Source organism: Podarcis raffonei, chromosome 6 (genome assembly GCF_027172205.1).
Source record: "Podarcis raffonei isolate rPodRaf1 chromosome 6, rPodRaf1.pri, whole genome shotgun sequence".
Lineage (NCBI taxonomy): Eukaryota > Metazoa > Chordata > Lepidosauria > Squamata > Lacertidae > Podarcis > Podarcis raffonei.
This window is the reverse complement of record NC_070607.1, coordinates 18,926,865-19,199,085: the sequence shown is the minus strand read 5'-3', so window position 1 is coordinate 19,199,085 and position 272,221 is coordinate 18,926,865. Positions and strand designations below refer to the sequence as shown.

The following is a 272,221-nucleotide window of genomic DNA, read 5'->3' as shown; positions in this document are numbered from 1 at the left end:
ATCCATTGAATTGTGAGTGCAACACCAGCACACAGAGGGATGGCCATCACAGTGTACTTCCTCCACCATGGTGCTTATGCACACACCCATGCAAAGTACTGGCCACTATGGGGATGGGAAGGTCCATGTGTATCTGCCATATCATGATACAACCTTCCCTCTGCCTAGGTACAAGTGTCTTATAGTGCAATCTTATATATGCATTTTGGCTGGTAGGCATGGAACTGTAGCCTTAAGCTTGGAACATGTGTACCCAGCCTGAATGGGGAAGGCTGAATGGGGGTACAGAGAAGGCAACTATAGACCTCTCATCACCATAATGACCCATTGACCCAGCCTGCATGTAACACTAAGCCAAACTATGGCTCAAGGTAAAAAGGTAAAGGACCGCTGGACAGTTACGTCCAGTCAAAGGTGACTATGGCGTTACGGCGCTCACCTCGCTTTCAGGATGAGGGAGCTGGTGTTTGTCCTCAGGCAGTTTTCCGGGTCATCTGGCCAGCATGACTAAACTGCTTCTGGCGCAACGGAACACCGTGATGGAAATCAGAGCACATGGAAACGCCTTTACCTTCCCGCTGCAGTGGTACCTATTTATCTACTTGCACTGGTGTGCTTTTGAACTGCTAGCTTGGCAGGAGCTGAGACAGAGCAACAGGAGCTCGTGCTGTCACAGGGATTCAAACAGCCAACCTTCCGATTGGCAAGCCCAAGACGCTCAGTGGTTTAGACCATAGCGCCACCCACGTCTAAACATGAATGAGCAAGTGTAACCAGAACTACCCAGAGGGAAACCAGCCCCAACCCTAAGAAAAAAATATTGACTAGTTTCTGGTTTTTTTGGAGTGAGACAAACAGTGAGTCTGGGTGCATGTATGTAATGCTAACCCAAAATGTAGCTGAGCTCTGAGAAGTTTGGCAGCAACAGATTGGTGAGGAATGAAGCAACTGATTTTCACACCTGCTTGCCCACACCCTTGCTCATCCATGCTTAGCCACAGTTTGGTTTATTGTTGTGAGCAAACCTAGCCGCTAGGCCATCGAAATGTGGTGAAGGAATTTGAGGTTTATTGCTTGTAAGCCACCTTGGGATTCATTTGAATGGAAAGCATTAAACCAATCAAGTGTTTTTCCAAGAAGAAAATGCAGACATATGGTACTGTAAGTGAGGTATAATCCAAACAGGAGGGTTTTTTGTGTATGAAGCATCCTCGGAACATATGTAAATAAATTGATAGATTTCTGTCAGACAGACAAAGGAAGGTGCCATTTGATACAGAAAATTCTATAGAATCAGAACTTCAGTGGTGGTACCCTCTGTGGTAAAGGTAAAGGGACCCCTGACCATTAGGTCCAGTCGTGGCCGACTCTGGGGTTGCAGTGCTCATCTCACTTTACTGGCCGAGGGAGCTGGTGTACAGCTTCCGGGTCATGTGGCTAGCATGACTAAGCCACTGCTGGTGAACCAGAGCAGCGCACGGAAACGCCGTTTACCTTCCCGCTGGAGTGGTACCTATTTAACTACTTGCACTTTGATGTGCTTTTGAACTGCTAGGTTGGCAGGAGCTGGAACCGAGCAATGGGAGCTCACCCCGTTGTGTGGATTCGAACCGCCGACCTTCTGATCAGCAAGTCCTAGGCTCTGTGGTTTAATACACAGCGCCACCCGCGTCCCTTACCCTCTGTGGTAAAGGTAAAGGTAAAGGTACCCCTGCCCGTTAGGGCCAGTCGTGTCCTACTCTAGGGTTGTGCGCCCATCTCACTTAAGAGGCTGGGGGACAGCGCTGTCCGGAGACAGTTCCGGGTCACGTGGCCTGCGTGACGAAGCTGCTCTGGCGAGCCAGCACCAGCACAGCACACGGAAACGCCGTTTACCTTCCCGCTATAAAGGGGTACCTATTTAACTACTTGCACTTTGATGTGCTTTTGAACTGCTAGGTGGGCAGGAGCTGGGACCGAACGACGGGAGCTCACCCCGCTGCGGGGATTCGAACCGCCGACCATGCGATCGGCAAGTCCTAGGCGCTGAGGTTTTACCCACAGCGCCACCCGCGTCCCACCCTCTGTGGTAGATGTCACCAAATCAAACGGCACTTTTCTCGCCTTTCTTCCAGACACCTCCCCGCATCATGAGATTCTTACAGTGTTTAGCACACCCACAGCATTGAGTTGAGTCACAACCAGGGTTGCAAATCCAGGACAGTAAATGCTTTGCAATCCTCATTTGGACAGCAAGTGCTAACTGTAGTTGGCAGGTTCAGAAGCAATTGCAAACTGTGGTTTATGGATGGGATCCAATTAAGTTGTTGTTTGCATGACACAAGGTTCACTTCCACCATAGGACTTCCCTTTCCCCTTCCCCTGTCCCCCATCCCCTAAATTTCATTCCCAGTGCACATAGCCCACTTGGAGCTACACTGAATTCCACCCCATGGTTTGGGCCTTTGAAGCAATCCTTAACACCCACTTGGGGGTTGTGGGACCTGTAGAGGGAGTGGAACATTTCCCTGCTGACTTGAAATGGTGGCGCTTAGCTAGGGAAGAGCTACAGTGGTACCTCAGGTTACATACGCTTCAGGTTACAGACTCCGCTAACCCAGAAATAGTGCTTCAGGTTAAGAACTTTGCTTCAGGATGAGAACAGAAATCGTGCTACGGTGGCGCAGCAGCAGCAGGAGGCCCCATTAGCTAAAGTGGTGCTTCAGGTTAAGAACAGTTTCAGGTAAAGTCCAGACCTCTGGAACGAATTAAATACTTAACCCAAGGTACCACTGTATATGAAAAGTTATCCCTCACACTTGACAGAGTTGGCTCACCCACAGTTAGTTATGCATCCCTCACCCATGTTCCCTACTGAGGGTCTGTTGTGTTAAATTAAAGATGGCCCAGTTCATCCAGCCTTGTGTCTTGCTTTCGCATTTCCCTGTGTGGTTGCGACAGACACTTCCAGACTCCGCTTTTTGTTTGCTTTTCAACAATTCCTATGAATTTTTACGAGTTTATTCAGCCAACAAATTGTCCACACTGGCATGTTATTGTGTACGCATAGCAGCTTTATGAGTTTAGAGCATGTTGTTGATTTTCTAATCTGAAATTTTCCTTTCCCTTTTTTTGCACTCAAAGCATCTTCTTGTAAAAGTCACAGAAAGTAACTCAGGAAGGATGGAAACGAAACTTCAAACTCTCTGGAGTTCATCCTAAACCGATCACATTCTCCTGAACAAACCCTGAAGTTCTGTAAACCAAATTTATGGAAGTACCTTCCAAGCATCATTCGAGAGGGCAAGGCTGAATTTCTATCCACACTTACTGGGCAGTAAATCCCAATGAACTGTATTCGTCAGTAGCCATGTATAGGATCACACAATTAAATTATGGAATAGTGGAAAACTTCCCTCCCTCCCTCCTTCCTCGCTTCCAGTTATCAGGTGCCTCAGGAAAAGGTAGATTGCTCCTTGATGCTGTCAACTATTCTGTTATTGACATATCTCCTGCATTTCTTCAGTGGATGTGTGTGAACAAGCTCACTACAAAAGATTACAGGCTTCCACATGCACACATTTCTTCAGCCAGCAAGTGAAACTTGAAGAACAGTATATGTCTATGCTGATTTGTTCCACCCAGAATGCTCTTTGTGGCTGCCGGAAAAGAAACTATACATATATTTATATTTATATTTATATTTATATTTATATTTATATTTATATTTATATTTATATTTATATTTTAAATTTATTTATTTGGTTTTTCAGATTAAAAATTTACAGTCACATATCCAACATACAACATAAAAACAAGATTCCAATGAATCTCTTGGACTTCCCTCCTCCCCTTTGTGGGTCCTATTGATAATCATTTCCTCCTGCATCTTCTATGATCATCCAAATCTTTTACCTCTCCATTGTGTCCAAAATTCATCCTTTAAACTACAAGTGATATTCCAATCCTACTAACATTTTTAACTGTTTACAATGGTCTTTAAGATAAGTTATAAATTTTCCCCATTCCTTATTAAAATTTTGGTCTTCCTGATTTCTGATTCTTCCAGTCATTTTAGCCATTTTGGCATAATTCAGGCATAGGCAAACTCAGCCCTCCAGATGTTTTGGGACTACAACTCCCATCATCCCTAGCTAATAGGACCAGTGGTCAGGGATGGTGGGAGTTGTAGTCCCAAAACATCTGGAGGGCTGAGTTTGGCATAATCCATCAACTTGATCTGCCATTCTTCTCTGGTAGGGACTTTTCCTTCTTTCCATCTCTGGGCCAATAACATCCACGCAGCCGTGGTCACATACATAAATAGTCTTTTCTGCTCCCTTGGGATGTTGACACCTGGAATTCCTTAAAGGAAGGCTTCGGTTTTTTAAAGAAAGGTTCTTCAACACATTATATATCATTTCCCAAAATTCTTTTACTACCTTACATTTCCAAAACATATGATAAAAGGTGTCTTCTTTTTCCTTACATTTCCAGCACATTTATTTATATTTAGCTCTGAGCAATGATTCATCCCAAACCCGGTGATCATTGGCTCCTACCAGATCAGTTTAAAAGCTGCTCTACTGCCACCTTTCAACCACCAGTCTGCTTCCATGTTGGCTCAAATAATCCATCAAATGTAAGTCAGGTTGCTATCATTCCAAAGGGAGAAGGGGCATAGCTCAGCAGTAACGCACCTGCATTGGGTTCAGTCCCATGTCTCTCCAGCTAGGCTAGGAATGCCAGTCAATGTGGAAAATACTGAACTAGGTGTACCAATGGTCTGACCTGGGGCTAATCTACACTGGTTAGTTACCGTATTTTTCCGTGTATAAGACGAGCTTTTTTGACCCAAAAATGAGCTTCAAAATTTAGGCTCCTTTTATACACGGGTAGTGCTGAGGGTTTTATACACAGGTAGTGCCTGAGTGCTCACTGGAAGGACAGATCGTGAAGCTGAGGCTCCAATACTTTGGCCACCTCATGAGAAGAGAAGACTCCCTGGAAAAGACTCTGATGCTGGGAAAGATGGAGGGCACAAGGAGGAGGGGACGACAGAGGACGAGATGGTTGGACAGTGTTCTCGAAGCTACAAACATGTGACACCAGAGGCCGCTGTAGAGCAGTGATCCACCATCAATGGGAAATTACATTGAGAGCTATATTACGTTTGGGGTTTTCTTAAAGCATTTTTTTTTTCACTTCAGTGTAGATCCAGCCTTCATGTGATGCAGATTCCTATGTTCCACCCTGAATCCTCTTTCTAAGACACACCGAGAGAAGACAGCTGCAGATTTAAGGAAGATGGGGAGATATCTTAGAAGAGAAGGCAAGGAGAGGAGATGGGCAGGCCAATAAGGGTCTGGAAACCAAGCCTTACGAGGAATGGTTGAAGGAGCTGGGTATGTTGAGCATGAGAAAGAGGAGACTGAGAAGAGGTATGATAGCCATCTTCAAACATCTCGAGGGCTGTCACATGGAAGATGGAGCAAGCTTGTTTTCTCCTGCTCCAGAGGTTAGGATTCAAAACAATGGTTTCAGTTTCCAAGAAATGAGATTCTGACTAAACATCAGGGAAAAACTTTCTGACAATAAGAGCTGTTTGACAGTGGAGTGGACTCCCTCAGGGGGTTGTGGACTCTCCTTCCTTGGAGGTTTTTAAGTAGAGGTTAGATGGCCATGGGACTCTTGAGAGTCCCATGGACTGCAAGAAGATCAAACCTATCCATTCTTAAGGAAATCAGCCCTGAGCGCTCACTGGAAGGACAGATCCTGAAGCTGAGGTTCCAATACTTTGGCCACCTCATGAGAAGAGAAGACTCCCTGGAAAAGACCCTGATGTTGGGAAGGATGGAGGGCACAAGGAGAAGGGGACGACAGAGGACGAGATGGTTGGACAGGGTCCTTGAAGCTACCAGCATGAGTCTGACCAAACTGCGGGAGACAGTGGAAGACAGAAGTGCCTGGCGTGCTCTGGTCCATGGGGTCACGAAGAGTCAGACACGACTAAATGACTAAACAACAACAACAACAACAAACAGATGGCCATCTGTCAGGGATGCTTTAGCTGAGATTCCTGCATTGGAGTGGACTAGATGGCCCTTGTGGTCCCTTCCAACGATTCTGTAAGGAACTCTTGCCTGGAAAGATATTCTTTGACACGCAGTGCTCATGCCTCCTTGTCAACAACCCTCAAAGATTCTTTCTTTCCTTACTGCCTACACTTGTTCAAGGGCATAGCTGACAAGCAAGGGTAGGAAGGATATGCCGTGCCCCAGATGCCATTTCCTTTCTGCAGAAATCCTTCCCGTAATAAAATTACAGCCACCGAGGTTGCATTTCCCTTTGAATTTCACTTAGGGGGAAGGAACAGATCTCTGATGCGTTCGGCAAAAGGAACGGCTGCCTTGAACAGTGAGGAAGCGGAAGATGCCAAGTTCGTGCACTCTTTGCTGTCAAGTTAGATAGATTTTGGCTCCTAATGGTTGCCAAGGGAACCCTTTTATACATATGAAAATGCACTGGAAATTTGTGTGTCGCCTCGCTAATAATGCCTCCCACACAAAACTCAAGAGGGCTAAGACAACAGAGGTCATCGCAGGTGAGATTTTAAGAGACAAAGAAATTCTACGCTCCGAAGGAGTGGGATGAGATAAGGCTTTCGACTGATTAAATCCATCCTAAAGAAAGAGGCATGAGTGCAATGGAAAGTAAACATCAAAAACAGAGGGGGGGGGAGACACACAGAAATGAGAAACAATTCAAGGAACTAATGAGAGGGGAGCTGAAAAGAAGTGGTATCGCACACCAGTTCCAGATTTTGGGGGTCTCCGAGCAAGATGCCCTTAGCGAGCTTCCTCCCTCTCCAAGGCACTGCTGTCTACTTCCCTGTGCTCCCACTCTGCGCAAGGGATGGCAGAGAAATTCAGTTCAGTTTGCACTTAAAGGCAAACCTGCCTTCTATGCACTTTTCAAAACAGTACACAAATTTGCAACCAAGTATGTGCGGGTGGCGCTGTGGGTTAAACCACAGAGCCTAGGGCTTGCTGATCAAAAGGTCGGTGGTTCGAATCCCCACGATGGGGTGAACTCCCGTTGCTCAGTCCCAGCTCCTGCCCACCTAGCAGTTCGAAAGCATGTCAAAGTGCAAGTAGATAAATAGGTACCGCTCTGGCGGGAAGGTAAATGGCGTTTCCGTGTGCTGCTCTGGTTTGCCAGAAGCAGCTTAGTCATGCTGGCCACATGACTCGGAAGCTGCACGCTGGCTTCCTCAGCCAATAAAGCGAGATGAGCGCCGCAACCCCAGAGTCGGTCACGACTGGACCTAATAGTCAGGGGTCCCTTTACCTTTATGTGTACCAAAAATGCATGTATTAGGGAAAGGTGTACACAAAAACATACATTAGTGAAAAAAATATTTAAAAATGCATATTAGAGAAAGCTGCTTTGGAAAAACATATATATTAGGCCAAAGTGCACAAAAACAATGTGTGTATTGGAATAAATTTGCACTATGACGGAGATAAAGAGTGTGGCGGTGGGCCCTCTGTAGGAGTGTGGGGCTCAGCAGATGCCTTAAAGTGCTTGCTTCTTTCTTTTTTCCGTTTTATATGCTTTATTGAAATTAAAGAAAAGTATGATGCGGGTGGCACTGTGGTCTAAACCACAGAACCTAGAGCTTGTTGATCAGAAGGTCGGTGGTTTGAATCCCTGCAACGGGGTGAGCTCTTGTTGCTCACTCCCTGCTCCTGCCAACCTAGCAGTTCGAAAGCACATCAAAGTGCAAGGAGATAAATAGGTATGGCTCCAACGGGAAGGTAAACGGCGTTTCTGTGCGCTGCTCTGGTTCGCCAGAAGAGGCTTAGTCATGCTGGCCACATGACCCGGAAGCTGTACGCCAGCTCCCTCAGCCAATAAAGCGAGATGAGCACCGCAACCCCAGAGTCGGTCACAACTGGACCTAATGGTCAGGGGTCTCTTTACCTTTTTATAACAAAACAAATGTATGAAAAATCGAAGTGAAAATACAAAAGAATTTTGATATTTGCTCATTCATATCACCATACATTCTTGTTTAAATTCCTATGACTTCCCGCCACCCCACCATGTATTTACCATTTTACTTATGTGATATACTATTAATCTCTATCTCTTTTTATTAATATTCGTCACTGTTATATTCTCTTATTTTTGTTCATTGTAACACAGAAGTCATTCAAATGCTGCCACTGACGTCACATTATTGCAATAGGTATTTTCTGTACATGTCCCATTTTCGAATAAAGGTCTGCTCAATATTATCTCTCAGCTTTTCTGTCATTTTTGCCATTTCGGCATACTCTAGCAGCTTACTTTGCCACTCCAGCTTTGTTGGGATTTTCTCTCCCTTCCAATTCATTGCAATCAATATTCTTGCTGCTACTGTCACATACAAGAATATTTCTTTTTAAACATAATTTTTTTATTAACAGGCCAATCATATCACATTATTTCAATTCACATTAGTTCCAAATTATACAGCCAAATTTTTCAATTTTGTTGGGGGTACCCATACATCAAGCTCCGAACGAGGATCCAAACATCACTTCTATTACTGCTTTAATTAAACAGTTCTATCCAGTTCTATCCAGATAGTCTCTTTATTACTTTCTTCATCTTCTTGTTGTTGTCATATATTCCTTTCTTTGCGATCTCTGATAATCTTCACAAGCAGGTTGGAGCAAACATCGTCTGTGTGGGTTTTACACACTCCACAAGTCATATCTCATAGGGACAGCCGCCATTCCCCTCCTCCTTCAAAGATTTATCTTCGGTCTGCCCTTTAGTTTTCCCAGGCTTGTAAAATATCTCATAGAGGGCTCTGCCAGGTTAAAATCAAATTCCAATCATCATTCACATTCCAATAGTCCTGGTTCTCCTCCCCCCGTCTTTCTTAAACAAGCCTGTCTTGCGAGACGCCATTTTAAACTGCGTCATAGAATTTTCCATTCTCCGATATTTACCAATCCTCTCTTCATTCATCATTAATTCATCCCACACAGTTTTTAAATTCCTGCTTATGATTAATAAAATACGGCGATTCTTCTTTCTTTGGGGTGGAGGATTATTAATACTCACATAGGGCAAAGAAAAGAAAAGTTTTTTCCTCCACCCCCCTTCTTCTTCTCTCCAGACATACCAGTCTCTTAATGGCGCTTCATCGCTTGATTTATTTGTCCTCTCCCGCCGCTCTGATCCCAGAGATCCATTAATCAGCAGTCTTATCTCTCGAACTTTGCTTGATGTATGTGCTTCAGCTCCTTTCCAATTATATATTTCCAATTATATTTCCGAGCTAAAGCGAACCAGCACGCGCAGATTGGAGACAGCGTCCGGGAAGAGCCAACTTCACCGAGGGCTGTGCCAAGTGACCCATACAAGAATATTTCTTTTGCATTTTTTTGGTATGTCTGGGCCGAGAATCCCAAGGAGGAAAGCCTCCGTTTTTTTTAGAAATGATACTTTGGTCGTTTTTTAAAGTTCATCATAAATAACATTCCAGAATTCCTTGATTTTCTTGCAGTTCCACCACATGTGTAGCATGAAACCTTCCACTTCCCCACACCTCCAAAATTTACTTGAGACATTTTTGTACATTTTAGATAATTTTAGTGGTATCAGGTACCATAGAAATTGCATCTTCACAAAGTTTTCTTTTAGGGTATAACATGCAGTAAATTTCATATGAAATGAAATGAAAAATACAGCGCTTACTTCTGACACTGGCTCTGTTTGTATCCTTGGGCAAAGATTGGGAGGGATGCTCTAAAGGGTACAGACAGAAAACAGGATACGTACAAAGAAAAATAACCCCCAACCCGCAAAAAATTCTCATTCAGAACAAAGCTTCTGTACATGGACCTGGTGCGTATCCTCATGCTAAATGTCATAACCATCAATATATTTTGTTATAAAAGTGTTTGTAGCACTTTGGCAAGGTCTTAGACAGACAGACAGATCTCCCTGCCCACCAAGGGGATAACAATTTCAACATCAGGTGTTATGTACTGAGTTGAATAGGATCCAAACTGCAGCAGTCTGATTGGTCCTAGAACAATAGGATTCAGAATGCAGCAGTCTGATTGGTCCTAGAACAATGCAGCAGTATGATTGGTTGGCAGGAACCACCCAATCATGCTCCAGATAGAAGTGAATCCACAACCTGATTGGCTTACAGTAGAATTCCGGAATTAGCCAATCATGTGCAGCCCATTGTGTAAATAATGTATATAAAGCAGATACTTTGAGGGGACTTTCATTCATTCCTCCTCACCACTATGAGCTGAATAAAGAGCATGAAATCACTTTGCGACTCTGAGTATATTTCATCAGGGATAACAAGAGACATTGGGAATGAAAGGAAGAGGGAAGAGTAACAAATGGAGAGGTGAAGGGGGCAAGGGAGCCAAGGGGATAGAATAACAGAAGCATAGAAGGGATCACAGTGGTCTTCTGATCCGACCTTCTGCAACGTAGGTATCTTTTGCCCAACGTGGGGCTCAAATGCCTGACTCTCAAATTAAGTCTCACACAGAGTTACAGAAGCAGGGTTTGTTAGAGGTGGGAATGTACAGGGGGACGGTATTTCCTGTGATAGCAAAGTTTACAAGGTTCTGTAACAGGAATCTGAGGCGTGAAGCCAATGAACTTTACACGTCTCTTTGCTACTGTTTCTACAACTGATCTCAAAACGGTTTGCAACCGACATTAAAGCATCCAGTAAAACAATCCAGAATAAATCATTACTCAAAAGTAAAGCAAGCGTTCAAAGCAACATAATCGAAATTAAACACTGCAAAATTGGTCAATGACGGAATGCACATTTACAAACCCTCCAACGTTCCACAGAAGAAAAATGAGAATAATAATGGCTAAAATGCCATTCCAAACAACAACATTTACCATTTAAAAAACAACAACGTTGCACACATGTGAAAGAGGTGATGAAAAGTATCAACAATTTGTATAATATTAAAGCTGTGCTGTAGTACATTATATGGGGGGGGTGTTAACATAAAAATGGCAGCAGATTTTGAAACCGACTATTGCTCTTCAACTCCAGCTTGCATCCTCAAGTGGTTTATCTCTTTGTGCAACTCCAATATGTCCTCATGCAAAGAATGATAGACTTGTAGAGTTGTAAGGGATCCCGAGGGTCATCTAGTCCAACCCCCTGCAACACATGAAAAAACTCGGTAACATTGGTAACCTTCATCACTGCTGTACAATTAAAGGTGGTTATTTATTTATTTTAATGGTAAGGGTACATCTGTGGTCATTTCTCACTTACACGTTTAATTCATTTTCCTCTCTATGCTCAATACTCTTGTCTGGACTTCTTATTGATGTGCACATCTGGCTTCCTGTTAGAGGTTCTGTCTGCTCAGCCACATTCATTGTCATGTTCTGTGGCCCATAGTTTTCATAATCTAGAAATAAGTCAAAATACTTAGCATGGAGCAGTCTTATTTATTTATTTTTATTTCATAAAATTTATATGCCGCTTGGTTGTAAAAATAAAAAATAAATTCTCAAAGCAGTTTCCAAAAAGAATAAAAGAAATTAAACACAAAGAATTAAAACATTCAAAAGATAATTAAAATCAATGATAAACTAAAGACAGATTAAAGCACTCTGCAAATGTGGCTAGGCTTGTCTAAAGAAAAATGTTTTCAGCAGGCACTAAAGAGTCCAGTGAAGGCGCCAGCTAATGTCAGTAGGCAGGGTTTGAAAAATCAATTTCATACAAATACATAACAAGTATTAAATGGCATCTGTAACAATGGATGGACCTACACTCGTTGTTTATAACGTTAAAGAGGCGTTATTAAAATGTGACACAAGGGGGTGCTGCAGAGCAGTGAGCCATCGGCAATGGGAAACAGCAGTGAGCTTTATATAACGTTATATTTAATAACGTTTTACAGGTCAATGTGAAACGCTGACAAAGAAGTCCATGAAAGAGCATACCGCCCAATCAAAATCTTTCAAATTACATTCAAACAATTCAAATTACTAAAATCAATACCACAATAAAAGTGATCAAACATAAAATCAGGAAGACAGAACCTTAAGTTGCACTAAAAGAGGGGGGAGTTTCAGCAGCTCTTCCTGAAGCTTAGGAGTGAAGTCAGTGGCATATTAGCCACTTGGCAGCACAGAAGTAGCTATGGGAGGTTCATCAGGCCTGATTCTGCAATGCCTGCATGGGTCTATGAGGAAAGTTTCTACCTTACGACTCCAAGAAGCATGCTTCAGGGTTCGGTACTGCTACCAAGGCATTGTCATGAGCTAGGCAGAAACATCAATTAAATACTTGCCCTTGCCAGAAGTAGGAGAATACCAACCTCTGTTAAGAGGCTGCATAGGTACATCTTGATCCCTGTAAGAAACATAAACAGTTGTGAAGGATGAGAGCAATGCTCCATGCTGGCCCCATGACCCGGAAGCTGTACGCCGGCTCCCTCGGCCAGTAAAGCGAGATGAGTGCCGCAACCCCAGAGTCGGCCACGACTGGACCTAATGGTCAGGGGTCCCTTTACCTTTTAAGGAAAAAAAAATGTTGCAGTCTTCTCATCTAATTGTATATACTTAAGAGACGAAAGGAAGGGAAATAACCTAACCTTGAATTTTTTATGATAAGGATGTGGATTTTATGCAGAAGAAGGAGCAAAACCAAGCACTTTCCAGTAATGAGGAATGCCAAACACGTCACTAGGTTTTCATAATTATTTACAACATCTAAAAAGAAGAGAGGGAGAGACACGCTATGTTGAAAAGATTTTAGAAAATGTTAGCAGAAGTTAGTTCTGGCACATCTCTTCAATTTGCTTTCTACATGTCATGTCATTTCTTACTCTGTGTTTTAACGTGTAAATTAGGTTAATCAGCAAATTAAAAGAAGCAGTTGAAACTTTAGCTTACGTCCTCTTCTTACTGGGTCAGAGATCACAGGGTCTGAGGAATATTTCCCATTGTAGAAAATAACCTGATAAACAGAAAGAACAGGGAATGCTGTTATTTTATTTAGTCCAAAATGTATCACCACAAACAATGTTGCAGACCTTCCAAACAGTTTTCCACCTAAACCAAAGAAGTGATATCATAAAGAGAGTTACAGTGGTACCTTGGGTTACGAACTTAATTCGTCCCGGAGGTCCGTTCTTAACCCAAAACCGTTCTTAACCTGAGGCGCGCTTTCGCTAATGGGGCCTCCCACTGCTGCCGCGCCACCGGCACGCAATTTCCATTCTCATCCTGGGGCAAAGTTCTCAACTCAAGGTACTACTTCCAGGTTAGTGGAGTTTGTAACCTGAAGTGTTTGTAACCCGAAGCGTTTGTAACCTGAGGTACCACTGTAAGGTAAAGGTAAACGGACCCCTGACCATTAGGTCCAGTTGTGACCGACTCTGGGGTTGCGGCACTCATCTCGCTTTATTGACCGAGGGAGCCGGCGTACAGCTTCCGGGTCATGTGGCCAGCTTGACTAAGCCGCTTCTGGCGAACCAGAGCAGCACACGGAAATGCCGTTTACCTTCCCGCTGGAGCGGTACCTATTTATCTACTTGCACTTTGACGTGCTTTCAAACTGCTAGGTGGGCAGGAGCAGGGACCGAGCAATGGGAGCTCACCGCGTCGCAGGGATTCAAAGCGCTGACCTTCTGATCGGCAAGTCCTAGGCTCTGTGGTTTAACCCACAGCGCCACCCGCATCCCTGAGGTACCACTGTACTTTTACACAAATGTAGGATGGTAAGGAGGTCCAACAGTAGGTGGAGCCACTTTGAATGGCAGGCAGAGCAAACTAATTCTCGTTTTGTCTCCATGTTCATTTCTGCTGAGTTCTACAAGAGACAAAACTGAGACTCAAGAGCTGACTGGGGGCAGACTGAGGTTGATGGGGCAGTGCTCCACTTGTGCTCATAGACCAGCCTCTACTGCTTCTACTTGTGGGTTGGGTAATAATGGAAAATGTTGAAGGGGAAATAAAGTCATTTTGTTTAGTTGTTTATTTCTTGCAACGGGATGTGTAGTTGGAGAAGGCTAAGGGATCTAAGAAAACAGGCATTCAGGTGGGTGAGTTTGGTGAAACTAGGGCCACCCTAATGCATAGCTGTCAACGTTTTCCTTTTTTTAAGGGAAATTCTCTTATTCCAAATAGGATTCCTCACAAGAAAAGGGAAAAGTTGACAGCTATGCCCTAATGGGTTCTACTGAAGTACCATGTCCTTTTGTAAGGCCAGGAAGAATATGGCAGCTCCAGAACAACTGATACGCATTGTGCCTCAAATTTTTGCCCCATTGCCTTTAGAGGCAAAGGAGGTAATCTCAAGGAGATGCAATTGGCCATTCAGTAAATCCCTAGATCAATCTTATTCCCTACGATTCATCCCGCAGGGGACATCAGAAAGAAGATGGAAATCTGTGTTCATTCAGCCAATCTCTTTATGAGAGGCTGCTCTAGAGAAAAATTGCCCAAAAAAGAAAAAGAAGAGCACATCATTCTGTTTAAGAAATACTCATTCAGATACAGCTAATGGTCCAGGGGTGGACCAGAACAAAGCCTGCTCCACTCCAATCCACTCTCTGACTTCTTCCAGGTCCAAAAGGACCTGCATATCGGCGATCACACATCACTTGGACACACCTAAAATGGCCGTTGCCTGTAAGGTAAAGGTAAAGGGACCCCTGACCATTAGGTCCAGTTGTGACCGACTCTGGGGTTGCGGCGCTCATCTCACTTTATTGACCGAGGGAGCCGGCGTACAGCTTCCGGGTCATGTGGCCAGCATGAGTAAGCCGCTTCTGGCGAACCAGAGCAGCGCACGGAAACACCGTTTACCTTCCCACCGGAGCGGTACCTATTTATCAACTTGCACTTTGACGTGCTTTTGAACTGCTAGGTTGGCAGGAGCAAGGACCAAGCAATGGGAGCTCACCCCGTTGCGTGGATTCGAACCTCCGACCTTCCGATTGGGAAGTCCTAGGCTCTGTGGTTTAACCCACAGTGCCACCCACGTCCCAGGTCGTTGCCTGTAGCTGACCGTAAAAGTTAGAATTAAGCAATTTACCTTAAACTGGTATGTTGTCGAATGACAGAGGTTTATAACTTCAAAGTAACAGCTTTCGTTAGCTTTAATCATGGTCTCCGCGCCTAAGAAGTACAAATGATATTCTTCTTGAGGACCATTTATTTGTTCTGGCTCCCTGCACTTGATCTTAACAGCACTGATTTCTTGGTTTAACGGGTCGACTTGCAGTTCTCTCACTGGTGTTGGCTCTGTTTAAAAGAGAAACGGTTGATATTCATAGTCTGCACGCTAAAGCTTTTAGATCTCATGAATAGATTAATAAAAAAATCAGTGTGGGCTCTGAAACACTAGGTTTTTAGTTTTATTTTCTTCTGAAAAAGATTGCTTTGCAGAATCTTTCATCCCTGTTTGCTGTCTTATAGGTTTGAGAGGGTGGGTAACCCTCCTTTGAAATCTCAGGACCCAGACCTCTTAGACTTGGAGGGATATGATAATCGACGGGGATAGCACACGTACTTAGCCTATGGGAAAGCAAAAGTTCACAGGAACTTTTCAAACCATATTATTAGGAAATCCCTAATGACGGTTTGGGAGAAGTATAAAAACCTGCTCAAACCCAAGGTTCCCTGGTGGATCTTGTCAATAGAGGCGAAGGCGGTTAAGAGAAAAAATACCCAGGGACCGTGGCCAACGTCTAAAGGAGGAGAATAACCAATTGAAATGAAAAAGCTTTGGGAAAATAAGAGAGTGCATTGTTGATTGGTTTCAATATCACCAATTATTTGAGACATTCAAAATTGATAGACAAAAGGGTTTCTCCACTGAGACTTCCAGATTTGAATCGGATTTGGTGAACTCCAGAATTAAAACACTTTCTAAAGTATACCGACTCGTCCTTGACTGGGAAGTCAAGGAGGAGGAGGTGACAGCAGCTATGATTAAGTGGTCACAAGATTTTGGGCACTCAATAACAATGAAGCAGTGGGAAAACCTGTGGAAAAATAAATTGGAATTTTACAGCCTGTTACTCTCTGAGAGAATTTTCTTAAAATGCAGCATCGGTGGTATTTAACACCCTGGAAATAGTCCAAGATGTTCAAAAATGTCCCCAATAATTGCTGGAGGTGTAAATAAAATCCAGGTACTTTATTCCATATGTGGTGGCAGTGTAAAGAAATCAAGGTGTTTTGGGAGGATGTCCACATAGAACTGGAAAAAAATGTTAAAAATATATTTTAATAGGAAACCAGAAGCTTTCCTTTTGGGAACCACAGACTTGGATATTCCTAAAAAGGCTAAAGAGATCTTCTTCTATGCTACGGTCGCAGCAAGAGTTCTCATTGCGGCAAATTGGGAAAGTGATAAAGTCCCATCAAGATTAGAATGGATTAAAAAAACAAGTGAATATGCGGAATTAGATAGCATGTCAGAAAAGATGAAAAATAAACCAAAACAGGTATTTCTCTCAAAATGGAAAGTTTTTAAAATATACTTGAAAAATAATAGTGGTAGTTTAAGGTCATACGCAGCGTTCAAATAATTTCAGTAGCAGTGTTAAAAATGTGGTAAAACAAATGAATGGATTAAGGGATATTGAAATTGAACAAAACTCGTTATGCAGTGGCAGTGAACAATTAATACAGATTCTGTAATAAGGAATAGACGGGAAAACTGGCACATACATATTTTATGTATTTAATGTTTTGAAGGTTATTAGTTGATGTATTAATTCTCTTTTTTTCTTTGGTGGTTATGGAATTTATTTTCTTTTTCTGTATGGTGTGTTAATGTGAACGGTAACAATAATTTTTAGAAATAAAAATAAAAAGAAAAGAAAAGAAATCTCTGCAATCAGTAAAGGATTAGGGTTTAACAGTGGCGGACCAAAGTTGTTGAGCTTTTCTTAGGGGAGCCCACAGCACCTAAGATACCCAGCAACCGCCATGCCACCCTCCAGCTCCTCTGCCACTCAGAATCCCACCCCGATGCCTAGCAGTGATCGTGCCACCCTATAAACCCCTTTGCTGCCCTACAGGACACACACATAGCCCGCCCATGCCTAGCTACGCTATTGGGATTTAAGAAAACCTCTCTTTTTCCCAGGTGCAGCAAGGGATGAAAATAACACAGCCCAGCTTCTCCAAGAGATCGCTCAAAATATAAGCCATCCAGGGAACAGAAGGGCAGGGAGATAAGTGATTAAAGAAACAAAAGACTATGCCAAGCAGCAGAGGGCCAAAGCCTCTCCCCGGGCCCTGGTCTTCGTTAGTAACAGGCCTACAGTTTACCTGAAGAGGGTGAGAGAAAAATCTTTGGAGTCTAGGAGTGGCAAGATGGAGGAAGCAGAGTCAGAGACTATCTGAGTTTGACTCCAACATGGCAGCTATGGCAGAGACAGGACCCTCTTGGGAGCTGCATGCTCTGAACTCCACTCTGTCTAGGTTCTATTTCTAGAACAATATTAGCTTCATATGTTTTGATTCATGAGCCTGTTACATCCTGTATTCACATCAAGCCACAATTCTTTTTTAAAGCACAATAATTTTCTTAGGAATAAAAATGAAATAAGGAGTCATTCTGCTTGCTTCCCCAAATAATATCCAGTGCCATCAGGGTCAGCTTCAAGGATCACTATCACTGGGTACCTACAGAGGCCCATGCTTCAGCAGAGCAATAACTACCAGCTTCCTCAGTCCTGTATACCTCAAGGAAATGGTCTCGGTCCTGTATATCTGAAGGAGCATCTCCACACCCATCGTTCAGCCCAGACACTGAGATCCAGCACCAAGGGCCTTCTGGCGGCTCCCTCACTGCGAGAAGCCAAGTTACAGGGAACCAGGCAGAGGGCCTTCTCGGTAGTGGTCCCACCCTGTGGAACACCCTCCCTTCAAATGTGAAGGAAATAAGCAGCTATCCTATCTTTAAAAGACATCTGAAGGCAGCCCTGTTTAGGGAAGTTTTTAATATTTAATGCTGTACTGTTTTAACACTTGATTGGGAGCAGCCCAGAGTGGCTGGGGAAACTCAGCCAGATGGGCGGGGTATAAATAATAAATTATTATTATTATATATTCCAGAAGTCTGGGATTTGCTACTCCTCTTTCTTGTTGTATCTGCCTGCTAGGGATAGAGGGGGAATTGGTTCCGCGTGCTCTTTGCTGCTGTGTGACCCAATTCAATGGTCCCAATCTTGCTTTTGGATCAGAATGTAACTTCCAATCTGACAGTGCGCATCATCCAATTTTGCAATGCACTCCCAGAGTGCAAGAAGGGCACATGAAATGAAGTATTGTTGTGGTTAGGTATAAAAGACATGCTTCTTGGGAAACCATGTTGTAAAGCCTTGAAAAAATATGCACTCTGGGGAAATATGTGCCATAATGTAGATTATTTAAATGGTAACCTTTTAGGCATTCTTTCAAAAAAAATTTCACGCAAAATGGGTGGGATGGACTTATGATCGAGTGCCAGTGAAAATGTCCTCTGAGTGAATGTGTAGTGATAGGAGTAAGGAGAAAGAGGAGGAGACTCTGCTTGTATTGTCTCAAATCAGAAAGGCCATAAAATAAACAGTGGGGAGAAGAAGGTGGACCCAGCTGGAGAAGGGGCCCACAATGGACATCTTACCCAAGGGCCTCCAAACTTGGATCAGGCACTCTTTCCCAGATTATAATCTGTCACAGTAATACATTAAATCCTATTTGTATGCTTTTATTTATATGTGCACAAAGATACCCTTCTTCGTTGTAAAAGTTTAGTTTCTGGGATGAAGGCATCATGTTGTCATACTCACTTCCATAATCTGTTGTTAGCTGTTTGTTGCCAGTTTTCACATTTTTGCCATTAAACGATATTTCTGATTTACAACTGTAGTTCTTGTTGGGTGATAAACCTGTCACTATACAACCATTCTGCTCTTCAGTGGTCCGAAAATTCTTACCTATAAGAAATTGCAAAACATCATTGCTCCGTACTTCAGGCATCTAGAAGCATCTATGCCATGGGTGGGGAATTTGTGGCCCTCAAGATTCCCAACATCCCTTACCATTGGCTATGCTGTTGAGGCTGTTGGGAGATGAGTCCAAGAAGATATGACTCCCAACATCTCTTACCATTTGCTGTGGTGTTGAGGCTGTTGAGAGATGAGTCCAAGAAGATATGGAGGGTTGTGTAGGTTAGCTCTGGTTGACAAAAAATCAAGAACATGCTACCCACTTTCTTGCTTCTTTCCCCTGACCTCACCTCCACTTGAGCTGTTTTTGACTGTAGCTATGTGTTTTAGGTCCACCCTAGCCAGCAGTTCTTTGGCACCATCCATATCTAATTCTTCACACAAAATATTGCACCCTTGTTATCTACAGTAATCAAACCTGGAGTAGTTATCAACAACTTGTGGTTTTTTTAGGGACTTACAGCCACTCGTGTAGAGTAAGATCCTTCTGGATTTCATATTACCTATTGCAGGAGGTATTTCTTCTTGCTATTTCATTAAGGAGAGAGAGAGAGAGATAGAGAGAGAGAGAGAGAGAGAGAGAGAGAGAGAGAGAGAGAGAGACTCATGCCTTTACCAGACTTGCTTGCCTTTCCACCTCTCTACACTTATTTCTAAATACATAGGACATACATAGGACACAAAAACAAAGGTCCCCAATAAAGTGCATTTAATTCTCCAGCCAATAAAGACAGAAATGCAAAAAACTTCCAAAATCTCCTACCATGAGGAAGACAGCGACAGTAATATCTTAAATGGCAACGATGCTTATCATATTCACGATTGTTCCAAGATAAAGTCACACTGGTGTTACTTTTTTTGGGTTCTTCCAGTTTCCACTTATCGGTTTCTTCCAAATAAAGAAAAAGGAGAAAAATATCACAATGACATTCTGTTCAGTATTTCTTTTTCAGTTTTAAAAGCATGCTGGATAATATATTGCTTAATGGGTTGCATCATTTTACCCCCAAATGAGTATCTAACTCAGTTTTCAGTGTTCATCTATTCATTTTGAATTAGCGTACTTTTATGTGTTACATGACTATGAGATACGATGGAAGGAGAAATAAAAACATTGCTCAGCTTTAGTCTGTTATTGTGAGAAATCTAGTGAATTATCAATCATCTAGACTTGAACCAAGAGCACTGGGCACAACTCAGCCACAGTTGAGCATTTTAAAATCCCAATGCATTTCAAAGGTTTAAAATTTCCCTCTTTGATATATGGGATTTAGTGGTGCTTATGGATTATGTCCAGCACTTAATTCTAATCATTACAGAATCATTCGAGAATCACCACAGTCCTTCACATCTTGCCAGCTTCATGCATTCACTTCGTTGGCATTGCTCATGACTCAAGGGGCACAACTGCTTGCTGTTTTCAATATAAAACCAATACAAATCTGAACACAATAATTTGAAAGAAAATCTCCTCGATTTTGGTGGAGCATGACAACGGCACTTCCGATTATTAGTTGCACATTCTTTTATTCTAAATAACATAGAGAAGCCATCAGAGTTACTATGCGATTAACAGTGGTTGGAAACCATCAAAAACTGAAAACCAGTATATTAGTTGACACCAAAAAAATTAAAACTGACTTCACGCACCCTCTCTAGTCCCTGACATACCCCCAGGTTACGTTCTCCCAATAGCTTAGCACTGGGGGGAGGACAGCTCATCCGAGTGACTGAAAAACAATAAGGCAGATTTTGCTTAAATAAATGAGAAGTATCTGATCTTACCAGGGGGGACATGAACTGATAATGTGAAATCATCACATCCATTAAAAGATGCTACTATCTTGTATTCGTCACATTCTTGAAGTCCAGCAAGTGTGCTTTGGTCCTTGTCCCAAGTACAGTGGGCATTTTCACAGCTAACATTTTGCAGCTCTGCCCTTTTCATAACTGCAAGTTCTGCAGTGACGCCTTCTGAATTGTATTTATAACGAGCCACTGAAATGGTTCTACGATCTAAGAGAACAAATCAATGTTAAAACGTTTCTTGCACTGGAACATTTTAAAAACAAGCAAACCACAAACAATGTTTAATGTGCATTAACAGTTTAAAGAGAGGCACAGTATGTGCACTACAGGTGAGACAAACTGTTCTTCTGCTGATCACTTAGATCTGCAGCTGCCTGTTTTCCTTCAGTTCATACTGGTAATATTTCAGTTCATTAACCAGATCTGTCCAACCTGTGTGACTCACCAAGCCAAGCGCAGCTCATCAGCAATATATATAGTGGCCTATCAGAACACCTTGGCATCAGGCTGGGGTGGTGGTGGAATGTGATTGGGCAGAGCTTACAGTGGAGGCTCAGGTTGCGAATGTGATCCATGTGGGAAGCACGTTTGCAACCCGCAGCGTTCACAACCCACAGCGCTACGTGTGTGCACACGCGGGTTGCAATCCGGCACTTCTGCACGTGATTTAGCGCTTCTGCTGTTGTTTATTGCCTTGACATCTGCTGGAAGGGCGTTCCACAGGGCAGGCGCCACTACCGAGAAGGCCCTCTCAGCCAGGGAACCGCCAGAAGGCCCTCGGTGCTGGACCTCAGTGTCCGGGCTGGATGATGGGCATGGAGACGCTCCTTCAGGTATACAGGACTGAGGCTGTTTAGGGCTTTAAAGGCCAGCACCAACACTTTGAATTGTGCTCGGAAATGTACTGGGAACCAATGAAGATCTTTCAGGACCGGTGTTATATGGTCTCGGTGGCCACTCCCAGTCACCAGTCTAGCTGCCGCATTCTGGATTAATTGCAGTTTCCGAGTCACCTTCAAAGGTAGCCCCACATAGAGTGCATTGCAGTAGTCCAAGCAGGACAAGGTTGGTTTGCATTTCTAATCAGAAGCCAAAAGCTGCATTTCAGCTGGATGAAGATCTTGTTAAAGTTCATTGTATTTCACAAGTTGGATGTATTCTATTAATAGCAGACCCATTGAAATGAATAGATATGAGTAACAGTGCAATCCTAACATAGCTGTCAACTTTTCCCTTTTCTTGCGAGGAATCCTATTCAGAATAAGGGAAATTCCCTTTAAAAAAGGGAAAATTTGACAGCTAGGTATCCTAACTGTGTCTATTGAGACACAAGTACTACTGAATTCAATGGCACATACTCCCAGGTAAGTGAGGTGAGAATTGCAGCCCGCTATTGTTTTTGTTTGTTACTATGGGATGTATTTTTGTGTTTATATATTGTAAGCTGCCCTGTAATTAAGGGCAGTATGAACTTTAATAACAAATAAAAACAAATAATGCTAGGTTTGTTCATTTCAGTGGGTATACTTCTGAGTATGACTTAGTTGAATACAACTCCTATGCTATCGCTGTCAGCTGCTCCTAAAATATTTATTATTATTATTATAGTAAAAGCTATGGTTTTCCCAGTAGTGATGTATGGAAGTGAGAGCTGGACCATCAAGAAGGCTGATCGTCGAAGAATTGATGCTTTTGAATTATGGTGCTGGAGGAGACTCTTGAGAGTCCCATGGACTGCAAGAAGATCAAACCTATCCATTCTTAAGGAAATCAGCCCTGAGTGCTCACTGGAAGGACAGATCATGAAGCTGAGGCTCCAATACTTTGGCCACCTCATGAGAAGAGAAGACTCCCTGGAAAAGACCCTGATGTTGGGAAAGATAGAGGGCACAAGGAGAAGGGGACGACAGAGGACGAGATGGTTGGATAGTGTCTTTGAAGCTACAAACATGAGTCTGACCAAACTGCGGGAGGCAGTGGAAGACAGAAATGCCTGGCGTGCTCTGGTCCATGGGGTCACGAAGAGTCGGACACGACTAAACGACTAAACAACAACAACATCTGGCTGGGTTTCCCCAGCCGCTCTGGGCAGCTTCCAGCAGAATATTAAAATACAATGATTCTTCAAATAGTAAAAGCTTCCCTAAACAGGGCTGCCTTCAGATGTCTTCTAAAAGTCCGATAGTTGTTTATGTCCTTGACATCTGATGGGAGGGTGTTCCTCAGGGTGGGCGTCACTACTGAGAAGACCCTCTGTCTAGTTCCCTGTAACTTTGCTTCTTACAATGAGGGAACCACCAGAAGGCCCTCGGCATATTGATTATGTCATGTTCCACTGCTTTTGGGGTGATATATGTAAATATGTGGATATGTGGATCAACACAGCTCCTGAGTAACCGGGGGAGAAACTTAATAAAATTAATAAAATTAGAGTCACATTCCATCTTCAAGGAAATGATAAACTTACTGCAGTCCATGGGAAGATCGAAGCCCCCACCTTTTGTCCAAGAAGAACCCCAAAAAACCTCAGACATCGAAGGGAAAGATCGCCCTGAAATTACATCCGCAACATCCTTTAGTGCCCTTGAATGCAGCCATGAAGATTTGAATTCATTTAAAGTAGCTAGCAGCTGAGGGGTCCAGAGGAGCTGGTGTACCTTGCCTGACCACCAGAAGAATGGTCTATGGAGCTCACACAATTTTTGCACCCCCCTGGGCCAACCTGACCAATTGCTAAGTCAACCCCTGGTTATCAGCATCATGCCCTAACCAACTGAGCTATACAGAGGTTTTCAAACATCCAATTCCCAATAAACTCTTTCCACATGTAAGTATTTGTTCGGGAAGGCAGAGAATTCTGTGGTCCCATCTATCGGTGCTCTCAATTTAAAAGAGTGCTGGCCAGACCTGAAGGCCTTATATCAATTATTCCACCCCAGCTGAATATGGTCCAGAAATTGTTTCCCACCCACTGGTAACGATGAATATTTTACCCTTAAAAAAATTACTGGTGCTCTTCTTTTCAGAAAAACCCTCACTAAGATTTTGACACACCTCAGACCTAAGATTTCAGACCGAACCCTTAGATCTTTTTAAAGTGATTTGGGCCCTTTAAGAAAAAGGACACCGTTTTATAAGCTGATTTGTTATAAAAGTATTGAAGAGAAAATTATCATACAATGTTACACGCAATTTATATACTGCTTAATGCCAATATAGGCTGCAAAGTGTTTTACAAAATATAAAAACCAATCAGAAACTCATAAAGATATAAACATCCATAATTAAATACACATTACAGCAATCTCATTAATGTATTAAAACCTAGTTAAAATTCCCTATGGTGCCTATAGAAATTCATTTTGTTAGCTTGTGCCCAATTCCCTAGTCATTTTGAATTTTGATTCTGCCTTATGTTGTATTCGTTACCCCTCCTAGTTTTGTTTCAACTACAAATTTCATGACCATTCCCTCAATTCCTTCAACCAAGTCATTTATAAAGACGTTGAACAACAACGGGCCCGAGTCAGAACCCTGTGGCACCCCACATCACTTTTTTCCAGGATGAAAAAGGAACCATTAATGAGTACTCTTTGGGTTCAGTCAGTCAACCAGCTACAAATCCATCTAACCGTTACCTCGTTCAACCCACACTTTACCAGCTTCCTTGAGATAATATAAAGGGGGACTTTGTCAAAAGCCTTACAGAAATCAGCATTTCTCTGATGCAGCAAGTTTGTAATTCCATCAAAAAAAGAAATCAGATTGGTCTGGCATGACTTATTTTTGAGAAACCCATGCTGGATCTTAGTAATCACAGCATCCTTTTCTAAATGCTCACAGACTGATGTTGAATTATCTGTTCTAGGACCTTCCCTGGTATTGACGCCAAGGTCACTGGCTGGTACTTACTGGCTGGGTATTCCAAGTCACTTGTCTGGACCATGTCTGTAGGGAATTACAGTACAGCAAGACAACAATCTCATTAAAATATAACCATCCATAATTAAAATACATATGTAACATCAGACCTTTTGTTCTATGGTTGATTGATTCCTTTTCATGGTATTTGAACATAAATACAGATTACTATACATTACACTGAATACTGTTGACTCAGAACTTGTTGTGTTTGGGGGGGTCAGGTTCAGAGATTGTGCATAAAGCTGAAATCATGTATATCTGGAAGAATCCTTGAAACATTTGCACCCAGCACAACCGTCTGTATCCTTCTGGAGACGGCGTGCTGCGTGGTGCCCTACCCTCACCAAGCATGGCAGAAAGCCTTAAAGCTGCTGACATTTTTCAAAGGCTACTACCATCATGGGCAGTCCTGTTCTGGTTTTTCCAGAGTGTGTGTTCACCAGATAAAAATCCCTGAAATCAGTGTTCCAAGCTTCACCTGGCAGAGGTAAAAGGCCACACTACTAGTTAACTCGTGGCAGCATTGGGTCTCCAAAGGATCTCCAATTCCAGTGGGATTGCTGGAAGTGAAGGATGGTTTGGGTGTTCCTGGACTTATTTTTGAGAAACCCATGCTGGGTCTTCATAATCACAGCATCCTTTTCTAAATGCTCATGATTGACTGTTGAATTATCTGTTCTAGGTATTGATGTCAAGGTCACTGGCTGGTACTTACCTAGGTCTTCGAAGTCGGGGTCAAGAGGTGTCTGGACCCAGTCTGTAGGGAATTGCAGTACAGCAATACAACAATCTCATTAAAATATAACCATCCATAATTAAAATACATATATAACATCAGACCTTTTGTTCTATGGTTGATTGATTCTTTTTCATGGTATTTGAACATTAACACAGCTTACTATACATTGCATTGAATACTGTTGACTCATAACTTGGGGGGGGGTCAGGTTCAGAGATTGTGTATAAAGCTAAAATTGTGTATAGCTGGAACCCCCCCCCCCAACCTGGCACAACCATCCGTCTCCTTCTGGAGATGGCACACTGAATGGTGCCCTACCCTTACCAAGCCTGACAGAAAGCCTTAAAGGTCACTGGCTGGTACTTACCTGGGTCTTCAAAGTTGGGGTCAACATTTGTCTGGTTCCAGTCTATGGGAGCCCCACCTTTTCTTGAAGAATTGCCAAAGATAATTAAAGAAGGATCTGAAATTACATCCACAAGATCCTTTAGTACCCTTGGATGCAGCTTATCATGCCATGAAGATTTGATTTCATTTAAAGTAATGTAGGTAGCAGCTGCATTCCTCTGCTGAGAAGTCCAAAGGAGCTAGCATGCCTTGCCTGACCACCCAGAGCAGTCTAGGGAACACTCACAATTTTTGCACCCCCCTGGGCCAACCTGACCAATTGCTAAGTCAACCCCTGGTTATCAACATCATGCTCTAACCAACTGAGCTATACAGAGATTTTCAAACATCCAATTCCCAATAAACTCTTTCCACATCTAAGTATTTGTTTGGGAATGTGGAGGATTCTGTGGTCCCGTCTATTGGTGCTCTCAATCTAAAAGAGTGCTGGCCAGACCTGAAGGCCTTATCACAATTATTCCACCCCAACTGAATGTGGTCCAGGAATTGTTTCCAAGCTGCTGGTAATTATGAATATGTCATCCTTTAAAGAATTACTAGTGCTCTTCTTTTCATGAAACCTAAGATTTTGACACACCTCAGACCTAAGATTTCAGACCCAACCCTTAGATCGTTTCAAAATGAGTTTGGATAGTTCTTTTAAAGAAGATTCCAAGATATGCAAATTGAACAAATAAATAGTTGCCACCCACCTGTGTTTTGTGCATCCACAATAAGGGCGAAGCCAAACACCAAGAGTTCAATCCACAAAAACATGGTTACATCCAGGTCTCATGTGTATCCTCACAAAACAGCATGTGTGTGTCAGTCTCTGGAAAGCAAAATAATGGTTATTGCCCTGTGCAAATGCCTCACCAAGGTCCAAATCAAATGTAGAATAGGCTGTGCACATATATAATGCAATGTGTCCTTATCATTCAGGAATCAGCTTTCTCTGATACCCAGAAACTAACCACACAGATACACTACACAGCTAAGGGCTGTCACGCATAATTTTTACCAACTTCTCTAAAGGCACTCTCTCTCTCTCTCTTCTATCTTTAGTTTCCATAAATCCACAAAAAGTTGTTTTGTTTTTTGCAATTCTTGTGACTTTCTAGTAGAAAAGTCTGGGAACTAGGAACTGTGAAGGGTTTCTCTTTCCATAGCTGAAATAGTTGAAGCGCTCATGGCTGTGGAGGAAACCACACTTCAACAATAAAGCAGGATAATGTTCAGAAAATGTTATAGGATGCACGTACAAACAGCTTTTCATGGGCTCTCCCTCCGAATGGCTCTAGAATGTGTGTTTTGCCCTGGGGCATCCTGGGTTCTCTACCATCTGGATAATCATTAATATGTTCATCCTCATTCCTGAGTGATGATTTATCCCAAACCTGACATTCCTCAACAACTGTTGAATTTCCCCCCTTGATCAGTTTTTCAGCTGCTCCGCTATCACCTTGCAGCCACCAGTCTGGTTCCATTTTGGTTCAAGCGATCCATCAGTTCTTAGATGTAAAGCAGCTTTCTGTCCTTCCAGTGGAAGAAGATCATAGCTAAGGGGTAGAACACTTGCATCTTCTAGTAGGGCTAGGAATATCCTTTCTCCCAAAACTTGGAAATCCACTGCCAGGTAGTGTAAAGAAAACTGACCTGGATGGATCAATGTCTGGCAGATCCCTATGTTCCATCATGAATCCTCTATCTAAGACAGAGCGAAAAGGCACCTGTTGAAGTTTTTATGGACGATGGGGAAATATGTTGAAAAAGAAGAGAACACAAGGAGAGGAGATGGATGGGTGAAGAAAGAAACATCATCTGCAGAAACATTCCTTGACATACAGTGCTCACGCCCTCAAAGAGTCTTTTTTTCTTTACCTAGAACTAGTTGTCCCAGCACTTGTTCAAGTGCATATTTAGGCAGTATTCAAACAGTGCTACACGTGCCATATCCTTTCTGCAGTAATCTTTTCTGTAATAAAATTTCAGCCATTTCCCTTTGGATTTCAATTGGGGGAAGGAATATATCTCTGGTGCATTTTGCAAAAGGAGTTGAACAATGCTTTGAACAGTGGGGAAACGGAAAATGCCAAGTTCATGCACTCTCTGCTGTCACGTTAGACAGATTTTGGCTCCCAGTTGTTGCCAAAGGAACACTTTATACAAATGAAAATGCATTACAACTTGTATATTGCCTCCCTAATAATGCCCCCCACAAAACTTAAGAGGACTAAGAGAACAAAGATCATTGCAGGTGATATTTTAAGGGACAAAGAAACTCTGTGTCCTAAAAGAGTGGGGAAAGAAAGATTTCACTTGACAAAATCTGTCTTTATGAAATAGGCAGGAATACAACTGAAGCTAAAGACTAAAGATCAAAAACCGAGGGAAAAGGAGGCACAGAGAGATGAGAAACCTGCCCTACCACTCTAGGCAACTCACCTACTATGCACTTCCCAAAACCTAAACACAATACGCAAACCAGAACACAAAGTTGCACTTCTCTGAATTTTGCAACCAAGAAATGTTTACAAAAAATTCATCTACTAGGGTAAAGTCTGCTTGAAAATGCATATATAACTGCAAATAATATACAAAAATGCATTGTGATAGATTAAATTGCTTTAGAAAATGTGCATATTAGGCAAAATCACATGCAAAATTGTGTATATTGGGAGAAATTTGCATTGGCTGGAGAGCTGCATTGCAAAAATCAGAGAAGTGCAAATTTCAAAAGATGTCTGTTTCAGTTCGCTTATTGTTGTGCCGCATGAACTGAATCAAACTTCTTCCTCTCCCTCTCTCTACCCAAGTTTGCAATGTTTCCAATGCTGGATTTACTGTCAGATAGCATTTATTTTCGCCCTAGTTTTCCAGATAGTTTCTAATCTGCCATATGACTGATCTCACTATATCTGAAAACTATCCCCCCACCCCCGCCGGAGCATGATTTCATTTGGGTTTATGGAAACTCCTTATTCATATGGACTGTAACCTGTGGATAGGAATGTGTTCCCCATGGCAGTTTCCAGCCATTACAGAATGGAGGCAGAAAATGCCTTTTAGCAACTGTACTCGTAAACATAAATCCCAGCATTTACATGGACGATCAGCTTGCAGTGATACTTCCTAGCTGGCATGTGAGATCCCTTCTTCTGTTGACATGATCATTCTCTCTGGGGATATCCATTTGAGTTAGACAGATGTCAGTGAAGATGGGCATGGGGGAGGCATTGCTTCTTGCTCAGTGCTTTGTCAAAGATGTATCATTAGTTAAGGGATGACAACGCAGAGGTTGCCCAGGAGCTTGTCCGGATCTGAATCCAGGAAAACTGAAATTATAAAGCTGCAGTGCTTTCGTAAGAAAAGCATTCTAATGGCTAGTTCAGAAACTCACATTTGTTACTAAAAACATACTGTATCAGGTGAAAACCTGCACATGTGAACACCACACATTCAATGCCATATAACTGCAAATATGTTGTTTTTAAATGGATTCAGCTGCCAGTTATGAAGTGTAGAACAAGCAATTAATGCATGGATCAGCTAAGAAACTGCATTGTTTCTTTCACTGCGGTCATCCCATCATTTAATTCAAGGCTCCTGAAGGTTATATTCCTTGGCTGAAAAGACTCCTAAATGCATAAGTTATTTAACCTTATGTGCTGAAACCGGCCAACAGCTGATAGAAACCAAAGCATGGCTCTCTACAATCAAGGCCTGGCTGAAAGTCCACTTTAGAACAACATCTAACTCCTTTTTAACCTCTATGTTTGAAGACCACATCTCATCCAAATGGTATAGAGCAATTCAAGACAAAATCCATAGTTTGGGCATTTTTCTTGAGAGTCTTGAAGAATGTGATGAAAATCACATACAATGGTACCTCGGGTTACAGACACTTCAGGTTACAGATGCTTCAGGTTACAGACTCCACTAACTCAGAAATAGTACCTTGGGTTAAGAACTTTGCTTCAGGATGAGAACAGAAATTGCGCAGCGGCTGTGAGGTAGCAGCTGGAGGCCCCATTAGCTAAAGTGGTACCTCAGGTTAAGAACAGTTTCAGGTTAAGAATGGACCTGCAAAACAAATTAAGTTCTTAACCCGAGGTACCACTGTATTCCAATTAATCAAGCACCGGCTCTACGACCACAAAAGACAGTGCTTGTTACCTCACACTCCGAGATCTTGTTCTCCAGAGGCCTTAGGTATCACAACACTCTACAGAACTTGTGCCAAATACCTAAAGGATATGCTCACGAGATTAAATGCTTTCCCTTCTGCAGTGACTAAAGGCAGATTCTCACATACTCCATATCAAGTCCGTTTGTATGCCTTCAGCCAAGAAGTACCAGATTCAATGGACCACATTCTCCTAGATTGCCTTTTACATAGCAGACCTCGGCAACTAATGCTGAGCAAAATGTTGGATCTCTGGCCCACAACTCTGAGAAGAAATCAAATGAGGTTTCTCCTGGCAGATCGGGACAAAGATACCACTGCTCTAGTGGTTCCCTTTTTAGCCAAAATTTTACCTGAAAGGGCTCCCAATGAACCATCACTTTGGGAAATAGACTGGGCGTAGCAGAACATCTAAGTGCACACAACCACAGTGTGACCCTATAGCCTTTGGCAGCTTCACCCTTGTCCTTTTAATTATCCCAGTGATTTGAAACGTATTATCTTGTGATGCCAATAAATCTATTTGACTTGACTTGACTTGACTCCTAAATAATTTGATAGAACACTAATCATCTTGGATGCCTTCCTGCAGATAAGATCTTCCAGATTTCTGTCTGGTTTGCAATGTGTCATGGTTTCACAGTCATGCTCTTGGGCAATAGCTGATACCAACAACCTACTAAAACAAGGATGTGTTTGGCTTTGTGCCTTAGGATCTCCATCTGACAATACTGGCAAGCAGTCTGAGGTTTAATCAGGATTGGGGAACCTTTTGCCTTCCCTACCACAGTCAATCTTCCGAGAACCACATGCCAGTGGAGGGTGGGTCAGAGGTCAAAATGGTTTGAGAACAGTGGCAAAAGTGGGTGGAGCAACTGATGTGGTCTTTTCTTTGGACAGTAGGGTGTGTTCCAGCCATACACAAAAGCCAGGAGCATTATTCAAGACACAGGCCAGCTGGGCAGAAGCACCCAAGGGGGCAATAAATCAGGGTGGATAAGTGTGGTGGTCTGGGGAGAGAGGTTGTGGCCTAGAGACCGTCCTGAGGGTCGGAGAGGTCCAGAAAACCACATTTAGGCCTGAGGCTCCCACCCTTCAGTTAATGTTTCCACTGTATGTTGCCATCTTTTCATGGCAGGCCATACCTTTTCTAAATCCCTGCTCTTCCTTAAGGCATTCTGCTGGTGCGGTCTCTATAGCTTGACTTATTTTTAGATCAAATAAGTGAAGATTACTGCCATTACTGATACCAAGTAAGCGGCAAGCACTCCTCACCCTTTGAACCACCTCACCATTACCTTGAGTTCTACCATCTGTTAAAGGTACGTGGAAAAATAATCATCTGCAGTTGGCTTAGGCCAGGCATACGCAAACTCCGCCCTCCTGATGTTTTGGGACTACAGTTCCCATAATCCCTAACCACTGGTCCTGTTAGCTAGGGATCATGGGAGTTGTAGTCCCAAAATATCTGGAGGGCTGAGTTTGCCTATGCCTGGCTTAGGCTTTGAACCTTAGGGGAGCATGGCATTGTCTGGAGGGCAAGTATTGTAATAAAGGGTTAACCCTTAATGCAAGGTTACAGAATGAGGGCATTTCATTTTGCATAAAAGCAGGGAATGAAAAAGGTACAATTTAAGAATAAAGCCACAACATAGAAAAGTGAAAAATCCTCTTTAACATCTGCCTTAAGAATCTGGTAGACAGGTCTTACTAGCCAAGATTTCTGAGTATAACATCATATTGTATAAAGCTCCACTTAAGCAATAGGGCTTTAACTACGAACATGTAAACCGTATATTGTGCAATCGTGACTTCATTATTTATCTGTTGGTGGTTTCTGATCATATGCTGATTGCCTAAACACTGGGGGGAAACAATCTTTTTAAAAAAGATAATAGAATGGATAAGAAAGCTCTCGCATACGACAATCTTTCAAAACAAGGAAGAGTCAAATTAGCAATTGAAGGAAAATTAGTGGCCCACTAATAAGAAACTTGGATAGGATGCACTCTTGCTATTCAACCAGATGTTTACAACTATATTTATTATGCTGATGGATAACTTGTCATTTGTTTGTTTATTTATTTGTTAGCTGCATTTTTCTAGCTGTCCCATAAAGCAAAAAAACCCCAAACAACATGAAAATACAGCATAGAAGAATAAAAATTATAACAAATGATTTTTCCCTTTGGGTGTGAATCTGTGGTGGTTTCTTTTTTCTTTTGCACAATGAGATGAGCTCCCGTTGCTCTGTCCCAGCTTCTGCCAACCTAGCAGTTCAAAAGCATACCAGTGCAAGTAGATAAATAGGTACCACTGCGGCGGGAAAGTAAACAGCATTTCCATGCGCTCTGACTTCTGTCACAGTGTTCAGTTGTGCCAGAAGCGGTTTAGTCATGCTGGCCACATGACCCGGAAAGCTGTCTGTGGACAAACGCCAGTTCCCTCGGCCTAAAGTGAGATGAGCACCGCAACCCCATGGTCGCCTTTGACTGGACTTAACCGTCCAAGGGACCTTTACCTTTTACCTTTTTGATTTTGACTGTGCTAGAAAGGTATTCACCTGGAACCAGAAAGGTCACGGAAATGGCACCAGGTGAATCTCTCTGGGAAGCCTATTCCATAACTAGGATCCCACTTCTGAAAGTGCCCCAATCCTGGTGATCACTGCCATGCATCATTTGCCAAAGGAATGATGAAAAGATGTAAATCTGGGTGTCTACTGCATTTTGATAGCACCTGTGACCAAATCTCTGGATAACCTTTTACCACTGATAGATGCGAAAAAGTATGAGGAAAAGAATGGAACACCACAGAACTCCAAAGCATGACTGCCAAGGGGTCAAACAATATCCCACTTCAGTGCTATGTGGTGGAATTGGCCATCCAAACAAGAGGGAACCATGACCAAATTGTGCCTCCCACAACCAACCCGATAAGCCGATCTGGAAGGATACCATAGTTGATTATACTGAAAGCTGCCAAGAGAATCAACAACTCAAACACCCCCTGTCTTTCTCCCAGCAAAGGTCATCCCACAGGACAATCAAGGCAGTTTCTGTTCCAAACTAGGTCTGCAAACCAACTGAAATGGATCTAGATTATCTGTTTCATCCGAGAGTGACAGGAAATGGCTGATCACCACTTTCTCAATCACTTTGGCCAGGAAGGGAATGTGAGCCACTGACCTCTGCTTGTTGATATCTTCTGGGTCCATGCTACTTATGTTTCTGCAGAAGTGGTTGAATTCACATCCCTCAACCTAGTGCCCCCACTATATCTTTTTGGGCTCCATCTCCCATCAGTCCCAGCTATCCTGGCCAATAGTCAGGGGTGATGGGAGTTGTAGTCCTTTTTCTGGTTAGCAAGAAGTTGGCAAAGGCTGGTCAGGTTATGACTTATTTCCACCTTTCTCAGCAAAGCATTTACAACCTCCTGATTGATATGTGGGAAGGGATGATATTCTTGTTTTGCCATTTGAAATTTGCACACAAAAATGACAAAACTGTTCTTTTTTTCAAAAGTGTGCTTAGAAATATAAGAAAAAATGTCTATTTAAAAGTTTCCTCAAATGGCAGAACCCTCACAGCATTGCTCTGGAGTATCGAAGTCTGATTTATCTAGTGTTCCACATGCAGGCTGATATGTGTGTTGTGCCCCTGTTTCCTTCCTCTCTTTCAGCAATCAGAGCTTTGCACGAAGTTCCCCTGCTTCGTAGTGCAGGCCATTTCAAATAAGCTTGGTTTGATTGCATGCATGAGTCTCAGAACACAGAGCAGAAATGGGAGGAAAAATACCCACTTGATGACGTACAAGGCCCCGGTACATCAGCAGCTTATTTCCTCTTCACTTAAGATGTGGCTCTTCAGTCAAACTCTTTGCTGAAGCTAAGAGTCAATATAGCCAACCAGCTGTAAACTTGTGAAATGAAAGCCACAGGGTTTCGGTTTAGCCTCAGTTGGGACTCCTGTGGGCCAATTCAGAAGGGGACGGGGGCAGCGGACTCAACATGCTTCTGCCTTTGCATCAATCCCCTTATAGCTGGGATGGAGAATCTGTGGCCCTCCAGAAGATGGTGGACTGCAGCTTCCATCTTCCCTGACCATTGATTCCCTGACCATAAATAGAACCTGAGTCTGCTTGTGGATTGGCTCACAGCACCAGAACCCCAGAACACACCAGCTTAATCAACAGTAGTAGCATCAGCATCCTTTCTCTGCAGTTTCTCCTGTTTTGCAGGGCAAATCCTAGCTTAACTGTTCCCAGATGCATAGTGCTGGGGTGCCATCGACCTGGGTGTAGTTTTCTTGGGTGGTGTAGGGCGTCTTGGGTCACTGCATCCTTCTCGGCTGAGGGGGACACGGCAGGCCAGGCACCCTGTGAGCCCCACACCGCTCGCAGTGTGGGGCTGGGCTTTCAGCGCACCTGAGCCAATGTGTCCCTCCAGGGGGACCGGGAGGGAAGCGGTGGCTTGGCACTGCCCCTGTGCTTCTTTTGCATAAAATGCAAAATTAATGCAAAATTAATTAAATGCAAAATTAAATGCAAAATTCAGTGTAGGGCTCCACAAATATTAACAGATATTGAATTAAAGGTAGGGTTTCACAAATATTAACAGATATTGAATTAAATGCAGGGTTTCACAAATATTACTCTAGAGTAGTACCCTATGGGCTGTGATTCTGAATTCTTTACTGCTGGTGAAACCAGTGTTGAGAAACACTGTCCCTGCTGAAATACAAGTCAACTCATCAACATTGTAATTATTCCAGCTCCTGAAAACACACCTGTTTGAGGAAGTGTTTTCCTGAACTGAACATGTGATTCCATTGTTATAACCGTTTTAAGCTTTTTTAAAATTGTTATGCTTTTCAATTGATTCTTTTATTGTTCATTTTAATTAAGGATGTTTTAAAGTCCCAGTGGATCTGTTATTGTGTATTGATTTGATAGTTGTTGTGCATGTATTGATTTTGCAGTTGTAAACCACTTGGAGGCCATTTCTGCATATACAGTTGTACCTCGGTTTCCGAACTGCTTAGTTCTCAAACGTTTTGGCTCCTGGACACTGCAGACCCGGAAGTGACTGTTCCAGTTTGCAAACTATTTTTGGAAGCCGAACATCCAACAGGGCTTCCGCAGCTTCCTGCAGCCAATCAGAAGCCATACTTTGGTTTCCTAACATTTTGGAAGTCGAACGGACTTCTGGAATGGATTCCGTTTGACTTCCAAACTACGACTGTAAGTAGTATATTAATTAATTAATATCTGTGGTTATTAATCTGTCATGGCTCAAGCACACATACAAGGCAACAGCTGATGCCATCATCGAGAAATAATGAAGGCACACATAAGCACATCTTTCTTTTTTGTCTGTTGGGCTGAATGTAGATTGAATATGATAGGCAGGAACATAGCTACTAATGTGTAGGTTGTTGTGTTTTTTTTTACAAAGTGGTGGCAGAGAGCCAGGATAGTAAAAGGCTATTTAAAATGATGTGTAGCGGGGAAAGGCAAACCAGAAACTGGGAAATGAAACACTTGGAAACTGCAGGCTGTGCTTCTTGAATGCTGTGATTTTATGCGCTCCTATCATTTCATTTCATTTTATTTTTTGCAATAAATTCTCAAAGAGCTCTGGCACAAAGCAGTCCATTTCTTTGCAGCTGAGAGAGATGCATTTAGAGATCCGTAACAGTGGAATCCTGTATAATTGCAAGAGAGAGTTTGGGTGGATCACAATTAAACGGGCGAAAAGGAACACAATTAAGCATGTTTTTAAAAAGGGTTGCGTTTTTAATTTTTTTTACTAAATGCAAAATTATGAAGATGGTCAGAATATTATTGTGATTTGCATGCAGATTAAATCATCAGTATCTTCAGGCAGGGCTGGGAAAGACTTTCATCTGAAATCCTGGAGAACTGTGGTCAGTCTGTTTAGACATCGCTTAGCTAAGAACATAAGAACTCTTTCCATCCCAGGTGGTTGTTTTAAGAACTGCAACTAATGCTTGAGCTGTTTTTCCCCAACCACCTCCTTCTTCTCCTCCTCCTCCTTCACCATCCCTTTTTCCTTGTGTGTCATGACATTCAGATTGAATCATAGAATCATAGAGTTGGAAGAGACCACAAGGGCCATCGAGTCCAACCCCCTGCCAAGCAGGAAACACCATCAGAGCACTCCTGACATATGGTTGTCAAGCCTCTGCTTAAAGACCTCCAAAGAAGGAGACTCCACCACACTCCTTGGCAGCAAATTCCACTGTCAAACAGCTCTTACTGTCAGGAAGTTCTTCCTAATGTTTAGGTGGAATCTTCTTTCTTGTAGTTTGGAACCATTGCTCTGTGTCCGCTTCTCTGGAGCAGCAGAAAACCTTTCTCCCTCCTCTATGTGACATCCTTTTATATATTTGAACATGGCTATCATATCACCCCTTAGCCTCCTCTTCTCCAGGCTAAACATGCCCAGCTCCCTTAGCCGTTCCTCATAAGGCATCGTTTCCAGGCCTTTGACCATTTTGGTTGCCCTCCTCTGGACACGTTCCAGTTTGTCAGTGTCCTTCTTGAACTGTGGTGCCCAGAACTGGACACAGTACTCCAGGTGAGGTCTGACCAGAGCAGAATACAGTGGCACTATTACTTCCCTTGATCTAGATACTATACTCCTATTGATGCAGCCCAGAATTGCATTGGCTTTTTTAGCTGCCACGTCACACTGTTGGCCCATGTCAAGTTTGTGGTCAACCAAGACTTCTAGATCCTTTTCACATGTAGTGCTCTCAAGCCAATCACCTGAAGAACAGGGGCTGTCATATTACTGAACCTAATAAGCCCCTGGGAGCTCTTTTCGGCTAGAGCAAGGTAAAAAGACTGATGCTAATGTAGGAACTGGGGGCTATGTGTAGTATAGAAACCATGTTTGAGAGAGGTGGCTTAAACAGTTTCCCCCTGAAACTGTTCCCAGGGTCAATTGAAAGCAGGTGTGGGGAAACTTTTGCCCTCCAAATGTTACTGAACTTCCATCATCCCTAGTCAGTGGCCATACTTGTGGGGCTGCTGTGGGGGGGATAGCTTTGGGGATACATTTTCAGGGAGGGTTGTTTGACCCAAAGAATCATAGAACTGTAGAGTTGGAAGGGACCCTGAGGGCCATTTAGTTCAAACTCCTGCAATAAGGAGTTAATCATCCCAGCCACCAACCAACACACACATCCCCTGTTAGTTTTGTTGATGTGGACTGGAACTGAACAATGCTTATTTTGGAGTTGGCTGCACTGGGAGCATTTAGTTTGGTCTATACACTTAGACACTTAGAGCGCTGCTTTTTTCTTTTCTTTTCTTGGTAAAAAAATGAGGTGCCAGCACTTGTATATCGGCACAAAATGGCTGCCATGGGCAGCAAAAGATAAATAAATAAGTGCCAGTACTTTATACTGGTGAGCAGGGCTGGCCCACCCATGAGGAAATTGAGGCAACTGCCTCAGGCAGCAAGATCCTCAGGGGCAGCAGATTCTGATGTAGATCTTTTTCTCCCATTGTTCCTGGTGTAGGTCTTCACTCACCCTTCTTCGCTGGTGGGGAGTGGGGCACCATTCTGTGGTTTGCCTCAAGTGTCAAATTATCCTGGTCTGACCCTGCTGGTGAGTATTATTACAAAAAAAACCCCACAAACCCCTTCCTGCTTATGAGTAAGCTAAGGGATGACTGCTTAAGTCTGAGATGCATCATCATTCCCATTGGTTCCTACCCACAAGCATCAGGAAGCACTATTTGCATATCTCACTATGTTTCCTGTTTCTACTAGTCTAGCGGTGCTATACTTCAAAAGATGTACAGCATCAATTTTCTGTCTCTGTTACTTGGGGTACGAATACTGGTTCTTCAGCCGGGAGAAAATATTTACTGGCAGTGGCAAACACTTGTAAGAGGGTGAGAAAAGCAGGGTGAGGCGAACGTCCCCTTTAACCTTTGCAGCAGCAAAATTGTTATCAAAGTCACTTAAATCACACAAATGGAGTCCACAGAAAAAAGAAACTTATAATATTTCGCTGGGTGAACTGAACAAAAGCAGTACACAATATAATAAGCAGGGAGGTGTTGTCTTAGTAGTTCAGGCCTTGTTCATAACAGAAAGATATCCGGCATCAAATACAGAGGGGAAATTCCCTCAGAACTAGCAACCAATCAGAACTCGAGTCAAGGATTATACAATTCTGGCTGGTTGCTTGGCAACACCTACACCTACCTACCTACGTATCTAACCACACCTCTCTCTTGGTTGGTTGGCCAACTGTAAACAGAATTAGCCCTTGGGTTACTATAGGAAAGATCCCTGTTGTTGTACTTCCAACAAAAATGGCTTTACTTTGATATTGATATTGATATTCATAGGATATTGCTTTTTGAAAAACAGTTTGCTTAAGAAACTTGTCAGTGCAAAACCTCAAGCAGCTTAGACCAGGGGTGGGGAAACAGTTTCAGCTCAAGCACTGCATTTCCTTCAAGGAACCTTTTGGAGTTGATGGTGTACGGAGTCACAATGCAAGAAGCATGGTTAGAGTTCACATTCCAGCCAGGCAAGGACAGGGCAAAGCTGGGTTGGTGATGGGTTTGACAGGGAGGGATGTGTGTCCTGCAGACAGTTCCAAGGGCCATATAGACAGCTCTGGGGGCAGTGGCAGACACTGAGCTCTCAAATTTCAGCAGCACCTTGTGAGACATTAAATTATAGTGCCCACACCTCTCACAGCATTGTTCTATAGCATTGTTATGGTGCCCCCTGCAGCGCGGCCAAACCAATTGTGCTACCGTAAAACCGCCTCTGCTGTAGGGTTTCCTCTCCCTGTTTTAGACCAATGAACCGTCCAACAACAAAATAATTGCACGTTTGCTTGTTACCGAGACAATGGGAAAACACCTTTTCCAGTCCATCACCAGCTCTAATGCTAATGCTGATCTTACAAGCATCCCCCTTCATGTCGACCCAAACCCTATGGCCCTGTCCCCAGTTAATCCTTCCAAACTGGAGCATAATTCCGTTTGTGGCATTAGAAATAAAGTCATCCCAGAAGGCAACATACAATTTTGCTTATCCTTTGACCACATGGATCTCATAGGTAAGCTTCTATAGCTACTGCTGCCTTCCAAACCTTTTTGGACCAACAGCCTATGGGCAGCTCAACAGAACTTTCCCAGTGCCTAGCAGCATTCAAGGGAAATCATACAAACAGAATTACCAAGTTTGTCTTTTGTTTACAATTGTCTTTCTTGCTCCTGGGGCCAAGGCATGAGAAGAGGGCCTGCATCTCTTGCCGGTGTGTTTTCTGGTTTTCTTTAAAGAGCCACGAGGTACTGATATTGATACTTCCGTTACAGCTTTTGGCTGAGGCAAATGAAACCTGACTTGTGTGGTAGTAGCTCAGACAAGGAAAGTCAGTGCCTCTTTGATAACTGGAGGTTCAGCATTATTATAGTCTGTGGAAACTGGGTTCAATCACAAGCAAGCCGTTAAACAGTGGCTTGAACAAATATATGAATAAACAACTGTTGGCAGAGCCTTACCAGTGCCTGGGACCAGAGCTGCATCTTAACTGATTTACGATAAAATCAGGTCTGTGAATTACCCATTCTTAAATTGTTTCTCTCCCGCTCTGTTGGGAAAACAAAAGATACATTGAAGTGCTCCTGCTACCAACACCTTCATTTAAAATTGTCAGACATCATGGAGCCAAATTTGCACTTTTGTTAAAGAAACACCCTTCCTGTCAGAGCAACTGCCCTGTGGCTCCTCAAGGTGTGACAAGGAGAATTGTCCTCCTGTATATTGTTTTAAAGAAGAATAAGTTATTGATGGTGGTGTATGTAAGTCTGGCTCCAAAACTCATAAACACCTCATGAGAATCTTGAGAATCCTGCCAGGTGCTGAAACAGTTCCTTATTTATTTAATTATTATATTATATTATATTCCTTATTATATTTAATTATTATATTATTTATTTAATTATTATATTTGTTAACCACCCTATAACATGGTTTTGGGGGCACTGTTCAATAAAATTTTAAAAAGAATTTTAAAAAGGCAAGAATACATCTAAATACCACAATAAACAGCACAACCAAGTGAGTTCTAGTCAGAGTAGGCCCACTGAAATGAATGGACCTAAGATAGTTATGTCCATTAATATCAACAGGTCTACTCTGACCAATTGGATACAATTTAACTTAGAAGCAGCAGCGGAATTTATATAGCATATGTCAGACTTTCAAAGTGCATCACATATGAAGTATTACAGCTGCGTGCCATCTCCATCCTGAAGTCCCCTCACTCCGTATCCATGGATGACATCCCCCAACACCTTCGAATACATAAGGGATGGGGTACTTCAGGTCCAGGGGCCAAGTAAGACTCTCCAGGCCTCTCTTGGAACTTCTCTGGGCCACACAACCTCACCAGCCCCACTTTGCTCCCTCCTTGAATGTTGTGATAGGAATTTTGAGGTCTTAGATATATGGTAATGTTCATAAGTGTACCAGCCAAGCATGTACATAGATCAGCACAGGAAGACCAACCTGGAAACATTTTGATTCCTTAACTGAGCACATGTTTTCTCTGCAAGGTCAAAGTGGGAAACCTCCCCATTGTCTCTTTCCTCACAAATCCTGTCTTAAGGGCACATTTAAGATATGAATAGGGTGTGAGCCTGTGACCTGGCCCAGGAACTAAGTATTTATCATTACAAAAGACTGGCCAGGCTTCCCAGGCAATCCAATCAAGCAACCTGTCAGACAGGAGATAAACAATGACAGGAGAAAAACAACATTCACATTTCTGTTGTAGACCATCTTTTCTGTGATGTAGGTGTGATGTTTGTGGGGGTGGTGGTCTTGGGTTACACCCCTTCTGTGATGCATGTATGATGTATGGAGGGGTGATCTTGAGCTCCAGGGCAGGGAATTTAAAATGTCTATATAGGAGCAGGCACACCTTGGTTCTGGGTTCCTCCTCCTTTCCTGCGGGTAAGGGGAGCACCTTGTTGCAACAGATCAATAAAGATCAAGCTTACTAGCTGCTTTGCTTCTCAATATTCTCTGGTTGGCCTCTGTTATTTTCTCCTACCAATAGGGAACCTACATAAGGACTCTATATGGGCTCTTGGATACCCCATAAGGGAAAGGGGCAGTTTTTGTTTACAACAGTGTTTTTGCTTCAACTGGCTGGATGAAGAAGAGTGGTGGGAACTTGCCCTCCCATGGAGGGCTCAGAAGATGACGTCTGGAGCCTGGTGGTGGGACAGTGAGGAGCAGTCAGCAGAAAGGATGAGATGGGAGCTGATAGAAGCAGGAGACTTCAGCAATGAAGGAGGGCCTTCTGGGACAGGATTAGAAGCTGAGAGTTGCAGCGTGTGTGCAAGCAAGCCAAAGAATGGCCTACAGGTCCATGATGCAGTTCCACTGCTGAAACTAAGCAGGTTGGGTCCTGTAATCTCTCTGAAAGGAATTGAACCTGAGATACATATATAAGGCACCCTGAACACTGACTTTCCCCAACCTGTTGCCTTCCAGGTGCTGTTGAACTATGACTCCCATCATGTCTTGCACTGGCTGGCTGGAACTGATGGAAGTTGGGATCCAAAACATCTAGAGGACACCAGGTTGAAGAAGCCTGGTGGAATCAAATCAGTGACAGACCAGCCACTCTCATATCTGCGTCAGAGACAAAGGAGCATGAATGATGTGCACCTCTGCTGATTCAAGCAGCCGTGAGTAGCCATAAATTTCTTTTTCCCCGATTATAAAAGAAAGGAGAGGAAAGAGAAAGGGGACATTTCAAGCATGCCGATTCAAACAAATAACAAAGATTAGCTCTTTTGATTTCAATCGTAGTAGTGACAAACTATCTTTTGGCACAATCACGAGGCGTTAGCTCTTTGTGGCTTCTGCCCATGGTGTGTTTTGTTATCTGCTTTTTGAGCACATTTAAAATAGTATCTCCAGGAGGAGTGGGGTGGTGGTGGGGAAGAGATAAAAGAAGCGGATGAACAGGTAGCTCCGTTTAAGCAGTTCACAAAGATGATCGCTGCACAGACAAAATTCTGTTCCTGTTGAAATCAATGGGAGCTTGGCTCCTGACTTCAAAAGATGCACAATTTTGCTCGGATTCTTTTTTGTGTGTGTGTGCTTTTTTTGTTTTGTTTTAAAGCAACCAAATCTTTATTTATCCCACAATACTTGTGGACGACGGCGCTGTTCGCTATTTTTATGTTTCTCATTTTATGTGGGAACGGCCTGAGGATGTTTTAGAAAGGGAACAGGGGAGAGGTGGAAGAGAGGCTTTGAAGTCATTGTTCCAGGACTCAGCAGGGAGCTCAGAATACTATCAGCAACCCCAACCGCCAGCAACACGCGCTCACAAACTGACGGTATAACGGACAAATCTGGGGTCTCTTCCCTGATGTGAAACTGCCTCTAAGGAGTGAATAAAGAACATTTCACTGGGGCGGGGAGGGGGGACAAGTCAGAACAAATGCCTCCAAAGTTTTATATTAAAGCCACAGCTTTAAATTTTGTTTGGTGGTGATGACGGATGTCTTCCAGTGTCTTCCAGTTTGCAGTGTCATGCATACAATCAAGTCTATACTCAACTTGAAATAATTTAACAAGAATTTTAGACTGGTGGGGGGAGCAAAATGCCACGTTTATTGAATTCAGCTCCGAGGGGCAGGTGAAGGGCAGGGCCGCCCTGGGTGGGGAAAAAGGGGGAGCGGAACACAACACAAGGAGTCTTGATTAAAAAATAAAGATGCTTTGTGCATCCATGTCTAATCTTGCCCCTTTCTAACATTTATTTATTGGGGTGTTTTTATTTTTGTAAATCTACCAATGAATAAAATAAAATCAGGATTAAGGGGTTTTCTGAAGAAGAAGAAGAAGAAGAGGAGGAGGAGGAGGAGTTTGGATTTGATATCCTGCTTTATCACTACCCGAAGGAGTCTCAAAGCAGCTAACATTCTCCCTTTCCCTTCCTCCCCCACAACAAACACTCTGTGAGGTGAGTTGGGCTGAGAGACTTCAGAGAAGTCTGACTAGCCCAAGGTCACCCAGCAGCTGAATGTGGAGGAGCGGGGAAGCGAACCCGGTTCACCAGATTACGAGTCTACCGCTCTTAACCACCACACCACACGGTGAAGGGCATGTGTGCTGTGTCCCATTGGTGTGGCTGTGGCGCCACTCACCTTTCTTCTGCTCTATGGTGGGGATGACAAAAAATGGAAAGGTCAGGGAGGGCGAGTTGGGGGGAGTGAGAAATGTCCCTATTTTCATCTGAAGAATGTTGGAGGGGGTGCTGGCTCCATGGCACATTCTCACACTTTTGCCCAAAAAGTTTGGCCAGCTCTGCCATACAGCAATTCTATAATGCAGTCAATTTTACCCCTCAGATTACAGCTGAGTGTCAAGGACTGAGACTGAAAGTTGTTTGCCTAAGGCCCCCTTGTGTGTCCACAACGAAGGTGAAATCTGAACCTGTGACTTCCCAATTCATTATTCAGCGGACCGCATTATACCACTTCCCATGAATGCGCTATGAAGGTCACATCTGGACCCCGGTTTTTTAGAAGTGGCATTTACAAATTGATTCACAGATGCTTTTAACTTGGTTATCACATTGCTTGAGTGCCTAACAGCACTTGACTGCTCACAGTTGAATGTGTGGGATTACTCCATTGAAAAGCATTGTGACAGGGAGGATGTGAAGCGTCAGACCCTTCTCATGGTGCTTGACCTGCAACAGCTTGTTTACATGTGCAAAGTTGCCATTGGAACCTGCAGTCAAGTGGTGAACCAGTCCTCAGGCATGGTAGCTGCATTTAGACATATGTGGTTACATTGTGGTTACATTGAGGATCCAAAATGGCTGCCGAATGCTTGAAGCAGGGTTTTGAGCTCTAAGGCCCACTCTAAGGCAAGTTTCTGCTCTATAACCAACCCTTAGCATTTGTTTTTATCCTCTCTCCCAATTTATTTCTTAACTCCTTTTAGTGCTTCACTTTGTTGTTTTAATTTATTGTTTCATCTCATTGTTTTGTTGTTCTAACTCCCCTAAACTGTGAGGCTGTATGAAGCTGGGCTGGGCTAGGCTGAGCACTTTGCTAGGCAGTGCCAAATGCAAGGTCGAGCCAAAGTTTACAAGATACTAGTTATAAATTTCAAGGGACGCGGGTGGCGCTGTAGGTTAAACCACAGAGCCTAGGGCTTGCCGATCAGAAGGTCGGCGGTTTGAATCCCTGCGACGGGGTGAGCTCCCGTTGCTTGGTCCCTGCTCCTGCCAACCTAGCAGTTCGAAAGCACGTCAAAGTGCAAGTAGATAAATAGGTACCGCTCCAGCGGGAAGGTAAACACCGTTTCCATGCGCTGCTCTGGTTTGCCAGAAGCGGCTTAGTCATGCTGGCCACATGGTCCGGAAGCTGTCTGCGGACAAACGCCGGATCCCTCAGCCTATAGAGCGAGATGAGCATGCAACCCCAGAGTCAGTCACGACTGGACCTAATGGTCAGGAGTCCCTTTACCTTTAGTTATAAATTTAGACATATGCTGTCCTTCAGTCCTTCTACGACTATGTACAGGCCCGTCCCTGTCATTAGGCAGAATCAGGCACCCATTTCAAGCAGCAGATGTTGGGGAATATTGGGAAGCAATCGTAGACATTCCTCTTCAAGCCCAAAGGCATTTCCCAAGTTGTATATGCCACATGGCAGGCCCTACTCTCACTAAGGTAGTCTTTGCTATCACATATGGTGGAGGATGCTGTCCCATCAGCAGTGCTGAAGTCAGATTCAATAGCTGCTCCAGTTGACAGCTATTGCAGCTATCCGTACCAGGGTTGGCTCAAGACATTTTGCTGCCTGAGGCAAAGGATGAGATGGTACCCTCCCCCCAGGCACACAGAGAAGCCAAGTGGATTGCCAGTTGAATATTACTCTGAGAATGGTGAAAGGAAAGTGTCTCGCACTGCTAGCCTACTAGCATAGGGGTTACAGGGCAGGCCACGTGGCACTCACAGCTCTGTCCTCTCCCTGTCCCTCAGCACCTGCCACCTGAGGCAGCTGCCTTACTCTGCCTCATTGTAGGGCCGGCCCTGTTCTGTACATTGAATCCTGTCATTTACCTCGGGGGGAAAAAATGTCTTGGGCTGGTCCTGAAAGAAAATGATTCTAGGCTGCAGGATTCTCCCGGTTAATTCCAAGAGCTGGAGTCCGTAGCTTCAAGCAATTGTTAAAAGGAGTTTAGCATTACATTTGTAAAAGAGAGTCTTTCTTGAATAGGGAAAAACATAGAGAACACAAGCAAAAATTACACTTCTGAAAAGCGGGACTGTTTGGCAGTTGCGTGTCGAGGTCCCCAGGGCCACCCCAATAACTCACACATCACGCAGAATTTTTTGTTTAAGGTTTTTGGCATAATTTTGGCCACAACTTTATTAAAATACAAAAATGTGAGTGGTTGCTTAGGCATTGGTTGTGACTATCTGCCCCCACCATGGGGGACAGACTGACATTCCGCACAATGCGAAAGTCAGAAAAGGGGAATACGCTTGGGGGTAGCGACGGAGCAGGGAACCTGCCCTCAGCCCTCCCCAAATGCAACCAGGAGCTCATTGCTATAGCCCGAGCCCCCTTGACAGAGTGGACAAGCAATAGTTAGCCCCCGATTCCTTTAACGGAATCCCTTGCAGCAGCAGCGTTAGAGGGGCAGGCACAGCCAATCCATGCCCCTCAACCAACCAAACCATAAACCAATGCCTAACCGCAACCTTACAAGTTGTGACGATTTGCTACGCAGTAGGCAAAAACCAAATGGCCCCAGCCAATCAGCCAGGTGGACAAAATTCCTACCGGGCCCCTGCCCCAAGAGCAGACAACCCCATGACAGGCACAGCAAGGTCAAAGCGAACAACCCTAATTCTAGGGAGGGGGGGATGGGCAATCCGATGCACGGGCGAAAAGAGGAAGCCCTAGCCTCGTGCAAGGAGTTTTAGCATTTCTGGCTGTCAATCAACAAATGGCAACATCAACTTCTTCCCAACAACAAGGGAAGCCCCAATCGCATCAGTGGCCAATGATCAATTAGCCCGCCCCCAACTTTGGAGTGTCCTGGCAGCCCCCACCGCAACATGTGCTCTCCATGAAGGAGAACACGCTATACATCGCCTCTTGGGATAGAATAGGGCACCAGTTTCCTCCACACCCTGTGATAATCCCAATCAGCGTTGTTTCCGTTCTGCTGCAGTTTGTCTTCTACCAAACACTATGCTATTCGTCTTGCTGTTGACTGTGGCAGCACTACAGAGTTTACATAATTACAATGCCACTGTGTTATTCCACTCCATTTATTTCAATGCAAGGGAGATGCAGTGCAAACAGGGGGAAAATTCAATCAAGGAAGTATCATTTGCAGACTGAAAGCAACAACAACAGTGAATACCACTTATATTTGCTGGATTGACTTCTCTTCTGGACGTGGGGTGAATAGGCTAACATTGGCAGTTTCTGCTTCCATTTCTGTTTTTATTGGAATTCTCCAACAACCCTAATTACTTCAGAAAACCTGAGATTGGCGAGTTATCCTGTTAGCTCATTCTAAAATATTATTTAAGGCAGATTTACAACCACCTGCATTAGGAGCAGAGACTTGGAAGAGGGAAGAATATCATCATCAAAGTTAAAGAGTAAGGTTCCCTTCAGGGCAAATGCATGTAATTGAAAGATCTTCCATTTGAAGACTTGCCATGGAGAAGAGTCAATGGGGTTTCGTTTAATTTTGCAGAAATTTCAAGTGCTACCATTGTGCAGTCTTTTTTTATGAGGAATTACTTTGTCATAGGCACAAAGCTTCCTTTAAATATAGATGTAATCTTTTGAGCTTTTGAGCTTTCCCTTTGTGAGACTTCCATTATCACCTGTCATGCCCTGTATGAGAAAAGATTTAATATCCATGATTGCTGCTACCTTTGACTGCTAAGGCAGAGCAATGCAAATACTAATGATGTTCCAAAATGGTTATGCAGTACAGACAAAAGATTCATGGGTGACACATATGTGGATAGCGTCATTACGCCAGTTAGTCACTAGGTGGCACTGGACTCAGAGGAGTGGGTGGACTCTGGGTAGAATCGGGATGTTCCTGCTACAGTTCTCTTCTTGTCAGATTTTCCTATCAGATTGCAGCATTATTATCATTATTATTATTTTGAAAGGATGTACAAAAGGGTCATATACACAGTTCTCCTAAGATATGAGTACCAGCTGCAGTTTCTGAACCATCTTCAAAGGCAGTCCCATATATGAGGAATTGCAGTAATTACTGAGCACCATGAAACGGAACCCCCCCCCCATTTCACCACCTGTGAATTTTGGGTGCAACTGCAGATCCAGTTTTAATATTCCTTAAAATTATTTTAATAAGAAAGCAATGCAATTGATCGTTACTCCTTTCAGTTCTCCTTTCCTTAGCCCAATGTTTCCTTCATCTGCTAATAAGAACTAAAAAAAAAAATTAGTTTCATCCAGTATGAAAGCAAGCAAAAATAGTTTCCTAACCAATGTTCAAAAATTCTCTTTTCTGAGCTCCTCCTTAACTGTTAGAAAATGTCGATCCTCTCCCTGGAGAATATTTGGCAAATTTCATCACCCACAAATGATGCATTCTGAGAAATAATTTTAATTAGCCCTTTAGTGGGGCTAAATTGGAAGCCGAGCAATCCAAACTCCCTTTGTGCCAGGCTGGGTGGGTGTCTGTCTGCCCAGCCCTGCCAACCTCCCACTGGCTTCTGCCCACAGAGTGATGCCAGCGTTACTCTGCTGGTGAGGAGGTTCCCCTTCTGCCCGCACCTGAGGCATTTTTGTTAGGGATTGTAGGGAAAGACCTGCCAAAAAAGTTGAAAAACATCTTCATGTATGCGACAATGGCCGCGAGAGTTCTGCTAGCACCAGCATGGAAGACTGAAGAAACCCCAACTAAAGAATCATGGCAAGAAAAATTGATGGACTATGCGGAACTGGCAAAACTGACATATATGCTACGGGACAAGGATAACTGTGACTTTCAGGATGAATGGGAACCCTTTACAAAGTATCTGAAGACGCAACAAAGCAAACTGTGTGGGTTTTGTGTGGGAGGGGAGAGGGAGGAAAAATGGGGGGGAACAAGGATGGTATGTTTTTGGATAATATGTCTTGTTATAATTTTGAATTTAAAAAAATTAAAAGAAAAAAGAAAAAAACATAAATAGGTACCGCTGCAGCAGGAAGGTAAACAGCATTTCCGTGTGCTGCTCTGGTTCTCCAGAAGCAGCTTAGTCATGCTGGCCACATGACCCGGAAGCTGTATGCCGGCTCCCTCAGCCAATAAAGCGAGATGAGCGCCGCAACCCCAGAGTCATCCGCGACTAGACGTAATGGTCAGGGGTCCCTTTACCCTTTACCTCTGCCCACAGGGAAATGATATTTATTTCCCTTTCCTCCTCCTGTGCTGTCCCCCCCCCTTGAGAAATCCTTCCTCACAGCTTCAGTACCTTCAACCTCCCATCCGCACTCCCCAAGCTTATGATGTCCTGGAGTCTGCCCTCAATGTTCAGCTGTTTGTTTGGTTTCTCTTTTTGCCATACTTATTACAGGTCATTTTGCAATAACATCTACACACAGAGAGACAAACAAACACACACACACACACTTTCTTGGGAACTCTGCAGTTTTTGCCAAGCACAGCTTTTCTGTCTATTGAAACTTTTTTTATTATTATACTGTAACTATCAACTTTTATATTAAATGGCAGTAAGGTCCCACAAGGCCAATGATATGCTGGTTGTTTGTTAAAGTCACCATCTGGTGGGCGAACCCTGCTGCAAGTGAATTTCATTTAGTAAGAATAAAAAGGCAGCGCTGAAATTTCAATTTCGTTGCACAAACTGCTGTTCTCCCTATGCTGGGAGCTGCAAAATCAGATCCAGCCTTATCGTGTCTCTCACATTTGGGATACTGTCGGTCCCACCTCAACAATCTTACAACTATTGTATGCCCCTCACAGATCTAGAGTCTACCCAAAAGAGCAGAGCAATTTTAACCCCTGATTTCAGCATATCAAGCTATGGAAGTACCTTAACTAGGCTGATATCACTGTGACGCAGATACAGAGAGAGAGAGATGTAGTTATATCTGCTTTGTGTGTACATAAAGCACTGTAAGGCAGAGACACAAACGGCAAGGTCAGCCAATCCAGTGCCCTTCAGATATTGTTAGACTCCACTTCCCATCAGCTTGCATGGCCTACGACCAAGGATGAGGGGCGCTGTAGTCCCACAAAATCTGGAGGGCATCATGTCTCTTAGCTATGCACCGAACTGTTATTGTGCTTGTGTGGAAGAAGAAGAGGAGGAGGAGTTTGGATTTGATATCCTGCCTTTCACTCCCTTTAAGGAGTCCCAAAGTGGCTAACCATCTCCTTTCCCTTCCTCCTCCACAACAAACACTCTGTGAGGTGAGTGAGGCTGAGAGACTTCAGAGAAGTGTGACTAGTCCAGGGTCACCCAGCAGCTGCATGTGGAGGAGCAGGGAAGTGAACCCGGTTCACCAGATTACAACTGGACCTTCCTGAGAGTTTCAGCTTTCCTTATACAGTGGACGCTCGGGTTGCGAACATTATCCGTGCGGGATGCACGTTCGCAACCCGCAGTGTTCACAACCCGCAGCAGCGCATCTGCACATGCACGGGTTGCGATTTGGCGCTTCTGTGTATGCGCAAAGCGTGATTTAGTGCTTCTGCGCATGCACGACCGCCAAAACCCAGAAGTAACCCATTCCAGTACTTCTGCGTTTCGGCGGTCCGTAACCCCAAAAAAACGCAACCTGAAGCGTCTGTAACCCGAGGTATGACTGTACTGGTTTTGTCAAGGAAAGCACGGCAATGTAAAATATACCCATATCTCTGCTACCAACTAGGGACAACTGTCCATGCTTGTAGATTTAGGATGGTAACGGGGGAAGCACTTGCGGTCTAATTAGGTTAGATATGGCCCTTCTGCAAATGACCCCAGAAATCCTCAAAGGTATCATACTCAAATGGAAATTCAAAATGAACGCAACAACCCCGTATAGCTCATGTAAAAGAGGGAAATAGGGAGACTCCTACAATGACAAAGCTAACACTTCATCTCCAGCTCTGATCGAATCCAGAGCTAGAGGCAAATGCAAGGCTTTCTAAGGGTACCGTTTCCTAGGAGGTGGGCTTTCATCCACCGACGTTCTTTGCCAAGCATCCAAGAAAGTGATCTCGTCGCACCACTGTAAGGGTAAGGATGATAAGGAAATGTCTTGCACATTCTCGAGAAGGAAGTCTGGAAACCTGAAACCCTGTTTTGCAACAACAAACCAGTGCAACTGTGTTCAGATCTGCAAGTGCATTCATATTTGAAACACACAGGGACTGGGGCATTTTTCATGGCATGCTATCAAATCCCAAGCCTTGCACCTCCTGGCAACGTCTTTTTGATAGCCAATCCTGCTCTTCAGTTCGTTGCCCTAAGTCTTCCAGGCCTCTTGCCATGGTGGTGGCATCCACAGCTCACAGGGACTCCAAAGTCAAGTTCCTATCAACAGTGATGTTCCCACTGTTGTGGGAATGGCAAGGAATGCAGGCCTCCCCTCTGCAACCTTCCTGCGACCGTGGCGGCATTGTAGGACACTGTTGTACTGCCAGGCTTCCTTAGGACTGACCTGAAGGGGAGAGGGTGGAGTAGCGTGTTGCTCCCTTGTGGTCGCCGCAATCTACAGCCTCTATGTTTCCCTTCCACCACCCAGATGCTGAGAGAACAGACTATAAAGGCCTCAGAGGCGCCCGGCCCCATGCTAAGAAACACAAAAGAATTTTTGTTCCAAGAATCAAACAGGATGTGGTTAGAAGTTAAAGTGAGAAAAAGCCTCTGCGAATAGGAGGAGAAACAGGACACAGTAGGAGTCCGGTGTTGCAGAAAAGCAGCCTTAGTCAATGTGAAACTTCGAGACTTTTGCATTTCTGAGGTTCATACCTTTATCTGTTTGAAGAAGTTCTCTTGGTTAAAACAATAGCGATGGTTGGCCTCGTTTTGATAGCATTAAACACACACAAACACACACATGCAGGTGTTTGCACAACCTTTTTCCTTTGGCTTTGATAACTTGCACTGAAAACAAAAAGAAAGCACATACAAACACCCCCCCCTCAGCTGGCATCCTGCTGTTTTGACCCTTTCATCATTGTATGAAGTCTGAAGTGTTGCATCTGTATTTGGAACAAAGGCTGCCTCTACTAACGACTGCCAATTTATGAACTTGCTAATGCAGCACACCTGCAAATTACTCAAGACCCAATAAGGCTGTGGTGGTTTCAGAGTGGAAGGCTCACTCCCATTTGCCTGCCTGTCCCTGGACTTGACATCTGAGGTGCATAAGCCCTGGTAAAGTATCTGCCACTTTTCAGACATGCTGGATGGGAATTAAAGAGCTGTTGGTGCTTCACTTGTGTGTGGTCAGGAAATGGCTGTGGTGCATAATAAGAGGAACCTGCCCTTGTGATCTGGAGTTCTGGTTACATGGGAATTCCTTGAGGGGGTCAGGCTGAACCCCTGGGCGGTACTGGTCAGCAATTGACTGGGAAAATATGCAAAGTGGCTATTCTCCCGTTTTAGGCTTTCATTTTCTCTTTTACATTTTTATCCCCAAGGGAGGTAACTGGGAGGGCCGCATTCTGCTGTATAAACCATTTTCTCCAGCTGGCCTGCACTTCCCCTTTTTCTATCATAAAATGCAGTCATTTTTTTATTTCTTAAAAAAGAAATGTGACAGTAACTCCTCCAAAAATAGAGGCTGCTGTGGGCTCTCTCACGTCTGTGAGAGTCGCAGGATCCAGACCACTGAGGGAGGCCCTGGCCTTGCTTGACAGCTTTGCAGTGGTGTTCTTGGTCTCTTGGCAAAAGGTCTCGCTGCTGAGGTGCATGTGTCATAGCTGTCAACCGTCCTTTTTTGGAGGGAAACTCCCTTATCCCAGCGCCGTGTCCCGCTGCTGTCCCTTATTGATGATGTCCCTTAAATTTCCCGGGTTTCATGCTCACCCGGCTCGGGAGGGAAGCAGTGGCTCGGGGTCCTCTGCCGCAAGAGAGAGAGCGCGCACGAGCTGCCACGTCTCCATCTCTCCCTTTTCCCCTCAGGGGCGCATAGTGAGGAGACGGGCGGCAGGGAGTGGGCAGGCAGCCCCTCTCTTGCAAGACTTCCGCCGTGCTGCCAGGGGAAGCTGGAGGCAGCAGCGGTAGCAGCGGCTGAGGAGGCGGCCTGAGGGAGGAGGAAGAGGAGGGGATGGGGAGGGACGCAGAAGGGCGGCGCTTCAGCAGCCGCGGCAGCGCCGCAACCGCCTCATACCAGGCTTGCGGGCGGCGTGGGCAAGAGTCTCTCTCCCTCCCTCCCTCTCTCTTGGGCGGGGAAGGGCCGATGGAACTCCTCGCGCCAGGACGATGGCGTGCCAACTCCAACGTGCTGCTTTGCATACCCTCCAACCAGTGCAGCATCTTAATGTAGTGATTTCCCCCTCTGCATCCCTTTCATAACTCTATTTTTATAAATCATTGTCCATCCATAGTTCAAATTTTTACTACAAATTTTCTGTCAATCCTACCAATGTATGTAACTCTTTACAATAGCTTTTCAACTAAATTATAAACTTTCCCCATTCTTTATTAAAGAGGTCCTCTTCCTGGTTTCTAATTCTGCCTGTAAGCTTTGCCATCTCGACATCATTCATCAGTTTTGTCTGCCACTCTTATTTGGTCGGGGTTGTAGAGCCGTAGGATCATCTAGTCCAACCCCCTGCAAAACACAGTCAGTGGCAGCAAAAGCAGCATTGCTCCATCAGTGCCAGATTTCTGTATAAAGGTAAAGGTAAAGGGACCCCTGACCATTAGGTCCAGTCGTGACCGACTCTGGGGTTGCGGCGCTCATCTCGCTCTATGGGCCGAGGGAGCCGGCGTTTGTCCGCAGACAGCTTCCAGGTCATGCGGCCAGCATGACTAAGCCGCTTCTGGAGAACCAGTGCAGCACACGGAAACGCCGTTTACCTTCCTGCCGGAGCGGTACCTATTTATCTACTTGCACTTTGGTGTGCTTTCAAACTGCTAGGTTGGCAGGAGCTGGGACCGAGCAACGGGAGCTCACCCCGTCACAGGGATTCGAACCGCCGACCTTCTGATCGGCAAGTCCTAGGCTCTGTGGTTTAACCCACAGCGCCACCTCCATCAGTGCCAGATTTCTGTATAAGCTAAGCCAAAATCCCTTATTTTGGCTGCTGATCCTTTATTTTCAAGGCTGCTGGTCCCTTATTTTCAAATCTGTAAGTTGACAGCTATGGCATGTGTTCTCACTTAGCATGGAAGAACGAAGGCCTCTAAGAAGAGACACCACATGCATGGCTCACCCATGAGGTGATGTTAAGTGTCCGGCTTGTCCTTCTTTTACAGTGTTTTATAATGATGTAATTCATGCATTGCACGCATTGAAAAACCTCAGGCATTGAGTCCAGGCCTTGCTCTCTGGTCCCCCCCCCCAACGCTCCCCAAGCCATGCTTCCGCCTCAGCCACAATGCTCTTTCACAGACCATGTTTCACACCCTTTTCCTGTGGTTTGGCCTGGCAGGAGAGGGTCAATTCATACCCCCTTGTCCCTAGTATATATATTTTTATTTATTTGTTGTCTCTGAACCTCGGGGGGGGGGGAATGTGACTGTGGGGATAGTCTGAAATATGTGACAGGCAATTATGCCACCACAGGGCACATTTTGTAACCCCCACATCCCAGGAATCACTTTATAGGTGTTGGCATTTCACATCTTTCACATAAATTCTACTTTAGGCAGGGTTTTGGTCAGCCTTCCTCAGTGCGGTGCTCTTCAGATGTTTTGCGCTATAAGTCCCATCATCTGACCCTGCCAGCACAACATCTGGATGGCACGAAGTCTAGATAGTAGCAGTGATTGGCATGTTGCTACTGGTTCTGGCACAGAAAGGTAGATTTGACACATGCGGCAAATACAGGGTAACGCTGATGGGCGTTGAATTTGTTTAAAATCTAAGGGTGCTTCTAGACAATCAGTGTTTCCTGAGCATTCATCCTGATACGTTTGTGCAGAGCTTATGTGATATTGTGTCATGTTAATGTCATCCTGTGCTTTCCAGTGGTTTCACCTTATTGCAAAAAAAAAAAAAAAGTCTGATCTCTTGGGGAAGCAGGTTCATTGCACAATCAAGGAACCGGCTGTAATTGTATTACCAGAATTTGCTGGTGTGTTAATTTCCCACTCGAAAATAGCAATGGTCTGAAAGTGTCCTGGGATCTGCTGGTACTCTAATTACTTTTGCTCTTAAAAAAAAAAAGGTCCACAAATATTATGGACAAACACAGGCACCAGATTTTCAAAACATTTCAGTGATCCTGTATAAACCAGAGGAAAAGAGAACTGGTCTGTGTGCCTCCCTTACAGCCACCTCCCAGAGCATGAATCTCGCTTCAGCAGGCTTGGGCAGGGCAAAGTGAATCCTCTTAATGTTGACACAACAAGACACAGCACAATAAAGTCCTCTTCCTCTTTCACAGTCACCACACAGCATCTCTGAAATCAAGGAGTCAGAATGACGAGCCAGTCTCAGGGAATCCAACAGCTTTTGCAGGCTGAAAAACGTGCCAAGGACAAGCTTGAGGAAGCCAAAAAAAGTAAGTTGTGCAGCCCCTTGGCTGACTGCATTTCTTTGATGAATGTCAATGGAAAAAGCACAGGGATTTTTATTTAATGTATTTTTTTTTAGCTTTAAATAAGTCATTTACACACAAAGAGGCATAGACAGAAAGGCATAACAAATCTATCTGTTTAACATAAATTATACCAAGTGAGTAACTAAATTTGTAGTATTGTTATAAGTAAAGTTATTTCCTCGTCATATTATTCCTGTAGATTACTTCCAACACATATTTTATATCATTCTGATCATTTCTTTTCTCATTCCAGTAGCAAATAAACTTATACCGACAATCCACAGATTTTTATTTTTGCTCACATATTCTTCCTGTCATTTCTTATAATAGTTTGTCGTATGTATATTAGTCCAATATATATACACACACACACACACACGTATATATACATATATACTCGTGTGTGTGTGTGTGTGTGTGTGTGTGTGTGTGTTTGTGTGTGTATGTGTGTATATATATTATATATATATATATATATATATATATATATATATATATATATATATTCTAGTCCTCAAATGATTTATTTTTGTTCCCACTAATGGCCACTAATATTTGCACTGTAACTAACATATTTCCCATGTTTATTTTTATATTGGATCAATATTAACCCAAAATTAACCCATATTGTGTTTTAATTTGTTGGAAGCCGCCCAGAGTAACTGGGGTAACCCAGTTACATGGGTGGCATATAAATGTTGTTGTTGTTGTTGTTCCAATCCACCCAAGAACAAAACTGTGGGCTTTTCCAATTGCCCTCAGTTGCACTGCTCACATTAATTCAAAATTGCTTTGATACTTTACATTCCCACCCAAATGTGGTTAAAATCTTGACATCTTGCTTCTTTCTCCAGATTGCCTGTATTACAGTAGCTAGTACATTTTGCTTCACTTATACAGAGTATGAAGTCATAAATATAAAATCATATGGCTTTTTGTTTTGCAGCAACATCTGTAGAATAAGCATAGGAATTCTGGCGCTAATTCATCTTTACTCAACATTTTAACTTCTGCTTCCATTTCTCTCTTAAACTCTTTCTCCTTACTGTCTTGGGACATACTGTATCTGAGGCTGGGCCTTCAACCAATGAAATTGGCTTCAAGTCCATGAAATGAGAGTTTTGCTTGCAGTGTTTTTTGTGTGTGGTGTGGCTTTTTTAACCCATTCAGAGCTATGCTCCTTCTCCCTTCATTCACTTCCATTAAGTACTGCTGTAGTTGACTGTAACCCACTTGCGGCCTTCAAGAGGTGGTTGGACTCTCAAGTCCCATCTTCCTCAACCAGCATGGTCAGCGATGATGGGAGCTGTAGTCCAACAACACAGGGCTGGGTGTCTGCATTGATCCAAAGGCAAACTCTTCTGGAAGCACTGCGGACGCCATCTTGGTAGTCAAAACCCCTCCACAATTAATTGGTAGCTTTATAGCAACAGCTCATGTATATTTATATTCATTTGCTTTGATAATTGGCTTGCTTTGATACTATCCTTATATGGGGGCTTGGGGTGCTGAGCTCTGAGTCCAGAAAGGGGAACTATCTGTAAGATCTGGGTATTTGCCACCTGTGCCCTCACCTGGTCAGGCGGAGAGATGGGAAATCCAGGCCCAAGTGGCGTATGCTGCTTTGTGTATAAAGAATGCATGAATGTTTGCTTGGGTGCAGATAAGCCATCTTCTTGCTGCTGCACCATCCTACGTCAGTAAACCCTGGGAGACCTGGCAGGCTGATTTGCTGTAAGTCTACACCTTTCCTTCATAAGGCACTAGAACTGATCACTCTGGTGTTTTGGACCTCCTTCTTTGGTATCCCTGCACCCAACCACTCCCACAAAACCTCCTTTGGACCTGCACTTCAGAACAGCGTTGCACGGGTTTTGCCATCTCCACTGCAGTTGGTACGGTTGACTCAGTTGGATTAACCAGATTAGCTGCAGACCAGTCACCCAAATGGGCGAGATGGTTTGCGAACTGCTTATACAGCCCCAAAGGTTTTATGTTGCATTGTGGCCTGCGGAGTGTGTGCAATCCAGAACTGCTTACTCTTTGCGTGCTGAGCTTTTAATTAGTAACCTGCACACCGGTGACACCCACCTCCATAAGCCCTTCCTTCAGAAAGCACCAGTTGCGAGGCAATCTGTTCCAGCCAGTTGCAGTCCGCCCTTGTCTGTGCTGGATTCAGTTGTCAAGCAAAATATTGAGCTTGCCCTTTCTGAACAGAGAAGGGCCTGACATGTTAAACTGGAAAACATGACCTTTGTTTTCTTGCAAAGAGATTGTTGTGTGTTGAGTTTTTACATGCTTCACCGATTGCTGCTTTTCTGTTCTGTGGAAGGAGGCAAGAAAAGGTATTTCTGAAGCCTCTTTTAAAAGCTTATGGTCTTGCTGTTCAGCTAAGCGCTAGTAGATTGGAGGAAAGTTGGGATATGAACACCATGCTAAACATGTAATACTAACAGGCCAGGGTGGCCAGGTCATAGTAATAATAACAACTTATTATTTGTACCCTGCCCATCTGACTGGGTTGCCCCAGCCACTCTGCACAGCTTCCAAGATATATAAAAACATAATAAAGCATTAAACCTTAAGAAGCTCCCCCATACAGGGCTGCCGTCAGATGCCCTCTCAAGGTTATGTAGTTACTCATCTCCTTGACATCCTTCCCTTATCTAATTTGTGTTGCACTGTGAGTAAGCCATGAGACCTTGTGGGACATCCCTGCTGGCCTGTCATTGTGTAGTCAGCTCCCAGATGGCTCATACCTTCCATCAAACCAAAGCACTAGGATATTCCAGTGAACTGAACAGGCCGAACCATTCCCCACTGGTTCTGTTGTTCACTAGCACCGCCTCCTCCCTACCCACTAGTGCTGTTATCTTCTCTAACTGGGTCAATCCTCAGGCACCTAGTGGTGTGTGCTTCTGCCACATGGAGGATGAAAAGGAGGAGGCAATAGCAATCAACGTGTGGATGCAGAGGTACTTGGTGATCATTGGGGCCAGCAGGAAGGAGAAAGGCTTTAGAGGCTTCAGCCAGCATCGATGTTGCTAGCATAGCTATCAATGCAAGCTTGAAGGTCAGTTTAGATCACATCTGGAGAACACACGCGGAGATATATTTTGATTTTATTTCCACAGACCCGAAGAAGGGATTTGTTGAGCTAAATGCAGCTTTCCCCTCAAATTTTATGCCCAAACTGACAACACTGCAGGCCCCAGATTGCATCCACATTAGATATATGTAAAGAAACCCTCTTATGCTTGTGGGTCGAGAGCCAGTGTGGTATAGTGGTTAAGAGCGATAAACTCGTAATCTGGTGAACCGGGTTCGTGTCTCTGCTCCTCCACATGCGGCTGCTGGGTGACCTTGGGCTAGTCACACTTCTCTGAAGTCTCTCAGCCCCACTCACCTCACAAAGTGTTTGTTGTGGGGGAGGAAGGGAAAGGAGAATGTTAGCTGCTTTGAGACTCCTTTGGGTAGTGATAAAGCTCCAAACTCTTCTTCTTCTTCTTCCTTCCTAGATTGAGATCCTGCTGTTACATTTCTTCTCCATCTTTCCCAGAGCTTTCTCCTAGTAATGCGGTAAAGCAATACATTGTGATCTGCGCTCCCAGAGAATGCGTGCAAACGCAGTGTATACATGAAGCTTCCATGCTTCCGCATTGCTTTGTCCCACACTTTTGCAGTAATATTCAGAAACCTCCACCATAGTGACAGGACTGGTCATATAGGCCCTTCCCAGCCAATCAGTGCCTAGCAGGAAGAGAGGACAAGATCAGCCCAAAGGAAGCCACCCTATTGCCAGCAGCGTAGGATTAAGTGAGGCAACTCCTGTGCAACGTTATTAAGGGATTTTTCTCACCCATTCAACACGTTAGCAGAAACTATGATTGGCTGGGAAAGGCAAGCTTGAATTGTTCCACATACACGGGTGCTTAATTGACACACATACTCCCAACTAATGGGGTAGCAGTCCCTTCCCTTTATGTGATGGGGGACTGCTATACCTCATTATTGGGTTTCTACCCTGACACTAGGGGATGCAGGTGGCGCTGTGGGTTAAACCACAGAGCCTAGGGCTTGCTGATCAGAAGGTCAGCGGTTTGAATCCCCACGATGGGGTGAGGTCCCGTTGTTTGGTCCCTGCTCCTGCCAACCTAGCAGTTCGAAAGCACAAAGTGCAAGTAGATAAATAGGTACCGCTCCAGCGGGAAGGTAAACGGCGTTTCCGTGCGCTGCTCTGGTTCACCAGAAGCAGCTTAGGCATGCTGGCCATATGACCCGGGAGCTGTACGCTGGCTCCCTTGGCCAGTAAAGCAAGATGAGCGCCACAACCCCAGATTCGTCCACGACTGGACCTAACGGTCAGGGGTCCCTTTACCTTTACCTTTTACCCTGACACTAGTGATGGGAATACGTGTGTGAACTTATTCCTGTGGGGCAAAATATTCTACCCTCTGTGTGTACCTAGATAAGGAAAAGGGGGGAGGAACCCTGGAAGAAAACTATTCTGTTGTTAGAAATGTATTGATTACATGATTATTATTTTTTGCATGATTGTAATATATAGAGCAATCGTCATCCGGCATTCAGCCTACTCACTTTCACCTACTGCCATATTAAAGCTCAGAAGGCACTGAACCTAAATTCATATCTCTGCCACCACCTCTTGTGTGATGAGATCTACACATCTGGTATGAATCAAACGTCTGCTATATCCCGACCCTTGATGTCAGCTGTGTCCTTGAGTGACCAAACAACAGGCTTTTGTTTGTGCCGCTTAGTGCGTAAAAGAAAAGGTTAATGTGATCCAAACCTTTCATTAATTTTCGCTTTGCCTTGTGTAAAACAGCAGGTTTAGATCTAGGTCCTGTCATGAGACGCAATCAGGTGTAACACAGCCCAAGCCAGAGAGAGACAGTGGTTGAATCCATCCACAGCGCTGCAGTGCCGCTGCCAATTTACTCACAGTGTCCAAATTCAGTGAAATAAGAAACAGCAGGTCGCTGGTGTGACTGGACCAATGGCCGTGTGGGAAACCTTAGAGGCTGCCATGCTAGCATGACATCCAGAACTTCATAATATACACACCGTGCATCAAGCACACCTTTTTTTATTTTGCAGGGTTAAAAACGGAAGCAATGTCATGAGACCACAGCTGCTTCAGTAGTTTATTAGACAATGTCGAAATGACTTATTTCTCTTAATATTTTTGAGGTGTTTTAAGAGGTCACATACTGAGGCCCCATCGAAATGGTCAAAGACTTAAGGCCTAGATTAGATGTGATGTTACAGCACATAAAGCACTTGTCTCTTTCGGCAAACCATGAATCTTTGCATCATGTGCAAAAGGCATTTCCCATAATCAGTGGTGTAGCGTGGGGGAAGGGGTGCCGTGGCCCCGGGGCAGAATGCTGAGGGGGTGCAACCCAGTGCCCCCATGATGGATTCCTTCACCGAGGCCACGTGACGGCCGCCTTCCAAAGATGTGAGTTGCTCCTGGGCCAGGCCTTTGGGGCTGTGGCAGCGCCTTCTTCTCCTCACAGAGAAACGATGCCCACCAAGCAGAGCCAGAGCTCATCCTAGGCCTGCTGTGGCTCCGGCACTGCTGGGATGCCACAGGCCAGCTAAGGAGTGCCAGCTGCTGCTCTCACTAGGAGCTCACTGAGCTGAGTGGGCAAATGCAGTGACCAGCAGGTGACCTCCGTGAGGAGCAACCACCACAGGGGCACAGCGAATGCCCACAAGGAGGTTAGGGGATGCAATCCTTGCCTTGCCCCGGGGCTGCCAACATATGCTATGCCACTGCCCATAATAGTGCCTCTTCTATTGAAATGCACTCTGAAAATTTGTCTCCTATATTAAGTCTGAGGAGTGTTTCCACTGATTGTATGAATGATGAATAGCTTTATGTCATGATAATGTTCACATCCACCACCTTCTGTTCCCATTCTTTGGTGTGACTCTGGTTATCTTACTTCCTTCTCTGAAACCATAAGCTTTTAAATCTCAAGGGAAAGGATAACATATTCTCTCCAGTTCTACAGCTTGCCATGGCCCCACAGCAGCCAGTTTGTGTTATGCCGCATTACCACGTAGCAAAACGTCTATGTCCAATAAGAACTCACCGCCCTCATATTGAGCTTTGATAGATAGCATGAGCCTGAATCAAAATATTTGATTTCAGGCATCATGAAGCATTTGCAGTGAGTCAGCCCAACTTCCAGGCCAGCGGCTGCTGGAGGCTTCGGCACAGTTGCTGAGCACATAGAAGCTCAGTCATATTCAATGAATGTTAACCCTGGGAAAACATGCACTTCAGGCTCTTTGCAGAGAGGGGGAGGGCGGAATAACTCTTTAAAATAGTTTGTGCCCATCTGTACATAATGCGAGAGATCACCCTAACATATAGAGTCTGGCAACTGCAATTAAATAACATGGGGTAGGCAGAAGAATGGGCATCCCAGAAGTTGTAACGATATTCAATAAATCCACATGGTTCCTTGCCAGATTGTTTCTGCACTGGCGAGGCTTTGTATAATCACACTTGATCTCTCTTTGAATCCTGCAATAAGCAGAGTCAGCAAGACAAATGCCCGTAAATCGACTCAAGGCCTCCAAAGATTTTCCTTTCGTTTGGTGTTCCCCGCAGCTTAAATCTACTCACAGAGAGGCAGGTACTGACATGCGACTGCGCTGCCCACTGAGTGGATAATTTACCGCTGGATCAGTCAGTTCCATCCAGAGTTGTCTCAAGTCACAGAACCACGGAGAAGACTAGCTTTTCCAAGCGTCATCTTCATTGTTGTGCCCAGAGGAGTTACATTGCTACGTGTCACTTCCGATACAGCTTCACATGTGCGCTGCAACCTCATGCGATCCAATGTGGCGTGGCAAGCCAGAGAAAAACAGGGTGGAGGGGTGAGCAATTGCCTCGAGTCTAAAAACTAAGCATTCATCAAATGTGGCTTTGTTAGGGTCTGAGTCTGATCCTTCTTACAGTGCTTCCACCCTCCTGATATTCGCCAAGAAACCCTGAGAGTTACACCAGTGGAACAGATACAGAAATGAAAGCCCGCCATTTCTCATAAGATGCTTGTAGACAAGAAACAGCATTGTGTGTGAGGTGAGCTGGGCTCAGATAACAGAATGGCTTTCCTCTGGATAGAGGGGAGAATTCCGATATCAGAGGGAGGATGACTGAGTGCGGCTGGAAGGAGGAGAAGCTGTACTCCAGCTCTAACATATTTCAGACCCTCCAAGTGTCCCTGTTTTCCAGGGACAGTCCCAGATTTAACAGAAGCCATCTCGGTTTCTGGTTTGATCCCGGAATGCCCTGCTTTTCCTTAGGATGTCCCTGTTTTCATTGGAGTAATGTTGGAGGGTATGGAGATATGCGACTCCCGAGCCAAGGAGGTAAGTAACTAACTATACAACCTTTAGAAGACATCTGAAGGCAACCCTGTATAGGGAAGTTTTATAATGTTTAATGTTTGATTATTATTTTTATTTTGGAAGCCGCCCAGAGTGGCTGGGGCTTACCCCAGATGGGCGGGGTATACATTTTTGTTGTTGTTTAGTCGTTTAGTCGTGTCCGACTCTTCGTGACCCCATGGACCAGAGCACGCCAGGCACCTCTGTCCTCCACTACCTCCCGCAGTTTGATCAAACTCATGCTGGTAACCTCGAAAACACTATCCAACCATCTTGTCCTCTGTCGCCCCCTTCTCCTTGTGCCCTCCATCTTTCCCAGCATCAGTGTCTTCTCCAGGGAGTCTTCTCTTCTCATGAGGTGGCCAAAGTACTGGAGCCTCAGCTTCACGATCTGTCCTTCCAGTGAGCACTCAGGGCTGATTTCCTTAAGAATGGATGCGTTTGATCTTCTTGCAGTCCATGGGACTCTCAAGAGTCTCCTCCAGCACCAAAATTCAAAAGCATCAATTCTTCAGCGATCAGCCTTCTTTATGGTCCAGTATAGTATAGTAATAACAATAACAATAACAATAACAATAACAATAACAATAACAATAACAATAACAATAACAATAACAATAATAAATTAAATAGAATAGGATGTCACTATTTTCATCAGCTAAATGTTAAAGGGTATGCATATTTTCATCATTGGAAGGCTAAGAGCATGGGTAGGCAAACTGAGGCCCAGGGGCCGGATCCAGCCCAATAGCCTTCTAAATCCGGCCCACAGACAGTCATTATCAGGATTATCAGTGTGTTTTTACATGAGTAGAATGTGTCCTTTTATTTAAAATGCATCTCTGGATTATTTGTGGGGCATAGGAATTCGTTCATTCCCCCCCCCCAAATATAGTCCGGCCCCCCCACAAGGTCTGAGGGACAGTGGACCGGCCCCCTGCTGAAAAAGTTTGCTGACCCCTGGCTAAGAGGATGAAGTTTTTTAAATAGATAAAAAATTGGGCTTTGCAAGTCAAACCTCCCAATTAGAGAGAAACCTGATAGAAGGCAATGTTAATGTGTTGTCGAAAATATATAAGATGCTATTAGAATGGGAAACAAAAAATGAACAAGTGAAATCTTCAATGATACATTGGGCAACTGGTCTTGGTAATAATATTGAGATAGGTGCATAGGAGCAATTGTGGAATAATGATACAAAATAACTTTTTAATGATACAAAATAACTTTTTAATAACTATCCACATGCATACATGCACACATAAAAAGGAAGGTGATCCGTTTTGGCAGATGGGGCAGTATCCTGCTAACTTCAGCCTCAACTCAGCCAGCACCACCTGCCTCTCTTTTTATTTACATCCGGTCCAGAGAAATGGCCCTGGCTGTCAGCTCCCTCCTCCTTAGTGTGTGTTGCCTTTGTAGAACTCAACCGAAAGTACCATATTTTTTGCTCTATAAGACTTACTTTTTCCCTCCTAAAAAGTAAGGGGAAATTTGTGTGCGTCTTATGGAGCAAATGCAGGCTGCCCTGCAAAGGCTTCGCGGGGCTATCCCTGGCTTTTGCAGGAGGTGCACAGCTCTGTCCCTTCCCCCACGTCCCAGAAAGGCCCCCAAGAGCCGCACTCCCTTTAAAGAGCTGCGCGGAGTGTGTGTGTGGCTCTTGGGGGCTTTTCCCTGAGGAGGGAGAAGGGCATCCCAGGCTCTGCTCAGCACTCCCTTTAAATAATTTTTTTTTCTTGCATTGCCCCTCTAAAAACTAGGTGCGACTTATGGTCAGGTGCGTCTTATGGGGCGAAAAATACGGTAATATGAGGATAAAACCAGAATTAGCTGGCTCTGCTTGTCATTGGCTCTGCCTACTGTTGGGCTGCAAACACATTTACAGCATATTCAAAGCACATCCTTCCTTCCAAAAATTCTGGGCACCGTGAAGATTCCTTTGTCAAGCCCCAAACACTGGTCATGTATTACCTTGAAACTGCAGCGGCCACAGTTTCACCCCCAGTAATCTGGTAGCAATCCCGTGGCAATATTTATGTTCTGTTTCATCAATTGCAGGACTATACTAGTAGGATTCACTTTGTACCCTCTAAGTATTTGAAGCAGCCAAGAAGGCTGCAGAGAATCAAAGGCTGTCTTGTAATCAATATATGCTGCCGAGAGATTGTGCTTTCCCATTTACGAGTTCACCAAGATCACAGCATCCACAGCGAGCGGATCGGCGAACCAAAACACATAAGAGTGTGCTCTCATTAGGGGATTTGGGTCTTTGCTGCTCTTCTTGCACCTCCTTTGTGCTCCCATGTCATATTAGATGGTTTTTAAACATCAGTTGTACATAGAGTTGACGTGGGCGGGAGGCAATTGTGCCAGCCTCCAAGCATCGATCCTAAATCTGCTGTTTATATAAACTGTATGCGCGTATACTTTCTCCATTTGATCAGGAACTGATCTCTGCTGAAACAGCTTGGGATCGGGATATCTTAAGGAGCACTTGAGCCAAGTCCAGATTATCAGTGGTGCACCTGGAGCAGGTACACCAGTGCCCTGCCTCCAAAGCGGGCAAGACTCTGAGCTTTCCTTTAAAAAACAACAACCATAAGTTTAGGAGTCTCCTATTAAGAAAGTTAGGAAGCAAAATGTGCAGATAGATGAGCTAGCCTGGTTTCTTCCCCTTTCAGTGTTTTAAATCATAGTATCATAGAACTGTAGAGTGAATTGAATCCCTTTGTCCTAAAGAGCAGCTCTTTTCTCCCTTCCTTTTAGTATAATTTCTTATTTCCCGGTCCATGGAATCTCTGCAGTTTGCCCAGGCCCAGTGACAGTGGTCAGTCAGGTCAGAGGAAACGATGTTCATTTGTAATTACTATAGTATAGCCTTGTTTATCTGAGGTATCTCTCCCCACCTGCTACCCCGCCCCACAAACAACGTAATTAATACATGGGGAGAGAGTTTGGAGGTTTGGGAGCAGGAAGTGATTTGCAGTGTTCTGTGTGAATGAAGTACAGTGGTACCTCGGGTTACATATGCTTCAGGTTACATACGCTTCAGGTTACAGACTCCAGAAATATTACCTCAGGTTAAGAACTTTGCTTCAGGATGAGAACAGAAATTGCGCAGCGGCCGCGGAAGGCCCCATTAGCCAAAGTGGTGCTTCAGGTTAAGAACAGTTTCAGGTTAAGAACAGACCCCCAGAACAAATTAAGTTCTTAACCCAAGGTACCACTGTAGAGTCTTTGATGAAGTATAATGTGAACAGGCGTTGCATGTTAAGGTTTGTGCTGGACTTCTGTGCAAAGCAACAATGGTGACATGGATAAGGAAAATAGATGGGTGATTTTAAAACTCTGAGGTTTTATTATTAGTTACTGATCTTTGTAAACCCATAGTATTCCTTGTAGTCTGCAAAGTACCATTATTATTATTTAGTCTTTAAGATACCACAAGGCTTAATCTGGCCTTGCCCAAGCAAGCCTTTATATCCAAGCCTGATCACTGATATTGTCCGGAGCAGTGCAGACAGTTGTCCCCTGTATTAAAAGCCTAGCTAGCCTCAATCACTTTCAGGCATCTCTTGATGACATTTTTATGCCCACAGGTCTATGTCACTGTTTAAAATCTTCATGAGTAGCCAGTCATTTTGATGGTTATTTGTTCTATTTTTAATGGTTTACTTTTCATGTTTTATTGTTGTATGCTGCCCTGGTATTTTATGAGACGGTGGAATAGGAATTCTTTTATAATTAGCTGTTTGCAGTGTTCCCAAGAGCATATATAGAGCTTATGGGCAGCACAAGGGGAGACAGGAAGCAAGGTCCACATGGCTGACTCCTCTGTGAGAGGCCAGTTCCATTGGTCTTTCCATCCAAGCTTGTACTTAAAGGAGCTTTGTGATTTTAAGAATAGGTGCCTTGAGTTTGATTCTTTTCCTCATGCTCTCCTCATCCTCCTTTTGTGTGAGAGAGACTTTTTGATAGCTGTACCGACTTCTGTTATCTCTTCGGTTTCCATAACATGGAAAATTTTACTTCTAGTGGGGTGATAAAAAGTCACATAGCACTTTCAGGATGAGTCAGTACTGTAGACCCGATCTCCCCACCCCCACCCCAGTAAGTTTTACTTTCTATTTCTTCTTTTTGCTCTTTCTGTGGTGCTATTGTTGTTTCTTCCTTTGCATTTGACGGGCATTTTGTTGTTGTTGCAGTTCTGCATGTGTACATGTGTACATATACAATGTACATGTGTACATGTGTACATTGACTGCACAACTGCAACAACAACAAAATGCCCATCAAATGCAAAGGAAGAAACAAAAATAGCGCCAAGTAAATGAAGGCCCTCCTTCCCCCTGACAGGATAGCCACGTCTCCTACTTTCCAGAGGAATGAAATGCAATATGCAAGTCATAGGAGCCAACTCCTAGGAGCCAAGGTCCCTTTGCCCACCCACCCCCTAAAATATTTGAGGGGACCATCCCTTCTAAGTTGATGGGCATTGCCATTCAAATGGTGCATGTGCATCGCATCATGTGATCATTAGGGATGGGGCTTACCTGCCCCCCCCCATATTTTATTTAAGTTAGCACCCCTGTTGCAAGTGATATGCAACTGGCCACCCTAAACCCTAGGGAGCTTACAGCCTAAATTCTGACAGCAGGAGGCAAATAAAAGTTGCAAGAAACAGGGGGTGAATGTGAGTGGGGGCACATGGGCTTCATTTTAATTATACACTACTTAATTCATGTCGTCAGTTTGCATTTCTTAGTGCAGAAAGTATTGGTCTGATATGTAGAGATCTTTCCTGTTCTAATTAATTCAAGAGAGTTCTGGAAGCTTCTCTGTGTGAAGGAAACAAGCAGAAGGTTTGTGGTGTTTGGGTTATTCCTTCAGAGAAGCTGAGTACAGCTGCTTTAAACTGGTTCTGTTATCTCTTTCCATCAAGATCATGCTTACTATAAAAATAAGGCCAGAAGGAGCCTGGGTTTCACTTTCTCTTCCTATCTCTTTTCTTCTGGTGTGGCGTTCTGTATATAGTGTTAAGTTTCATTTCATTTCATTTTTTATTTGTATGCCGCCTTTCCACAGTTAAAAACAATGGACAAGGCAGCTTACAGCATGACAAGATTTACATGTTGCAAGTCTAAAATAAGTTTTAGACTTATTAGAAGTTATTGTAAGTTTAAGTTAAGTCAGCTTTAAACTGGATTTCTTGTGGACAGTGCCAATCCTGAATGTATCGGATTTGTGACCATTATGCTCATTTGCCTTCAGCAGCACTAGAGCTCTGCTGGAAGAAATATTAATTGCCTCTGGTCTATTTTGAGGGGAATCCTGCAACATGTTTAAGTTTTTATTCTGTTAACTATACGTTTGAGTTCTACTCTGGATCAATATTGAGTAGACTTTCAATGACACATGTCACATTTTCAATGAAAAGATACACTATCTGAGGAGTTCCTTAGAGTAGCCCTGCGAGCTATGACTGAGAAAATAGTGGCTTTCTTTACATCCTTTGGGCTGAGGTGAGATTCAAACTAGTGACTTCATAGCTCACAGTCTTCAGCCACAACAGCTCTCAACATCCACCTGCGACTTGCTCCTCTAAGCTGATACATTACAAGGATATGTGTGCAGCACTGCACCTTAACATCACATCCTGTGTGAAGCGAGCTGTGCGGTTTGAACTTGCTTGCTTGCCTCTCCACGCAAGTGGGAACCACCTTGCTACAGCTCTTAGCTGCTGTCATGTTGCACCCCTTTTATGAACTGCAGGACTGTGCCATGAGTGGACTGACTTATGGGATCAACTTTGTGTTTTTGCTTAAACTCCAAGATCCACCAACGAGGTACAAAATGGTGGCTGTGAGGGTGGAACCAATCATCTACTGCATCCTATAAGCCAGGAATAGCCAATGTGGTGCCTTCTAGTTGTTGTTGTTGGACTACAGTTATCGTCACTGACTATTGGCTGTGTTGGCTGATGGGCATTGGAGTCCAACAACCCTGAAAGATCAGCCCATTGTCTATTTGTGCCATAAGCCATACACTGGAGGAGCCTGCATGCATGTGTACAATTCTGCAAGGGTTTTGAATTCTAAAAACTGAAGGAAAAAAACCAATCCACAAAAACCAAGCAATATTACTTCATATTACTAAATTATTAGGAGTCATAAACTCAGCAAGTCACCGAAAGGCTGATTTGTAGAACATGTTCTGTCTCTTGCCATCCCCAATCTGTGCTACTCTTAATGTTAAGAGGAATGCAAGAGGCTGCCATGAATTGTCAATCACTTTTAGCCCACAGAAGCAAACTTCATATTAGTAAACAATCCAGTTTTCCCTCCTGGCTATTATGTCCTGTCCTGGGCATGTCTCTGCCTTTTGCAAATGGATGGGTTCTCCCCTCCCTGCTTTCAGTATATAGCTTTTATTAAAGGGATCTTACCCAGTAAGATGGAGCACCCAACTCTCCACTAGGGATGGGGGAAGAAATTCGATTTAGTCCTCATTCGAAGGTGAACAGATTTGCAGTATCAGAAATAATATGCAAACCGAAACACAGCTATCCTTTGAAATTCACACTTCTCTGAAGTTTGCCGTGCAGGTCTCCAGTCAAGTGATGTGTACAAAATTGCATATACTGGGGTAAAATGTACATATAATTGTGTGTATTAGCAAAGAGTAGCATATATCAACACATTATACTGGTGAAAATCACTTTACACAAAAATAAATAAATCGTGGAGACTTTTTTAAAAAATCGCAACTGATGTAGAAATGTGGAGAACTGAATTTCAGATTGAAAAAATGAGAAACTGAAATGGACATATTTTTCCATAACACAGATTTCCCTCCTTTGCTGAAGAGGCCATGGAAATGGTTAACTCTCACCAGGGAGCCAGAGGTCCATTTACTAGATGATAGATTGATAGACAGATATAGATAGATAGATAGATGATAGATAGATAGATAGATAGATAGATAGATAGATAGATAGATGATAGATATAGATAATAGATACAGACAGATAGCCACGCATCTGACTGGGTTAGCCCAGCTATTCTGGGTGGCTTCCAACAAATTATAAAATCCCAGTAAAATATGAAAGGAATCCCTGAGCGCTATGCTCTCAGATTCCAAAAAAGTCATAGGATTTATTTTTAAGATTTCAACCTACAGATCCAAGTAAACAAATAAATGCAATTCACTCAGGAATGTGGGCACTTACCTGAGGCTGACCCATGATAGTTTGCTGCCTCAGATAAAGGACACGATGGTCTCCCCCACCCCAGTTCGGCACACAGAACCAGTTGAACCTTACATCGACACCAGTGGAGGAATAGCATCTTCCACTACACCTGAGGCATCAAACCAGATTAGGGGGCTCAGGACGGGCAACGTGGCAACAGAGTGAAATGTCTGGAGAGGCCAGGAGGAATGGTGGCCTGGGAATGCTGCTACTGCATCACCAGCATCTGTTGCCTGAAGCATGTGCTTCATTTTGCCTAACGGTAGGGCCGGTCCTGTAGTAACCCGGGTCTTTGCAAAATTTACAGTGCAATCCTTTTTAGAAGTAAGTCCTACTGAGTTCAATGGAATTTGTTTGCAGGTAAGTGGGCATGGGATTGTGGCCTTGTTTTTAATGTTCCCTAAAGATTACCTCTAAGACTGTCACTTTCCCCTCCTCCATTTCGTGATTTGTTCCGCCCATTCTCGACTTTACCTTCGCTTTCATGTTGGCGGCATATTTGTGCTAGAAACCTCCTTTGATGTTCCCACCCACCTTTGCATTTAGCAAGTGTTGAGAAAAGGGAGGGGGGAACCCCATAAAATGTAAATGTTGCAACTCAGCGAGTGGCTGAACTGTATCTTTGTAGTACCTTGGAAATCTGCCAGCATTAAATAGAATCCAGTTGGTGTTGACTGAAAGGCTCCTGGCTGCAAATCAATATGGCAAATCTTGCAGAATAATGTCTTTTCTCATCAGCGACAACTAAAATCTGTTCTCTGGCTGTAGCTGTTGGAAATTGGGGAGGGGGGGGGAGAGAGAAGAAATGTTTGATTTGAAGCTGAAAGCATGATAGGGAGTCATCAACGGTTGCACCAAGGAACGCATTGTGACAGTGCCCAGTGCCTTTTCGGTTAGGGAGCCTGGGAACATTTGAGTTGCTGATGTGAGAGCTAGTAAATAAAGTGGTCCTGATCATGGAGTCAGCACATAATCAAAATGCCCAGTAAACTCCATACGAGTTTCCTTCCTGTAGGCAGCAGGTGGAGAAGAGAGGAAGAAGACAGGCTCAGTGACAATGGACGCAATTGTGCTTCCTCTCAGAAGTTTATATACATTGTTAAAAAGGCAGACTCATAATAATAATAATAATAATAATAATAATAATAATAATAATAATAATATCCTCCCTTTAAATAAATAAAAGAAATAAGATACTATTCGCTGCCTCAATAGCTGACCTCAAGATGAAAGAGTCACACAGTTCAACACGCTGAGAACCTGTGCTCCTCCAGACATTATTGGACTACAAATCCCATCATCCCTGGAGTCACAGGATCAGGTGTAATACAATCTGGAGACACGTTAAATTAATTAATGAAAAGCCATTTTGGACTTTTTGAGTGACAAAAGAGGCAGGTTGGGCCTGGAAGGGAAACATGGAAAAAAATACCACTTAGCAGAATAGCACGGAAACTGTCATTTTTATCACAGCCAGAAATTTTCTCGGAGTGTTTATATTAAATCATATAAAGAATGGTAGTACTAACAATGGACAGAGAAAGTGTTGTAGAAGTACCTTTCTTTTATCGCTATTTCACCCAGCGTTATTGGAACTCTTATTATTTACATAAACTAGAGATTATATCCACAGACAAATGCCAATTAAGGGATTGGTGCCACTGGACAGAATCACTATGTGATCTGCAAGGATCAAATTCTCTAAATGCTCTCCTTGGTTCCCCCTTCTAAAAATGGTCCATTTTAGAGCCAGTTACCTGTCAAATCTCCAGCCAGCTTCACTTAAGATTTGCTTATACTGAGCTGTGTTTTCGAGCTTTTACTAGCTGTGTGCAGCCTGTTTTTGTGCCTCCTGTTTCATGCTTTGCCTGGTTTTGGGAGTCGGGGAGAGGGGAGCCTGCCATAGCAGGAGGGAGGACACACCCATGACTGTTGACCAGCCTAACTCATCTCTACCTCTTGGCCTCCTTCCTCTCACTCACCAGCTTCTGCCTCCGATTCTTGACTTCTCTCTGCCACAGACTCTCCCCGCTCACTAAGCCAAGTTACCCCATCAGCATCCAACACTTCTCTTCCCAGTCTTCTCCCTATATCCATCCCAGTTTCACCAAGAGAAACAGTGTTTTTGAAATCAAAAGTTAGCAACCCAGGGTTGTCGGCGTGTGCACACCAGGCAGAGGAGCAGGAGAGCTGGAGACTTGCTCCCATGTCATGCAGATACGAAATACCAGGAGGCTTTGTGAAACAGCCCTGATAAACTAATGTGGGTGGGGAATCTCATTCCTTATCTCTACACTGGGAGCAAAGATAACTTGTAGGAGAACTGTTGTGTTGCCCGTTGAACTCCGGCCATTGAATCCATTCTTCACAGGGTGGTTGGTAACCTAACAGGTTTATTTGCAGGGTTATAAATACTGAATGCAAGCCCGCAGCAGAGTTTCTTCTAGTCCAAGGGGAGGCTAATGCTCAGCTGAAGGGGGTGGCAGGCAGCAAGTTCGCTGTGTTTGAATACAAGGATGGTGCTCTCTGTGCCCTTTCTAAGCCGCAGGCTTGAGATTTCCAGGCATGAAAGAAAGGCTATGTAGAAATAATATTAACTTGTACTGTACTGTAATGCCAGCTGAATCACCTCTCCTTTTCGTTTTCCCAGGAAAGGGAAAGAGACTGAAACAAGCCAAAGAAGAAGCTACAGCAGAGATTGACCACTACAGGCTACAAAGGGAAAAGGATTTCAGACATAAGCAGTCCAATGTGAGTAAGAGTACCAAGGGAAGATGGGATAAATTAAGGGTTGCTTCTCACACTTACTTGGCTGAGGATAGTCTCTCTGTGGAATGTCTATGAGCATGTGTATTTCACCTCTGTGTGTGAATGGTTACATGCATCCCAGATGCATAGATGCATAGGTCCAGTTCCTACAGTGCTTCCTGTTCAAAGGCCCAACTCACATGCTTGCAGCTAAAGATACTTTCCATTTGTTTCCAGACACACTACATAAGCTAGAGCATGGGTAAGCAAACTAAGGCCCGGGGGCCCGATCTGGCCCAATAGCCTTCTAAATCCGGCCTGCAGACGGTCTGGGATTCAGCATGTTTTTACATGAGTAGAATGTGTCCTTTTATTTAAAATTCGTCTTTGGGTTATTTGTGTGGCATAGGAATTCGTTCATTATTATTTTTTCAAAATATAGTCCGGCCCCCCACAAGGTCTGAGGGACAGTGGACCGGCCCCCTGCTGAAAAAGTTTGCTTACCCCTGAACTAGAGTAATAACTCTAAATACATCTTCCATGCACATCAAACCATTGTGGGTGTTTCAATTCAGGGGTGCCTGATGTCTGACATTCCTTCTGCATGAAAGTGAGAGACCATGGATGGAATTCCAGTCATTATTTGTAGTCTACCAGCAATTCCTCCCCTCCTCCAATTCTTTTCATGTGTGAAACCTTGGTAGGCTGAGATAAGGGACCGAACTCAACTCACACAGTGCGCTAGTACTCCCACTAGAGCAGCAGGGCTCCCCCCTCTCCTCCCTCTGCACCTACCCCAAATCTTCTCTGGTTGGAAGAAGCCCCAGAACAGCATAAAGGGATGCGAGAGGGGAGACCATTTCTTCTGGCAAGCAGAAATGCTTTTACTGGTGGAATGACCAACTAGCACAACCTTGAATTCCACCCATGGTCTCTCACATTCATGCTGGGCTTTGCAGAAGCAACATCATACATCACTGTACACTGCGTGTTATGGAAAGGGGAAGCACTGGGAGAGATTTGTGATGCTTCTTTCCATAGCTTGGTTTGTAGCAAGAGAAGATATCCGCAACTCGCTTCCTCCATGTTGAGTGTATGTGCAGAAGACTAAGGGAGGAGGTTTCTATTGTTTTGGGCCTGGCTTTGGAGAAGGTGGCACAAGCTTGCTCATTTGTTCCTGTTTCGTTCACGGGACATGTCTTGTTTTGCCTTTGTAGATCATGGGCTCTCAAGGGAACCTATCGACAAAAATAGATGAAGAAACCACAGCAAAGATCCGGGACCTCACTAGTAACTATCATAAGAACATGGAGAGTGTGATTGGACGCCTCTTGAACGAGGTGTATCACATCGACCCTGAACTCCACGCAAATTATGCATACACCATTTAAATCCTTCCATGGAAAAGTTTCCAAAGGAGCAATGCCATCCCTACTATTTGGCAGAGTGTATATTTCCAATTCAGGTGGCAGATTTGCGGGTACCGTTCCAGGGCAGTGTGCTGTCAATCATTACATTTTAAGCACTGGTGAGAATTGGGCAGGAGCCATTTGGATTTTCTGCCTCTGACACCACAGCTGTCTTGAGCTGCCTTTGATCAGAAAGCATAATTTCCCTTCCTTTATTGTTTTCTGTTTTCCATTGTGCATGCGATATACACAAAAGCCCAAAGCATGTAGATGTTTCTAAGGCATGTGATGTGACCAGTTCCTGCAAGGTTTCACGCAAACATTTGGTCGGATGGATTCTCCCCCATCTTCTCCCCCACCACCCGTCCACACATACCCTTTTTTTGGTAGCAAAGAATGTGTCACTTAAATATGGGCAATGGCAGAATAAAGAATTGTTTGACACCAGCAGCTTTTCAGTGGGTGTATTTTACTTCTGTACTTATGTTCTCCACTACTTAAAACGTGTTTGCTTTGCATGACTTGGCCTGTTGCAGGAAATCTGTTTGTCACAATATGTGGAGGGTTTAAAATAACCGAGTGTGCCATCAATATTATAGATATATAATTAGTTTTAAAATTAAAACATTTGTTTCAAGTGTGGCTGTGGTGCATATGGAGAGGCAACAATCATCTACACTAGGTAGCCTTACAGACCAGACAAAATTGTGTAGAAATGATGTAGGACAAGGAAGTCGTGTTTGTGGATTTATTGGTAGTTAGAGTAATTGCCCCTTCCCCTTTTATTGTTCTAAGACAGGAATCTCATAAGACCTAACATTGGTAGGCTTCATACTAGGGATAGATGGATCATCCCGCTCCAATTTGGCTCCCAGATGAATGTGTGAATTGGCCAGGCTGGTCAGCAAGCTAGTTTAGGCCTTTCCAGGTGCAGCTTTAAAACTATGTTCTGAAACAGGAAGCATTCCAGCAATGCCAGCGAGCCATCCAGTTTTATGTTCTGATGTAAATATAATGTTGAATATCTGGGTATAGGCTTTCTGATTTTGCACCCCCATTGCTCCTTTAAAGGGAGTCTTCTGCGGCAGTTATGGATTATCCATGTTATTGATCAAAGCAGGCTTTGTTCTCCTGCACTACAATGCATAGCAGCTGGTCTTTCCACATTTAGTCATTATTTTGTGCTTTTCATAAGCTGCCTAAAACAGCATATATGCATGAGTAGCCAATGTGATGCCCACCAGATGTTGGACTACAGCTCCCATCATCCCTTGCTTTTGGCCATGCTAGTTGGGCTGATGGGATTTGTAGTCCCAGATTTATATTACGTTGGCTACTCCTGCTGCTAAAAGTAAGATTTTTACATTGGCAAGACAAGGAAGAAGGAAAAGGGGTCAGTGGGGAAAGGTTTTGAGGGAGGGCAAGTTTGGTGCTGCCAAAAGAACAGAGATGATGGTGTTGATGCTGATAATCTCTTGCAGACTACATAATCTAATATGTCACTTGCTATTCTAAAAAGGAGCAGCCATCTCTCAGACCCACTCGTGCAACACAAAGTTAGTAGGAGTGGATTACATTCGTCTAAGAAGCACCAACAAAGAGATCATTATTATTTTCATAATGTTATGTTTTGCTAATATCAGAAGGAGAACAGGTTAGTCCCAAGCCCCAAGGCATGAAGATATAAGTCACCTTTGATAAAAGATCCCAGTAAAAAGGGGGAGGAATGGACATGCAGGTGTGAAGCTACAGGATGATGCAGCAGCCCAAAAAAGCTCAAAAGAAGTCTAGTGCCCCAGTCAAGGGAAGTCAAAATCCCACTCTGTTCTGTCTTAGTCAGACCACACCTGGAGTACTGTGTCCAGTTCTGGGTGCCACAATTTTGAAAGGGTTTTGAGACGCTAGATGATGTGGAGGAGAGGGCAACCAAGATGATCAAAGGTCTGGAAACCAAACCTTATGAGGAAGTTAGGTATGTTTAGCCTGGAAAAGGGGAGGCTGAGAGGAGATATGATAGCCCTCTTCAAACAGATAAAGGACTTGCACATGGAGCATGTTTTCTCCTGCTCCAGAGGGTAGGATCCGTACCAATGAATTCAAGTTACAAGAAATGAGATTCTGACTAAACTCCAGGAAGAGCTTTTTGACAGTAAGAGCTGTTCTACAGTGGAACAGACTCACACAAGAAGTGGCGGCGTCTCCTTCTTTGGGTGTTTTTAAGCAGAGGTTGGATGGTCATCTGTCATGGATGGTTTCATTGACATTCCTCCACTGCAAGGGGTTGGACTAGACCTCTTCCAACTCTGCAGCTCCATGTTTCTATGAGAGGAATTTGCACTGGCTGTGCCTTATGGATCCATCTCCTCACAATGTGGAGAATCTGTGTGGCTCTCCGAGAAGAGCTGGAGGGAAGAGATTGGGAGCTAATGTCAAATGAAGTGGGTTGGTGTGGTCACCTGCTAGGCAGAATGGCAAATCAGATGACTTGGGGTGAGCTTGCCCACCTAGATTTGGGGTCCCTATTGCTCATTCTTCCCCCAAACCCTGCCATGACAAGACAAAGAAAAAGAAGTCCTGTATAAGGGTGATCATGAGATTTGCACTGGGAGTGGCTTAGGTTAGAAAGGGGCAAGGGAAATTGCCAGAAGGAAGGAGAGTTCAAGAGACTTCTTCCTGAGGAAGAAGAGAAGAGAAGAGGTGCCCAAGTGGATCACACCAAAAGTCCATGTTGCCCAGTACTCTCTTTTCAGCAGCCAGCAAGATGCTTCTGGGAAGCCCATAAACAAGGCACAAAGACAACAACAGCCTTCCTCTCCAGTGGGAACTGATGTTCCGGTTCCATCACGGCTAATTCCCACCAACAGATTTACCTTCTGTGAATGCACCTTTTTCATTCATTCATTTAGACTTTATTGGCATAATGTAGACAATAAAAAACCCCGTCCACAAAACATTAATAGTCCAGACATATTAAACACATAAAACATCTAAAAGACTCAGTAGCCATCATTAGGTCAGATTAATAAGTTTTAAATTTGACTTTAAAAGATCTCAACCAAGTATCCTGAAACAATATCATCCCTCAGCAGATATTGGATTACAGATTCTTTGCAAGTGTGTGTGTGTGTGTGTGTGTGTGTGTGTGTAGAGAGAGAGAGTATGTACCCAATCCCCTCAAAATCACTCTAAGCTCAGAGCCCCTTAATCACCTTCTACAGAAAGTTCTGGAAATGATACTAGGGAAATAATTATTACAAATTTAGCCACTGAGGAACACCCTAATGGGATCAGGGCAAGGGAAAGAGGTTGTATTTTACTGATGTGTATTAGCCCCTATCTGACCTCCAAATAATTGAAATATGTTGCCACCACAAACTAAACATACCTGGAAAACCTACCCTCATCCTGCTAGTTGAACCAATGGTTCCTCGCTTGAGCCCAAGCTCTATGAAAAATTTTAGACATTGTGGAATTGTTTCCCCAAAGCCCAGTGGATGCAAAACTAATGGAATCTTCAGAAATATTTGCCGCTTAATTGTGCAGCCTTTGCACGTGGGGAAGATTTTAGTGAGAAAGTCGTCTCCAATGAAGCCAAATATCCAAGAGAGGTTTATTAGGGAAAGGGGGCAGTGGAGGGGAAAGGGGGAAGGGTGCAACTGTGCACAAGAGGTTTCAAAACATGTGCAGAGTTCCATGCAGGTACACCAAGAGATTCTGAGAGAGAGCATCTTTGGACTCCTGATCTCGGTGTTTCCAAGGAGACAAAGGACTGGTGTTAGTGCTGCTGGTAAATGAAAGCTGTAACACACACAGGCCATAAATAAGGGAAAGCAGGGAGATCTCCCTTGCAAATAAAATAAGCCCTACTATCAATTCAGGTGCATAGTATGCCTAGCTTTGCAACCTTACAGCAATCAGTGTGGGGAAAACATGAACTGCTCAAACCTGTTTAAATACAGTAAAAGAATCTGGAAGATCAAGAGAAATATAAACATGCTGAGGTTCTACAAATCACTGCGTGTGGCGTTTGCTTCCCCTCATTAAGCAGCAAAGAGGCAGGCATGCTCTGTTTTGTATATACACGGCAAAACAAATCTATATAGGTTTATAGGACATCGCAAACAGATCTGCACCTAACCATGGTTTCAAGATCACTTCAATTCTGTGCTATCTATATTTATAGCTATCAGTGGCCTCTGGTGCAATGTTGTTTTCTGGCCATTAACGGAGTGGCTCGCCCTTGTTTACAGTGCAGTGTCCCTTATTTTGAGACAGCAAACGCTTCAAACCACTGCGCTGTGAGGCACATAATCATTTGTTGTGAATACACAACTCTTGCAAAACGCTTTGAATACCAGGACTGGGAGTATCATTCAAAAACAAATTGTGGGCATGCATACAGAGTTTTGTCCTGTCTTGCAAACTTATTATCATCTCTTTGGAGCACCATTCACTTGTACTGACAACAGTGCACAAAGACTGAATGGGCTTGCCCCATGGCAGGTTTCTGCAAGGCCCCCTTCCAAACCTCTGCAATGTAGGAATATACAGCTGACCCATGCGGGGATCAAACCTGCGACCTTGGTGTTATCAGCACCACACTCTAACCAACTGAGCTATGACTTGATGCCTTTTGGAAGTTGGGAGATGGGCTACTTCAGTGTTAACTACTGCTGGATTTCACCCTCTCCCTGCCAGGCAGAAAATATTCTATAGTTTGTGCATACAGGGGGAGATGGGACCTTTTCCCTTTTTGAGGGGAATAGAGAATAAAATCTTGAAGTGGCAGGTTGGCATAAATGAGTCTTTGCATCGCAGCATCTTCCACTGCTCCTGAAGGCAATTTTAGGGTCCCAGGACAAGCTATGTAGCATATGCAGATTTGTCCTCCAACTGCCAATATGGTGGTGGCAGAGACAATGCCTAAGGAGCAACAGCTATTGCTGCTGCCTTACTCCCAACATCTGCCACCAAAAGCAGTTGCCCATTTTGCCTAATGGTAGGGCTGTTCCTCAAGCTTCTATAACATTCTAACTTGGCAAAGATGGCCTTTTCCACCACAGACCTCAATGGGAAGGAACATTCTCGGTTAATGCAATTAATGCTGTGTGAATAACTTTGCACAACACATCTTCTTTTTCTAGCATCGTGTTCCTTTTTCAACCACTGGGAGGCTGGTGAAGCAGAAACCGATAATCCGGAGTCAAAAGCAAACTCGCATACAGAAGAGGATATTTAGAGAGGAGGGGGGACAGGGCAAACTCTTTCTCTCCACTCACTTTATCGGCATTCCAAATGGCCCCTCGCTATCTTTTCCTCCCATGGAAAAAGGTAGCAGGGGCATGTTCAAATGGCTACTCTATTCTGCCATGCTATTCTCATGTGCCAAATTTTGAGTAGCCGTTTCTTCAGAGGGCAAACTTTCCCAGGGACTTTTAGGGCTTTAACAAAACTGAGGGAAGAAGCCTTTTATTTCTTTTAAAATTTTAAAAGCCTTTTGTTTCTTTTAAAATTCTCAGTGATATTTTTTTTTGTTCTGGAAAAGCAAAATTATGTTTAATAATAATAATAATAATAATAATAATAATAATAATGACAATAAAGTTATTATTATTATTAAACAATTTATTATTGTTATTAATTATTATTAATTATTATTAATTATTATTATTATTATTATTAATTATTATTATTATTAAACATAATTTTGCTTTTCCAGAACAAAAAAAAATCACTGAGAATTTCCCCTCCCCCAAAAGAAAACTGGTCAGTGGTTTTAAGCTTATCTATCTATCTATCTATCTATCAATCATCTATCTATCTATCTATCTCACACTGATATAGAAGTATTTATTAATAAATTATTTCTTCAAGACCATTAAAGTGGGATAGGAACATAGGAAGTGACCTTATACTTACTCAGCCCATTGGTCCATTTATCTCATTGCTCTCGACATGGACTGGCACCAGCTTTTTAGGTTTTCAGACCTGGGTCACTTCCCCAGATCTGCTGGAGATGGCGATCTTCTGCATGAGGCTTCCAAAGTGGGAGAAAAGGAAAGAGGGGTGCTTGGGCCAGACTCCATCATTTCTGCCTGAGGTGTGTGATGGCATCCCACCTTGCGTGGAGCACTGAAGGCAGCGCCGAAGAACATGTCAAGGCGAGGCCCAGGGTGAGTGAGAATTAAAGAAAAAAAGAGAAAAAATCCAGCCAAAAAATAAGACGCCAGGCCCTCCAAGTGTACCTATTTTCCAAGGAGAGTCCCAGATTTACAGAAAAAGTCCCAGTTTCTGATTTGATCCCGGAATGTCCTGCTTTTCCTTAGGGTTGTCCCTATTTTCATTGGCAAAAATAGAAGACATCTGAAGGCAGCCATGCATAGGGATTTAAAAAAAAAAAAGTTTAATGTTTATATTATTATTTTTGTTGGAAGCTGCCCAGAGTGGCTGGAGCAACCCAGTCAGATGGGCATGGTATAAATAATAAAATTATTATCATTATGAAATAGGACATTTCTATTTTCATCGGAGGGTATGAGACGCTGAGTCACTGTGAAGAGGAGCTGTATTTAAGATGGTGGCAAATGCCTTCTGTTTTTGATACTCACTTTGAAATGAGCATATTCCATGAAGCAGAACTATTTTTTTCCCTGGAAAATATTATTCCTCCTTCTCTTCCTCCTCATTCATGGTTCAGTTTCCTGTCTCTGCTGCCTTCCTGGGGGTACCTTCCAACTGTGGTTGCCTTGCTTTTACTGCACATATTTGCAGCTGTTGTACAGGCATCCCTTGCCTGCACTGAGAAATACAGAGAAACTGAAATATCTACTCTGTTCATCTCTTTGTTCTTCTGCCCTTAATTCTCCCGTAATATATGTACACACCATTACCTGTAGATGAACTGCTTTTCTGGGTTGTTGTTTTTTATCCCACAGATAAAGAGGAAACAGAAGTAAATATTGCAGTTTACCATTAGATGGCGCTGCGGATTTAGCAAAGTCCTAATCCCTTCACTTGTGTCCATTTCACCCAAAGAAACAAGAGGATATTTTAGAAATTATACACTGATTTGACATATTTTGACATGTATAAATTATGAAATGAATCTCTGTGGTGCCAGCTTTCTTCTGCCTCCCTCCCTCTCCCTCTCTCTCTTATAAAATAGCCAGTGTGTGGTGGATCTTTAGCAGTGAGGTTCACCACAACTGCTATACCAAAAAGGCCACTGACTACATTCTTGGGGACCTCTTTCGTTTTCTCACCTTTAGTTTCTTGGTCTTTCCCTTTCCTCTTGGTTAGATGTGTCTCAGAAGAGCTCCAATGCCTTGGAATGGAATAGCAAAGGAATTAAGATATGATAAGTAAGCCTCCTCATTCTCACAGTCTCTTGATTTGGGCTCAGCAATTCTGTCAATTGCCATTTCTCTCAGTCCCCCTCTACTCCAATCTTAAATTCAATTAATTCTATTTCCACTTCAGTTTGTGATTTTTCTAAAGCCTACACAAAAGCCAGCCAGCATTTTATTGATTCTTTTGTGCGTGTTTTTCCCCAATTCATATCTCACCCATCCTCGCAAAGGAGCCCAGAGTGGTAATTTTTATACACATTCCCCCTCATATACACATTTTGTATGCAGTTTTGCATGTTTCTGCAACACATTTCACAAATACATGCATTTGCATGCGTGCTTTCGGCTAACGTGCACATTTTTCTTGTTGGAGAACAGCATCGCAGAATGTGGAGATATGCTTACTAGCCCCGGAGGAGGCGTCCTTTAGGGAAACGGGCAGCATAACTGAACTGCTTCTGGTGCAACAGAACACCGTGACGGAAACCAGAGTGCACGGAAATGCCGTTTGCCTTCCTGCCACTGGCGTGCTTTCGAGTTGCTAGGTTGGCAGGAGCTGGGACAGAGCAACGGGAGCTCACCCCGCAGAAGGATGTCGGTTCGAATCCCCACAGCTGGGTGAGCTCCCGTTGCTCTGTCCCAGCTCCTGCCAACCTAGCAGTTCGAAAGCACGCCAGTGCAAGTAAATAAATAGATACCAGTGTGGGAGGAAGGTAAACGGCGTTTCTGTGCGCTCAGGTTTCCATCACAGTGTTCCGTTGTGCCAGAAGCGGTTTAGTCCTGCTGGCCACATGACCCGGAAAGCTGTCTGTGGACAAACACCAACTCCCTCAGCCTGAAAAGCGAGATGAGCGCCGCAACCCCATAGTTGCCTTTGACTGGACTTAACTATTCAGGGGTCCATTACTGTTTACCATTTCCTAGGTTCCACTGCAGTGGTAAACTTGTGTGTAGGCTGTTCTAACTCCCCTCACATGGAAAATTAGCAGAATGGGGTACGGCTAAGCTAAAAACCTGATATCTAACTTTCCAGGTGCAGGGTTTTTTCCTCTTGTATATAAGTATTCAGGCATATGAACCTCTACCTGTGATCAGATGTAGAATAGCCAGGATACAGATTTAGCCCCTTTGTGACAGCTAGGCCATTTTGCCCAGTTGCATGCATGGGAAACAACCCTGTGGTTGCTGTAGTAATCTGGCAATTGAATCCTGGAAATAATTGTGGGGCTCTTGAGGTAACCTTAAGGATGTGGAGAATCAAAGCAGATGTTTCAAGACTCGTTTGGACCCCCGGTTGTAATTAGAATTGCACTGCTATAGCGTAATTATTAACAACGCAATCCTATCTATATCTCCTCAGGAGTACGGTAAGTCCCAATGAGTTTAGGGAGGCATAGGGAAGTGTGTATAGGATTGCAGCCTACAAGAATAAGTAGTGAAGCAGGAGTAGAAATTTGAGGGTATCAATTCTCTCTCAGTTTCTTATTCTTCCATTGTTTGGTTCTCTTTATCTCCGCATCAGTTTGCAACAATAATTTAAAAAAATCATGAATCACCAGCGTTTTAACACAAATCTGTCCCAATATTTGTGTTCATATGGAATATAAATATTTCTGGGGAGCAATTTCCTCTAACATAATGCATTTTTGAATGTGATTGTCACTGAAATATGCATTTTTACGCCACACTTACCTCAGTATATGCATTGTTATGCCCAAGAACATGGCTGGAGAACTGCTTTACAAAACCTGGAGAATTTTGAAGGATGGCCATGTTTCAGTTCTTGTTCTGGACAGTGTGAACTGGGTAAAGTCACATTTAAATGTGAACTGAATTCAGGGCCGGCCCATGCATGAGGCAAGGTGAGGCAACTGCCTCAGGTGGCAGGATCTGCAGAGGCAGCAGATCCCAGTGTTGATTTTTATTTCCTCCTCCACCACCCTTGTTCCTGATGAACATCCTCACTTACCCCATCTGGCCCAAAATGTCCTGGGCCAGCCCTGACTAAATTGAATCTCTCCCCATCTGTAGTCAGGATGTCCCTTCTTCAAATCCCAGCCCTGCCTTTAGGCCACTGCACCCATGTTTCAGCTGCCTGGCCTACCACCACCTGGTTTGTGGAATGAGGTTGGAGGTAGCAGCCAAAGGATTACTGACATAGTGTATATGAAATGCTTGGAGCACTAAGGAGAATTGAAGGACCAGTGTAAACAGTGATGTCTGCACTGGTTGTTGGGGGTTAGGATTTCCTTATCAATTTCCTTATCAAAAATTCATTTCCAGGGCTTTTTAGACTCGTCTACCCATGTGCAACGGGACGTGGGTGGCGCTGTGGGTTAAACCACAGAGCCTAGGACTTGCCGATCAGAAGGTCAGCAGTTCGAATCCCCGGGACGGGGTGAGCTCCCGTTGCTCGGTCCCTGCTCCTGCCAACCTAGCAGTTCGAAAGCACGTCAAAGTGCAAGTAGATAAATAGGTACTGCTCCGGCGGGAAGGTAAACGGCGTTTCTGTGCATTGCTCTGGTTCGCCAGATGCGGCTTAGTCATGCTGGCCACATGACCCAGAAGCTGTACGCCGGCTCCCTCGGCCAATAAAGCGAGATGAGCACCGCAACCCCAGAGTTGGTCACGACTGGACCTAATGGTCAGGGGTCCCTTTACCCTTTACCTTACCCATGTACTATCTGAAACCAAAGGGGTGCATTGGTTGCCATATGTGAATTCTCCCCCCCCCCGCTCTCCTACCCCACTAAAAGTCAAACAGCACCATCCTAGGCATGTCTACTCAGAAGTAAGCCTCATTAAGTTCAGTCATACTTATTCTCAGGGATATATATATTCAATAAATAATAATAGTAATAGTAATAATATACAGGACTGCAGCCTTAGTTATCCTCTGTGTGGTTTAGCTGCTCTACATAGCTCAAAAAGCATCGATGTCGAGCAGGCTAATGTGCAAAAAAAGATCGCTAGGAAGGAGTAAAACCTTCTTATCTGCAGTTGTCTTTGAGATACAGAGGTCTGACACTTAAAAGATTTACTGAACTACTGGCCAAATAAACTACCTAATGGCCTGAATGCTCACCTTACATTTAAAGCACTTTAAAGAATTTTGGGAACTGCCGTTTGCGAAGGGTGCTGGGAATTGTAGTTTGGGGGCAAGCTACAGCTCCCAGGACTCTTTGGGGGGAGTCATATGCTGTAAATCCATGGCGTGTGTGTATGCAGCCATGGTTTTATGTTCCTTTGGTCTTCTTGGGGACCTCATTCAATTCAATTACTCTGAGCTTGGGTACCCAAGGGGCAGGCTGAATGATGCTGGCAAAATGACTCCCGTCTCTCTGCCTACCTAGTTGCCCTCAGCCTCCCTTCCTCCAGAAACACACGCACACATCACCCACTGATGCTGAGTGTAAGAGGAGATGCATATCTTCCATGGGTGCCAAACTATACACAAGATGAGCTCGCCCACCATCAGACTGTGCTGTCTTCAAAGATATAAGCTTTGCACTTTTCCCATACATCATGTAGGTGTGTGACTCTCTTCTGCCCATCTGTTACTTTGAGGCTTCCTGCCCTCCTCTCCGCCTCTAGAAATTTTCCCTAAGCCTTCACCAGAGTCTCAAATCCCAACACTGACATTTATAGGTTAACTGGATCCCTTTGCATCCCAGGATTTTTGTGACATCACATAATTGTAATAACTAGCTGCGTTGTGTTGCATCATTATAGCCTTAACCCTATAGATATCTACACGAGGCATTTAATTTCCCCACGCAAGGCTTGAAGAGGAAGATATAGTTGAAAGCCGTACAATATGCAAAGTGTTAACCTCTTCCGATTGTATCAGGATCTTCTTTGAATTTTCGTTCATTACCTCCAGGAAACGAAGTGATGATAAGCCTGACGTCTGAGATTGCCAAAGACGGAATCTGTAATGAAAGCGGGGAATGCGGTAAACAAATTCTCTTTACAAATTGTCTCATGAGGGACTGTCTGTGCCCTAATGAGGCCATGCATACGATTGAATATTTTCCCGGGCAACCCTTTCCATCTGAAAAAATAAAATAAAATAAAGGTCAGCCCACCGTCTCAGAGGAGCATGAGTCCATCCAACCACAAGGCATCAACTCAAAATTGGTTGGCCGGATCTGATCAGCCAAGGTGAAATCATGTTTTGTTTTGTTTTAATTGTAGCAGCTCCTGCCAGCCCCTTGCCACCCCCCACCAAAGCCTTGCTTACTGGGGTTATGCAGCAGCTTCTGGCAAAATCTCACGAGAGTTCCATGAGATCTCACAAGATCTCATCAGAACCTGCCGCAGCGACACGACCCCAGCAGTGGGCAGGTTGCCTGAGGGAGCATTGCATAAGGAGCTGACAGATGAGCTGAGATTTAAGAAGAGCATGCATAAGAAATGGAAGAAAGGGGAAATCGCAAATGCTGAGTAGCCAGCAATTGGCTTATACCAACTGGGACAAGGAAGGAAAGAAACATCAGCCACAGCATCCTATATCATCTCTACACAAATCTGGCCCCGTTGAACTCCGCTGCTGCGTAATCATGTGATGGGGCTGCCGTTTGGCACCAGGAAAGAAAGGAAGGGGGGGAAAACCCACTGGGGTTTCACCAGGTGTGTTAAAAGAAGATGGTGTGTGTAACACATCACCAGATGCTTACGGCGAGATGATGTTCAACAAGAGTAGGGTGCCTTCGTTGTTCTGTTCTGAAAGAAGTCACAGGCCAGCCATCCTTATTAGAACTCCATTTTCACTTTCGGCGGAGTTCATGTAACAAGCCGGACTTTCTCTCTATTACGGAAGACCCTCCTTCATTCCAACAAAGGAAAGCTTTCCAGGGAAACTGCCCCTGCTCCGCTTCACCTAGCAGCGTGGGGGTTTGTGGCGAAAGAAGCAATTCTCACAAAGAATAAGCTGTGAAGTGCATTCCTCAAAAAGTGTTTTATTGCTGTTCCTTTTGGGGAGCCCCAGGTTGGGGGTGGTCATCTTTCCGCGACACGCCGTCCCATGTGCCACTGAGCAGGGTGACAGCTCGAGGGGGGTGGGGAGGCTGCAAATTGGTTTTTGAGATTTGAGAGAGAAAGGGAGAGAGCGATGCCATCAAAGAAAGCATCTATATATTTTGAACGCAATGGTTCAACAAGAGAGTATCAAGAACTCCGTCTGTTGATTTCGAGAGTAACTGCGTTGTTTTTAATAATAGCAAAGTTGCAAGGTAAGGGGCAATCTGTTTTGTGGTGTGAGATGCGGCTGCGGAAGCTTGTGAAATTTATGTTCACAGTGGTGACTTGTTCCGTTAATGTTTCCCCAAGCACTCTGAGATTTAATTTTGCTGTATATCTTTGGTCACCCAAAACTAGTTTGCATTGCCAGGGTTTATGCCCTAGGTCAGGAATAGCAAACCCTCAAGGGGCCAAATGTCCTCTCTGTTATGTACTGAAGTTCTCACCCTGGGCCAGCAGGGGGATACTGTAGATAGTTCAGGTCCACATATGCAAATAAGGGATCAAAAGTGACTTTCAGTGATTGGATAGTTACAGAAAATGGTTACTGTTGCGTTCTAGTGGAGCTCTATATAAGCAGGCTGGCTGAACCCTTCAGTTCAGTTCTGTCCTGGCCTGTGAATAAACAAGAGCTGTTTAAAGAATCACTGTGTCGTCTAATATGTTCACCCACAACTTAACACTCTCTGTCTGGCCCTGGGGTCTCTTGCCCAGGTCATACTAGTTAGAAGGACCACTAGTCAGAGATGGTGGGAGTTGTAATCCAAAACAGCTGGAGACCCAAGTTTGAGAAAAACTGTTTTAGACCTTCCCCTTTCCACCTAAGGCCACTGCCACTACAACCAAGCAGGATGAAGAACCAGCCAATGAGAAGAGGTGTCACTGGACACCTGACCTCCCATTAGCCACATTGCTGTACTGACACGGTGCCACACTCCTCACATACCCCAGTGTATGTGAGAGAGTAAGTTGCCCCTCTGGGGCTAGTAAATTCTTCCTCTTAGACACTCAAGAAGTCAGCTTTTTGGGGGTAAAGGAATGAAGCGTGCCTCCAATTTTAACTCAGAAGAAAGCACAGCTTCTGAGATGGTGACTTAATGCCTGTTCACTTGGCTACATCAGTCCCACAAAAACCTATGGTGCCGGGGTGCCAACTTGAATAAAATATTGGAGGGGTCCAAGTAAGCCCCACGCCACATAATCGATCACATGACGCAGTGCACGCACACCATTTGAATGGCAATGCCCATCATCTTTGGGGGGGCCAGCCCCCTCAAATATTTTATTGGCGGGTGCCAAAAGACCTCAGCCTCTATGGTTCCTATGCTATGTTGAGAGCCAGGCCTGTTCTCTACACTGTATAGAGCAAGGAACTGGGTAGGTGGGCCATCTGTTAATTTCAGTTTCTCATTTTCCATTCTTCAGCTCTTGTTGTTGTTGTTGTTTAGTCGTTTAGTCGTGTCCAACTCTTCGTGACCCCATGGACCAGAGCACTCCAGGCACTCTTGTCTTCCACTGCCTCCCACAGTTTGGTCAAACTCATGCTGGTAGCTTCAAGAATACTGTCCAACCATCTCGTCCTCTGTCGTCCCCTTCTCCTTGTGCCCTCCATCTTTCCCAACATCAGGGTCTTTTCCAGGGGGTCTTCTCTTCTCATGAGGTAGCCATAGTATTGGAGCCTCAGTTTCACAATCTGTCCTTCCAGTGAGCACTCAGGGCTGAATTCCTTCAGAATGGATAGGTTTGATCTTCCTGCAGTCCATGGGACTCTCAAGAGTCTCCTCCAGCACCATAATTCAAATGCATCAATTATTTGGCGTTCAGCCTTCTTTATGGTCCAGCTCAGGGCTGATTTCCTTCAGAATGGATAGGTCTGATCTTCTTGCAGTCCATGGGACTCTCAAGAGTCTTCAGCTCTACATATTTCCAAATCAGTTCACATGTTCCATTAAAAAAAAAGAGTCACAAAAATTCATCGGCATTTTACTGAAAAATTCTCCATAGATACACACTTCTGTATCCAATCTACCTAATGTACAGACTTCCTCAGAGCAATTTCCCATAATGCAACACATTTTTGTATGTTACAGGCATTTCTGTGCACGCTTTCTGTGCATTTCTGCCCAAGTTACTTGGCCAGAGAACTGCCTTGAAAAATTCAGAGAAGCGCCAATCCCAGACGATCGCCGTGCTTCAGTTTGCGTGTCCACCTCCGAAAGTGTAAATTAGTTAAATGTGCCTGTTCTGAATTTCTCTCTCTCTCCCTCCCCCTCCACATCCCATTCAGAATCTGATCTCTGATTCTGTGATCTCCTAGCATTCCATAGACATGGCCGCACATTTCCCAGATTGGACCAACTTACTTGCTGCAAGACATCTCAAGCCTGATTGAGCCACCCATACTGCACAAGACGGACTTGGCTCCGTAGATGGATGAGCTGGCAGGTTGGAGCTGCTCGCAAGTTTCTGTCACTACTATTATTTCCCGGTGCCCGCAGCCATCTACTGTCGCCACACACAGATGCTCAAGACACCAGAAGGTGCTCTACCATTGAAAGGAGGGGCGAAAGGAAGGCCCAACCGTCACCATAGTAACAGAAGTGCATGCCAGGGGGAAGGTCCATGCGCAAGAAAGAAGTGCATTATACCAGAAATACGTCGCCATAACAACAATGTAACACTGATGGGGGGTATTTATTTATTTATGTATTTATTTTAACAAATAAAATAATACAGTGGTACCTCAGGTTAAGTACTTAATTCGTTCCGGAGGTCTGTACGTAACCTGAAACTCTTCTTAACTTGAAGCACCACTTTACCTAAGCACGATTTTTTTACCTAGAGCACGATTTCTGTTCTTATCCTGAAGCAAAGTTCTTAACCTGAAGCACTATTTCTGGGTTAGCGGAGTGTGTAACCTGAAGCGTATGTAACCCGAGATACCACTGTAAATCGGTCCAGGAGTGCAATGGCCCACAAGGGAAGCTGGCTGGGACGCCAGTTGCCGGCTTTAGTTTCATAAACTAAAGATGACGCATAATAGGTTGCACGTCGCAGACTATTACAGCTGCTTTAATGTGGCGTGCAAGACATTCGGTAAACAAAAAAAGCTCAGAACTGGGTGCAGAACTTGCCTAAATAGGGAAGGGCAAGACAAGACCAAAGTGTTCAGTATATAAAATTTCACTCTAGCAGACTACAAAAGGAAGTTGTGTTGTGGATGAAAAATAAACCCACGTATTGAGGGTTTGACTGAGTACTGCAAAAGTTAAAAACTCTTTTCAAATGCAATGAGCAAGAGTTAAGTATCCAGTTACTGAATCAAAGAGTCACCTGGCTGTGACAACAAATGCTATATAAATTTTATTATTTATACCCTGCCCATCTGGCTGGGTTTCCCCAGTCATATACATACGAATGACTCAGGAGGGGCAGAGGAAGGGCACAGGAGGCAAATAATTATTTGATGTGGAGGACAAATTTAGCTTGCTGTAGTCTTCAGGACAATCCCTCTTCTGAAGCTGCTATTTGCAATGTGAGGAAATCCCTGCGGGCGCCATTGATCACCCCAGTAATTATCATCCCCATCAGTGGATACTATTTGCACTATCTTTAAAAAAAATTAAAAACAAAACAAAACCCTGAACGTTAAATGTCATGCCAGGTTAGATCCTAATGCTCTTAGGTGGAAAGGGAGCTGTTAGTCCATGTTCATTGTTCTGCCAAGAGAAGACCTCCTAGCTAATTTCATATTGCTTTGCAGTTGCTGTAGCTGATAAGCTTATGTTTTAGAGATTATTCTTGGTGCTGCAACCTTTATACTTGGTTTTGGTGCTTTTCTTGTGTAAGAGTCTGAACTGTAATTGCACATCTTTTAAAACACTCTGAGAACAAAGTTATAGGGGTTCTATTACAAATAAATAGGATGTGGGTGGCGCTGTGTGTTAAACCACAGAGCCTAGGACTTGCTGATCAGAAGGTCGGCGGTTCGAATCCCCGCGACAGGGTGAGCTCCCATTGCTCGGTCCCTGCTCCTGCCAACCAGCAGTTCGAAAGCACGGCAAAGTGCAAGTAGATAAATAGGTACTGCTCCGGCGGGAAGGTAAACGGCGTTTCCGTGCGCTGCTCTGGTTCGCCAGAAGCAGCTTAGTCATGCTGGCCACATGACCCGGAAGCTGTACGCCGGCTCCCTCGGCCAATAAAGTGAGATGAGTGCTGCAACCCCAGAGTCGGCCACGACTGGACCTAATGGTCAGGGGCCCCTTTACCCTTATCTTTACCCAGTGTCCCCTGTGCTGCAGTGCAACTCTCTGATGCCCAGGAAGTACAGAGGAGCTCTCAGGCCCGGCAATGCAGAACCATTGTGTTTTGGGTATATTTTAACAAATTATTGTTTTGCCTTTTTGTTTTTGTAAGCTGTTTTCCATATAATTCATTATCAAACTGAGGTAGCTGCATTGCATTCATAATAATGAGCATCTATTCCAGGGACATGGAGAGACAAAGGCTAAAAGAATCCTAGGACAGAATCCATATGCAGAAATAGTTGCACAGTGCTTTGGATCAAGCCTACAGTGGTACCTCGGGTTAAGAACTTAATTCGTTCTGGAGGTCTGTTCTTAACCTGAAACTGTTCTTAACCTGAGGTACCACTTTAGCTAACGGGGCCTCCCACTGCTTGCCGCCGTTGCACGATTTCTGTTCTTATCCTGAAGCAAAGTTCTTTACCCGAGGTACTATTTCTGGGTTAGTGGAGTCATGAACATGAAATTTATTACAGTCAGAGACCAGCTTGAGAAACACAAATGGAACTACAATCCCAATAGCAAAACAAACATTTAAAACAATATACAACAATGGATTTTAAGTTTAAAAGTGCATATAAACACATAAAAACTTTAAAATAGACTGTCTTAGAAAAATGACCCAAAGTCACCTGTGGATCCGGGTTTGGGAATTTTCTTAATAAACTAGATTAAATCAGGGGATGGTCTGCGCCTACAGATCTGTGCACAGAATCTGGCGACAATCTGGGTCGTCTTGTGGTCTTTGCCTAACAGGAGAAGATCGAATTTTTGCTTTACCGGGAGGTCAGCAAGCCTCACCAGCAGGGGGGTCAATGGTTTCTCTTTGTGCCTCATCGTAAAAGGGACATCTAAAAAATATGTGTTCAGGGCTTCCTATACCCCGCAAAGGACAGGTGCAAATTCTCTGGTCATGTGGGACTTTTTAAAAGGATCTTTCCAAGACCGACGAGGGCAGAGCCGAGCTTCTGGCAAGTGTAAAAGCCCTTCTTGCATTTTTGGATACAAGAAAAAAGATATATGCTGCTGGTGCAGCTATATATCTCTCGATTTCTACAATTTTGTAGTTGGGGCAGTCCTGTTGTCTTTCGGTGTCTTTGATTCTTTGCGGTTAGTGGAGTCTGTAACCTGAAGCGTCTGTAACCCGAGGTACCACTGTATATGAAAAGCTTCCTATGGGCAGAGGTTTTCAACCTTTTTGAGTCCACGACTCCCTTGACTAACTACCTTCTTTCTGCGGCACCCCTGTGGGGCTCAGGAGCCCAGTTATGGCACCTCTTGCCTGCAGAGCTGGCAGTCTCTTGCCCTTTTTTGGACACCCTCCCTTGTGGAGTGTTCCCTCAGCCTCCTCTCTTATCCCTGCTCCTTGGGCAGCCGCTGCTGCCGCTCCTGGTCTCTGAGCTGCCCCCCACTCCACCCCAAAGAGAGGTGCCTCCTCACACTGCCCCACAGGGGTCTGGGACTTCTTTGTCCATTCCCAACAGCAAGGGCTGGCGGACTAGCTTGCTGGGCTCCCTTGCCCGCTTGCTTACTCCAAGGCTGTCTCAGCTCCTGGCAACCAGCACCCAGAGGCACCATTCACCTGTGGAGCTTGTAGCCAGAGCTGCTGCAACAAACAGCTGTGCAAGCCTTGGGGAGGCAGAGATGCAAGATAGCATCAGAGGAGGGAGAGAAGGAAAGAGGGACAGTGGCTGAGATGACTGGCAGAATCCGAGACCAGGGAGAAGAGTTGGTGGAAGAAGATTGGAGGAAATTTAAAATTTATTTACAGAAGTATTGTAAAATGTATGAATGCTGATGGCATTGAAATAAAATGAAGGGGTTCTAGTAATAAGAGATAAAAATTATAAATTATAAATTTGGGAGGTAAAATATATAAGGACAAAGTAGTAGGATACGAATTTGCTGAACTAATTGTTAAAAAGGAATATAAAAAAGGGAGGCGTGAGGAAGTCAGGAAAATAAGTTAATTGAAGATGAATAATTAGAAAAGAGTGATTTGTGTTTTTCTTATTCTATGTTTTGTGTGTTGATTGTTCTTTTTTTTCCCTTGTTAAATGTTTGTATTTTATGTATTGTGAAAGTTTGTATTGTTGTGTTTTATATTTTCTCTGTGTTTTCATTGTTCTATTTTTCTATTGTTAAACTTAATAAAATATTATTTATTAAAAAAAAGGAAAGAGGGACAGAGGCCAGTGTTGCTTGCGGCACCCCTGACCATCCTTCAAGGCACCCCAGGGTGCCATGGCACACTGGTTGAAAACCACTACTATAGGGAATGGTGGAGAAATCATCGGAAATGAAAGAACCGCTAAACATTTTACGGTCATAGCTGCATAATCACGCTAAAGTGGGGATTCAGAACTCTCCGCTCCCTCTCCCACACTTATTGCTCTAATAAAGTGAATTATTTGCTGCTTTTGTGCATGAAAATTCAAACAGCCCAGCTTCAGTAAAAGACAGAAGTCCATGGAATGCATTCTCTTGTGTGGTTCCAATTCACAGCATGCGATTGTCCTCTAGTCACTTCTCGTACAACAGTCCATCTCTTAATATGCCATATTGGCAGGTTAAAATGTACGTCTCAAGGAACTGTCGAACAATGACATCTTCATCTAGAATCGGCATCAGCAGTGCCTCATCATACATGGAGGCTTTTTAAACCAATTCTTTTGGAAACGGAAAAGGTGATACAAGTTCATAGCCTCTGACTTCAAATTCTTCCGGGATGAGATCAGCACTAACCCTTCCCTCGATTTTCAGGGCCATGTCCCCAGGAACATGAGGGTTTCTCAGAAAATCCTCTACGTCTTCAATTTCCTCATTTGCAAATTTTATCCAACTGCTCTGTTCACCCCAGCTCAATTGGATGCCCTCCTGCATCCTCAATCTGCTCTGGTTTTTCTTCCCAGAAAGCTTCCAGCCACACTCTGCTGTCTCGACCAGCGTTCCTGAGCTACTCCCACTAATTCCTGTTCTATTGGCTTCTGTGCTATAATGCAGGGATGTCCAACCAGTAGATCCACCAGTAGATCCCCAGCTGATCCTAGTAGATCGTGGGATCTTCCCCCAAAAGCTCAACAACTCTGGGCAATCCACCCACCCCATGCATGTTCCTCCACCCTCCAATGACAATGGGTAGATCAATGCCAGTGGTTTTTTTTATACTGGGAGTAGATCACAGTCTCTCGGGAGTTGGACATGCCTGCTATAATGATTTGATTTCTGACTTATTTATAGTGGGGGTTTCCCCCCCTGTGTGTAGCTCCACCTCAGGAATCAGAAGCTTCCTGCCTCCAGTAGAGGAGGTAGTAAGAGCTTCGTCTTCCAGAGACAATGCTCCAAACTTTGAGCATGTTTGCTAGGATTTTGGGAAATGATATATAATGAGTTGAAAAAAATGTTTAAAATATCCTTTGTTAAAAAGCCTGAAGCTTTCCGTTTAGGAATTCTAGGTGCTGAAACCCCAAGGGAGCAGAAAAGACTATTTATGTATGTGACCATGGCTGCATGGATGTTACTGGCTCAGAGATGGAAAGAAGATAAAGTTCCTACCAGAGAAGAATGGCAGATGAAGTTAATGGACTAAGCTGAAATGGCTAAAATGACCAGCAGAGTCAGAAATCAGGAAGACCAAAATGTTAACAAGGAATGGGGAAAATTTATAACTTATAGACCATTGTAAACTGTAAAAATCGTTAGTAGGATTGGAATATCACTTGTAGTTTAAGGGTGAAATTTGGACACAATGGGGATGTAAAAGATTTGGATCATCATAAAATATGCGAGAGGAAATGATGAATTTAGGACCCACAAAGGGGAGCATGGAAGTCCAGGAGATTCATTGAAATCTTGTTTTTACGATTTATGTTTGATATATTTCTGTAAAATTTTAATTTGATAAATAAATAAATTTAGAAGAGGGAGGCTTGGTGAAGCAGCAAAAGCATGGCTTCCACAAGGGTAATTCATGTCTCACTAACCTTTGGGAGTTCTTTGAGTGTTACCTGATCTGGTTTGTGGCGTTGCATAGGTCGGCAGCTCACTGTACAGAATATTGCTTCTCCAGCACAGCTTTTGATTGCATTGGGATCCATCTGTGCCTGGACCCCATATACACGGTGAGAATTCCTCTCATCCTAAAGGTTTTGCAACGTTAGCTACTCCAGTCCCAGACTAGCAGACTGAGGTAAAGCGTCCCTCTACTTTTTGCCATGTACTCAACATTTTTTACTCCCTTTCTTTTCTCTACACATCTCACTCCTCAAGTTGCCGAATAACACTTGAGTACATGCTGCCTCCCCATGGCTCCCAGTTCTAGGAAGGCCACTTGCAAAAGATCCCTGGAGGGAAAGGAATTGCTTCGGAAGGCAAGGCAATCTCCCACAATGCTCTCTGTGGGTCTCATTCCGTCGTTCAGACATTATGACTTGACACTTGAAGAAAAAACGGATACAGCCCTAAATATTTCAACAGGACTAACAGCTTACGATCTCTTAAGCCTGCCGAAAGATGGCAACTGAAAAGCATCTAACTCAAAATGCTCAGCTTGGAGTTTTGTCAGTCAAAATTTGAATCGGTCTTCAGTCGTCCACTTTTATTTGTAATAAAGGTAAAGGTAAAGGGACCCCTGACCATTAGGTCCAGTTGTGGCCGACTCTGGGGTTGTGGCGCTCATCTCGCTTTATTGGCTGAGGGAGCCGGCATACAGCTTCCGGGTCATGTGGCCAGCATGACTAAGCCGCTTCTGGCAAACCAGCACAGCACACGGAAACGCCGTTTACCTTCCCGCCAGAGCAGTATCTATTTATCTACTTGCACTTTGACGTGCTTTTGAACTGCTAGGTTGGCAGGAGCTGGGACTGAGCAACGGGAGCTCACCCCGTTGTGGGGATTTGAACCGCCGACCTTCTAATCGGCAAGCCCTAGGCTCTGTGGTTTAACCCACAGCGCCACCCGCATCCCTTGAGGGGAGACTGGGACCCTTACTCAAATCAGGGAACATAAGAATCTGCTGCCAGACCCTGAACGCTCAGTATAGTTGATGCTGATTATCAACAGCTCTCTTGGGGGTAACGGCAAGGGTCTTTTCCTGCCATACCTAGAGATGCCCACGACAGAGAATCTTTTCTAGTGCTCAGCCCCTGAGCTATGGCCTTTCTTCAAAGGCCTCAAGACACGACCAGTCTTCAGGGAGTCAGAGTTCTGGTACACACAACTTTGAAGTAGAAGAGAAAAGTGATAGGCCCAGCAGAATTTCTCTGTCTCCTCCACACCACACACCACCCATCGCTTTGGTCAACTGTAGTGGGATGACTGCAAGAAAAGTCCACATTGTGAAAAATCCAAAGCGTTCTTTTCTGCAACCTATCACCACAGTTCAATTACCCGCAGCTTTAACACGGCCAATTAGCATTCTTCAGAGCTAGATTTCTTTGAATGACAGGTAACCATGGAGAGCCACAATCCAGTAACCGACTTTCCGTTTTCTTTTTAATGAAGGGTAAAATATTTGCATGGGCCATACCTGCTATTGTTTCAGGGTTGCCAAGCTAGGAAAAGCATTAATGCTATATCAGGGGCTGGGGAGAGGTTGTTTCTGATTTAAGGAGGAATGAAATCAGGGGGATATAGAGGGAGAATATTTCTGTCTATGCATTTCATGTCCCTCTCTCCACTCTACTCCCCTCCCCTTTCCAGGCAACGATGTACAAAACTCTAAATGGTAGCTGTTTCTCTGGGGTGGGGTGGAGAGGGCTCTCAGACGAAATGCGGGGCTATTCTTCCCACATCGCGGGTCTGTCCCAATTTATTCTGCTTTCTAAAAAGGCCTTTTGTTAATGTTACCAAGGACCGCACTCAAGGGGGAATTACCTAGAAAACCAGTATGTTTTGCAAAGCATTCCCTCCGCACACATTCAGCTCACAATAAGAATCACATGGCATTCTTCCTCTGCTGCCGCGTGATGAAAAGAGCATGGAGAAGACTATGCCAGGTCACTGGCAGCAGGAAAATGTGTACTTAATTGTGGGGTGTGTGAAGTCATAATGAAGAGACAGCTTTCCTGAGCATGTACAAAGGACTGTAGGGCAGGCTTCTTGAAAGATGAGCCCATGTTTTGTTTTGTTTAAAAAAAGATATAGTCTTGATTGTCTGACATCTGTCTCAGGTTTTTTGTTTTAAATGGAGGCCCCTATTTTCAACCTTTTTTGTCTTTTAAAACATTGCTACTGTGTTGTTGTTGTTATCATTATCATTATTATTATTATCATCATTATTATCATGCCACCCATCTGACTGGGTTGCCCAGCCACTCTGGGCAACTTCCAACAAAGTATTAAAAAATACAAAAAAAACTGCAAACAGTAAAAACCTCCCTGTACAGGGCTGCCTTTAGATTTCTTCTAAACGTCAGATAGATGTTTATTTCCTTGACATCTGATGGAAGAGTGTTCCACAGGGTGGGCAACTCTACACAAACACACACACGGAGAGAGAGAGAGAGAGAGAGAGAGAGAGAGAGAGAGAGAGAGAGGGAGAGAGAGAGAAACACACTGGGGTTTCCTTTATTCATGTCTCAGAAAGCGCTGGGCAAAATGGCCTCCCAAGATTCTCCACACTATCTGTGGCTGGTTAAGTTGGGGATGGGTGAACATTTTGCCAAACAGGAAATTCCGCAATGGTTCAGAAGCAAATATAGATACTGTAGATCATAGATAGATAGATGAATTATTTCCCAAGAAATTTTGGGCCAGCCCTCAACTCTAGTCACTACAGGGAGAACAGGGGAAAGGGCCTCCTTCCTGCCCCCAGAACTGTTCTCATCACCCTGCATGAATTGGAGGCTGACCCTTTCAATACCCTGGAGAATCAGGGGTCTAAAACTCTCTCAAATGCCCCCCGCCCAAATACTGGATGCTCCCAGATTCAGAAACTTGCCCTACATCTTGCAGACCCTCCAAGAGTCTTGATTTTCCAGGGACAGTCCCAGATTTACAAAAGCCATCCTGGTTTCTGATTTGATTCCAGAATGTCCTGCTTTTCCTTAGGACGTCCCTATTTTCATCGGAGAAATGTTGGAGGGTATGGAGTTATGTAAACCCCAAGTCAAGGAGAGAAGTACAACCTTTAGACATTTGAAGGCAGTCCTGTACAGTGGTACCTCATTTTTTTAATGTCTCAGAAGCCGAATGTTTCGGTTTTCAAACACCGTAAACCTGTAAGTAAATGCTTCAGTTTTCGAACACGCTTCGGAAGTCGAACATGCCACGCGGCTTCCACTGAGTGCAAGATCCAGAGGCGTAGCTTTCAGCTATTGGGGTTTTGGTTTTTGAATGTTTTGGAACTTAAACGGTGTTCCAAAACAGATTACGTTCAAAAACCGAGGTACCACTGTATTGGGAAGTTTTTAAATGTTCAATGTTTTATTATCTTTTTATATATGTTGGACGCCACCCCGAGTGGGTGGGGCAACCCGGGCAGATGGGCAGGGTATAATTATTATTATTATTATTATTATTATTATTATTATTATTATTATCATTATCATGAGGATGAGGATTAAATAAGGTGTCCCTATTTTCATTGGAGAAATGTTGGAGTATGATATTGTGGAGGGCAAAGGGAACAATGACAGGGGACGGGAGCAGAGCAAGGGCGCTCGACTCATCACACACTCTTGTCTGTTTACTTTATTCCATGGATGAAGAAATTAAAAGACACCTGCTTCTTGGGAGAAAAGCAATGACAAACCTAGACAGCATCTCAAAAAGCAGAGACATCACCTTGCCAACAAAGGTCCGTATAGGTAAAGCTATGGTTTTCCCAGTAGTGATGTACGGAAGTGAGAGCTGGACCATAAAGAAGGCTGATGGCCGAAGAATTGATGCGTTTGAATTATGGTGCTGGAGGAGACTCTTGAGAGTCCCATAGACTGCAAGAAGATCAAATGCATCCATTCTTAAGGAAATCAGCCCTGAGTGCTCACTGGAAGGACAGATCGTGAAGCTGAGGCTCCAATACTTTGGCCACCTCATGAGAAGAGAAGACTCCCTGGAAAAGACCCTGATGTTGGGAAAGATTGAGGGCACAAGAAGAAGGGGACGACAGGGGACGAGATGGTTGGACAGTGTTCTTGAAGCTACCAGCATGAGTCTGATCAAACTGTGGGAGGCAGTGAAAGACAGGAGTGCCTAGCGTGCTCTGGTCCATGGGGTCATGAAGAGTCAGACACGACTAAACGACTAAACAACAACAACAATGGATGAAGAATTTGTGGGGAACCTACAGGTGTTACTGAATGCCCAACTCCAACTCCCAGAATGGCCAAGGGTGATGGGGGCTGTAGTCCAGCAACATCTGGCAGGTCACAGGTTCCCTATCCCTGCTATGCTTACATGCAGAACAGCTCAAGAGGACTTTGGCTGTGAGCTCTGTTGCTTCTTCAGACTTAGATGAGCAGAAGGGACGTTTTCAGATGTATCACCAGCACCAAATGTCTATGCCTGAATTCTGCAAGTTTCATTTACTAGCAAACACACAGAGAGAGACGCATACAAGCAAACAAATATTGCATCCTCGAAAATGAGCTCTTTTGAATTTCCTCCTAAAAGGAAACCAGGGTTTTAATTTTATTTTTAAAATTTGTGTCACACTGTCACATTTCTAGCAGGCAGGAACGTGACTTTTAAATGCAGATGTTGTATGTTCAGATTCATGCGGGCTTATTAGCAGAATAAGACAAACCTACGCAACAAAGCTTTCTGCCAACGGAGAACCCCGAACGCAATGATGAAGAGCTTTGAAAGGCTTGCTTGTTATTACATTCAGAAGAAACTGGTACATGTATTATTAATTCATATTATGATAGTGCCTCTAGGATTCTAACTAGGATAAGATCTAAAGCTTTGACAAAATATTTGTGACTCCCCGTGGAATGAGAAATTAGAGAAAAGCAGAGAACTATTTTAATTGACCTTTTAGAAGTTTAACCATACTCACCTACCTCAAAGGGTTGTTTGTAAGGGTTGCTGAAAAGAATTGTGTTCCAAAATTAGAGGTGAACGTAGAGTAGAGGTGTTGTGTTGCATATCCTCCAGGAAATCTCTTTTGGAGTCTAAAAGTGGAAAGGGGGGACAGAAGTAAAAATGGAAAGATCGTAAGAGGAGTCTGCTGAATGAGGCCAAGTACTGTTTTGGGGGGACAGGGGGCAGGCAGGTGTGGGGGACTCCCTGGTCCTGAATGGGGTAACTGTGCCCCTGAAGGACCAGGTGCGCAGCCTGGGAGTCACTTTGGACTCACAGCTGTCCATGGAGGTGCAGGTTAATTCTGTGTCCAGGGCGGCTGTCTACCAGCTCCATCTGGTACGCAGGCTGAGACCGTACCTGCCTGCAGACTGTCTCGCCAGAGTGGTGCATGCTCTAGTTATCTCCCGCTTGGACTACTCCAATGCGCTCTATGTGGGGCTACCTTTGATGGTGACCCAGAAACTGCAATTAATCCAGAATGCGGCAGCTAGACTGGTGACTGGGAGTGGCTGCCGGGACCACATAACACCGGTCCTGAGAGATCTGCATTGGCTCCCAGTACGTTTCCAAGCAGAATTCAAAGTGTTGGTGCTGACCTTTAAAGCCCTAAACTGGTGGTTCCCTCATTGCAAGAAGTGAGGTTACAGGGAACCAGACAGAGGGCCTTCTCGCTAGTGGCACCCGCCCTGTGGAACGCCCTCCCTTCAGATGTGAAGGAAATAAGCAGCTATCTTCTTTTTAAAAGACATCTGAAGGCAGCCCTGTATCAGGAAGTTTTTAATATTTAATGCTGTATTGTTTTTAACACTTGATTGGAAGCCGCCCAGAGTGGCTGGAGAAACTCAGCCAGATGGGCAGGGTATAAATAATAAATTATTATTATTATATTATTGGCATATCTAGTTCAATATCCTTTTCTCACAACGACTGTCGGATGTCTATGGCTAACCATCCAAGTGCCCCTATTTTCCAGGGACAGTCCTGGGTTTACAGAAGCCATCCCAGTTTCTGATTTGAACCTGGAATGCCCCACTTTTCCTTAGGATGTCGCTATTTTCATCAGAGAAATGTTGGAGGGTATGGAGTTATCCGGCTCCTGAGCCATCTGAAGGCAGCCCTGCATAGGGAAGTTTTTTAAGGTGTAATGTTTTATTATATTTTTATACATGTTGGAAGCCACCCAGAGTGGCTGGGGAAAGCCAATGGATACAAGAATGGATACAAAAACTAATGGAATATGCAGAAATGGCGAAATTTACAAGAGGAATATGAAATCAAGATAACAAACTTTTTATAAAAGAACAGAAATGGTTTATTGAATATTTACAGATAAATTGCAACCATATAATAACATTGGCACGATTATTGTCATAACCTGCAGTTTCATAAGAGTATATATTTAAAGTAGATAATTAAATGACCAAATTCAATGAATTTGGATATGCAGAAGATATTAAAAAATAAATTTAAGGTACTGAAAGAGGGGGAAGGAAGTCAAGCTTTGAAATGTTAAAATGATGGTAAAATTAATGAAATGTATAGACCTGAATAGTATAAAAATAAAAAGCCAATCAGATGGGCGGGTATAAATAATAAAATTATTATTATTATTATTATTATTATTATTTAGGACATCCCTATTTTCATCGGAGAAATGTTGGAGTGTGTGACACCAACAAGTTATAATGTTATGAGAAAGAGAGATCAGGGCAGGAAACTTTTCTCTATCCACCTTCTCTGCACCATATGTAAGGTCTCCTGTTAGTCACCTTTTCTTTAAACTAAAATACCCAATTGCCACCACCTTTCCTCATGTGGGATTTGTTCCACCCCTCCAGTCATTTGCCCTTTCCCAAACCTCTCCCAGCTCTACAATATCATTTTTGGGATATACTGTGCACAGTATTCCAGTTGTGGTTGCACCAGGGACATGGATGGCGCTGTGGTCTAAACACTGAGCTTCTTGGGCTTGCCAATCAGAAGGTCGGCGGTTCGAATCCCCATGACGGAGTGAGCTCCCGTTGCTCTGCCCCAGCTTCTGCCAACGTAGTGGTTTGAAAGCATACCAGTGTGAGTAGATAAACAGATACCGCTGCAGCGGGAAGGTAAACAGTGTTTCCATGTGCTCTGGTTTCCGTCACGGTGTTCCGTTGTGCCAGAAGCGGTTTAGTCCTGCTGGCCACATGACCCGGAAAGCTGTCTGTGGATAAACACAGGCTCCCTCAACCTGAAACCAAGATGAGCCCCGCATCTCAAAATCACCTTTGACTGGACTTAAACATCCAGGGGTTCTTTACCTTTACCATTATCTGTGGTTGTGCCATAGATTTGTATTATTTATTTATTTAAATATTAAATCTGGGGTTTTTTTAATTAAAAAACCTTATCAATTAATTTTTCACACAAAAACCATCTTTACATATTTCAATATAAACCGCAAGTTACTTTATTAATTGACTTCCCTTCCATGGCTCCCCTTCCATGGCTTCCATATTTACCCTTAAATGCTGCATATTCAATACATCCAAGTTAACCTATTTATCTTAATAATTCACTCTGTTCGCATCTTACAAATCCTATTTGCCTTTTCATCTCACTAGAGCAGTTCTTTCAATACTCAATGACAAGTTTCCAGTCCTCAGTGAATTTTCTGTCGTTTTGGTATCTGACCTTTGCTGTTAATCTTGCCAGTTCCATACTCCATCTTTTTCAAAAGCCAATCTTTGCTGGAACATCACCTTCTTTCCATCTTTGGGCATACAGTGGGACCTCTGGTTATGAACGTAATCTGTTCCGGAGGTCCATTTGTAACCCGAAACCGCTCGTAACATGAGGTGTGCTTTCGCTAATGGCTCCTCCCGCTGCTGCCGTGCTGCCGGCGCATGACTTCTGCTCGTATCCTGGGGCAAAGTTCGCAACAAGGGACATTTACTTCCGGGTTAGTGGATCTCGTAATCCGCAGCGTTCGCAAGGAGGACGGTACGTAACATGAGGTTCCCCTTTACAATATTCATGCTGCTGTCGTTGTATAAATATGTAAGTTAAGCAGCTCTTTTGGAACATCGTTAGCTAAATTCCTAAAAGAAAAGCTCCAGGTTTCTTGGGAATCATCAACTTAAACATCTTTTTAATCTCATTATATATCATTTCCCAATAGCCTTTAGCTTTTTTGCAAGCCCACCAGATTTTACACTTCCAACACCTACTTGACTTAGTTTCATACATTTTGGCTAACCTATCTGGTGTTAAATACCATCTATAAATCATCTTCGCGTAGCTTCCTTTTAAAGTCCAACAAGCTGTAAATCTTAGATTACTCTTCCACAACTTCTCCCATGAAGACAGTTCTATATTATATCCCACATCTCTTGCCCAGTGGATCATTGTCGCTTTCACTCAATTATATATTAAATTTGTAGGTCTCAGGGTGGTTCACGACACAAGGAATGGCATTAGGGTATAGGAGGAAGTGTGATGTAATTAATTTAAAAAAAAATATTTTCAGTTACTTCCTAATGACCTTTAGCATGGAATTCACCTTTTTCACAGCTGATGCATATCACATCAGCAACTTAATTGCGTTCATAGTGCCTATCCCAAGGACAGTATAGAACTGAAGGGTGATATTGGCTCAGTCAATTGAATCGCACTCTTAATCATAGGGTTGTGGGTTTGAGCCCCGCGCTGGGCAAAAGATTTCTGCAATTCAGGGAGTTGGACTAGATGAGCCTTGTGGTCCCTTCCAACTTTACAATTCTATGATTGTATCTTTGCTGCTTCCCATGTAGGTAACTGTATGTGAGAGATCCGTCAACATCAGGCTTGCTGTTTGTTGAGGAAATAGTCTGTGAGAAGTTAACTACTGAATCAGTCTTCACTCACAATACTTGAGAATCGCTTCAGTGAGAAAACACAGAGATGCAATTTTTCTGATGAGTTCTGTTATTTTGTTGGTCAGTCTCTGCTTGGGTCAAGGAAGGCAAAGAAGTCGCTTACATGTTGTGCTAGCAATGTCCCAGATATGGAGAATGTTGATCGTAAATGTGAATTTTGTGAATGCTTGAAAACAGATAAATGCTTCCAGACTTTTCATAAATACGCTTATGAAACATGGCAGTCCCATTTGGAAGACCATCAAAATTTAACAGGGCCTCTTTAAAGTTTGGGGATTTGGGTGTAGTTTACCTGGGATTGCTATCCTCCTAAATTAGATGTCAACATTCATTTAAATTGCTGATTACCAGGAAAAGTTGGGCCAAGTTTTCATTAAGAAATCTACCCGTCTCGCTGCTTAGACTGGCTCTCTTTCGCATTCAGACAGAGGCCCAGTTTTTAAGGGGATCTCATCTGGATCACAAAGACATTCATGTACTGTGAAATACACAAAATCGTGCTTTGATTCTGTCCTGTCTTGTCCCTGTCTGGGTAAGTTTTCTGAAGCTGACAGAGCCTTTACAATTTAATTGGTGTTGACACCTTTTGAAGCAGTGCCTCCAGGCACTAGGAGTCATTGTCTACTTGTTCCTGTTTGTCTCTGGCTACCTTCAGTTGGCTACTTCGCAGCCTGTGATGCTGCTTTGGCCCCTGCACTTTTCATTCATGTACGTACTTGTTCTGGGCCCTCTTACAAGAACCCTTGTTAAATGCCCAGCAGGCAGTATTGAATAGAGATTTTCATTATCTGAGATTTTTCAAGGCCTCTAGCAACAACAGAAAATGCACTGGAAAATACAAGAAAATGGGGGGAGAGAGACATCCTAGCTGCAGTCATTGTTGAGGCAGCCTAGGATATACACAGGAGCCCACTGCATTTGTTACGGCTGCTAAAGTACAATTTGGTTCTTCTGATTTAGGAATGGATAAATCAACCTGTTTCTCCTCAGTGCGGCTTTTGCATGTGTTCACTCCTAAGTCTCTTGCACCCCAGTTTCACGCTAATCTGCAGATACAAAATCAGCATGATAAGGTGAAGTATTAACCTTCCTCTTTGTAAGGATGTGTATAGATGCTAGGAGAGGATATATTTCTTAGATATTATCCTTCCTTCCTTATGTTTGTGAGTTCTGCAGAGTGCATCCCTTTGCAGCTTAAAAAGGAAGCTTAGATAGCCCAGGCCCTTTAAGTGTCCCTATCTTCCAGGGACGACCCAGTTTCTGATTTGATCCTGGAATGTTCCGCTTTTGGTTAAGACGTCCTTGTTTTCACTGGAGAAATATTGGAGGGTATGGAGATATCCGACCTCCAATAAAACATTTTTTAATGTTTTGCTATGTTTTTATATGGGACGCGGGTGGCGCTGTGGGTTAAAGCCTCAGCGCCTAGGACTTGCTGATCGAAAGGTGCGCTCCCGTTGCTCGGTCCCAGCGCCTGCCAACCTAGCAGTTCGAAAGCACCTCCGGGTGCAAGTAGATAAATAGGGACTGCTTACTAGCGGGAAGGTAAACAGCATTCCGTGTGCTGCGCTGGCTCGCCAGATGCAGCTTGTCACGCTGGCCACGTGACCCGGAAGTGTCTGCGGACAGCGCTGGCTCCAGGCCTATAGAGTGAGATGAGCGCACAACCCTAGAGTCTGGCAAGACTGGCCCGTACGGGCAGGGGTACCTTTACCTTTACCTTTTTTATGTTTTTATATATGTTGGAAGCTGCTCGGAGTGGCTGGGGCAATCCAGTAAGATGTAGTAGTAGTAGTAGTAGTAGTAGTAATAATAATAATAATAATAATAATAATAATGGGCATGGATTATACTGTATGCTTAGCAGGTCCAGCATCAGTACCAATAATAATAATAATAATAATAATAATAATAATAATAATAATAATTTTATTATTTATATCCTGCCCATCTGGCTGGATTTCCCCAGCCACTCTGCATGGCTCACAGCATATATCAGAATGTATTAAAACATTAAACATTAAAAACTTCCAGATACAGGCCTGCATTCAGACGTCTTCTAAAAGTCAGTTAGTTGTTTGTTTCCTTGATATCTGAAAGGAGGGCATTCCACAGGGAGGGCACCACTACCGAGAAGGCCCTCTGCCTGGTTCCCTGTAACCTCACTTCTCGCAGGGAGGGGACCAGCAGAAGACCCTCAGAGGTGGACCTCAGTGTCCAGGCTGAACAATGGGGGTGGAGACGCTCCTTCAGGTATACTGGGCCAAGGCCACTTAGGGCTTTAAAGGTCAACACCAACACTTTGAATTGTGCTGGGAAGCGTACTGGGAGCCAATGAAGATTCTTTAGGACTGGTGTTATATGGTTTCGGTGGCCACTCCCAGTCACCAGTCTAGCTGCCGCATTCTGGATTAATTGTAGTTCCTGGGTCACCTTCAAAGGTAGCTCCACATAGAGCGCATTGCAGTAGTCCAAGCGTGAGATAACTAGAGCATGTACCACCCTGGCAAGACAGTCCATGGGCAGGTAGGGTCTCAGCCTGTGTACCAGATGGAGCTGGTAGACAGCTGCAGTGAGCACAAAATTCACCTGGGCCTCCGTGGACATGTATGGGGTATAAATAGTAAAATTATCCTATTATGGAATGGGACGTCCCTATTTTCACCGGAGAAATGTTGGAGGGTATGAAAGCCTAGTTTTAGCCTTTTAGTTTAAGTAATCCAGTATGCTTTAAGGCAGACTGGATTCTCCTGGTATTTCCCCCTTTTCTCCCTTTAAAACAACAATCACACAAACAATCTTGTAAAAAGTAAAAGAATAACATTTACTCACTCAGAACACTTGTTGAGGAGTAGCAGATAACAGCAGCTTTGTTCAGGCAGGCTTAAAATGGCAATGCAGCTACAAAGACATGCTTAAGTTTAGCTTAAGGTGGTGTCTGAGCAATGGAGCTCAAGCATGCAGATGTTCTTACATTTCTGGCTTGGTGCTGAGGTGAAGAGAGGAAAGAGAAGTGCTGGGCCAGGTGAGGAGATTATATATGGCCATGCCCTCCCCCTGTCAGTGCGCAGTGGGAGTTTGGGGAAGTAGGCTGTATGCTGAAGACCCTTCTAAACTGGTAAGAAATCAGCAAATATTTCAGAATGCATTGAATATCCGGGTATTTACTGAGGAGAATTGGGGACGGGGGTATGTTCAGCTGTCCACCACACGTAGAAAGGCGGTCTCTGCTAACACAGGCAACCTGCAATATTGTTTCAGCTCCTTTTGTACTATGGATGGGATTCACTTAATGAGTCCCACGAATGGAAGCTCGTGTAAGGACTTCCACTGACGCAGGCTTCCTCAGCCTTGGCCCTCCAGATGTTTTTGGCCTACAACTCCCGTGATCCCTAGCTAGCAGGACCAGTGGTCAGGGATGATGGGAATTGTAGTCTCAAAACATCTGGATGGCCGAGGTTGAAGAAGCTTGCACTAACGCAATGCGGCTTCCCTCCCTCCCCTTCTAACTGCCTGGGGGGGTAGAGAACAGGAGAACCCCAAAAAGCATGTGAGGGGAAGGCAGTGGCAAGCTTGCACTGATGAAATGATGACCATAACACTATGTTGAATTCTGGGGTGTATGGGGTGTTGGGAAGGTGTAGTAACTCTGGTGGGGGACATGTTATGCTCCTTCTGGGGTGATTTGTCCACCTTTGGTCCCCACCCTGCACCCTTTTCTCACATGTGGCTCCTACAAGCTTTCAGCGTGTGACAGCGGTCTCACCCCTGGAATGTTTTTGACTGGCCAGCTAAACCAGGTGAGGGTAGTCGATGGGTCTCAACCCTCAGTGAGTTAGGGACTTTGCCTGCATGTGAAGACAGGCTCTGGTGGGTTGAGCAGACGGGTCTAATGGTGGGATCCAATGGTCAAGAAGGCGGTTTCTGCACAAGCTGTAGAGGAAAGTGAGGAGCAGGCGAGGCTCATCAATCTGGGAAGGCAGCCCTTCTAGGAGAAGGAAAACTCTGGTCCTGAACCTCCACTGCCTTGCAGGAGATCTTCAGGAGAAGAAAAGGCTAAGGCTACACAAGTCTGGAGTGGAATCCCTAAGACAGTTGGATAGTGGTTTGTACGCCTCCTTCTGGAAACTCCTGCAGCCACGCTGGTGCCAAACGTATTGCTCTCCCTTCCTTTGAAGCACATCAGTGAGGCCATGAAGCAGGCAGGCAGCCCAGGACCTCCATACACACTGCCCAGGCTTGCGTTCCGGAGAGGTCACTTCATTGCTGCTAACTCAGTGGTTTGACTTCACCCTCAGAGGAGCACTCCATTATCTCTTGAGACAGACAGATACCAACAATATTTAATTCTTCCCCTATGAAAATAAGTACCGTATTTTTCGCTCCATAGGGCGCACCAGACCATAGGGCGCACCTAGTTTTTAGGGGGGGAATCAAGAAAAAAAATCTTATTCCCCCCCCAGCCCCAAAGAGTAGCGTACAGGCTGCGCAACCTCTCCCTTCCAGAGGGGTTGCGCGGGGCTATGGCACAAGCCAAGGCAGCGAGCAGGATGGATCCCTCTCGCTGTTTTGGTTTCCGCTTTAGCCCCGTACAGCCTCTCCCTGCCGGAGGGGCTGTGCACGGCTATCCCTGAAGCCTGGAGAGCGAGAGGGGTCGGTGCACACCGACGCCTCTCGCTCTCCAGGCTTCAGCGAAAGCAACTCGAAGCCTCCGGAGCGCGGAGGGAGCGCTCCCTCTGCGCTTCGGAGGCTTAGCATTGCTATCGCTGAAGCCAAGGAGCCTGCATTTGCTCCATAGGACGCACACACATTTCCCCTCAATTTTTGGAGGGGGAAAAGTGCGTTCTATAGAGCGAAAAATACGGTATGTAAAAAGGCTTCCAGGCCCATCACTATACTTAAAAAAAAATAATAGTTAGCTAGCTAGGTACGGCAGTGAGTAGGCCTGTGGTGGTGTCTGTGAAGTGACTTGTTTCCTTGGATCGATTACCGGCATTGACGCTGCATTGTTTTGAAGCCAGTCTCCTTTGATGAATGGTACCTCAGCAGTGCTAGAGAGAGCAAATGGTAGCTAGAGCTGAACAGCGCAGAGGTGGCTTCATGCGTGTCTCGCTAGTTGCTTGATAAATCAGCAGGCCCCAGAGAGAGACTCCAGAGTGTGGAAAGCAGGGAGGGGGGAGTTAGAATGTTTTCATCTTTCTCTTTTACGGCGTTCCTTGCTCCATTTATATTTGTCATTTTAGAGACTGAGCTTTATTACAAACTATTAGCCCAAGGCAAAGGACCGGGGAACTGAGACTTCACAGTGTGACTGAAGCCGGCAAAAGCGAGAACGCACGAAACAACAAGCGTCATTGTGGCTTGTTGTCGAAGGAGATGCAGTTTGGCTTTTGGTTCAGGGGGACGGTGGTCTTGATGTCGCTAAGAGAGACCATCAGCTCCAAATGTGTATGCAGAGAAGTCACAGAACTGAACACGACACAGAAAGGTTGTTTTCCTTTTGTGGGGTGGAGGGGGCAGGATGGAGAGAAGCCACCACCACCACCTTTACAAGCACTGATTTTTATATTGCAGTGGCTATTTAAACTTGACCCTGGTGGATAGTGCTCAAATAGCATCCTTTCTCCCAATCTGTCAAGCGGAATAGAACCGCCTTGCACCCTTTGCCATCTTGTGCGGCTCCAATCAGCTCCTGCTAACACAGTGGTACCTCGGGTTATATATGCTTCAGGTTACATACACTTCAGGTTACAGACTCCGCTAACCCAGAAATAGTACCTCAGGTTAAGAACTTTGTTTCAGGATGAGAACAGAAATTGTGCGGCGGTGGCACGGCAGCAGCAGCAGCCCCCATTAACTAAAGTGGTGCTTCAGGTTAAGAACAAGTTTCAGGTTAAGAACGGACCTCCAGAACGAAATAAGTACTTAACCCGAGGTACCACTGTAGATAAATAGGTACCTCTGTGGCAGGAAGGTAAATGGCGTTTCTGTGTGCTGCTCTGGTTCGTCAGAAGTGGCTTAGTCATGCTGGCCACATGACCCGGAAGCTGCATGCTGGCTCCCTCAGCCAATACAGCAAGATGAGCTCTGCAATCCCAGAGTCGTCTGCGACTGGACCCTTTACCTTTTTATACTGCTTGATGCCAAGACAGGCTTCAGATCGCTGCAATGCACTCTAGGCAGGGCCACCATGGAAAAGTCTTAAGGAGCTCCAGTTGGACCAGAATGAGACTGCAAAGATGTTAGATCCATGGCTCCATGTTACACCAGTGGCTTCTGGGTACAATTTAAATCCCTAAATGACTTGGGTAAAGCATGGACCTGCCTACTTGCTCCCTAGGACTAAGGAGGAGGCTCTTCTCTGTTTCTGATCAAAGAGGAAGGCACAGTTCCTGGTGTGGAGAGATTTGGCCTTCATGGTGGTTGTACTAATATTGGGGAATGTTTTGCCTTGCGAGGCTTCAGATACCATCCACTGATTAGTGTTGTTGTTGTTTAGTCGTTTAGTCGTGTCCAACTCTTCATGACCCCATGGACCAGAGCATGCCAGGCACTCCTGTCTTTCACTGCCTCCCGCAGTTTAGTCAAACTCATGCTGGTAGCTTCGAGAACACTGTCCAACCATCTCGTCCTCTGTCGTCCCCTTCTCCTTGTGCCCTCCGTCTTTCCCAACATCAGGGTCTTTTCCAGGGAGTCTTCTCTTCTCATGAGGTGGCCAAAGTATTGGAGCCTCAGCTTCAGGATCTGTCCTTCCAGTGAGCACTCAGGGCTGATTTCCTTAAGAATGGATAGTTTTGATTTTCTTGCAGTCCATGGGACTCTCCAGAGTCTCCTCCAGCACCATAATTCAAAAGCATCAATTCTTTGGCGACCAACCTTCTTTATGGCCCAGCTCTCAGTGAAGACATTTTTATTTAGCAGATTGTTTTTCAGCTGGAACTTACTGGGACTCAGTTCCGGTACCTGGGTGCCATTGCCATCCATGGTGGGTTCCAGCACCTCTTTTTCTAGAAAAATAGTACTGGCTCCATATGAAGTGAGATGTAACTCACCCATATTAAAGGATGCTAGTTAATGAACCATGAGGAGAATACAGGGAGAAAGGAAGGCTCTCCCTTTCTAGAGCTTAGCATTAAAGTCTGAAGGACCTCTCAAGGGATGCTTAACAACCCAAACACTTTGCAGGGATCCCAGTCACTCCATTCCATTGCTTGCCTCTTATGTTCTTCTCCTGCTCAGCTCAGCCTGTAACCAATGAGCAAGTTTAATCCTCATTGGGCTGGGGTTTGTTTGTTTGTTTGTCCACCCATCCACGGTCTTGTCCCCTAAATATTGTGTGCACTTTTGCAAACCTTGGGCTTCTCCAAAGCCTGCTGGTACCTCTTTCTTCAGGATGTGTGCTTCTGTTTTGGCCACATGAGCGTCAACAATGAAAACAGAGGGGGTGACAATATGGAATATTAAGAAGCTTTGATCTCATGCCATGTTGCTTTCCACCGTCTGGGTTACAACTCTAACTTACCATTTCAGACTCTTTTTCTAGCACTCATGAATTGCCCTGTTTTTTAAGCACTGTCTCGTCATTATCTTTCCCAGTGGCTAAGAGCAGTATTGTTAATTGACATTATTCTGGAAAACCTTCGTCAAAACTTCCCCAGTCATGTGGCAAAGAACATTTCCAGCAAACTAGATTTACCACAGGGATTTCTTTCCATTCTATGCACAGTCTTGGGAAAGATGGACTAAAATACACACTCGATATATTGGTCACTCACACTACAAATCTATTTCCTGAGCATCTTGGGGAGAGTTCACAAGTTACCCTTATCATATGATAATTTGATTGCCCCAAGGTGTGAAGCTTTTCTTATCACCTCAGAGAAGTGTTGGGAGGCATGCTAGGAAGTGATGTGTTTGCTATAACTTGAGATAATTGTGTGAGATGACTTAATTTAAAGTTGCTAGGCAAGTGGCTAGGCCTCATGTCTGAAAACTTGCAGGCACTTTCTGAAAAGGAACAATAAGACTTGGGCCACTTCCTTCTCTTCCTTGGCCTCTAACATTGTTCACCTGTGTTTTCTTTCAGGGCTATCACTTACCTTCAGTTGGAAAAATGCAGTCATTATTAATAGTATAATTCAAACCCTCCAAGTGTCCCTATTTTCCTAGGGCAGTCACAGATTTACAGAAGTCATCTCAGTTCATGATTTGATCCTGGAATGTCCCTCTTTTCCTTAGGACATCCCTATTTTCATTGGAGAAATGTGGGAAGGTATGGGATTGATGATTTACTGATACTGCAGACCAACAGCAGAGTTAAGCAGTTTAGCCTTTTATACAAGCCCAAAAGAACTCCCCCTGCTGGATAAAACTATAGGATTGTGAGACTGAACCATGTTTGGGAAAAGACTCCTCAACGAGAGTGAGAAAAAAAGATATAAAGATAGACTAAAGATATAAACTAAAGATATAGACTAAAGTAAAAAATATATAAGTAGGGAGTTCCATTAGTGATCTACACAGTGCTTTTTTCTGGGGGGGGACGTAGGGGTACGCATACCCCTAAACATTTTGTGAATCTAAGTTTGGCCTCATTGAGGGGCAGTATTTCAATATGAGTAGGAAAATGAGAGTACCTGTAGACATTTTTTTAAAGAAAAAAAGCACTGGATCTACATAAATTCTCTGCACTGTGTTACCATATAGTTTTACAAATTGCTAAGGAAGACATGGGGGACGCAGGTGGTGCTGTGGGTTAAACGAGAGAGCCTAGGACTTGCCAATCAGAAGGTCGGCAGTTCAAATCCCCACGACAGGGCGGGCTCCTGTTGCTCAGTCCCTGCTCCTGCCAACCTAGCAGTTCAAAAGCACGTCAAAGTGCATATAGATAAATAGGTACCGCTCCGGTGGGAAGGTAAACGGCGTTTCCGTATGCTGCTCTGGTTCGCCAGAAGCGGCTTAGTCATGCTGGCCACATGACCCGGAAGATGAGCAAGATGAGCGCCGCAACCCCAGAGTCGGCCACGACTGGACCTAATGGTCAGGGGTCCCTTTACCTTTACCTTTAAGGAATATATGCGTGCCCTTACCAAGCCAAAGCAATCAAAAGAGTCTCAGCAGGCTTCAGCAGTCACAATTCAGGGGTGCTAACTTTCTCCAAATATTTTTTTCTGGATTCCCCCCCCTTTTTTTTAGGTTGGATACAACTGTGCCCCTATGTTATTAAGGGTGAGTCAACTGAAGGGCATCCTGCCATTATAATGAAAAAAAAGTGGGAGGGGAGGGAGGTTTAATGGCTTGTAGTCTGAAAATGATTCAATGGACTGATTTGAAACTTGGCTGTGTTGGAGAGGTAAGTTTGAGGATGATCCATGCCGAATTTGGGGAAGAAATGACTTATTTCCAAGGAGGTAAATGCATGATGAGTGACTCTCTGAAAATGACAAGTGGTGTGTTTTTCTTCTTCCACAGACTTTGCTGGGCCGATTCGTGGTTTCGTTCTATTCTGTTTCGTTCTATTCTGTTTGTACTGTGTCTTTGGGGAAATTCCTTTGTGTTTTAGGTCAAGACGAACATTGAGTATGTGCCGTTTACCTGCAAATTGTATAGTTTTTATTTTTAAAAAGGCATTTTTGTGGTCAGCGTTAATCAAGGAAAGTTCATAAGGGTGTCCCTCACACATGAATCTGTTGCAAGAGAAAGTTACATTCGTGGCAAAGGGATAAATTGGATATTGAGTGAGCAACAGGCAGAGGGAGCCAGTTGGACTATGATAGAGTGAATAGACATCTGGAATTTAGCTCCTGTCCTCTGCCATCCAACTCCAAGGTACTGATGAACTTGGAACTAACCACAGGATAGCATCCCATATCAATATTGCCTAAATAACACATCTGTTAAGGGCATGGTCCTTAGAGCTACAATTCCCTGCCATTTTGGAGTTTGAGTAAACATGGCTGAAACCAGAACCAACTAGGTAATCGCCAAGGGTGCAGACCTCTAAGGGGCGCAGTACCGGCCTTTGAGGAGCACAGTTTTATACAGATTAGTTTTTCTTATATCTTATAAATTTCTGGTGATATGTTACTTGCATTTTATATTTCAAACGTAATTTCTCAAAGCTCAAACTTATAGAAACTCGCTTAAAAGTGTTGCCAAAGAGTCTAGTTGGCTTGGCAACTCTGTCAGTTGAACACGCCCAAGTATCCCCTGAGCTGGAAGAATTTGTGACAAAATTTACAAAGGGAAAGGCACATATAATAAGATTTTGATATGCCTGAAATGGTGACTTTTAAGAGATTTGAAAGTTCACGAGATTATTCGAAATGATTTGTGTGCTAAAAAATGTCCTTTTTGTATTTGAGAAAAACAATCATAGATGGTTGTATTGCCTATTCTTGCCATTTGAAATAAATTTAGAAGTTTCAAGTTTCGTTGCTTACCATTTTTTCGACAAGACATCTGTCTTTGAAAATCGAAATTAGTAATTTGGGGGTTGGGATCAAGTAGTTAGCCTTGCCTAGGGTGCAATATAGCCTGAACACAACATGTTAAACTGAATAGCTTCTTTTAAAAATTGAGTTTGTCTTTCTAACATGGGTCAATAAAGCAGAAGCTGTGGCAGAATCAGGCCCGTTCTTACCCTTAGGCACAGTGAGGAAGCTGCTTCAGTTATGGATGACAAGATGTCGGAGGACTGAACAATCTGTGTCCCTATGGCCTTATGCACTCATAGGGTCTTGACCAAGAACTGACTGACCCAAAACAAGACTTTGGGTCCTAGTGGATAGCGCAATCATGGGTACCTAAACAGAAGAAGCTTTTCGTTTACTTTTCACGGCGTCAAAGAAGCTATCTCCATTATCTTTATATCTATATCTGTCTCGATATAGACATATACAAACACTTCCTTTGAGGGAGGGAAAGGACAATTAATACCCTTCAGCTTCCGACAATTGATTTTTATAAAGCAATTTACAGGCTTCTGGGGTCACAATTATCCAGCCCTCTGGGTGACAAAAAGGAAGCAGGTTTTCAGAAGGAAGAAACACATGCTTATTTGCCCATCAGCATGGTTAGGATTTACAGATTTCTGCCAAGATTACCATCCTCCTCCCTCCCCACCTCACACCCCCCCTTTCCCACCCCTCTCTTTCTCTCTCTGGGATTTTAGCTTTGCTGTCAATTGTCCAGCTTGGAATTAACCCATTAGCTCCCGACTGCAGAGGAGAAGTGCACCTCGCCTGTCAAATCCCTCTTTCTTGCTCGATGAGACCAAGCTGGATGCTCAGCTGAGAATATACCCCGTGTCAGGAAATCAGCAACGGCTCGTATATCACATTGGTCATTAGCGGGAGATCATTCTGGACCTTTGCCCATAGCACCTTGCTATGGCAGGAGAAGGGCTATAAAACCCTAGGCCCTGTCAGCCATTGTCATTTAGGTGAGAATTTATCTGGTCTCGTGGTGCCCTCTGACTGGATGATTATGAATAATGAATGAGGCTTTATGCCACGCCGACAGATTAATAAGGCTGGGGAAAGTCCCTTATAACAAGGAGACGGCAAATTTCCTCACTAGCAAATTCGCCAGTGAGGGTACAGTGTTCCCCGAGATTCAGTGAGAGAAGCAAGGCCTACATTTTCTCTCCTTTTAAATTGAATAGGATTTATACTGCTTTTGAACCCCGGCAGAGGCTAGTTGCTACCATATTACTGTATGCAACAGGGACTAACGTACAGTGGTACCTTGCAAGACGAAATTAATTCGTTCTGCGAGTTTTTTCGTCTTGCGAATTTTTCGTCTTGCGAAGCACGGATTCCCTGGGTATTAACGATTTTAAGAAAAAGGAAACAAACTCGCAAGACGTTTTTGTCTTGTGAAGCAAGCCCATAGGGAAATTCGTCTTGCGAAGCAACTCAAAAAATGAAAAACTCTTTCGTCTTGCGAGTTTTTCGTCTTATGAGGCATTCGTCTTGCGAGGTACCACTGTATCTGTTTTGCAGCCATAAACAAAATGGTGTCTGACTGTCCGTTCTCTCACACTGTATTCTCCACACTGTTTTCCTCCGTTTACACAAGCAGCGTAACGTTGGTGTTCACCGTGGCTCTTTTCCTATACCCTCCAACATTTCTTTGATGAAAACAGGGACATTCTACCATACCCTCCAAAATTTTCCCCCCAGTGAAAATAAGAGGTGTCCTAAGGAAAAGCAGGACATTCTGGGATCAAATCAGAAACTGGAATGGCCTCTGTAAATCTGGGACTGTCCAGGGACACTTGGAGGGTCTGCAGTAGGTGGGACCAAATCCAGTGGTGGGTGAGGCCAGAAACAAAATTGATCTCCAGGGAATGTTTACCGGCATTCGCTGGATCACAAGTAGAACCTTCTGTGTCCTCAAAGGTTTGAGTTGGTATCAAGCAATATATAAAATCTGGCTTTGGGTTTTGATCGGTGGCAGCTCCTGCACCCTTGCAAGTCATCACAACTCCCCAGGCCCTGTGTTATCTTTCTAGAAAAAGTTTGTTGTGTTTATCTTCTATGTAAATTGTTCTGTAATAAATAATCTTTAGAACATGGGTAGGCAAACGAAGGTCCAGGGGCCAGATCTGGTCTAATCGCCTTTTAAATCCAGCCCAGGAATCAGCATGTTTTTACATGAGTAGGATGTGCCCTTTTATTTAAAATGCATCTCTGAGTTATTTGTGGGGCCTGCCTGGTGTATTTACATGAGTAGAATGTGTGCTTTTATTTAAAATGCATCTCTGGGTTATTTGTGGGGCATAGCAATTCGTTCATTTTTTTTTTTCAAAATATAGTCCGGCCCCCCACAAGGTCTAAGGGACAGTGGACCGGTCCCCTACTGAAAAAGTTTGCTGACCACTGCTTTCAAATAAAAGTGCCAGAACTTGCCTCCCTTGTTCTCTTGGAATGGCAATGGTGCCCAATATATATATATTCATTTTTATTTCATTTTACAGATATAAATTTATAACAAAACCACATACATACATATCCTAATAAAGAGATTTCTCTGAATCTCAAGAGTTTCTCCCATCCCCTCCATAGGTCCTATTGTCAACGTTTACAACTGCATATTATTTCATAATCTATATTTTAGATCTATCCATATTGTCACAGTATTTGTTACATTATAAGGGAGATAAAAATCCTTCTAATGTTTTAATTAATGCTTACAGTAGTCTCCTATATAAATTATAATTTTATCCCATTCTTTCTTGAAGTTTTTGTCTTCTTGGTCCCTGAACTTTCCAGTTAGTTTTGCCATTTCAACGTAGTCCAACAGCTTGGTTTGCCATTCCTTTCAGGTAGGAACTCTTTCTTCTTTCCACCTTTGGGCTAATAGCATCCGTGCTGCTGTTTAAAATAACTTTTGTTAAAAACAAAACACCAGAAGCCTTCTTATTAGGAATTGTAGGTACTGATATCACAAAGGAACAGAAAAGACTCTTCATGTGCACAACAACAGCAATGGTGCCCACCTGAGAGGTTCTGGAACTGAGTTCTGGAAAGTTCCAGCTGAAACAAAACCCTGTCCAGACCCCACTGGTTCTGCTTTGCACCTGAATGTCTTTACCTGGCTTGAGTGTGTCCTTGAATTCTGATCTTACCTTTTGCTTGTCCAAAGTGTGTAAAAACTAACCTACTGTACAAAGTGAAATTTGACATAAGTTGTTTTGCCCATTTTTTGCCCTCTGACCTTGCCAGCCACAGCATGTGGCCCTCAGAAGATGGCCCAGAAGGCAATGGGACCCTCAGGCTGAAAAGGGCTCCTTGGTCAATTCCATGGTAGGAAGCTTAGAGCTGGACCATAAAGAAGGCTGATCGCCGAAGAATTGATGCTTTTGAATTATGGTGCTGGAGGAGACTCTTGAGAGTCCCATGGACTGAAAGAAGATCAAACCTATCCATTCTGAAGGAAATCAGCCCTGAGTGCTCAGTGGAAGTACAGATCGTGAAGCTGATGCTCCAATACTTTGGCCACCTCATGAGAAGAGAAGACTCCCTGGAAAAGACCCTGATGTTGGGAAAGATGGAGGGCACAAGGAGAAGGGGACGACAGAGGACTAGATGGTTGGACAGTGTTCTCGAAGCTACCAGCATGAGTTTGACTAAACTGCGGGAGGCAGTGGAAGACAGGAGTGCCTGGCGTGCTCTGGTCCATGGGGTCATGAAGAGTTGGACACGACTAAACAACTAAACAACAACAACACTTGCTGCAGCTTTTATGAAAGGAGAGATAATCCACTGCCCAAGCTTGTGCCCCAGGGAGGTCACTTTGGTGCTACTAACACAGCAGTTTTGACTTCACCCCCTGGAGGCGCGCTCCATTGTCTCTTGAAACAAACAGATGGCAACAACAACAACAAACAGCAGTGGATTGATAAAATTTTGGGAACTATAATTATGTACAAACCTACTCAGCAAGTGCAGCAAGGAAAGGAATCCCATTATTTAACAAAATATAATATCACCATAGTGTCCATGTAGTTCCTTTGTGGAAACCCAATTTCTGCCCAGATTCTGGTCAAGTACAGATGCTTACACATTTTTTCTGGCCTTGGGCATATGTCACGTATAGCTTATAGTCAATTTCTATGTATGCTATTTTGCTCTAGTTGATCCGTTAGTATGATAAATACTAAGTATTGTAAATGAGGGCAGTTTCTTAGTTTCTTTAGTGGGCTTCTCATATTTTATGTGTTCATTGTAGCTGTGGTTGCCCTTGCCAGCACTTTGGACTGGTTGCTTTATAAACATAACTTTTCTGTTTTTATAGATTGAGGTCCCAGCAATGAATGCCTTTTAAGTATTTCTTTCTTTCAGTTTATTCATTTAATGAATGGGTGTGAGGGGGCAGATCAACTTGTGGCAACGGCCACCACGTAGAGAGATTTTAAAAGTTTACAAAAAGTCCAGCAATGAGTAATATGAACTGTAATGCATATGAAGCCAGCCTACATTCTCATAGAATCATAGAAAATTGTAGAGTGGAAAGGAACCCTGAGTATCATCTAAGTCCAGCCCCCTGCAATGCAGGAATATGCAGCTGTTCCACACGGGGATCAAACCTGCAACCTTGACATTATCAGAACCACACTCTAACCCACTGAGCTATCATGGCCTTGGCCTTGTGACTAGCAGGGAGAGCCTGGCACTGCTCAGGAATTGTTAGAAACCAACACATTGTGGTTTTTAAAAATGTACACTGTAATTCATTAGTTATCTTAAAAAGCAGAGACATCACCTTGCCGACAAAGGTCCGTATAGTTAAAGCTATGGTTTTCCCAGTAGTGATGTGAGAGCTAGACCATAAAGAAGGCTGATCCCTGAAGAATTGATGCTTTTGAATTATGGTGCTGGAGGAGACTCTTGAGAGTCCCATGGACTGAAAGAAGATCAAACCTATCCATTCTTAAGGAAATCAGCCCTGAGTGCTCACTGGAAGGACAGATCCTGAAGCTGAGGCTCCAATACTTTGGCCACCTCATGAGAAGAGAAGACTCCCTGGAAAAGACCCTGATGCTGGGAAAGATGGAGGGCACAAGGAGAAGGGGACGGCAGAGGACTAGATGGTTGGACAGGGTCGTCGAAGCTACCAGCATGAGTTTGACTAAACTGCGGGAGGCCTGGCGTGCTCTGGTCCATGGGGTCACGAAGAGTCGGACAGGACTAAACGACTAAACACCAACAACAATTCATTAGTTTGGACCCATCTTGCAAAAAATAATGATGAGTGATGTCACACCAAAGTTGTGTTTCATTCCACCATCTTGAATCAGAAAGGGGCCCAGTGTTCAGACACCTCCCCCTCGAGAACCCTCATGCTGAGTTTGGCAAGGATATCTCACGAGGGCAAAGTCATGTTTTGGTCCGCCATCTTGAATCAGAACGGCACCCAGCATCCAAATGTCAACAAAGATTGCCACCCCACCTCGGGAACCCTCATACTGATTTTGGCAACAATGTCTCAAGAGGCATTGGAAAGCATAGAGAGGGAACCGAAAAACCATTTCCCAAAATATAGAGTAGATATGAGCTGATATAGGTATATATGATATACCGTATTTTTCGCTCTATAGGACTCACCCAACCATAGGACGCACCTTGTTTTAGAGGGGGAGAACAAGAAAAAATAATATCCCCCTCTCTGCTCAGTGCCCCTTCAGCGAAGCGGCAGGAGAAACGGAGCCCCTTCCATTTCTCCTCCCGCTTCGCTGAAGGGGCGCTGCGCAGCTCCCCCTCTCTGCTGAAGCCTGGAGAGTCTTGCTCTCCTGGCTTCAGCAAAAGGAACCCGAAGCCTTTGGAGCGCAGTGTGAGTTCCCACTGTGCTCCGAAGGCTTCAGGCGGCTTTCCCTGAAGCCTGGAGAGCAAGAGGGATTGGTGCGCACCGACCCCTCTCGCTCTCCAGGCTTCAGCAAAAGCAACGCGTAGCCTCCGGACCGCGGAGGGAGCACTCCCTCTGTGCTTCGGAGGCTTCGTATTGCTATCGCTGAAGCCAAGGAGCCTGCGTTTGCTCCATAGGACGCACACACATTTCCCCTTAATTTTTGGAGGGGGAAAAGTGCGTCCTATAGAGCGAAAAATACGGTATGTAACTTCATGATATATGTGACATGATATATGTATCTTTACAATTACACACATATGTACACACAAAAACATACCTATGATAATATTTCACAGGTTGATTTCAGAAATAGATGGTTGCTGGCTGACATAGACAAAGTTGCTTACCTATTATTGGGTAAATGTACTAGCAGCTAGACAGTTACAGGCAACTTTTCTGACCCCAAACAGGGTGAGCTGCCAAGAGGATTTTTGTCTAGCTTGTTTCTATTCTAATAGCCATTGATGGAAACAATGAAAAATCTGGCTAGTGCACAGATTTATTTTTGATGGTGGGTACCTAGGAGGTCTCTGGGGTGGCTCTTTTCTATACCTGTATCATGGGATGAAAACATATGTCTACAATGATTGTAACAAAAATAGCTGCACTGTAGGAGTTCTAATATAAGGCTACAATCTATTATTTCTTTTCAAATGCCCTAGTTTTATCCCCTGGGAGTTGGGAGAGCGCGTTTCCTGGCCAGCCATAAATGGTGTTCAACATCATTATCACTGTCGTCTAGAATCTCTACAGTATTTTTTCATGTGTAAATTTTTTTAAGCAAAATTTGTCTCAAAAGCAAATTGTCAGAAGGTTTTCACTTAGTTTTGACCTTACCCCTTTGTCCCCAAATATCTGAAAGCTCGAAGTTTTTGTTAAAAAAAATGTTTTTCCCCCCAACCATTCAGAACTAACCATTTTTATTTCCAATCATCAAAGCAGGCTTTTTAAGGTGTAGGTAGGTATTTATGAACAGGTTTTCTTCCACTGGAAAATTCCAGCTGCTTCTCTGAGGAACTTGTGTATATCTGTATTTGGATAGAGCTATACCCTGTGGTGTTTCCGTGCGCTGCTCTGGTTTCGCCAGAAGCGGCTTAGTCACGCTGGCCACGTGACCGGAAAAACTGTCTGTGGACAAACGTCAGTTCCCTCGGCCAGTAAAGCGAGATGAGCACCGCAACCCCAGAGTTGTTCGCAACTGGACTTAACTGTCAGGCGTCATTTACCTTTACCTTTATGCCCTATGGGAGACATGGAACTGCCATTAAAAAGGTCATTCCTCTGTTGAGGTTTCCCCCTTCAGAACACCTGGTGTCATGAGGTTTTGCTCTGCCTTTCTCCTGATCCATGTCGTTGGTTGTCATTGGATGGTGCAGGAAAATGCAAAAAATCATGGGCAGAATCCAACTACAGTGGTGCCGTGCGATTTCTGTTCTCATCCTGAAGCAAAGTTCAGGAGGTACCCGAGGTACTATTTCTGGGTTAGTGGAGTCTGTAACCTGAAGCGTATGTAACCTGAAGCGTATGTAACCCGAGGTACCACTGTAATGCTTCCCGTCAGTGCAAGGACTTCCACTTACTCAATGGACCTCCCCCTGCTCACTAAATTGTTCTAGGGCTTCCTCCCCAAAATTCTGGAGCAGACTGGGGGGGGGGAGAAGGAGGGAGGAGAGGACGTTCAATTGTGCAAGGGGGAATCCTTGCCCTGATGGGACATCTTAGTTGGATACCACTCCCTTGATGGTTTAGTGGTATTACACATTATAGAGGGTGAAGAATGATAGAGGGGTGTCATTTTTGGCTGTATCTCCCATAGCATCTCTTTATACCCTCACTGTGTAATAGTTAAATTCGCAAAATATTGATCAAACGTTCCTTCGAGATGCCTTTAGGTTTATGAAACTCTTCTAGCGACAAAACCAGGCTTGATTTCTGTCACCATTCTTTGCCTTCATTGTGCTGAAATGTTCCTGAAATGGCAAATGTGTTCTTAAAATACTGATTAGCTTCAACTGTATTTGTTTGTTACTGCTCCTGGGTATATGTGTGTGCATGTATGCATTTTAATATGTCCCATCAAAATTGATCACACTTCTAAATTCCATAGTCCCAACCCTGAGACCCCCGGGGTATAGGGCAGTATATTATTATTATATAATAATAATAATAATAATAATAATAATAATAATGTGTAAAAAGCTTAAGTCACCTTTACTCAAGCTTAACTGAGGCACTTTCTCTGTTGTTCACTTCTGAATTTATGTTTATTTTGGCTGTATAAGATAATCCAACCCCCCACCCCCACCCCACTTTGGCCTTTGTTAGTTTATCTGCAAGACAAGAAACCAAAAGGTTTACCCAAAAATGACAGAAGCATCTGCTCAACAGGGAATTGGGAAAGTACCAAAGCGATGGCAGCCATAGATTTGTTGTGAACCGTAGTTTGCGTCGGTGACCCCGTTCGGTGTGTTCAGACCTCATTTGGTTGGAGTCACTTGATCAAAGAAAAGTTATGCGTGAAAGACCATGCATATCACTATCCCTGTGATTTATAATATATGATCTCTTGCTTGAAGGGCTGTAAATAAATAAATGCAATATGAAGTAGGAGGCAAAAGAGAGGGGGAAAACAGGTTGTCATGGAGCAGTGCATATGTAAGATCAAGTGCAAACAGCATATAACCCCCTCCGACTGAAATCTCCAGTTTCAAAACAAGTGTAAACAGCAAACAACCATCTCCAATTAAAAGCTCCAATTTCAAAAACATACACAAATGCAAGCCAGTTGATACCTTTTATTTTGCTCATCATACAGGTTAGGGTGGATAAATTTTGGCTCAATGTTATTTCTGGAATGTTTATTCATCTCAGTAGATAACACCCGGCAACTACTGTATTTTATATATATATATATATATATATATATATATATATATATATATATATATATGAATTGAAACCTTTGTTCCCATCACCTATGATCTGAAATGGTACAGATAACAAGAAGAGATACAGATCATTTGTTTTCGCTCTAATGTTACTGGAGTAGTTTGTTTATTTGCTGCATTTCTAGATCCCTCTTCTGAAGGTGCCCAGGGTGAAGCACAGTAAAATACAAGCACAAGGTACAATTGCAAATAAGATATAATGCTAACCAACATACTTTAAAATATCTAAGGAACTCAGAACCATTTTAAAACACAGGGAAAGTTACACATGAAAGCAGTTTCTTTATAATGATTTAATGTATTGTCATGGTGAGTTTAGAATATAACATATTCTATTCTATTCTATTCTATTCTATTCTATTCTGATTTTCCACCCTGGTCTAGGTCTGGAGCTTGAACTGATTTGAGGGGTAACTTGTCTGGGCTGCAGTTGTACACAGTCCACTCCTGTTTATTCATCTTATTTATAATCTGCTGTTTATCATCTGGTTCTAGGGCGGAGATACATCACCACCTCAAAAATAGAAGCACCATATTATAAAATGCCAACAAATTAAACATAGCATCAATAACCTTTTAAGGAATAAAAACATAACCAAACTTTTTTTTAAAAAAAAAACAACCCTACCGCAAGGCCATCAAATCTTGCACAGTCTAGGGGATGTTGGTATAATGTGAACACTAGTTGAACTACACAGTACTTGGGCTCATGTCTCGAGGAGCACATCCCCCATTCTTGAATGCTCTGAAAAAAGGGTGCCGGGTGCACTGGGTTACCATATCAACACCGGCGAGGTCGAGTGTATGCCTTCTTGAGTCATTGACCCTCCCATTGGTTCAGGAAATATGCCTATGTGTAGAGATGGGTACAATAGTCTCTAGGTCATTGCTTTCATTGTGGTTGTGTCCTGGTCTGGCCTGTCCTAGTCTGTCCTGTCTTGTCTGTTATGTCCTGATGCTGTACTGTTTGTGTGTCAGGGTCTGACTCTGAATGTGTGGGAGTCAGGGGAAGAGGCTGTGGGTTTTGCACAGCAGTGTTTGCTAGCAGGGTGATAGTGTTAGTGGATCTCTCTATACCTATGTATCTTGACTTTGAATACCAGAAGAACAGCAGATAGTATTGTTTAGCTTTGCCTTGTGTTTGGAGACAATAAACACTTTGCTTGTTTTTTAACTGTGTGGGAGAAGAGTTTTCCCCTTTACCGGGGACAGAAGAAGAAGAAGAAGAAGAAGAAGAAGAAGAAGGAGGAGGAGGAGGAGGAGGAGGAGGAGGAGGAGGAGGAGAAGAAGAAGAAGAAGAAGAAGAAGAAGAAGAAGAAGAAGAAGAAGAAGAATTTATTATTTGTACCCTGCCCATCTGGCTGGGCTTCGCCAGCCACTCTGGGCGGCTTCCACAAAGACCAAAAATACACTAAGATGTCACACATTAAAAACTTCCCTGAACAGGGCTGCCTTAAGATGTCTTCTGAATGTCAGGTAGTTATTTATCTCTTTGACATCTGATGGGAGAGCGTTCCACAGGGCGGGCGCCACTACTGAGAAGGCCCGCTGCCTGGTTCCCTGTAGCTTTGCTTCTCACAATGAGGGAACCGCCAGAAGGCCCTCGGTACTGGACCTCAGCGTCCAGGCAGAACGATGGCGGTGGAGACACTCCTTCAGGTATACTGGGCTGAGGCTGTTTAGGCCTTTGAAGAAGCTGTTCTTCTTGGAGCAGGAGATCTCTAAAGACTCTGCTGAGGCTCTACATCTTCTACTGATACATCACCCTGGTTGAGGAGTGGTGAACAACCGTCTTCCACCAACAGGGGATGTGTACAACGAAATTGTCCCATTAGAACAAGGACTTCTACTTTTGCAATGGAACTTGCCCTTCTGTTCTGGAGCAGATTTTGTGGAGACACAGGGGAAGGTGTGGAAGTTCTGTTGTACAAGCAGAGGTCCTTGTGTGAACGGGACAATTCTGTTGGATACAACGGTATGTGGTGATTAAGATAATAGGCTACATCCAACTGGTGTCTCTACACTGTCAGAAGACTCAACTGATCTAAAGGAGCCCTCCTTCAGTGGAACAGGGAAGGAGATGATCTTTGGTGATTTCCCCTTGCCTAACAGCCCCACTATCCATACTCTTCTGAAGGGTCCCCAACAATCCAGAATAGATTTCTGGGGCGCATGGGGACTGCAATAAAAGGAGTAATTGCTGAAAATCCCTGTTCTGCTGGCAGAAGGTACTACCAACGGATCAAAGAACCTTCTTCCATCAGAGGAATTGCACTAGTTGGGTGAAACCCCAAATACTTCCCCTTCCCTAGCTCTCATTATGGCTCAAACCAAACATTCCTCAGAATTCACATGCATTAAAAAGTTTAACATTTCCTAATATGTGGATTTGCGGGTTCCAGTGGGGCTAGACAGAGGACGGGAAAAACAAAGTAGTTTGCATGTTCTAATTCTTTTCTAAGGAATATTTTTGCCCCCTAAAAAAAATAAAAAACCACCCCAAAACCACCAGGATTTATTTCCAGCTACTTTTGTTTTCCTTGAGGGACTTTTGAAACACTATATTGCTACTTTTCATGTTTTTTATTTGCCCTTTGGAACAATAAAAGCTCAAAGGTTCATAAATATGCATTCTGTAAATGTATTATGCTGACAAAGTGTTGCTCAGATAGCTGCTTTTGCCTTCGGGGGACGAATAAGTTTACAGCATGCTTAAACAACGGAGGGAAGGGGAAGAGAGCTGCGTCAGCGCATGGGCTGGAGGTGGAACAAAAAGATCTCTCGCATGCACACAAGGAGGACCAAAAATAAAGTTTGGATGTTGATGTGTCAAGGTGCAGTAATGAGAAAGGGTGGGGAGTGTGATGCACTAATGGTCTGGTGTCGGTGGGGTTGTTATTTTCGTTGAGCTACAAATTGGTCTCCTTCAAAGGGCCCAGCTCAGTTGAGCTATGACCACACACACAAATCCCTAACTTAAAATCTCTAATTTTCTCAGCAAGCTTTCAGGAGAGCGGTTTTTATTCCAGTGCAGGAGAAGCTTTCTGGCAGGGTCCAGCCCTCATTAGTTTCAAATCCCCACAGACCATGATCTAGTTCTGCTCAGCTCCCTTTCGTCTCTTTGGGTAGCTGATGATCAATGTTGGAGTTGTTTCAATGGGTCGGAGGGAAATACTTCCTCTCCCGTCCTCTCCTCCCAACCCAGGAATGGAAAAGACAATAGACACACACACACCCCTGAAAAACCCATGGTGGCCTTGCTTAAGAAAAGCTGGAGTGGTGATATATTTAAACAGCCGGATTCCTAACAGCCAGGCTTTTATAATGTATCACCATGCTGGAATTTATTACAACAGCATGACTTAGCGAAGCCATGATGCAAGCAGGCCAGAACGTCATTCCTCAGAAAAGCTGTAAGAGTGAGAAATAAACATTCGATTATGATCAGCATTCATCTGGTGTGCATCGGTGAAAAAAAGTAGAAATGCATCACCGACGAAAAGATGGTAAAAAGAGGAAGGCTTGTGTGAAATTTGCATATGCTGATTTCAGACAAGGAAGTAGATTTAAAAATAGGTAAGGGGTAAAGGTAAAGGTAAAGGTAAAGGGGACCCCTGACCATTAGGTCCAGTCGTGACCGACTCTGGGGTTGTGGCGCTCATCTTGCTTTATTGGCCGAGGGAGCCGGCGTTTGTCCGCAGACAGCTTCCGGGTCATGTGGCCAGCATGACGAAGCTGCTTCTGGCGAACCAGAGCAGCACATGGAAACGCCGTTTACCTTCCTGCTGGAGCGGTACCTTTTTATCTACTTGTACTTTGTGCTTTCGAACTGCTAGGTTGGCAGGAGCTGGGACCGAACAACGGGAGCTCACCCCGTCGGGATTCGAACAGCCAACCTTCTGATCAGCAAGCCCTAGCCTCTGTGGTTTAACCCAGAGTGCCACCCACGTCCCTAGATTTAAAAATAATTATGATTAAATAAAACCCAGTTCATCTCACCCTAGTGGGGAAGGCTGTGTGGCCTCGTGTTCTGTGTACCTGCTCGCTCACTACTAACCTCACATCTGCACCAACCCTGATGCCATCGTTGATGCAGATCTTGGGCAGTGTCAGGGACTGGCTGGATGAGGAGCTGCCCACCCAAGAGCCCCCAGGGAAGGCAAAGAAGATGGCGACTTAGATCCCGGATCCTGCCTTGGTCAGACCACACTTGGAATGCTGTGTCCAGTTCTGGGCAACACAATTTAAGGTGGATATTGGCAAGCTGGAACATGGTAGAGGAAGGCAACCAAGATGATCATGGGTCTGGAAGCCAAGCCTTATGAGGAACGGTTGAGGGAATTGGATATGTTTAGCCTGGTTAAAGAGGAGACAGAGAGGATATATGAGAGCCACCTTTAAATATCTAAAGGGCTGTTACCTGGAGGATGGAGCAAGTTTGTTTGCTCCTACTCTGGAGGACAGACCCGAACCAATGCATTCAAGCTACAAGATAGGGAATTCTGACTAACCCACAGGAAGAACTTTCTGGTGGGAAGAGCTGTTTGACAGTGGTACGATCTCTCTCGGGAGGTGATGGACTCTTGGAGGTTTTTAAGCACAGGTTGGATGGCCACCTGTCATGTATAATGTAGTTGAGATTCCAGCCTTGCAGGGAGTTGGACTAGATGACGCTACAATTTTATGGGTCTATGAACATGCAGAGCAAGGCTTCTGGGGCTGCAGTGTACACACTGGGCTGAGACTAGTTCCATTGAATCAACTGGGCTGACTTCTGAGTAGGTATGCATGGGGTTGTGTTAATGGTTGCTGACATGTTGGTGATTTCAGATTTGTATTCTCGGCCATAGAACAGCTACTAAGATAGCAAGGAAATATTTTCAGTCTTTCGGTTTATTTATTTTTAAGGCTTTTCCTTCAGTCAAGCTGCAACTTCTTATAAAGCGGAATGGAGAAATGAAAGGATCTGTTCCTCATTCCCAGGCTCTGCGTGTCACTGGATTGCAGGCTGAATGTGCAAACTTGCCAACTTTGAAAAACATGGTGCTTGAGTTGATATGAGGGCTCTCCCTGAGGTGTTGGCCCATTCATACATATTAGTCCGTGCTGGCTTTTGCTGCAGTTGTCAAGCAGTGAAACTGCATATTTGAACCTGCCTTGAATGACTCCCAGCTGCGTAATAAACCATCCTTAAGAATATTAGCAATCACTGAGACTTCAGAAGAAAACAAAGTAGACATCCATTTATCTCTGTTTGCCAGCTGCTCAGTGATAGAGCACCTTTTTCCTATGCAGAGGGTCTCAGATTCAATCCCTGACATTTCCATCTGAAAGCTAGAGAGCAGCTGCCAGTCAGTGTAGGCAATACTGAGGTAGATGGACTTGATATAAGGAAGGTTTCTGTGTTCCTAAAGTTGTGGTTGGCAACTGTTTTTCTCAAGAGACAATAGAGGGACGCGGGTGGCGCTGTGGGTTAAACCACTGGGACTTGCCGATCAGAAGGTCGGCGGTTCGAATTCCCACGACGGGGTGAGCTCCCATTGCTTGGTCCCAGCTCTTGCCAACCTAGCAGTTCAAAAGCACATCAAAGTGCAAGTAGATAAATAGGTACCACCCCAGCGGGAAGGTAAACAGCGTTTCTGTGCGCTGCTCTGGTTCACCAGAAGCAGCTTAGTCATGCTGACCACATGACCCAGAAGCTGTACGCTGGCTCCCTTGGCCAATAAAGCGAGATGAGGGCCGCAACCCCAGAGTCGGCCACGACTGGACCTAATGGTCAGGGGTTCCTTTACCTTTACCTTTACCAGGGGTAAAGTCAAACTGCCATTTTAGCAGCACCGAAATAACCTCACCAGTCTGCAAGCCTGGGCAGTGTGTATGGAGGTCCTGGGCTGCCCAGAGGACAAGACTCCCCTCTTGGCCTCGCTGATGTGGTCCAAAGGAAAGGAGAGCAATACATTTGGCATCAGCAAATGGGACAATGGGACGTGGGTGGCAATGGGACGCGGGTGGTGCTATGGTGTAAACCACTGAGCATTGGGCTTGCTGATCGGAAGGCCGGCGGTTTGAATCCCCGCGATGGGGTGAGCGCCTGTTGTTCAGTCCCTGCTCCTGCCAACCTAGCAGTTCAAAAGCACACCAAAGTGCAAGTAGATAAATAGGTACCATTGTGACGGGAAGATAAACTGCGTTTCCGTGCACTGCTCTGCTTTTGCCAGAAGCGGCTTAGTCATGCTGGCCACATGACCCAGAAAAACTGTCTGCGGACAAACGTTGGCTCCCTCGGCCACTAAAGCGAGATGAGCGCCACAACCCTAGAGTTGTTCGCAACTGGACTTAACTGTCAGGGGTCCTTTACCTTTTTGGTTGCAGGAGTTGCCGGAAGGAGGCGTACAAAACGTCATCCAAATGTCTTAGGGACTCCACTCTGGATTTCCGTAGTGGTTTACTCCTTAGCTTTTTCTTCTCCTGTGTATGGATCTTTCCTTGAGATTTGGCCCTGAAGCCTTTCTCACAGATGAGCATATCCAGAAGGCAGCGGACGTTTTAGGATCAGAGTTTTCTTTCTCCTAGATGGGCTACCTTCCCAGGTGGATGAGCCCCATCTGCCTCTTGCTTCCCTCTGCAGCACATGCGGGAACCACCTTCTTGACCATCAGACCCACTATTGGTCTTGTCTGCTCAAATGCCAGAGCCTGTCCTCACGTGCAGAGGAAGTCCCTAACTCACCCAGGGTGTGAGACCCATCGGCTGCCTTCACCTGGTTTAGCCAGTCAGTTGAAGCCATTCCCAGCGTGTGGCCGCTATGGGATGCAGACAGCTTTTAGGAGCCGCAGGGGAGAGCTGAGTGCAGGGTGGGGGCCAAAGGTGGACAAACTACCCCAGAAGGAGCACAACATGTCCCCCACCAGAGGTACTACCTCTCCCCTAAAACCCCATATACCCCATAGATATCCCTAAAGTGCCATGTTAGTAAAAGATAATATCATTTTTACATGCATCTTTAGTAGCAAATCGTGTGATCACTCAGTAAGTCAGCTCAGGCTGTTGAAAAAACAAATAGGCCCTGTAGTTCTAGAAAGGGACTGTACATAAATTGCTAGTCCATTTCCTTTGAAGTACAGTTGTACCTTGAAAGTCAAATGGAATCCGTTCCGGAAGTCCGTTCGACTTCCAAAACGTTCGGAAACCAAAATGCGGCTTCTGATTGGCTGCAGGAAGCTCCTGCAGCCAATCAGAAGCTGCGGAAGCTGCGCTGGATGTTCGGCTTCTGAAAATCATTCGAAAACCTAAACACTCACTTCCGGGTTTCGATCGTTCAGGAGCCAATTTGTTCGGGAGCCAAGGTACAACTGTACATTTCTGTTACTACTGTTGCTTCTACCACGTTATACTAAAGGCCTCTTTCAGATTCCCATTCACATTTTGAATACACGACCCCGTACAGTCGCCAAGCAAAGCCCATTTCTGACATGTTTGCAATTTAAGAGAAGAGAACTTTGCTGCACATTTACAAGCACCCTGCAGATTTAGAAAAGCACAGGCTGCTGTTCCCATGCAACCTCCAGCTACAGTAACTGTAAACTGTCACTTGGAGCTTATTAACAACAAATTTAATTTGCCAAAAAACAAAAACAGCACACACATCCAGGAAACACGTAGAGCAAGAATAGAGGCACAGGTCTTTGACAGAAATCTTTGCCTTGAATTGAATTCAAAAACATTGATCAAAACTCAGAGTGAGAGGAGTCAATAAACACCAATGAATAGGCAACTGAACCAAAGTTAAATCCATCAAAAAATATGGAGTTTTGCCTGAGTCTTCATTGCAAGGTGACTACAGAGAGATGTACAAAGAGAAGCCAAAAGTTACTGGTGGCAACAGTTACATTTTAAATTAAATTGTTAATTATGTACTTATTTTACATACATTTAAGGAATCCAAACCTAGACAGCATCTTAAAAAGTAGAGACATCACCTTGCCAACAAAGGTCTGTATAGTAAAAGCTATGGTTTTCCCAGTAGTGATGTATGGAAGTGAGAGCTGGACCATAAAGAAGGCTGATCGCCGAAGAATTGATGCTTTTGAATTATGGTGCTGGAGGAGACTCTTGAGAGTCCCATGGACTGCAAGAAGATCAAACCTATCCATTCTTAAGGAAATCAGCCCCGAGTGCTTAGATCCTCGTGAGAAGAGAAGACTCCCTGGGAAAGACCTTGATGTTGGGAAAAATGGAGGGCACAAGGAGAAGGGGACGACATGGTTGGACAGTGTTCTCGAAGCTACCAGCATGAGTTTGACTAAACTGTGGGAGGCAGTAGAAGACAGAAGTGCCTAGTGTGCTCTGGTCCATGGGGTCATGAAGAGTCGGACACGACTAAACGACTAAACAACAATGAATCCAAGCATGTACTGGAGCACAACTAAAGGGCTCTGTTGCCCTAGTGCAACAAGTCTGCTTTTCAACAAGACACTGACTTTCTGTAGCTTGGAAAGTGATGGAGAAATGCAACAAAAAGTGTGTTCTCAACCTTTGGTGTGCAGTTGGGGGAAAAGCACAATCACCCTCCAAAAAACAGCAGCATGAGACTGGTGATGTGGATGGTCTGCTGCATTTTTGCTCCAAAAAAGGATGGGGGGGACCCCAGCAGCTACAACACTATGAGCAGTACTACTGGAAGGATCCCAACTGCCTTTGCAAAACATCTTCACAAGTAAAAAGTAAGGGACAAATCACACCTTGCATTAATCATGTGATTTGCCCTAAACTTGTGGGCCTTAACTCCCAGCAAACAGCAAGACTTTGGACTCAGCTATACAGTTGCAAATAAAATGTTTTGTGTGCTTTTAAAGTGCATTATACAAATGTGACAGTAGATGGCGATGGTGAGCTGTGGCAAATTCAATATATTTTTCAAAATGTTTTTGAAAAAAACATTTTCACAACGTTTTTTGTATGTGTCTAGATTCCACCTGCATTCCTCAAGCAGACCAGGATCCTATGTGAGGATTACAGGGGTAACCCTTTGCTCCTTGCTGTAGTCTTGATCTTGGCTCCTGCACCTGCTGTTTTAATAGTTTTTTTGGGGGGGAGGGGCGCTCAAAAATGTTTCCATTCATGATCAACTGCCCTGGATGATATATATATAGATATAGATATATAATTTCTGACAGGCGGAAATAAAGTACCCTGTTCCTTTACATCGATCTTGTCTTGCAAAGCACAATTGACAATCATTTTCTGCTCTTTTTATCCATTGTTAGGAGTTTTTTCAACTGCATAAGTGTTTCTTAATCAAAAGAATGGGTTCCACACCGTCCTTGACATCAAAAGAGAGCTTCTTTTTCTTTTTTCTTTTTTCCCCCTTTAAAAAAGCGATTACAGTATCAAAGACTTGTTCTGTGCGGAATCTGAGGTGAATCTCCGGAACAGTCCTTCTGGGATACAGATGAAAAAATGCGGCCTACGTGTTGGGAAGAAGAATCCAAGGCAATCAATTGGGGAGGAGCGGGGTGAGGGGGGGGGGGAGAAATAAAAACTGCTGGCCCAGGAGCTCCCAGCTCCCATTCTCTGCTTTTAGTCTTCTGTCGGGCCTACTGGTCTACCCAGCCTCTCAAATAGCATCGCACAAGTTCCTTTGCCAAAAGCGCCGGAGCTGATTAGCAAGGCATGGGAGGAAACAGGCTCCTGTGTGCCAGGAATTCTGATCCTAGGAGCCGAGCCGAAACCATGTAAGAGCTCGAAAGGAGTGTCAACGTAAAATAACAGTGGTGTAGGAGCAGTGACCAGGATGAGGTTGCCTGATAAGGGCACTCAGAAAGGTTTGCTATTAGCAGAATCTCAATATGTCAAAGCCAGTTATTGGAGACTTTTCTCCTGACTCCTCGGGACGTGTTTGTCATCACTAAGTATGGGTAAGAACGGATCTTCGTCTCCCCGACCCCATGGCGTCTGTAAGCCTTTGGGGCCCTTTCTTAATTAGCCGGAATCAGTGAGATTTTCAGATTCCCATCCCAGAAGCCTGTTCTATTCCCTGCTTTGAAGGAGTGCAGAGGACAGGGGTTTGTTTTGTTTTGTTTTGCATTCAATTGGGAGGTGAATGAATTTGAATGGAGACATGCAGGAGGGAGGAGGCAGCGACTCAAAATAGCCATCTATCCTGGTCTGGAGGTTGTTAACATGCTGCTGGAACTGGACAGCGGCTATTTTGCGTGTGTGGTTTTTTGGTTTGTTTGCCAAGTTAGGAACAAAGGAAACTGCCTTATATCAAGTCAGAACATTGCTTGATCTAGCTCAATATTGACTAAACCAGACCCTCCAAGTGTCCTTATTTTCCAGAGACAGTCCTGGATTTACAGAAGCCATCCTGGTTTCTGATTTGATCCTGGAATGTCCCACCTCTCCTTAGGATGTCCCTATTTTCATCGGAAAAATGTTGGAGGGTATGGAGTTATCCGACTCCTGAGCCATCTGAAGGCAGCCCTGCATAGGGAAGGTTTTTTTGATGTTTAATGTTTTACTATGTTTTTATATATGTTGGAAGCCTCCCAGAGTGGCTGGGGCAATCCAGTCAAATGGGTGGGGTATAATTGGGTGGTGATGATGGAAGAAGACGTCCCTATTTTCATCAGAGAAATGTTGGAAGGTATGGCCTAAACTCACTGACAGTGACTTTCTGGGGTTTCAGGCAGGATTCTATCTCCTGGCCTTAGCTGGGATTTTTTTTATATACTGCAAGTCGCCCTGTGATCTTTGGGTGAAGGCCAGTATATGAATTTAAGAAATAAACAGTAAACAGAGGTTGAAGCTGGAACCTGGCAGAGAATCTGTGTGCGAAATAGATACACCACTCAGCTAAAGTCCTTTTAAAAGGCCAGGTTGCTCACCGGTGCAAGACAGTTTGAGCATACTACACCGATCCTGGTCCAACTGCACTGGCTACCAATTAGTTTCCGGGCTCAATTCAAAGTGCTGGTTTTGACCTATAAAGCCTTAAATGGCTCAGGACCACAATACCTCAAGGACCGCCTCTTTCCCTATGAACCTACCCAGTCCATGAGATCATCTTCTGAGGCCCTTCTTCGTGTGCCTCCTCCTCGAGAGGTCCGGAGAGTGACAACACGAGAACAGGCCTTTTCTGCGGTGGCTCCCTGTCTGCGGAATGCTCTCCCCAGGGAAGTTTGCCTGGCACCTTCATTATACGCCTTTAGGTGCCAGGCAAAAACATTCCTTTTTAAAATAAGAAGCCACAGTAAGGTGGAGGGAAGTCACTTGAGAAGAAGTGTTGATTTATTTTGGTTTATATTTATGTATAAGTTACCGTATTTTTCGCCCTATAGGACGCACTTTTCCCCCTCCAAAAATGAAGGGGAAATGTGTGTGCGTCCTATGGGGCAAATGCAGGCTTTCGCTGAAGCCTGGAGAGCGAGAGGGGTCGGTGTGCACTGACCCCTCTCGCTCTCCAAGCTTTGTGCAGCTCTCCGCAAGCCGTGGGAGCCCAGCGCTGGGCTCCCACAGTTTGCGAAGAGTTGCCTGCATGCTGAAGCCTGGGCCCGCTGAGCTCAGCGCGCCCAGGCTTCGCACAGCTCTCCGCAAGGCGCGGGAGCCCAGCGTTGGGCTCCCGCGGCTTGCGGAGAGTTGCCTGCATGCTCGGGCTTCCCCCGCCCCAGGCCCGCGCCTGGGGGGGAAATAAATTTTTTTCCTTTATTTTCCCCCCCAAAAAACTAGGTGTGCCTTATGGGATGGTGCGTCCTATAGGGCAAAAAAATATGGTAATTTATTTTTAAGAAAGAATGGGAAATGTATATAATTAATCAAAGCACAACTCAATAAATAATTTTTTATTTTTCTTTAAAAAAAGTTCCTTTATAACCAGGCCTTGGGTTGATCTGTTTGACATCCTATGCACTTTTAAAATGTGGCACTTTCCTTGGGTGGGTGGGTGGGTGGGTGTTATTGTGTTGTTGTTTTTATTCTAATTACATATGTTGTTATCTTTTCCGTGAACCGCCCTGAGATCTCTGGGTATAGGGCGGTATATAAACTGTAATAACAACAACAACAACAAATTGTTGTGGTTAACAGAGGGAATTGAGACCTCCATTTGTACAAAAGGCCCATATAAGCAGTCTTTAAGGATACTAGAAGGCTGTGTTCAGTAGAGGCTGGTTAGTTAGGGTGACTAGGGCACTGCCGCAGACTCTCAGCCAGCCACCACTTGCCCAACAAATTCCTTACAGCCAGTCACAGGGATAGTAGCTCTCTCATTGGCTCTATCACGCCCCCTACAGGTGGTTTGCCTTCCTCCTGCCCTACAAGTCCCAATGGGCACCATCCACCACTGTTTGCGCCATCTTTTCTTCTTCTTCTTTAACATCTTCACCATAAATGCTGACCTGGCTTGCACATCATTCTAGGCCACAGAGTTGTCTCTAAGACTTGTCAGTCCTTTTGTATTGAAATTAGGAGCTGGGCTCTTTGACAACCAGTGCAGTATGGTGGCTGGCATGTAGGATTAAAAACTTGGCTTCAAATCCCCACTCAGCCATGAAACTCACCGGGTGACCTTGTGACAGACACTGTCTCTTAGCCTCACCTGCCTCACAGGATTAAAATGGAGACAAGGACCATGTATGTGTCAGGGTGGGTGTTGGGGAGGTCAGCAATAACTCACAAGGTTTATCAGTGAAATTAACTCTCTAGTCAATGAAACAATACAGCTCAAACGTAGTGAGCACAGCATGTCTCCCCGGGTCCTTCCTGAGCATCCTTGTCTGTCTTTGCTCCACCCTCTTCATACCTCTCCTGGTTCTGCGAGACCAGGTGGGAAGGGAGCTGCCACTGCAGGAGGGGGAGACTCCCTGGATTCTTCAGTAACCTGCCTCATTTCCGTCTCCTGACCCTGCTCCTCTCCTGCCTCTGAGTCTGGACTACTCTCTGCCACAGCCTCTTCCTGCTCACTAAGCTCTGTTACCTCTGCAGCCTCTGACACCTTCTCCAAGTCTGCTCCTTCTTCTCCCTGTGACCACTCATCGCCGTCCCACCACCAGTGCCCTGGCTCTGAGCCTTCTTCCGCTGGGGATTCCCTCCCACCATTTATCTGCATCCAGCCAGTCAGTGGCACTATGCGACTTCAATTTCCTGAGTATATTTTGGGTGGGTGTGCGTGTGCAGGGGATGCCCAGATGGACGAGAGAGAGGGAAAGTCACCGTATTTTTCGCTCCATAAGACGCACCAGACCATAAGACGCACCTGGCTTTTAAAGGAGGAAAGGGGGAAAGCCCTATTTTTGGGGGGATCAGCTCACAGTTGTGCAGCTTCTTTTGCAAAGGGGAAAAGCCCCTTTTTTTGAGGATCAGCTCAGAGTTGTTGAGCTTACTTTGCAAAGGGGAAAAAATCCTGTTTTTATGGGGTTCAACTCACAGTTCTGCAGCTTCTTTAGGAAAGGGAGCCATTTCTACAGTTTCCAGACAGGTACTCTAATCATCCAGTCACATGTCGCTGGGGAAACAAACAGCCTCCGTCTGCAGAACATTCAACAATGGAGGCCTGGGCAAGGGGGCGGGGCCAGAAAGGGAGCCAGCAATCAACCACACATTCGCTCCATAAGACGCACAGACATTTTCCCTTACTTTTTAGGAGGAAAAAAGTGCGCCTTATAGAGCGAAAAATATGGTACGTTGCGCAAGATGAAGTCATTCCGCTCACGCAGTGACTTCGCTGGATTGGACCCAATGAAAATGATAACGAAACAGTGAGTATTTCTGGCTCAGCTCTAGCTGATATGAACCCAGAAGCTGAGCAAATTCTTTGAGCACATAAGGTTCAAATTACAATCCTTGGCATCTCCAAGTAAAGGACTTCCACACAAGACCTTAGAGAAGCACTGTCAAGTCCGTGCCGGAAGGCCTTGGCTGAGTGAAATAATAGTCCAATTCACTGTTGGGCAGTTTTGTAAGTTAAAGGGATCTGCTTCTTGCCTGCTCCCTTACCCACCCACCCCCACAAAAAAAAAAACCAAAGCATGTCAGCAGCCTTAATTTAGGCTGTTGTCCTAAGTCCACATACTGGGAATTGAGCTCCCTGACCTTTATAGGAATAGGAATGGGCTCTGGATGGCTCTAGGGAGCAAGGAAGCCGATGCTTTTGATCAGTGCAGTAAACTATATATCCTGAGCTTAGGCAACTTCATAATGTTATATGCTCTAAAGAAGTAGAGTCATTAGATCAAAGTTGGATCTTGCAGATTCATTAAGGACCTACTCGAGTTAATTCTCACCTCTTAAAGCTGTCTGGACTTGGGACTACTGCTGTCTAAATTAGATCTGTAATCCATTTAGTTTTACTGCTGCAGCCATTAAAAAGAAAAAGGGGGAAAAAACCATACAAACACAAAACAAAGACCTTCCTAAATAGAAACAAGACTGGGGAAATCAAAAGTTCACTTCAGTCTGGCAAGGCAACTCAAACCCAGGAGTCGGCTGCCACAGGAAATAAGTGTGTGCTAGGGGAGTCTTTACTAGTCCCGGCCATGTAGGGGATTCCTTAATCCTGTATACTTAAAGTTATAATTAGGAAAAGGACAATCTGAACAGATGGTGTTGTTTAATATACTCATTAATGATGTGGAAACAGAGGGTGAACAATTTGCAAGTGACATAATTATTTAGGATAGATATAATTAGAGGAAAATGGGCCCTAAAAGCCAAATGAGTGGTTCGATAGCATAATGGCCAATTGGCGGTGTGTGTGTCTGATGGGGGGCGGGGGGAATCCATATTGATCCATTCAAAGTGGTGTACATAAAAACAATAATTTGAACCACTTGCATCCGGTGCCGAGACTCAATTTGCTTGTACCCAAATCAAAGCAGAGATGCTGACACGATCACGCCACTTAACTTGGCAAGCTGGAGAGCTGGTTTAAATGTGAATAAAGACCTAGGCAAGGGTTCTAATGCTCTGGCTGGTTTATGTTGCATTCATAGGTGCCAGTAAGGGTATTCACACACGGAGATGTGTGGGTTTGTTTTGTTAATAACAACAACAACAACACCTAGTGAACACATTTAAACCAGAACTTAGGCTCTGTGCATTGTGGAGTAAATGGATACAGAATCTGTGGTCCTTCAGAAGTCATACTACAACTCCCATCATCCCTTGTCACTGGCTGTGCTGGCTGGGGCTGATGGTAAATGGAGTCCATTGGCTGCTGGAGGAGCCACCAGATGTTGGAGACAGAATACGCCACAAGCTTAAACGGGTGTAAGTCGATTCCTCACCTTGGTGAAGATTTCGAAACAGCTGTTTGGGAATCAGATGTTCCACAACCTCACTGGATCACCGTTCCTGTGATTCTTGGAGCTGGTTGGAAATGACAGTGAAAATTGGTCTAAGAACAATATAAATCTGTTGTAAGTGGATGTACTCTACAGATGGATCTTGAAATATACTCGGAGCTGAGTGTGGATTTCATGCTCTTTATTCAGCTCATAGTAGTGAGGAATGGAAGTTCCCCCGAAATGTTTGCTTTATATACATTATTTACACAGTGGGCCCCATGTGATTGGCTAATTCCGGGATTCTCTTGTAGGCCAATCAGGTTGCGGATTCACTTCCACTTGGAGTTGGATTATGTGGCTCCTGCGAACCAATCAGACTGCTGCATTCTGGATCCTATTGTTCTAGGACCAATCAGACTGCTGCAATTTGGATCCTATTCAGCTCAGTACATAACAGATCAGCACATGGATCTGGTGATCTACGAAGATATCACAATTTAGGGATGTTGAACCCCCTCTTTGGGGGCCTGATCCGGCCTTCTGGCACAATGTTCTCTGGCCCTCGCAATACACCATTAATTTGGGTGGTAGCAGCAAAAGCAGGGATAAAGTCAACACAGGACTGGGGTGGGCAGTGCCCAATGTTTGTATGGGGATGCAAATCACCACCACCCTGGTCATCAGACTTATGAGTGGAAAGCACAGGGGTGCCCACACCTACTGTCAGCATGCAGGCCCCCAGACAAAGGTGAATGCAACCGTTGAGCCAAGAAAGCTTAGCCACCCATTCTATAAATGCAATTCCACAAATCTCATCAGTGGGTGCAGCTCTAAGGCCCCATATACCAGTGGGGGACTTTGGTAATGTGGCACCCTGACCGAGGACAAAATTTGCCGCCGCCACCCCAAAATATTTATTTTCACAATAATTCTTTTTGGGTACATATCGTGTCCTCCCTAAAAGAGCGCACATGTTGCGGTGAGACCTAGAGACTGACCTCCTGGTTGTGGGTAGGTCCATTGGATAGTCACCACACCTGATTGGTAGGTCCCTCGCTGCTGGGTTTCAATCTGGCCAATGGGGTTGCAGTCTAAACGGATCGAGGGACCTATATAAACCCATGCACATGACCCAAAGCTTCCTCTTTTGGCTCGTGCATCGGAACACCCGCCCACCTCTCCCTAATTTTAGGGCCTTTTGCAATTGACCTTGCTATGCCGTCGTGTGTCATCTGTCGTTGGGACAGGGGCACAGCAGGAATTTTCCCACTTGGCTGATTGGCTCTGGGTCAGCGCTACCTGCAAGGGTGTAGGGAGCTAGTCAAACCAGAGCCTATGCAACCACTCACTTTTCTGTAATCAACAAAGTTGTGGCCTAAATTCTGCCAAAAAACAAAACTAAAATTTGAGTCAAGTGTGTCTTTATTTAGGAGGGAGGTCTCTGGGTCTGAACACGCAATTGCTTTGTTTTATTTTTTAGATCTTCTCAGTAGGTTGTTGGTATCCATCTGTTTCGGGAGACAATGGAAGAGTGCAAATTCATGGGTAAAGTCAAACAGAAAGTTACTGTGCCTGCTATGGTTGAAGAAACCAATATAGAAGAGACATGTTTTATTCTCAGTAGGTACCCGTATAAATATAGGTTTTAGCATTATCGTTATTATTTTGCACCCTCTCGGTTTGGCGCCGTGTGTGGGAGAATCGCTCGCACTGCCCTAAATCCAGCGCTGCGTATCCATAAAGGTGGTATCACACCACTTTAAATAGTCATAAGGAGACATGGCTTTCCCCCAAAGAATTCTGGGAACTGTAGTTTGTTAAGGGTTCTGAGAGTGGTTTAACAATCAGTCTGTCTTCCCAGGGGATTCTGGCAATTGTAGCTCTGTGAAGGGAAAGGGCGTCCCCCATTGACCCTCAGCACCCATAATAATCTACAGTTCCCACAACTTGTTTCAAATGTTCAGTACAAATGGGGCATACATGGAGTTAGTAGCAATCTTTCTAGAAAGGCTTCCATGTCCTTCCTTTACAAAGAAGGTGAAGCGTCATCTGGTATGGATTCTGGAGGCTATTTTGTTCCTTATGATGGAGAATAAAGAAGCCTTTTTTCCAAAAACCCAAAAAACAAAAACAAAGGGGAGTTGGCTGCTTATGAAAATGATCAGATTTCCTTCAGCAGCTCAAAAATATCCTGAGGGCAAAGAAGGAGGGCAGAGTTGTTGCTGTAAAATGTTTTTTTAAAAAAATTGGCAGGAGGTGTGAGAATACTTGGCATTTAGCAGCTTTATTTATTAATTAAAATGTTTATATCCCACCTTTAAGCCCCAAAGGATCACCTAAGGCGGCTCACAAAACGTTAGTCAAGAACCACAACGAAAAAGGAACATGAACAAACCTAGTTGTTGTTGTTTAGTCGTTTAGTCGTGTCCAACTCTTCGTGACCCCATGGACCAGAGCACGCCAGGCACTTCTGTCTTCCACTGCCTCCCGCAGTTTGGTCAAACTCATGCTAGTAGCTTCGAGAACACTGTCCAGCCATCTTGTCCTCTGTCGTCCCCTTCTCCTTGTGAACAAACCTAGACAAACCTCCAAACTAACAGCACAGGCCTGTTCATATTTACTCAGCAGTAAATTGCTATGGCTTACACCCTTGTGAGTGTATTTGGGCTTGCTGCCTAAGAGACGCTGTTGTACATGTTCAGCAACCTTCTCAAGGGTTTTCAGTAACCCTTGCAATAATTCTGCAAGGGAAATCGGGATTACTCCCATGCTGCAGATGGGAAGACTGAGACTTTCTGGGAGAAGCCCTCTAGTATCCTTAAAACAGTTGAGATTCTTTGGGGGAAGCCATAGAATGCATAGAGCAGACAGGGCCAAACTCTTTTCTTTCTCTCCCTGCCATTCTTCTAACGACAATTAACTTAAGGGCACTTTAAAAGAAGACACAGTTGTGTATTTCCTCTTTATGTCCTGTAGCAGAGCAAAAAGAGAGAGTCCCCACTATGCTTTCTACAAGGGACAGCCATCCTGGCATTCACATAAATTACTTTAAAGGAATAATAGATCTCCAAGGACTCTCTCATGGATTAAGTGCCGGGAATGAAATATTGTATTGTGGCTTCGGTAGGACATTAAATAACAGTGAATATAAAAGACAATAATCACGACCTCTGGAAAATGGAATTAATTTATTGCCCTCTTCAACAGCCTAAGCATTTTAAACTGATTACATTTCTATGGTGTGGGGCATTAAGGATTTAAGCACATACCACTGGAATTATTTTAAATCAGTGGTCGAATTGCACTTTAAGGGTATCAAGGAGGCAGTTTAATTAGGACAGAGATGGGGAACACGTAGCGCTCTGGATATTTTTGGATCACAACTCCCATCATCTCTGACCACAGGCCCTCCGGACTCGAGCCAATGCAAGTTGGAGGGATTCCAGACAGGCTTTTATTGTGGGAGGGACTCTACCCCACCCAACTCCTTCTCCTTTCAATTAGTAATGTTTATTTTTTAGATTTAAAAAGCCGCCTTAATTTTTAAAGGAAAAACCCCCTATCCAATTTATCCCTTCATTCTGGGGGTAGAATTGGAACCTTTCTTATTCCTATGGCGAGAAGGTGGCACCAGATAGGACATTAACAGCCACGCAGAGAGCTGAAAGACAAATCCCATTAATTAGACCCGTCTTAGGATTTAGGCATATGTAACAAAGAGCTGAAAACGCCGCAACCCTCCCATGGTCGGGGCTTGATTTACAGGGTTAGCGGTCAGACTGACAATTGAAATCAAACTGCACGTCGGTTTCTCGACACTCCAGGCAAGTGGGTCAATTCTTCCGATTGGTTATCCCAAGAGAGGAGTAAAGGGTGGGCGGGGGGAGGACATATTGTGGCGTAGTACACCTGTGCTAGCTGTCGGATCAATAGCCTCTATCAGCAGGGCTCTATTTAATGAAGCCTGAACTGGTGTCACAGGCCTGCTAACAGCTGCAACTTAACACCGATACCAATAGAAACAGCCTGCAAGCCCAAATAATTGCTTCATTCTCCCCCCGCCCCCCACCAAAGAGATTTATGAACATATTGTATTGTGTGCCTAAGACGGCCGGCTGTCAAGCCCTTGAAAGTTTAGGGAGAAATTCTCAGGTCATAAGGAGGACAGTGAAATACAGCACCAAGATAGGAGGCTGTGCAGAGAGCAGTGGCTTGCTTCCTTTCTCTCTCCATACAGATACAAGCTAATGTTGGTTTTATTTATGTAGCTCTTCTAGAACACAGCTCCATGGCCCACATATGAAACAGGCTATCCATATAGTTAAAGCAATGGTTTTCTCAGTAGTGATGTATGGAAGTGAGAGCTGGATCATAAAGAAGGCTGATCGCCGAAGAATTGATGCGTTTGAATTATGGTGCTGGAGGAGACTCTTGAGAGTCCCGTGGACTGCAAGAAGATCAAACCTATCCATTCTTAAGGAAATCAGCCCTGAGCACTCACTGGAAGGACAGATCCTGAAGCTGAGGCTCCAATACTTTGGCCACCTCATGAGAAGAGAAGACTCCCTGGAAAAGACCCTGATGTTGGGAAAGATCACAAGGAGAAGAGGACGACAGAGGACAAGATGGTTGGACAGTGTTCTCAAAGCTACCAGCATGAGTTTGACCAAGCTGCGGGAGGCAGTGAAAGACAGGAGTGCCTGGCGTGCTCTGGTCCATGGGGTCACGAAGAGTCGGACACAACTAAACGACTAAACAACAACAAATCCTTTGGGGTAAGAGCTCAGTGCTGGGTCACAGGTTTTGCTTGCAGAAGTGGTCCTGGATGAATCCTCAGCTTCTCTGTTGAGCTAGACTGTATGAGGTAACTTCCTATGTATGAAAGGAAATTCTCAGAGATCTCTGATGGTTACACAGGACTGTGCCCTCTGCATGAAGGGAAAAGGATACAGGGCTGCTGAGTTCTCGTTGTTGGCATCCATCTCTCTCTCGACAGTGGAGTGTGCCTCCGGGGGTGAAGTCGAACTGCCGCATGAGCAGCACGAAAGTGGTCTCTCTGGGACGCAAGCCTGGGCAGTGTGCTTGGAGGTCCTGGTCTGCCCTGACAACAAGACCCCCCTCTTGGGCTTGCTGATGTGGTCCAAATGAAAGCTGAGTAATACATTTGGCACAAGCTTGGCTGCAGGAGTTGCCGGAAGGAGGCGTACAAGTCGCCACCCAACTGTCTTAGGTGCATGGTCTCCCATCTTTCAGTCTCCGGTGCTGGGCAGATCAGGGTGGTTCTTAAAAGATCAACCAGTTATCCTCTTCGTCTTAAAGGTACCAAAAATGTCATGCTGCATGCATCCTTGGAATATATATAGAAATGAAGAAAATGAAAGGAAAAGAGGCAAGAGGAAGGAAACTACTAAAAGTAATATCAACATGATGCTGGAATGGAAAGGGGGAGGGTAAAAAAGAAAAAACGGTGTTTTACTCTAGAAGAGCAAAGAATGAAAGACCATGCCAGGACTACAGTTCCTCAAAGGAAGAAAAAGATAGCATGTTGTCAAAGGGTGACAAGACTGCGAATGGGAAGAGGATGGATTGGTTGTGTTCACCAAGACAGTCATCCAAGGGAAACTGGCAGCTGTGCTGAAAGATGGGAAGTAGTGGGATGCCAGGGAAAAAAGTGCAGGCGGAGCTGTGAACACAAAAACAAAAAAATAGCTGAGATAGAGAAAATGCACTTTCCTTGGAAAACAAAAAATGATATTTTGCTTTTTTGGGTTTTTTTTTTTGCAGCTGTCAAGGTAGCATCCTTGTGGAGCCATTGTGTCAACTATAATAGGGCCACAGTTAACACATTTTAGAATAGACACTCAGCTTCAGCACCACTTTCATGCATGCGCAGGGTGGATATTTCTATTTTGCTCTGCTCATGACCTTCCCTGACATATCTGGTTGGTCATTGCTGGAGGCAGAGTACTGAGCCAGGTGGACCTCCAATCTAATTTGTCAGAGGGTAGTGCTACCTTCTCGTTCTGATCCCATCACATACTACAAAATATCATTGCAAGGAAACTGGTGGTCTGAATCACTCCCATCTTCACCTCTTGGGCTTTGAGTAGGTAGATGTAGTGACCATGACAGCACAGTAGCATCTCATGGAGTAGTGTTTTATTAGCCGAATTCAATATAGGCCTTTTCTGAAGGAGACAATGAATTGCGGTTGTCAATGTGTTTGTGTATCTATTTGAAACAGTGTAATTCATAAAAAAGGACACGGGTGGCGCTGTGGGTTAAACCACAGAGCCTAGGACTTGCCGATCAGGCCGGCAGTTTGAATCCCTGTAACGGGGTGAGCTCCCGTTGCTCAGTCCCTGCTCCTGCCAACCTAGTAGTTCTAAAGCATGTCAAAGTGCAAGTAGATCAATAGGTACCGCTCTGGCAGGAAGGTAAACAGCATTTCTGTGCGCTGCTCTGGTTCGCCAGAAGCGGCTTAGTCATGCTGGCCACATGACCCGGAAGCTGTACGCCGGCTCCCTCGGCCAGTAAAGCGAGATGAGCACCGCACCCCAGAGTTGGCCACGACTGGACCTACTGGTCAGGGATCCCTTTACCTTTAATTCATAAAAGACATGTCCCCTTGTAACCTGAGACCTGGCCATTTACAAATGGAACGTTGATGCAAAACACAGGATCACTTTTGACCTAGTTTTTTCAGATGTAACTTAAAAAACACAACTATGAAGGATTACCTCAGACTCCCACCTTATGCCAAGAGGACACAACTGCACACAAGTCCTCTTGTACAATGCAATTAGCTTGCAGGGTGAATGGAACAGGAGGCAATCAGCTTCACTGGCATCTCATCAGTATGTGATGAAAAAGGTATACCCAAAGCACTACATTGTAACACAGAACAAGCTACACACAAACATACAAAGAGCATTTGCAGCTAACTGTGCCAGGCCAGCAAACACAATTTGTACATGAAAACACTTGGTCCAGTTACACCACTCTATTCAAGACAGAGAATAGATTCAGAGTTATACCTCTCTACTCAAGATAGGATACAGAAGGAGAAAAATGAGATTTCTAGAGGGCCAGGACATCAGTGGACATTATAGGTATATATTCCTCTCCATGCAGGATATAAGTTATGCAAAGGAAGCTGATCTGTTTGCCTATTATGTTTATCCACCAGGTGCTCAAGGTCACACTGAGTAAAACAACCATAAAACCAATCTTGCAATTAAAAGCCCTAACAATCAATTTAAAATGATATTAAAAAAGCAGCAGCAATTAAAAATAATCACTATTGGACAACCCAATCAAAATCTAAGTGGGAAACAAGAAGGTTTTCACTCACTAGTGGGGAATCTGCACAATTTATAGATTGAATAACTCAGCATTCTTGGCACAATTTTTTTTTAAAACAAACAAATGGAATATAAAAATCAGGATGTACATAGCTCTGGCCTTGGTTTAGGGTGGTGTGAAGGACTTGGTTCAATGTTCTCAGTGTTTAATTATGCAGGTGGTGGTGAGGAACTTGTTCAGAAGCCACGTTGCAAATGGCAGAGGAGTTGCTGTGGCCTCTATAGATGCTGTTATGCAATCCCTGCATGTAGTTTTTTTTCCAAACACACTTAGATGTTCAGTATTCACAGGCTTCAGTGGCAGGCTGTACCCCTGCTGTACATATGTTTTGCTGCACATCTGCAACGTGCAAAGACATTGCTTCATTGGGAAACTTGCAAAGATGTCTGACAGACTGCACTGGGGGGAAGGCTCAGGGGGGACACACCTATGAACATCCTACTTTGCAAGCATCCTTTGAGCCCACAGAGCACTTACCTGTCTGCAAATGTCTGAAAGGAACTGTTGTTTTTGGAATTTCTGGGAATTAGTGGTCATTTTAAGGGGGTTACAGAAGATGGTTTCAAGTACTCAAATATTTATATTAACATTTTCAGTAAACACATCACCTTGCACATTTTTGTAAATAAACCTTGAAGGGCAAAAAAAAGACATCAAAGTTGTTTCACTTTCCAATTTTATTTGTGTAGCCGTTTTATATTAAGATATTGTACAACATAGATTTCCAAACAAAGAGTACAATTCCTTGTGCAGAGAGTGGGTGCAGAAAGCACAACAAATATTATTTGGAATATTACAGTACAACTGAGTATAAGGCAGCAGAAAATTATACATGTTTTGGTTATTGATTAATACATTCATTTCAAAAGAGTCATCTACACAAATGTCTATTTTCCATGAGTGCTGAAAATAAAGTTAAGGCATTTATTAACTCGTTATATATAAGTATACACTGTCAGAAAGATTAGCCCTAGGTGACACCGAGTAAGTTCTATTTTACTCTTATCAGGAAGCGTAGACTGGCCTTTGATTAGAATTGAGCTTGGATAGAATGAAGTTCCAGTGAAAATAATTCCACCTCTGCTGCACCTGAACCTATACTGTCTGCGGCTAGCTTTCTTTCGACTCTTTTCCTCAACCCTTCCACTTTCTGATACCTGGCAAGGAACCAGGCAAACAGGGTAAGATGATTCGGCAGACTGCCAAGCCATCCATCCGCCCTGCCACTATCTTCTACACACATTAACAAGCACCAGGTTTTGTAGAAGCGAAGTCACATAACTTCATCTCCTTTCCACTATCAACTATGAAGGGAGCTAATGAGAGCAAGATGAGATATTGCACAGATGGAGGGAAAACCAAAGTGTGAACTGTAGCTTGTTCATCAGTTTTGACTGCTCCAGTAGCATTTAAAGGAAGACATGCTTCTGCTTGTGGCTGGCGATACCAACATGGGAAGTTTCCACCTTGCCAACCTGAAATATATAATGTCATCCTTCCAGTGTTACCAGAACAGTGCAAGAGAAGGCATGCCACTTCTAGGGACTTATGAATAGGTCTTTTTCTTCCCTAGCTTTTACTGCAACTTGTTAAGTGGGATTCTCATATTTACCCTTTGGTTGCTTCCAAGTCCTAGAAGCCCTGGCAAGCAGAAGAGATTATGAACAGGCTGCTCAAGCGATCTATTGGCAGAGCTATCTTCATTACATTGAATTTGTGCGGCGTAGCAAATCGTTTTGCCATTGTAGAGTGCCTGAATGGCATCGGTGCCCAACCTGACCTTCTTAATATGACGTAAGCTTACCAAGCATCTCATCAGAAACGTTCTTTTTGCTGGCTTCTGAAATCAACTTAATTGGTCCTTCGACAGAATGCATCTTACATTATCAACACTGGAAGTATTTCTTTTATTGTTATTATTTTTTAAACACCTTTATTCTGTAGGCATATTAGCTTAGCAAGCTTCATAATTATCGCCAACACTATTTTCTTCTAGAAGCAGGTTTTGGCTTCCCAAAAGCATGCATTTTGTAATAAAGGTACACATGTGAAATTTACAAAGCTGCAATTTGTGCCACTTACTTGGGAGTAAGACCTACAGAATTCAGTGCGACATCCGACTAAACATGCAAAACACCTGATGAAAATCATATTACTATGTTAAACATAGCAGTCTTTCTCCATCGGACCTGTAAAATGACCTAAAAGTAGGTGGAGGGAGATGGGGTGAAACAGACTTAATGAAAGGCTGGAATACTTTTGCATAGTAGCAATTGGCAACGAGGATCAAGAGGTTGTCCTATGCTCTTTTTAGCAAACCTATTTTTAGCCTCATTCAGGGTGAAAAAAGAAAAGTATTACAGATCATCCTAACGGAAGTGTTCATATTGCATTCACCTTCTGAATTTTGTAGGCTAAGGCAGCAGGATTTCAACTTGCTCAATCATGGCTCCATGCAAACCCATGTTGTGCTAGGACCCCGATCTAGGAGACTGGGTGCACAGTGGATCCCACTATTGCTGTGGACATTCAAGTGGCATGACACGAACAATTAAAAAAGCTCTGGATTAGGCCTGCCTAAATGGTGTCCACCAAGCCAAATGCACCCCACCAACTGTGCACAGGAACCCATGAAGGGAGTTAGTAAAGCTTTCCGTTTTGCTTCGTGGTCAGGAGTAGGGAGATCTGGCCATGCCGTGGCGTGGCGTGGCTGCTTGCTGCTGTTGCCACTTACTCACTGCACCCACGTCTCCCCACAGATGCATCTTGCCCAGTGGTGGAAGGCAGCAGTTTTGATTACCAAAGCCAAACCTGCCTTTGGCTCTGCTCCGTGTCAGGCGACTGCCACATATCAGATTCTCCAAAATACCATGCCTGGCTTCACTGTTAGGCATTGCCTCCTGAGGAGTGCAGGTTGCACTTACATTTTTCTTTATTATACATAGTTTTCCGCTGATGAGCCTAACTGCACATGGCTGCATGGTGAATTAGTAAAATTTGTTGGTTTAATGTGCAGAAAAAAATACTGTATGGCTTCTTGTTTGTTCTCAGAGATAAATGTGTCACAGTGGGATTAAAATTCTACCTGTCAACTCCTGTAACAACCTACTTTGACACGTCATAGATTTGCAGGCTGTCCGGTCAGGATTTTAAAGGACTATGTAAAACAACACTTGTAGCTACAACATAATACTTCCATGCTCCACAACAAATACCCCGTTCAGGGCCTTGAATGTTTATTCAATTAATTATGAATTTCGCTTTGGAATATAAGCTAATGCAAAAAAAGAAAGAAAGAAAGAAAAGAAGAAAACTCTCTTTTTAAAATCTCAAGTGAACGTTTTCGGGGAACAAAATACCCTTCTAAGACACATAAATTATTTAGGAAGCAGATGTCTGCATTGTAACGGACAATTCATATCAATGACTGGCTGCCACAAAGATTGCCTATATCCTTTGAAGCTTCGACTCTAGGCAGCCAAAACCCATTCCTGTTGCTGGTTTGCAGTGGTGTAAAAAGGAAAAGAAAAGAGTCCTCTGATTCACGCTGGGAGCATCAGCGCAATGAGAAGATGCCATACTTAGGACATTCCAAGCATTTGGCCATTTTATATAATGTGTACCTTATACTGAATGTTGCTGGGTGTAAACTAGCCCAGCCTTCCCCAGTCTGGCAATATCTGCATATTTTGGACTACACCTTTCATCTGTCTCAGCCTGGATTACCTTGTTGGCTGATGGGACTTGTCCCCCAAAACATTAAGCGGGCACTAGCCTGGGAAAAGCTGAACTAGCCCTTAAAACTAAGTCAATATATAGCATGAAAGATTATCTGGATAAATTCAGCCCAGATTAGGCACTTTGTCACTGATATGACGTGCTTAGGAATCGACCACTGAATGAAAAGGGATTTGGAAATGCTTAACTTTGTGGAGCGCCATCTTGAGACCTACAGATTGTGGCAGTGATGCTTTCAGAATCCCAGGCCCTGTACAAATACACCACTCTTTTCTGTTCGCCCAGAGGCTTGGAGCAGCAAGGCACAGCATAATACAAATACATGATATCAAGTTTTAGGAGCAGGGGTTAAGGTACTGTACAAGGATTTTAAAAACAACAACAGCTGACCAGATTTATTCTTTTTTCAGTGTTGGACAATTTCTGAGGAAAAATAAAACCAATTCTTTTTCACATTCAGCAGCTGCATCAAAGCTCAACAGCAAATAAAATGGTTTCCATCTACATTTAGCTTGATGAGGAAAACCGTAAACGGGAAAATTCCTTTTTTAAAAAATAAAATAAAATCCTATTAATTAATTAATTGCCTCTAGGGAAAAGGAACAATATATTCACTAATGAACAATAAATTCACCAATTTGTGCTGATTCATCACTTCCACACATTACTGAAAACAACAGAGGAGCAGTTTCAACAGTATTCCTTTAAGGAGTCCACTGTTGTGCTCATATGCAAAACCGCAACTGATACGTAGAGCAAAATATTATTCTCATGTAAAATCATTGCTCTTTATGTAGAAGTATGTGTGAAATTGCAGCTTTCAGAAGTCAGAAAGGATTGCCGATTTTCTTATTCTGTCATGTTTAGAACTGTTCCATGTTTTCCATTAAAACATTTTTATAAAAAAAAATTACTTCATTTTAGGTTATTAACTCTGTGACAAAACTGCTAAACATTCTCATTGCATGTAACTAAACTTTAGGTGACGCAGACAAATGGGAGAAAAGGTGGAAGAGGTTTTGCACAACAATACTTGAATGATTCCGGTGGGTTTGTTGTTTTTTCCTTTCTCTTCATAAGCTGCCAAGTCTCTTAGCTGGTGGCGGTATGTGCATGCATACGTTTTGCTACATCATAAACATAGGTGATGTCCGGTCGCTTCTCTGGATCTGGGTTGATGCACATATTAACTAATTGTCGCAGCTAGGGGAAAAAAAAGAATATTATGGACATGAGGAACAAAAAAAGAAAAGAGAAAAGCACTGTGTGACAAAGTTATTAGGGCCGTCCTTCTCTCCCTCCTCCAAACTTCAATTAGGAGTACTGAAAACTACAATAGTGTGGCAGTAATGCATACACAGGGGTGTGGGGGGCATTAGGGGAAGGGTAGTACTTCCTTCTGGGGTAGTTTGTCCACCTTTGATCCCCACCCTGCACTCAGTCCTAACATGTGGCTCCTATAAGCTGTCAGCATGTGACAAGTAGCCACACCCTGGGAAACAGCTTTGATTGGCCAGGTCAACCAGGTGAGGGTAGCTGTTGCGTCTCAAACCCTCAGAGTTAGGGACTTTTCCCTACATGTGAAGAGAAGCTCTGGTGGTGAGCGGATGAGACCAATAGTGAGTCCAATGGTCAAGGCAGCGGTTTCTACACGTGCTACAGAGGAAAGTGAGAGGTAGAGGTGGGGCTCATTAACCTGAGAAGGTGGCCCATCTAAGAAAAGGATCCTAAACCTCTGCCACCCTGTGGGACATCTTTGGGAGAAGAACAGGCTAAGGAGTAAAGCCTAACAAATCTGGAATGGAGTCCCTAAGACGACTGCATGGTGCCTTGTACACTTCTTTCCAGCAACTTCTACAGCCAAGCTGGTGTCAAATGTATTGCTTTTTCTTTTGGACCACATCGGCAAGGCTGAGAGGGGTGTCTTGTTGTCTGGGCAGCCCAGAACCTCCAAGCACACTGCCCAAGCTTCAGTGTTGCTAACACAATGGTTTGACTTCACTCCTGTGCTCCATTGTCTCTCGAGACAGACAGATGCCAACAACAAAATTCATACAACAGGGGTGGCTACCCTGTGATCCTCCAGATATTGATGGACAACAACTCCCAGCAGTCCCAGCCCACATGGGCAATGACTAGAAACCATGGAAGCTGTAGTCTAATTACACTGAAGGGCCACAAGTTAGCCTCCCTGGCAAACCAGTATATATTACTATAATCATTGGTATTCATTGAGTCATAGGTGTTAGAGCCACTTATTTACTCTAACTTGTTTGCCTTAGAATAAACAAGTTGGAAGAGACCCTTCAAAGGCCATGAAGCTTTGTGGCCCAAAGTGTTATGAGCTGAATTTTCCCTTCAGTTCCTCTGGCAAGATTCATATGTAACCTGGTCATGTCATGTGAAGGACTCAGCGAGGGATTCCTTTATGAGCAACATATACTGAACAACCAATACAGTCCCACACAGATAAATCTGATTCCACTACCTGCATGGGGATGAACTGTGCCCATGGTTTTTAATATACTATATATTAGTATATAGTATATTAGTATATATTAGTAATATACGTATACTATACCTGGCTTACTCCCAGGTAAGTTGGTGCAGGGTTGCCGACTAAGACGTACTAAACACAAGGTACTGTTGCAAGGTCAATGTGTGTGGGATGCTTCAAATTCACTTCTATATTAATCTCACAATGGAAGTCACTGAAAAGGAAGCTGCAATCCTATGCACACTTACCTTCAAGTATGTCTCACTGAACTCAATGCATGAATAGGATTGCATTCTTAATCTCTTTTTTTTTCTTTTACCTTGTGCCTAGCATGTGGAAAACTTTTATTTCAGATATATTAAAATGGGACTCAAGACTTCTATGAAATCAATTCCACCCCTCACTGCCCCACTTTCCATTTTCAACGTAGAGTTGCAAAATAAAGGAACAGTCCTATGGGGGTGCATGTTCTTTGTTATTAAGAGTGCGCGTTCAGTTTAAGTGAGGCTTAACTTCAAAGTTCACAAATCCAGAAGGAGATGACCCAAGATGCAATAGGAAAGCTACATGATCTGCCACAGGAAGATGCAAGGGGTTGGTGATATATTGCAGCCGACAAGAGCAGTGTATTAGTAAGCTTAGCCAAGAGGCAGTCAATGGCTGAACGCTTTGCAGACTGCTTACATGGCAGGCAGGCAAGAGGTTTCAGCTCCACAAAGAGAACCCTTTTGGGCAGATCCTGAAGGAACTTTGTAGTATTTCATGCATGCCACAGGTATTTTATCTACTGGTGGGCTGCTGCTTGTAGGCTGCTATGCAGAAGAGGAAATATATATGTGTAAAATTAATGTTGTAGGACAAATTGAAAAGTGTCAGGAGTTCCTTTAAAAAAAAAGGTAAAGTGTAAAATTATTTATTCATAATTATTAATTATTAATGCATATCAGGAACGTTTCCTATAATCTAGATAGCCTAAGTCTGCAAGGGGAAGCTGTATATATGTATATATGTATATGAATGTATTTATTTCCTGCTGATCAAGATGGCTGGTTTATGCTGAAGCAGCAGCACGGAAATGGAAAAAAATAAGCCGCTGCTTACTCCTATTTTGAATATCTTAAACACGGACTTGGGCTGGGGATGAAGCTCCAAACCTGGCATCTAAACTGCAGAAGAAACTGAGACTTTGGGTAGATGCCATGAGCTCTACAGGAGAGAAAGTGATCGAGGCAGACTCCCCTTAAATCTTTCTAAGTATGAACTCTGAAGTATTTGTCAAAGCTGAAAAAAATGTCTCCCATCCTATTGCCCGAATGCACGTTACTTCCATGAAGCATCTTCCCTAAAAGCACAAAACACAGAATGGCAGAATGTTCTTTTCTGAGGTGTGTGGAAAAAAGACTTCTTGCTGAATACGGGATTGCAGTGCCTTTGCCTATTGTCAGGCATATCCATTTCCATAAAGTCGGGAAGGTTCCCTATTTAATATGGAGCTAGTAGCATCCATTGCATTCAGCTGACCTGGGGGATGCTAATGTGAATTAGGCTGAGCCGAGATGTCAGGACAGCAATATATTCTAGTCTGGTATGGGATGACCAGCATGCTCTACGAAAGGCAGACTGGGACAGTACCTAAGACTGGGAAGGCTCCTGTTGCATCTCTGAGCAGCAGTCTCCTTCGGCTCGGCTTATTCTCCTTAACCTCCTCTGTGAACTTAGCACAATGACAGTATTTTGCCTGGAGCTTAGCCTGGTAGTGGGGAGCAGCGGGACACATTTCTTTTTTACTTTAACAGGTTTGTCAGACTCCAAGGGTGGGGGGGACTCAGTGTCCCTCAAGTCATAAAAAGGGACCAAAAAAAAAAAAAGGCTGACACAGGCAAGCCAGTGTTTGGAAACGCCTGCGATGGCAGAGAACTTGGATTTAAAGCAGAAAGAAACATTGCTTATTCCTAAGCAGAAGGTATTCACCTAACGTATTACTCCTTAAAAAGATGCTACTGAGGGTCTGGTTTCACCCTCCCCCTGTCAGGCAGCAGAGGAACCAACCCCCACGGCAGGTTGCCAGAAACGGATAAGAAAAGTCCTTACCACCTGCTTTTTATTCAATATTTACAGAGAGAGGCTTGGGAATGCAACCTTTTGGAATAATGGTGTTGTCCCGAGTAAATCTCCATGGCCCTTCTCTCCCACGAGGGGGTCAACAGCACCGCCCCCTTGACGGTTGCCGCTTAGGGCCATCTGTCTTTGAGCTCTTTGCTCTCCTACTTTTAAGGCTCTCCGGGTTCTGGGAGATGGCGGGTCTGGAATACTTTCTAGTGGTAACATGTCAGGCAGCTGCTCCGGCTCTGCCTCCTCCTCCTCCTCCTCCTCTCCCATTATTTCCCAACATTTCCCCTCATCTTCCTCTGAGCTGTGACCTCCCACAAACCCCTGTTGTAATGTCTTCTTCTCAGGAAGGGTCAGATTGGGGAGGCGGTCTCCATAGTTTCTCCTCTGCCCAGTCCCTGACACAACTTTTACTAATATATGAAGCTGCCTCATGTCAGGCTAGACAATTGGCCATCTAGCCCCAAACTTTCTATTCCAAGTGACCCTCTTGGGTCTAAGACTGAAGACACTGCCATTCATGACAGAATGGAACCTACAGGGCATTCTGCATGTAACACATGTTTTCTATCACTAAGATGTGCTACACACACAGACAAACACACACACACACACACACAGAGAGAGAGAGAGAGAGAGAGAGAGAGAGAGAGAGACTATTTTGTCCACTCAGGATGGGGAGGGGAACAACTTCTGTAGGGATTTGTGAGTTATGATATTGTGATTAGAGACTCTGCCTGGAAAAAAAACCAACCTGACATTCAGAATAGTAATTCTTAAGAAACTCTTAAGTTCTTAAGAAAACCATGCCCATCCAGGGGAGAAACATCATGTATCTTCATTAGAAGCCCATTGAACTTTGAACCAATACAAAAACAGAATATTGCTGGGCATAAGAAGAAAGTTTGCCTACTTATATTCTCACCAGTACAAGTGTAAGATAAACTTATATTCTCACCAGTACAAGCGTAGGATAAACGTCTTGATCTGAAGCTAACAGGTGTTTGGCTACATACTTCATAAGGGAAAAAATGTTTTGAATTGAAGACTGAGCCAATAGTCACATACTTATAAGGGTCAACGCCAAAAATGCAAATTCAATGCCAGAAGTAATTGAGAAAGCAAATGGGAAACTACCAGTAGTGCAATAGCCCAATGCAAATCTGTGGAACGGCCATACTTCTGCTGCACAATAGTGTGCACAGTTCTGGTTGCCACATCTCTAAAAGTGACACTGTAGAGCTGGAAAAGGTCTAGAAATGCTTAACCAATAACATCAGTGGGCTGAAGCATCTTCCCTTCAAGGAAATGGTACAATGTCTGGGCCTTTTTAGGTTAGGGGGGAAAGGAAAGTAATGAGGAAGGCATGACAGAAGTGTCTAAATTTATGCATGGTTTAGGAAACATATATAGAGGTAAAAGTTTTTCCCCCCCTTTCTCTTATAATATTAAAACTCTGCGCCATCTAATGAAATTGAATAGCGGGAAGTTCAGAAGCGGTGAAAGGAAGTGCTTCCTTAAAGAGCAAATGATTTATGGAACGCATTACCACAAAATGTGCTGATAGCCAGTATGGTACCAGTTCTTGGTCTGCAATATCTGGAAAGGGATGTTGCTTGTGGACTTCCATCTTAATGTTGCTTCCATCTTAATGTTGTTATTTGGTTGGGGGGGAGTGATGTTGGGAATATCTCTCTCTCTTATGAGCTCCATTATGCCCTCAAGACCTTTTATGGATGATTTCTGCTGGTTTTATGCTGGTGTGTTTTATTGTGTTTGAGGAGCTGGTATATTACATTAACTGTATTTATTGTAGCTTTAAAGGTTTTCTGCAAGTCTCTCCTTGAAAGGATTTGTATCCACCATAAATAAGCTGGTTGGCCACTATGGAAAAGAAGAATCTGGACTAGATAAACCTTTAGTCTGATTTAACAGGGTTTTGTGTGCTCAAGCAAGATCACCTCCCGCCCCTTGCAGTTTCTCCAATATGCAGCTAAACCTCACCTGAGCAGAGTTGGATGCCTAATCACACAAATGCCTGCTCTGCATGTTCCTTCTCCTTTATGGAAGGGGAGGGGGAGGCTGAACATACGGAGTACTTTTGTTAAGCACACAGGTGTGTCTTGGCTTTTGATAACTAGCAATGCTTGTTCCACACAGTGGTGAGGGAAAATGTAGGTCTGTTTCATTTTGGGACCCTGCTCTAGGGACACACGTGTATAATGTTTTCCATCTCCTAAAGAGCGTCATTAGCAATTGATTGGTTGGCAGGTAAATTACTAGATTTGCCATCTGTCATATCTGTCATATCTGTCATTAGCTGAACATGTGAAGGTCTCCAATGAAATGTATAAACAAATGAAACAAAAGACCACTGTGAGGCAGTTAATCTGCGATTGCTCATTCACACGTACAGGTCATCACTTGTCATCAATGCATGTATGAGAGAACCAGCTTTTATCTTCTGTGCATTAACAACCCAGTGCTCTGTTTTGAAGAACTCCAACAATGTCCTAAGGCAATGTTTCCCAATTAGGGGTCTGGCGACCACTGGGCATCCGCGGAACGCACTCAGAGGGTCCGCAGTCCCATCCTTTCCCTCCCTCCAAGCTAATTTTTTGTCATTTTTGCATGGTAATATCAAAGGTTTTATGGCCTGTTTTAGCACTGTGTGGTTTTTCAATATATTGGCCAAAATTGGTTTTGAAATCCAATCAGAAGGTTGGCGGTTCGAATCCCCGCGACGGGGTGAACTCCCGTTGCTCAGTCCCTGCTCCTGCCAACCTAGCAGTTAGAAAGCACAGCAAAGTGCAAGTAGATAAATAGGTACTGCTCTGGCGGGAAGGTAAACGGCGTTTCCGTGCATTGCTCTGGTTCACCAGAAGCAACTTGGTCATGCTAGCCACATGACCTGGAAGCTGTCTGTGGCCAAAACACCAGCTCCCTCGGCCAGTACAGCGAGATGAGCGCCGCAACCCCAGAGTCGTCCGCGACTGGACCTAACAGTTAGGGGTCCCTTTACCTTTAGCAATAAATATATTGCTCCTCATGCAAGGGAGAGCAATTTCAAGGCACCACCGATATTGCATGATGATCTAAGTTGCCTTCCCTCATGCTGAGGGAAAACAGGGCAGCTGATCGCCCTCATTTCAAGACACCGGGCACTACCTTCCCCTGGCACTGAGGCAGAGCAGATTTTTCTCAAGTCAGCAGGAAAGCCACAACAGCCACAGTGGACTTGCATCTTCGCTGACTGCCCTGCTGACGGCGGCTTGATGCACCCCCTCCCACTCAAACCATGGGGTGGAGATGACTCCCTTTCCTCTCTTCCCCCCCCCACACACCTGATCTCCATGACTGCTCCTTCCCTCATCACCAGTCTCCAATTTCAGACACTGTGATATATCAGAATATCATGATGTTCAGCTGCCGATATATCACACTGTTGAAAACCAGATATCGCTCAACCCAAGTCTGTTTTTTAGTATACCTAAAATCTTTTGCTTACTAGGGGCTACCCCACATTTTGTTCCAAAAACTGCTTTGCAGAGGTATTATTATTTTATTATTAATTAATTAAATTTATATACCGTCTCAGGGCGGTTCACAGAATAAACTACTGTAACTAACATAGTTATTAATTTTTTTCAAAAGTAGGGGGTTCATGGCTTGGCTTTTGAAAAATAGGGGTTCTCAGTAATTAGCTAATTGGGAACCACTGTCCGAAGGAACTTAAAGGCACCTGCCAAGTTCCACATTGCGAAAGCCACGTGGTCAATGTAAAGGATAAAATAAGAACAGCATAACTTAAAAAAGAACTGTAAACTTTGGGTAAAACAATCTCACTGCCATCAAATTCTTCCACATCATCATTGATAAGAGAAAATAAAAAGGAAAGGGTCCCAAAGGCAACCCTGGCAGACTCTTCTGCAAGTGGAATTCTCATTAGTATCTAGGGTAGGGTTTTTTCATTGTATCTATATATTTATTTGTTGCAGTCAAAGCTAGCTTTGGAATTTGTCTTACTAGGATTGTAGAAAAGGGATGTTTCAAATTAGTGCTCAGAACACATTGATTTGTAAGAAAAGACTGGGTTCCCCCCCCCCCCAGTAATTTCCCCACAATAGATTCAATGAAAGCAAAGAACGAACAAAATCAAAAAGCAATTTGCAGATTTTGAAACCTTTGTGGCAATTAGATAAGCTTCAATATACTGAAATGAGACCTCTCCATCCTTTTGATTCAGCAGCTGTGGTGTTATGGAAGGCCTAGGAACATTCCAACCACTCAAAAATAAAATAAAATAAAAAGTAGATGTCAGCATGATGGGTTTAAGGAACCAGCCGAACTTTTGGCAGGAGGGAGTTCAGAGAAGGAAGGAGGTAGCATTGCCACAACTGAGTATGCAAACGCTGTGCACTGTCATGGCGTGTGAAGAAGGGTGCTAGCAGACCAAAAGGGTCCAGAACCCTGAAAAAACGAAAGCAACTGATGGTTTCACTTCCAAAAAGAAAGAACAAGGTATATCTGTTTTAGAAACTGATCTTAAGAGTACTATTTTGTGGTTAAAGGGTTTATTTCTTTTTTAAATGTTCTTCTGTGAAAGCAGACAGAAGCTGATGCAAAGTAATTTTATTCCTTCATAAAATTTATTCGCATAAAAAATTCAAGCGGATTTCGTTGTTCAGTGATCCCTGAACTCAGCAGCTCAACCAAGTGCACTTTTCAACCTGGATAACGGGTTTGAAGTCTAAATTTTTGAGAAGTCTTTAGGATGCTGCTGCTGCAGTCTGGCAGACACACTTTAGCCTATTTCCTCTGCAGTTCTATCCAAGACTTTCACAATTAAAACTATAGTATTAGAGGCAGAGAGAAAAATCTTAAAATATATTTCATTAAAAAATGTTTTATACCACATATGATTTTTAAGGGACAACGGGTTCAAAGCAACTCCTTCTGCTCCGAAGGCCACTTCTTTTCTTAAGAAATTATTTATTAATGGAACAGCACAATTTGCTTTCTTTAGTGCTGTCGGATGGATAAATGATTTTTTTTAAAGGGTGTTAATGTAAATATCCCTGTTTGTGCATGGGGAAAATATACAACATGGTTGTTGTTGTTGTTGTTTTGTGGTGTGTGTGTGTGTGTGTGTGTGTGTGTGTGTGTGTGTGTGTATGTGATTCCACCCACCCCTTCCTAACTTGGAACTATGCAAACTAAGTTAATAAAAAGAAAGGTGGAATCTTATTTCTCTTTCCCAGTACCAAGACCTTCTATCAGAGCCGGACTTTGATATTTGCCCCTTGGCTGAGAATCCATATATCCAACTTCACACTTAGCTGCAGTGAAGTAGCCCTCCAGGCAGGCCGACTTCAACGAACCACTAGTGGCATCATCATTAAAATCCTGCTGAAGGTCACCATGGCAACCGCCTGCTGAGGCTTCACTGCTGCACTCGGCATCTCCTAATCAGCTACCATGTGAAATGCAAATTCAGACAGTCTGAAAATTAGTCAAGAAGAATAGAGGATGAGGATGCAGATACGTGAAATATTCATGCGCTTCGTGGAAAAAGGAAGACAGCATGAATGACACAACAAAGAACGGCCCCTGACATTCTTGCTATCATTTTGCATTATTGTTCACACCCTACTGTATTTCTAGGCCTCCGGTTCTGAAGTTGCCTATACAAAGTGCCATATTTATATTCCACAAAAACGTAATAATTAAAAATGGCCACTGGAAAAAAAGAGTTAATTGGGAAGACTACATTAAGGAAAGGTTTCGCAAATTAATGGGTGGTAAATCTCCACCTCAAAAAGTAATTCTAATCATCTTTCTAAAAACACAACAACAAAAACCGCTCTGTGTTCCAATTGTCACTATAATAAAAATACAAATTGTCACCCTATATATGACAAAGAATGTTTAAAAGACCAAAAATTCCTGGACTGCAATCTTTTATTAATAATCAAAATCTTGAAAGCAAGAGGATTCAAGGTTTTGAATTACAAGTTACTCCCCATTCTGTAAGCAGCGCAAAGCTTTAATACTTACAAAACATATTTCAGAGAGGACATTTATGTGCATTTCAACATAATCTTTAATTCATGTACATTGAACTAGAATAAGTTACTGTAGCCTCTTTGTTGGCTTGCAGCTGCTATTATCTTACCTAGTTCAAACTTTGAGAATATTTCATTACAAGATAAAAGAATTACGCACACACAAGCATACACACACTTTTTCATATACTGAAGAAAAGTATGTTCTTCCTGTGTCTTCTTGCATTAGTTAGCAAGAATGTGTTTTACATATGCTTTTGCTGCTAATCAGTATTTTGCAATCCTCACCATCTAAATCAAAATGAATTATAAGTAGCACAAGTTCACCACTATGGGAACAGCAATACAGCCTTAATCCTTGACTCTCAGTGCATGGTCCTCTCCTGCGAATGCAGAGAAGCCTCTGTACTGCCGACTGGAACCCTGTGTTTTTTACAGGTATACAAAGATGTGTACACATTCTGCCATAGAGAATGGAAGGGATATACAGGGTTCCCATTCCATGCCCAGCACCTTCTCTTGGTAAAGGGACCTGAGCTCTGAGATTAAGCTCCTTGACTTTCCTTGACAGGAAAGTTTTGGTCAGGAATGAGAAACTCACATTATGCCTTATGGTAATCCATATGGCTTTAGGGTGCTCCATGCATGGGGACTAAGGCTGTGCAGGTATTATTCCTACAATAATGAATACAAGCATCCTTTATGGGGTTCAGGGGAAACATGGGGTTTATGGGGTTCAGGGGAAACATGGCTATGACATGAGAATACCTAATTACCTTTGGACCACATCTATGTTGGCAGGTGAACTGGTGAGGAACCTCATTCCTCCATGAAGTTATCAGAAGGGTGATTAGTTCTCATGAGAACACCAAAGGAAGATGAATTCAGAAGGCACTTGCTAGCACAAGATAATACCAATACAGGTAAATAAAAGAAAATCCTGCTGTTCATTTGTAGCCAACCGAAGCAGATGGTATTAAGGGTTTGGGTTTTCTGCATCCACTGTGAGTGGTTTCTCCTAGACAGGATCATTCAAATTTTTATCTCTTGTATTAGAAGGAGGAGACAGGACCACTCTAAAGTATTATGTATTGCCTTACAGCCATCTCCTTCGACTCTTCTGCATGTGAAAATTTCAGCTTCAAACCTGCCACAATGTTGAAAGCACACCATTCTCTTGAGGAAGCATATTCAGGGATCGAGGAAAAAACCTGGCACACTGTTGAGCCCACAATACAAACAAGAAGGTCATGAAGACGTTCTCATGCATAAGCTATGCTTGTGCAAGAACATACCCAGATCCCAGTATAAACTGGAAACATTTTTTTTAAGGCACTATTCAATATTCATCAAGTACTCATATCTCTACCTTCAAATATACCACAGAGAGTGGTGCTACTTACCTCTTCTGAGTAGTGATCTGATGGAAGAGGTGGATAGTCACATTGTTCAATCTTTTTACATAAGGAATACAGGTTCATTTTGTCACCATAGAATGGACTCTGCAGTGCAGCCATCTGTGTGGAATTAAAACAAAATAAAATGTATCTTGGATTTTTTTGTGATTTTTAATTTTTATTTTGTGAGAATTTATTTAGGAGAAATAAGTATACTTTCAAGTATTTTTTGTTTCGAAAGGCCCAGTTTAATTTTTAAATGGAAAACATGTTACATCAACTTCTTGTGATCTTCACTGCCCTTAACTTCATTATATTTGTTTCTCATTCGTTTTTTGAAGGGTGTGTGCCTAATGCAAGTGAAGCTAGTTTCTGTAACGTTACAGTCTGTTTATATATTTAACTGACATGTCTTTCTGAAACCAGATTATTATTCACCAATACTGACTTTGTAGGACTCACCATACAAATAAAGATCTAATTTTAAAATGAGAATTCTGATCAGAATCTAAAAGAACTGTGCAACAAGTTCTGCTCTAGGCTTGCACACTGCCCTCCATCCCTACCCACCCACCCACCACCACCATCACGGAAAATTCTGAAACAGATAGGGTTTTCAAAACCAATTTGTGGTATGGCATGATGGCTGAAAAATGTTTAGAATCCCATTGGGGGAATCCCACTGTAACCCCCATGAGTACAGCTAAATTGTTCTTTGGATCCTGACCATATTCATCCTAAATGACCACCTATGCTTTAAAAAATGAAATATTGCTGCATAGTCTGCAAAGCCATAGAGTACTTTTGTAAACTATTTATTTCCGTTTGGAGCCCACCTTCTTTTTGGGAACTTTGTGCAAGTTCCAGTTTGCAGAGGACACCACCATGGGTGAGTAAGACCACACTGAAATAAGTTGAGTCATCCATGTTTTGCTTGAACTCCCAATTGCTTTTGTAGACCCTGGACAACTCATCAATCTGGGAAGGAAGCTGCCTTATACTACATCAGGCTGCTGGTCTATCTAACTGAATGTTGTCTACACTGCCAGGTAGCAGCCCTTCAGAACTTCAGACAACAGACTTTCCCATCCCTACCTGGTTATGCTAAGGGCTTAATCTTAGACCATTTGCATGCAAAGTAGATGCCTTATTACTGAACTATGGCCATTACCCAAAGGATACAGTCCCTGGCAATTGTGAGGATAATGCTAAAATCTATGCTGAGTCTAATCTTTTGGCTGGTTTCAGAAACTTTAACCCTTTTGCTTTTTATGCATATACTACTCTCTTTGTTACCATTTGGCTTTTTTGAATTTGCCATTTCACTATCTGCTTAGTTCTTAAAAATGTAATTTCTAAATTTAAGGTAAGAAAGCAATTTTCTATTCAAAACTGGTTTCAGCAAGATGCAATTTGGTGCAGAATTGCAGCACCTGTCCTCTGTGCATACCAAACCCAAAACACATATGCTGAAAGCACAAACGCAAGTTGAAACATGCATCAACACTTGATTTAATATGAATACAAATCCTCACATGCATGCTATGTTGCAGGCATAATTCTGGTTTCATGTACACTTAAGAAATTTAACATTATCTTTTGGCAAGGAACCTTTAAAGTAAGAACTTTAAAATATCATTAGTGCACCTAATGTTTATTTGAAGATGGCCCGACTTTACAAAGGCAAACAAATACTGTGGTGGGATTGCTAACTTTACAGGGATTTTTTTTATTTAAAAAAAAATGTTCGTACTGCCTTCCAAACGCCTTAAATCTCTGAACCGCAGCGGTGTGAGCACTGCTTGGAGTGCAATGCTGCCCCAAAGTCAGTCACCCTTTTCTACATGTGCTAATAAGTTTGATTTTGGAAGGACAATGTGTACATTCCCCAGACAGGCAGAGTGTGTGTGAAACACGCTAGTCCATGCTGTGCTACTCAGTGAGCTTCAGCAGGGACAGGACAAGCTGAAAATGGCTCTCATCTGTCTTGTGGTCTTCCAGATAGAACATTTAACTCCTTCGCAACCAAAAGAAAGCTGCAAAATTTTAGCCGCGGCATTATTGATAAAGGAGACTTTGGGAAGGAATCTTCCAAAATGGACATGAAGGCAAGGATTTTACAGCAAGGATCTCAAAATCCATTACAGCTGTGTGTGCACTAATTGGATACCATAAATATTGCATTCTCTTTTTAAAACCCCTAAGAGCAAAGGGATTAAGGCTCTCAAGAAAAGCGGTTTGCAAACTGTACCGGCCCCATAATATTAAATCTTGAAACAAGGTAATTCATGCAGCGGTTTTTGCCCCCTTTGTGCGCAACAAAAAAAAACAAAGCCAGGAATTCCAGCAACACAACCTGCACGAAATGCAGAAAATTCAAAATAAATGCAGAGATCCTGTGTGTTGGTACGCTAGGTGTTCATTAAAAAGTACTCGTTTGAATGCTGCAGAGTGTTAAAAAAGGGGGGGGGGGAGAAAGAAAGAAAAGCTGAATGTCCCCTAAGGAGTTAAAACAGGAATACTATATTTTCATGCATCTCCTGCTTTGACAGATGAAAAATGTCAACTGTCCTGTTTTTATTTTCAAGCTTTTGCACTATTCATCTGGTTCATTAGTGCATCTCGCTGCTGCCCCTGACAGCTGCTCGCCCTCTCCTCCCAGCAGCTGAATTTTTCAGGCTAATTTGATCCTCCACACTGAGACGATCGCTAGAATGATTGACTTGCTCCCTGACCTCCAGGGTCTGACTTTCCTGATTAGTATTCTGGGGGTGTCTGAGGGACGAAAGCCCACTGTCTGTCTTCAGGGCTGGTGGCAACGTGCGCTCTCTCTCTCTCTCCCACTCTTTTTTTGGGGGGGAGCTGTAAGCCACCAACCTACGACCCTGTAAGGATGCAATTGCTGCACTGAACAATAAAGGAAATGTGTAAAACCTACTTTTCCATGTAAAGGTCCATGTAGCAAAAGCATGGCATCTTGATTTTAATTAGTAAAGTCTACTTTGTTGCATATCAATTAAAACCGCAGTGATTAGAGTGTGTTTTGGGGTGGTTATTTAATTATTATTATTTTTTATATCTCAGGCATATTTGAAAGTATAATTTTCCTGTTGTAAAATGAACCTTGGAAGAAATAATCTTCATAATAAGGAAAGTCAGTAATTGTTATTAAACTGTAAATGATCCGCCATACAGCAGCCAGAAACAGAAAATAAACCAAACATTAGGTTTAGCTGAAAATCCAATCAACTGCCACAAATTAACTAGTGAAACATAGTCACTTGGACCTTTATGGAGATTTCATGAACAGTTTCCCTATCTTTAATCTGAAGATAAACATGAACAAATGCCCCAAACATGGAAGTAATTAAAACATTTTAAAGGGCATTTTATGTTAGACAGGTGAAAAAAAAATCAATTTCAGAGAATTGTTGAAATGAAATACTCATACTTTATCAGTCCCATTGATGGTAATAGACGTAAACTGGCTAAAATTAAACTGCTCTCGATTAACTGTTTTGTGGGTTAGCGATTCTTATTACAAATAATTATTACAAATAGGATCCTTATTACAAATAATTGGAAGCACTGGATTATTCCATTCAACGAGATCAACAGCTGAATGAATTTCAAGTGAGTAAAATCTGTTGATAGCCAAATAAAATTGGACTGTGGATTAATTTTTAAGAGAAGAAGGAACAGATCTTATAATCATGGATCTTAACATTTGCACCTGTTTGTATACCAGCACAACATTTGTATTTACTCTCCTACGTAGCAAGGATCCTCTTGCTAAATCAGTAAATCTGAGGAGTGATTTCACTAAAACCTGAAGCTTATTATCAACCTATTGCCATCCTTCATAACATGACCTCACTAATTATATCCTATCTGCAGTAATACAAAACAAAACAGTCAACACACTGCAATGATAAATGAAAAAAGCAATGAAAGTACTAAACTGCAGTTGTTAATTTCATTAAAGGTCACAATTTTATAACAGGAAGAATAAGGGAAAACAGGGGTTCACAAAATCCCTATCCTGATCCACATAAATTTCTAAAGGAATTCTTCCATGGGGCTTTTATTTGATTAGAATACATTATTTTGATAAATATTTTAAAATCAACATTAAATTCCTTTCTACACAGCCAAAAAAGACTTTTGAATTCCAAACCAAATCATACAGCTTTCCACTTCACAAACTGAGGCACATTCTGGATCAGAAATTAAAATCAAAAATATGTGAGTGCACAATATGTTTTCTTAACATTTTTTCTACTAAAAGAATCACACCAGAGTAAGCTGCCAGTAAGTTGCACAGAGGATGCCATTTCTTTGAGCATCCACTAGGTTCTCTATGGGTGCTGCTGAATCAGTATTAAGTGGTTCCCCACGAAGAGCAGGGGCCTAATACTGTTTGTTTGTTTTTTTAATGTGAAAACACCCAAGCCCCAGTATGAAAAAATTCAAATCTCAAAAGGTACTTGAGGTAGCCATTGTTAATATGGTTAGAAGGGGCACTGAGTTGGTTACAAAGAAAACAATAATGTTTGCCATGGATATAAAGAGACAATTCACAAAATCCCAATTCTGCATTAGCAGGTGTTTATCCTGATGGATAGCTTTAGTGAGTTCTGCTGAATCATGGAGGCAGGTGGTTTGTTACTTCACCTAGATGCTTTTGAGCTGGGAGGGCCTCTCTGGAGAGCATTTGGGTAGAAGTTGTAAAGCACAGTGGGAGAACCTTAGGAGCAGCTGTGCATGTCCTGAAGGATTTGGTTCAACTTGGTTATCTTGTTGATTCCTGTATAATTAGTATTAAGCCACAGGACAGGTTGGCACCGTAATTATCATGTGCATGAGTGAATGATTGAATGAATACCTGCTCATAGTGTTATTTTCCTGCTTCTCTTTTAGGAGGTATGCTTACCAGATATATCAATTAATCTGACAGTAATTTTGTGGCTTTAATAACTGCAAACATTTTGACAGCTCCTTATGTAACTCTTAAAAGGTACAGTTCCCCATTGCACCCACCAATCTTAACCAGAAATGATCAGCAACTTTTGAGAATGCAATATTTTAAAGGTTCAGTTTTTAGCAGAATTTTCTTACACTGATTTTAAAAGGTAGGCTGGTATAAGCAGTGTTAGTTCTACTACAACCTTAGTGTGTTCACTGGATATGGCGGGCAGGTTTCTGTTCACAGCTAGCTATGCTATGGAATGTGTGCAAGTCTTAGGATGCAGTGCCAAGAATAGATCATTTCTAATTCAGGGGGTTCCATTCTGAGCTGAAATTTATGGCAAAATTCTGCAACAGATTCATTTAGGATTGAGGAATGTATGTAAATTTTATCATGCTCAGCAGTGAAAGGTTAAGTTTCTACACTTTCGCTTAATGCTACTTTATCACCAAGTGGTTAATCGACGTAAAAATGGATAGCGGAATCTTAAGACAGATACAGAAAGACTTTTGAAAACATCACTCACCAATAAGTAAGGTGTACAAGTTTAAAAAGTATTACCTCATACAAGAGACATCCTAGAGACCAAATGTCTGATTTGAAGTTGTACCCATTTTCATGGATTCTCTCTGGAGACATGTAATAAGGTGTTCCCACTGCAACCAATATGGAAATATAATTTTTAAAAATGAACACTTAAAACTTCATCACAATGCTATCAAGCAATATACATTCCAATATTTTGGTTGAAAAAATTATAATTGCACAATTATTAACAAACATACAAAGAGACAATACAGAAGAATATTGTAAATGAGTTTAATCTCATTTCAGGGAACCTTAGCCCTATTTTATAGAGTCAACTTCTATGATAAACTGTTTTGAAAAATGAAGATAAAACTTGCTGAATTATCAGGAAGTGATTTAGCAATTCAGACCTTTATATAAATCAATATTAATGTTATGAATTTCAAATCTCTTGTAATATTTTTCAGTATCCCATCCCTGCTGGAACAACAGAAGTATTTTTCAATTCATCTGCTTTCTATCATTCAAGTATGGGGCATTTCAATAATAATAATAATAATGGCTGAAATCAAACACATTTACAAGGGAGTATGCCTCACTGAACACAGTGGATCCTACTTCTGAGTAAACACACATAGGATTGCACTATAAGAGTAACTGAAGTATTGACAGGAACGGTAAGGGGGAGAATAACAACTGGATTTTCCAGGGGAAAGTGGCAGGACAAAGGCAAATTGCCTTGGATATGTGCCTAGAAAGCACGGGACAATCAGAAAACCACTTTCTAGGCACAGGACATGCAGAAGTGTGGATGAGCCTTAAGACAAGACTAGAATAGCAAAGCTCAAAAGCGGATTAGAAATTCAAAGGTTTCATAGGTTATGGATAAATGTTCTAAAACGCCAAGAATAACGAACTAACTAACTAACTAACTAACTCTCTCTCTCTCTCTCTCTCTCTCTCTCTCTCTCTCTCTGTGTGTGTGTGTGTGTTGATGAAGTAATGGTTCTAGGCCCCTTAAAAGTTTGTTTACATACTTCCTAAAAATGTATGAATAGTACCATTCTATGCATGCCCTCTCAAAAGTAAGTCTCATTAAGTTCAATGGGGCTTACTCCCCAGTAAACATATGTAGGACTGTATGCTAAAACAATATTGGCACGTAGGGCTAGTTTACATTTCAGGGCATGGGTACAGATCTCCTTTTAAGCCACCCTGCATTTCCACATGGCAAGCCGCTCATATGCGGAAACTCCTCACTTGTGTTCCAGGGCTGCTTGTCCCAAAAAGCTAAAAGCATCTAGCAGGATGATCTGGTGTGATGAAAAAAACCCAGCTTTATCTGTTTGCTGATCCAAACACTTCACAAAGTGGCAAGAGCTGCCACGCACAGCAGTGTAAAAAGACTGTAATGTGTAGACAGGCCCCTGGGCCATTTTATGGGCTTTCATATTCCAGGAGGTTCTGATGCTGTGTCAAAAAGAAACTGAGAAATTTAAATGACACTGCAATTTAGCATGATAAAACTGCAGCATTCTTAAAATTAACTTTTTTGATAGTGATTTGAGCTGGAAAAGACTACCCAACACTGATTTGCTGATAAAGTCACAGTTGTTGCTGTGTTTATGATACAACCTCCAATGACACGATTTGCTTCACAATAACAATACTAATAGCAGATCTGGCTTGTAAGAGGCTACATAGCTGCTGCTTACAGGGTGAGGAATTGGTGGAGAAAGAATTTGCAGACTCTACAGGGGGCAGCTGCAAGCACTAAGGCTTGGAGGTTTGTAGTTTACCAAAAGCAAAAGTTCCTTTAACCAGTAGTTCTCAGAAACCTGCTGTTACATTAGGGGGTTGAGATGAGTGTGAAAGATTGATGACAGGGGGAAAGAAGAACAAATGCTTGAATTCTGCAGAGTTTAGCCTATTCTAACACTTTAACTATAATACAAACTGAAGCATTTAAATAAGAACCTTCTGACTTCACACAATAAATGGGGTGGGAGCGGGAAAGAGCTGATACGTCCTACTGAGGCAAGTTTAACAAAAAAGACAACTTAGGTTTTTTCAAATGTGCTTTCTGTCACTCTTCTTTGAATACCAGAGGGTGTGGGAAGGCCATATACCAAACCTGGGTGATGCCAGGTAAAAGTGAAAGCAAACCTTTCTCCATCCACTGCATAACTAACCATGGAGTTCGTTGCCACAGGAATGGATCTTGTGAAGGCTACTAGCATAAACTCCCTTTAAAAGGGTACCCTTTAAAGGGAAGTTATGTTAGCTCTTCAAAACATCCAATGGGGAAAGGTCTATCAGTAGTTGTTAGCTACAATAACTAGAAATGAAATATTTGCATCTGGAGGAGAACATGCTTCTGATTACCAAGTATGGGCAATTAAGTAGTGGGGAGAGTTTTCACTATTTAGCTCTGCTTGTGAGCTTTTTCAAGAGGATTTGCTGTACTAGTCGGATCTTGAACATAGCTCTGAATGCCCGTTCTTATTATCTTTTTCTGCTGGACTTTTGCAATGCACCAATGCCAATTAGAGGTAAATTGTAAAATGTATCCGACATAAACTCTCTGCTCTATGATCAAGAGGAATCCACCGCAGGTCTGTCACCCCGAGAAGTCCACCACTCTAAAGGGAAGGAAAAGAGGGAACGCTGTACAGAACGGAAGTAGGGTAACCTGCAAGGAAGAAGCAGCCTGAGGTTCTTACTTGCATTTCCAAATTCAGATTGCTACTATGCAATCTAAAATAAAATAGGAGAGTCCCTCTTGGGGCCCACCCGAGTCTTCAATGCAAAAGTTGTGGGATGCTGTGGCCTCGGATTGTTATGAGCCACCTCTTCCATATGGGAACACAGTGGCTGCAAGAAACCTCAAAAACCACCACATCATCATCAACTACTATGATTCCATGGGAATGCCTCACTTGACTGACAGGGTCCAGGATTTCAGTCCCTGAAATGAGTGTCATCCTCTGCAGGGCCACTTCCTCTTGCTGACCCTTCCAGTAATTCATGTGGGGCAGGGAGGGCCATTTACTGGTGTGAACATACATCATTTTACAATCAAGGAAATCTCTCTGACCTAAAGAATGAGCAGCCGTGGTTTTAGAGCTGAAAAACCTTCCCAATCCAAGATCACCAAGTTTTACTACTCCTGTAGCTGTAATGAATACATTTGCTGGCTTGATATCTGTAGAAAGAAAAATATTTCAACAGGTGACAGTAGAATATCCATGACTTGCGTGTGAGTGCTCATCTAATTTTGCTTAAAGTTAAACATATATGTATTGCTTTAAAATATTTAAAAATACCAATTATGCATACTCAACCCCCATAGGCTAAATTTTATTTTTTATTATTAGCTATTTTTATTATTTCATTATAATTTATTAAATTTCTATACCATCATTTATCCAAGGCTCACAGGCAGCTTACAACATAAAAACACAAAAAATACATAATGTCGTAACATTACCCCACCTCCACAGTTTAAAAGCCATAGATGGTTTAATCATCCATTTAAATGAGCAGCATCAACCTCAGCATACTTGAGATCAAAATGTAAATGTTTTAAAGGTAAGTTTTAAACAGGAGCTTTAAATTTAAGCCTCACTGATTTCAAGAGGAAGTAACATAGAAAAACCTGCTCTTAGGACTCAGGAACTGTCATGCAAAATTTGGTTACATTATCTTAAGAGGTGTCAAAATGTACAGGAAACAATTTCTCACAACTAGCCATGATCCTTTGATTTCCTTGAATGCAATGAGATTTCAATGAGCACTAATGATCATAGTGCTATAAGTCAGTCTCTCAAATGCTCTCCCATGTCTCTGAAGGTTGATACAGACAAAGAGAAAAGTACCGTATTTTTTGCTCTATAAGACTCACTTTTTCCCTCCTAAAAAGTAAGGGGAAATGTGTGTGCGTCTTATGGAGCAAATGCAGCCTGCGCAGCTATCCCAGAAGCCAGAACAGCAAAAGGGATTGCTGCTTTCACTGCGAAGCGATCCCTCTTGCTGTTCTGGCTTCTGAGATTCAGAATATTTTTTTCTTGTTTTCCTCCTCCAAAAACTAGGTGCGTCTTGTGGTCTGTGGTCTTATAGAGCGAAAAATACGGTAGTTTCCCAGTTGTTTTTTGGCAGGAAAATAGTCATACCTCCCCCTTGGGAGTTTTGTGGTAGGCCAGTCTCCTATACTTAAAGGGAAGTTGTGTATGTGTTTTTAGCTCCCCCAGGTTAACAACACCTTTTAAGCACATCTTATTAAAAGTATATGGGTGCTAGGCCATGTTATTCATACTCAAGAGTAGAACCACTGAAATCAACAGGAGCTGATTTACTGATTTCAGTTGTGAATAGTCTAGATATAACTAGCAATGGACATCGTCCTGTGTATCTAAGAAGTTTGACAAACCTAGAGACTGTTGTCCTGGAACCAGAGAGCAAAAGGAAAGCACACTCTGTTTTTGCCACCTCCCAGAGCACTAAGTAGCCCTGACCAGTTGCACTTCCTGCCTCCCAGTCTGCGGCAGTCTGCTCCCATCCATCAGCCAGGCAAGGAAGCAGCTGCAGAGAGCATACTACCCCTTCCCTGCCAGGAAAACACTCTGCTCCCTACTGCCAATTACCCTCCAACCGCAGAGCCATAGGGAAGCGCACACTGACCCTATCCATCAGCCAGAGGGATAAGGGCTGCTAGTGCATGTGTGTGTGTTTGGTTTTTATTATTATTACCTGAATTATTTTGAGAGGCGCATAATCCAAAGATGCAGAATAAGTCTTCAAAAATAAATGATTTTTAAGAATCTACAGCATATACACAGCATGCATATGAATTGCAAGTTGTTCATTTTAACCCATAATATAGTCCTCACTCCAATGTACCAGCACAAATATGTTTTAATGTGTTCTCGCTAAAGGAGGGACTCTATGCACTGAGCAATATTTATCAAGTTACCTATCCCAAAGAGGAAAAGCAATTTGTAAAAAGCCATTGCGGTAATATGCACACTCACACAAAATCACATACACTGGAAATATATTTTTCTTTCAACCTCTACACTGGAATGACATTAGGTTGATTAAACGCAATTAAGTTACCTCGATGCATGACGCGCCGTGAATGCATGTGCTCCAAGGCACTGCAGAGCTGAACAAAGTACTTCCAAACTGTCCTTTCAGGAATCAGTCTCTTCTGCTTCTTGAAATGCTTTTAAAAATAAGAACAATAAAATTAACTACTGCCAAAGCGGAATTGTGAGTAGCCCAACGTCGTAAAGCAATAATTTGGTTAAAAATTATTAAAAGGATAGGATTTTAAACAAAATATTGCTACCCACCAAAGGGTCATGTTTAACCGATGAAACAAAAATCCCCACTGGATACACCCCCACACACTTAATATAAGTAGATACGAATAAACCCAGCTTGCACCCTAAGGAAAGTTTGGCAGGTCAGGGTCTGATTGAGAACCCCCTCAAATTTGAATTTAACCTACAGCTTCAGGGCTGGAAGGTAGAGTTTTTGATGATAATGGCTGCCCCCTATCCCTTTTAGAATACGATTTTGCATTAGACCAGTTTTGGCAGCACAGTAAACCATGGTTTATCATGCCTGGAATAAGCTGCAGAGAGCCACTGTACGCTCCACCTCCAGCATGGCATTGAAGGAGACCCTGAGGCATACTGCAGTTCATGCCTAACATGGTGCCTGAACCAGCTCATTGGAACACATTTCAGACTACAATGCTATACCACAGAAACTTTGTTCTCGTGTTTGTACTATTAAACTCATCCCCAAACTGCTTCCCGATGAATTTATTGCAGTATTTTATATTATTTGTTTAAAACTTTCTCTTCCTCCAAGGAGCATGCAGGGTTTCTAGGTCTGTCTAGAAACAGATATTTGACCAAATAAAATGGCAGGTGTGTGTGTGTGATTTATTTCAGTAACTGTAATGCCAGGACTGCAAAACAACTGCATGTTTTTCTTTCATTGTTGGCTAAGGATACTATTACACTGCCAACTCAAAAGACCTGCAAGCGTGGCAGGTGTAAGGCGGCTGTCAGAGCTATGTTCAAGCTGAGAAGAAAACTGCCACCCATAAGTCTGCCACTGATCTATCCTATTTATATGATATCTTCCTCTTCCTTGACAGGACAAGGTTAAGTGGGATAAAGAAAATGGCTTTAAAAGAAAATTAACAGCAGTGTGCTAACTGAGTCGACCAATATTTGAAACAAATGTAATTCAAACTACAATGGCAACATATGTCCTTTAGGTAACGAAACCTTGTTGTCAAGGTATTGAAGCTGCACCCCCAACTCCGCTGCCCCCAAATCAGTTAAACATGCACTCACTGAATAGCAGACTCTGCAAAGTGTGGCACTCTGAGCCTAAACACATTTACCTGGCTGTAGTATTGATTTATTTGGAACCCTGAACAAATTGAAACATTAAAAAAAACAGCACAAGGTACTGATATTTTAGACTGTAACATTTTAGCATTAGGTTATATTTTCAAATGCTTCCCTGTGTAAAAAAAAAAATAAATGTTGCAAAACACAAGAGATGTAGTATTAGGATAGCACTGATGCTCTAGCCTTTTACCTGCAGTCTTAACCTTTTATCACCACATTCATTCTGACGCATTAAAGTTCACGGAGGGCGGGGGGAGAGAGAGACCATATAATTTCCCTTAACATTTTGATCAGCTCTCAATTCTAGATAAGGTTTCATGCAAAGGCGAAGAAGCCATATAGTCATCATTTATTTAAAATCCAGAAATGACAAACTCATTCAGAAATGTGTTGCTGTTCAGAGGCTACTAGTGCGGTTCCTTCAATTCGCTGGCCCCATTTTATTATTTATTACGTTACATGCCACTTTTATGCCAAAATGGCTTCTAAGGAAGTTTACAGCTATAAAATCAATAACATCAATCCATAATTAAAACACAACACAACATTAAAACATCCGTAATTGACACATACAATTAAACAAACAATTAAAGACATGGCAATCAAAACCGGTTTTTTCCTGAAAGTTAAAATAATAAAATCAGAAGTTCAGTTCAGGGGAGGGCTTGCCTAAACAGGTGTGCCTTCAGGAGCTAGCAGAATGCCAACACTGAGACAGCCTCTCATATTTCACCAGCACTGACCCTAACAGTGGGGAAAGCTGCTTCCGTGTTATCACAAGCCAATACTCATCAGGCCATGCTGAAACTGATTAGCTGATCATAGTCCCTTTCCTGGGCAAGTGAAGAAGGAGGTATTTCAAGTAAGGTGACCCAGGGTTATTTAGGGCTTTGTATGGAAGTAGACTCTTGAGAGTCCCATGGAATGCAAGAAGATCAAACCTTTCCATTCTTAAGGAAATCAGCCCTGAGTGCTCACTGGAAGGACAGATCGTGAAGCTGAGGCTCCAATACTTTGGCCACCTCATGAGAAGACTCCCTGGAAAAGACCCTGATGTTGGGAAAGATGGAGGGCACAAGGAGAAGGGGACGACAGAGGATGAGATGGTTGGATAGTGTTCTCGAAGCTACCAGCATGAGTTTGACTAAACTGCGGGAGGCAGTGGAAGACAGGAGTGCCTGGCGTGCTCTGGTCCATGGGGTCACGAAGAGTCGGACACGACTAAACGACAACAACAAAAGCAGAACTTTAAAACTGGCTCGTTGACCAAGGGGCTGCCAGTGCATTCCCTCAGCACTGGTGCAATATGTGCCGGATTAAGAGAACTATTCATCACCACCAAGCCCAGTATTCTGCACCAGAGAATAGAGAAGCAAGAGGAGCCCCCCCCCCCAATATGGTACAGTGGCCAAGCTATGCCTGTCCCAGAAAGTTTGGAGCCGACTAAGCTACCTGGGTCTCCATGGACAAAGATAGTACTCCTATACTGTATACCTCTTCTTTCAGAGGGAGTGCAACCCTGCCTAGAACAATTCTGGGGCCTGGGAACCACTTACTCACTGTGTCTCTGTCTGTTAATACATAATCAGCTCCATCTAATAAACCATGGTTTGTTAGACTAAGAACAAGTATTGTGCTTGTGTACTGCCTCCTACTGAGATTAAACCCCAATTTCCCAGGTCAGTTGTACTGGAAATTGTAGTTTAGCCAGTACCAGACATTTTGCATTATGGTGAATGAGAGAAGAAAGGATAAAATGAAAAAGATGGAGTATGTGGGCACAGAACTTTAAGTTTAATAAAACTGTTATTAGTATACATGTACACCAGGTCACTACATGCTTCACAGTCTTATCTGTGTTGCCCTTCACAATTATACCATGTAGTGAGAAAGGTAATTCAACTATTTGAATTTTTAAAGGTAGAAAAGAATGGCTTTCCCACACATGCAGTCCATTGCAGAAGAAGAACTTGAAGCCAGATCTAAGCCTCTCAAATGAACCAAACAAGGATTGTACTTCCCTCCCTCTCCTCTCATGTGTAAATTTCTTCTTGCTCAGTTCCTTCTTAACCAGTTAACCTGAAACACGCTTCCCCCTTATTCCAGATTTGAAACCAGAAATTGAAGCTTGTTGGAAAACCTGGTCAATTTATGACTGAATCTGGTTAAGTCTTAATTGTAGATAATTTACCAATAGAGGGTGGTTGTATTCAACACCATTATTATTATTATTATTATTATTATTATTATTATTATTATTATATTTACCACCCTTCATCCGAATATCACGGGGTGGTTCACAACATAAAAGTACTACTACTACTACTAATAATAATAATGGTGATGATATTTTTCGCAGGGCTTGAGTGGGTGATGGCCAGCTGCTGGAATGAATGGGGTCGGTGCTAAATTGTTTGGCTTCCTTTACAACCCCTAAGGACCTGGCGGGGGGGGGCGGAGAAGGAGAAGGAGAAGAAGAAGAAGTAGTAGTAGAAAAAGAGCAAAGGAAGGAGGCTTCCCTTCCCCAGGATGGAGTTGCCCGTAACATTAAACACAGGGCACGATTTCAGGGGGAGAGAGAAACCAAGGCAGTAGTTTCTGTGCGTGCGCGAGCGCCGAAACCCGGAAGTAACCCATTCCGATACTTCCAGGTTCGGCGCGGTACGCAACCTGAAGCGTCTCTAACCCGAGGTATGACTGTATGCTGAGACACACACACTTTTAATTTCCTCAAAATATTTTCAAAAACTGAAATGATGCAATGTTTGAACGCAAGCTCTTTAAATGCCGCTTTCCTCAGACCTGGACTGAATCCAAAACAAACTCTGTATCTATTCTCCCCATAGCTGGGATTTGCATATCAGAGGACTGTTTGATGTCAACAAGATAGATAGATAGATACTGGGTTTCTTTTCATTTAGAAACAAATACACAACTTCAAGTATATGCATAGAAAGCACATTTTATTGTTTTTAAAATGAACCCTGAAAAGACTTTTAACAATGTGTTTTTAGACAAGCTTCTAACAAAAACTCATTGTAAATTGCCAGCTGTTCCTATATATTCTACACCTTACTTGTCCCAAAATGTTCTCAAAAGTGTTATGTGCACTAATGAAATCAAATTTTCCGAGATTTGTTGTGGTGTGGTATGCTAACACTGGGGTTTAATTTTTTTGCCCCAATGCAGAACCAAGTGGAGAAATGTATCTGCTCCAGAGCTTACCTGGAGACTTGGACCTTCCAAAGACCAGGTATCTCAAGGTACATGATGAAGACACTTGACTGGAAGAAGGCAGGTGTTTCAGTCCTACCAAGGGATGTCAGGGCCTAGATCCAGGACCTTTTGAATGCACAGCTCTAGTGCTGAGTGGCCCTTCTGCTATGGCATAGAATTATATGGTATACAGTCATACCTCAGAAGTCGAACGGAATCTGTTCTAGAAGTCCGTTCATCTTCCGAAATATCTGTTCGACTTCTGAAACGAATTTTCGCTGTTCTGTCTTCTGGTTTAGCCACACAGCCTGCATTCGCTCCATAAGATGCACACACATTTCCCCTTACTTTTTAGGAGGGGAAACGTGCATCTTATAGAGCAAAAAATACGGTAGTTAGCTATCTATCTTGATATATCCCTAGCATTGCTGCAAAATATAATATCCCATGAGTAGACCAATCATGTATTTGCCTCACATGAAAGCTACATGGGCATATAGGGAAAGTGACAGGGAGGGATGAAGAGTCTTGAGAGTCTAATAAAGGCTAAAAGAACAAGGCAAGCTTACCTTCCACAGAAAAAAAATATTTAAGTAAGGTTATGATGATTTCCAAAATATTTAAATAAGTTTTTATAGAAAAAGAAAACAACAGAGAATTTTGGGGTATCCTAAAGGCAGCAATTTAGTATGAGCCTTTGTAGGCTAGAACCTTCATCAGATTAGAAAAGAGGGGTTCAAAGGCTAGCAAACAAATGGAATAATTACGTTCAAGTCTTGTAGCAGAACTAAAAGATAAAAATGCAAGAGACTGCAGTTTGTGCCCCAACCACATGCAGAGCATGGATGCATTCATGATCCAGATCAGATTTAGATGTGTTCCACTTTTGCCAGAGGACACAGACTGTATCCCATTTATCAAGAAACAGAGCAGTTCAGTGTAGGCATTAGCAAAGACTGAACTTTCCAAGCATCCCTAGGTGGGAACAAAGGTATTACATTATCTGGCAACCAGCAACACTGCTACAGCAAGTGAAAACAACTGAAGCAGTTTTCCAGACAGGAGTGCTTGCAGGGTTGCAGTTCCTGTCCAACTGCTGCCATGACAGCTCCAACCTGCTCCTGCTGCAGTGCTGCAGGTTCTTAGAAACTGGAAAAAAATAATGAGTTACAAAAAGCACACACCCCTAATATATATATATAAATGCTCATAGATATTAGTAGGGCTTGTCAGCACTTGGTGTCAGAGAGTTTGCATCAAGAATGATAGAATGTATCTATATATATATTCTATGTATGTATATGTATATAAGAACGAAAGGGGGGGGGAACCACCTGAAATTACAAAGAGTAAAAAAATGACACAAAATAGGTACCACAGGTAGCTTCAAAACTTTTAACAGCAAACATAGGTATAGTCAGTTCAAAGCACTGCTTTATATTTCCTTTAGGAAGATGCTTAATAAAAAATATATTAACTCGAGACTTTGTTCTATAATTAATCTAGCTAGTGTTGCCTGGTGTACTGTTGAAAAATATTGGGTTTTTTGTTTTTTGTTTTTTTAAAACAGCCTTTAAAAACTAATAAGAAAAGCTCAGAGGAGAAAGGTGACATAATGGCATCTGTAATGTACCATCTCAATGTTTGGATAATCAGTATATGGTACATATCAAAAGCATTTTTCAGTTCACAGTAGTAGCAAATGTTTTTACTCTAGCAAATGCAGAAGTCTCAAAGAAAAATTAAATTTTTAAAGAAAGTTTTTAAAAATAAACTTCAGTGTTTAACAATAAAAAAATGTTGAAAGTGTAGATTTGGCTGGTTGCTCTCATACAGTCGTACCTTTGTTGTCAAACTTAATCCTTTCCGGGAGCCAGTTTGACTCCTGAAACGGTTCAGAAACCAAGGCGCAGCTTCCAATTGGCTGCAGGAGCTTCCTGCACTCAACTGGAAGCCGCAGAAGCTGCATCAGACGTTCGGCTTCTGAAAAACGTTCGCAAACCAGAACACACACTTCTGGGTTTGCGCCATTCGGGAGCCAAAACGTCCAAGTACCAAGGCATTTGACAACCAAGGTATGACTGTATTTAAGAAGAGGCAAGGGAAAGAGCCATTTCTTTCCTTTTGTTTCACTAATGCATTACTGGAAGGACAGATCCTGAAGCTGAGGCTCCAATACTTTGGCCACCTCATGAGAAGAGAAGACTCCCTGGAAAAGACCCTGATGTTGGGAAAGATGGAGGGAACAAGGAGAAGGGGACAACAGAGGATGAGATGGTTGGATAGTGTTGTCGAAGCTACCAGCATGAGTTTGACCAAACTGCGGGAGGCAGTGGAAGACAGAAGTGCCTGGCGTGCTCTGGTCCATGGGGTCACGAAGAGTCGGACACAACTAAACGACTAAACAACAGCAACAAACCTTCAAGGAACCCAAGAAACGGTATGTGAATGTTCCAATTCTAATCCAATTCTCGGTGTTCACCACACACTTCCCTAGCAAACATCTGAATGGAACCAGAATGGGAAGGCTGGCTTAAAGACCACAATTGAGGCTGTCTAGTTGTCCTGGTGTCCCCACCAGCTGAGGAAAGGTGGCTGGTGTCTAGAGATAGTCTTCTCAGCTATGACACACACTTATGGAATTACTTCTTCATTGAAGTTAACCTTGTGCTAATCCTAGTACCTTTTTTGCACCAGGAATTGTTAAATTTTCCATTATTTTCTTTGTATTACTATTTAAACCATATTGTAATCAATTATATTTTGCTTTTGTATTTATCGTGTTTTTGCAGACCACCCTGAAGGTAATGCTGGAGGATGGTATATAAATCATTTAAATAAACAGAACAGAATAAAATGGACTCTCACCTTGACAATGTAGCCATAATACAATGCAGCAGGATTACTTTTCAAGTTATTAGTCAAGACTCTCACCCCAGTACAGTGCCATTCACACAGCAACATGAATTTATATGAACAAGTTAGGGTATAAATCACATCCCTGTTCTTCTTAGTTTTCACACCAGGCTCAAACATTACCATGCCTTCTGTAGCTTCAAGCCTGCCTGGTCCTCACTCTAGAGAGAAAAGAGTTATTTTTCTTTACATGCTATAATTATGGTCTCAAAGTTTTGAAGTGGTTTGCAAATGTTCACAGTGGGCACTTAAGCATTCTCCAATATAACCCTAGAGATCCATCTAAAGGACTCCTTTAGCCACTCAAAATTGCTCCTCCAGCCAGTACTGTGCAGATACGATGATGCTAGGAAAGCCTTCCTTCTTAGCTGCTGTTACTGCCACAACATAAACTATAAAGTGAGCTCTAAACTGTGTTTGGTTACACTTGATTCAGCTTTCCCTCCACATACATCTGGCGATCATCCCAACCAATTCATCATCTCCAAGTACTTGATGTACTAAAGAGCCAAGACAGTTCTATACAGTGGTACAGGGTGCTTGAAAACCATCGTGTCTACATAACAGGTAATTTCTGAATTCTAGAATGTGATTGAACAGGAATGTGAAGCATGCTAACAGAAAGGACTCTCGGGAATCTAGTAGCAATCATCCTTTCTGGTTGAGAAATTATATAACCTGCTGCACTTGTTGAGTTAGGAGCATTTTGGAATGACTGCAGGAAAAATCCTGGCCCATAAAAGATATGGCAGTCTAAGCATGTGTACTGAAGTCTCCCCAAACCACTGTTCTGTGGCTCCTCAAAACCAAAAACAAGACCAATCCCAGCAAGGAGATTGTTAGGCAGCAGGATGATATATGCAATAATGGAATTTCAAACTAAGTGCCTAATATCAAGTGCAAACACTTGAAACTGAATTTGATCAGACGGGAAGCTGAAGAGGGAGATGGGATAGCACAGTGACCACCTCCTTCCTAACCATCAAGTCTGGGTCAGCATTGCAACAAGAACCCAAGCAGACAAGCTTGGAAAATCCAAGTCATTCACCCATCTCATTGATGCAGGTCAACAGCACAATTTGGGATTAAATCCTGGATGACAGCAGGAGCATCTCATCCAGTAGAATGGAGCTGCAGCCATGGCTTTCCAGCAGCAGCACTGCTGCTGCTTACCAGAACAGTGAGGGGAGAAGCATGGTGTCAGCAAAGTCAGGACTGTGCAGTCTGTCAGTTGCGCTCTAGAACACTTTTTGTGTTATTTGGGGTGATGGTCATTTATACTCAACAGGCCTGGTGGACGGTCCTAGTGAACTGAATCTGCATTCTCAAACGTAGAATCTTATTATATCCACTGCAATGCCTAGGTAGTTCGTTCACACACACACAAATGTATAGGAAGATGGAATATAAAATGAGATATTAAATAAATTTTAAATGATGTGGAAAGGGGTCTCTGAGAGTTGGAAGTTGGGAAACCACCAACCTGCATGAATGACCTTATTCATAGGACTGTCAATATGGTGGCACCATCATAATGAGTTACCCACTTAAACTTTTAGACATCAGATTCTTTTTTGCTCATTAGGGTAAAGCACTCAATAGCACAACACTGTGCTGAAGATTCATCTGTATTGTCTAATGAAAAGCGAGTCAGTAGCCACTATTATCCTTATTGGATTCCAAGATCTTGCGCCTGACTCCTAATTACTGTGTTTCTCACTTCTCGTATAAAAAACAGCACAAACACACATACACACAGTGAGAGAAATGTTATTATTTTTCTGTTGTGTTCTCATTTTAAAGAGAGAGAGCTGGGGATGCATTCATTGTACTTCCCTCCTTCCCTCAATCTTTATATACCTAAAATAAACTCATGCTGATCCCACTACAAGAACTATGAAAATATGACTATAGTGTGACACCTTATACATATTTAATCATAGCCTGATAGGCTGTCATTAACTTCAAACAGCAATCCGAGTTCACTACATTAAACATGATGCCTACGTTAAGAGGACATCATAAACTACTCTCAAGAAAAAGATAGGTAAGAAATAGCCACACAGCCAAATTGCATTGCAGGCAATTTTGGAGATCTCTAGGGTAAAATCAGAAGAAAATGCATAAACTGGATTCGCAAGTAGATTAAATTATGACTTCAATAATCACAGATTTAAAATTGTGGTTTCTTTAGCAACAAAAAACTAATTATAAACCAGAACTGGTCTCTCTGAACAAATAGTGGGTTAATGCCACTGTTGTGAGCTATGCCTGGCCTTCCATGCCATCTGTGTGTGTATAAAATGGTTTTCAGTGCTAAAAAGGATATATTTGTATTTCTGTTAAAGGGAAAATGCTGCCTTGACTAAATATCCGCCAAATGTATCACCGGATTTCAAATGCTAGAATGAAAGGAGTTAAATGGACAGGTTTGACAGTCCTAGGTAAAATAAAGGCATCAATAGGCCATAATGAAGTCTGTCACAGAAAGGGAAAAGAAAGAGAGGCCTCATATTAAATGTTATGTCAAATTGGAATATACAGAAGAGAAAACAAAACCTTCATATTGTAGCAAGTGTAAACCTACAGAATTATTAATTCATAAGCAAAATATATACAATTTGGTTATAAATATTAACAGGACATTGTCAATCTTTGTAGCACCACATTTTTCACCCTCTTGGCTTAAAAATGTCATCTTGGCAAGGAATATTCTTCAAAGCACAAAGATGCAGTTTCAACTCTATGCTGTAAAGCAAAGTTAATATTCCTTCTAAGAGTCACAAAAATAGTATTTTGAAGGCAGAGGGTGAGGACTAATTAAAAAGCACACTTTTTGTATCCAATAAACCTGAGACACTTACAATGCAGTGAAAAACAACAATAATCTAGTCTGGAGAACAAAGGACTTGTATTGGGGAGGGAACTGATTATTTGACAAGAAATGAATATATAAAAATAGAATGGAATGATCTACCCAAGCTTAAGTATCTTAAATGCAGCTCTTAGAGTAATTCATTTAGCTAAGTGCAAGTTAAGAAACAAACAAAAAACAAAAAACCCTCAACTACGATGAAGTTGTTTTGGCTTTTTAGGTTTCTTGTTTTAAATGCCGCCTATATAAATGAATAATAAATAAAGAAATAAGATTAGCTAGCTTCACACTTTCCCCCATACATAATATAATACAATTAACCCAACTGTGAACTTGAATACGTTTAATCTAAGAACTAATCTCAAAATTTTGAACAGCTGGCTGTTGAAATCTTTCCAGTGTGTTACTACAATTGGCAAACTTACTAGTTTTTAGTGTGCTAAAATTGTAATTGGGCTTGTTGGAAAGTCTATTAACAGTAATGGAAAATGGCAATCAATTGGTCTTCCTAACTTCCTTCCCAGCCTAAAATGCTCATGGTCTTGTTCAAAGTTCAGTGCACAGAACAGTCATGTTCACTCCAGCACAACCAAATAGTTCCCATACCTTTCCCTAAACTTTACAGGAAGAAGAAGGGTGGCAAAACTGGGTTGGGGTTTGTTTTGCTACAAAGCCAAATAGGTGGTGGTAAGCAGACCTCTGATACCACCTGAAACCTTTATTTCTCTTCCCCTGGAATAGGTTAAGCATGATCTTGTGCCTCATTAGGATATCAGAATATGACTCAGGGTTCCAAAAATCTCTCAGAAAACCCTTGTTGCTTTATGGTGAACGAAGAAATGAATATAGCTTGTGGAAACAACCTGGAATTCCATAGAAATATGCCAAGAGTGTTCACTGTTTATACATTCGTAAAAAGCACTTTAAAAAGCACTTTAAAAGGGACGCGGGTGGCGCTGTGGGTAAAAGCCTCAGCGCCTAGGACTTGCCGATCGAAAGGTCGGCGGTTCGAATCCCCGCGGCGGGGTGCGCTCCCGTCGCTCGGTCCCAGCGCCTGCCGACCTAGCAGTTCGAAAGCACCTTCGGGTGCAAGTAGATAAATAGGGACCGCTTACCAGCGGGAAGGTAAACGGTGTTCCGTGTGCTGCGCTGGCTTGCCAGATGCAGCTTGTCACGCTGGCCACGTGACCCAGAAGTTTCTGCGGACAGCGCTGGCTCCCGGCCTATAGAATGAGATGAGCGCACAACCCTAGAGTCTGGCAAGACTGGCCCATACGGGCAGGGGTACCTTTACCTTTTAAAAAGCACTTTGACAAAGGGTCATCTGTGGGCACACATGGGCCTGTGCAGGCTTTACTTCAGAGTCCCTTCCCACTGTTTGAAAGAAGCATTCTGTTGTGGCCAATAGAATAGGTTGTAGTGCGAGTTTGGTTCTGTGTGTGTGTGTGTGTACATATACATAGTTTCGCTGGTTTGCAAATATGTTCAACAAGTCCCATCAGGTTGACCGTTCCTGTATTTTATTAATCTGAGCAAATATACCCCAATTAGGTCAATTTAAAAAATGACTCATAACTTTTCCCCAGGGTTTTCCTAGGGTCAGGTTAGGGAACAAAGCCCTAGAAACTAACATGGGTGCAGATTCCTCATCCCCTGGAACAAGCCGAAGCCCTCCTGGCTGTGCCATGGCTATTTAGTTTAGTGTGTACAAATGGTGATTTGTAGTTTAGTTTCTATTTGGTTTATTTTCTATTCATTTAGCTTCTACAAAAACTAAGGCTTTTAGTACAGGGGCACCAATATTTTGGAACACTGCTCCCACTGAAATCGCACAGGCACTCACAATTCTATCATTTCACTGCCTGTTGGAAACATTTCTGTTTAGCCAAGCATTTCAGTGTTGTTTTTTATGATTTTGTAATTTTATGGTTTTTTAAAAAAAAAATCTTGGAGGCCATATTTTTTTAATAAGTTGGTGGCTTAGAAATACTTGAATAAATGAATGGCTAGGTGAATGAATGGACAGAACATCTCAAATGGTACATTGTGGAGGGACTGCTACAAATATTCTTCACAAGCTTGTACTTCTATCATAGCACTTTCAGTTTGGTGCCAAATCACCCAGCCAGCATTGCAACTAAGAGCATAGCAGCCTATTGCCTGGTTTTTAAGAAGTCACTGGTCTAAGCTCTTTCCATATTATCACTGCAATGACTTGTGGGTTCATTCCTGTTGGCAAAAATCAAGCATTATGGAAGCAGCCTTCATAGGCTCCAAGGGCTTTTGATTGTTTTGCTTTGTTTTCACAACTTCAGAAAGAAACATGTTCCTACATGTTTGGGTGGTCAGTACCAACATTTTAAACATACAATCTGGTTTTACAGCTGAATTATTATGGTAAAAATCTCAAAGAGGAGAATTTATAAACAGAAATGCCAACATTAAATATTATGGTTGGCACAATGCCAGATTTGGAGTATAATGATGATCTCCTTCCCATCTATGTTTCCTTGCAATCATGCATAGCATTTTAAGATTAGCAGCAAACTTTGATAGCAAGATATAAATATGGACACTGCAATAGCTTAGAAAGGATTTACAGAATTGAAACCTAGAGTAGGATTTGCGGCAATCACTTATAATTTAGGGTACCTGAGAATCCAGAAATAAAACCAGAGTAATGAGAATCAAAACAAAATATGAAAAATAAAATATGATTTCTATTTATTTCAAACAATGAATATATTTTAAAAGAAAGAAAACTCTCTGTTAAGAAAAACACCTACCTTGATCATTCTAGATAGGTCTCCAGCATCTGCTAATTCCAGTACAATATTTAGTTCATTGTCTTCAATAAATGATGCATAGTATTTGATTACATTTGGATGATTCAATTGCTAGAAAAAGAAACAGATACTTCAGTCTACAGTACGTATAGCCTCAACTATTGGTTTCCACCATTTAATCCTATATACACAGGGGCAGGGGAGCAGGGAGAACCCCTTTCTGTACTAAAAGAAAACAACATTCATGTGTTCATTATTTGCATGCATTATTTTTAGATAACACAAAACCCTGAACCAAGTCTAAAAATTGAACTTAACAAAGAGGATACCAGCACCTTGAACTAAGCCAGGAAACAATACAGCAGCTACTACAGCATGTCTATGTTTTTTGGGGGGAGTGGAAAAGAAAGCCCCTTAATTAGTTAGGAATGGGGCACACAAAGCTATCAGATGACTTATGCAAGAAAGCCAAAGATGCAATTTAAAGAAGAAGAAAAAACACCTCTTCAACATTCAATTGTCCATGATAAAACAAACAAAAAATTCATTAGCTTCTCAACCAATGACCATTGTAAAACAAAACTAAAGTAGAATTTGGAACCAGAAGAGGTTTTACATTCTACACTCCACTCACAGGATTAATAAAGGTACCACTACTTTCCAAATGCATCCATTGGATTATTCTAAAATTGATATATTTGCAATATTTTGCTCTTTCTCAGAAAATTATTGAGGTTTTTAAAGCTGAATGCCTCCAGACAGACAAGAAAAACTCAGCAAAGCAAACTTTTGGCAGGCTTATGGCCAGGTCAAGAACAGTGTTGACGAAAAGTAATAACAACAATCCACATAGAGTACACATTGAGGAATGTAAAAAACTTATCACACTGTCTTAAATTTTGCCTCAAAAGTTTAAAAAAATCTATTTTGTATTCAAAGCATATAGCTACATATCTCTTGATATGTACAATGATCATGAAACTGAACTGAAAAGCTATTTCAAGGCATGATTATCAATAGGTGAAGAAATGAATGCAATGCAGCTATGAGCTTTTTCTCTTACAGCAAAGCTTCCTATTATGTTTTTCCTACTCTCTTACAGCAAAGCTTCCTATTATGTTTTTTGTTCCTGCCGGGCAGAATCACATGGGGCTCAGTCTGCCCACACAGGTAGCCTAGGCTACTACTTCCTAGGTGCACATCTGACCAAGGGTGGTTTCTGTAATCAAATCCATCATCTGCTCAACCACAGAGCAGACATCACAGAGAACCTCTCCAATACTATATCTTCCATAGACATAGCAAGGTCCTCCACAAAGTTGTCAGTAAGGTGCATGGAATTTTCTATATGTGCAATGAGGCATCTCCTACCAAAAATACCCATGTTCTATCTAACAAGGCACTCCTAAAAATATAAAGGAACAGTTGCTAGTACAGCACAAAGAGCTACGGCTGGGGCGGAGGGGGAGCGGCAGGGTGGGAAGTTAGGTGCAGACACCTAAGTAACCTTTAAAATCACAGGTAAGGTTTGTTATATTTTTAAAGCAGAGAATAAGCACAATAATAGTCGTCAAGAAACAACATGTGTCACCTTCTGCAATCACAAAGACCAGAAACTTTCTTTTTAAAGCCCCAAAAACCTAAAACCTGGGAATTTTGTCAGAGCATCTTTCTGGTTGGCAACAACAAACAGGAAAAGAAGAGCCACATTCACTCCAAAGGAAAGCCCCCTCCTGTAAACTGTAACTCACCTTATTTATATGTCTCTTTGCATCATTTATAATCAGTATTCAGTAAGGCGCTTTAGAGGAACAAAAAAGTTTGTGTGTGCACAGAGAAGGCTTTTGTCCTTGTTTTACAAAGTGCATCTTCTCTGGATCACACTGCAGTCTGCTTTTGAGAACTAAAGATTCTTGTATGGCAAGTCTTCACCCCCACCTACATAACAAACCTCATTCAAAAACAGCTGTTTCTGATATAACTTGGTAAGGTGGCGGAAGGTGGGGAGTGGAGGCCAGCAGTTCAAAGGGAAAATCCTACAAGGATAAGCTCTCGGTAACAACTGGGGCAGCTCTTGGTTCCCACTTTAAACTTTAAAAAGGCAGCTTACAATGCAATGCGATATGGATGGGAGACTGACATGCATAAAAGGAATACAAAAGCATTGTATCTTTGTGTGCATGTGTGTGCACATTATGTGTTCTATACATATAGTGTAGGGAAGGGTAGTAGCTCAGTGGCTGAGAAAAAACTTTACATATAGCAGGCCCAACCTAAAAGGATTGCCAGGGGGCAGTCTTAGAAAAGCCCCCTTTCTGCCCAAGGCCGTGGAGTGACAGTCAGAATGAACAGTACTGAGCTAGATGGTGAAATAGTCTGGGTAGCATCCTAAATTCTTATGCAAAAGGCATAAATACAGTATATGCTCGAGAGAGCCTTTTTTCCAAGTAAACAATTGCGAAGATCAGCGGACAAATTCTGCTCCCAAGTTCCATCTTTGACTGAAGTGAGGGCAGCTGGGATGAAGTGAAGGATATCTTTTCGGTAATGGGATGCTCATTATGGAACTCCTGAGAAATTCATTAGGCCAGTTCTATTTTTAACTTGTTCCTTAGGTTCTTTTCTACTTTCAGCAGATATTTGAGATTATGGTGCAATTTATTTTTTTTAAAAAAACAGCAGTTGACCTGCCACCTGTTTCATGAAATAGTAATCTTATATATTTTGTAGCAAGTTTTTTTAGGGGGGGGCGGGAATTAATGAGGCTAAAGCTAGAATAGGTTCCTATCATTTTAGCTTTCATTTGTTATTTATTATGAACCTTGTTGCTGTTGTCTGTAAGCTGCCCTGAAGGGCAGTGAGATACAAATCACAATGACACACACACAGAAGTAAATAAACATATCAAGTAAGTTCTGCTCTGGTTATTAGCTATGGAGAGTCGAAATGCAACTCTACTGCCTCAAAAACCAGCTGAGGATATGCAAGTTTTGCTGCAGCTGCATTTAAAATACATGCATGCCCCTCTATCATCCCAAATCCATAGTGAAGACATTTTACGTGCGCCTTCTCCCAAATCTTTAGACTTGGGAATAATAAAAATCTGAACAAATATATGCTAAAGTTCACCTTCATTCAAGTAAAGAAAGAAAGTCATTGTACATATTTACCTTAAGAAGATCTATTTCTTTGATGCAATCAGCACGGGCTTTGGCATCCATTAAATCAAATATCTTGTTTTAAAAAAGAAAAAAAGAGAAAAACAGGATATATATCATCAATGTTTGCTTTAATTTTGTGCCCTAAAAGTAATGTTGCATAAATGAGAAATCCCCAAACTATGTGACATGAGATATGCATTAAATTAAATAATTAATACCTGCTGTAAGTAGTACCCATTCACAAGAGTACAGTGGTACCTTGGGTTAAGAACTTAATCCATTCTGGAGGTCCGTTCTTAACCTGAAACTGTTCTCTCTCTCTCTCTATATATATATATACATATATGTTGAAATTGTTAATAAAAAAATTATTTAAAAAAAGAGAAACTGTTCTTAACTTGAGGTTACCACTTTAGCTAATGGGACATCCTGCTGCCACCACGCCATGATTTCTGTTCTCATCCTGAAGCAAAGTTCTTAACGCAAGGTACTATTTCTGGGTTAGCAGAGTCTGTAACCTGAAGCGTCTGTAACCTGAGGTACCACTGTACATAAACACGGAAGAGGCCCCCTGCTGCATCTCTGTATGCTACGCTGCTCTAGCTTTGCCTCTTCTAAACAGCCTACACTGGGGGAGTAGATAATTCTACAGCACCTCCATGGTGGATGTGTGATTGCATCATTCAACCACTGTTCATGTAGAGAAGCAGCAGTAGAACCACACATTCTCAGGGGAGACTTTCTGTGGGGCTTCTGCACAAGCCAATTGCTCTAAACTCGTCTCCTTCCAATCAGATGGCACGCCCAGATCAGCGACTCATACAGAAACTAGGCTGCACCATGGGTGGATACTTTTTTAATATAATTTACACACGCTAAATGTAAACCTTTGGGAATACAAGAAGTGTGCCTTGAATTTTAATTCAGAGAAAAAGCGTGTTTCAGCTATCTGACATTTCAGAAACATTGGCATAAAATGAACTGTGACATTCATTTTTTAAGCGCATCTGGCGTGATGATGATAATCAAGATAGTTATACAAGTCTAGATCTGGAGCTGCATTTCTGTACATGCTATCTCATTTAAGAGGACCCCTAATGTCTATGTGACGACAGCTGCTTTCCAGGGAGTCAGGAGCTAGAGAGAAACCCCTAAAGGTCAGCACCACAAGAGAGTTGCATATGCCCCCTGGAAATCTGCTCTTAGGCAACATGTTCATGTTCAGTGGGTCTTCCTGGAAAACAAAGCAGTGTTTCTTCTGCTTGGTTTTTCAGTGTGGTTGATGGGTGTCGTCAGATACATGGTGATATGTGGATGTCTGATGGGATTGAAAATTGCAGGTGTGCTTTTTTTGCTGTAATTTGAAGTGTCCACATATTGTGAAAGCAAATACACAAACAAATGAAAGGCTGTCTCAGAAGTATAAAACAAAAGCACTGAGAAGCTTTGCAACCCCCAACCAGCAATGTACTTTTCCATCATCACTTAGAAGCCCTCACTAGAATTAAGGTAGCAAGGACAGTGGTCCTGTCAATCATTTTCCCATTATGACTTTCTTCCAAAATCTGTGCTTGTTTGGGGAAGTTCTCTTACAGAAGCAAGGTAATTTTAGTTGTCCCCATTTTTGTCGTCCAAAAAAAATGCCCTAACTATGTTGAATACACACGGCCAGGGAAAGCAAAAACAGCCAGCTTTGGCAACAGATGTTAACCAAGGAATCAGGATGCTGCGTAAATCTCACAGGACAAATATATTGCAACCAGCCAAATTGCTAAGAGAAGCGGAAAGACGCACTTTAGCAGGAACACACCCCAGGATTTTCACACCTCTGTGCATTGCAAATGCTGAGATGATAGAAAGCAAACTCTCTGTGCTGCAAGTTATGATTCAGGAAGGAGACTGAGTGGCAAAGCAGAACGATAGCAAGATAAGTCACATGAATGGAATGTTATGATGAAAAAAATAGCATCTGACTAATAGAGTGGGGAAGGAAGGTCTAGCACTGTATAGTCAGTTTTGACTAAATATTGAAAAGCAAGCTGGTGTTGATGGAAAACACAGAAGCAAAAGTTTACGACTTGGGGTTTAGAACATGCCTGGCAAAAGAGAAATGTTGCAGCCCTCAGCTGCTATAAGTCTCAGAGCCAGAATGAAAAACACACTCTCTTGCTTAGATCACCTTGGCATTAAAATCCCAAGACTTGGCACATGTGATTAGCTTCCAAGAATCTGATTGCCTTTGGGAAAACACAGCAGGCATGTTCATGTTTTTTTAAAAAACTTACCAGACAAAAACCTCAACCCACCAGGTACTTCAGGTTCCTACTTGCCCTGTCCCCGCCACTCATCACTGTGAGACACCAACATCTGATCCCTGCTGTATCACACTGAAGGGGACAAGTTATGTTATTGTAGACCCCTTCCCTTCCTGGACACTCTGGACAGGTTAAGAGGTAAGCAATAATGTCTAAATGTCCCCAGTGTTAAACTCAGCAACAGAAGCATCTATTTGCAGAAAACAGCACCCATCAGGGATTTTTATTTTTGCAGGAAAATGGCATGGGTTACCTCAACCCTGCACCATGATCCCAAATGGCACCTCCAACTGCTTTTTGTTAAAAAGAGACATGGCAGGTCTGAATTATTCTAATAAAAAAACCCTGAAGTGAAATGTATGGTTTGATCCCAAACCCAGGAATAAATTAGGAAGAAAGGACCCATATAAGGGAGAAAAGCAAATAAATAGTAGGTTAACTAACAGTGAAATTCTCAAAAGTCAGCCCCACTGTTTCCAACAAGGTTTAAAGGTAAAGGTAAAGGGAACCCTGACCATTAGGTCCAGTCGTGACCGACTCTGGGGTTGCAGCACTCATCTCACTTTACTGGCCGAGGGAGCCGGCGTACAGCTTCCGGTTCATGTGGCCAGCATGACTAAGAGGCTTCTGGTGAACCAGAGCAGCGCACGGAAACGCCGTTTACCTTCCCACCAGAGCAGTACCTATTTATCTGCTTGTACTTTGACGTGCTTTCAAACTGCTAGGTTGGCAGGAGTATGTCTAGGAGTACAGCCTAAAAAATTAAACAAGTTGACTAAGTAAAACTGGACAGCTATGGAAATTTACCTTAAAATGTGCAGCGTTAATATACAATATTTTACAATATTTCAGAAATACTGACTCACCGATTGTCATCTTACAGTTCTTTGTTTTAACACCTAGATCTTATGTTGCGCATATTGCATCCTATATCTTATGTAAGAATGACAGCAAAGTATCCTTTGTGTCAACATTTGTAACTTAAGTCTCCCACCTCAAATGCTATGGCAATGGCTTCTGAAGTTCATAAGAGCCTTGTTAGAGAAACAGCAGAAATTATTTGGACGACACATATAATGATTTGTCCAGCTGCAAGTATTTAAGCAGCCGAGCGCTTGTTTTACTGGGTTATTGGCTAATTCACAAGATTACTGAGGAGGTCATTATTGGGTTAGAAGCTTGCATTGCACTAATGGATACTGCACTCTTGTGATAAAATAGCTCTGCACACAACTGCTGGTTGTGCCACAGAGAGCCACACTTTGCACAAGCATGCTACCATATTATGCAATAGTTTTATGCATTACTCTAGTTGCCTAGGATGATGGAAAGGAGGTGTGCTGAAGGCATTTCTGTCAACCCAATGCAGTTGTTCCGTGAACTAAAAGGGTTTTATGCTCTGGGATCTTCACATGAAGGGTGGTATACAAATTTAATTAACAACCACCACCACCACAACATCAACAATTATTGTCAGGAGCTGCTGGATCTGTGTGACACTCATCTATGTGGTGAACCACTAAATTACACACGGTAGAATGACTCCACCCTCCAAGATAGGCCATTGGATCTTTCTGGGCAGGAACGAACAAACAGGGCTTCCTGTTCCTGCTGAGCCTTGATTGAGCAACACGGTCTTCCTAAGCTCTGGCATGTTCCTGTATGCTTGCTCTTCATTTGTGCTCTTCTAGACTTGCTCTTCAGTCATGACTTTCACCAAGCATTGGATTGTTCACCCACTAATTGATCCTTTGATCCTTTGATCATTGTGAAGCAGAATTCACCAAGCGTTGGATTGTTCACTCATTTGTGCTCTTCTAGACTTTCTCTTCAGTCCTGACTTTTAACTTGTCCAACAGCTTCTGGGTCCTGTCTCAGACTGCTACTCATGGCTAGCACTCGCAGGGTCCTTCCATGAGCAAAACTCTCCTTCTGTCCACAAAGCAATTGTACTGGATGCAACCCACTGTATGCTTTCCTCTAATGATTTCAACAGCTCTGAACTGTGCCCACAGTCAACATCACCCAAGCTCCAATTCTTACATGCAATTTGTTGGAGCCAGCAGGAGAACATAGCCCCCTTTATGAAATATCACCACAAGGAAACATTTGTCTCTGAAAAGTGAATAGTTCTGAAGAGAGCTTGATGGTCTCATGAAGATACTATTACTGGTAACGAGTGTTGAAGAGACTATGGCCACAATTCAGAGAAGCGTACAGCTAACTCACCAATTCAGTAGGGCTTTTATCTCCTCTCCTCTCAAGTTACATAATTTAGTTCATTTTAAGTTCGCCAGAAGCGGCTTAGTCATGCTGGCCACATGACCCGGAAAAACTGTCTGTGGACAAACACCGGCTGCCTCGGCCAGTAAAGTGAGATGAGCATCGCAACCCCAGAGTCGTTCACGACTGGACTTAATGGTCAGGGGTCCCTATAAGTTCATAGGGGATTCAAAAGAAGTTTTCAATACAGAGGAGTGGAGTTGCTGTTTCAGGGGGGAAAGTGAAAACCCCCCTCTCTGTGTGTGGACAAGCTATACTACACAAATAAAAGCTTCACTGAACTGTAACTACACTATGCCAAATTTAATGTTTTGAATAACACACCATTAGCAAAGTGAGCAACTATGTTCCCATAGGGCACATAAAACAATTTGATATCTAAAATGGGGGGGGGGAGTGCTACTATAAAGCAGAAAACTGAAAATCACCCCAAAACAGAGTCATCAAGTGATGCTGTTTACCACAGCTTACATACATTGTTGTGTAACACTATTTTTTCAAGAGAATTTGAAATTATGTCCATGTGGCCTAAAGATACTATGTGAGACTGATCCATACCAAAGTCAAGTCCATGCTTCTCTTGCAATCATTTTTTCTTGTTAGATTTAAGTTTTGTGATGGACATGATCTTTACCAAATCTTTCCCCAGTAAGAAATGGTTATATAGTCTTAAGTGCAGGAGAAGGAACAGTACTAAAATGATCACATGGGGGGGGGAGATAAGAAGTTATTTTATAAAGGACATTCTTTCAAGTTTGTCCAAGCAACACACAGCACCTGGTACTGATTAAATTGATTGCCTAAGGGAGAATTCCAGAAGCCCAGAGTACTATTTAAGAGTTGGTCTTTGTTTGTGTTTTACTATGGAAGAGCCCATTAACACAGTATTAATAAGGTCGGGTTCCCCATTTCCCCTGAACAATCCCCAACTATCGCAGCCTAGCAAATTTATGACAAATACATCCATTCTCGTTGGCTAATCAACAACTAGAAGCAAAGGAACTTCCATGCTAATGGAAGATATTCGTTGTTTATTTATACAGAACAATTTACTTTTCCCTCAAAGGAAGACAATAATATTGGTGGGGTGGGTGACATTAAATAGCCTTAAACTGGGTATTGTACTACTCAATACCTGATTTTTTCTTCCACAAGAGGTTTTGTAATCATTAGTACCCTTAAAACAAACTTGTACAGTGGTACCTCGGGTTAATAACTTAATTCGTTATTGAAGTCTGTTCTTAACCTGAAACTGTTCTTAACCTGAAGCATCACTTTAGCTAATGGGGCCTCCCACTGCCGCTGCACTGCCACTGCACCACCGCTGCACAAATTCTGTTCTCATCCTGAAGCAAAGTTCTTAACCCAAGGTAATATTTCTGGGTTAGCCTGAAGCGCCTGTAACCTGAAGCGTATGTAACCCGAGGTACCACTGTATATTCCACTTAGCATGCACACTTAATGTTTCCCCAAAGCTGCAGACATACATATCATAACTTAGTAAGATAACATATGAACAAACCTCTTTGCAGTCCACATGCAGCCATATCACTCCTTCTTTCACATGAATCAAACAAGGCAGGAAATATTCAGTTACCTACAATTTCCCATTGCATCCAAATTGGGAAACCATGGTTAATGGCTTTGGAATAATCCCAGGATATCAGCCAGATTCAAACCATGGTTTCACATCCTGACATGTTCCAAATTCATTTTCTATTATGGCCAATTTGGGAAAGTAAGGTTAACAATAGTTAACTGAATATTTCCTGGCTTGTTTGCTTGCTCACCCAAAGGAAGAAGCCAAAAGGCTATATGCAGGGTACAAGGCTCGTTCATATCTCAGTTGATTAAGCTGATATATAATCATCCAGACATGACCAAATAGCCATGTACTAACAAGAGGGAGAAACAAGGATGTTTTTACATTTTACATTTCTCAAGACAATGTGTTATCAATATACAAATGCTGATTAATTACAAGTTTAACATTTCTTTTGGTACCTGTACATTGCAGGGGAAAACTACAAATATAATAGCTTCTGCATCCAACAAAACTCTAAGACTAAATCATTTCAAGGGCATTTGTAATGACTAAGCTAATACCCAATCTTTGTCATTTTAATTAGCTGAAAACAACTGTCCAATAAACTGGTAAATGATTTGAAAACACTCAACAAAAAATTAAGGCAATCTTACTATTCTGTTCAGAAGTCCATGTACTTGCATATACTACACAATGCTTAAAGCTTACCGACAAATACTTCTAAAAGAACCTTGAAATCAATTTCCCACTCTAACTACAAAGTGTTAGAACCCTAAAAGGTTCATTTAAAAAAAAACTTGGGGTGAAAGGGTTTCAGAAATCTTCCACAGCTACATGGGACTTTTAAAAAAGTGTGTTTCATGTATTTCCATTTTTTAAAAAAATATGATTTAGGGAGGGAAATCTAGTATTTTTCCTGGATAGAAAAACAGACAAAGACTTTCCTCACAAAAGAGGCAGGCTTATACCAGGCTCCCTCAACCTCTGCCCTCCAGATGTTTTGAGACTACAATTCCCATCATCCCTGACCACTGGTCCTGCTAACTAGGAATCATGGGAGTTGTAGGCCAAAAACATGTGGACATGTTGCTAGACTGGAAAAGGGTTGGTATCCATTTAGGTAAGAGGCAGGGAGGAGATTACGTATGGGTTTGCAGAATGTAGGGAATCTGAATGACAAGTGCAGTTTTCTGGATTGGAATATTTAAATCTTTTGTAGACTGTAAAGCTAAACATGGTCTAAACTTTGTAAAATGTTTAAAAAGCTAAAAATCCTGCTCTTCATTCAGCACCAAAATGACATCAACATTGGCACCAAACAAGCTTCTTAGGAACTACAGCCCAATGAGAAAAAGACTTTCAGAACTTCCCAAATCCTCCCCACATACCCCGCTGCTACACATAGAACTTATAAAAGGGGGGGGGGGAATCTTTCTTAAACCAGGAACATGTTTGCCAGTCATTACCGGTCATGTTCTCTGGGGCTGAAGGGAGCTGTAATCCAGAAACATCTGGAGGGCCACAGGTTTCCCAGCCATGCTCTAGTCTAGCACATCCAAGGAACCCAGACACATCTGCAAATTTTGGGACTTGCTCATTACACAGCCAGCCATCAAGTCAGACCTAATCCATTGAATTCATGTGCATCTATCTACTGCACCAGCAGTTAATTGGCAAACGCAGCACAGCTTTCTATCTGGAAAATGTGAAGAAATAGTGGCAATGAGATAAAGATAGAAGAGATATATTAAAGGAGGATAAAAAGTTGCTGAAGAGGACACCAAAAAGCCTGAGAGGGAGAAGCAAACAGGGAATGAGAAGATGGGTTCATGTTTTGTTTTTGTTCTTTCATGGAGCCTTAAGCCAAAGGCAAAAATCAGCATGAGGAGGTGGCAGTTTACATGCCGCAGGTGGGGTGATGATCCTTAGAGGTGGTGCTAAAGTTGAGAGCAGTAATGGGATTAAGATGAAGAACCAAGCAGAAGGGAGCAGAAAGATGGACTAGCCCTCTTAAAAAAGAAAGTCTCCCCACATTAAATTCTCATTTCTGAATTTATTCGGCATTTATTTCTCTCAGTCCAACAACTAGACTTTTGAAGTCTATAAAATAAGTCAGTTAATTCAAAAGGATGCTTCTTTTGAAACACTCCAGCTACAAGCTTTCCCCCCCTGCAAAATGTAATACTGCTCTTAAGACCATTGGTGTTTGATCTCAGAGAGCAAATAGACTTTTTTATTCAGAATGTATGAACAGCACTCCGATCTTTGAAAAAGTAGTCTCTTTTGAATCGTAGAACTAAATGCTTTCAATATAGCGTATTTAATAAACCACAACCTGCAGAACCATAAAGAGCTTTGGCAAAACAAACAAATAGAATTCCCTACAAATGCAAAAGCAATAAAATGATTACCAACCAGGAAAGTAAAATGGCCATAGTTTTTTTATAGCATAAAATAGAACTTTCTTCCTTAAGATTAATTAGTTCTAATTTAATCCTGAAGAAGCAATTCGCTGACAACGCACAATGAATAATTAATCCATGTGCCAGATAAAAAGAATCCTTTTATGATCTTCTAACACAAGGTATTAAGAGCTGAAATGAAAGGGGAAATGCATGGAAATACTTAGGGCACAAAATGCAATGGAGCTTCTGGAAAGAATTCTAGCAAAACATTTCACCCTAACTCCCATGTAGACCAGGCTAGCCAGAAGTTCCATAATTGCATGCATTCTTAAAATAACAACAACAACAAAATAGTTACTGTTGCTGGGCAATTCAAAAACCTATTAAATTCTCAAGTTTAAAAATAGTACAGTAACAAACACACACACAAACTACAGTCTTCATTTAGATATACTTCTTTTGACATTTATGCTGCAATTTAACACTATCCTGCTTCCTTCTCTGCTGACCCTCGCACCCTCTGGCATTTCCATATAATAAAAGAGCTTATATTCTGCTAGGTAACTTTTTTAAAGATGGAAGCTTTGAAACATTAACATGGCCAAAAAAAAAGTTTAGGAATCCAAATTACTTTAATGCCCCACAGACTTCCAGGCAGAAAGCATGCTAGCAAGTAATATAATGTAAATTTTGAAATGTCGTTGTTAAATAAAAGACAGCATTTAATCCTAATCATAATTGGCCCTGTAAAGTATTTAGGATGGGGTGCAGGAGCCACTCCACCCAAATTTCATTAAGATACACGGCAGTGTGGGAGCGAGCATCACAAGCTAGCCCTGGGTGCCTTGTAACAGGGTGGATTTGCACAGGACAGCAGAAGGACTAGGAAATGACTCACTAATACAGATAACGAGTCGGGACTTTCCACTGTTGTGAAGGCACTTTTCAAAAGTTACTCATTGTAACACAATGCATAGGACTTGGGAGAGAGATATAACCCACAGGAAAAAAATGAAGCAATACTTGCAACACTTTAACAACATTAAGAAAAACAATCCAATCTTACAAGGAAAACCTTGCAAGGAGACCTTGCAACAACACAGACAAGAGAGATCCCCTTCATTGCTGCACTCACGGCAAGTTTGGAAAGAGCAGGAAGGGGCTTGCTAGCGCTTCTTATGCTCACGTAAGGTCAATGTCTCCCAGTCAAGTGAAGAAACTAGAGTGTCTTATTGCCCTAGAACAGCCTTGTCCAACCTAGTAAACTTCAAGTGTCCTGCACTACAACTTACATCAACCACAGCTAGCATGGCCAATAGTGGGGACTGCAGTTCTAACCATCTGGGGGCAATCAGACTGGGGAAATCTGTTCAAGAAGGTCCCATACTGTAGACTGTGCATAGATAATACTCCGCAAAGAAGAGCCTGTTATGTTTTAATGGCCTTGGGACTAACATTTGGCACAGTAGGGTTTCTGACGAGAGTCAATGGACTGGCTTTACTTTTAAAAAAACGTTGCACATCTCTTTTGAATGCATCTCTTTAACATTTGTACTTCTTTTGAATGCATTTCGCTAATACAAGCTAGCAGTTCAAAATCTTCTGCTCTGGAATGAAGCTCATTCTTTTAAATACAGCACACAGAGACTGCAGTTAGAGGCAGGGAAGGGAAGGGAGCACATGCACAGCCCTTAAAACCTGGCACCTTAAACTTACAGCTTCACAATGCCACATGAAGAGGACAGAGGTGGTGCTATTGTATTCAGGGTTAGAAAAGCATTCAGAAATCCTTAGGTGGCAGCAGCAGAAGCAGTACAGCCAGCCTTGTCATCCTATTTTTTTTAAGGCTCAAGTCTGAAACATTTTTTGATGTCTAAAGTTCATTGCACAATAATCAGAGAGCCAAGATATTTTGAATCCTATGTCTGTTACAAAAATGTTAGATCTTTCTTCCATTTACCCATTGCATAGCATCATAGCCTCCTACACTGCAGGTTTCGAAGGATATCTTTGAAGGATATCTGGTGAAGACAGCAGCCGCAGTGCAGCAATCCATGCTAGGCGGCCTAGAGTCACCATTTATATTTCCCACAATGCCCTGGGGTGACCCGGGGGCCATTGTGGAAAATTTAAATGGTGCCTCAGCAGCCTCAGGACAGGTGTCAGTGCAGCAATAAGCCCTGACAGAATCCTGATACCACAGTTGCCTGCAGGTGCCACATGCTGATGCTAGGCTTCTTCAAGGCAAGAACTGCCACAAAAGTTGCGGCTGGTGAATGTTAGGTACAGGTACCATCAGCCAAAGGCAGCACTCGGAAGTGAGAGACTTTGCTGCCTGGGTAGATCTCTGGGTAGTGGATGGTGGATAAAAGTCCTGTGTGAACTGGTCCCTGTTCTCAGTTTGGACCATCTTTACTTGGCCTGAGAGCACAGGACACATAATGACTCCAGCTATGAAAGTTGCTGCTACCTAGAGAGCAGGTAGCAGAGTGGGGGTTGTTGCTGTTGCTCGGAGTCAAAATTTAGTTTTGCAGATGCGTAAGTTATGTTCTTGTATTTTTATTGATAGATCTTATTTAGAATTGTTATCAGTGAATTGTACAATTTTATTGTACTTTTATTAATATGAGAGTAGCCAATTTCTTATGTGATTATTTATATTTTGTTATGACTTGTGAATTATGTATTCATTTTGATGTTGTGATCTGCTTTGAGCATAGTTTACTGTGGAAAAGTAGTATAAAAATAAACAATTATGATTATTGTTTTTATAAAACGGTATTTCAACAATTAGCAAGGTTCTAAAACAATGCTAACTCCAATTGTTTTAGAATCAGCAGTGGACTTAGTGATAAGAGGCAGAATGAAAATGAAAACATAAGGATCCACAAAAGGGGGGCAGAGAAGTCAAAGGGGATATGATGTCTGTATTTTGTTTCTTTTTTGTTATGGTTTGTGAAATGCAAAATGCAAAAATAAAGTAAAAAACCCCACAAAGGTTCTAAAACAATGGTTACCTATTGACTTATATATAAAACAACATTAAGCAACCTTACCAAAAGCAGTAGCCAAGTTTCTCATTGCATTGCTCAAGACATCCTTACCTGCACTTTTTTTAAAGCTACTGGCACACCGTCCAACAAACATGTGGCTCTGTAAACTTCACTAAACTGTCCACGGCCAATCTTCTTTTCTATTCGGAAGTTTGCTAAAGTATTGTAGCCCATGTCGGGTCGTAAGGCTTTCTGCAGTCAAGGATACAAGAAAACATAAGGTATACTTTACATACTGGAGGAGTATGTGCAATCATACTTTCCCCCCTCCCAACAGCCAGTTGCTTATACCATTAGCTTTAAGAACATGAATGTGAGATTGGCTGCACAAAGTACAGAGGCTTTAAAAAGGCAAGTATGTGTGCACTGGCAGAAATAAGCAGTACTCAGTCACAGTGTTCGAAAAACTATATGGGTGTATTTGTTCTGAGTTTCCTTATGTTTGCTTTGGAACTGCCTAGGTTCCTAACCCTGGAAAGTCAGTAAGCATCCAGTTTGGAATGGATTCTAAGTTACTGGGTTTGAAAACTGAGAACTAACCCTTTCCTAGCTCCACCACATCACCAAGTGTCTGTGTGTCAACACTGCACTGTCACTGGTTGGCAGTTTTCTTCTAGACTCAACCCAAGGTCCTGACTTTGAACTTCAAACCCTTAAATGGTTTTAGGTTCCAATCCTCTCAAAATGCTCCTAACCAATACCTTCAAGATTAGGTAGGTGCACCAGATAGGTACTCAGAAGAAGGCTTTTTCAGCTCTGGTACCTAGAATCTGTTATAGTCTGTCAAGAGAGATTGATACTGTTCCCACACAGTCTGTTTTCAGGTGAGGACTGAGGACAGTTTTATTTGTGGGGCTTTTTAAAATCATGGTTTTATCTGCCTTCATATTAAACTGTTGTTTCTATTGTTTACTTTCTGGGTCACATTCTAATTAGGTTTTATGTAAAGGTACCTTGTGTACTTTTTGTAAAAAGGAATATAAATGAATATTAATATTTATACACAAATGCAATTGACAAAAATAAATGAAAATTACATCCAACCCTATACATGCTTACTTAGATATACATCCCAGTGAGTTCAGTGGGGCCTATCTCCAGGTAAGTGGGCATAGGATTGCAGATAAGAGTTCCTGTCAGTGGCACTTAGACCTACAGTCCTTCCCCTACTGTCGACAAGTCCTCTGACAAGTCAGACTAGGGTGATAAGTTGTGATCAATAACACTGTTTGTTCCCATTTCACCTGATATCGTAAGTATTCCTTTTAAGGATTCAGGTCTAGTCCTCATATTGTTAAAATATACATGTATAGTTGTGGATTTTCAAGAGAAACATGATCATGTATGTGCTTCTGAGTGTCAGCCAATTTAACAGTGTCTACATAGCTCCTAGGCGTAAGTGGACATTCTAGCCAAGAGGTATGAGAAAACTTCCTAGTGTCCAGTACAGATGAGGAGAAAAGGATGGGAAACCCAGGCCAAATTACTTCTGAAAATTGTAGTTGAAGAAGATGGATTAGTACTGGCCTGGAATCAGAGCAAGTTCTGTCTGCATTGAAGGCATGCACCTGCAATGTTATCTGTGACCAATGCTTAATCTACTACTGAGATATGGAAACTGAGCAACCGTTAACAGATTGCTTTAGAGATCTGGAAATTGATGCAGAAATGCAGAGTTCTAAGATCCTTGATTATATTTAACTGTTTGTATTCTGAAGTTGGATATGCTCCATTTGATGTAGAATATATACCTGTAACTGGCTTCTCCTGTTTTTGGAGGAGACAGCAAAGATTGTAAGAGAGAAAACCGAGAGTCAGTGATACTCCAGGTTGTTCTCTGTTCTGTATCCCAAGCATTTTATATTTCAAAGTTTTGCATACTCTTGTGACATGCAGCATCCAAACAAAAACAGTAACAAAATGAAGGACGGCAACAATTTTGTCATTTTGTGCCCTTGCATTTCAATTTAAAAGCAAAAACAGCAGCAATTCTAAATGCTGTAAGTACTAAATTAGTCTTCTTTGAACCGCAGCGGGTGTTAGAAATGATTCTAGGGCTTTTGCCTCCCCGATGCTCAGTTACACAATCAAAAATAAATTATTGTTCCTTAGAAGCACCTACATCCAAATACGTTGCTGCTTCGATAGCGATGGTATTGCAGCAATTCAGCTATGTATATTCAAAGTGAAGCCTATGCAGATTTAATGAGGTTATCTGCAGCATTTAGAGTAAAAACAGAGAAACTTGGTGGAGTTCTCTCTTATTATTCAAATGTTCACGTTGCAGAGAACCAGGAAGTGGCTTCATTAAGCTACGGGGTTTTGTGGTTGTTTAACCAGCATATATTTCAAAATTTGAATTGGGAATTGCATCCTCTGTCTGCGCAGTAACTTGACAAACATTAGCGTGAACTACTAAGGCAGTGTGACAACCGCATGCTGAGAGCAAAGTCTCACTAATGTGTTTTGGCATGCAGGTTTGTAATCACACATTTACATATGCAATGACCTACATTTGCATGTCAGATCACACACTGTCTGGCTTTATTAAGACCGGGCACCTCCCTGTGTTTGGCGGCCAGAGTGGCGAGAGCGGGCCAGAGGGCGGTGTTTTTTTGGCAGTTGAGGGATGAACTGCCACCGAGGATTAGACTGATATGGCCTGAGCATTAGACACTTCATTAGAGGTAATCTGTTTAACAGTGGGCAGTGTATGTAAACTTCACAGCCCATTTGCAGCACCTCCCCCCCTGCCTCCCCAGCCCCAATGGCCTTTCTTCAAAGGGCAGTGTGGCTGACTGACAGCTTGTCTCATCTGCTCCCTTGTCTTGTCATACAATTTAGACGTGGAGACCTGACATGAGAAGGAACATAGCTGCACATCTCCCAACTATCACCCGGGCCTCCCTCCCAGCCACTATGCAATTTGGGAAAGCAATAAACTCATGCATAATGGGAGCATCAGTTGGTCAGAGAACATATTACATACATTTTGGTAAAGATCACACTGCATCTTACACCAGCACATTAAAAAGAAAAGGAGTGGCAACAACTTCTACATCTCAGCTGGGGTGTTGCTTTTGGCATAACATAATCCATCTATTGAGCTAGATTATCGGGGCCCTAACCATTCTCTCCCATGTTCTGGGCAAACCCAGTGCTGGCTCCTTGCAAACTGCAGTTTGCAAATCAGAAGGCAGCCACAGGAACATGCTTTGGATTATTTATTTTATTTTGTTGTTTATTAAACATATATCCCTCACCTTCCATCAAAGGAGCCCAGGGCAGCAACATGTCAATGCAAAAATAATGCAATTAAAACTTCTAAAACAGTTCAAAACTAAAAGCAATCACCTACTCACAAAGCTATTAATTTCAGTGTTCAAATTATTTCCTAATTATTTCAGGATTGGACACCTACACCAATGTGAATTATGGTTAATACTAGCCTGGGTGGGTTCCCTTGTAACCAGGTCTAGAAACAAGGGTGTTTAGAAATCCTGGTTATGACAGTACCTTCAACTGGTATTTTGGTATCCTCAAAGTGAAGATGTGCACATACAAACACAGTGTGTGGACGTACATCAGACAGTCATGACTGGCCAAAAAAAAGTGCACATCATCTTTGAAAGCATACATCTCCCCATCACACTTTTTAGTGTATGGGCAACAAACCACTGGTGTATAGCAGCGGAACATGACTACCACCTGAGGTGTAAATAGGCTCAAATTCCAAAGCAACAGCTGTGCTGAAATCTGTGAATGTTAACAACTTTCCCACTCCCCGTTTGTAACTTAAAACTTGTTATGTATCAGAAAAACATTTCATCCTTTTAATTAGACTGTTTTTCGCTGCTGTCCCGACACTCTGCTGAAAAACAGGGTTACACAAACTCATTCTTGGTATGCTTTTCGAAATCCAAGAAGAAACTTTGTTCTGCTACTGTTTCTTCGTTTACTTCTGAATACATAATTTGCACTGACGCAATTATGATTTAGCAAACTGCATTCTCTCTCAGGTCACTATTTGATATTAGCATTTCCATGGAGCTACACAAAAAGATTATATGATACAGAAATTTGAGTTGTACTGGCACATCTGCGCTTCAAATTTTAAGGGATGTTCTTACAGAGCTATCCACCAACTAACTCCTAAAGCTCCTACTGGTGGCCTCTCTACCAATCTCAGTCACCACCAAAGGGTTACCCAAGAACCATATTGCCCTGAGGGGAGAAATGTAGTTTTGAAAAAGGTTTTTCTATTGTTGTTGAAGCTAGAGTAGTGCTTATTGCGTTAATGTTTCTACAAGAACTGATTTGCCATTCACCTAAAACATAGTATTAAAAGGTAAAGGTACCCCTGCCCGTACGGGCCAGTCATGACCGACTCTGGGGTTGCGCGCCCATCTCACTCTATAGGCCGGGAGCCAGCGCTGTCCAGAGACACTTCCGGGTCACGTGGCCAGCGTGACGAAGCTGCTCTGGCGAGCCTGCACCAGCGCAGCACACGGAAACGCCATTTACCGTCCCGCTATAAAGGTAAAAGGTAAAGGTACCCCTGACCATCAGGTCCAGTCGTGACCGACTCTGGGGTTGCGCGCTCATCTCACTCTATAGGCCGGGAGCCGGCACTTGTCCGCAGACAGCTTCCGGGTCACGTGGCCAGCATGACTAAGCCGCTTCTGGCGAACCAGAGCAGCACACGGAAACGCCGTTTACCTTCCCGCCGGAGAGCGGTCCCTATTTATCTACTTGCACTTTGAGGTGCTTTCAAACTGCTGGTTGACAGGTGCTGGGACCGAACAACGGGAGCTCACCCCGTCGCTGGGATTCAAACCACCGACCTTCCGATATAAAGCTATAAAGCGGTACCTATTTATCTACTCACACTTAGGAGTGCTTTCGAACTGCTAGGTGGGCAGGAGCTGGGACCGAACGACGGGAGCTCACTCCGCCGTGGGGATTCAAACCGCCGACCATACGATCGGTAAGTCCTAGGCGCTGAGGTTTAACCCACAGCGCCACCCGCATCCCCTAAAACATAGTATAGTTACAAACAAACAAACAAACTGGAGTCCAAGTTGCAACAGTAAAAAAAAAATGGAAAGGAAAAAAAATCCATAGCACCATTCTAGGGCTTCAGTATGTAATGGAAATGAACAGAATAATATCGGCAAAATGTAAGTCAGAGTAAGTTCTCTGGGCTTTTAAATTCTGCATTAATGTACCCCTTCCTACCTAGTCTGAGCAACTAATGCAATGTCCTACCTGTGGCTGAAATTGAGGAACAGGAGGGCCTGGCATGCCTTGAGATTGCTCATCCATTGTTTCAAATCACAACACTTTCAAGTGACCTGTACAAAAATATGAATGACCTTTATAAAAATACGACACAATGAAATATTTTTGAATATAACCTTCCTCTTTGGTTTTATTTCCATAGCATCATTAGCTTACACAGGAATTTACAGGGCAGGACAAAGGACTTTACCATCTATTTATATGGCTGGTATGTTTTGTTGTTGTTGTTTTTCCACTGATGTTATGTTTTTTGAAATATTAATGTATTATATGAATCCCCCCCTTTCCCCTCTGCTATTATATTTTGTATATTTTTCTTTGAGGTAAGTTGCTTGGAAACCTTTGGGTGACAAGCGACTAACAAGTTGTTTTTGTTGTTACAGTGTCAGACCACAGAAATATGTAAGCAGGGGGGAAATGTGTGCCCCTGAAGTTACATTTGCTTGGTTCATGTAGGGAAAGATGAGGATTAAGGAGTTGAACTAAGGGGTGGCCTATTATGTCCTCAAACATTCAAGTCCATTATGTGACATGAAAATACTCTTTAAGTCAGAGCTTTACCAACTTTTCATGTTGGTGACACACTTTTTAGACATGCATCATTTCGCGACACAGTAATTCAGTTTTGCATCATTGCGCAACACAGTAATTCAGTTTTACTAGCAAACCGGAGGTTAAACTAACCCCTTTCTAGCCCCAGGAGGAGCGTGGGGAGCGTTTGTGCGATACACACCAGACACATTGCAGCCGACACTCTAACATGTCGCGACACACAGTTTGGAAAGCTCTGCTTTAAGTGGTCAACCCTCTGAGGGCAAGTTCACACATGAATGCTCATGAATCAATGAAATCAACACTTGCCTGACAAGTGATTTCCAATCTTTTCAGACCCACAACCCACCTTTAGCCCTAACATTAATTTGGGGACCCATTTCTTTCCTTTCTTTCTTTTTTAAAACCATAGAACTGTATATAACATACAACTGTATAGCAGTAGTGCTTCTGCTGTGACCCACTTAGGTGAGGCTGCAACCCAACTCACCAGCTGTAAACCAATGGAAAAGACAGTCACAGATAAAATAATTCCCCCCATATATATATATATATATATATATATATATATATATATATATTACTCATTTACTATCTTTTTTTAATAATAAAAAAACAAAATCAAAAACCAAAATTCCCTTTAAAAATCCTTTTCGTCAAATGCGCATTTCCCAGGAGCAGAGTGTAAGAGAAGATTAGGACTCATTTAAAAGAAAGAAAATTGACTACATTTTGTAGCCTGTCATTTTCTCTCAACATCGCTGCTTCTATTCATGTAGGTCTGAGATCAGAATCAAATGTGAAAGCATTCTGATCGATATAAAAAACCAGCTAGCTACAAAGAACAAAAAAGCTTCTCTACAGATCCTTATTAAAACAAAACAAAAAATGCAAATACTTTTAACCTAGAAACGCTGAAGGAGTCTATCCAATTGGGAAACAGCATCAAAAGGAAAACACTTTTTAACAGACAAGTTACTTTAAAAAAAAAATTAAAACTGTTTCCTAACCCAAAGTTTTGGACATAGTGTAAATCATCTTACTTCTTTAAATGTCAGTTTTATGCTTTTTCTCTTTCCAGGAGTTTTTAAGCTGTGGAAATCGTTCAGAATAAGGGAAACATCAATATTTTGCCCTTTTAACTCTTAAACGAGAAGCAAAGCTTTTCTACAGAACTGTTCTTATTGGTCTTTGCCCTTTGTTGAATAGTGGCAATAAAACTGCTCCATAGCAAATGCTTTTCCCATCTACTTTGCATCTCAAAAACAAATGTCGCTAGCATTTTTACAATGAATTGAATAGCACACATCTTTAAGATAATAGCTGGTACAGAAGCTGAATTTACCATCCATACAATCCAGCTTCGTTATGCATTATCTTTGTCCTGGCTGTCATGTAACAGTTTTTAATTCAAATAACAAAAGCTCCTCTTTAAATATTTCCCTCCTCTTAAAAAAATAATAATCAACTTTCAGACTAGTTTTCAAACTGCGTGCTGAGAAACCCCACAGGTTCTCTGGAAACTTATCAGACGATCATTCAATTAGAACATCGTGACAGAGTAACTTTCTTAAAAATCATTGCGCATGCAAAACACTATCAGATAGGTTTTCGAACACATGGTTTACCCTGTCAGTCATGTAGGTCAATGGTGAGTCCAACAAGCCTGGCTAAAATCCCACATGTACTGGGAGACCACACCTTAGAAGTGACCCTAGAACTTCCTGCAATTTAAACAGGTTCTGTTACAGATACAGAGGGCATTCAAGGAGTCGGGGGCAAGGAATCAAAATGGAAAGTGTTCTTGAAGGTCAAGCTATAGTTTCCAATGCTCTTATTTCAGACTTTTTGGAAATTAGTGCATCCCATTCATACATACTGATTCACTTCCTCAGTGCCTGCTAAATAAGAAGGAATAGGTAAGGGCAAACATTGGCTTCAGACTTGGCACAACCAACACTTTAAAAAATAAGTCTGCCCACTTATTCAAAAGCCTAGAAATCACAATCTTTCAAAGGACATCCTGTGTATACCCTCTGGTTACTTTATAAATGGGGAGGGTTTTACCAAGAATCTCTTAAACATTATTGTACCCTTTAATTCCTAACTGACAGGAACACCAAAGATTTAGTAGAACACCTAAAACACAGAAAAAACTGAAAGTGGCGATAAGACCAAAATATTGCTGGCAGCGACATTTTTTTCCACAACGCTTGGCAAACACACTGTTATTTAGGATGCATGATGAGGTCAATGTTGGCAACTCCTTACAAGATCCCAACAAGTTTTTGAACGTAAGGCTCAAAAATACAAAGAAGTCTTAGTGCAGTAATACTACATTGGAAAAATTAGATCTCTGTCTAGGCAAGTCTGAAAAAAAAACCAGAATTTAAATGCCCAAGCAGTCTGCAGAGGAATTTAAGGCCACAAGTGTCTTAAACTATGATGTGGATATCACTAATTGGATCTGATACCTTATTATGTAAGCTTGCAGTAATAATCTCACATTTTTCTTTTAAAAAATCAGGAAAGAATGACACCAGTGTAGCACAGCAGAACAAGTGCTAGACTTTGGGGGCACCTGGGTTCAAATCTTTGCTTAGCCATGATGCTACCTGGGAGTCCTCCAGCAAATTTCTCTTGGCCTGACCTACCACACAATATTACTGCTAGCATAAAATAAGATAACCCCATGTCAACTCCAACATGAACCCCATGTCAACTCCAACATGAATCATGGGTGCAGAATGCTGCAGCGAGACTCCTTACGGGGTATTCGCTGCGAGATCACATTCATCCGGTGCTATATCAACTGCACTGGCTCCCGGTGGAGTACAGGATCAGGTTTAAGGTGCTGGTTTTAACCTTTAAAGCCCTATACGGCCTAGGACCCTCGTACCTACGGGACCGCCTCTCCTGGTATGCCCCACAGAGAAACTTACGGTCTTCAAATAAAAATATCTTGAAGGTCCCAGGCCACAGAGAAGTTAGGCTGGCCTCAACTAGAGCCAGGGCTTTTTCGGCTGTGGCTCCGACCTGGTGGAACACTCTGTCACAAGAGACTAGGGCCCTGCGGGACTTGACATCTTTCCGCAGGGCCTGCAAGACAGAGCTGTTCTGCCAGGCCTTTGGCCAGGGCACAGCCTGACTCCCTCCCTCGGCAATCTTCGCGGAGCTCTGGCCCAATGGTGGCCAGTGGCTTGAATTTAATTAATTTTATAATGAATGATTTTAGAGTGTTGTCTGTGTTGTATTTTTGTATTGTTTTATTGTTGTTAGCCGCCCTGAGCCCAGCTTCGGCTGGGGAGGGCGGGATATAAATAAAATTTATTATTATTATTATTATTATTATTATTATTATTATTATTACAATATTATATGTCTAATAACATAGCTGAAGACTATAGTGAGTTTGGACAATTCATCTCAATTTAAGCTGAAACATGTATGCACCTGTTGCTTGCATGCACACCAAGTGTTGAAGTTTGCCTACTAGCTCAGCTTCTTCCAAAGCTGTTAACCATAGTTTCCCAGATGAAACCGGAAGCTATGAAAGACTTCCTGGTTTGTTTGTTTGTTGGTTGGTTTGCTTCCTTGCTTGTTCATGTGAAAGGAGGAGCAAAAGTCCACGCTCAGCAAGAAAGCCCATTAACATCTCAGCTAATTACACGTTTACAGATACAGTTCTTTTAAATTTCTGGTTTAGATACAATATAAAATAGAAAGAAAGAACTTGTATAGGCACAGAAGGCAACAAAATCAATTCTCACCATTTAGCTGTATTCTTAGCATTTAATAGATGGAGTTGATTTCAATTTTCTGCTATAAAGAGGTAGACTAATATTTGAACTAAACAACTATCTGTTAACTCCTCTACCTTCCCATTATCATACATATTAGAGTAACACCTGTACAAAGCAGCTATGCTTTGTAGTACGGCAGACTTACATTTTAGCAAAATAAATACAACAAATAAGGCGTGCGTGTTGTTAATTCCTTCATTGTTTTCGCAGGTTTGAGGACGATGCTTTGTATTTACAACTTGCCACTAGCAAATCACAGAATACATTTTATTACTTCTGTTTTACATTTGTTTTAGGTAACCTGTTGATTTTCAGGCTTTCTTCAGCCAGAAAACCCTTTTCATTTTTGACTCGTTAAGATGGAGCAACTTGTTACACCGTACCGCCAACCACTGACACAAGGATCACACTTGACGTAACACTGGAAACATACAAATTCATATCTCTATCTTTCTCTCCCCCCCCCAAAAAAAAACCAACTTCCAGGTAGCAACCGCTAGACGATGCAGCAGATCCAGATCAGGACCTCATATTCGGGAGAGAGAAGTTCAGGATTCTGGTGAAAACTGCACCCCTAGAGGCCGTTTGCCCAGATACTAAAGACTTACAGGCACAAAGGCTATTATCCCATATGTTGCACCTAATCTTAGTTCTGCTGAGTGTACATTACCAACTTAGGTCCATCAATTTCTTTGCAGAACTCAGATATAACCCTATGTATTTTCAATTGTAATAACTAGTATTGCAACACAGAACACATCCAACACCCTTCTGTAGCTGCACACTGCAGGAAAAGATCAGTGTTGAGAGAACCAATATCTTTCAGGGGGTCTTGCAAGTTTTACTGATCTTACCACTGAGGAACCCATGTCCAGGTTTCACTTGGGGAAGTTGGGGGATTCCCAGAATGCAATGCCACCTATCTAATCCACATATTCTCAACCTGCAGGTTGCAGGTCAAAGCTAGAGTATCAGAACAAGGGAACAAACCATATGCAACCAAGGCTAGCCCCCGAAAGGCCCCTAACTACTGATTTTAATCCATTTGTTAGGTTATAAATTCTTTGGAGGGGGGTGTCATTTTCTTTAAAGCTGCACAGTGCAAACCATGCAGAGAACATGAACAGTCTGGAGGCATTAGCCCAACCTAAAACATTAAGCAGCACTCTTAAAAAGAGACTTCAGGGTTTTTTAACATATTTGCATGCAACAAAATTAAGGCGGCACTATTACTGTGCTTACACAGGGGAATGGGTTCTCAAATTGAACCCTCAAAGTGACTTGAATGTCTCAGCATAACTTGGGACAAGCAGAATTGTATTTGTTTCCAAACCTCATTCTTACCCCAGGAAAATTATAGGAAATTTAAAAAGCACTGGGGATAAATGTGTTACAGACTGCCTACTATTCAGTATCAGTTCAATGCTTGTGTTCTCTTCCTTTGGGCCCATAGGGCCGGCGAACACTTATTTATCATAAAATATACATACTAATAGTGATCTCAATGTTCAGAGAGTCATTCTTTATGCAGTGAAAACAACACTATCTATGCAGAAGAGGGAGGCGTCACCAGGCTTGGGGGAGCTCATATATTTGTATAAGTACAAAGAATCTTTGGGGAAAAACCCAAAGGGGGACACACCCACCCACCCCAAAAAAAGCTTAATGGGTATTGAATATGCCTCATTGTTACAAAAGACTGGATCACTGTTGTGGATGGTGGGGGACTCAGAAAAATTGGTGGAAAGGGAAACAGAAAATCCTGAACCTAAGCGGGCCATGCTGCAACATTTTGTTGCAGGTACCACTCATTTCTTTTGTAGCATATCTTTGTTAAATGATGTAATTCAAATCAGCATGCATGAAGCACTCGGGTGGTCTCCTATCCAGGGAGTGACCAGACCCAGACCTTCTTAGGTATCACTTTTAATAAATCCCATTAGAAAAAACACCTAGCAGCTTTCTGCCCATCTTCTGCTATAAACGTATCTATGTTCCATTCTCAATAGCAATAGTAAGACAAAACCAGGTACTGCAAGTGGGCAGGCCTCAAAGAAACAGAGGTGCTTCCTCTTCCATGAATTTAGAGCTACCGTGTGAAACAGTGAGCAGTTCTGATTCAGAGGCCCAATCAGCTACATCTGGAAGCATTTTGAGAAGCTCAGATGTCAAACAAGGAAAGAAACCCACCTATCTACACAGCCTGCTTGGGGGCAGGGGTGGATTCAACACTGACATAACAAGACTAGTCATTCAAATACATGTCTGGAATTTTATTCCAGATATGCACAAGGTAAGTGGCTTTTTAAAAAAAACAAAAAAACTCCATTACTCAAAAAAGCACTACAAAGTTAAACACAGGTGGCAATTTAGCAGTGTCACAACCAAGAGGTCATCTCTTGATGTATACTACAAATGGTTATTAAATAGCTTCTGTAAGACTAAAGAGATTATAACTCCCTCTTCTAAAAAAAATTCAAAATCATGCTAAGTATATTTATTTTACATTATTTATTGAATTTATATACTGCCCTATACACACAGGTCTCAGGGTGGTTCACAGGATAGAATCAGAATATAAATCACAAAATACATAATAAAAAACCGCAATAACCCCCAATACCATTATCCTGCTGAATAAGTTTAGTGTCACTGATGAAAGTATCTTACGTTACAACAAAAAAGTCACACTGGGCACAATCCAGCAAACAATGGTGCATAAATGGGGGTGGAAGGACATGAAGAGGGATTTGGTCCACCTGAGCTCTTTGGTTTGAGCAATGTAACTTTTAAGGTTCTGCAAATGTCCAGGGAATGCCAACTATTTTCTCCTCTCTCAAGTTCTTGCTTCAAATGGAAGATAGCAGCAACTTTAGGAAGGAAGGCTGGGTCAGTACAGATGACAACCCTCTCTTTGTGAAAGGTTCAAGAGTGCTCTCGGAGTGCAATTCTGAAAATCTGCAAGCTGAAGTGATGGCCACTAATGAGGCAAGCTTGAAGGATGGAAGTTTGAGGGAGACCTTCCCCAGTGGTTTGAAGGGAAGCTTCTCTAAAACACCTTGTGGAGGTCCTAGAATGGAATATGTGGCTGGTCAGGGGACACTTTAGAGTTGCCCCTCTAAGGAATCGTTTTCAAGAGCAAATGGGAAGAGAGGCAGGCAGCGGATGGTCATGACAGGATGGAGGAAAGGATGGTGGAAACTTCTGCTTTCTTGTAGGAGTGACTTGTGGACACACACAAGAATCAAAATGGTATCTAGGTGGATTGATATAAGCAGGGGGTGGGGGCCTTCTGGAGTGTAGAAGTGTATCTGCAGGTAAGTCCAGCTTGGTTAGGCATTGCTGTTCAAACTCTAAACAGTCAGCTGGAGCCACTTGAGAGCTGGATGAAGAATCAGGCTCTGAAAGAGGAGTTCTGTTCTGTAAAGTGTCACGGAGGGGAGACTGCCAGGTGGAGTATTTGAGGGAACCAAGGGTGCTGAAGCCAGAATGGTGTAATGAGGAGAACTCTTGCTTTCTCTTCTCTGATTTTCTGGAGGACCCTCAGAATGATGGGGAGAGAAGACGACCTGGTGGCCATGCGGAGAGCAGGGCATCCCATGCCTCCACTGATGACTGGAGCTGATGATTCCAGTCTGAGGCAGAGAGGTCCACTTGGCATTGGCCCAACTTTGACAGCAGCTGTTGAAAAATGGATGTATGCACTTTGTTCTATTTCCTGTGGCTCAGCCAGTCTGCTTGCATGTTCAGGAGACCAAAGATGTGCTCAGCTGTGATTGACTGGACGTTGTATTTTGCCCAGCTAAGGAGGAGGGATGCTTCTGCCTGAAGCTCCCAGATTGGGTGTTTCCTTGTCTGTTGATGTTGGATTTCACTGTGGTTGATTCTGTGCAGATTAGGACAATGCCGAGATAGAAAAGAGGAGCAAAGTGTTGTAGGGCTAGGTGAGCTGCTCTCAAAGCTCTAGCCAATTGATGCTCATTGACACTTCCACAGCAGACTATAGGCCTTCAATGTTTAGATCTTCACAGCGAGCTCCCCACCCTGTGAGGTTGGTAGCAAGAAGAGCAGTGGCAGAGATCTGTTCTGTCCTTCCTACTCTCCATTGCCATGGTGATGACCACTTGTTCAGAACCAAGTTAATAACTCCACTGAAAGAATGTTTAGTGAGAAAAATACCGTCAGTGCATTTTGAAGAAGGATATGATTATTTGGACCAAATCTAGTAAACTCTTAGCTGCAGTGATCATTTTTATATTTTCTTTCATGTACTAAAAAAATTGAAAGGTGCCGCTAGTGTGCATCTGTTTCTTCCTGTACCACTGCAGGCTACAAGACACAAGCTTAGCTTCTCAATTGACCTTTTGTACAAATATAAGTGACACCCTGGTCAGCAGCCCAAGACACCAAAAAAGCTTAGACAGGACATGACGGTCCCCCAGAACTGATGTCAGAGCAAGTACCCAACCCAGCCACTGTAACCTGGGGGAAATGTTGTTCTGATCTCAAAATATAGTAATAAGTTGCGTACATGAAATAAAGTCCACGTATCAAACCTTCCTAATATTTTCTTAGCCCTTGAGTTGCACAAATTAAAACATCCTGTTTCTACTTGTGGTAGACAGCCAGTGGGAAACAAATATTTATTGAAGGAAATTACAGCAAATCGAGACTAGCGGAGCCCCTGAGCAGTTTTCAAACCAGGTCCCAGGCAGCTGCGTTTTTAAGCATTACGACTACTTCATCATTTTTCTCATCTTTCCATGGCATTGTTGTGGGGTGGGGGGGAGGGGACTCAGAAAAACAGCCCCCATCACCACAGCCAGCGGAGAGAAACAGATGATGAGAGTAAACAACAGCAGAAAATCAGTGGCAACAATGTCTGCCTTTTTGTAAAAAGAAAAACAAAGTTTCACAATGCTTGTCAGGCCTGACAGGCATCTTACGGAATACAGAAGCATTGGAGCCATGGCACTATTAATCCCCACCCCCAAAATTGCTGGACCAGATATGACTGGGTCATCTTGAGCCTATTGCAGTTTCTCTCACCTTGATCTACCCCACAGGGTTGTTGTGAGGATAAAAAGGACAGGGGAAGAGCAAGACATGCTGTCTTGAGCTGCTTGGAAGAAAGGAAGGTTATAAATGCAAGTGATGATAATACCAAGTGGTGTAGCACCATTCACTGCAATGGAAGTAACTGGTATTAAGGGAGAGTATCTTTTCCGTTCTGAAAACTTTTATTTTAAGGGGAGTGTTTTTTGATTTAATCTCAAGATTCAACCATTTCTCCTACATGCATTTCATGTTCTGCCCTTTCCTGTCAGGTACATTTCAAGAAATAAACATTGTTCGGTTCACAAGCCAAAAGCAAGCAAACAAAACAATGATTTTATGTCATTCAGAGGTGTCAAAGCTATGAAATGCACACTTCTGGAAGTACGGTCTCCTTTCTAAACTGATAGAGCCTGTAGAGGTTTTTTTTTGTCTGGGCAGGGAAGATGCAAAATACCAAGTAGCCAACTATCATTATACCAGTGATATTAAAATATTATGCCACACATATATGCAAGCTATTTAACATACATTATAGTACATTTTTTGGTCACATATAGATTTAAATTAAATACACAGTGAAGAATTATTCACAGTGCTAGGGCTTCATTATTATTTTTTCTGCAATAGTATTCCACTGCTGAAGAGAAAAGTATGGTTTAAAGACTGGCTTCTCTCTTCAGGGGTTGGACTAGATGACTCTTGTGGTTTCTTCCAACTCTACAATTCTATGATTCTGCAGTGGAAGCAGCTGAAGTAGTTAATGACGCTCTGCAAGTGGTTCTCATGGATATATGCCCACCACCTTTTCCCCTCAGGTAGAATGATTTATCTCAGTGTTGAACAGCACATGCACGGTTACACATTGACACAAGTTTCATTTTACATTAGATTCCTGGTGTAGGCCATGATCTAAGCTGTGTGTACGTAAAATATCTGCTACACATATCTAGATTTCACTGAGGCTTTCCCTCTCCGCATTTTTTTAAATTAAAAATGGAATTTTTCTATTAGCTATTTTCACACCAACTCTTCCACCATTCCCAAACTTTTTAAACACAGTTGACACTCAGTACAATTCAATATATTCTACTCATAGACTAGAGCAGAGATCATAGAGTTGGAAGGGACCCAAGGATCATCTAGTCCAGGGGTCTGCAACCCGCGGCTCCGGAGCCGCATGTGGCTCTTTTACACCTTTGCCGCTGCTCCGGGGCGGATACTAGCGAGGGGAGGAGGCAAATTGTGCGCCCCGACACTCCCCACTGTGGTGGGCGCTGTACTGGCTGTGACGTCGCATGGGGGCGGTGCGTGCGTTAGTCACGCACCGTCCCAACGTCACCTTCCCGCCCGCTGTCAGATCGGACATTAAGGTAAGAAACAATATATGCAGTGTTATATTTGTTTTAAATGTCGCAATGGTTTTGCGGCTCCCAGGTTTTTTTTCTTCAGAAACGGGTCCAAGTGGCTCTTTTTGTCTTAAAGGTTGCAGACCCCTGATCTAGTCCAACACCCTGAAATGCAGGAATCTCAGCTAAGGTACTGAGCTCAATGAGGTACTGTAAGTATAGATAGGATTTCTGCCTAAGTACAAAACATATGTGTCTCTAGTCTGTATCCAAAACCTTAAAAAATAAAAAATAAAATAAAATTCAATCTAGAGCCTTTAAAACTAATCGAAGTCAAATCCCTGAATTCAGTAGCATAAAACTTGTAACCAACATAAATGTGCATTAGCTTAAATCCCACTTAAAACCAAAGAAAGTGCAATGGTATACAACCAAGTGCTGAGTCTAGGCTGAGTTTTCTAGCCCTCATGAATGCAGGAATAATTTTTAAAAAACGGAATTACAAATAGTGTTGGAGGCAAGTAACATAAGGGGATAAGATTCTTTACCTTTTTCAACTCAGCTGATTTTCCAAACCATATAACAAGGTAATCTCAAGGACTGGCTCAAGGACATCTACGTGTAGAAAAATAAAATGTATGTTGTCTACTAATTGTAGTTTGGCACGCACATGAAATCAGTTATGCAAATCACATTAATTATCTGCAAATAAGATATGCAAATTAGCTGCAGCCGCCTTTTGATTCATGATATATTTACGATGTGGCCCTCAGCACAGAGGAATTTGGCTGCCTTTTCTGATACAGTGATACAAAGGGATGTTTTTCCACTCCTTCCAAGTTTCCTACTGTGGAGTTGGGCAACTCCTCTTGTACCCAAGGGCTGCAATCAAACATCACTATAAAACCAGATCCCTACAGCTAATATGTACATGTAATTAAGTCCAGATACCCACAACTAGTACGTACTTAAAAGTAGCATAAGATGCAAGATTACGATCCTTGCTTTAATTTGGAGAATGCCAGGCTGCAACTCGTGAATGCAGTCTGCTTATTCCATAATAATATTCACTTGGAATTTGAGAAGAGATTCTCTATATTTATCCTACATCTGAGCTTACACTGTGAACATGTTTTTCAAGTTGAGCTCTGCTAGAAAATATTGCTTAAACATTCTGATTTTCTAATATGGAGCTAGGAACAGGGGCTTATCCTCCTGAATGTTTTATTTCTGAGCTCAGGGTTCCTTCCTTGCTGCTCCATTTCACGTAATCAAAATAGCCAGGGGGCCTGGCTTGCTGCACATGCAGCTTGGGGATTTTCCTAGGGAGGCTGTTAGCTCTTCCTTCCCTAAAGCAGAAGTTATTCCTCCTTTCCTCAAAAGCTCCTCACTTTAGTGCCTCAGGCCACTGACCACTGCCTTCCCCTCCACACCTCATAAGCAATCCCAAAATTGCATTTAATTGCTAATGGCAACATCAAGTAGAAACACTTTTCGGTATTAATGGCTCCTCCCTCAAAACATATGACTTTTCTGCTTCTGATTATCGTCCCTTCTCCCTCTCTCACTTGCAAGGACAAATTCATGGAGTTATTCACAGAGCTATCAATGGCTATATAGTACTGGAGCAATATGCCTCTGGATACAAGTTGTTGGGGACCATGAGTAACAGAATACTATTGCACTCAGTGTCCTGGTTAGTCACTGTGAGATTGAAATGTTGTAGTGAACCAAAAGGGCATCTAGTAGGGTTCTTCCAAGGTTCCTATTACTTTGAGGAGAAGTAGAGAAAGTCAACTCCATGTTATATGTGTGGGTTTTAACTTTAATTTTTTTAAAAATGGAGAAAAGTAGGATATTTGTGTGTGTGTGTGTGTTTAAATTTGTATTAATGAAACACTGTTACATGTAACTGTGTATTTTTGTAACATTTTGTTTAAATTGTCTGCTGTTGCTTCAGATTTCTATACACAGCTTATATTTTTAATAATTATAATAATTTTATTATTTATACCCCACTCAACTAGCTAGGTTTTTAATATGTTAAGCGGTATAGAAATTAAATAATCAATCAATTCCTAAAGGTCATTTGGCTATGGAACAGATCTGCTCATCTGTAGTTATCGTATTTTTCTGTGTATTGGGTGCCAATTTTTGGGGACTCCAAATTAAGAAAATGGGGGGAGATTGACCTGAATTATTGACAAAAATTGTTCACCCGCTGGACCAACGCTGACAGCCAAGCGCCTCTAACAAGCCACCTATCAGCTGTTCCCTCGCAGGCAGAGCCAGACAATCGCTGAGCTTTTTTGGGGGGGGAGCCCCAGAGTTGTTGAGCTTTTGGGGGGGAGGCGCCGTTACTCAGGAGGGGTGCAAGGCGCGAGGTTTCTATGATGGGAAAGGTGCAGAGGGTTGATATTACTTTGATCGCCACGGCCAACTGGAGCGGCGGCACCGATCGCGTGGACTCCGCACAGCACAAATGGACCGCCTTCAGCCTCCCTCCCAGCTGGAGGGCAGGCTGAGTGGGAAGAGGCAAGCAGACTACGGACGCCCCACAGCTTGCCACTGCAAGGAGCTGCAACTGTCAGAGCATGTATAGTAGCAAGTACCATATTTATTTATATATTTAATTGCTATATTCCATGTATAAGACGACCCACGTTTTCAAACTTAAAAAATTGGGGGGACCCTCATCTTATACATGGAAAAGTATGGTATTTCCACTCTACACTAGTTTCATTTACCAATTTTAATGCATGTCCTCAGTTTTCAAAATCAACAAGAAAATCTGTAGCACATGTTCCAACTGCATTGACTAATAGTATCCAGGCCCAATTCAAAGGCTTTACCTATAAAGCCTTAGGTGGCTCAGGACCCCAATACCTGAAGGACTGCCGCTCACCACATGAATTGACCCAGACCCTGCAATTGTCATCTAAGGCACTTCTCCATGCGCCTCCTCTACAGGAGGTCTGGAAAGTAGCAACCCAAGAACCATTTTTTCAGTGGTGGCTCATCACTTGTGGGATGTTCATCCCAGGAAGGCTTACCTGGCGTCATCACTACATATTTTGCCGTGCAAAAATGCTCCTTTTTTTGCAGACCTTTGGCTTTTAATTACCTGTGGTCTCATTGAGTGCATGAGCTGTCTGAATTTTGTCTTTTACAAATAGGGTTGCCTTTTGGATTTTTCTTTGTATTGTTTCATGCTGATTTTAATGTATGTGTGTATTTATTTACCATAAGTCACTTTAATTTACTTTTATAAAAACAATTAATAGGTTACAATAAATAATGCAGAACATTTCAAACCATTTATTATTATGTGCCTTGACTCACTTGTGCCTTTTAGAACTATATGATCCTATTCTTCCAGCACCCAAGTGATTAATTCCTTCTCTCTCTTCCCTACTGACAGGAGATTAGACTGAACCAGCCATCAGTTTCCTCCTCCAATATTGTGCTAACATAAAATTCTATAAGTCAGTTCACACAACACAGTAAGCCAAACTATGGCTTAGTGAGACCACACAAATGTGCAAGCTCCCAGAGAAGAGTTTGTAGCCACTTTTCTACTCCTCATTCCTATTTACTGCTATGGTTTAGCATGTTGTTCAGTCTAAACCAGGACCCCTGGTTAACCTCCTCAGTACTAACCACAAGCCATAACCAAGAAGGAACTATGGCTTAGTGCAATGCAGTAAAAAAGGACCAGAGAAGAACTAAAAGCCCACACAATCTCACTGACTAAGCCGTAGTTTACCTTATTGTGTAGTGTGAACAAGGTCTATGATTGCTTTGCATCAGCTTTATTAATTCACTTTAGTACAAAACTGCAGGACTGTAGGATAGTAAATGAATTTAAACACTCAGTTCTAGTGGGAACCTAGCATTTTCAGCACCAGTAGTCATGTCCCAGAACTTATGAACTAATAGTTTTTAAAAAGAATACCTTTGAACATGTGGTTTATAGGATTTAATTGGATCAATTAATTTTATAATGAATGATTTTAGAGTGTTGTTTGTGTTGTACTTTTGTATTGTTTTATTGTTGTTAGCCGCCCTGAGCCTGGCTTCGGCTGGGGAGGGTGGGATATAAATAAAATTTATTATTATTATTATTATTATATCAGTTTTCACTGCCAGACCCAAACCTCAGAACATGTGATGTGATAGACGAAATAAGAATATTGCGAGCATGTTAAACAGAGCTTTCCCCACATCTATCTGAGCATCTTGAAGGATATGTCCTTGTGAACATAGAATGCATGGGCACAAGCAAAGTTATCTTGGCTTAAAAAAAAAAACCCACTAAAGTCTTTAGTTTATAATTTAGATAACTGTGATTTGAACACCTACATTATTCTGTTAGACAGCCTTCAACAACTTCAATGTCGCCAGTCCTTCAGATTTTGTACAATTCAAAATATGGCTTCAGATAAAAGAAATTAATGGCTGACCAGGAATTTAGGGTATTAGCAATATGTGAAGCTGACATATAGCAGGATCTGCTCTTTCATGCAACCACAATGTGATACTTCTTTTAATTAGATTATCGTAACACTCTAAAAAAAAAAAAAGTCAAAGTAATTTATTTTTAAAAACACCTTTGGCTAAGCTAAATTTAAGGCTCCAAAAGTGAGACGGTTTTTGCAGATTTCAATTTAGTTTCTAAGCCATAACTCAAAACAATCATTTATTTACTCTTACATCATTGTGGGTCAAGACTTCCTTGTGCAGAACACAGTTGCATTTTACATTAGTAGCAAGACTGGAAAAAAATGACTTAATAAATGTAAACACCATCTCAACAATTTTTTAAAACTTATACAAGCACTTTCACTGTTACAGAGTGAACTTAAGGGACTCAACCTACGTTCTTTACTCACTGTTGGTGCCAATGGAAGTTTCCCTCTTAAGGCAAACAATAATTGCAGGAGGGAGTTCATCAAGATGATTTTTACCAGCTTCCTTGCACATAGTCTTAATCCTGAATCATAACCATCCCTCCCCAGCAGCAGCTACTTACTCCTCCTTGTTTAATTATCTAGACTGCTAAGTGCTGGTGTAGAGTAGTAGCTAAGAGACTATGCTATGAATCAAGAAATCCCCACTTTGAATCTTATCTCTGCCATGAGTTTCCTGGGTAGTTTTAGACAAGCTACACACACATTCAGCCTCAATCTCTCATTTGCAATATGAGAATACCAATACTGTTTTAACTTACAAAGCTGTTGGAAGAATTACAACAAGAAATTGTAAATGAAGTGCTTTGAAGAGTCTAATCACATTATATGAATGCTAAATATTATGATTAAAGGCATCCCCAGGTTAAAAAGAGCCATGGACCTTTTGGGGAAAGGTAATGAAGAGCACTGATACTTCAAAAGACTGTCTGAAGCAAAACATAATTTTTTGGGGTGGGGGGGAATCTTACAAGCCCAAATCAGTGGGTGTTTACTCCGAGGAAAGCCCCACTGTATTCAGCGGGGCCTGTTCTCAAGCTCAGCTTGATTTTGGAAACCTGGAAGGATATTAAAGCAGCTAGCATATGAAACAGGAGGTCCGTTAACAAAAATTATAGGTAAATCAATTATGTGCAAGGGAAGATGCTGGTGACTTACAAAATAAGAAATCTACAATCCTATATTTAAGGAAGGGAACAAGAGAGCAATACATGACTCAGCAGATCTGTTAGTTTGACCTGTACACTAGGACAAATGTTAAAATAAATATTCAATTGAAGACCTGTAAGAATATGAAGGCTTGTCTCTCTCCCTATGCTCCTATTCATATATTATGACCCATTTATTAACTGGATGGTCTTCTGCAAGTGCCACCACCATCCGAGATGAGGCCGATGGCTACCAGAGTCCCAATTGTGGAACACCCTCTCCAAAGATGTTCATCTGATACCTACAATTTTGCCAAGCTTTTTGTATACAGTTTTATTCCTGCAGTTATAATCTACTAGGATTTTGCAGCATTTGGCTTAGTGTTATTTTTGTATTTATACTGAGCAGAACTTAGTTGGGTACAGCAGATGCACTGAAATTTATAAACTTAAGTTAGCCATGCCCATTGAATTCAGTGAGTCTACTTTAAGGATAACTAATGTTGGACCCAACCCATTTTACTTGTTTTACTTTTGTTAAACCACACTGTTAATATAACTTAAAGTATATAAGGCAATGAGCTGCCCCACTGCCTGTCTACCCCTAGTCTTGTGATATATGCTGTTCTCTATAATCCAAATGAAAGCACACTGTAGAAGGTCCATCTTAGTTCTTAAACTGTCAGACTTAAATGTTTATTATTTAAGAGCATGTGCCTTTTTATACATTAGCAACATAGCATTGAACTCATCTTCTTAGTTGGCCCCAATCTACAGAGAAAGAGGTCTTGGACTGGGGGGGGGGGACCAATGGAAAGTTTTGGTGTCTAAAAGCCAAGTTGTAAACAAACACAAGACTGTAGAAGGTCTTTACTGATTATGAAACATAGAAGTTAAGACAGGCAGCTTAACACAATTTCCATGCCTTTTGCTGCACAAGTGAATTTGTAAGCCCCTTATCTCCTGGCTTAAGCTAAAGGGGTTTTAATCAAGAGTCTATATGCCTACAGAAGCAGAAATTACACAACTAGTTCATATTCATACCTTCAAGTTTCAGTCTCTGAGAAACTTGTCTCTGTCAAGTAACCTTCCTATGGTGAAAGCGTGCTTGTAAATTCAGCATTACAGGAATACTTAGCAAAAAATTAGTCTCTACCCTAAAAAATATTGGCTTCAAGTAAAAAAGTAATCCAAAAGGACTGCTGCAAGGTACTGAACTCTTATTTCCCAGTTGCTAAAAAAAAAGGAAGACAGCAGAGGGTGGGTGGCATAATATCTGTAGTTAAAACAGTGACAGAAATGCCAAAACTGCATTACATTAGTGAAGTCCATTTAGTCCACCTCTAGAACTGTTGCATTTTATGGTTAGGACTATGTCAGATACCTTCCAGTCTTCTAAAATCTAGCTTACTGCTGATTTAGCAGTCAACCGTTTCAAATGAGTACACAGCAGTATTTTATATTTGAGTGTATTCCAGACTCTGCAGCCCTAGAGACTTTTTCATTCAGGCACACACAATGTGGCAACAAAGCTAAATGCTACCCACCTACCATATGTGGTGCCCCACCAGGGGCTTGATAAACCTGTTTTTGCTGTCTGTCTGAGACTACAAAATAGGGGGCTGGCAGGCATCTGGCAGGCCGCAATGCATGAGTAGTGTGCCGTGTTCAGGTTTGAGGGCAGGGTCACAAGTTGCCCAGCCTATTTAATCTATTTGTTCCCCAACATCTTATGTGTTAATAAAAACAGATAACATTAGGATCCTTCAGCTATTGTTTATTTTCTAACTTCTACAGGAAATAAAACTTTCAGTCTGCTTTAGTTACTGACGGTTATAATGTAAAAGAAAGTTTAATGCAAAGAAAACCTATTCATTTCCTCACCAACAGTACAGATATTATGGGGAATAAATGACCTTGGGGTGGAAAAGAAACAAGACAAGTAGCAGTAGGTAGGAAACTCATTAGCTGAACTAAAAGAACACTGAACAGTACTCCTGCCATGCATCAAAACTTTCTGGAGCATCCAACTGGAACATACAACAAACCTGGGGGTGGGAGGGAGGCTTGGAAGACTGGGGAAAATAATTTAAATCTTCAGCATCTAAATGGCAATCAATCTAAAGTGTCTTGGAGCACTAGTAAGATACTATTAATATATGCACTGTGATAATGTTACGACTATAAACAAAAGGCTACCAATTCTAAGAGTTCCAAAGTTTCAAAGGCCTTAAGGCATCCTGAAAATTATCAAATACACTTGTTCACTGGAAACCTAATTCCCATTAGTACCAAATAAATGAAGTAAGTGTCGCATTCATAGTCGACGCTCCACTATTCGCACTAAGACAACTAGAGACTCAATATAGTATTATCATCATAGTGAGGAAAATACTTTTCATTTCTGAAAAGGCAATAAATGATGGGCTGATTAAAGATGATTAATGGACTTGGGCTTCAATATTTTCCTTTGTTTCTTTGAAACAGAGACACAATGAAATATATTTATCATGTCAAAAAAAAGTCTGCGGTATAAGAATTTTATAATTGGATGAAAAACAGCACTATTGTCACACAAAGAAAGCTGGCAACACATAAATCATTATAAGGAATTTAACATTTTAAGGATATTGGAGAAACCCTTAGGACTACGCGGCAATTTTTAGTGTTCCATTAGTCTGTTACTTTGAAAGGTTTTCCCCTTTTTGGTTGTAAATTCAAATAAACCAAGCTATAATTGAAGATAACATCTATAAGAATGCACACATGATTGCATCCAATATTGCACAATCTGTATCCCTGGTACAATTAAGGCTGTACCCCAATGCAGAATTAGGTGTGCCAAAACCTCTTGATTTAAATCAGTGGCAATCCTAATTGTGTCTACTGAGAACTAAGCTCCATTGTATTCAATGAGACTTGCCCCTAGGTAAGTGTGTACAGGATTAGGCATGGCTAACTCTGCGTAGGATCAGACTGAAGAGAGATTAGGTAAAATCCAGTTCTGTTTTGTTATAACATCTCTGCTGGAACACAGGCCTCTAATATTGTTGTACAATGATCCTAAATATCTTTGGGTGGTAGTCACCCAAGTTATACTCAGAATAGACCCACTGAAATTAATGAACATGCATAAGTTTGATCTATTAATTTCAATGGGTCCACCTTAAATAAAACATAAAGGTAAAAAGGGACCCCTGACCATTAGGTCCTGTGGTGACCGACTCTGGGGTTGCGGCGCTCATCTCGCTTTATTGGCCGAGGGAGCCGGCATACAGCTTCTGGTCATGTGGCCAGTATGACTAAGCCACTTCTGGCGAACCTGAGCAGCGCACAGAAACGCCATTTACCTTCCCGCCGGAGCGGTACCTATTTATCTACTTGCACTTTGACGTGCTTTCGAACTGCTAGGTTGGCAGGAGCAGGGGCAGAGCACTGGGAGCTCACCCCGTTGCAGGGATTCGAACCGCCAACCTTCTGATCAGCAAGTCCTAGGCTCTGTGGTTTAACCCACAGCGCCACCCGTGTCCCAAATAAAACATAGTTGAACATAATTTGTAGTAAATTAAGTAAACTATTAATTACCTTTCAGTAGTTTACCTAGTGAACAATTCAACTCTGTGTATGCTTACTTAAAAACCCCACTGAGTGCAAGATTACAATCCTATGCAATTTACTCAAGAGTTAGCCTCACTGAGCTTAGTACAGTAGCAGCATAGCTTCAAGCTGTAAGTTTTTTCAGTACCAGTTATAAATCCTTAGTTTTATTTTTTTTATTCCTGAGTTCCCACACTTACATCATAACACATTGTTGATATTTCTGGTTTTCCTCTCTGCCTTCTTCAGCTAAATGGGAACTTCTGGAAGGCTCATCTCTCACCAGAAAATGAGAGATGTGCTGTCACTGGAACATCTATTCACCAGGAACAGAATCCCAAAAAATGAAGAAAGTAAGAGCCAATCGTTTTTAAATACACTACCTTTAAAAGTGGTAGTAAGGGAATGGAAAGAAAGGGAATGGTGAGGAAAGAGGTGTAAGAAATCTCACCTTGTACCTCAACTGTTAGTGAAGTTAACAGACAACCATCTTTCTTAAAATGCTGCGGAGTCCAGGCCCTTTAGTATCCTGCACAATCAAGAGTGTTCAGCCACCAAAGATGATCTTGCTTAAAGAAGCAAAGATGCTTGCTTAAAATGAATTTAAGGGTCTGCCTACACAACCACTTATAGTGCCATAATTTCCTGTCTTCAACTTTCCATTAATTTACATCATGTTTGTTATGCGCTAAAATTGACTGCAGCCAATTCGCTGTCTGTAACCACCAGCAGTTCAACAAGCCACCTGAGACTGAAAACGTGATTGATGGACTGTTTACAGCTTTGGTGAATTACAATGTACACGATGAAAAAGCTACTCTAAATAAACTAGAGTAAACACAATTAACAAGTCATTTCCATGAGATCTTGAACCTAGGTACCAAGGTCATGAAAGAACTTCATCATGTGTACTTGACTTCCATGGAAGCATCTCAGAGATGACTCACCCTTCCGTACTAAGCAACAGGCAATCTACTTTATAAGCACGCATCTCAGAGGGCTTTTGCCTTATACTGGCAGAAAGCTACTGCCACAAAAGACTGTAGAAAACACTTGGAATTACTTCTTTGTTTCCTTTGGTATTGGGGAAACAGGCACATCTGTATTTAAATACCACAGGTCTGTATAATTTTCAGCATCTTATGCAGCTCTGGCTCCTCGACATTTCAGAACGTCAATACCTTGTTTATAAATGGCAAAGTTATTCAGCTGATGCTAAAGCAAGAAAACTCGTGTTCTGTGCAACGAGATATAGAGTTGGAAGCTATGCATCCAGTAATAGGGCAAATTCAGCTCTTTATCAGTAACTGAAACATAGCAATAACTTGCAAACAGGAAGATGAGAAGTATGATTTTCCTCCAGATAAATAATTCACTGCTTTATACATGTACAAACAACACAGGATGGGTATATTTAAGGCTGTACTTTACAACATACCGTATTTTTCGCTCTATAACACGCACCCGACCATAACACGCACATAGTTTTTAGAGGAGGAAAACAAGAAAAAAATATTCTAAACAAAATAGTGGATGTATGATTTTTGTGGTTCATGCTGTGGCTACAGACATGTGATCTGACAGTGAGTTTGGAGTAGCCCAATGCAAAAATCCTGAGGATCCATGTGGATCCATGCTTTGTAACCACGTTTTAAGTGGGGAGGGAAGGAAAAGCACTCAAGGGACTAGGAGCACGCATGGGGTGTGTGGAGAAGGATGCTGCTAATAATGCAGGAGAGGGGTTTAAGGGGAGAAGGAACACGCGTGGGGTGTGTGGAGAAGGATGCTGGTAATAATGCAGGAGAGGGGTTTAAGGGGAGAAGACTCCTCTCCTCTCCCACTTTGCTCCTTTAAAGCAAGCAGGCTTAGCGAGCTGAAAAATTTTGCTGCTATTTAGCGAGCTGAGTGGGGAGGAGAAAGGGACAGAGAGCCTGCTTGCTTTAAAGGAACCAACCGGACAGGTTTGCTCCTTTAAAGAAGCAGGCTCTCGTTCCCTCTCTTCTCCCCACTCAGCGGCTCTTCTCCCGCTTTGCTGTTTCAAAGTGAGCCACGGAGGAGGGAAGGAAGGGGAACCATGGATCCTCTGCTCATGACTGCAGCAGATCCCCCCACCATCCGTAGGCATTCGCTCCATAACACGCACAGACATTTCCCCTTACTTTCCAGGAGGAAAAAAGTGAGTGTTATGGAGCAAAAAATACGGTAGTCTAAGCTTACTGAATGTTGTAATCCTAAACTCACTTAACTGGAAGTATAACCCCACTGAATTCAACTGGGCTTACTTCAGAACAGGCAGTTAGGGCTAAACTGTAAGATCAGTAAAGTCTCTTGCTGCAGTGTAACTGCTAACCAGCGTAACATTGCTGGAGGTTTACATTAAAAGGGTTTTAAATACTACCACAGACCATTTAGCAACGGCACAATGCCAGCACCAATACTTATACCCTCAAGCCCAGCTGGGAAACTGAAGGGAAGGGTGGAGATATTATAATCAAAGAACTGTAGAGTTGGAAGGGACCACAAGGGTCATCCAGTCCAACCCCCTCAACGCAAGAATGTTTTGCGCAACATGGGACAACCCACAATCCTGAGATTAAGAATCCCATGCTCTACCGACTGAGCTATCCCAGTGTACATCCAGTGTATAATGGAGTACAAGCCTGTAAGTCAGCGCATCCCAATTTGGATTACAGGGCTACCTGGGAGGCAGAGGGGAGAAATTGCTTCCTTATGCATCTTAAAAAGCAGAGACATCACCTTGCCAACAAAAGTCTGTATAGTTAAAGCTATGGTTTTCCCAGTAGTGATGTATGGAAGTGAGAGCTGGACCATAAAGAAGGCTGATCGCCAAAGAATTGATGCTTTTGAATTATAGTGCTGGAGGAGGCTCTTGAGAGTCCCATGGACTGCAAGAAGATCAAACCTATCCACTCTTAAGGAAATCAGCCCTGAGTGCTCACTGGAAGGACAGATCCTGAAGCTGAGGCTCCAATACTTTGGCCACCTCATGAGAAGACTCCTGGGAAAAGACCCTGATGCTGGGAAAGATTGAGGGCACAAGGAAAAGGGGACGACAGAGGATGAGATGGTTGGATAGTGTTCTCGAAGCTACCAGCATGAGTTTGACCAAACTGCGGGAGGCAGTGGTAGACAGGAGGGCCTGGCGTGCTCTGGTCCATGGGGTCAGGAAGAGTCGGACACGACTAAACGACTAAACAACAACATGCCGATGCACTTTTGAGTCACGCAAAAAATAAATAAATATGAATTTGCACCAAAGAAAAAGATACGACAGCAGGGAAAGGGCTGCAGGTGTCTTTTGCGAACCATGCTACGGGGCCCTCACCCCGACCCTGCCTTCTGGACTACAAGCCTCACCACCAGCATCAGAAGTCCTTAGGTTGCCTGAGGAAGAAATCATGGGTCTTGAACCTTGCTTGACGCTTCATTGTGGGGGCGCCTCCACACGCCACACTTGGAAGTCTGCTGTTGTCCCACCAATCCCTTGGCACTGCTAACAACCCCCAGCCTGCCATTATAGGGCAAACAGATGCAAACCCCCCAAGCAAAAATAGTTTTGAGTTCTTATACAACTTTAGTGCAGATGGCCTTCTACCAAGGTTTCAATACGCGCCTATTTACTTATGCAAGGGCCAAAGACGGAGCGGGGTGGGGGGGGGCGAGGAGGTGACTAAGGTTGACAACTCCCCCCCCCCCAAAAAAAGGAGGGGAGCCCCTGTGAAGGAAGGGCATTAGGACAGGGGCCAACTCAGAAGAAGACCGCCTTCCCTTTTCCAGAGAACTCTTGTCTCCAAAGCGCGCAAGCGCAGTCGCTTCCTCCCCACCCCCCACCCCGCATCTCCATACAAACACACCCTCGTCTTACTTACAACTAGCGCGTGAAGCGGTGGGGGTGGAGGGGGGAAGGGGAGAGGGAAGGAAACGGCACTGACGGCGACCAATGAGAGGCGGGGACGCCGTGCGAAGCAGCCAATGGAGATCGTCCGGTGGGAGGGCCGCGCTCACGAGCAGGTCCCGGGCGAAGTATCTGTGGCGGAGCGAGCGCGTGGGCGCCGAGGCCAAAAAGAAAAAGAGAAGAGGGTTGATGGGGTTCTTTTTGAGGGCGGGGGCCGTTTGCCGAGCGGGGCCTGCGAACTTCTCCTCAGCCGTTTCCTCGCGCGGCGTCATTTCTCCCTCAGCAGTAGCAGCAGCCTCCTCCACCCACCAAGCGCGCGCGCGCGCGCCCCCCTCCGTCACCCCCACCCCCACTCGGTACTTTCGGTTACCTCAGAAGGCTGGGCAGGCGTCGGTTTCAGTTATTTTTTAAATCTCCCTCAGGCGGGGACGCGGCAATACGTGGGAGGGGAGGGTGAGGGTTTTGTATGGAGAAGGAGCGCAGCCCTCAGCCTCGCTCTTTTTCCCCCCCTCCTCCTCGCTCGCTCTCTCGCTCCTCCGTCTCCTGGTGCCGCCGCTGTCAAGGCTGTAAACATCCCGGCATCCCCGAGGACAAGAAGGCGGGGCCGGGCGCACCGCCTACCGGCCCTGCCTCCTTCCCAGCCGCCGGCCGGCCCGTCGCCCGGCAGGCTGACTAGCTGGCCGTCGCCGGCTCCCCGCGCGCGCGGTTACTACACACGCGCGGAGAGCCCGTCCTGGCCGCCGCCAGAAAGAGGAGGCAAAAAGGTAACCGGGACTTCGCCTTACGAAAAAGTTGGGGGCGCGAGAAAGGAAGGGAAATAGCGCGGGGAAACGGCTCCACGCGGTTTCCTTTCCCTGTCACACGCACACACGTTATGGGCTTCACGCGTCCTCCTGCCTCAGTAAGGACTCCCTCCTGATAGACTGACCTAGGAACCGACTCCTAGGGACCGAGGGGGAGTGTCTAGAGCCACCCCAATAAAGTATTCCCCCCATAAAAGTTGCCATTCCAATGGTGTGCGTGCACCACGTCATGTGGTCGATTATGCTGGGAAGGGCTCCCCCCCATTATTTTATTCAAGTTGGCATCCCTGGATTTAGAGCAGGTAGCTTGCTTCTCCTTAACCATCACCCCCACCCCAGGCAAAACACACGTGATTGTCCCTCTTTGAATGTGTGCACTTTGCAAAGGATGCTTCCCCCCCCCCCCCGGCTAGAAATACAGTGGTACCTCGGGTTACATATGCTTCAGGTTACATACGCTTCAGGTTACAGACTCCGCTAACCCAGAAATAGTACCTCGGGTTAAGAACTTTGCTTCAGGATGAGAACAGAAATCGTGCTCTGATGGCGCGGCAGCAGCAGGAGGCCCCATTAGCTAAAGTTGTGCTTCAGGATAAGAACAGTTTCAGGTTAAGAACGGACCTCCGGAACGAATTAAGTACTTAACCCGAGGTACCACTGTATCCCCAAATGCCCCATCTCCGCAGCAGTGGGTTCTGTCTCCGCAGTTTCCTGGCTTCAGAGGCAGATTACACCTTACAGCAAAGTTTCCCAAACTTGGGTCTCCAGCTGTTTTTGGACTACAACTCCCCCCATCCCTAGCTAAGCAGGACGAGCAATCGGGGATCATGGAAGTTGTAGTGCAAAAACAGCAAAAACCTTGCTCTACAGTGTTTCTCAAATTTGGGTCCCCATCTGTTGTTCCCACCGGTCCTGATAGCTAGGGATGGTGGGTGTTGTAGTCCAACAACAGCTGGGGACCCAAGTTTCAGGCAGCTGGAGGATTGAAAAAGTTCGACCAACTCTTACTTCAGATCTGGGGTGTATTCAGTTTTACAGTTTCTCTTCATAGGACTAGTTCTGCACATCCTTCTCAGCAGTTTAAACTGCAGGTGCATTTGCTTTGGCTATGCTGCTGGTGATTCCTGCAGCAGCACAGCTGGGTTTTTAAAAGTGCAGTCAGCAGAGAGCCAGCTGAATGCAGCACAGTATACAAATATTTAGATAAGCAGGTCTGTCTCTCACATACTGCAAGAAAGACCGGTCTTACGTTATTGTGCCCTCAGTAATAAAGTGGAGCTTATAGCTTTATAAGTCCATATATAAGTTTGTGTCTAAACCTATTGAAATCACTAGGCTTAAATTAGTCTAATTATACGTAGGATTGAAGTCATAATGGATCGAGAGTGTGCAACTACACAACCATAATATATGAAGTGAATATATGCCTGTTAAGGTTTGTGTATATGGCAGTGAGTCAAAGTCTCAATCACATGTATAAAATGGAACAGACAAATACAGTTCCTTCAACTCTGTTGCACCATTTTTTTTCAGCCTTCGGTTCTCAAATGTTGTTGAACAACAACTATCAGGCTCAGTCATTTTAGTCAATGGCCAGAGATGATAGTAGTTGTAGTCCCAACAACGTCTGGGGACCTATGCTTTCAATGTATATACCATACCTATACCATATGATGTGAAATGACCTTGTGACATGAACACAAAATAAATATGCTGAAATGCAGCTTCCAAGTTAACACAAAAGCAAGAATGTACAAATGTATACAGCGGATAAGCATACCCACCTGTAAAACATGTCTCCCAGGTGGTAACATTATTTATTTATTTAACTATTTGTTATATTTTTCCTCCAGAGAGCTCAAGACGGCATACATGATTCATTCCCTTCCCATATTATCCATATAACAACACTTAGGTTAAGCTGAGCAGCCATGACTGGCCCAAGGTCACCCAGTGAACTAGATAGCTGAGTGGGAATTTGAACCCTGTTCTCCCAGGTCCTCGTCCACATTCAAACCACTACAGTTTATTGTACTTCTGCATATCTACGAAGCAGTTAACTTACCGGTACTAGTAGAAGGCATGTGATTGAAGGCCATATCTGGAGAAAACTTGTCACAGCTTGCTTATGCAAGAATGGGCCTCAGAAGCAAATTGTCCAACAACCAACTTTTAATTCATAATGAAACATTAATTCCATTGACAAGTAATGCACATTTCTCTTTCTTAAATCCAACTACAGGAGCTAATGAATAAAAGGAAGTAGTACTATGAAAATGAGAACTGTTTCTACTGCATTTTCACTTTAGCAGGCAAAAATAATATTTCAGTTCAATAAGAGAAATATATTCCCCACAACAAAGCATCTTACAGATCTGGAAAGCATCACTGCAATTTTATTTAAGCAAGTTTGTAGAGAGATGAATGAATACCTTTCAGTATTTAAATGAGGTTTATTTCTTCACTTTCTCTCATGAAAATATCCCTTCTGGCCCCCTCGGCAACCTCTTTCATTTTTAGATCAGCTATTTATGCAGTATAAGCAATGATATTTCTAACAAAGGCCCTGAGGAAATTAGTAAGTCAGTTGGTGTCTCTTCTCTAGAGTTACCAGAATCATCAATAATTCAGCAAACGTTCTGTTTAATATAGCATTTAGGTAATTGGGTACAGTCGGCCAAAAGAAATGGACTTGAACATGTTGAAAAGCACTATGGTTCTGGCTTTAGAATGAGGTTCCACAGCAGTATTTTAGAGAGCTGCTTCCTCAACTAAATCACAAATATCCAGAAGTGTACTTTAAAATCTGAATGCCACTGGTACAAAGAATGATAGACCCACATGTAGAATCTCATCATGCTTCCACTATAGTTTATAAAGATCCCACAACAGCTGATCAGCTACCAAGAACCATGAAAAATGGTTCATCATTGGTTCATCAATGTGGACAGCAATCTTAAAAACACCGTAAAGGGAGTAAGCTTTATTGAACACAGTAGGATTTACTTCCAAGTAAATATGCTAAGGTTTGTGCTGTTAGTTTCATTTGGAAATAACCCAAGAAGGGAGATAAAAAGTTTGAAGAATATTCTTTGGGTTTTTCCTTCATATATTTGAGTAGCAAGGTGAATGCGTGGCACTGTGGTCTAAACCACTTAGCCTCTTTGGGCTTGCGAATCAGAAGGTCAGCAGTTCCAAGACCATGCAACGGGGTGAGTTCCCTTTGCTCTGTCCTACCTCCTGACAACCTAGCAGTTTGAAAGCATACCAGCGTGAGTAGATAAATAGGTACCGCTGCAGTATTTAAAAGATATTGTTCTGTTTTGGAAATACAATAATTATATAGGTCTTGTGGAGGGCGGTTAAGTAAACCAGCAAGAAAAGTAGAAGTAGCTATACAAACTACAGGCAGTAATTACTGGAAGACGACCAGAATATCGGTTCGCCAGCTAGTGCTCCTAAACCTCTAAGCTAATTGATTTCAATAGGACTTAGGTGCATCTAATGCTTCTCTGGACTGGGAACAGAAAATATTGGGACTAGTAAGTAAGTCAGCGAGATATTAAATTGATTTCAAAGGGTCGGCTCCAAGTAGGACTTAGTTCGATATCACCCTCAACCTGCAGTGGGTCAAATCATTTAAACGAAGCAACATTGACAATGACATGCTTTTGTCATAATTTTGTAGTGATGAGGTCTTGAACAAGGCATTCTTCTCAGATAATGGCAATTACTTAGAACTCTGTGCCCATTGTATTGGACAGTGATGGAATAATAACAGTAGTGGAAATTTATGAAACCTAAGGGAAAGGAATTTCCTCATAAATTTGTTTTGGTTTCTCAATGCCTGCACTTGCTAGAACTTATTATGACATTACATTCAAAGTCTTGGATTCAAACAGTTTAATCCCTAAGGACTCAATACCAGTTTTGCTCTGCTGAATAGATTGGCAGGCATGCTGGAGGAGCAGTGCAGTCAGTGCATATTCCCTCCACATGGCTAACCATGTAACTTCCATGATGTGACTAGCAATGTGAAACCTTGACCCTGTTCTTAAATGTGAATCTTTCTGTTTTGGAGGGGGCAATGCATTAGGATAATAACAAATAGCACCTTACGTTTCAATATGATATGCCATTACCATTAGGAAGTGGGCTAGGAAATAATTTAGAGGCATATATGGTGGAATTCTACTGCTACTGCTGTGTTAAGTATGTCCTGCAAGCTGCCTAGATAAGAGACCATTCAAATCTTTGAGTATAAAAAATAAGAGCAAGGTATACATTTATGGAGGGACGCGGGTGGCGCTGTGGGTAAAAGCCTCAGCGCCTAGGGCTTGCCGATTGAAAGGTCAGCGGTTCGAATCCCCGTGGCGGGGTGCGCTCCCGCTGCTCGGTCCCAGCGCCTGCCAACCTAGCAGTTCGAAAGCACCCCCGGGTGCAAGTAGATAAATAGGGACCGCTTACTGGCGGGAAGGTAAACGGCGTTTCCGTGTGCTGCGATGGCTCGCCAGATGCAGCTTTGTCACGCTGGCCACGTGACCCGGAAGTGTCTCCGGACAGCGCTGGCCCCTGGCCTCTTAAGTGAGATGGGCGCACAACCCCAGAGTCTGTCAAGACTGGCCCGTACGGGCAGGGGTACCTTTACCTTTACCTTATACATTTATGGCAGCATAACCTGTGTACTGGAATGCAGAGGATTTCTGCTTAGCAGAGGATGAGATGATCTAAAATCCAGGGAAGGAGTGGTACATTGAATCTACTTATCCATAATTAATTTTCTGCAATGGGACTGCATGGCTAGAATTAAACCCTATTGGGAGAATAATGGCTAAAGAGAATCAGTTTCAGGAACAAAAGCATTGAAAGGGTTCTGCACCCCATACCACCAGTCCATGCTGCATTGTATAGGAATTTGACGTGGGTTAAACCACTGTGCTGCTTGGGCTTGCCGATTGAAAGGTCAGCGGTTCGAATCCCCGCGACGGGGTGCGCTCTCGTTGTTCAGTCCCAGCTTCTGCCAACCTAGCATTTCAAAAGCACGCAGTGCAAGTAGATAAATAGGTACTGCTCCAGCGGGAAGGTAAACGGCATTTCTGCACTGCTCTGATTTCGCCAGAAGTGGCCTAGTCATGCTGGCCACATGACCCAGAAAAACTGTCTGTGGAAGCGGACAAATGCCGGCTCCCGCGGCCTGTAAAGCGAGATGAGTTCTGCAACCCCAGAGTCCTTCGTGACTGGACTTAATTGTCAGGGGTCCCTTTACCTTTACCTATATTCTCAGTACTAGATCCTGATTTTGGGTGTCCTTCAGTGAGATGCACTAGCTGCCCCCTGGTAGCCCATCCCCTGCCACCAGGTCAGGTCACTGCCTTCAGATTCCTCTGTCAGTGACACTTCAGAGCAGCATGGCTCAGACCAAGCAGTATCTCCATCGGACCCTGCTGGCAGGCACCTGAGTTTGAGCCCACTGCTGACGTTTGCCCCTGCTTGATGTCAAAATCAATGTGGGTGTCTTACCTTACAATTTCCATGCTTTTGTGTATGCCAGTTTTTGAGTGCCTTATTTTTTCGTTTAAATTGAAAGGGTGGTGGTTGGGTTTTTTATGTTATCATCGCTTTCATATAAATTATAATTAACCAGTAGACATAGATATGGAATCTTACTTTTTCCTACCTTTCATATGCAGATCCAGATACACAGAGAAGACATTTTAAAAAGACACTTTAGTAAAGATTTGCATACGCCCTTGATCTTGAAATTATAAAATTTGACATAAGGTTCACACTTCTAAGTACAATATTTAATGAGATGCAGAATTTTGAAAATGGCAGTCTTCACTAAAACTTCTATGTATTGTGGGATTTGTAAGGATGTCTACTCATTGAGGACAATTTATCTGTCAAAGATCATCAATCAGCGGGAATTTTCACATTAAATCATTATATTTGGTTGGTTAAGAGTGATCATCACCTTGAGATAAGACAATCAGTTCAGCACAATCTTACATGATAGAAAAACCTCCAGGGTAACCCAGTGGTCTAAGATAGCCTTGGAGAGTGGTTGGCAAAAGACTAGGTAGAGATAGCTCCTGTTTTAACAGCTGCATGACAGATAGAAATATAGATGAAGCTCTTCCCATTACATTTATTATAGCAGCTATGATTCCAATTGCCTAACTATGGAATCTTTTTAAGATTCTTATGGTGAATCTTTTGCCACTTAATAATAATAAAAAAATACCCAAAACTTAAGATGAGTTTATATATTGGTTAAATTGACCCATTTCCCCAGACTTTGACTGCATTTCTCAATTATTATTTAAAATCACAAACATGAAAAGTGAACTTTAATAGCAGACTTTATTCACCCTTTTAAAATATGCCTCTTTTGCATCTTTCTGAAAGCGAGATAATCGTGTCATGTTCTGAACTGCACAATGATTGATAGTCTCAGTCCTTGGCTTGCAAACAATTACCTGCTTGAAAGGAAACTGAACAAAACCAGTGTACATTGACATTTAACTTATCTCTATGGTTACAATTTAGTTTTTTAAAATAAATGCATCAGTTTCTGTATCTGACAGTGCCCATTTAAACATACAATCCCATCTTAGAAAATCAGGAACTGTAAGATGTTTCCATATCAAAGGGGCTTTTAACAAAGGTAGAACTGAGGTTTTAAATGTCACAACTTAACTATCCAAGGCCTGGCATGTTTCTCTGACTAAGGTATTTGCATTTTATGAGAAAACACAGCACTAGAAAGCTTATCCAAATCCAGAACAACATGTACGGTACTTGCCTATGACATTAAACAAAACTATATACTTTATTCACTTAACAAGGCTGCTTCTGAAGTAAATGTTGCTTTATTTACAGTTGGGCTGGTAAGTCATATGAGAAACCATTTAACAATGCCATATTTATGTATAATATGCCTCCATTAATCCTTTTCTCCAGTGGGTTAAATCCAAATGATATTTCCATACAGAAACCTAATTTATAGAATATAACATAGCAAAACAGCCCAATAATGGAACTGATGAGCCCCACCTTGTGTCATAGAACCACAGAAGTGTAGAGTTGGAAGGGATCATGAGTCATCTAGTCCAACCCCCTGCAATGCAAGAATCTTTTGCCCAACATGGGACTCCAGCTCACGATCCCGAGATTAAGAGTCACATGCTCTACCACTTCACTATCCCTCTTCAGAACATTCAGCTCATTATTAACTGCTATATAGCATGAAAAGCTCAATTTTTTTTACCAAGGACAAATTAGACACTACATGCAGATGCACATAAGATTACAACAACATCCAGGGCTGTGGTACCTGTGGCCCTCCAGATGTTGGACTCCAAGGCAGCCCCAGCCAGCATCATCAGTTATCAGACTGTAGTTTGTTAAGGCTACTGGGAATTCTAGTTCTGTGAAGCATCTCAACAACTCTCAGCACCCTTAACAAATGACTGTTCCAAGAATTGTCCTATCGGAAGGTCTATGGTTCAAATCCCCACAACGGGGTGAGCTCCCGTTGCTCGGTCCCTGCTCCTGCCAACCTCGCAGTTCGAAAGCACGTCAAAGTGCGAGTAGATAAATAGGTACCGCTCTGGCGGGAAGGTAAACAGCGTTTCTGTGTGCTGCTCTGGTTCGCCAGAAGCGGCTTAATCATGCTGGCCACATGACCCGGAAGCTGTACGCCGGCTCCCTTGGCCAGTAAAGCTAGATGAACGCCGGAATCCCAGAGTCATCCGTGACTGGACCTAACGGTCAGGAGTCCCTTTACCTTTTAAGAGCACTGTGGATATGTTCTGCAGCCTTCACCCAAAATGTTATTTTTATCGAGTGGTCAGCCACTCTGGGAGCTTTTACAGCTGAAGATATAAATGCAGTGGTGCCTCGCAAGATGAAATTAATTCGTTCCGCGAGTTTTTTCGTCTAGCGAATTTTTCGTCTTGCGAAGCACGAAATCCCATAGGAATGCATTGAAAATCAATTAATGCGTTCCTATGGTCAAAAAAAGTCCAAACAAAGCCAAATTGGGTACAACAAGAGTTTATTAACTGCTCTTTAAAGTCACAGTGATGTGCTTCAAATCCAAAAAATTCAAAAGCACCCAGCCACCCACCACACAGAAATTAAAACCCAGAACCAAGTCCTTGAATCCCAAACACCCCAACCCAAAATCCAAAACCCCCCAAAAAAGTTTTAAAAGTTTAACTTACCAAATGGATGCAAAAGCAGTTCTGGAAAAGTTTCAACAATCAATCACCGAAGTCTTCAGAAACCTCAGATGGCTGCAAAAGAAGTTTTGGAAAAGCTTCAAAAATCACCAAAGTCTTCAAAAACCTCAACTGTTCCCCCAGCCAGCCACCCACCCACCACGCAGAAATTGCAAACCCCTCCCCAACTGCTCCCCCAGCCAACCAGCACACAGAAATTCAAACCCAGGAAAAATTTTCAAAAAAAAAAAATGGCCCAATGGTCACAAAAAATCATAAAAATTCAAAAAAAAAAACCCCACAAGCTCCCAGATTCCTGCAGAAACCTCCCCAGCTGTTCCCCCAGCCACCCAGCACACAGAAATTCAAACTCAGAATTTTTTTTAAAAAAACAACATGGCCCAATGGTCACAAAAAATCATAAAAATTCAAAAAAAACCCCACAAGCTCCCAGCTTCTCGCAAACCCCCCCCAAGACCAAGTCCTTGAATCCCAAACACCCCAACCCAAAATCCAAAAACCCCCAAAAAAGTTTTAAAAGTTTAACTTACCAAATGGATGCAAAAGAAGTTCTGGAAAAGTTTTGGAAAAGCTTCAAAAATGAGCAAAGTCTGAAAAAAGGCTACCAAACCGCGTGCTAACAGTTGCTCCTCGAAGTCAAGTCGCAACTGCAGCTGTTCAAGCAAAGCACCCTTGGTTTTAACGGTTTTAAGACAAAGGAAACAAAGTCACAAGACGTTTTCGTCTTGCGAAGCAAGCCCATAGGGAAATTCGTCTTGCGAAGCAACTTGAAAACGGAAAACTCTTTCATCTAGCGAGTTTTCCATCTTGCGAGGCGTTCGTCTTGCGGGGCACCACTGTGCTTTGAAAAAGTTACAAATAAAATCACCAAACTGTAGAGTTGGAAGGGACCCTGAGGGTTGCCTAGTTCAGCCCCCTGCAGTGCAGGAATCAACTAAAGCATCTATGACAGATGGCCATTAAACCTCTGCTTAAACACCTCCAGTGAAGGAGAGTCCACTGCCTTCCAAGGGAGTCTGTCCGACTGTGAAACAGCTCTTACCATCAGAACGTTCCTGATGTTTATTGGGAATCTCCTTTCCTGTAACTTGAATCCATTGGTTCAGATACTACCCTCCTTCAAAGCAAGAGAAAACAAGCTTGCTCCATCTTCCATGTAACAGCCCCTAGATATCGAAAGATAGCTATCATATCTCCTCTCAGTCTCCTCTTTTCCAGGCTAAACATACCAAACTCACCTAGATCCTTTTCACATGTACTACTGGCAAGCCAGGTTTTCCCCATCTTATATTTGTTCAGCTGGCTCTTTCTGCCTATTTGTAGATCCTTCCATTTGTTCCTACTGAAATTCATTTTGTTAGTTTGGGCCCACTTTTCCAATCTGCTAAGATCATATTGAATCGTGCTTCTGTCTTCTGCGGCATTAACTACCCCTCCCACTTTGGTGTCATCTGCAAATTTGATGAGCATCCCCTAAATTCCTGCATCCAAGTCATTTATAAACAATGGGCCAAGGACAGAACCCCACTTCCCACTTTTTTCAAGGATGACAAGGAACCATTAGTGAGCACTCTTTGGCTTTGGTCAGTCATCCAACTACAAACCCACCTAACAGTTACCTCATCCAGCTCACAACTTTTCTGCAAGAATTTAATGGGGGAATTTGTCAAAAGCCTTGCTGAAATCAAGATACACTATGTGTACAGCATTCCCCTGACCCACCAAGCTTGCAACATGAAAAAAAAAGAACAAGAAATGAGATTCAGCTGGTATGTCTTATTTTTGAGAAACCCTTGTTGAGTCTTAGAGCATCATTTTCTAAGTGCTCGTAGTTAAATTATTGTGTGAAAGCTACCATATTCTGCATGGTGTAGCAAGAGGTTGGAGAACACACCAGGAGACAGGCTGAAAACAGTGCCTTCTGTACAATCTAGAAGTTTTATTTGAGTGAACCTCAAAGTTCCTCCAAAGCTCATGATCTCAATTTGTTTCTGTATAAATATTTTGTAGACACTTATTGTTACACAACAAACATGAAATAAAAAGACCAGTACAAACAGTAATCAGAGTAAATGGAGAGTGGAGTCTTTCAGCTCAGCTGATGTACGCAGTGGTTGCTTTGACCACATGGCTTCGCAACTACTTTTAAGACCTTTCAAGCCCTCATACATGGCAGAAGGGAGAATTCTCTACAAGGACAACACTCCTTTCTCTATCTGTAAGGATTCCAAAATCTCCAGTGATATATTTGTCGAAATCAAGCCCATATCAGGAGAAACTGGCAACTCTCCCAGGCACCCGGCTTGATCTCCTGTTGACCTCCCTGGCTGCATTCCCCAGCAAGATCCAGGCTAGGTCGCAATAGGCGATCCTTCTCAAACGTGAGAAGAACACACCCCTCCCCCTGGCAGGGGAAAGACATAGAAACGTATTTACATGCCTTTATTTCTGTCTTTGCAGCATTACAAAAACATGACTGCTCTTTCCAAACTCCCGCAGTCTATTGACAAACACTTCCTGCACTTCCTGTACAGGAACAAACGGAAGAGCTCATATTACACTCTGAGCTAAATCCGGTGCTTCGCACTGTGAATTGACTGTCCCTCTGTTTCCCACGGAACAGTCCTAACATTCCATCATGTTTTGTTTTCAAGCTAGCAGCTCGTAGCCGCATTGCTTTCATATCGTAACAATATTCATGATCTGTGCACCTTTTAACTAAAGGATAGAATTTGGATGTTCAGTGTTGGATTAAGCACACAACTATTATATGGTATGCCAGTTTGGATAAATGCCTTCAACCAGGCTACTGAAAGACTGAAGCTTTCCTTTGAGGGGGGGGGATGGTGTACCAAATTGTGTCCGCTATGCTGCCCTATGTCTAGAAAGAAACAAAAGACTTTTAGTAACAAAAGTATGGCTGCGAATGTTTAAGTTTTGGTTGTATCTGCATTATAGATCAGAACCTAACAGTCTTGCTGTGGCCATGTTAGCTGAATACAGTCATACTTCATGTTACGTTTTTTCATGTTACGACCCAGAAGTACTGGAAAGGGTTACTTCTGGGTTTCGCCTCATGCGCAAAAGTGCTAAATCGCACCGTGCACTTGCACAGATATGGTGCTTCAGGTTGCGGGCTTTTCATGTTGCGAACGGGCCTCCGGAACGGATCCCATTCGCAACCAGAGGTACCACTGTATCAATAATCAGGATGGCTAAGAAGGATTGAGAACAAAATTAAACAGATAGGTATCTCACTAAACTCCTTGTACTGCTTATCAGAAAAACCTGCATTTGAGATAATTAAATGAAGATTGTTAGACAATGAATTTCAATAACTTAGTAGCCAAATCAAAAATAGCTAGGGATCCCCCCTGATGCCATTTTTACACCTGAAAACCAGGACCTGTCAGGAATTTTCCTGACGTATGGCAAGTCTAGAAATAGCATCTGTGCAAGTCTGGGGATGGTGCAATGTGGACAGCCGATGGCAACTTATCTCTCCCATTTGACCAACCCAAATCAACACAGGTCATACATGCTTGCAAGACTGAATGTGCTACCTTCGGCAATGCTACAGGGGAGATTCCAGAAAATACCACTTGCAGAGAGACTATGCACCTGTAGACAGAGTCATATAGAATCAGTCATGCATGTTCTTTTGCACTGCCCCTTGTATCAGACGATTTGATCTAAGTTCATTAATCAGTTGGTTGTTAACAGGGAGTTGCATTCAGATGAATGTAAGGTCGCCTTCCTTATTTTTGCTCAGGGTGGGGATAGGATGGAGATAGTAACCAGGTTTCTGCAACAAAATGAGGATTAATGAATGTTATACATTATTTTAATTGCTAGATGCAGATTTTGCCAAGTGATTTTATTGTACTGAACTTTACTGGAATATTGTCTAGATGACAATAAAGGTTTGAGAACTGGGATAGAATTTGAAAGCACTGCAGCCGCAAGACTTACATCCCCTGCAATAGCACTGAGGGTTTTCTATTTGTATCAAGAAGGGGAAATACAGAAGTGTCAGAGCTGACGACTCTGCTGCATTTATCTAGGATCGGATGCCACTTTACCAGGACTGATACAATCCAGGTGATTTATGCCATAATAGCTGGATTAATTCTATAGGATATGGCTAACAAGGCTTCCCTTGGTGATTCCTCTTTCTTTGTGATTCTGCTTCCCTTTAAACACAGGTTCAGTTCTCTGTAAGTTCTCTGTTCTCTCAGTGAGCAGATCACAATTTCCAGGGATCAGGTAAATAATTTTTCCCCACCAAAATTGTCACCCATACATTATTTCAGTCAGCAGAGTACTCACAAATGTTTCCCTGTTCACATTGCTTTGAGCATTTGAGACATGCCACTTGTTTTGTTCATAATTCATTTCTTTAAAATTCCTGTGGCTGAGTCGCTAATGAGTTGAGTTCTTGACATTGCCGTTCTTTGAACATGTAAATCACTATGAAAATATCATTAGAGTCTGTAAAAGGAGTGGAAAGAGAGAAAGCAAAAGCCAGGTATGACTTATTAATTAGGTCAATGTTAAGGATAAAATTGATAACATTGCCAAAAGTTTAGCAGCACTGGAGAAGAAAGAAAAAAGTGGTGTAGATGGAACATGCATCCCTGTCCTTCCAAAATCCTGCCTGTCAGAGAAATAATTGTTATATGAAAGAAGATGTTCACCTACTGAACTGATTTAACCATTGGTTTTTAGGACCTTTACCAGTTTGAAAGCACGTCAAAGTGCAAGTAGATAAATAGGTACTGCTCCGGCGGGAAGATAAACGGCATTTCCGTGTGTTGCTCTGGTTTGCCAGAAGTGGCTTCGTCATGCTGGCCACATGACCCGGAAGCTGTATGCCGGCTCCCTCGGCCAATAAAGCGAGATGAGCGCTGCAACCCCAGAGTCATCCGCGACTGGACCTAATGGTCAGGGGTCCCCTTACCTTTACCTTTAGGACCTTGGAGCTTGGAAAGCCCCTTCTATGGTGGCTCACCTCAGAATATGGTGGCTGTTTTACCCCTTCACATGGCAGATAAAATGCTATACAGACTCCCTCCTTGTTGTCTTCAATGCAGTTCTTACCACATTTACTTAGAGGTAGATCTTGCCAATTTCAGTTGGATGTCAACCTTCATGCTACAGCACCAGGGGTGAACCATCTAGTTAGTCCTCTCCTCTCGTCACTTTCCTACTTCTTGGCCTGCCTTTTATTTGCTACTATTCCCCCCCCCCCAACTCTCCTTCATGCCTGCTTTTCGTGAATGGTAGAAGCAGATGCATAAAGGTGTACGGAGGAACAAATCTGCCAATTTCAGCTCTCTCCATTCCCCATTTGAACTTGGGACCTCTTGCATGCAAAGCACACACTCTCCCAATCATACACAACCCTTCCCAATGTTGAAATTAGAAATACAGATGTGAAAATCATGTTTTGCCCATGAGATTAGAGATGGTATAGCGTCATGACAAAAAATGGCTTTCCCCATTTGATCTGTTATACCCCATAACGGTAATAATTTTAAATTCTCACAGCAGTTGTACCCTCAATTCACTTCTATGATCAATATTTATAAGACTTCTGAGTCCAGCACTGGGTATGCAAAGCCGCATCCAAATTATCAGATTTCATGGTTTGTAGGTGGACATGAGTATAAACTATTCCCACATTAGCATTTTCACCTACCTTGCTTTGCAGGTAGATTGCCCTGGAGAGGAATCGTGGGGAATGCCCTGCCAGAGGTTTTTCACAGGTACCAGGACAGGATTACCACGAGACCTACCCGCCCACTTTTCCAACACATACCTCAGCAGTCTGTTGCTGTCTTACTCTCCTGTAAGTGCTGTGAATCTGGGCCCATAACCTGTTGTTGGGATACTTTTTCTTCTTGTTGCCTGAGCAGCCGGAGCAGGCGGTCATGTCTTCCTTTGTTCTGACCAACAGAACAAGGCTATCTTTTCTTGAGGCTTTGTGCTGCTGATTACTGATATTGCCTGACTACGGGAGGTCGATGGATCGTCCGGCACCGAGCTTGGGGGCTCAGATGGACTTTATCTCCCTGGCAGTATCCCAACATGCCCTGCCCTCCTAGCTGTCATGGATAGGCTGAATTTGAATTCTGGGTTTGGCAGGAACCCAGAAGCCATTGCAACGGCCAAGAGGCCAAGAAGGAAGGGGCATGGCTGCGGTAGGATGGGGAGTCCCATGCCGGGCCACAAACATTGCCCACCATTGGATTGGTGAGCAGCCATTTAGGGCCTCTGAGGGAGATACTAACACTCTTATTTCCTAATTAAACACAAAAGTGTGAAATGTAACCAGATATGTTCACAGTATTTCCTGGGATTTTGATCTCGTGAGGTTAATCAAAGAAAAGGGTTATACAAATTAATTTTTTAATACATTATTTTATTGCTCTGTGTGCACAATAACTCTCTGGATTTTCCATTGACCCCCTTTTAAAAATCTTCAAGGAGAATATTTGACTCTGGGGTTGTTTCTTTACCTCCACTGAAGCTTTTTTTAAGAGACTGCTGAAGGTTTGTAATGATGAAGCAAGATTATAAAGAAAAACAGTCATTACTCTTGCAGCCCTTTTTTCTTCAATTAGTATTTCTAATCACATTAGACATGTTTCCAGTATCCAGAGAGGATGCCTGATCCCTACAGCTATCGTGAACCATTAACTTTAATTAAAATTTACAAGTCTAATGTTGTTACATCTGCTAAAAGCATTAACTGCCATGTTAATTACCAAAATGTTAACGTTGCGTTAAAATATGAATGTTCCCTTTTGACAGATCCTCTCTGGTCCCACACTCCACACCCCCACCTTGCTGGAACGTGTCCTAAAAACTGCAAAATCTGAAGGAAAAGCATGAGCAGGAACTGAAATAATAAACAATACCAGTAAAATCTTTATCTGAAGATAAAGCTTCCTGGCCAAAAATCTGGCAAAGATCAGTGTCTAAAATAAATACGTAATGATTATTTCATGTCTGACATACTATGTTAGAATTGCAAAACTTTATTTAAAAAATACTCCATAAGGTTGGGATAAATTGCTCCATAGAGGAACTAGATACATATTCACACAATGTGGATTTTTTGGTTTTATTTTGCAGGTTAATGTAATACATAAGACTTCATTCTCAACTCCTTACAACTTTTAGGGTATTTAAGTTCAGTAGGGAGAAAGAGGAAATAAACCCTCCTTCCATTTATATTACTTTGGGAGTGGGTCTCAGAATTCATATTTGCATGAATTAAATTATATCCCTTGTCTGGTATATAAAGAAAAGTGTATACCGTATTTACGGAATGCATATTCAGATATTAGCCCTCAAGTGCAGGTCTGTTCACACAAAGTTTCAATTTCACAAACAGATTTCCTATGGAAAAGTTGCAGAGGAGACTAACCTGGATCATTAGCAAGAGACGCAGACATATCACCAGTTGGCACAGTTCCCACAAAGTGTTTGCACATAAATGAACCTGTAACATATACAAAACATAAATAATCATTATTGTATAAGCATGAAGTATATGCAATGTGCAAGAAAATTCCCTTTCGGTGTGGTGGATCAATCTTCATGCCAGATAAAGTAATGTGGGTAGCAGCCCATACTTTTCACCTACATTCATGTCTGAAGCTATATGAAAACCTAGGATCTGAGCTCTAACATTGAATCCTTTTCTTTGCCGTTTTGGTCTACTGCAGAGCAAAGATATACACATGGAAGCTCAGGAAACCAAAACCCTGATATTCTAATTCCTTTCCTTCTGATTTTATAGGGTCATATGCATCACTTGATATCTAATTACTCCACAATTGATGGATTGCCACTGAATTGTTCACAGTCCATTGAAAGGCATTATGTTGAAGTAAGCAGAGGCGATAAAGTGAGGTGAGGTGATACAGTTGTTAGTGTCTGTTCTGCAATGGCTTCCACCAAAATGGAGAAAACCTTACAGGTGCATAGGAACCAAGCATAGGAAACATGGGCCTCGGTTTATTCCTGTACACTTTGAAGCTATCCTCTAACAATGGTTTCCTTCTATGTCTTGACTTGTTCCTACATACTAGTTTCACTTGATGCCAAACCATTAAATTATAAACAATAAATATGCATATATAAAACAGTCCTTAGATCAGGCATGAGATGAATTGGGTCCTCTTGTGTTGTTGGACCAGCTCCCATCATCACTGATCATTGACCATGCTGGCTAGGGCTGATGGAAGCTGGATTCTAAGAACATCTGGACAGCCAAAGGTTCCCTATCCCTGCCTTCCATTATACACTTTGGTGTAACTGCAGTCTTAGATGTCACTTCTCTAAATGCATTCATATCTTTCAAAAAGTAACACATAAAGTGATTGCGAGAGGAAAGTGCATTCTGGCTGAGGCCCAATGTGGACTTTAAGAAGTAGTAAGGGCAAAAGAAGCAAAATTTTCAGAAGGAAAAAAGAAAACCATTTCTCAGTCTAATACAGGCGGTGCCAGAGATGGTGTGAGATTTTGGGAAAGTACTGCTGGTGTTGTTGGGTCTATGGTGGCTCCTTCACACATCCAACCCATCACCTAATGCTGTGGTCACCATGTGATAAACATTCAGGTTTATCACCAGCTGTTAAATAAATGGTTGGAAATAAAAGTTGATATCCTCCTTAAAAATCAGCAAAAAAAGTCCATCAATTTCAATGTGATTATGTTGTGTGTTTTCAGAAACATTTCTTTAAAAAAAAAAAGATTATTTGTGGTGCATAATAAGCCAACTCAAATCATGAGCCAAATGTGTGATTATGTTATTCCCTGTAAAGAACAATGAGACTGTCATAATGTAGCTGTTAAAATTAAGCAATCAAGAGAACAGGACGCTGAAGTGTACACTTCTGACAAGCAGCATAGAAGATCTACAGGCAAAATTAAGATTCACGCCCGTAAATTTAAAATATAGGATATGGCATGGAGTTTAACAGTACTTATTTGCAATCATACTGAGAAATTAGGTGGCATACTGTTAACTTCAGTCATTAAAATAATTATTCAACTTAGAAGAGATGTAACACAATTATATGCTAATTATGAAATTTGCCACAATCTTTAGAAGTTCAAAGATTGAACACCTTCAAAAACTATAATACATAGACTCTAACAAATCTGTATACTAGGCCAAATGTTGCATTAGTTGCAAAATGTAACTTCTTTCTAATAATTATTTCTGGGTTCCATATTTCTTGCATATTCAAAATACAGGAAATAAATGGCTTGGGGTGGATGGGAATCTCCTATAACTTCTGGTTTTGAGGAAGTAAAATCAAGTTATGTTCTGAGGAGGAAGTAGTTTTTGAGGCTATTTTCTCAAAGCTCTCCTAGCATGGTATTATTGGGTTTTAGCACGGTTCAGTGGAGGCTGGTCCATTAGGGCAAAGTGCTCTGCTAACTTCATTCTGTCCTCAGCGATCCTCCGCCTCCTTACCTCCTTACTTGCAAGCCCAGGAGGTCGCCCTGGCTGTCAGCTTCTTCCTTAGTCTCAATGTTGCACTTGTAGAGCTCTGCAGGGAAATGGATGGGGGCAAAGCTAGAATTACTTGACTCCGCCTCTCATTGGCTCTAGCTCCACTTACTGTTGCTCTCACTGCCTTCTCCCTATCAGCAACAATAGGCACTAGCCACCACTGGCACAGATGCTGTGTTGGGGAAAGGACTTGTGCAAACCACTCAACCTAAAAACTGGTACCTGGAACAGGGATGAGCTAACTTCTGTCCTGTTTGGCCTCCTTTCTTCCCTGCACTCCCTGTACTCAACTGCTGTATGTTGTATTTACAACAGGAGAATACATAACCAGGATGTTTAAATAGTTAAGGCATAATTAATCTGTGTTGAGTGATCCTAAATAGGCATGCAAGAAGCGGTGCCGATGGATTAGGTTATTATCCACCGTTCCAGGGTTCTTTGCAAGAATTCAACTAGCAGCAAATCAGCTTGGCCCTCATCATTTGTCTTTCACCTATGAAAACCAGATTTCTCGTTCTGTGCTGAAATCCTAATTGCCTAGCAGCAAACAATTATATATCCACAACCCATGGAACAAAATGACCTACAACTTTGACTGTTTCTCAAGTCTTGTCTGCAGACTCTTTATCCCTCTGGAAAAAAATGGTTTGCCAAATTCTCATTTTCAAATGGCTAGCAAATACCAGTGGTGACATGCTGGCAGAAGTTCCTCTTGCCCTGAAGAAGTGCAAGTGGAACATAAAGTGCCTTCTCCAATATTAAACCATCTGCTGCCTTCTGCCCTTTACGATCAGTGATACAGATCTTCTTCCATGTTCCATCTAGGCTAGGGAGTTCCATCTTAGCGCCCTTTCTGTACTGGCACCTCAAGTCGTACTGGAAATCAAGTCGAGTTCTGATTTCCACTGCCAATCATATAAAAGACACATCTAAAACACTGTTTACAGACATGCATTGGTGGATTCATTTTTCATGGATGCAGCTTGATTTCTGTTGAGCTGTTTCTAAGAAATACGGCATTGTGTCAATATTCTGTTTTGCCATGATAGAAATAGAAATCCATAATTTGATGGATATATTGTCCAAGGTTGCTGCCAGATGACCTGTCTGTTGAGGGTCCATTCTGATTTGTTTGGACAAATTTCACAGGCAGTTTATATGACACTGGCTGTTCATTGAGCATCCGTCCTGGTTTGTTGGTGAGGAGGTTATGCAATGTCATGTCAAGCAGTTGTCATCCCATACTTTGTTGTCACTTTCCTTAACTGCAAAACATCCATTTTTTAATGTAAGCAGGTTTGATACACAGGTGTTCCATATCCACTTCAGTTGTGCAACCTGAATTAGCACTGAAACCCACCTGCAAAACAGCAGGTGTCTGGAAGCACCCCAAGACCCACAAGGGAGAAAATGATGGCCTGAGGGAGTTCCATTCCCTCTTCACACACTTCAGTCCTGGGATTCATAGAGAAGCGATTTAAAGCACCAACAACCAAACATTAATTTAATCCTGGCATAGGCAAACTCGGACCTCCAGATGCTTTGGGACTACAGCTCCCATCATCCCTAGCTAGCAGGACCAGTGGTCAGAGATGGTGGGAATTGTAGTCTCAAAACATCTGGAGGGCCGAGTTTGCCTATGTCTGATTCAATCCCAAAATGCCACAGGCACATGCAACTTCCCCCCTTGTCCACTGTAACAACCCGCCTGGCTGGGGAAGAAAAAACTTGCAGGACAAAAAAAGAAGGAAGGCGGCTGCTTGAGCAAGGCAAGCTGTATTTACTAGTAATTTTTTTTTTAAGAGGCCTTCGCAGAGAGTTCAAGCTTGCCCTACTACGAGATGCAATCACCCCTTTGCAGCTTCAGCTTCTGCTACTTGTAAGCATAAATCAGTTCCCTGAAAGCACCTTTTATTTATTCTGCTTGACTGGAATAATTCAATGGATGACTCACTTCAGTGAAGTTACTTTGCATGTAGCCAGCCCAAACCCAAAGGCAATCTTCTCATGGGCTTCGCACAACACATTTTCCACTGAAAATGGTAACAACAATAGTGATTACCCTTTTTTTCCTTTTTAAAAAATGAAATGGGTGTCTGAAAATGTTTCCTAATTTCATGCCAGAAGGCAGCTCACTTCTGTGGGCTTTGATTAGCTTGTGTACTGTTCACAGCCTGGAGCAATTTCTGTAAAATTAAGTTGGGGTTGGGCAGAGCAATGTGGCCTCTCTCAAGACAAGTGCCAAGAGATGGCTTTTTGCTAAACCTCACCTCTAAACCTCATTTTGTAACTTGGGTACCAAAGATTTAGAAAAATAGTGGGCTAAAGCAGAAAGAGCACATTTGCTACAAAATAAGCTCCATTCTGTTCCATAAAGTTACTTTGTTCTCAGTGGGAATTTATTTTTAATTCCATTTAAGTCCCATCTTTTCCTTCAAGGAGCTCCAGTTGGCATACATATGGTTGTCTGCATCCTCATTTAATTCTCACAACAACCATGTCAGATAGGTTATGCTGAGAGGCAGTGACTGGCCCAAGTCACCCAATGAATTTCATGGCAAAGATAGGATTTGAGCCCTGGTCTCCCATGTCCTAGTCTGACAGTCTAACCAGTACAGGCAAACCCCCTCTCCCCACTTACGTGAGGGTTACGTTCCACGTCATCACATGGGTACGCCTGTCCCATTCTGTCCTCTTCCAGTGCCAATTATGGCATTTGTGTATGCAGTCACACATGCATTGAATGTGCACAAAATGGGAGTTGCCTGTATTCCACATTGGCTGGAATCAGTTGGAATCATTCCTTTGAAATGGGTGGCATGAGTGCAGTTTAAAATAGACTTTTTGGATACAAGCACTACCAAAATCTATGTAACTTACTTTTAAATAGGTGTGCTTAGTTAGGGCTGCAATCTTGTATCCGGTTACCTGGGAGCAAGCCACATTGAGTTAAATGTATAGGATTGCACTGTAAGCTCAGGGCTTTTTTTATTTATTTTTATTGTCTTGGCTTTCAATTGCCTCACAACTCTTAAGCATTGCTGAAGGTTTTATTCTTCCCATGTTGTGCTGTATGAATTTCATGTCCAATAAACTGTCCTCCAGCAAATGTCTTTTCATATAGATCAGTATTCCACAACCTGAGGTCCTCAGATATTGTTGAACTACGACCCACATATCCCCAAGTCAGCATGACCAGTGGTCAGGGATAATGAGAGCTGTAGTCTTAACAAAAACTCAGGATGAAAAGTTGGAGGAGGTTGGTTTGGGTTTATTAAATGTCTTGCTTCCCACTGCAAAATGTCCCAAAGTGATTCACAAACAGAGCACAAACACAATAATTAAAAAATTACACATTGGCATGTTAAAAACACCCAAACATCCAATTATTGGTGAAGCTCAAATGCCTCTCATCAAAACAACTACAGAGTTGGGGCCCATCAATGGATGCACATGAAAGCTAAGTCACAATGCAGAGTGCAAGCTGCTGTTTCTAGAGACCCTGGGAAATGACACCTCAGGCGACTCACATTAACAAATGTTTAACAAGCCATTCTCACAGCACAAAGTAAGGACTGTGATTAGCCAGGGGTAGGCGCTAGAAAATAACTATCCTGATAAACAGGGGCAGTGTGAGCATATGCTGTCAGGACAATAGACCCTTTGCTGATCTTGAAGCCTAACGTTGCTGATCTTGAAGCCTAACTTTACCACCTTCTGAAGCCATTTCTGGAGGTGGAAGCAAAGGACTGGCTGGTATTCACTGTCTTTGCTGCTTATATTCTCTCTCTCCCTCCCCCCCACCCTATTCCAGTGTAGTCCTGCTTCAACAAGCAACAGCTGGAAATTACCACTGACGCTCCACATTGCAGTGAGGGATCCCCAGCCGCTGCCAACTGGGCTGATGCGCTCCAAAATGCAGGCAGCTTAGGACATGTTTCCATGCTTTCCTCATTATAAGGCTGTGTGTTGGTGAAAAGGCAACTGCCTTTTTACAGGAACAAATTAAGCCTTACAAGCCTCATAATTTCTAATTGCAAACATTTGTCTCGCTTTGTTTCCTTTGGGCACCCATCTCTTTCCCCGCTCCCCCAGTCTTCATTTTGGCACACAGACTGACTTTGAAAAGCAAAGTAGAAGCACCTTTTCCTTTCAGCAGTTGGTGGGATGGGACAGGAGAGAGACTGGTTGTCAGAATGCCGTCTAGTAGTATAATGCACTGGAGAGCCATGTTACTGCCTTGTAAAACAGTGAAGCCTTCCTATTACTGGTTAATTAAAAGGCCAAAGTAAGGACACACTTTTATTACCTCTTTTAAAGATATGTTCACAATGCATGTTATCAGGGAAGACTTCAAAGGTGCATAGTGCTCCCCCCACCCCGCCACCTCCCACAGTATAAGCTTTTACTTGAAAACATGCTCAGAATCAATGGCAGGCTGTTGGCACCGAGCCTTCCTGAACTTGGGAATTAACCAAACTATTTCAATAAACATATGAAAAGTCGTGTTGCTTCTAAATAAAACTGAGCCTTTAAAATGCTACTAGGGTACTCAGAAATGTCCCAGTGAGTTCATTGAGACTTACTTCCAGTTAACTTGGAAGCTCTGGTCTGTGGGCCAAATATGGTCCTCCAGGCCCCTCTTCTTGGACCTCATAACTCTCCCCAGTCCACACTGTTAGAGTTGTTGCAAATCTGGACCATGTGCAGAGTAGAAATGAATTTGCTCTCCACCACAGGAATGAGTTACAAAACATTGCAGAACAGTCTTAAAATAGTTACAAATGAACATTGCAAGATACAAGGTAGCAAATTTCTCTTAACCAAGCAAGCAATGTTGTCCCATCTTTTTTAAGTCCTTAAAACAGTTCAATAACTTCCCTCTCTCTGATCCCAGAGAGCTCCTATGCAAGTATCTGGCTTGATCATCATCAAGCTTAGCTTCTTCTACTACTGCTACTGCTGGCTTTATCACTGAGAAAACAATTTGTTCTCAGGTTTCACTTTCCTGAAGAGAAATTGTGGCTTGGGTATCCAGCTATGAACCATCAATTAGCCTGAAGACTGAAATGGAAAATCTTCAACCTTTTCTGCCTCATTTGCCAGAGTGAAACCTCCTGCTTAACACAAACTTCTCTGCTTTACAAATGCAAACTTTTACATAAGTTATTCAACTTCAGTGTGTCTATAAACATTACATTTTATGCATATTAAATATTATATATTTAATACACAAACCCTCACTGGCCCCACTATGCCTCCTGGGTATTTTTTACTTAGAGTCTGATAATACTTGTTTGCTTGGATGGGTGGGGGATAGAGAGTGTGTGGAAACTAGTCTGTGATACAGATGCAATATTTACATCCCTTGCTCCAACCCTTTTTGCCTCTGGCTCCACTACCCTCTCCCAACAGGGCCGCTTTTTGTTCTGATTAGAAAGCTTCCCTACTTTGTAATATTTTCAAGCACAAAGAGAGGGTCATTTAATGTTTTGTGTAGGGAGGTGTGTAAATGCTTTGGATTCTTTAAAAGTTACACTGTTTCATCTAGCGTTATGCAATGTGACTTTGGTTGGTTTGCGAACACTATTTCTGCAAAACTATGAGTGCCATAGCAGGCATGGGATGTTTATTTATTTATTGTTTTCATGGGCGGATCATTGCAACATTCCCATATAACCCTCGGTGGCCAGTGGACCTGATTGCTTTGTGTGACTTAAAACACGGATGGGGAACCTTTTGCAAGCCAAGTGTCACATTTCCATCTAGGGAAACGGGGGGGGGGGGGGCTATGCCAGCAGCAAAAGTGGGTGGAGCAATGAATGTAACTTTTACCTTTGTACAGTAGGCTAATTTCGCCACACACACATCCCTCTCTATTCTCCATCCAGACAAGCAAGAAGCATTATTAGAGCACAAGGATTCATTCTAACTAGGCAAAACCACTCATGGAGGATGCAGTGCAGAGCCAGTAAGTGCTGTGGCTGTCATGGGCGTAGCCTGGATTTTTGTAGGGGGGCAGGCTTTTGTTACAGGAGCAGAACCTCCGATTTGTATTGATGTTTACTGATTTAGTGTCTGATGGGCAGGCCTGGAGAAACATATCTGGCTCCTAGGCCTTAAGTTCCTTAAGAGAGAGAGACCCCGCAACACACACCCTTTTTGTCTTTGAGGAATCTGAGCATCCCTGATACAAGAGACTTAACTTCTTCCAGAACCTCTTGCCTTGTATATGGAAAGTCTTGTATTATTAACAGAGTGAATTGAGACAGGTCTGGCTCTAACTTCCCAAATACAGTTGTTTGCTCCTGGTGACATCATTTCTATATAAGGCCAAGAGCTTAACCCTTTCATCTACAAGCCTCAGCACCACACATGTCTTGCGCAATTTCAGTTGCCTGTCCTGCATCTGTTCCAGAAGAATGCAATCCAAACAAGAACTGGAGAAAGATCATTAAGAACCAAACATTTGTATGTGTCTGCCTAAACAAAAATTAACATTCCCTCAAAGCTTGTTCTTCTTCTGACAGCTAATACTGATTATTAATGAGGCTGACATTTGCATTTCACAATGAAATTCTCTGCTGCAAAATTGACTGGATAATTAGTGTGATTTGGAGCTGCTCCAATGCTATGGATGTCCTGCATGGGAGGAACATGAAAACCGTGTACAGAGAGAGACATGCAGGGCCAGCCCCAGAGCTTTTGCTGCCTGAGGTCAAGTACGAGATGGTATCCCTCTCCCACATTCCATGTTCAGAGGCCAACCAGACCAGAAGCTGAATCGACACTGTGGATGGGATAGCATCCTCTGCTGCACATGAAGTCAGCATGCTAGTTTAGAGGATGCACCTTGGCTGGGGGTGAATGAGGAATGGCTAGAGGACTTCAGTTGGTGTGAAGCTGGTTTGAGATACAGTGCATGAAACAGTAGTATTGTATAACAACGTACAGGATACATATGCATTTTGGATAACATTGTGTGAACAAAGATTAAAAACCCAGCACTATAAACCCAGTGAGTTTACCATAAGTGGGAGTGCGAACATAGCCATGTAGTCCAATGCCACATTGTTGTCCAGAGTGCAAAACATTGCAGTGCTAAACCTTACTAACTACTTTGCAATACAACTGATTGATTTTCAGATTTCATCAGGGTTGGCAGCCACTCATTGATTGTAAATTGGATGTAGGAAAGAAAAGAGAAAAAATAAGAATGCACTGTCAGGGCTTTTACCGTGCAACGTCTGGATGTTTTTAATGATTTTTTAATGTTCTGTTGACAGGCATACGAAAAGCAGTGCAAAATGCAGAGATGATAAGACATCCCTGCAGGATTTACATAAGGGGGGGGGAGATATCATTTTCTATAGCACAGAACACAATGTAAGCACAACAGCAAAATTCAGCAGAATTATTTTTGCAAAACACAGGCGTGTTTCTTGTGTTTGGTTTCTAAGATGTTGTCATAAATCAAAGTTCAGGAGAAGCTTTTCTTTTTAATTCAGGCACAAATGTGAAGGAAGGTGTTGCCTTCGCAAGCGTGTGGGTTTCCAAAATAACTGGATTCCTGTTTGCCTATCCCAGGAATCCCACAGTTTGTCTGTGTGCAGCTGGTTCAGCACTCCTTGTGGCTTGAACAAATGGAGCACTGCTGCTGTGAAGGAACACAGAGCACATTCAGACACAGGACTTCCCTGTGGAAAAGACTACAGCTTAGTGGTAGAGGAACTGCTTTGCATGCAAAAAGTCCCAGGTTCAATCCTCAAGTGAGGCTGGGAGCTGCCCTGTCCTAGAAACTCCTGTTAGTCAGTGTAGACAATACTAAACTAGACTGAGCAATGGTCCTGTGGGCAGCAGTTGTGTAGCCTGCAGAGTGGCCCCAGGAGCAGAAATCTGAGAGGGCGCAACCTGGTGCCCCCGCAACAGGCTCCCTTGCCGAGGCTGTGTGGCTGCCACCTTTTGGAACTGTGGGGAGGTGATCCACACCCAGGCGAGGCTTTTGGGACTGCAGTGCCACCTCCTTCTCACAGCTGGTGAAAGGATGCCTGCCCCTGCACAAAACTCCTGCCAACCAGAGCATGGACTTTCCCGGTCCTTTCCCAGCACCTCCCTACCAGCATGTTTCCATGTTGTGGCTCTGGCACTGGTGGGATGCTGTCAAGCCCGCCAACGTGCGCCACCTGCCGCTCCCACCAGGAGCTCACTGAGCTGAGAGGGTGAACACAGCAACCAGCAGGCAAGCTCTGTGAGGAGTGGCTGCCACAAGGGCACAGCAAAGTCCGCCTGTTGCCTCCTGTGCGATGCCCACAAGGAGGTTAGGGAGCAAAATCCTTGCCTTGACCTGGGCACTGCCGACACTGCTACGCCACTGGTGGGCAAGGGTGGCAAGGGGGAGGTGAAAGTGTATGAATGCAGCTTCACTTCTCCAACAGCAGGTGACAGCACCTTGGCAGAAGTTGTGACCATAAACCTTTGACCGGCATTTGCTGTCGCAGCCAGAATATTGAATTGTGACCTTGTGTCCTATTGCAAGTAAAATTCCCCATTCAAAGCATCTTCTGGATTTTGCAAGGACAGCAGCCAAGTGCCATTTTTCATTTGCTGCTCAAGCTACCCTGGTGTGCAGCATACATGCAATATATTGGGGGATATCTATGGAGAAGGGCCATAGCTTAGTGGCCCTTCCAGCTTTGATTTCCCAGCATCTCCTGGTAGGGAGAAAGCCTCCTGTCTGAAACCCCAGAGAACTGCTGCCAGAGTGTGGGTTCTCCATTTCCATGGGTGATGTGCATCAGCATGGGATGTTCTAAAACTCATTGTGATTAGAGCAAACTGTTCACTGGTCTCAATTGCGCCAGTCTGGGTTGAAACGTCAAGGTGGTCCTAGTTCTTTCTTGTACACCTCAGTTTTCTGCTTTGGCTGTCTTCCTCTTTATCTGCTTACTTCCTCCCTCCTCTTCATTCAACCTGCTGCCCTTGATTCCTGAAGGGGCATTGCTAATTATACAGTAACATTCAATTAGAAATATGATTGCCATGTTCAATTAGGCATGCTGGTTTACCGACTATTGTTTGCATTTTTTAAAAAAAGCACATGAGGGAACATTGCCTTGGTTTAACAGTGTTACAGAATGCATTTATTAATTGACGACCACTTGAAATGCCATCTTGATTGTTGGTTAGACCGCCACTCGGTTTTCCTCCAATAACTCCAGCCTCTCGTGGTCTTTGGACTATTAAACCATACGGCCATTGCTATCACAACACAACATGGCAATAGGGGGTGGAAGGGAAACCAATTGTGGGAGAAACTTTCTGTAGATGTCAGCAGCACTTAAGAACAACACTTTCTACGCTCCTTCAGCCATATTAGATTGGCTCCAACGCCACATCAGCAAAGACAATAATTATCATTGCAGTCACAGCCTGCTAGAGCCTAATGTTAAAGAAGGCTACTGTGAAGCATTTTTATTCTGATGTACTATATTTTATTTCATTTTATTTTGAGCTGTCTAGGGAACTTCCAGATGAAAAGGCAATATAGAAAACTGTCTATCCTCACCAGGGGCTGCTGATTTCAATGGATCTACTTGGAATATGGCTTATACCGCCACTGTTGCTATTCTTAAAGGAGGAGACGGTCCCATGCATTTAATGCATGGCATACTTTCTCCCTGAGAAGTTAAGCGTAAGGATTTGTGGCAACCGCGGTCTTTGAGGATTCTAACACAGACAGCCCATTTGAAATAATTTATGCAGAAGCTAGTTTTATTGATTTCAAGCCTCCATGTATAGACACTTAGAAATGTAGCCAGGATGGAAACATTCTTTCAAATGTCTGTCACATCAGAACCTCTTTAACGCTTGCTCTTTCCACACTGTAATGTTGTTAAAGAAATTGCCTGGAAAAACTGGATCATTAAAACCAAATCCAACAAACGACGCTGTATATAAAAACGCAACAAGGAGTTTTTTAAACTTTTCGAGGGGCAGAAGTAACTGTTGGATCTCACTCTGGAGCACTGACGTGAGGCGAGTTTTAAATCCTCCTGTTGAAAGATGGTCACGATTAAAAACCACTAAGTTTATTTGCAGCATCCATCTCTGCTTCCGTAACGTTAACTTTAGTTTTTTCAAGCATTCAGGTTGTGAGGAATAACTGGAACAATGTGTGTGTTGGTGAGGGGGAAGTATGAAAATTTATTTTGCCACCTTCACTCTTAATCATGTTCAGAGACGAGTGAGCGTTGTTGCTTATATAGCCAAAACAGCAAATCTCACTCATGGGAGGGAAATATCAACAGGCTTGTGGAAACCCCAAAGTTTGGAAAAGTTTTGGTTTTTTTAATATTTGAAAGGGGGAGGAATCCCCAAACAGCCCAATGGGGACTGAGCAGTCAAGGAATTCTAGCTGACTGTTGCAGGGCAGGGTCAGAATATGCAAGAAGAGGCATGGTTGAAGAAGAGCACTCCAGACTGGGACATTTCCCTATAGGTTCTACTTGTAGAATTAGCTTATTAGCAGGAAAACGAAATCCTAGTTGCTCAGCTAGCAAGTTGAGGTTGTGTTCAGGTACTTACTATGAACTAATGTTAGACGGGTGCCATATCTCTTGCCTTTTCAGCACTTACTGAAACCCTCCTCCAGTAGAGCTGTCTTCCAGGCTGTATCTGTACTGGAACTTTCACTTAATTATTTTATCCAGTGCTTTCCTTCTAGGGGAAAAAGGTGCTGGCGCTCACCATGAGGTTGTTACAGTAAGTCCCACATTTTTAACCAGTGCTTTTCTTCTAGAACCGCCTCTCCCCATCATGATAAACTGTCCCTTCATCATCTGAAGCCCTTCTTCATGTGCCTCCTCCACGTGAGGTCCAGAGGGTGGCAACATGAGACAGGGCCTTTTCTGTAATGGCTCCCTGTTTGTGGAATGCTTTCCCCATGGAGGTTCGCCTGACACCTTCATTACGTATTTTCAGGTGCCGGGTGAACACAGTCCTCTTCAACCAGGCCTTTGGCTGATTAATATCCTACAGCCTTTTAAATGTATCAGTGGGAAGGCGGGTTATTGTTTTGGTTTAATTATTTTCTTCTGCTTTATCTTGGATTTTATTGTTTGAACTGCCCTTAGATCTTGGGATGAAGGGTGGTATATAAATTTAATAAATAAAATAAATAAAATGGGGGGCAGGTACCAGTACTGCATACCCTTGAGAACCCCCACAAAAAAACCCACTGTTTTAATCTATCATTTGTGGAAAGGTGGAGTATAAATTTTAACAACAGCAACATTAACTAAATGACATATTCTTGCTATATTATCCACATTTTATTTATGTTCCATCTTTCTGTTATAGCTTAGGGCAGCATACATGGTTACTTCCCCATTACCTTCATTTTATACTCACAGCTAGTCTGTGAGGTAGGTTAGACTGGGCGATAGCAGTAGCATAACTGGAGAGGGCAGCAATAAAAATGCATTGAAAACCAGCAATACAATTAAAAATACAATCAAAAATCACACTGTATCTAGCGCAGCAGATTTACAGTAGTTACAATGGGCAGAAAAATAATTACATGGTCCCTCAAGACCCTCAGCAGTGTTCATGTGGTCCATGGGTGGCGGAAATGTTGGGACCCACTGGGCTATAGTGACCGGCAGTGACTCTCCAGGGCATGGGTAGCCAAACTAAGGCCCGGGGGCCGGATCCGGCCCAATCGCCTTCTAAATCTGGCCTGCAGACGGTCTAGGAATCAGCGTGTTTTTACATGAGTAGAATGTGTCCTTTTATTTAAAATGCATCTCTGGGTTATTTGTGGGGCATAGGAATTAGTTCATTCCCCCCCCCAAAAAAATATAGTCCGGCCCCCCACAAGGTTTGAGGGACAGTGGACCGGCCCCCTGCTGAAAAAGTTTGTTGACCCCTGCTCCAGGGTTTCAGACAGGGAATCTTCCCCAGCCCTTCCTGTAGATGCCAGGGACAGAACTTGAGAGCTTTTGCATGGAAAGCAGATGCGCTGCCACTGAGCCACGGGCTCTCTCCCTTCTTTAATTTGTAAAACACCTAGTTGTAGGTGCTATATAAATAGAAAGAGCAGAGCAGCAGATGTGGCTAAGGGAGAACGCACTCATTTTGCAACTGACAAAATGCCTTGCCACCTCATAGACAGCAGAGATAAGTTACTTTCTCCATCGACTTAGCCAAGACCTGACGAAGAAAATGACCGCGGTTTGACACTGCCAATTTTTGTAAGTGGCTCCTTAGGAATTGCGTCTTCTACGAGCTTCTCTTAGCTTTCGTTTCTTGAAATGAGTCAGGAAACATTAAGCTTGGAGATACATCTCTCCAACTTAAAAAATAAACGTATAATCTCTTTTCAAACTCCATTGTGGCCACTTTCAAATGGGGGGGGGGAATATCATTAAACCACTATCCTTTCATCCCTGTTGCCGCAATTAACTGTGAGCTGTCAGTAGGCAAAGCACTTTTCCTGTGGCTAAGAGAGGATTCAAATTTCATATTTAAAAATCTCCTCTAATGAAGGAAGCAGAACAGTAAGAGGATTATCTCTTTCAGATCTAATACAGAAAGGCTGGAGGGCACTTGATTTGTTTTTCCAAAGGCCGTCAACCTCCAATGCCTCGATGCATTATTTTGACCTATTATTTATGGCGGCACTTTTAGCCCAAGACTGGATTCTGTACACATTTAATGAACTGGGGTCAGAGAGGGAGGGACACTTTCCTCATAACCCCTACTCTCTACCCTTCAAGAGCAGATCTTCTGGAATATTTTGATTCTAAGAACTAATTTGCTGCACATTCCAAAGAAGAATGTTAGAAATTCTGAGTGGGAGAATGCTTTTACACTCATGCCTTACTTTTGGGTTTCCCACAGGCACCTAGTCAGTCACTGTGGGTACAGGATGCTGGACTAAATGAGTCATTGACCGGATCCAGCAGGGCTCTTCATTTCTTCTTAAGAGTTAAGAGGAGAGGCATGTCCATCTCTTCCCACTGTTCCAAAGACAAGTGATGTAAATGCAGGGAGCAGGGCTGTCCTGAGACATTTTGTTGCCTTAAGCAAAGAACAAGATGGTACACACACACACCAATTTTCACACACAGAAGCTCAAGAGAATCTTCCACTGCACCTGTAGGCAACAGACTAGCTTATGGGGCACAGGGCAGGCCACAGTGACCTCCAATATCTAGTCAATGCTCTGCCGCTCAGCATGATCTGCTGCCTAAGGCCTCTCTCTATGTTTCAAGGTAGGGTTGGCACCTGCAAGGAGATATGTGCAGTTTGTATCTGCCATGCAGGAACCACCCATCTCGCCTTTGGGATGAGATCTGGATTGAAGAACAGGGAGCCCTATATGGCTGTCCTCTTGAGTCATGGTGTTCCTCAGTGAAGCTAGCCCAAGCAGATGAGAGAAAACACCCTTCATTAACGAGATGTTAGCCTCACACAATGATCTTTGTTTCCTTTCCAGATCTTGTTGCACTTGAACATCAGGAACGCTGCATGAACACTGGAGGACTTGGCCAAGGTGTGCCTTGGGGTAGAGGAGTTACAGCTAGGCTTCTCACTGTGGACAGTCATGAGGGAAACAGGTGGCCAAGGATGGGCAGTCCAAGATTAGCTCAGCCTATGCCAGGCTAACAAGTTGTTCACCCTGAAGAGCCACACCGGAGTCAGTGGCATTACAGAACCAGTGCATGGAGGCTGTGGGCTGCCCAAATGACAAGACCCCACACCCGGCCTCACAGACGTGGTCTAAAGGAAAGCAGAGCGATACGTTTGACACCAGCTTGGCTGCCAGAGTTGCCAAAAGGAAGCAAATAAGGTGCCATCCAACCATCTTAGGGACTCTCACTCTATAGGATTACCAGTTTAAATATTAAGCTTCTGTGGAGCTATCTTGGAGTTTTCTATTGCCGGGGTCTTTAACCCTTTGTAAACACAACGTTATCTTTATAGGAGCAGCATGTACATGATACTGCAAGAAATGAAGTTGGCTGTCATTTCTTTGACAAACAATGCGAGAAAATGAATAAACAACACTGATGCATCTTGGTTCAATCCAGTGTTGACAGCCGACATGCATAACCAGTTGCGATGACATGCACGGTGTCAAGTTATTGTTGCTGAGTTTCTAGGGCAGTTCACAGTTCCAAGAGGACATCCTGCCCTTCTTTATTTGGTTGCTGAACAAGACGAAGGATGACAATTCTGGAAACTCAAAGCGAAGATTTTCGCAGGGAACTGCTGTTTCCTTAATGGTCTGGGTAATTATTATTCAACCTTCTCTCTCAAGGTATCTGGAGAGATCAGAGCTGCTGATGCCAGAGGCAGCTAAGGATAATACTTCTCAGCGCTGGCCCTTCCGCAAGGATATGTCTATGGAAATAATCCACCTTCCCTTCAGTGGGATTGTTTGCCATTAAATATACATGCAAGGCCTTGCCTCCTCCTTGATTAGACAAGGCAATTTAACATTATGTTTTTCATTGCAGAGACGCAAGCATCAGCATCTCATCTGGCCCCGCAGTGGGATCAAACAACTAATGTAAAAATAAATAATAAAAATCAAGGACCTTGTCCAGGTATTTGAGCCGTACCTCTCTTCTGTAGAGTTTTCATTTGCTCTTTGAAAAGAGCACCCTGACATCTCTCTCGTTTGAAAAGCCACATGAAATATTCCCTCTTTCTCCCCCACCCCCTCCCCACACATTGTGCTTACATTGGATCAGCAAGAGTTGCAAGCACAGAGTGCCACACCAGCATTTGCAAGGATTTGCTGCAGGCTTCTCATCCGTTTCCAGTGACTTTTCTTCACTTCTAGGGTGGTGAGTCCATCTTTTTTAAAATGGCAGATCTCAGGAAGTGAGCAGAAAACCAGAACAATGCTGATTGCTAGAATCATCGCTAAATGAACATAGAGGAAAGCAGGATGAAACCCACAAGGTCAGCGAGGTTTAGGGGTACAGTGATACCTTGGGTTAAGAACTTAATTCATTCTGGAGGTCTGTTCTTAACCTGAAACTGTTCTTAACCTGAAGCACCACTTTAGCTAATGGGGCCTCTTGCTGCTGCTGCTGCGCCGCCGCTGCACGATTTCTGTTCTCATCCTGAAGCAAAGTTCTTAACCCAAGGTACTATTTCTGGGTTAGCGGAGTCTGTAACCTGAAGCGTATGTAACCTGAAGCATATGTAACCCGAGGTAGCACTGTATATGCCAAAAACAAAGTATAGGCCGAAGACAGTGAAATTTTCAGGCTGCAGAGGACAATTGAGCAAGATGCCCTTTGGCATCACCACCCCAATTCTTGGCATCACTGTCACCCTTCTAGTGTTGCTCCACTGGAGCAGCTGTACATATGAAAGGAATCTAGGGGGTCTTTGTAGACCACCAGCTTTAACACTGGTCAACAGTGTGCTGCAGTAGCAAAAAAAAGAAGAAGCTAATGCTATTCTTGGCTGCATCAACAGAAGTATAGTGTCCCTACCAAGGGAAGTAATAGTAGCATTCTATTCTGTCTTGGTCAGACCATACCTGGAATATTTTGTCCAGATTGGGGCACCACAATTTAAGAAGGATATTGACAAAATGGAACATGTGAAGAGGAGGGCAACCAAGATGATCAAGGGAACCAAGCCTTAAAAGGAATGGTTGAGGGAGCTGTGTATGTTTAGCCTGGAAAAGAGGAGATGAAGAGGAGATATAATAGCCTGCAGGACCTGTTGAATTGCTTTTGGTTTTCATCTCCATGACATACTGGCTTCTGAAATTTATCTGCTGTCACCTTTTGTTTTTTAACGTTTTAATCATATGAAAATAAGGTGTTACTAGCATTATTCTAATGGAAAGGTAAGTTATAAATATTTTTTATCATCTAACATTTGATAACTAGATTTTGAAAGTTTCATTTTATGAGCAGCAGCACAACTGAGTCAATTGCCTTGGAATCAGAAAGTTTCAGTTTTACCATAGCTATGTTCAGGGTCTCCAACAATGATCTGCAAAATCTGAATTAAAAAAACATAGTGAGAGAGAAAGAGAGACATAGACAACATGTTGTAGCTGGTGTTAGCTAATGGGGAACTAGACCCTTGATATGCAGTGATAAATGCCATTGTGGTTCTGAAAACTATCTGTCAGACTTGAGCTCCTTCCCTTAATAAAAGCATTTATGCTCCTTAGGTTTCAGCAAGTGCCCTCTGCTGTTTTAGATTGGTGCTATCAGCATGTTACTCTTTATTCGGCAATAGTGCATCTGTGGCAAGGGTGTCATAGCAGAGGATACCCTTCAAAGTGATCCCATCTTAAGCTCCAAAGGTGCTTGGTGCAAATTTCTGTCTCATGTATGCAAGGGATCCAAGCCACATTCTGCAAGGTGGAGAGACATGCTGCTGTTCGCATGTAAATTGGATTGGATGGGAACTTCTGGGCTGGCAAAAGATTTTTTTTTAAGGCCAGCATTGCCAAGGAGTGCATTTGTAGGGGAGCAGCTGGGTAAGCATTGTGGTAGTACACGGTGAAGGGGGGGAATGTTGCTTCAGTGATAGAGGTTATGCTTTCCATACAGAAGGTCCCAGGTTCAAACTGCAGCATGTCTGGTTTAAAAGATCAGGTAGCATATGATGGGAAAGGTATCTTTCTGAGACCCCTGGAGAAATGCTACCAATGATCCTATGCCAGATGGAAAAATCATCTAACCTGGCAGGAGGCTGCTTCCTGTAATCCTATGGCAAGAGTGGGGAACCTTTGTCACTGAACTGCAACTTCCAAGGGTGATGGGTGCTGTGATTCAGCAATTTCTGGAGACCAAAGGTTCCCCCCACCTTCCCTATGGAGTACCTGGCCCCTGAAGACACTGGTGGTGGGAGAGGATAAAGTTAATTTAAACTTGCTAGTGTTGGGTGCTTCATCACTCGTCGTTATGAAAAAGCTGCTAGCCAGCCGTGGCCCATCTCAGCCACATAGTTGACAGAGTACAACCAACAAGAAAAGACTCTCAGCTATAAAAAGTTGTGGAAAGCATTTGGGGAAATGCAATATATTCCTCCACCAGTATTGCTCCCCTGTGAAAAGACACCTAGATCCTGCATGATTAGCCGCTGCATTTATTGATTGATTTCTGTACACTTAGCATGTGGAAATACACATTTTGCCACCTGCGACCTCGCTTACTGGAGTCATGTGGCCCCAGCAGGGGTGGGCGGAGTTCCGTGGGGGCATTGCCCAATGGGATACCACCACCCAAAGCGGCAGTCCTATTCAGGCATTTATACATAAGAGTAAAAGCAACATGGAACCAAGGAAAGGAGCCATGCTGAGTAGTCCATTCACTGAGTAGATCCCTGTCCCCTGTGCCTGCATGTACAGCAGAAATGTCTGCATGAAGGACTCGTATATGGAAATGCCCTCTTCCTACAGACACTTACCCTGTAGGCATAGAGAACAGAAGGCATTCCTCATTTGGGAGGCGGGGCTACGTGGCAGAGCCCGTAACGTGTTGTTTCACTCATAAACCCAATACCTGAATAGGACTAGTGCAATATTAGACATGTGTACTCAGAAGCAAGCCCTTTTGACTTCAGCAGGCCTTACTCCCAAGTATGCTTATGCAGGATTTCAGCCTAAGAGTGGCTTCACATGGCCATAGGATGGTTAAGAAAAGTAGGTATTTTGCATCCTGAACGGTGATCAAAACAATATTATAAAGGAGACGGGGATATGTATAGGCTGTTTAGAAAGAATATTAGAATGAAAAGGTGATAATCCTATTTAATAGTTGTGGGGTTGTTTTTTCTAAGATGAAAACTTCAATTAACAGGGAAAGCTAAATTATACAGGGGCATGGGGAAATGTTAATTTTTTAAAAAAAAAACACCACACATGTAAAATGAGCTTGTCATTTCCTGCAGGGAATGAGGGTGGGGGGGGGACCAGACAAAAATAAGTGAAGTTTGATCTGTTTTGCTGTACTGTTTCATCTGAAAAAGACAGACTGAAATCTTGCTGACAGATTCAGGGCACACCTTCCAGCAGTTAAAAGTGGTGAGTACTCCACAATGATGCTTCCCATTTTCTTCCATGCAGTTAACGACTTGCATGACCTCTCTGTCTACACCTCCTGAAAAAGGATTCCAGGACACCTTGCAAACCAAACCAACGTGCCCTTTTCCCAGTCCCACCTCTGCTGAGCGGCACGGCAACTCAAACTTTCCTCGATCTCTTTTTTATTGCCTCTTAATTTGTTTCCCAGCCTCTAATCCTGCTTTACCTGTTTTCCCTCTGTTAAAAAAAAAAAATTAATGCTACCCTGCCTGTGACACAGCAACAACTATTTGCTTTGCCTTTTTCACTCTTTCAATCCTGAAAATAAGTGAGATGGAAACCTTCATTAAAATGCAAGTGTACACCTGATAATGACTCCAGTCGCCAGCTAATTTAACCCTGTAACCTTAGAAGAGCAGGTGGAAGCAATCTGGACAATGACAAAGATGGTGGCTTATAGGTTATACCCAGTGCTATTTTTCTGGAAGAAAGGTGCCAGAACTCACCATGCAAGCATCTTCTAATGGCAATGGTGCCCACCTGAGAGATGCTGGAACTGAGTTCCGACTGGAAAAAGATGCCCTGGTTATACCTCCCTATCCTACACTAGTGATTCCCAACTTCTGTGTTGTGAGAAAACTGTTCATGTGCTTTGAGAAATGTGTTCATTAAATCATTGCCTATCAAAGCAAGTGTGGTGCAGTGGTTAGCAGAGGAAGCAAATGGGACACTGGCCCACCAGCCTCAGCCTGTGCTCAGCAAGCCCCCACCTGCCTGCCTTCTTCCTTACAAACACTTGGAGATGTGTGTGGCTGCACTTACTGCTGGTCTCCCTGCCTTCCGCCCCGGCCCTACCAGTCCTAATGGGCATCAGCCACCACTGGAGGTTAGAACAAGAATGAAGAATCCCCAGGCTTCTCCATCCAGCCCTTGGTATTCTCCCTGGGCAATATCCACTCTTCCTTTGCCCTGGTCTGAACCCTCCTCAACCGCTGAAATTGTCCTTTTACTCCTTTTACTGCCTGGATAGTTCAGTTGGTTAGAGCATGGTGCTGATAGCACTAAGGTTTCAGGTTTGATCCCCTCATGGAACAGCTGTATATCTCTGCATCACAGGCGGTTGGACTAGATGATCAACTCTTTGCGTAATGATAAAAATCCTTGCCTAGAATGCTGGTGGTTGAAAATATCACAGGGAATCTTGCTGTCGGCCAGCTAAATCTGTGGAAAGGGCCCAACACTTTCCACTCTCATTCCCTTTACAAAGACCTAAATTTGGGGGGGGGGCAGGGGAACCTTGATATTCAACAAAGCAGATGAGGAGACAAATCACATGAGGAAATCTTGAGGCACTGGGTATGTCTGTCCTATGGAACAGATGATTAAAGGGGGATATACGTTGACCATTTTCAGATATTTAATAAGGTAACAGTAGAGGAGGGAAAATAATTGTTCTCTCTGTACAGCAATAATTTTTTAAAAAGCGTTTTAACTGACTAAAAAGTTAACACAGGGATCCACCTCTGTGTTCTGGGAGTGCTGGAAAGAACAGACTTTATGCTTAAAGAGGCCCACCCAGACTGGAAAGTTTAATGTCTTGGACACATTGCATTCATCCAGCCAAACTGCTCAGTACTTCTTCATGGAATGGATCTGCCAGAGGGCTGATTTAGACACTTACCCAGTCCAATAATATTCTCAACGTTGTGGACAGATACAGTCGTGGCATCAGCACTTGAGATCCTTGGGCAGAATCAGCGGTCCAGATCCACTACCCTGACAGGGCCCACAGCCACCATTTTGATTTCCACAACCAGCACTGAACCACTGATATATTGTTGTTGTTTAGTCGTTTAGTCATGTCCAACTCTTCGTGACCCCATGGACCAGAGCACGCCAGGCACTCCTGTCTTCCACTGCCTCTCGCAGTTTGGTCAAACTCATCCTGGTAGCTTCGAGAACACTGTCCAACCATCTTGTCCTCTGTCTTCCCCTTCTCCTTGTGCCCTCAATCTTGCCCAACATCAGGGTCTTTTCCAGGGAGTCTTCTTTTCTCATGAGGTGGCCAAAGTATTGGATCCTCAGCTTCAGGAACTGTCCTAGTGAACTATTCATTTACTGCATTTGCTATTGTTTAAGATAAAACCTATTTGGGAAAGAAACTACATTTGCCATTCTAATGAACATTTATTGTTTGTTTACAGACAATTGCCTTGGTGATATAATCTTGCATCGATTGCAGTAGTCACTGTATCACCACTCTGTTCATTGTTTTACCATGTAAACCTGCCAGGGTCCACTGACAAAGAAAACTTTCCCCAAGGGCCTCGAGTCCTCTTTGTGGAATAACCAGCCTCATATAACCAACATGTTTAAGTCTAATTAACACATGAAGGGGTTAATACCATAGAGTAAGCTGTTCTGCCAGGCTTAGCTATGTCCACTTCCCCTCACCTTGGGAGGAACTAGGTAACTAGGAACTATTGTTCTCTCCCAGTCTACCCGAGGAGCTAAGTGTGTGAAGATGCCTAGCTCTCACAAGCCACTCTTGAGTTCCTATGCCAATAATTTAGGAACTTTCACTACTTTGAAAACCATTTTTAACCTACCAAACATGTGGTCTTTTTCTATGCTAGGGGAAGAGGGAAGTTTTGGAACTCACAAAGGCATATTTTAAAGGTCCAACAGCCTGTGTTTCCTACATATTTTGAGATATTAAATATCTCTTAGGGGTTCTCTCATCAAAGAGTGCTTGCCCCTAACTTGGATCTTGACATCCAAGGTTTCCCTGTTTATACCGTTTCCCACCTTGAACCAACTCTCACACTGCTATTTTTCTAGAAAAAGAGATGCCGGAACTGAACATGAAAGCCTCCTTTATTCTCTCATAATGGCAATGGTGCCCACCTGAGAGGTGCCAGCCCAGGGTTCCGGTGAGTTCCGGCTGGGGAAAAGTCCTGACAGCACTGACCAGGAGGCAGCACTTGTTTTGCTGCTAATGGCAGCCATCTTGTGCTGCCACTATAGCACTTTTTGGCAATGTATGAGTACCTCATATTTTACCCAAAAAAGCCACTGTGCATAACATAAAATGCTGGGATAGCTCAGTCGGTAGAGCACAAGACTCTTAATCTCAAGGTTGTATTGGACTAGATGACCCTTGCGGTCCCTTCCCATTCTACAGTTCTAATATTCTATAACATATGGCACAGGCCCGGTTGACATGATGATGTTTTCCCCTCAGACAATTGTTCGGACAATACTGATACTATAGCATTCAAAGCATCTGAAAGAATATCCATCTATACATTGTGACCCTTCTCAGAGAAATACTCCAAACAACGTCTCTCTTACAAACGAGAGGCCACTTTTATTCAGCCTCCATCTGGAGCAGAGGCAGGATGCGCCTTCACTATACAATGAGAATCATTGGGCTGGGTGAGTAGGTAAACAAGCCCATGGATACTATAAAATGGGGGAAGGAGGTCAAACCTTGTTCAGTGTAAGGGCCACTTCCCCTTCCAGGTGTGATGTACTAGTGATGGGCAGGGCCACAGGCAAAACTAGCCAGAGCCATGTATGTAAATTTTACCTTTATACCATAGGCTAGTTCCTTCACACACCCCTCTTTATCTTTCATCCAGGCTAGCAAGAGGCATTTTCAGAGGACACATTCCAGCCAGGCGAAACCAACATATCAAGATGCAAAGCAGAGCTGGTAAGCTGCGGCATGACCTGGGAAGAGTGGGGTGTGACTGGGGAGGGGATTTGGCCTGGGGAGAGTCTCAAGGGCCAGAGAGAAAGACCTGGGGGGCCTATGTCTCAAGTAGGGATGGGAGACTCTTGACAATTTCAATGTCTCTCTTGATGGAGACATTGCATTCAGAGAAGAGCAGATTTTGAAGGAAAGCTGTGTTTCATTTCATAGCATGAAATTTGGAAATTGGAATTAGGTAAAAGGTAAAGGGACCCCTGACCATTAGGTCCAGTCGTGACCGACTCTGGGGTTGTGGTGCTCATCTCGCTTTATTGGCCGAGGGAGCCGGCGTACAGCTTCCGGGTCATGTGGCCAGCATGACTAAGCCACTTCTGGTGAACCAGAGCAGCGCACGGAAACACCATTTACCTTCCCGCTGGAGCAGTACCTATTTATCTACTTGCACTTTGACGTGCTTTCGAACTGCTAGGTTGGCAGGAGCAGGGACCGAGCAACGGGAGCTCACCCCATTGTGGGGATTCGAACCGCCGACCATCTGATCTGCAAGTCCTAGGCTCTGTGGTTTAACCTACAGCACCATCCGCGTCCCTTGCAATTAGGTAGATTTGTCTTTAAATGCAAGCTGAGCTGAATTTATCCCCCATGCCTCGTCCCATCTCCCTTAAGTACTTAGCAATGCCCCTGCTTTTTGGTTATATTAAATGGCCATCTGCAGCTAGGTTTTTGCATATAGCCTGTCACCTAATGGGCTGTTAAGTCTGAATTACTGGTTTTGATTGCCCAAGGCTACTCCAAGCTACTGGAATATGTGCCTAGGTGGAAGCAGAGGATGTAGTTTTTGCAGTACGACACTAGGAGAGAGTAATGAAAATAACCTTTGAGTTGAGAGTTTACTGGGAAGGTCGCTAGGAGGTTTCTGGCTGGCAAGAATTGGCCTTTGTGTGTGCAAGTGTGCAAGTGGCCTTTGTGAGAGCCAGTGTGGTGTAGTGGTTAAGAGCGGTAGTCTCATAATCTGGGGAACCGGGTTCGCGTCTCCGCTCCTCCACATGCAGCTGCTGGGTGACCTTGGGCCAGTCAAACTTCTTTGAAGTCTCTCAGCCCCACTCACCTCACAGAGTGTTTGTTGTGGGGGAGGAAGGGAAAGGAGAATGTTAGCCGCTTTGAGACTCCTGAAGGGGAGTGAAAGGCGGGATATCAAATCCAAACTCTTCTTCTTCTTCTTCAAGTGCTTTTCGGGGACTGGTGCTGGCTTGTACTAGAACTACCTATGCACATTTGCTTCTTATCCACTCATGAGGCACGTTTGTAAAATCTATAGACATTTTTAAAGCCCCACAAATCTCTGTTCACATGGGAACTGACCTTTTAAAAGGCGACTCCAGAAATAAAATAAATAATCAGATGGCAAAACTTCTATGTAAGATAACAATATCCTTTGCTTCAGAGTGAATGACAATGAGTTTGGGCTAACTAACCCAGCAGCATATCAAATCCTCGGGACAGAGACTGTGTCTTCTTGTAATGAGTCTTCTGCGCCAAATGCAAATAGAATGTATCATTTGTTGGTTAAGCTCTAACAGTGCCTAATAACGGAAAACAATGAGATCAGAATTGCAAATCTGACTTAGGCTGTGTATCACTTTTAACTACTAATTGCCCACAGGATGAAATATTATTATTATTATTGTAGGTAAAGGTAAAGGACCCCTGGATGGTTAAGTCCAGTCAAAAGCTCATCTCGCTTCAGGCCAAGGGAGCTGGTGTTTGTTCACAGACAGCTTTCCGGGTCATGTGGCCAGCAGGACTAAACCACTTCTGGCACAACGGGACACCAGGACAGAAGCTAGACTTAACTGTCTGGGGGTCCTTTTACCTTTACTGTGACTGGCAGCTGAGGTTTCAAGCAGAGGTCCTTCCTACTTACTGGGCAACCCCACATTCTAGTATTATGGCATCTCAGGCTTCCTCCTAAAACCAGCTAACCAGGGAGGGAGGGAGCTCGTACAATGAAACACTCCCATATCTTACCTGCATTGTCCAAGGTAAGCAGAACAGCTCAGGTGGCTGCAAGCTGAAACCCCTGCTGTAGGAAGGGAATTCACCAGCCCTGCCTGCATCAGGTTCCTCTCCCTCCCTGAAACTTTCCTTTCCAAATGCATTGAACCCAAGAGGACCCACAGCAGCGTATCTAGCTGCTCGGGTGCCCGGGGCGGCATGTGTGCCCTACTCCTGGGGGTAAGCCGGGGCAAGAGCTGCTTGGTTTTAAGCAATGAACACCATTAGAGCTGACCTCGCTTCAGCCTTAGAAAAAAGCCCACAAAGGTTACTTGTCTGCAGAGCAAACAAACAAAATTACTAGCTGCTAAGAGGGGAGTATCAATCAAATCTTTATTACGGTCATAGACCAGCGTAAATAGGGTGAGGTACAATCATTTAAAATCTATAAAACATTTTGGAAATCTAATGTTATTAAAACAGAAGGTATATGTAAAAGACTATAAGAAGCTAAAAGAAGCTAAAATAATCTAAAATAATCTAAAAGAAGGGTTAGGAGCATTAAACGAATAAGGAAGAGCATAAAAGGTTAGTATATAAAAGGTTATGACTATCAATTTACAAAGCACTCTGATATGAGTATTCATTAAATCTAGTTTGTGGTGCAGGTCATCAACCAATGAATTTTGAACGCTGCTATGCAGAACCTGGCAACGTATGTTGTAGCATGGTTGGTATATAAAAGTAGCAGGAAGGTACAGTCATACCTCAGGTTACAGACACTTCAGGTTGCACGATTTCAGGTTGCGCACCGCGCTGAACCCAGAAGTACCGGAATGGGTTACTTCCGGGTTTCGGCGCTTGCGCAGAAGCTCTAAATCGCGCTTTGCACATGTGCAGAAGCACCGAATCGCAACCCGCGCGTGCACAGACGTGATGCTGCGGGGTTGTGGACGCTGCGGGTTGAGAACATGCTTCCCGTATGGATCACATTCACAACCCGAGCATCTATTGTATAGAATTGTCCTGTGCGTCCTGGGTACTTATGGAGTAGTGG

At 43.0% G+C, this 272,221-nt stretch overlaps 4 protein-coding genes and 2 long non-coding RNA genes across 10 annotated transcripts; 3 read left to right on the top strand and 3 right to left on the bottom strand.

Moving 5' to 3' along the window:
• Nucleotides 1-9,731: 9,731 nt before the first annotated feature.
• On the bottom strand, nucleotides 9,732-24,759 carry LOC128415105 (receptor-type tyrosine-protein phosphatase C-like). The gene is made up of 8 exons (XM_053390971.1): nucleotides 24,726-24,759; nucleotides 20,790-21,020; nucleotides 19,768-19,893; nucleotides 18,846-18,992; nucleotides 15,092-15,300; nucleotides 12,946-13,009; nucleotides 11,312-11,450; nucleotides 9,732-9,786 (listed from the first exon to the last, which is right to left on the bottom strand). Exons 1-8 carry the CDS (start codon nucleotides 24,757-24,759, stop codon nucleotides 9,732-9,734), a joined length of 1,005 nt encoding a protein of 334 aa, XP_053246946.1.
• A 16,966-nt stretch (nucleotides 24,760-41,725) lies between these two features.
• On the top strand, nucleotides 41,726-74,156 carry ATP6V1G3 (ATPase H+ transporting V1 subunit G3). The gene is made up of 4 exons (XM_053391502.1): nucleotides 41,726-41,809; nucleotides 54,717-54,833; nucleotides 72,203-72,303; nucleotides 73,518-74,156. The coding sequence occupies exons 2-4, from the start codon at nucleotides 54,752-54,754 to the stop codon at nucleotides 73,689-73,691; spliced, it is 357 nt and encodes a 118-aa protein (XP_053247477.1). The 5' UTR covers nucleotides 41,726-41,809; nucleotides 54,717-54,751; the 3' UTR covers nucleotides 73,692-74,156.
• A 10,647-nt stretch (nucleotides 74,157-84,803) lies between these two features.
• Nucleotides 84,804-88,611, bottom strand: LOC128415080 (uncharacterized). The gene is made up of 2 exons (XR_008330850.1): nucleotides 88,444-88,611; nucleotides 84,804-84,990 (listed from the first exon to the last, which is right to left on the bottom strand). It is a non-coding gene; the product is annotated as an uncharacterized LOC128415080 (long non-coding RNA).
• Nucleotides 88,612-145,973: 57,362 nt separating this feature from the next.
• NEK7 (NIMA related kinase 7) lies at nucleotides 145,974-229,276 on the bottom strand. Of its 5 annotated transcripts, XM_053391496.1 has the most exons (11): nucleotides 229,168-229,276; nucleotides 216,216-216,282; nucleotides 204,876-204,961; nucleotides 199,659-199,799; nucleotides 188,015-188,077; nucleotides 184,845-184,955; nucleotides 171,733-171,841; nucleotides 169,715-169,822; nucleotides 166,651-166,745; nucleotides 161,127-161,240; nucleotides 145,974-150,255 (listed from the first exon to the last, which is right to left on the bottom strand). In XM_053391496.1, the coding sequence occupies exons 3-11, from the start codon at nucleotides 204,930-204,932 to the stop codon at nucleotides 150,145-150,147; spliced, it is 909 nt and encodes a 302-aa protein (XP_053247471.1). In that variant the 5' UTR covers nucleotides 204,933-204,961; nucleotides 216,216-216,282; nucleotides 229,168-229,276; the 3' UTR covers nucleotides 145,974-150,144. The 5 variants fall into 5 exon arrangements, with proteins under 5 accessions (XP_053247471.1, XP_053247470.1, XP_053247472.1 ...); XM_053391495.1 differs by lacking the exon at nucleotides 216,216-216,282 and having other exon boundaries at nucleotides 229,168-229,274; XM_053391497.1 differs by lacking the exons at nucleotides 216,216-216,282; nucleotides 229,168-229,276 and adding an exon at nucleotides 229,020-229,102.
• On the top strand, nucleotides 228,826-262,007 carry LOC128415380 (uncharacterized). The gene is made up of 3 exons (XM_053391501.1): nucleotides 228,826-229,561; nucleotides 245,657-245,769; nucleotides 260,880-262,007. The coding sequence occupies exons 1-3, from the start codon at nucleotides 228,875-228,877 to the stop codon at nucleotides 260,893-260,895; spliced, it is 816 nt and encodes a 271-aa protein (XP_053247476.1). The 5' UTR covers nucleotides 228,826-228,874; the 3' UTR covers nucleotides 260,896-262,007.
• Nucleotides 253,532-257,472, top strand: LOC128415381 (uncharacterized). The gene is made up of 2 exons (XR_008330924.1): nucleotides 253,532-254,767; nucleotides 256,901-257,472. It is a non-coding gene; the product is annotated as an uncharacterized LOC128415381 (long non-coding RNA).
• Nucleotides 262,008-272,221: the final 10,214 nt, after the last annotated feature.

Coding starts and splice junctions, on each gene's coding strand:
- LOC128415105 (XM_053390971.1), bottom strand. CDS start 24,759: ATGGTCCAGACAAGTGACTTGGAATACCCAGCCA. Junction 21,021..24,725: donor TGACTTGGAATACCCAGCCA/GTAAGTACCAGC, acceptor TTGTTCTCTTAG/ATCGTAGAACCATTTCAGTG. Junction 11,451..12,945: donor TGACCCAGTAAGAAGAGGAC/GTAAGCTAAAGT, acceptor ACTTATTTCTAG/ATTATGAAAACTATGGGCCA.
- ATP6V1G3 (XM_053391502.1), top strand. CDS start 54,752: ATGACGAGCCAGTCTCAGGGAATCCAACAGCTTTTGCAGGCTGAAAAA. Junction 54,834..72,202: donor GCTTGAGGAAGCCAAAAAAA/GTAAGTTGTGCA, acceptor TCGTTTTCCCAG/GAAAGGGAAAGAGACTGAAA. Junction 72,304..73,517: donor TCAGACATAAGCAGTCCAAT/GTGAGTAAGAGT, acceptor TTGCCTTTGTAG/ATCATGGGCTCTCAAGGGAA.
- NEK7 (XM_053391496.1), bottom strand. CDS start 204,932: ATGGATGAGCAATCTCAAGGCATGCCAGGCCCTCCTGTTCCTCAATTT. Junction 199,800..204,875: donor TTCCTCAATTTCAGCCACAG/GTAGGACATTGC, acceptor CCTTGACTGCAG/AAAGCCTTACGACCCGACAT. Junction 169,823..171,732: donor ACGGCGCGTCATGCATCGAG/GTAACTTAATTG, acceptor TTCTTTCTACAG/ATATCAAGCCAGCAAATGTA.
- LOC128415380 (XM_053391501.1), top strand. CDS start 228,875: ATGGAGATCGTCCGGTGGGAGGGCCGCGCTCACGAGCAGGTCCCGGGC. Junction 229,562..245,656: donor CAGAAAGAGGAGGCAAAAAG/GTAACCGGGACT, acceptor CTGATTTTATAG/GGTCATATGCATCACTTGAT.